Source organism: Scomber scombrus, chromosome 4 (genome assembly GCF_963691925.1).
Source record: "Scomber scombrus chromosome 4, fScoSco1.1, whole genome shotgun sequence".
Lineage (NCBI taxonomy): Eukaryota > Metazoa > Chordata > Actinopteri > Scombriformes > Scombridae > Scomber > Scomber scombrus.
Window position 1 is genome coordinate 1,282,869 of NC_084973.1, and position 251,956 is coordinate 1,534,824.

At 39.3% G+C, this 251,956-nt stretch overlaps 3 protein-coding genes across 4 annotated transcripts; 1 reads left to right on the forward strand and 2 right to left on the reverse strand.

The window, feature by feature from the left end:
- The first annotated feature begins 39,841 nt into the window (after positions 1-39,841).
- On the forward strand, positions 39,842-70,348 carry apba1a (amyloid beta (A4) precursor protein-binding, family A, member 1a). Its single transcript, XM_062417728.1, has 13 exons — positions 39,842-39,908; positions 41,840-43,506; positions 52,619-52,717; positions 52,843-52,882; positions 55,700-55,845; positions 57,805-57,837; positions 61,441-61,527; positions 62,196-62,381; positions 63,570-63,749; positions 64,057-64,269; positions 66,104-66,223; positions 66,328-66,468; positions 70,260-70,348. The coding sequence occupies exons 2-13, from the start codon at positions 41,941-41,943 to the stop codon at positions 70,329-70,331; spliced, it is 2,883 nt and encodes a 960-aa protein (XP_062273712.1). The 5' UTR covers positions 39,842-39,908; positions 41,840-41,940; the 3' UTR covers positions 70,332-70,348.
- Positions 70,349-85,574: 15,226 nt separating this feature from the next.
- On the reverse strand, positions 85,575-118,068 carry fam189a2 (family with sequence similarity 189 member A2). Of its 2 annotated transcripts, XM_062417392.1 has the most exons (11): positions 117,613-118,068; positions 113,319-113,375; positions 102,400-102,510; positions 97,578-97,697; positions 97,329-97,436; positions 94,842-94,975; positions 94,441-94,576; positions 92,909-92,981; positions 90,702-90,914; positions 86,377-86,714; positions 85,575-86,274 (listed from the first exon to the last, which is right to left on the reverse strand). In XM_062417392.1, exons 1-11 carry the CDS (start codon positions 117,889-117,891, stop codon positions 85,951-85,953), a joined length of 1,893 nt encoding a protein of 630 aa, XP_062273376.1. In that variant the 5' UTR covers positions 117,892-118,068; the 3' UTR covers positions 85,575-85,950. The 2 variants fall into 2 exon arrangements, with proteins under 2 accessions (XP_062273376.1, XP_062273377.1); XM_062417393.1 differs by lacking the exon at positions 102,400-102,510.
- A 3,008-nt stretch (positions 118,069-121,076) lies between these two features.
- On the reverse strand, positions 121,077-219,315 carry LOC133978998 (tight junction protein ZO-2-like). The gene is made up of 23 exons (XM_062417397.1): positions 219,087-219,315; positions 176,251-176,304; positions 173,599-173,723; positions 173,026-173,128; positions 167,535-168,057; positions 166,363-166,466; positions 164,971-165,124; positions 158,288-158,393; positions 157,920-158,038; positions 157,754-157,817; positions 156,170-156,320; positions 155,920-156,028; positions 146,700-146,919; positions 142,267-142,451; positions 140,375-140,470; positions 140,198-140,277; positions 139,006-139,216; positions 138,778-138,878; positions 135,476-135,694; positions 131,718-131,825; positions 127,592-128,092; positions 126,223-126,308; positions 121,077-124,934 (listed from the first exon to the last, which is right to left on the reverse strand). The coding sequence occupies exons 1-23, from the start codon at positions 219,144-219,146 to the stop codon at positions 124,793-124,795; spliced, it is 3,621 nt and encodes a 1,206-aa protein (XP_062273381.1). The 5' UTR covers positions 219,147-219,315; the 3' UTR covers positions 121,077-124,792.
- Positions 219,316-251,956: the final 32,641 nt, after the last annotated feature.

The window sequence follows — 251,956 nt, forward strand, 5'->3', positions numbered from 1 at the left end:
ATCTAGTGCGGAGGAAGTAAGTCCCCCCTACATTCACTGGTGCTACATGCTGCCGTTACCACAACTACTTCATCTCTTACTGGTGTGTAGTGTGCAACAGGTGAAAACTGAACTGCACTTTGGACTATTTGATCATAATAGTCAATGTTTTGTGGGGTATCACTGATAAACAACAATATTACAACTATTTTTGAAATGTCTGCTATTTGCACCTGGCTAGTTAACAATAAGCGTAGCTGCTTTATTTCACTAGCTTGTAAAAGAAAGAAAAAAATAGAGGTAATCAAAAAGGTCAAAATCTACATAACATTACATTATGTTTGTGTTAAGGAATAATTTGTAGCACTCGTTTTAAAAGTAACATGCTGTATCTGCACAGGTCATCCCATCAATAATGTTCCTCCTACTACATCGCCTCAGCTGTATTGATAAGGGACAAATGGTATTATTTAATCTGAAGTTATCTGTATAGCAGATGATTGGCTAGAAAACATGATAGGCTGCAGCTTTGTTACTCAAAGAAGTTATGGGTTGTTGTTACAGAACACAAGTGAACAAATGCACACATTCACACAGACGACATATGTATGTAACCATGGACACAATATAATATTCTCTACAGCAGTGGTCTCTCAATGGGAACCTCAAAGCAGTGCCAGTATATAGAGGTTTGATTGGATTGCCTACATTTACTAACATGGTGTGTTACATTTGCTTTAAGTGGCCAAAGTGTGCACAAGTCAGCTCATCAGAGGTGCCAAAATCTTACCATTACATCGTCACTTCTAAATGGACTGCTAATGTCATGTGATGTTCATAGACAAGGTGGATTCATTGTATTAACTGTCTTGTATGAAGATGGTTAGTTGACAACATTTGGCACTGAAATGTAGGAGCTGAATGAAAAAACTCTAGTATCAGCTGTATAAAACACAGCACAGACTGAGAGTGTTGCTTTTGCTCTCAGTGTGAAGGAAAGGTCAATCTGGAGAGTTAAGTCTAACTGGAAGGACACAGTGTGCACCTGTAACTATAAAAGCCACCTGAGACTGCACAGATGTCCATAAGTGTTTTCTAACTGCTTTTAAGATACATTCTTCATTTCACAAGCCACAGGTTCAAATCTTGACTAGAATTCACCACCTTCCAGTATGAGATCGGGAGGTAGACGAGTACACAAAGCCATTTAAGCATTCTGTCATTGTAACAGTAACATATGTGACATTCTTTTTCCAGGTTCTCCTTGTGCTTCCATGTAACCTTTACCATGCTGTATTTGGCTTTCTCATAGAAACTACAATGTAAGAGTTATGAAGTAAGATGCTTGTATCACCTCAAATCACTGTGTACGTGATCATAATCTTGAAACTAGTCATTGAGCCATGTATTATTTAGTTTTGGTCGTCATAAATGGGTGTAGACATTATCAGAACTGTACGGTGGGGTATTTTAACATCCTTGCAGACCTAGACCACAAACTTGGAATCCAAGACTATCTATGCAGAAATATTTTAAAAGGTTCAACAAGCTTTTAAAAAGAATAATGTAGCTTCTGTTTTTTCTAATTTATTCTTGGGGTTGACTAAAGTGGAGAGTGTGTCCTTAATGAATTATCCCTAGCATCTTATTAATTTTCTATTTATAGAATTAAGTATAAATTAAGAATACTTATAAATAAGTATTTTATCTTCACTTTCAGTGTTTTGTCATCTGCTTACTAAGAAAATAAAGTTCATCTGGGATCAAGTGTTTTTTTTTTACTGCTGTTTATTTTTGCACCACTGCACTGATGTATAAAACTCTGACAGAAGACTTGAGGGTGTTTATGTAGTATTAGCCGAGTTAAAGATTTTTATTGGTCATTGACATTTGTGAAACATTACACAGAAGTGAGCTGCATAATAATATAAATAACCTTTTATTTGCTGTACGTGCAGCTTTTGAAAATATTGACCTCCAAATTGTGGTTAGGTTTTTAATGCAGCTGTTTTTAACAGCTTTTGCTCTCATAATACTTGCATTAAATTCCTTCTTGGCTTCTGAGGTTGTCTCAGGAACTTGTGATTTATCCTTTGAGGTCCTTGAGGGCAGTTTCCTTCTCTATATAGATGCTGACACTGGATGATGTCATCAGGTATCATAAAATCAATTCTCACAGCAAGAGGTGGATGATCCTGAAGCTTTTCCCTCACGTACATATTTGCCATTAATGTTTGGATGAACCCAAGGACATTATTTTACTTCCGCACAGAGACTAAGCTTGACATTCTGTCGGAGAAGTTTGGCAATCTGTCAGCTCGGATCAAATCAAAAGACAGTTTGGGGTCAACATGATTCTGATTAAAGTTTCAAAACCTACAACAGCACAGTCACCGAAACAATGTTCTTCTATGTGAGAAACATTGCATGATGATCGACAGAATGGAATATAGAGGTGGTGTTTTGCAGAGATGAAATAAGAGGATGTTTACCTGTTGGAGGTTTGATATTTGCAGGAAAAGCAGTAGAAGCCTGTCAAGTCTATTTATTTATTTCAGATATGTTAAAATACCAAAATAAAATATAAAGGCAGCAAGATGAGTTCCATGCCATGACAAATTTGTCTCCACTGTCTGGGATCCAGCTGTAAGTAGGATTCAATTTATACAGCTTACTTGGTTCCCTGTCTGTGTCCCATTAGACCTGAGAGATAAAAGAATGTGTATTTAGTTGTGATTTGAAAGGGAGGATTACTGTCTGACAGTAAATACACTGATAGTAGAGGGGTCCATGTCAGTGATTGCATAGCTTACTATACACTAGACCCAAAAAGTGAAGAGTATGTGAATCTCTCTAAACAGTCCCCTCTGAGCCTATTATTAACTTAGTACAAGCCTAAAGCCAGACAGAAATGCACCACCTGCATGCCACTTTGATTCATCTCAAGTTTGAAAATGTATTTATTAACATCATTTTACAAGGTTGTATAATGAAAAACAGAAATGATATACATGGATTAATAAATAATAAGTAATAAAAATACAACTTTTTTATATTGGAGTGCAGAGGATGAATTGAGGAGTCTCACAGCCTAAGGAAAGTAGCTGCTCTGGTTTTGCTCTGGTGCTATGACAGCAGATACGTCTATATGTCTTTCCAGACAGCAGTAGGGTGAACAGGCTCTGACTGGGCTGGATATTATCTTTATTATCATTTGAGCTCTGTGCACCATTCTGCAATATTATTGATTCCCTCTGAGATGAACTCTCATCATTGTTTGAAATCCAGCCAATGATGGGGGTGTCATCCGCAAACTTCTCAACAGAGTTCTCTCCAAGTCAGGGGGTTGCAGTCGTGGGTGTACAGTGTGAATATGAGGGGGCTGAGCCAGTGTTGGTTTTAGATCCCTTTTTAGAGGGTGCTAAAGCCCTAATAAAAGTAAAACTAATTATTATTGGGGTTATTTTATACGACTTCTATGATTTTGCAAGCCTGTCTGTTAGAGATGGAACAAACAATTATGCTACAGGTTCAAATGGTTTTATTTTAACAGGTTTAATGTACTCTGGATAGTTCTGTCATTAATATTGTCTTTCCCTCAGGGTTTATATCTTAGGGTCCTCTCTGTAGAAATCTGTGATTGTTTATTCTGATTATTATACACTATAGATCGCTTAACTATGGATTTCTATTTCTTGTTGTATTTATGTTATCCGCAGTGAAATGAGTAATTTAGCAGGGGGTTTGAACACTTCCAGGGTATTGTGAGCTGATCCTCCCTAAAGGTCTGATCCTAGAATCTCCCCTAGGCTGAGCACACAACCCTGGGGGTCTGGTGTGACCACCAACATGAACTGTCTGGGGTCTGTTTGTGAGGAACTTCGATACCCAGTTGCGGAGTGTGGTACTCAAGCCCAGAGTGCTAAGTTTTCCAATTAGCTGTGAATGTAACAGTCTCATTTCTTTTTCCTGCAACCAGAAATTAGCCAGAGGTAGACTGGGTAGAGAAATAGCCCTAGGTCCAAGCTGGGTTAGCCTTGCGACGGTTGGTCTAATGCAGTGGTCTTCAACCCTGTTCCTGGAGAGCTACTGCCCTGCATGTTTTAGGTATCTCTTCCCTCTAACACACCTGATTCTAATAATGAACTTGTTATAAAGCCCTTTGACAAGCTTCATCTGCTTGATAACAAGTTCATTATTAGAATCAGGTGTGTTAGAGTGGGGAGATACCTGAAACATGCAGGGCAGGATTGGAGACCACTGGTGTAGTTGGTCTGGCTGGGTGTTAGGGAGACGCTGTTGGTAGTGTTCATTTCAAGGTCCGCTGCACTCATGAGTAAGACATACTTCAGTATTAAAGGTGAAAAAATAGCAAAGTAAAAACAAAAATGTAGCAAAGCAAAGGGAGCGGCTGGCTGCTGCATCTGCATGCGCCACCGCAGCCATGACAGATTTAATCCGAAATTGTTCTGATGGATGATGGTTGGTGGAGTAAACAGGGGGATCTGACCAAACACATGGTTGTTGCCCTGAGGGTCAGTAACATCAGGTTTATTTCTTGTTTTTTGTTGGATACCATTCATATCTCCAGTTGGAAACATGCGTACCTGGGTCTGGAAGTAGGCTGAATGAAGAGTTTTAAAAATCCTGCCTGATGTTCTACCCTTGCGTATGTTTTTTAATTTTATAAAAGACACCGTGACTTCATCATATCCTGGAGGAGAGTGACGTCTTTTATAGATTTCATCAATTCAGGGTTTTCAGTCTTCAGCTTTTAGGGTCTTTGCTAATATATTCATTTTCTCTTTGTGTAGATTCCATCATAAAGTTGTCAAGTGCCAATTGTTGGGTGGCTCCAGGTGGACATTGGATAAAGTGGCATGGCCATTTCTGATCTCCATATTAATGTCAAAGATGACATTCGGAGGGTTGTCAGTTCTAAACAGCAAGGTGGAGACCACAATGTGGGTGTCAAGTAACCCCCTATTGGACAGGCTCATCACTGCTTCAGCAGTTTCCTCATGGAGGGTCTGTTAGTCATTGGTTCCTGTGTAGATCATATGGCATTGATGGGTCCTGAGGCTCTCCTTTTTCACCAGACTCATGGCTTGGTCTGTGGTGCATTTAGACAGCACTTCTTACCAGGAAAAGCTTGTTTGTGTTCAGGAATCCAAGTATCCAGGAATTTCTTAGAGTCAGCTAGCAAGACCACTTATGGGACTTGCTCTTCAGGCTGAGTGGGGGGAAGCTGGGATGGGCAGATTTGGCTGCTGGCTGGGGTCTTGACAGCCTGGCCTACAAAAAGTGGACTATGCTACAGGAGACTGCTGTTTGATGACTGTGATACCCGTGCATTAGTGCAATATGTAAGAAAACAGAAGAGCAACTCTTCCTCAGGTGACTGAGAATGTGAATGCTGGAAGTGATTAGACTGTCAACAAGAACAGTCTGTCGGAAATGACATAGAGAGAGATATTATAATAGGGTTGCAGTGCATAACCCTCATTACAATGATGGATGCACGTTTGAGAGTTCAGTGGTACAAAACTCACAGACACTGTTCTACAGAGATGTGGAAAAAAGTTATATTTTCAGTCATTCTCACACAAGTGGACGAGAGCATGTGTGGTGTACATCAAGAGAACAGTACAGGTCTGAACATTTGACCCCTACAGTGAGGGGATCTGGTGGCTCTGTTATGCTGTGGGGGGGATTTTGCTGGCATGGTTTGGGTCCACATGTCCCCTTATATAGGGAAGAAGTCACTTCAAATCAATACAAGTTACAATTACCTTTTGGAAGAATGGTGTTCATCCCTCCAGCAGAGTTCTCAGACTGTTCTCAATAACAAGGAGCACTGAAGCTGTTCTGGCAGCACGTGGTGGCCCAACACCTTAATAATACACTTTATGTATATATGTGTATATCTGTACATACATGACTTAGATGATTCATGCTCAGACATGCTCTATTCTGTTGCTTGTCAAACTCCTATGTTATGTTAATGTTATGTTGCACAGTAGTAATTAAAACAAATAAAACTAAACAAACAAACAACAAGACCAACAAACAAAACGAGAGCTTTTCTCATTATTTTGGAAATGATGTAGATTAAATGACTCATCCAGATTGTAAACAAAGTGACTGTTAGCACGTTCATCTGACTGCAGCGCCAACAAAGAGTTCTTAACACTATCCCTTCTTTCATCTGTATTGCTTTGCAAGGATAATGCTATTTTGAAAAGTAAGAGACTTTTATTATTTATTGTGGTGCAGTTTTGTTGTCAGGTGGGTTTAAATATGCAAGCTTAAAAGGACAGTCTTTGGAAAACACTGACACTGGATGACAGTAAAGTGCAGTAATTTGCCGTTAATAAAAAACACAAAAATACTAGTGTCTTTAAAAATGATATCATGTCATTAGAGGACATTTTAACCCCAGACTGTCTTTCATTTAATAGGGACATTTTGCAATGACGTGAAAGAGTCCAATTTGAGTCCAATGTAATTTCAAATTTGACTGAAAAACTGTCCTGTTGTTTTTCATATAATTAAACAATGAAACTGTGAATGTGTAAATGTGTAATGGTGTTGGACAAAGTTTTAAATAGTATGATAATAAAATAAATAATTTGACTGTATTGTCAGGGTGTATTAAGTGTTATTGGAAGGTATTTTTTTACGGGTTATTCTCTGGTTATCGGAATGTTCTGTGTTTAGAAATAGAAGACATATTGACCAATAATTTAGCATACATTTAATTTTGGTAGCTTTTATCTGTATGGAAGAGACTTTCACCATTTTTAAACATGATTTCACTGTCAATGTAATGTCATATTTATGTCATTTGGACTTTTTATGTACTTCCAGACATCTGAACCCTTTTCCATCCCGACACTGATTCAAAGTGCTGCAAACTGCTCCAGTGCATGTCTTGAATATTCAAACAGTGGACAGACCGTTTGTTATGTCCCTGTGATGATGTGACGGTGGTGATGGGAGGAAGGAGGGGCTGGGAGGCAACACTCACACACACACACACACACACACACACACAGCAACCGCTACAGGGAAGATGGAGGACGGTGTGGCAGCTTCGGAGTGGACCTTCAGCCTGCAGCAGCAGCAGCAGCAGCAGCAGCAGTGGAAGCAGGTGAGATCAGCCTCTCTTTGCTTCTAACAGCGTCCGCCGCCATCGGCAGCAGAGCTCGGTGATACGGGGCAGGAAGCTGCTCTGTGGCGGCTGTGTTGTTGTTGAGCTGCGGGGACGCGCTGCTGTCGCCGCTCGCGGTTTGTTGACTGTTTGAGGAGCGGTTAGAGGAAAAAGAGAACGGCGCGTTTCAGAGAACAAGTCCCATACCGGGATTGAGATGGAAAGAAACGCAACAGTGCTGGTATGTACGAGGCTTTGTGTCGGGCTGAGGCGCGACCGCCCACTGGATGACATGAATGAAACGGCCCATAGAGGCCCTGTTGTTGGCAGGTGCAGAGTCCTGTCACGGTGAAACCAGCATCCAGTGAACACGCACGTCTGGTCAAGTCTTTTTCTAGGTTGCGTTTGTGTCAAAGCACGACTAAGGTTTGGCTTCCATCATGTCATGTGATGCACCAGCCAAAGTCAGACGTGTGTTGTGCAGAGGCCAGCCTGTCTGTGTCCTGCCTGCCTGTCTGTGTCCTGCCTGCCTGTCTGTGTCCTGCCTGCCTGCTGCTTGTTGTTGATAGAGATGCTGGTTAGTTTGCACCTCCATCAACCGGGGAGATGCAGGTTCAGGAGCTATACTGGAAAACATGACAGCGGGTGGTGATGGAGGTCTCCTGTGGTCTTGCTCAGGAAGTGGTTGGTTGTGTTGTGAAATACAAAGTCCTCTTTTACTGTTTTCAGATTTTTTGAGTCCTGGAGGTTTCTCAGAGATTTCTCTTGTAGCAGCTTGTTTATTGACAGTCAGGGTGTCTCAGGTTTGCTTCCATAGCGCAGCACTGATGGACTTTTTCACATATAACAGTTAAACATGTGATGGCAGGAGGAGCACAGGTGAATGATGGCTGAATTCTATAGCTGCTTCAGTTTTTAGGGTCCTGGTCTCAGCATACTGGGACTGAAATAAATGAACAGAGCCATCATCGATTCTATTAGTAACTAACACCTGACTTTTTCCTGCCATGACAAGTCAAAAAAGTGGTAATGTGAAGTAGCCTACTGTTGGAGAAGCTGAATTCATCAGTGTGGTAAAAGCAGCACTCAGTGAATTGAATCCATCTGCTGTTAAGTTGATGTATTAGGAAAGCAAGCAAAGGTAACGTATACCTCGCAGGCTTTTCCATTTTAACCCAACATCAGTTTCCTGTTAAATAACACAACAGTGGCAGCTGATTAGATCAGTGTCGCTAATTAAGGTTAATTCTGTCGTTGCTTCAATGAAAAGTGAAGCTGTTCTCTGGTTAATGTCGTCTCTGCACTCTCTGTCTGTATCCAAAGACTGTGAGTGTACAGTGTAACACCACTGTATGAACATGAGTGAACTGTGTGTAGATCAGTTAGGACCAACAGAGAAATGATCAGCTGATCACCTCGCTTTGATATAAAAATCTCCAAGTTAAAGTTTGATATCAATATTTTAACCTGATCAGCTTTGTAGTTCTGAATCATTTGGAGCAGGTCAGATACAAGAATACAGATATAGAATGTGTCAGATACTTTAGATGTTCATTTTCTATTAGAACTGCTATCACATTGTGTAATCCTCTCTATATTATGTAGTGAGTATTTCAGGCTTCATTCAACATAATACAGTATGTGACGATGGTAACAGCTTTATACAGCATCATGATTCTTAGCAGCTGAGAGAATATGCTCTAATACCAGCTCAGTAATGATGGTGTGATGTCCACACTCTTTAAATTCAACACACACAATGACACCCTCAACCAATACAATACAATACAATAAACTACCATACCATAAACTATCAGTCATAAGTCATAAAACTAATTCTGATTCATCAACTAGTTAAAAATCAGTCTGAACAACAAAAGAATCATAACTAGGGATGCTCGATATTGACTTTTCTGCCGATATCCGATATTCCAATATTCCCCAACTCTTAATTTCCGATACCGATATCACCCGATACCGATATTTGCAGGCTTTTTACACCAAAACTATTAGGTAACAACATAACATATCTCCTATTGTTGAATTAACACATTATGCCTAATTTTATTGTGAGGACCCACTGGATGCAGACATAAATGCAACATGGCTTTCCACATGTAAACACTGTCTGTGCAACATAACAGAACAACTTATATTTAAGTTATGGAAAAAAGTGCCAATATAACACTGCCATATTTATTATGCTGCTTTGCAGTAATTGCAAATTACAAATGTACTATCCGTAGGGAACACTTGGAAATAGTTCCAAACCACAGACATAAGCCCCGTTTCTGGAGGCGGGACCTTTTATAGGAACGTCCTCTCACTCGCTCCTCTCAGCTGTTGTGTCTCTAGAGTAGGACCCAGATAGGACCCACTGGACTCTGACGGTGACGTCACAGGAGCGACTCGCCGAAAGCATAACAGAGAAAATGACAACGAGGAGGTAAACCCTCTGTTTGTGTGTTCGTGTACATGGCGGTGGACGTTATGAACTTGTTAGCCACGGTTAGCCACGGTTAGCTACGGTTAGCCACAGTTAGAGACCCACGAGTCTTGCGTGTTGTTGTTAAACGTCATCAAGCACTCGCCGGTAAACGTCCCATGCTGCGTTCATGCAGGCTCGGAAATGCTGAAGCCTACAGAACAAATATCGGTTATAAAAACCCGATACCGATATTTCCCGATATTACATTTTTAAGTGAATATCGGCCGATAATATCGGAGGGCCGATAATATCGGACATCCCTAATCATAAACCATCATTTTTTTCTATTCATTATCTGTTATCGCCCATATTAACTTTTATTATGGATCAAATTAAAGTCGGGGAAAATATCTTTTGAACACTGGAAATGATCTATATTCTGGGTTATTAATAATGAATTCACAATCAGAATATCAATAAATACAGACACAGATAATGAATAAATAAGCACATTCTACAAATTGATGTATGTCTGAGCAGTGCAGAATATAAATACAGAATGCAGCTTTTTATCCATGTGCAGGTGTTTGTTGGACAGGTAACAGGCTGCAGAGGGAAAATATTGATAACTGTTCATCTTTTATTATTATTAGAACAGTGCACTTGTGTGCAGGCACAAACTCCCATCAAAAGTTGCTGCTGCTGTTAAATTTGAGTGATAGCTGATCCAGCTGTGATCAGCTGCTGCCGTCATCAGACACGGCTTCACGTGACACTTCAGAGGAAGGGACTTCTCATTTCTCTAAAAACTTGATTTCTTTGTTTCTTTTCTCCTCACATGGTTTCCCTGCATCTCTCCATGCAGCCTTGGTGGGAAGGCCTTAGACGCAAATGATATACAAGCATTTAATATTTCTGCTTTTAATGTTTGATTGATTTATTGATTGTGTTTTTATTTATTCTGTACAGTTTTATCATTTTGAATTGTCTTCCTCCTGTAAAGCATATTTGAGTATTGTTAAAAGGCAGTTCCCCACTTCCTGAACTAGTAGCAGTTTGAGGAGCAGGTCATCTGTCTGCTTTGAGTAAAAATCTGAGGAACATTGAATGTATATGTTTACGTCCCTTTTAATTAAGGTCCAGTTTAACAACATCTATAGTAACTATATTTGACCAAGAATCCCTCTCTGTCTGATCTGCACATGTCTCATGAATCTAGTCTATTTACTTTGAGTATCGTTGGTGAGGGACAGCAGTTGTTTTGGAGCTTTTGAATAGAGAAGTGAAAGCTGCACTGATGCACAGCATTGTGTGAGGAAGGGGTCAGGCTGTACATTAGTGGACTTGCCATTTGTTCCAGTATAATTTCCTCATGCAGCGGTAAACCTGTGACACATACTGAAATATGCACTGAGGATACACCACCATGGAGGCCCGGTGGTTTAGCTGGTACAAACTGTGACAAAGCCTCAGCCTGCTGCTCCTGATGAATGTGAGGTGATGGAAGGATAAAGAGCAGGGGATCCAGAAATGCCCAAAGCAATGAGGCCAGTGAAGACATTGAAGCACCCTTAACTCAAAATCTATTAACTGCATATTTGAGTAGTACCTGAAAAGTACATTACTTAAGATTGTCTGACCCTCATGTGGCCATCAGTGCTGAAAAGGGCTGTGGAACAAGCTGACTGTGACCTATTTCAGGGGATGACTCCTTTGAAGGATGCAGCCTGTGAAGCTGTGTCCTTAAGAGCAATGAAAGCCAGTATACTGAACCTGCTCTCCTTCTTTAGAAGACAGACCATAATATCCACATACCTTCTGTCTCAAGGAGTTCTGCAACAGAAATCATAAATGACAGCAAAGCACAGTAGGGACGATGTTTATTTATGTTATTTACCTCATTTACATGTACTCATTTCATTTCAGCTCAATGTAAGCTTCTACTGCATTTTGCTGTCATTTATGATGGCAGCTTTCTCTCCTCCTCATTGTTTCACTGTGGGCGGGGCTGAGTGCTCAGTGAGTGTGTGTGTGTGTGTGTGTGTGTGTGCGTGCGTGTGTGCTTTGTGGAGCAGAGGCTACACAGTGAACCAGGTGAAGTACTCCAGCTGATGACAATTACACTTGTTACGTTACTGTAAGTGCAATAAAAGCTTTGCGAGTAAAAGGCCAATAAGACTAATTAATTAATGTAATCTGCAGATGATACTACAAACCTCACCCTCCCACCACCCTTCCCATATCATCATCCATCCTGATGTTTCACTGTGGACCTCGTCATATGCCGACTCTGAAGTCGTTTTCTTCAAGGTGAGCCATATTCAGATGGCTGATGGATGACAAAAGCAGATTTAGATTTTTATATATATATATATATTTGGCAAAAGTAATATTTATAACAGGCTGCAAAACTGGCTGTATGATTGGCAACACCATGGTAAATGATTTGATGTATGCTGATGATCTGGCCATTCTATCTCCCAGTAGTGCTGGCTTTCAGCAGCTACTGGATATATGTTCTGAAATATGATATGCTGTATAATAGTAAAAAGAGTGCTGTCATGATATGTTAAACGAAAGGGGACAGAGATCTTTGTTCTTGAAATAAAACAAAATACCTGGATCACTACAATACGGATCACATCTCTGATGATGATGATGATGATGATGACAAATATAGGCAGTGTTGCATATTATATGCCCGAGCTAATATGTTGGCAAGGAAATTCCACATGTGCTCAGACAATGTTAAGATAAGGCTTTTCATGGCATATAGTACTCTTATATATAGCTCCCTTATGGACCAAGTTAAAAAAGGTGAGCCTGCAGAAGCTTCTCGCTGCTTATAATGACTTTATGAGGATTTTTCTCCAGAAACCCAGGTGCTGTAGTACAAGTGTTCTGTAGAGTATAAGCCAACACCTTCAAGGCCTTATTGAGGAGTTTGATGTATAAATGTATTTGTTGCCTGCACGTTTCTCAGAACAACATTGTTAGTCTGTTGTCAGATCCAAACTATAGTTCCATACATTACCAGTCACCTATATGGAAACACTGGTATGAATGTCTTTTATAACTAGTGCAATGCTTTTATTTTCTATGCATATTATGTGTCTTTTTTTATATATTGTGTCTGTATCGTCTGTGTGTTTTTAAACTAGACCCTGAGTCTGACAATAAAGGTGATGATGATGATGATGATGATGATGAATACTGATTCACAATTCATTCCAATGTGCTGGAAATAAACAGAAATGGCAAACAAATTATAAGAAAATATCCTAAATAATAAAATTGTAAAATCCCATCCTTTATCTTCAGATCATTATTATGGTTAACAAAGTTCACAAATACATTAACCATAATTGAAACGATTCCAAATAAGACTATAATTAAATTGATCTACTCAGTAGTATATGTATCTGTGTATTATCTACGTCAAATCTTAGACTGTTCAATGAACAAACTGAATCACATGACTAATTATGCACGATGACATCACTGAACTTTCCCGGGTGCAGCTGAGGCTGCCTGGACTAGGGGTCAGGTATCTAATTCAGTCCTTTTTACTGTTGAAATTCTGCAGCGTTCCATATGGTAGTGATATTGCAAAGTTAGTGAGGCTTTATCTTCTAGGAAGAACAAGCTACTCATGTTCTCTTCATGAATACATATAGATAAATGTTTGGATGCACAGGTGTGATGGTGAAGCTACGTGCTGTAGTCGGGTAATGTTACTGGACGTCTGTTCTGACAGCTATATATTAAGATGCACTCAATCAGTATTTTGAAACAGGGCCCACTGACTGCAGGTCATGAATCTTTCCAACAGCCGCCCCAAAGTTGAATGAGGGAAATTCCAGATTGAAGTAAAGAATCATGTGTCATCCTCCAGCTCCTTTAATTCCAGAGGAGGAATCAGTCATGCAACAGGTCTAAATTAGATAAGGGAGTTAACTTTCTTTGTGGCTGATTGGACCCAACCATCTGATCCAGGTGTGGTCTAGGTGATAAACCTAACTAGCTTGGAGGCTATTGAGAGTTGAGGGTCCATAACCAGTACCCATTCCAAACTTATCAGTCTTCTTATACGTAATTAACCCAGAGGGATCAGGCCACCTTTTTCGAGCAGAGCACTATGGCCTCAAATCCATCTGGCCGCTCATCGTGACAAGAGATGGCAATGATGACAAGGTGCTAAGAACACAGCTCTCACAGTGGTTGTATAAGGATTGAACCCACACTCCCTCAGCACACTGCCCACAAGATGCCCCGAGTGACACGGTCATAAGCCTTCTCCAAGTCCACAAAGCACATGTAGACTGGATGTGTGAACTCCCATGACCCCTTAAGTATCCCTGCAAGTGTGAAGAGCGGATCCACTGTTCCACGGCCAGGATGGAATCCATATTATTCCTTCTGAATCCAAGGTCCAGTACACTGGCCTGAGCTTTACTTGAGGGGCTGAGTAATATGATCCCCCGATAGTTGGAGCACACCCTCCAGTCCTCTTAAAAATGGGAACCACCATCCCAGTCTGCCAGTCAACAGGCACATGCACATGCACTCTCCATGGAACATTGAAGAGGTGTGTCAACCATGACAGCCCAACAATGTCCAGAGCCTTCAGCATCAGGATGAATTTCCAATATGAATATCCAGTTTATCCATTTACTCTTGTTTGTTTCTATGCATATGGTGCAAGCTATAAAAAAAAAAGAGTTTCCAAACACTAGGCTGGAACCGGTGGTTAAAATTTTAAATCAACATGCTATATGCATGTTTATTTGTAGTGTTTTTCTGCCAAATAATTTATTCATTATCACCTGTTTTAGCCAGCTGATTTGTTATGTGATAGTCAGACATTAGATGAGGAAATGAGTCATTCTGAAAAGGTGCATTTCTCTGGTGATTATCAGACATGTGTTTCCAGTGCACTGACTGTAACTGTACTCACTAACTAACTAACTAAAATGTGAGTCATGGATATATTTACCATTATATCAGTTAGGCAGAATGACTATAACACTGTATTCTCACAAACAGGTATATCTGTCATGACTGCTGTCAGGCTTATTTAGCTCATTTGCATGTTGAAACAATAAACACTTGTGAGCAAATTTCAGTGAGTGGACAGACTTGCACTTTTTAGTCCTGCACACGTACTCATTCAAGTCATGTATTTCACTCACAGAGGAGCACCTTACCACAAATTCACATAACAGATGCACAAACACTGTCTCTGTTCTGCTCTGCAGTGGGCAGCTGAGCTGTGAAGCTTTTAATGAACTCAGAGATTAGTGGGACAGTGAAGTCATAGTGCTCTCCATTGAACAAACAAAAATAACTCAAACACATACATTTGGCTTTCGATGACTTTAATTTATTGTTTCTTACCATAAACACAAATACAGATTTATCTGCAGTAAGATCAAATTGTCTACTGAAACCCAGGAATGATGAGAGCATATTCAGATAAATCACTTTCCTCAGACATTAACACTGCTGCAGTTTGTTGCTTTGTGGGATTATTTTTCTTTCTATCCGGTGGTCAGTAACAAGCACACAGCTTTACTGCTGCTCACTAGCTTTGGTTTCATCCTCAGGCCCTCAGTCTTTGTCAGTGGACAGTGACTGCAGCATTCTGCAGGCAGCTGCCCTTTCAGGCAGAAGGAAGATAAAAGAAGTGGACATTGTGGCCGTCATGGAAACGGAGCCCTTTGCCACTGGCAAATAGCATCTCTATTTGTTCAGGAAGGTTCCTTCTGGTGTGCGTATCAGTGAGCAGTTTGGATTTCCCTTGAGAGGCCAACCAATCCTCTGGCCTGCTCAGTGGAAGTGCTCTCAGGTTGGGCAGATACATTAGGAACTGGTGATATACTGAATCCATGTGGTGATGTAAACGTTTTCCTCATCAGTATTCAAGGTAGCGTGAGGCAGGTCCAGCTCTAAAAGCACAGTGGCTGTCAGTTATGAAGTCACACAGAGGCTGAAACATAAAACCACAAAATGTAGTATCAGTTAAAGGTGTTTAGATTTTGTGATGAGTTCAAGATGCAACTAGATCTGATGAGATGAATGTAGTCCTTATCACAGAGCAATGGAACATATGTATGGATCCATTATGTCTGATTTCAGAATATGTTTGTCAGCATTGTTTTTTTCAGCAGGCCTGCAGTGTACTGTATGTAAATTATAGTGGTCAAGCTCATGTAAACAGTACTATAACAGTACATTTATTTGATTAATTTGAATTTACATTTGTGCATGTGTGTAAGATATACTCAAAAAGGTTCTTTTCATTAAAAACTGTGTAAAGTGAATTCAGACATTTTCTTCTAAACACATTAAATAGGTCATAAATGTATTTTTAAAAAAGGTGTAAAAAGCATTTCAACCATTTAGATTTGAATTGTGGAGCTAGGCTTCACAAACTGTGTTTCAAGATTTCTGTGTTCAGGATTTAGTGGGCGGGTCTGAAAATTGGCATAAACCCGCCTCTGCTGCTGTAGTGGTATAAATACATTCAGCGCACATTACTACTACTACAGTCTACAGTTAGCCAGTTAGCCACCGAGCTAGCCGCCGAGCTAGCTGCAGAAAGCTCTCAGACATAGTGTCCATGTTTCTGGTAGAGGTGGTGACTTTGATTGACAGGTGACACTTGGTAGGGGGCGGGGTTTCAGCGAACTCGGCGGGCACTCCCACAGCGTTTGGGAGCAGAGACAGAGGCTGATTTTTACACAACTTTGAAGCCTAATTTCATATATTTGGCAATTTTTTTAATCATTCAAATTTGGCAGGGTGGTTAACAACACACTTTCCTGTGGTATGTCAAACTCAGAACACATATTTATTCTTATTTTACACGGACTTTAAACAGTAATATAGATGGTAGCTGCTACATTAGCAGTCTTGAGTCATGACAGTCCTGTTACAGTAACTGTGTTGTGATAAGTTTCACTACACGTTCATCTGCTGCAGTTTACAGGACTGTGGTGACTGCAGGTGCTGAGCTGCTCTGAAGATCTTGTAGTGAATTGAATGGGTTAGATCTAAAAGAAGGAAAGACTGAAAATGACTCTACACATTGATCTGTGCTCTCAGTCTGTGTTGGTTGACAAGGCTTCACCTCTGGTTACAGAGCTAAAGTTCTGGGAGACTCTACCTGCTGGGTAACTGTCAGGGCCCGGTAGTTTTGTAATATATTTTGGGAGGTTTAGTTTTTGTGTCTTGTCTACTTCCTGTTTTATTTTGGTGTGTGTTTTCCCTTGTCTTGTTTAGCTTCCTTCCCTCCTGTTGATTGCCTCCTGTGTCTTGTTATCATCCAGTGTATATATGTGGTGTGCTCTTTCCCTTCTGTGCCAGATCGTCTTGTCAGATTCCTGTCAACGTTCCAGTGTTATGAATATATATTCTTAGTGTTATTGACCAGAAACCAGTAATTTCCTAGTGATTTTGTACCTCTGCCCTGTGCTTTGGATTTCCTGTTTTTTGACTTTTTGGACTGATTAAACAGCTTGAGAACTCTTCTTCCCTGTGTCCCTGAAAGTAACTAATGATAGCTGGCAGCAGTCTGCGGATATCACGCTGATTTCAGATCAGTCAGTCAGTAGCTGTGCGGGAGAACTTATTATTTTGGTCAATGTAAAAACAACAGGATGACAATGTCAGAGTAGACATACAATAAACATAACAATAAGCCCTGTATGATCCCCATCCCACACTACCTTGCGTGACAATACTTAGTAATACATACAAATAAAAATACAAAAATAGACATGGAAGCATATTGCATTCACTTGGAAAAAAAGAAGCTTTGTTCTTCTGAATTAACGAGATCATTTTTCTGTTTTTCTGAATAATTTACCTATTTTTCTGAATTGGGAGCTTCTGAAGGATTTTTAAGTATCTCGTTTAATCCAGAAAAAAATATTCAGAAAAACCGGAAAAAATATCTTGTTAATTCAGAAAAACTGAGCTTTTTTTTTTTTCAAGTGAATGCAATATGCTTCCATAAATAGATTATATGAAGAAGTAATAATAAGTAGTAATAAGTAAATAAATAATAATGAAGAAATAAAGTACATATAAATTGCAAAAATAATATGAAGAGTAATGATATTAAAATAAATACATTAAAATTACAATTAGCACCAAGTCAATTGGCAGCAATTGTGGGAATAATAACCAGAATAATAAGTAAAATTAATGGTAACAGCCTGATAAGAAAAAAATAATAACAGCAGTGTATAGTTATCATAAGTTATAATGCAGAGACAGAGGTGATATTCCAGGTATGAGTGAGACAGTAACAGATAAGGCAGGAGATAAATGAGTAAATGAATAAAATATTAATACAGTAATAAAAATGATAAAAAGTATCATCATTAGTAGTATATCATTAGTAATAATGATACATGTTAGAAAAGGAGATACAAAAAGACATTTGAAAGAAGGAGAAAGGTAAAGAGGGAGAAGATTGGTCAGATATATCACTGTGTGTATCTCAAAACCAAGTCAAACTGATGCATGTGTGATGTTCTTTAAGCTCACACTTACTCACCTATAAACTGACATTTGTAGTCTATGATGATAGGATAGAAAGGGAGATCATGCTTTCTGAGACTTCTGCACAGAGCCTTTGAAAGTATATTTTATTTTGTCCAGTTTGATGTGAAGCATCACGTCTTTCACCCATCTGCTATGTAGGAGGACACATGTTTCCATATGAAGAATTAACTGTCTTGCCAGTAAGGTTGTAAATGTGATAACACTGTACATATTATTACTCAAGGCATGAGTGGATTTGTGAATACCAAGAATACTAAGACCTGAAATCTTATTAAAAAAATGTCTTCCAAAAGGTTTCCAGAACTGGACAGAACCAGAACTTATGAGCCAGAGTGCATGGTGAGTGCTTACATCTACTGCAAGCAATGTCCACATCTAGATCGATTCCAGCTAACTTAGTATGAGTCATGTGGAGTCGATATAAGACCTGAAATTGAATATGTACTGCATCATGTATTCCATCCCATTCAACCTCTGAGAAGTGCACGTCTAGGTCCCGCTCCCAAGTTTGTCTCAGGTGGTCTGGCATTTAGGGATTTATAGAGAGACAATGACAGCATAGATAGAAGAAACTAGACCCTTATTATTGGGATTGAGATCCATAAAGTGGTCGATCGGTGGTCAATTGGAAATGTTCTGGCTTGTTGCAGATATTTGAAAATATCCCATTGAATGAGAGCTCCTGGTTTAGGCTCTCCTAGTCTTGATCCTTAAATCATGACTGTAGAGTTTGAGTTTTTACATCCTTCCATCCATCCATCCATCCATCTTCTTTCTGCTTATCCGGGGTCGGGTCACGGGGGCAGCAGCCCCATGCAGGGAAACCCAGACTTCCCTCTCCCCAGCCACTTCGTCCAGCTCTTCCCGGGGGATCCCGAGGCGTTCCCAGGCCAGCCGAGAGACATAGTCTCTCTAGCGTGTCCTGGTTCTTCCCTGGGGTCTCCTACCGGTGGGACGTGCCCTGAACACCTCACCCGGGAGGCGTCCGGGAGGCATCCTAACTAGATGCCCGAGCCACCTCATCTGGCTCTTCTCAACGCGGAGGAGCAGCGGGTCTACTCCGAGCTCCTCCCGGATGACCGAGCTTCTCACCCTATCTCTAAGGGAGAGCCCAGCCACCCTACGGAGGAAGCTCATTTCGGCCACTTGAAGATCGACTGGTAAATCGAGGGTTCTTCACCACCACGGATCTGTGCAGAGTCTGCATTACTGTGGACGCCGCACCGATCCGCCTGTCGATCTCCCGCTCCATCCTTCCCTCACTCGTGAACAAGATCCCGAGGTACTTGAACTCCTCCACTTGGGGCAGGATCTCATCCCCGACCAGGAGGGTGCACTCCACCCTTTTCCGGCTGAGGACCATGGACTCGGATTTGGAGGTGCTGATTCTCATCCCGGCCGCAGGGCAGCCCTGGCGGAGTCCAACCCCCACCGGAAACGAGTCCAACTTACTACCAGCTATGCAGACCAAGCTCTGACACCGGTTGTACTGGGAACGGACGGCCTGTATCAGGGGGTCCGATACCCCGTATTCCCGGAGAACCCCCCACAGGACCCCCCAAGGGACACGGTCGAATGCCGAGGTCCAGAACCTCTTCGAAGCCGTCCGGAAGTCGTTCTCCATGGCCTCACCGAACTCCTCCCATGTCCGGGTTTTTGCCTCAGCGACCGCCGCAGCTGCCCCCCCGCTTGGCCTGCCGGTACCTGCCTGCTGCCTCCGGAGTCCCACAGGCCAAAAAGGCCCTATAGGACTCCTTCTTCAGCTTGACGGCATCCCTCACCGCCGGTGTCCACCAGCGGGTTCGGGTATTGCCGCCACGACAGCCACCGACCACCTTGCGGCCACAAGACTGGTCGGCCGCCTTGACAATGGAGGCACGGAACATGGCCCACTCGGACTCAATGTCCCTTGCCTCCCCCGGTACATGGTCAAAGTTCTCCCGGAGGTGGGAATTGAAGCTCTCTCTGACAGGAGACTCTGCCAGACGTTCCCAGCAGACCCTCACAATGCGTTTAGGTCTGCCAGGTCTGACCGGCATCCTCCCGCACCATCGGAGCCAACTCACCACCAGGTGGTGATCAGTTGACAGCTCCGCCCCTCTCTTTGCCCGAGTGTCCAAGACATGCGGCCGCAAGTCCGACGACACGACTACAAAGTCAATAATCGAACTGCGGCCTAGGGTGTCCTGGTGCCAAGTGCACATGGACACCCTTATGCTTGAACATGGTGTTCGTTATGGACAATCTGTGACGAGCACAGAAGTCCAATAACAGAACACCGCTCGGGTTCAGATTGGGGGGGGCGTTCCTCCCAATCACACCCTTCCAGGTCTCACTGTCGCTGCCGACGTGAGCGTTGAAGTCCCCCAGCAGAATGATGGAATCCCCAGAGGGAGCAGCACCCCCTCCAAGGAGTCCAGAAAGGATGGATACTCTGAACTGCTGTTTGGGCCATAGGCACAAACAACAGTCAGGATCCGTCCCCCCACCCAAAGGCGGAGGGAGGCTACCCTTTCATCCACTGGGCACTGACTCGGCTTGGCGCCTGTATGTTGGAGTTTACACTCCTATCTATCTATCTATCTATCTATCTATCTATCTATCTATCTATCTATCTATCTATCTATCTATCTATCTATCTATCTATCTATCTATCTATCTATCTATCTATCTATATATATCTATATATATATACTGTATATCTATATATAAATTATGTAGTCATATATTGTTTCTTCATTTTTAAACTTATTAAAAAAGTAGTACTTTTACTGCCACTATCTGCTCCTGCATCTCTATCATATATATTAGTGTAGTATATATGTATATATATATATATATATGTATATACTGTATATTCCATATTCCATGTATTCCATTGTCCTCTACTCTCATCTTGTCAATGCCAGTCTTGTTACCTAACTATTGTAATGCTTTTGCTTGCCTTGTCTGTCAAAGCACTTTGTGAACTTTGTTTTTGGAAGGTGCTATATAAATAAAGTTACTATTATTATTATTATTATTATTGTTATTATTATTATTATATATACACACATTGTGATTCATTAAATGCCATTATGATTGATTAAATGCGCTGACACTTCATTGCCAAACAGATTACACTGATTGGAGCGGGTGACTGTTCCAAGATGGCGGCCCCACAGCTCGTCAGCGCCAATAGGCAGTAGCGGTCGATGCAGCGTCTACTCTTTATTATGTCTATGGCTAATCTTCTCATGTGACACTAATCAGCCAATCAAATCTGTTTATTCAGACAAGCTGACTCGAATGTGAGATACACACAGAGAAAAGAGGAGAGACAGAGAGGTGGCAGATAAGAACTAAAACTAAACACTTTATTTAAGAAGCACAATCAGAAGCTTTCTGTAATGTATCTTTATTTGATATAAGAAAAGAACATTTATTTATCTTATTCTGTTTTTAATTCTTATTTTATTATTTATATGAATCCCAGACGTTGAGTGTAAATACTAATAAATGAATTCTACTGTATTTATTTGACAGTCTACAATCTAGTCACTAGACACAGATGCTGATGGAACTACAACGCTACTTCAAGCTACTGAATAATAACACAGACATTATGATGTTCTGGACCTTCACTTGAGCCTTGCAGATGGTGCAGGTCTTTATTATTCTTGCTCAACTTTCTAAAATATATACCTGCATTTTGTGGGCAAGCAAAAATAGATTAGAATTGTCAATTAACCCCAAACTTTAAAAAATAGCTTCTTTTTTTTGCCAGTATCACATAGCCCTAGAGTATGTGTTAATCTTATTACAAGCAGTTTGTGGATTGTTGGTCATGTGATCTTGTCTAAACAATACATTCTATATGTATAATTTTGTTTTACCCAGCTTGATCTATTCTGGATGTCTAAGAGGTTGCACTGTCGCCTGTGTATCAGAACGTTATGGGTTTGAGTCCTGGTCCTGGTCCTGGTCCTGGTCCTGGTCCTGGTCCTTGCTGTGTCTGACTGTCTTTGTTCTCCAGGCTCTGTGTGTTTAAGACTGTGGTTAGAACAGGAGTGTGTGTCTAACTGTGTTAGCACTGTGACAGAGTGGTGACCAGTCCACACTGTCTCACTGTTTGCCCCGCTGCATGCTAGGCTAGACTATAACTGCCAGACACCATTCAAGTGGAAGGAGGAAATGGACTGAATGAGAGAGCATGGTGGAGGGCTGAAGCTGATGACTGAGCAGGGAGGAGTAATGGTTGGTATGAGTGATTATTAGCAGTAGAACAAATAATCCATTTAGTGGTGTATTGGGATACAGTCCAATATTTTCCCTTTACTGTATGTATTATAACCACCACTGCAGAATTATGAGCACGGCTGCTAAAATGTCATGAAATCATTAATATCAATGGGCTACTGATGGTTTTCATTGACACACTGTGTGAGCACACACACCTTACATTACTGTGGAATTGTTTTGAGCCATTGATAAGTCCATCAAATCCCAGAATCTCTCCTTATTCTTTAGAGTACTGTTCTAACAGTGGTGCAGCTCCTTTAAGGAATACAGCAGTGTGTAATTTGTGTGCATAGAGAGTGTGGATGAGAGAGTGCTTCTCTAGTATGGATTGTAGCTAACTATTATCAAGTCCTACGCCCCATTGAGACTGGATGTGTGTCTGTAGGGGAGGAGAGGTCATTTTAACATTACCTGCTGCTCAGTGATATTAATCCAGTCTCTGCATGTGGCTCAATTTTTCAGCCCCTCCCCAACAATAATTACACCTGCAATGACTGGCTGTTTTTCACTGCTCCTTCTGTCATTTAAATCCCATCCAGAGTGACATCCTTGTATGTTACAGTGGATCTCTGATTGTTCTGCTTGTCTTGACTTTTGTGTGAAAAAGAATGTTTGTGTTTATTTGATAGGTCAACTTTCTAATAAATAAAACCACCAGGAGAGCAAGATGAGAACCTATATCTGTTTACATTTAGTCAAATAGTCTCTATTTAAAGCATAGAATTAGCAGTTCCTTTTTGCAGTGTTGTCATGGATGTACAGACAATAGCACTGGATTACTTTGCCCCTGAAGAAAGCTTAATTCTGAAGCTTTTTTTGGGGGGGGCGATGGACATCAGAGATAATGATATCCTCAGGAAGTGTAAGTCAGACTGAATGATCATATCTGACTCAGTTATGACTTCGAGAAGGAGGAGGATTTTTGACTCTTCTTCACCTCATGCGGTATTTTTGTCCCACCTTCAACTCTCAGGTTCTCCCCCCTGGGAAGGCTTCTCCCTCTGTCCTCTGGCTCTGTTTTGGTATCTGGTTGCTTAGATGCTAAATGCTCCACTATGTTCACCAGATACAGAGCTATCTAACTGTGTCTGTCTGCTGTTTGATGCTAGGCACTGCTGGGCTGATGGGCACAGCTGGGCACAGCTGGGCTGATGGGCACTGCAGTCAGTATTGGTGATAATTCTCTGTGGGTTCATCACTACAGGTGGCAAAGTCCCTTTTATTTGAAATTTGAACTTTTGGATCCAATGTGGGGAAAAATTAAATATTTAAACAGTCATGATCTGTTTGAATTCAAAATTCATACATTCTATAAACACAATAGACAGAGGGTGTTCTTAAATCAGCTCCACCTATCGCATGCCCCTTGATCTATTAGTAAACTAAGCTAATAAATAGAAATGACGATGCCATAGATGGCAAAATTGTTTCTATGGATTGATGAGCACTGTCCCTATCAAATGATAATAAATATAACAATATGAAACTGTTAATTTACACATCCAGCAAACACAGAGCAACATTATGATTCATTTGGAGTTGTGTTTATTTCCAATTTTGCCATAGATGGCAAAATGACCAACAAAGATCAGGCTGTTTGCCAATTTAGTAAAACAAAAACACACCTGGGGCCTCAGCAGCTGGTGTATCACAGAGGGGAGGCAGTGAAGGCTGATTTAGGCTTCTGCGTCAGAACAACCCCTACGCCATCGCCTGACGTGCACCTCCAAAAAATCCTAACTAGCGTCAAGGCGACGCAGACCGCAAGGGCTGTGATTGGTTTGCTTGGTAGCGACGTATTTCCGGTATCGTGAACTTCCGGTTGCCTGCCTATACCCCGCCATTGGATCAGGGAGGTAAACACAAAGAAAATGGACCAAGTAGAAAAGCGTCTTATTGAACAAGTGTAATAAAAGCACATTTTCTTCCAACATTCAACAACTGCAGCAAGATCCTCTCTCTTTCGGTTGCCATTGTTGTTTACTGTGACCGGAAAAGCCGGAAGCTAAACAAAGAATCAACTAGAGACACCGATAACCATTCAGGAAAGGAGCACATCCCCCTACCGCTCTGGCGGTGAATTACACCGCGACGAAACAAGACGCATTCCCTCGAGGCAGAACTTCGAAAGGTAAACGACGGCGTCATTGCGACGCAGAAGCATAAAAGCTGATTTAGGCTTCTGCGTCACAACAACGACGACGCCGTCGTTTACCTTCCGAAGTTCTGCGTCGAGGGAATGCGTCTTGTTTTGTCCCAGTGTCGCCAGAGCTGTAGGGGGATGTGCTTCTTTCCTCGATGGTTATCAGTGTCTCTAGTTGATTCTTATTCTTATTTTAAACTTACAACTAAGCCAAAGTAAACCACCAGACATATTCTGTCGATAACAGCTATACAAGCGACACGTTCACATTGTACAAAGCAGTATATTAATGTTTGTATTATACAAACAGTATATGAATTAGTGTAGCTTTAACAAATTGTAATTTAAATAAATATGAAAGTTGTTACTATCCTATGTTCAGAAAATGTAAATAAATAAATGTAGATTTAATGAATCCCTGTATCAAAGTTTAGCTGAAATAAGAGCGTAAATAAGAGGTTTCATATTGCATAAATCTGCACATGCTTGCATTTATATCGAGGCCAAATTGGAACTTATGAATAGCTGCTGCAACCAGCTCCTGGTCTCCATAGCATTTCTGTCAGCCTGCCTGTTGTACTGTGTGGATGATTGTTATTGCATTCACTGCTCAGCCACCCAGAGCTCCTGACTGCAGTGAGTGTGTAAATCACACTGTTCTACACTCACACATGACTGGTGTAAGAAGCAGAGGAGAGACTTGGAAAACGCTTCGGGGAGAATCAGACGCCTCACCCCTGTTTTGCATTTTGAATGTTTTATGGCATCATGTTTTATTAACTTAGAGAAATGAAACCATGGGTAATGGGTCAAATATAATGATATGTTCATTCAGATTTGATATAAAGCTGGTACAGTATGTGTTGGTTGATTAATGAACCGTTAAAGATTGTCGTGGATGACTCTAAAACACACACGTGGTGGTATGTGGGAGGTGGGAGTGGATGGTGCTGATGGTGTCCTCCAAAGTTCTTCTTGGTTAGAGTTAGAGTTTGTAGATTATGGGCCATGTATGTTCTAAAACAGCAAGTATGCACAGATTCATTAGCAGGACAAAGAAAAGGGGAAGATGGCTGTTAATCAGATGATTTGACAGTAGTAGACAGTCTTGAACCAGCAACATATAGAAAGGTCTCTGCACTCTAGTAACATTCCCATCATTTATTTATAGGAACACTAACATTCCAATCAGTGACCTTTCCCAGATCATATCTACTCTGCAGCACTTTCTCTTGAGTCTGTCATAATCAGCCCAGACATCACAAGACTTGTTTCCTCTCCAGTATTCTTTTCAACATCTACACCATTTCCTTTAAAGTGTTGGTCAGTTGGTCTCTCTCATCTCCATCCTCCTACGGCCACGCTGCTAATTCATGATAAGAGGAAGAACTAGTGGAACAGAGATGGCAGCGTCTGTGCATATCAGCAACCTCGACATGAAATGATCCAGATGAAATAAGGCTCCATAAGTCAGAACCTAATAGAATCTCCACCCTCCTTCTTGGGATTTGCACCCCACACCAGTTCAGAGGTGGTACACACTACTTTCTGACACTGTTTAAAGAAAGAATTCAGATTTTCTTTATTCTGGTGTGCCAATTATTTTATATTGTGATAAAACCAGTAAATAAGACACATCAGTGTATAAGATGCAGTCTATTTTTGGAGGGTGTCATGCTGGGCAAACTGTAGAGTTTGCAAACATTTTCATATCATGTACTTTTCCACACCAACCTACATTTAATTTCCTAAATTCTAGTTTATGGTCTACAGCAGTGGTCCCCACCCTGATCATGGAGAGCTACTGCCCTGCATGTTTTAGGTATCTCTTCACTTTAACACACCTGATTCTAATAATGAACTTGTTATAAAGCCTTTTGACAAGCTTCAGCTGCTTGATAACAAGTTCATTATTAGAATCAGATGTGTTAGGGCGCACTCACACTAGGGCCAGTTGTTCTGTATAGTGCTGAAGCACGGATGTCCCCCCTCCCCTGTCCCCCGCTACCTCAAACCCAAGTGTACTCAAGCACGGTTGCCTCCGACACGTTGCGCAAAAACATATAGACAGTTTACTCTCATAAAACATGCACAGGTGTGTGTTGGCGTGCTGTGTGCCGGTAAAACACAACACAGCCGATCAGTTAACACAACGCACTGATTAAAAAGTGCAAGCTTGTTCTTCTGAGTCATGCCTGTGTAGTATGCAGTACTAAATGGATACTAATACTAGTCACCAAATGACTTACTTTAACAAATTTCGTTAGTTTATATAATGCAGATTAGTAAAATATTACTTTTATGAAGGTCACAGTCACAGATAATAAACTTTCATAATTGTGGTAGCAGCGGTGCAGCAGATGTAATGAAGTCCACGCAGCACGCTGGATGCAAACTAATATTAAGCTTTTCATTATAATGTTGATGGACATAAATTGAGTTCTTTTGCCTTAATAATGTTACATTAATACACAAAAAATGGTCGGATTGGGAACCCATATATGCATAATGTCTCCACGTTGCATTTAGTGTTGTTGTTCCCAGCATTTAAAATGTCTTATTTTCGGGAAAAATATGAATCCCTAGTGCGCATGCGTGAGCAAGTGTACCGTGCTCAAGCACACCTCTTCCAAGCGTACTGTACCAGGGAAGTGTACCGTACTCAAGCACGGTACACTTGCACTCACACTAGCTAAATAATCTGGATTTTAGTGGGCAAACGCGCTTGGGCACGGTATGATTACCTAGTGTGAGTACGCCCTTAGAGTGGGGAGATACCACTGGTCTACAGACTGCAGTATTACTGGACTAATGGCCCTTATGGTTGTAATAATCTGCTTTGTTGACATGTGGTGCAATGATGGGCACAAGTGTGCCATCATCAATAGCTGCAACACACTGGGGGAAAAACCATCTATCCCTGAATCCATGCCTTTCCCTTAAATCAATCCCTGTTAGGACTTTGATGAAGTGGAACTCTTGGGCTATCATGCAGGCAGTTGAGAGGCCTATACTGAAGAGGTGTGAGATGGAACAGTAGTCTCCTCCATAATGTATCAGCAATGTGTCGCTCCACTGTCAAAGGTATCCTGTACCAAGTTCTGTGGTGCTCAAGGTAAAGAGGTAGAGGAATGTATCCTGCCCGTTCTGAAGTTCTGACACCTGCATTCATTTCTGAATTCACTTTTTTAATGTGTTGGTCATACCTACCTTTCAAGTGAGAGCTGAAGTGTCAGAAGTTTCGTTAGTAGTATCAGAAGTTTCCTGATCAGTTTGTCATGCCACTGCACATTTCTGCTACATGCCTGTCTCCTTTACGGCATCTTCAGTTGCTTTCAAATCAATTTCAAAAAAGTATAACAGCAGCCATCTTGTTTCAAGTGAAAACTACCCATAATCCAAAGCAGTAAAGGTCTGAGCTACAGTCGACTCAGTAGACCAGAGTTGAGTTGAGTCTGGTTTCTGTTGGTCCACTTAAAGGGGAGTTTGGTTTGTTAAAAAAGGACTACATGTAAAAAGTCCACCTCAGAGAGCGGTGTAAAATATCCTGCTCACTACATACCTCTGTCCCAATGCTTTGATTTATTAATGAATTTAAGAGGTTTTTAAAATGTTTGTGTTTATGTTAGATAAGATTAAGCAGTATATCTGTGTATGATTTTTCGGGCAGTTTGTTACGATAACGTCATATTGTGAACGACTCGTGATTCATAGACTTTGCCGTATAATTGATAAATGAACATTAGCTGAGGCAGCACTCAGGTAACAGCCGTCATTCAGAACATTAACAGGGAGATGGATGGAGTGCATCTTCAGTCATTTATAAAAGAAGTCCATTGCTTCCACAGGCTTAACAGGATTTTCTAGAAGGGCTTTAAAAATCACTTTAAAATGTAGGTTGAGTTTGGCACCTGGAACCACTCATACATATACAACCCAGATTAAGAAAGTGATGAATCAGAAATACAGGCTCACTGCTCCTCTTTCAATTCATCAGCATGTTACATGGAGGACTGTGTGGTCCAGTATAGTGAAGGATCATTCTACTGTGTCTTCTTAAAATTAGAAAATCTAATCAGGAAAAATCTGGTCAAAGGTTGCATTTGAAGTTTATGTTTGCTGTGTGACAAAATCAACCCAACTCAAAGGCTACTTACTAGGTTTTTGGTGCTTTCAGTCACATTATAGTCTTCATCAGCACTGGTATCATCATGAACAAATTGTAATTTGGTATGTACGGAGGGAGATGGTAAACTCTGTTTCTGTTGTCAGATGTGAATGTCCTACTTAATCTTTCTGCAGTGTAGATCTTTGAGCAGTTTTGGTTGAGTGTTCACAGACAGCTGATGTGTGAAGGCCAGGTTGTGTTTCTCTAAAATCAGAATGCATTCACAAAAAACTTTTACAGCCTTGTCAACCCATGACATTGAGCCATAATACAGAAAACCTTTGATTAGCAATGATTTATGATTCATTTCTTATTGTATGTCTATACAGTGTGTCTTTGACAGCTGGCTGTGAATCAAACTGCCCCATGTTGATATTACAGACATGCTGTGGCTCAGGAAGTAGAGCGGTCGTCCACTAATCGGAATATTGGCTGTTCGATTCCCGCCTCCTCCAGTCCACATGCCGATGTGTACTTGGGCAAGATACTTAACCCCATATTGGTCCTGATGGCTGCACCAAAGCATGTATGAATATGTGTGAGTGGTTAGTCTCCCTCCTGATGAGCAGGTTGGCACCCTGTGTGGTAGCTCCTGTCGTTTACCAACAACTCTAAAGTTCATGAATTCAATTATCATCTAATTTTATCAATCCATAAACAGGAATGTGACAAAAGCTGGTGCACAGCTGGTGTTTTTTAGTCCATGCTGAAACTATGTGTGCAGTGACTGTGTGCAGTTTCCTGAAGTCTTGTTGTTGAGGTTTCCAGGTTTAGTAGCATCAGACCCAAACCTAACCAAAACCTGTCCTCACTGACTGCATGTGACCTCACACTGAAGCAGGAAGTGCTGCACAGAAGAATCCATTGATCTAAATGTCTAACTATTCTTCAAAGGCAGACCTTCATATTTGCATATGAATTCATAGAGAGAAAAACAACTTTTAAAAAAATGGTGGCAGCACAAAATGATCAGTGGCATTATGGCTGGGCAATAAATCAATATTATATCGATATTGTGATATTTTATAGATAGAATAAAGAAAATGATAATATGGTGATATGGAATAAGTGTCTTTTCCTGCTTTTAAAGGCTGCATTACATTAAAATGTAATTTTGTGAGCTTAACACAGTTCTATTATCTGCCTTTATCCACTTAGAATAGAATAGAATAGCATAGAATAGAAAGTCTTTATTGTCATTGTACAAAGCACAACCAAATTGAAATGCTGTATTTAAAGTGCAGAAACAAGAATAAATAAATAATTACCATTATTTAATCCTGTTTAGTGCATTTATGGCTTTAGCGTAAAAGCTGTAGTGTAATCCATTTGTGCGTACTCTCAATGTCCTGTCATTATATTCACATTACTGATGATTATTTATCAAAAAGCACCAAGAGTCATCCCCACAATATTGTCAAAATATCGATATCGGGGTATTTGGTCAAAAATATCGTGATATTTGATTCTGCCCATATTGCCCAGCCCTAAGTGGCGTACAGAAAAATAAACATCTCCTACTATTAAGATAAAAATCATAAATGGCACCAAAACAGCCCCAAAGGTTGAGGCATGAATCACCTCATTGCAAAAGCAACTCACCAGCATATACAGAGACACAATAAAACATACCCCAATAGGAACTTAACCCCAAAGATGGATGGAATTTAGATATAAACTAAGTATTAACGATGCAAATAATTTGATATGGATGTTAAAATCTCTCTTTCACCCTGACTCTCACATCAGCACTTTTACAGTGGACGTTAAAGGGCAGGTGGTGACGGCCATGGTGGTGGAGGTGGGAGAACACAGCTGCCCCCCTGGAGACGTCACCTCCACATCTGCCCTCCCACAGAGAGCAATTACCCAACTGTTTCCATGACAACTAGCAGTCCTGCCACTGTTCTGACAGTAAGAGGGAGGGGAGAGGAAGTCTAACGATCTGCCAGCCTTCAAATAATACCAAACAACCACAAGCCTGACAAACAGTAACACCTTATTATGTGTGCTGCTGAGTTAAGTGCATGTCACCACATGATGGAGCTCTGTCAGAGGAGATCATCGTTAAGACACACCGAATCACAATGGGAGACACTGGCATGCCTAAACAAGTCAGTAGAGCTGCATTATAACCTGTTACAATTCTAATAATCAGAAATATGATCATTTCAACACAACAGGAGAATAATTCACTGACCTCTAATCAGAAAATGCAGGACATTGAACGGCCTCATATCGGCCATGTCTCCTCATATTTACAGTTATCAAATATGTGTTGAAAGAAACATAATGCTGCATAGATCATCAATGGGGGGAAACTTTGTTAATGAACATATCTGCTAATTGAATAAGTTTCCATATGATATCCACTTAAAGTAAGGCTGAGTGATTTTTTTTAAATGATTTTAAATCAATTCATAAATGTCAAAAATGTGCTTTTGAAATAACAAATGAAGAAATGTAAAGTACAGCAAGCAATTGACAGTTATCTTATAGTTCATCTTCAAAAAAGGCCCATTAGATTTATCAGTCTAATGATTAACTTCACTCAGAACATCACTCAGAGACTGATCTTTACCATTAGTTCAGTGGAGCAGCAAACACCACTAACAGATGAGAGTGGTTGACCAACACACACTGCAGCACTTTACTAAACTTCAACTTGTGAATACAATGAGTGGTTCCATAGTCTGTTTCATTTCCCTTCAACACTGCAGCCGTACAGTATTTTGGTTAACAATGGCTTTCTTCATTATAGTTTTTATAGTGAGGTGGCTGTGGTCAGTGGTTCGATTCCTGGCTCCTCCAGTCCACATGTCAGTGTGTTGTTGGGCAAGACACTGAACACCAAATTGCTCCTGATCGCTGCGCCAACTGTGTATGAATGTTAGCTTCTTCCTGATGAGCAGGTTGGCTCCCTGCATGGTAGCTCCTGTCATCGGTGTATGAATGTGTATGAATGGGTGAATGTGGTCAAAAAGACTAGAAAAGCTCTATGTAAGTACAGTCCATTTACATTTACAGTGCAGCAGAGATGCTTTCCACTGCTGGACACATAACGTTAGTAAAAACACAGTACTGCATTAATGCCTGTTTGTGGGTAAATGACTTTCAAGCTTTCATTCTTCTCATAAAGGCAGAAGACTGGAAGATGCTTCCCAGTGAATGCACCACTTCCCTATCCTTTCTTTCTAGAATGTAAAGGGCTATGCTGCTCTATTTTCCTCATCCCCTTTCTGCCACACACTGGATTGAGAGCCTAAAATATGACCCCCTCTCTGTTTATTCAGTGGAGAATCAATTCTGAATTGAATCCTGAGATTCCTGACCTCAGCTCAAAGGTAGTTTTGTTCTTAAGGTTATACTGGGGCAACAGTAAAGGGAAAGATCATGGTCATGGTTAAATATGAATATGTCAATATGGACTTGAAGTATAAGAAATGATCTGATGAAACTGATGACTCCTGCAATATTTAACCCAAACCCGTGTCTTTCCAAACATTAAAGTTCCCCTCCAGTCAAAAAATCTGTTTTTCTTCTGGTTTGATCTTCACTGAGCAGAGTGATGTCTGTGCACAGTTTAACACTGAATTTCACACTCACCTCCTAAAAGTGGGACATTTCTCTGTGCTCATTCAAAGTATGATTTTAAAGGAGGTTTAGCCTGTGAGAATCATTTATGACCTCATAACTAGTTTGGAGCAAATCCTGGTCCAATAATCTACTTACAAGTGTGATGTGGAAACTTGAAGCGTCGGTGCACACACACTGAGGATGGACTTCATAGTGAAATAGGAAACTTGTGACCTCGTGTGTTGTTTCCAGAAACATATTCATATATTTTTCATATTAACACGTTTTCACATTGTACAAATAGTGGCTATAAATAAGTGTACAGCAGAAGATTTACTGTATGTATGAAAATGAATACACACACATTATGATTATTGATTGAGTAGATCAGAAATATGATTTACCTTTAATGACTGCTTAGACCAAGTTGGACCCAGTGTGTTTGAGTCTGGGTAAGTTATCTTCTGATCCGGTCACTGTCCATTGTTCACATTAACATTATTATTAAGAGTATGTACAGCTGGAATTGCGACACTGTCATCACATAAATAAATCAAAACTGGCCAAAAACAATTCAAAAAGCAATGTGCAATGTGTTGTGAGTTTCTTAACCACTAGGTAGCATAGTAACACTATGATCACTCAATTATTAGTATTTGCAGCCGTTTCTAAACAAACTAATGCAGTGGTGTGCACACGGGGTGCCCCCCCACCCCCCCCCCCCCCCTCGTGGCACAATTGTTGAAAAACGCGTGCTAAAGTGCCCTCTTCATGTGCCCTTTTTTTTCTTTTCGCCCCTGCCCTTCAAAACTTCTGTGCACGCCACTGAACTAATGTGACCAACTCTCATAATGAAGGAACATGAGCTCTACAGCACAGAGGAATCAGATATATCAGACTGTGATACACACACTATACTTGTTAATAGATCAGTTTATATTTGGTTTAGATCTAAACAAGACATTTGTTGACAATAAATGTGTGGAAAAGATTGTACCAGGGATGTCTCAAAGGACAAAAACATCTCCTATCACACAATATCATGTCCTTTTTTTACCTAAGACATGAAAATATAACATAGCAATAATGATGTAAATGCATTTTTAATGAAAGTGAAAATGAACTTTATGGAATCTGGATCATAAAAAGAAATCCTCATAACTACTATCTTATTAAAACTATGAACTATTCATTTCACTAAAACATATGTCAATAGATACGGGTTAAATTTGACCCAGAACAGCCTCAATGGACAAAAATGTGTATTAACTATACAAAAGTAAAACATTTTAAAATATTTTATTTTTGTGTATTTTGGGCCACTTTAGGAAAAGTCATCACATTTCAGAGGAAAAGACATTTGGGAGGTTTTTACAGCTGTCAAATCTCAAAATGAATCAAATTTGACCCAAGTAGTATGTAAGGGATAAACGATATAATATATATAAAGATGAAGCCTTCTCACAACATTACATAAACCTGAAAATGATCCTGGTGTCTAAATGTCAGGATTGTGCTTCTAATTGTTGTTTGTGTAAATGAGGCTGTGAACCAACGTCACACTGACTCTTTCTTTTCATCACTATCCAAAGGTCACATCTGAATAATAACAGCTCCTACGTGAACTTTTCAAATCTCATGAGACTTGGAGCAGAGGAGCCCTCTATGACTTTAAAAGAAAACAGGATATATACTATATAACCTTTGTCTGTCAGTCTCATGCCTCTAATCAGCAAAGATGCATCTTCACTTTACATTGTGAATCTTGTGCAGGTGGATTATACAGTATATGTTCAGAAGCATCACTGGTGTATTCTCTACATTTCCTATCACTAACACATATCTACTTTTTATTATATGTATAACTATCATGTATCATTGCCCATATTTATATCATGGGTATGGGTGAGATGTGTTTGGGCTTGTGTGTGTGTGTGTGTGTGTGTACTAGTGTTATGTGTATTTTATATTTTATTTGTTTATGCTGCTATTGAACTGCTCAGAGTTTCATTATATACTTGCAATGACAATAACGATCGATCGATCTATCCATCTATCCATCCATCCATCCATCCATCCATCCATCCATCCATCCATCCATCCATCCATCCATCTATCTATCTATCTATCTATCTATCTATCTATCTATCTATCTATCTATCTATCTATCTATCTATCTATCTATCTATCTATCTATCTATCTATCTATCTATCTATCCATCCATCCATCCATCCATCCATCCATCCATCCATCCATCCATCCATCCATCCATCCATCCATCCATCCATCCATCCATCCATCCATCTATCTTTATGTATTTTACATGTGATGTGCTTTTGGATAAAAATATCAACCCCTCTGTCAGCTGTACCATGGGATGATACAAATACTGGAGCTGATGTCAGTTTTTCACACTAAGGATGTTCCTCCTTATTAAAGCGACAGCAACAACCCCTCCTCCCTCCTATGTCCCACCCCCGCACTCCCTTCCCCTCCTCCCCTTAGAGTGCCATTACCTTATTAACAGCATTATATCTCCCTTTTTTTCATGTTTTGTCAAAATGTCTGTCAGTTGGGTTATTGAGAGGGTATTCTGCAAAACTACTCATTTTGTATGTATATATATTTATATATATATATATATATTTATTTTTTTTTACCTTCTTCTTCCATCTACTGATACCTTCCATGTATGCCTTCCACTGCAATTTTTATTCATGACAGTACCAATTTTTCACTTCTTTTTTGTACAAAAGAGAATAAAAAGGAACAATAGGCAAAAGAGTACATATGCCAGGATTTCTTTAGATGGTTTTTTAGGGCTTGCATGCTGTGTTGTATGGTTTCTAGCATTTTGTACATTGTACAGAACTTTAGATATTCAGTTTTTAATATAATTTAGCAGAAAATATTCCTTTCTCTCTTCCCTCGCCCTCTTTCACCCTACATTTCACATCTAATCCACACTGCATAATTCTTCCAAAATTAAATTTCTCAGACTAAGTGATTCTCTTTCAACTTCTTATCGTGTCATTCTTAGAAGGTTTTAGAATAGGAAACATAAAAAAGGAGTCAGAGGAGAGAAAGTATAATGTTTTAATAGGAAGGGACAGTAATCCCCGTTATAATAACATATACATCATCTCTCACTTTTAACTTTCATATCCCTCAAGTTCTCCTGCTTCTTATGTAGATTATGTGTTTGCCTTCTTCATTTCCCGCCTCTCCCTCTCCTCTGCCACAGTTTTGATCATTTTCACAGTTCATTATGGACTGCTCTGCCTCTTTTGTATTAGGCTATGGATGTAGCTTAATCACACGATAATGTCTTTGGAATTTTTCCAGTGGGAGCGTGGTCATCATCTTCTTTCATCACAAACACTGTAGTGTCTTCTGTCTGCTCTGATGTCTGTTGAGGAGATTCTATATGCCTGTTTGTCCTTTTTTCCTCCATCACCCAAAGGTTTGGACCCCTAACCCAGGGTCTAATTTGACCCATTTTTATATTTGAGAGGGAAAAAACCCTTTAAAAACTTTTCTTTTAAAGAGAAATATGATGACTTATTCTCATATGAATAAAATGTATTCAGAAAGTCAAAAAGCACAATTCAAAAATACAGTTTATTCATCATTCATCATTATCATTCATTGAAAGCATTATGTTCTCCAGTGTTATATAACAATAGACCATTATATAGTGTGATTGAAAATATCTTTTCTCCATCAACAAAAAGGCGTAAAAACTAAAGATTACACTGTCTCTGCTCTTTGAAAACCTAATTAAGGATTAATCACCAATTTATGAATGACTGATGAAGTGTTCATCAATGATTTGTGGTTCCAAAATAATGTATAGAGACTAACTATGAGGGGATACTGTGAAATGCCCAAATATGAACAGAATTTGATTATTAATTCACATAATCAAATAAAAATGGCTGAATTCTTTTCATTCGGATTTAGGAATAGAAAATTGACCATGTGAGACCACATTGACCATACATTTGGTGCCATTAAAACACTGGAGGTGATGCATTTGTACATTTCTATAACACAGGGGTGAATAAAACAAAGAGAAGATTCAGAAGCCAATCTTATCTTGAGCAGAGGAAATCTGGGTTACTGCTCTCAGTTGAGTCACCAACATCCCTCTGACAAATGGAGTCATACTTTACGTGTGAGTGTGTGTTGTGTGAGTGTGTGGTCGGGCGTGTGTGTGTTGAGTCTGTCAGAGGTGAAACATCCTCTGAGTGAATCTTCACATTTAACAAGGACTGAAAAAACACATTTCCCTGCTTTGTTGTTATGCATCAGTGCAGAGATGACAACTAGAGAGTGATGAACAAGACTTTCCTTTCCCCACTCCTCTCTCTTTGTATCGGCCTTTCCTCTGAGCTACATGTGAGATTTAAATATTAAGCTCTGATTTTTTTAGTGAGGGTTTATATGGACTAAAATGTTTGATTTAATAGATAACTGTCTAACTGGACTATAGATGTAATTAGGACCCAACCACAAAAATACAAGTTCTTGTGCTGATTATTGTTATTATCCTACGCCATTGCATTTTTGAGGAGCTTGGCCCCAGCCAGCATGTCCACATGGGCCCCACATGGGTTAAATGGGGGCTATGTGGGTATTGAGTGGGCATGGACTTGAACTGGGCAAATGTTGTGGGTCCCACATGGTTTCAGTAACATGGGTCCCACATGTGAAACCCATGTGGGCTGGCTAAATGGGCCCCATTTAAGGCCCATTCTCATCCCACTTAGACCCCATATGGGTAAACATATGGGGTCTACAACCCAGTTGGGCCCCACCTGAAACCCAGTCAGAATCCACTTGAAACCAATATGGTCAAACACAGGTGGTTTCACTGTGGAAACTGCGGACAAACCCGAAAATAAACCGAAAAAGATTGACATTGACCAAAACTGGTGAAAATGGCAATTCTAGGCCAGCAGGCTCCATAATGCCCCCAAACACAGGGCCATGATGGGAAAAAAAGTTGTTTTGATGTTCATCAAATTCAGTGGGATCATTGCTCTCATTATCCTGACATAATACAACACAAGGACCATAAACAACTTTCTTCACTTAGAAAGTTTTTTCTTTTCATGAGCTGTTATTTCCATCCTATTATGGTTCAAATTAAAGTCAGAGAGAGACTGTTTGTCAGCAAGAACACATTTTAAACACATTTATATTTTACATAATTTGTTGTTATATCCATTCAGTCACATGTGAGGCTGAAAATTATTGAGCGTTGAGTTTGATAATAGTTACATAATTCAAATTTTCCCTGAAACATTTAGTTTAGTAAACAAATTCCAGTGTTCAAAAGACACCCCGACTGTATTCTGGGTTATTAAATAATGTATTCAATATCAGAATATTAATAAATACAGATGCACATAGTGAATAAATAACATAAACACATTCTGCCAGTAGAAATGGTTCATGTGTCTCTGAGCAGGACACAGTATACAGCAGGAATGCAGATTTTTCTCCATGTGCAGGTGTTTGTCAAAAACAGGTAATATATAATATAACAGGCTGTGTGGGGAAGCGTGGACGCAATTTAAAAGACATGGGATGCACCCATAGTATAGAGCTACCTGACAAAAGGAAGTCAGCTTTATGTGGTAAAAATCATCTGATTTAGATTAAATAAACAAAGTGTGATAAACATGATTGGGTCATGAGATACTCTTGAATACACATCTCTGGAAGAGGAGGAGAAGGACTGTGAGGTCTCTAAGGACTGAGATTTGGCTCATGAGAACTGCTGCTTCCAGATTCTTTTCCATATGTAAACATTCTGTACACTGAAATCTTTCCAAATAAATAAAATAATAATACATTTACATAGTGTGGTCTACACTTTGGGCCTGATTTACTAAAGGTCTGCGTGTGTAGAAATGTGTGCAAACTTCACATCACCCGCAAAAAAAGTGCAAGCTGATCTACTAACACAGCGCACTGAGGTTTGTGTCTTTCAACTGTGCAAGATAATACGCGCTGTCCATTTAGTAGTTTACCGTAATGAATGTAATATGAGACGTTTTAACCCCAGTGTGCAAAATACAGGGAGGAGAAAATGTTAATATGTTATTTATCACACGTATTGTGATTTAACAAACCTGAAGGTATTATTTCTGATGCTAACTGCGTCTATAAATAAAACCTTTGAAGGACAGGTATTAACTAGCTGATGACTTCTGTTACTGTAGAGAGGAGGAGACGGAGGCACAATGACAGAATACACACAGGAAGTAGTTTTTCCACGTGTTAATATTTTTGGAGTGGAATATTTGTGGTTTTACTAACAGCATTGACTTCATCACAAATACTCTCCCATATGTGGGTTTTTCTGGTAATATTAGTTTTTGTTATAACTCAATATATTAGTTAACCTCTTCCACTAGAACCTGATCACATTTCATTTTGTGCTTGCAGCTTTCTGCTCGTCCAAACTCTCGATAAAGACACAAAACCCTCATTTAAATACTGCTGTCTGCACCTGTTGCACCTGTTTTCATTTACACAGTTATTGTTAGTAGATCACCTGCAAAACACACGCAAACGGCACGCGCAATCTATTGCACCGTGCACGCAATTTAGTACCCACTATTTGGGATCTTAGTAAATCAGGCCCATAATGTTCTCTAAAATGTCATGAAAATGCATATGCAAGTCAGGCTAAATGTAAACTAAATGTATTGCTACATTAATGACCCACTTGAAACAGGAAGGGAAGCCTTGATAACAAAGAGCTTATTAGATGTAGATGCAATTTCAATGCACCATGTAGTTCACACAGGAGATGATATTTTCCTATTTCAGGCAGTGTCCAATGGTCACAAAAATGAAGGTTTTTTATTTTACATGGGTCTTGGCTTGGGTGTGTCAAGATGGCATGATAGCACCTCCTACAAAATTTCAACAAAGTAGCACTCAATGTCCGTTGCTATGTCCCAAATTCAACAGGAGGAAGTTGGTCATTTTGAATGTAGTGCACATTTGAAATGTATTTCTGCTCGTTAACATAGAGGATTGATAGGCCTCACCTCAAATGTGTTCACCAACGTCTATGGACCTTTAACAATGTTGAATTGTGAAGCTTTTTAGATTTGTAGAACAGCGTTGCCATGGCGAGGTGGACAACTGCATGTTCTGCCATGAAACAGGATGCTATTGTGACTTGAATCTACATTGTCCAATCTGCAGCAAGCATGACGTGTTTGATAATAGCTGAGGCTTGAGGATTTCTACATGTTATAGCGCCACCTGCTGGCAATTGAAAGTCAAGCTTATGCAAACTTCCTTTCAAGAATTGATATTTACCTCTTATATGTAATGTCCAGTATTTGTTAGAAATGTATTTCTTGTCAGTTGTCCTCTGGTAAATGTATTGCTGCGTGTCAACCGACATCTAGTAGAAAGGTTTAATTACACATTGTTTTTCTCGTCCCTCTGCTCCAGGGTGGACTGATCTGAACCTCCTGTCTGTGTGCACTGAGAGAAGACACCAAACATTTTTATACAGCTGGAAAATAAGGCCAATACAAGCTCAACGTGCCAACATACATCTGAAAAAAGACAGTAAGTGAGTGCCCAGAAATCCTACATTCATATTCATTCATTGCTGCTCAGTAATAACCAGGTAATCACAGGATATTACAGTGTAATATCTGGTTATGATGTCATGTCAATTCCAGAGGTAACAACATGTGATAAGTTAATGATCATGTCAAAAATGGTTGATTTAATTTCTGTAATAGGATAATAATGGTGCAAAACCATAAAGGCAATTAAGGATGAAAATGATTATGAGATCAGAAGGAAGTACATGATTATCAAATTATGGTTTCTGTGAGAAACAAAAAACTGACTTGTATGAAGAGATTTCTGCTGGTTATGTTCATAAGGCTGCATTCAGACTGAAATCAGCCCTGTGTTAAAACAATGTGGGGGTCTGCATTGCTGGGATCATGTTGTTTAAGGTCCCACTGAGACAATGAATTATGTTGCAGGAAGTGGAGCTGGAGCTACACATTAATGTATAGAGACCAGTTTGTAATACTTAATAATTAATACTTAATACTAATATACTTAATACTTAATACTCTCAACTTTTGCTCCGAGGCAATGCAACGTCATCCAGCAAGGTGTTGCAAGCCCCTGGGGAAAAATGGACCATTTACATAAATCTATCTGTTTAGGTATGAAATAACTAGAACTTAATACAGCATACATGTCTGACTACTACTGTCCTAGTGTCCGTAATAACATGGTGATACAATGGTAAAAGTTGGCTAATATTATGGTAATGTTATCTCAGTAATGATTGCAAAATATGAGTGTAAAATCTTTGTGTAAAAGTAGTATCTGTGGTAATAACAAAGTAATACCAATGCCAACAAGAATGAGATCATCTCAGTTATCTAGTAACTAGCTTTGTTACAATAGTGTTGGATATAAATATCAGGGTAATACATTCACTATCCAAAGGAAATACCAGAAGTCTGTAATTAATAATTATCAGAAAACAATACCAAAATTATTTTTTCTTTACATTTCCTCTTTTGTTCTAAGTGTTCAGATTTCTTAACCAAAAGCATACCTGCTAGTGTCTGTGTAATAACCACAATTTAGAACTGGAAAATTCATGTGTCAGTGATACAGTATGACCTCTTAATGGATATCCTTGAATAGGGATATGTTTCTGTAAAATAAATACACAGGACAAGAAGAATCATTTGGAAACCCAGATAGTGGTTTTGATATAACGATCACAAACCTGAGATGTGAAATGCAAAAACACAGCTAGATACTGTCTGTTCTAACATCCATCACAGTTAACAGACTCACTTCCTCCTTCAACTTAAACCTGCTGTAGTTATGGTAGTTATGTGCAAGTTTTCATGGTTTTCCTGTACAATGAGGGATTAATAGCAACAGGTGTTCAGTTGTCTCAGTATCTGATTATGTGACTGCTACTGTTTCCTGACCTGTTGGACTTCACTGTGTTTTCAGTATCATAAGGAATACACACAATGGTAATAGTCAAATCTATAAAAAAAATAAGATCCAGTGTGTTATAAAACAGAATTATCCTTTCATATGTGTGGTTGTGATGAATCTTCTTAGAAACTTAAAGGTGCACAATGTAAGATTCAGACACATGGACTGAACAAGTAGGGGGCAGCATATCACCATCTCTCACAGAGGTAAAGTCAATCTGCACACATTTTTCAATTTTGGTGAATTACAATTTACACAATAACAAATTGTCTTGACAGTGCTGATCTTTCAGTCAAAAACAGATGATCAAAACTCAGTGTCTGTGTTGCACCATGCACTGCTCACATCACCGAGCATCCAGCAACACCTGCTTTCATCTGTGCAAGAACACAGATTCATTTTTCTCTGCCTGTTTCTGGAGGGACTGGAAACGTAAAAGTGCATTTCTGTCATGTATTTCCATCTTTGTTTACTCAAATGTCTGTCTCCCACTTTCCGTCTCTTCCCAGCAGCTCTTGCCTTGGCCTCATAGAGGCTCCTGCTGATGATGGACTCCTAAAACACTAAAACTATTCTTTGACATCACTGGACCAACCAAAAGTAGACAGCCATGAACCCAGAGGAGACGGAGCTTGGCCAGGAAGTGATGGAGGAGACTGACGCCCCTCCTCGCCATCGCCACAACAACCACAGCAGCCGTACTCGTAACCACAGCAACCAGGAAAAGCGCTACAGACGCTGTGAGACCCCTGCTAGAGGAGGTGCTGGTGTCAGAGCCAGAGGGCCTCCACAGCCCAGGCCACAGGAGGAGCAAGACATGCAGATGCAGCAGCACGGAGCTCAGTCTCCACAGACCCCGCAGCCCGTGCAGGCCCCCCAGCCCCAGCCCATCCCCCGAGCCGCAGTGACACGTTACCGCAGACAGGGAGACAGTGAGGCCCGCATCAGAGCCCAGCAACAGAGGCACCAACAGAGGCAGCAGAGAGAGGCAGAGAGAGCACAACAGTTACCACAACAACAGGAGAAGCAGCACCATGCAGACACGACCCAGGAGGATGAACGAGAGAGGGACGATTCAGTGCTGGCCCGCTCTGCGAGCACAGAGAGCGGATTCCACACCCACACGGACCGGGCCGAGGGGGATGACGGCCTGGTGATGATGTCTCTGGAACCTGAGGGGCAGCCAGAGGCGGAGGACGAGGCGGGGAACTATGGAGTCCAGCTACGGCCCGAGGCAGAGGGGTACACTGAGAGCGCTGAGGCGGAACAGCAACATCTCCATCCACATCCTAACTATCCTCCTCAGCCCCCACCCCTACCACGTGAACCTCTGCCTGATATCCAGAACCCCCACAGACAGGACGAAACGGAGGAGATGCTGAACACTGGCTATTCCAACTATGTCTACACCCAGCCGCTTGGTAACTCCAGAGGAAGGGGCGACATCCCAACCGATCAGAGCTCAGACAGTTTAGATGTCGGACTTGCAGATGAAGCATATTCTGAGCCGTATGACATTTACTCTCTCTCGGAGCATGTTTATGAGGAGATCTGTGATGCTCCCACGTCAGTTTCTACTGCTACAGAGGGGGCTGAGGACACAGAGTCTCTCCAGCAGAGGAGGGCCGGCTTTCGTCTGTTAGAGGGTCAAGTGGGAGGTGGAGACTACCATCAGCAGGAGGCGGTGGGCTCCCGTCTGCGCCACTACGACGAACGCTCAGATGGTGAGTCGGACAGCCCGGAGAAGGAGGCAGAGTTCGCACCGTACCCACGTGCCGACAGCTGTGACCAGGAGGAGGACATCAACAACATCGCGACCAACGTGAAAGAAAGTCTCCAGTGTGCTGCAGGGGACACCATCGATGAAGAAAACGAACTACAACCTGAGTCCCAAACTGACTCTGACAAAAACCACAAAGCTGCCAATCGAGGGAAGTCAGCCAGAAAACAGGCTGTCAGCCCGTCAGAGGAGCCGGTGGCAGTGAGGAACAGTCAGGAGAAGCGCGACGCCATATCTCTGGCCATCAAGGACATTAAGGAGGCCATCGAGGAGGTGAAGACCCGAACAGTGAGATCTCCTTACACACCTGATGAGCCTAAGGAGCCCATCTGGGTAATGAGGCAGGACCTGAGCCCCACTGCCGAGTGTGACCTGCAACCATCACTGGGGGGAGATGTAAGTACAGAAATTCTGCTGATTATTGATAGTGTTTTTTGAGTGACATGACTGTTTAAATGTGTCAGATAGAAAAAAAACACAAACACACAAGCTGTTATGAGGTGAACTGAAATCTTCGGGACATGCCCACTATACAATTACACATTCATAATGTAGTTAAAGACATTGTGTACAGATCCAGACACACAACTACTGACATGTTGCTTTCATTACCTGTGTAGACATGCTGTTATATACTATATTATATTTCTCTATATACTGCTGCCCTGTCCTGTGTTCATTTGCACATGTACACACAGAACATCCGTACATTTTATAATGTGTGTGTACATGTGTTTAGGTTGTTCTTTTTTACCTTTACAGAGCATATGCACAGATTGGTTTACACAAATTAAAAAAAAGAAAAGAAAACCCCACACTTCCCTCAAGATCATTTCAGTTTTATTTGAGTTATTGAGTTAAAATATCTGTCTCTGACACAGTGTACTGTCTCTCTGGAAGTGAATGGAATTGTATTAAATGAAAATGACATTTGCAAAATTTGAAGTTTATTTTTTATTTTTTATCCAAAGAAATGTACCTTATATAACATATCTACACAGTGTTTTTTAACACTGTTAACACCATAAATTAAATTTCATTACTCCTCACTGTATTGAAGTGACACAACCACTTTCTGCTGTTATCAGGTATATTATCCCTGATGAGGGTTCAAGAAACTGAAACATTGGTAATCAATAAATATTCCAGCAGTAAGTGAGACTGTTTGCTGGAGTTTTACTTATTGTTATTCAAGTTTTGCTTCCCTCCAAAGTCACATGTTCAGGTGTACAGAGACTTTTCCAACTTATTGATGTGCTGACAGATTATTTCTTAAAACCAGGACAAAAGAAGCCTAAACCACAGTATATGTATAGTTAAATACCATTAGAGTTAAACCTGCAGTGTGGAACTTTTACATATAAAGGAACATCTGTTACATTCACGTCCTTACCAAACCAGTTTACACAATGCTGATAAAGCCTATCACCAAATCTGTTTATTTCACAGTATGGGCAGAGCTTGTGCACTAAAGACTTCCACCAGCCAAATTCACTAACTTCTGCTTAGGTCTCTGCTAACTTGAGTGGGGATAAAATAATTTAATTGTCTGACTTTTCCCAGCTTTCCAAATGTTATAAGACCAAATGGATCAATTCTGATCGTGAAACAAGTCATTTCACAGGAGATGTCACACTCAAAACTATTTATCCACCATTTTACAGCTGTGACAGTAGCAACAGAGTAGGCTACAGTGGAGGTTATGATGTAAGCATATGTCGGCAATGTTTTTGTACAGACAGAACACAGTTATATAGTGCTGTATACACACTCTTTTTTTGTGCTTTTATCTACTATATTAATTTCTCTGCATTTCGGAGTGCAGTCCACATGACTAATTATTTTGTTAGTTATTTAGTTCTTTCTATCTCTGTCTTTGTGTGTAGAGTAAATACTACTGCACAAATAGTCACTTCTCTGATGATGTCAACAATATTGTTGCTAGCTATTTAGCTGGCATGAAGCCCACTACACAGTGTGTAAAACCCACAGAGAGAAAGAACAAGGGATTAGTGTTAGCACAACAAAGAGCAACTGTTACAAATATTAACCAAATGAAGTCACTCAAGAAGAAAAGCATCCATTCACACACACACACACACACACACACACACACACACACACACACACACACACACACACACACACACACACACACACACACACAAACATACACACACACACACACACACACACACACACACACAAACATACACACACACAAACACACACAAACACACACACACATACACACACAAACACACACACACACACACACACACACACACACAGAAACACGCACACACACACACACATACATACACACACACACACACACATACACACACACACACACACACACACACACACACACACACACACACATACACACACACACACACACACACACACACACACACACACACTTTAGCGATTCCAAGAAAACTGTATTTAGAGATACATTATTTTGTATCACTATTAAGCTCTAATTACCTCATTTTACATTTAGTAATTGTTTTGCTGACACTTTTTGAATAACAAAGAAATACTGCTCACTGTCAACATTCAGTATATTAATGAACACACAAAATGGAACGCTGTCATCTTCATACAGGAGCCAAAGGCTACAAGAACCATTACAAAGTGGGAAGCTCATGACACAGATATGCCATCAGTAACTGATAAATAACTAATGATAATAAGTATTTGGGTTTTTTCTCTTCCAGTAGGGGAGACGGGATCATTGGACAGTCTCATAACTGGCAATAACCTTCATAACCGTAAATACAAATATTCATACAGAATATTTTTATATAATCTGCCAATGAAGACAAGGACAGAATCACTTACTATAGAGGAAATATGTATAAATATACATATCATGCTAATATATTTTTAAAACAATGGAGACAAATGGAAAAATAGTGGAACAACAGTTTGAACTGTACATTATATATTAATGATACCCTGTATGTATATTATATGAGCCTGTCACATGTTAGGCTCACATCAGACCTGTGTACCTGCTGAACATCACACTAGTGGTTCCCAAATGAAAGGCCAGACAAGGGGTCTAAAGTTGATGAACATTCCTCTCATCTTTTCTTTTTTTTTATTGTGAAATAGGGAATTGTTTTACAATGTAGGCTGGCAAGAGTAATAGTTATCTAACTACCCCTATTTAGGATTAATAAGCAGTATACAAACATTTAATGCATGGCTAATAACAAACTAGAAGTGCTTATTAATGTATTGGTCAACAACTAGAACTCTACTTATGAGCATCAATTAGTGGAGGCTACTGTATGAACAGATAATAATAAAATATATACTCATAGGAGTAGTTATAATTGTCGACAGTATTGTACATTGGCAAACACTTAAAAATGTTGTTATATTTTCTTATAACTACATTATAGTGTATTATAATGTCATTGTTAGTGCCTGCCTGAATAACTGAGAGTGGTTCAACTCTTTTCCTTCAGATTTGCTGATGCATTTCACTGGGTGTAACCTGACACTTTGAACCCTAACTGGCCTGGGTGATATGACCATGTATCTTAGACGAGAGAAAAACGACTTCACGTTTTGCTCTATCGTTTATATCGTCGTGAGGAAAAATCACATTCTTTACAGCAGTATTTTTTGTCATTAGGAGTCTGTCCATCTTTTGTGCGTATTACATGGACTGAGTGACTGTGGCTCAGGAGGTAGAATGGTTTGATTCCCGGCTCCTCCAGTCCACATGTCGATGTGTCCTTGGGCAAGATATTTAACCCCAAATTGCTCCTGATGCCGCTCCAACGGTGTATGAATGTGTATGAGTGGTTAGTTTCCTCCTGATGAGCAGGTTGCTGTGTGGTAGCTCCTGTCATCAGTGTATGAATGTGTGTGAATGTGTGAATGTGACATGTAGTGTAAAAGAGCTTTGAGTGGTCACAATGCTATAAAAGCCCTAAAAGCACAGTCATTTATCATTTTACAACGATAAATGATTCCTCTTGGCTCTCATGCTGGTTTTAGTTGGTTCAGTGTAAAAAGCACAGGCAGCTCAATGACGGTTCTTCTTTACAACTATAATGCAGGATCTCTGTATAAAAGAGCCTCATAGTTTACAGATGGCGGAGCTGAATGTATGTATGTGCTGCACACACAAGAGAGATTAAAATGTTCTATATATCAGGATAGGTATTGTTATCAGGATACTAAATGATTCATGTCAGGATAATATGCTCATATCACCCAGCCCTAGTAACTATTATCTTCTTGGTTGATTAAGTTTGTGTTTGAATGAACCTTTTTGCACAGACATCCATATCTCATTCATATCTCCTGGAATTTTTGAATTGACCAGCTCCAGATTACTATAACAAAGAGGTAGTGAGCAGCAGCGTTTTAACAGGTCACGAGTCAAAAAGGTTAGAAAGCAGCATTGCAGCAGCTGAGAGTTCCTTTAGAAAGCTCTGATTGACATGGGTCAGCCCTGTCGAGAACTTCTGTGTCTCAGTTGACTTTCCTCTGTTGTGTGCTGGATCCTGGTCATGGTCATTGATTCATTCAAAAGTTGATCTTGGCCTGAATAGAAATAGCAGTGATGTGGTATTTTTCCCCTCCCTCCTGTTTCCTGCCCTCCCTCCCTGCTCTCTATGATTTATTCAGTATGGGTAAGAGAGAAAGGTAAAGGGTGTGATGAGTTCAATAATTCAGAGAGGATCTGATAACAGGAGGATAGAGGCTGTTTTCCTGTTGACATCACCATGAACAGAACATACGTGCAACCTGACTGTTTGAATAACATTACTTCCTTTTTAATAGGACATTTAAATAAAGTGCTCACAGTGTACTGCAACTGAAATTTCATAAATGAAAATGACATCACACCGTCAACAGAGTAAGTGCAGCCTGTCAGACAGACGCAGCCTGTTGATTCCATGATGAATGTGATACCTGAGTGCCACCTGAGTAGCTGACTCACTGCAGACGCTGCTGTTGCTCTTATCTACAAGCTGACGTTCATCGGGGACACTTGCTAAAATTTTGTCTGGGTTTGTGCACTTTCTGACAGTCATGGAGAACTTTTGGATGTATCAGGTAGAGAAGCTTGAGGAGGAACAAGCCAAGCAGACGCAGCATTGTGACCAACATGATGAAGACGAGGTTTGGAAAGTTTAAAGAGTTGATGATGATGAACTTTGTCTCGAAAAAATTCAAATTCAAATAGTTTAATGAGTACAGTGAAATGCGTAGATGGCTCTTGTAATGTGTAGATTGTTAGGAATTCAGCCAATGTTATTTATATTTTTAGACTGTGCCTTGTCCTGCTGTGATGGCTAATCTTTAGTTTTAGTATTCCTCGATCATAATTAAGATATTTTCTTATTTTGAGACATCAAACCATTGTGTCATGATCATTATTTAACTATCCCAGTATCTTGAAATAGTAAATGGTCATTGTTCATGACAGAGAAATGGCTCCATGATGAACTCATTCCAATAGACCAAACATACGGCCATGGCCGTAGTTACCATTGAGGACACCGAGGTCATGTCCTCTGTATTTTTTCTTGAAGTTTTGTTTCATTGTGAAGTGAAAATAGCATCAACGGACCGTCACGTCAATACGTCACATGTAGTTGGCTAGTGAGGCCTTGAAATCCACCGGGAATTTATTCACCGGACCCGGTGTTATGTCCCAACTGGTTTCCAATTTAACTGGTTTCCTTACCGAATAGCTCCAGCTGTGTTGCGCTTCCGTCAGTAAATTCGTCACAAATTCACAAATATACACAGCATATTACTGGAGATTTTTAAGTCGCAGTTATATAGTGCTCACTTCCAGAAAAAATATTTGCTGCAGTAGATGTTGAACTGCGACTTCAAAATCACCAGAAATATGTTGTCTACTTTTGTGAATTGGACTTCACCCGATTTTGCAACCTGTTCATTCATTGGATGAACCCTTTTCTCCCTTTCCCAGCAGGCCGTGCTCCGTTCCACATTTTAAGAACAAACAAAGAAAATAATATAATGCAGTTATAAGTTTTAAATATACAACCATGGAAGTTGTAGAATACTGAAATAGGAGTTGATTTAAGTTGCAAAATTGTAAGTGATAACAAAGAACTGGACTACAAGAGTGACCATGACTGAGAAATGCACAGCAAGAAAGCGGTATAAATACATGATGGATTACAGCATCAGCATATTAATCGTGGTTATATTTTTGACCTCTGTATTTGAAAAATCCTGGCTACGGCCTTGCATGCGGCCCCCGGGCCAGAACCAGCCTGCCAAGAGGTCCAATCTGCCCCACTAGATAAAATTGCAATGTATGAAAATTTAAGAAAATTCCAATTTTTCTGCTGCTTCAGACGTTTTTTCCTCCCTGACCAGAATACACTTCTCTGAAACAATGAATAAATATTATGGTCGTATTTAAACCATTCATATATTGAACTATTGAACTAATTCTGTGAAAAATCATTAAAAAAAACCCCCAGACATAATATTATGGAAATTCATTCATTTTTCTGAAGACATCTTAGGCTGTCTATCTGTTTTGTTAATAGATCATTTCTTATAATAAAGATATAATGTGTATTATATTCATTAGATGTTATGATGCAGTGGTTTTACTGGTCCCGCCCGCTACAGATGGTATGTGGCCTTTGAACTAATATGAGTTTGACCCCCCTGCCATAAACCATGAAGAACAGAAGCCTGTTATTATCAGACAATGACAGGTTGTGTAAAAAGTGTTCAGATCCTTTCCTGACGCAAATGGAGAATAAATCTGTATTTAAAACATTACTCAGGTGAAAGTGCAGAAGTATCAGAAAAATGTACATAATATTTCAAAAGTAATTTGACCTATACGCTTGTTGTATTCTTATACATATTATTATAAGATAAGATCAAGTATCCCTTTATTAATCCCATAATGGGGAAATGTACAGTGTTACAGCAGAAAAGATAGCAAAGTAAGTAAGTACAAGTACACAAGCAAATGGAAATAAACAAACATTATGTACATTATGTAAGTAATATTGGTGTTACAAGATTAATATGTGATAATATACCTGAGACTGATGTGTCACTGATGCTTTAACATGCAGCATTTTAATGCATGTTGCACCTGGTCTACTTTATTGTCTGATTGTCTGTAACCACTCAACATATTTTATTCATTAATAATATGTTTTGGTATGTAAAATCCTGATCTGCAAATCACTAGTAAATAAAGCTCTTTAATCCATGTAGCGGAGTAAAAAGTATAATATTTCCCTCTATTATGTAAAGGAGGATAAAGTTAAAAAGTTGTATAAATTCTAAATGCTCAAGCACGGTACACAAGCACTCACACTAGCCAAATAATCCGGATTTTAGGGGGCAAACGTGCTTGGGCACGGTACGATTGCCTAGTGTTAGTACGCCCATATTCTCCCTCTAGTGATAGAAGAATATAGCTTCAGATTTTGAGATCTGCTGCAAGAAGACATTGTTTAACCCTTACATACTGTTCATATTCTGACCCATAATTAATCTCTACACCAATTCACATTTATAAATTCCCCATGATTTTTTGGTGAATTTTGGATTTAAAAAAAAATAAACACAGTTTGCTGCACAAAAAATTAAAAATTATGTATTTTATTTCTATTTTTGTATACTGTGGGTCACATTAGGAAGAGTCCAGCTAAAATAAATGTGTATACGGTTTTTACAGCTCTTAAATGTAAAAAAAAAAAAAAAAAAGGTAAAATTTAACCCTGAACAGTATGTAAGAATTAAACTGTAATTTTTCAATGCTGTGAGCACCATAAATGAAATGACCCTCTCATCAGTTGTAAAGGGGTCATGGAAGAAATCTCAGAGACAGATACATTTAAAATATGGACAAAGAAAACCTACACTAACTCACTGCAGCTCTCCAGAGACTTTCCCTGTGTTTCCTGTCTGTCTCCATTATTTCTATCCATAAAGCCAAAAAGGAACATTTTTCAATGTCTGTCACTACGTGTACACTCTCAAATTCATCCAGGACAGTTACAGTGGAACAATTTACACAAGACAGACAAAAAGCATGCGTGTCCCAGCCTACTCTAACAACTGTAAGCTACAAGATGTTTCCTGCTGCTCTGTGTCTGCATTGTGACATGTGCTGCCCTCTGTTCCACACTGAGGTAATACATTGCGACGTTTTGCCTGCGAGGAGCAATTTGTGCAGTCGGTGTGTGCCAGCGTATTCTTTCAGCTCACCTTATCACTGCCCATGTGTTTGCATTTTTTCTGTCTGACACATTCGGACCCAAAGAAAGATAGAACGAGTTCTGTTGTGCAACTAATGCTCCTAATGATGTGTGTGAGGATCTGCTCCTGTTTTTTGGTCTTCCTGTCCTCTTTTGACCATAAGCATAAATAGACTACAAGGTGTCTGTTACACCTCTATATATTAATGCCATCCATTAATGAAGTCTTATCTACCTGTGCCTTCATATCAGTCTGCAAGCCTGCAAGTAGTTTATCACCATGATCAATTTCTTCCACAGATTTTCCACAATGGGTTTAACATTACAGAAATACAGTGCAGTAACTCTCACTTCATTTGACATACTTATTGCTGCTTGGACATCTGTGGCACCTGCTGATGCAATGAGCTTATCCTCTAACCATGCCTGCATGGCTCATGTTGTGCTCTGTAGCTCTTCTCCACATTTTAATTCACAGATCTGAAACACTATACTGAAATTAGTATTTTTAAGTGGACATTAGTCTCTGTAGATTAATCCTAAATGACTCCAGGATCAAAATAATGCACCATTCATCTAGTAGTCTTCTATTTCAACTGCTGGGTACATCATCTTCATTTAAAAACAGTCTGACCAAAAGACATGTAGCTATATAACCAGCTTGTTGTTTTCACTATAAAAGCAAAACTATGACCTGAATCATGCTGAACGTTCCACAGAGCAGAGAGTAGCTGCACCACTGTTTGCAATTCTCTGTAGGTTCATCACTGTGAGTGACACACAGTCATTTTGATGATTTTTTTCATATAAAAATATACATTAGTGCACCTATACATTTTTTCATGTCCATAAATCTTGTCTTCTGTGCATGTCCACAATGGTCTGTGAAGACCTATGGTGTCTCTGCATAGCATAGTCTGCACATTTGAGGACACGCCTGCTTAAACAGACACTCAGTATAATATATGCTGAACATTTGGAGTATACAGGCTTTAATCATCCATGAATCAGGACACTCACATATAGCTGGCTGTCATCACAGTGGAGCTCAGGAAGGGCTCTGCATGAGGCGCAGTGAGTAAACAGCAGAGCTGAACTAATGAGCAGGCTGTGAGTGTGAATGCTGACCAGAAAGTCCAAAAAAGTCTGTGATGTCGCTCCAAAACATGCTCTGCTCAGCCTAAGTGATTCTGCAGCATTTTAGCGTCAAAGTGATTGTGGAATAACAATAGCACTCTCCTCCTGTTCTCTCCCTGCAGTCTCCCTGTTCAGGCTCACCCTCTCCTCCAGGAGCAGAATCATCCAGCAGACATCTGCTGCAGGATGACAGCTTTGAGTCCTCGCCCTCCAGTAAAGAGGTGTGTCCAACTTTTCACTATTCATCACATATTCATGCACTGTCCCCAGTTTTTTCTCTTTTAGTTATCAAGTAGAAAGAAATGTCTAGAGCAATTCTAACATTCTTCTCTCTTTTTATTAACAGTCCAGGAGAAGCCTTGCGTCGTTTCCCACATATGTAGAAGGTGAGTGCTTCATCTTCTGGTGCATTGTTTCTGGCTGCAGGAGAAAGAAAGATGTGCTCACTAACTAGAGGATGCTACCAGGAACAATCTTTCATTAAAGATATAATAAATAATACACATATGTTATAAATACAAGTAATATCTTGGGTGATACAACTAGACTAATGTGCTCACAATAATATGATGATATTAGTTTCACATTTCCAACACTAGCTGTCAGAGTGCTGTTCATATGCAGTGATTTCTTCTGTAATAAGAACCAGAGCTGGAAAATACAAAAACATATATTTTTTCCTTATTCATGGTAATAATGTTTTCATGTAAACACTGAAGGCCAGGGCTTTTTCCTGGACGCACAGACTGTAGTTTCTATATACTGTATGATAATTATACAGTTATATACAATACCACCATATAAACCTGAATCTGACCTGGATAGCATATTACGAGCTCAGACACAGGGCTAAGCAGCTCGCTGTTCACTTGTTTATTCAAAGTTTATTAATATTAAATGTGTTGTGTGTACAAGCACACCATATGAAATGAATTTTTCCTTACTAGCTGTACAGCTCTCATCTCCAGCTATGCTCATGACAGTCACAGAGCCCTGAAGTCCCATCCCACTGCTGCACAGAACACCGATCACTTGTTTATTCAAAGTTTATTAATATTGAACATGTCACATGTCCAAATAGCACCAAATTCAACACTGCACATCCTAGCAACCCCAGCAATACACCCACTAGGTGTGAGGTAGATTGCATGAATGTTTCTTGAGATATGCAAAGGACATACAGACAGACAGGTATAGTCTTTGCTTTATAGTAAGTTTGCTTAGACTTTAATGGTCACACTCATTAGCTGGACACACACACACACACACTGCAGTTAAGGTCTGACAGGCATGACAGTGACATGCTTGTCAGCTTCCTGAAGAAATGATGGAAAATAGCCTGCTGTCACCGTGTGGTATGTTGACAGTACCTGGTAATGCACAGCATATTGAACTGCACTGCTGATCTAAGCATGATGTAAATGCTGCGTCAGCATTTCCTAAATGTCAAAGCATTCAGTAGCCAATAGAGAGAGACCATATCAGCGGGAGAGAGGAGCAGGGGAGACGGATGAGGAAAGATTCCAGATCATCAGTCACATTGTGTCAGTGGTTTATCTCATGGATGTGCATCACGCACACACGCACACACACGCACGCACGCACGCACGCACGCACACACAATTTATTTCATTAGTTATGTTGAGTTACAAAGCAGTTTTGATTTCCAGAGAAATGTTCATGATAGAGCTGCTACATTCAACTTAATATGCATGATTCATATATTATAACCTCTTGGATTAAATCAGGAAAAAATCGCCTGCACTAGTCTAGATTATATGGATTTGTCTAGATTAGTTAGATTGAAGATGCTGTGAAAACCAAGAATGCATCCAGAACAGTATATAACTGTGTAGATCAGGACCAGGACAACTCAAAGTCCAACAATTGGAACAGAGCAAACAATCTCTATGAATGAAATGGTCTCACAACTAGCCTGAAAGCCTTGTAATTGGGAATGTGGATAGTAACTGTCTCCTGCCTGCGTCTGCATGGTGCCAGAGGAGAGGCAGAGACGCTGTGCTGCTGTCAGAAGAGCTGCTGACTCAGATTACTCTGAGCAGCATGCATGGGAATACTTTACAATATATTAGATGTGTTCATATTTCTCACTTTCAAGAAAAAGTCGAAGAAAGTTAGTGTATTTTAGGATGCTTTCTAAGAAAGATCAACACTGATTTTGCTTCTTGGTACGTATGATTTAGTTTGTTCTAGTTTCATTATGAAATGTGCAGTACATGTCTAGAATAGTTGTATGTAAATACAGAAAGATACACTTTCATACAAATATATTGATTCTTTGTTATTATGATATTTCTGATAAAAAGTAATAATGAATACAGTAATAACAGAACCACAAAGATAAAATGATTAATAAGACATTTTATTAATACACTGCACACTGTTACTATGTACTGTATGTATTAACACATACTGTTGTATCAAGGCACCTTTCTTGTCACAAAGATTTGTAGCTTAAACAGAACACATTACCACCATTGGACATGATTACAAGTTTGTGTGCGTGCGTGCGTGTGTGTGTGTGTGTGTGTGTGCGTGTGCGTGCGTGCGTGCGTGCGTGCGTGCGTGCGTGCGTGCGTGTGTGTGTGTGTGTGTGTGTTTGTGTGTGTTTCATCAGCCACTTAGATAAGATAAGATAAGATATTCCTTTATTAGTCCCACAGTGGGGAAATTAACATCATGCAGCAGCTAGTGGACAGTAAAACAATAGAAGAGCATCCATAAACAGAATAAAGAACAATAAATAATAAGTAAGTACACAAACAATAAAACAAACAATAGTAGTTAAAAATATAGCAACATTATGTACAAAGTAATATTGGTACCAAATAATAATATACCTGAGTTGATGCTGTTATTGCACATATTTTAAGTGATTAAAAAATAAAATAAATAAATAAATAAATATATATATATATATTCCTTTATATATACATGTATGTGTGTGTGTGTGTGTGTGTGTGTGTGTGTGTGTGTGTGTGTGTGTGTGTGTGTGTGTGTGTGTGTATATATATATATATATACATATACACACACGTGTGTATATATACAGATATATATGTATATATTTTCAGTGGAGTACATTTTCTGTTTACTTCAATAAACTCAAAGCAGGTAAACATTGAGACTGATCCACCCTCCACCTGTCCTCCTTTCTTGTGGTTGTCCTTCCCTCTCTCTAGTCCCAGGCCCATGTGACCCAGAGGACCTGATCGATGGGATCATCTTCGCAGCCAACTACCTGGGCTCCACCCAGCTGCTATCAGATAAGACGCCTTCCAAGAACATCCGCATGATGCAGGCACAGGAGGCCGTCAGCCGCATCAAGGTGAAGAACACTCAGACACACTCTTATGCTGCTGTACTCACACTGGTGTGAAGTTAGCTCATTGCACGTGTATTTTTGCAAGCCACTGTCTAGTCCCTCATGTTCCAAACTTATTCAGACTGCTGCATTTAGGCTTTTACCTAGTTCCAAATGAGCAGATGATATATTATAGTTTGACATTGTACTGAAGCTCTAGTCATTTTCTAGATCCTTTTTCCCATTCATTTCATATTTCCCTTAGAGTGTATACCATTGTATACATACACTTACAGTGTCTTATACACTAAATAAAAAACAGCACATTAATGAATGAGGATTTAAGGGCACAATCAACCTCTGGGTAAATGCTGGTGGTCCTAGTTCAGATACTTTTTAGTCTTTTAAAAGTGGATTTATTAGGAAACAGAGAGGAAATGAGTACATTTGTTTTTAGAGACATGAGACGTCCTTTTCTCTGAAGCATCATGTGAAGCGACATCTGTGTCTGATGACAGTAGCAACTTTATCTGCTGTAAGTTTGTTTTACCAGCTGTAGCAACTGCTGATGGTATTAGGTATTATCAGCACACATGTGCACTGTCCTGACACTAATAAAGACATACAGTTATCAGTGACAGAGCAGTTGATATCTCTCTGCAGCCTGTTACCTGTTTGACAAACATCTGCACATGGATAAAATCCTGAATTCTGTATTTATACAACCAGCCTATATATCTGTTTTTTGTGACCGATTTTTTAGATTTCATTTTCCAAGTGGAGGCTACTCATGCAACACAAGGCAACCAGACTTGAGTGAGCAGAGCTGAACAGTTTCAAGTTCAAATCATTCAAATTGAGTATTCATTTAGCCAGATGACATATTGAATTAGTCTAACCTGAAACCATCGTCCACCACACAGCTTTGTGCAACTGACGAATGTCCCCTGACATCTGATTGTTTGACAGATGTTAGTCAGTGTTATAGTCTGTCTCTGCAGTCTGCAGCTTCCCACACTGAGAGAATAGAAGATGTCAAGTGTGTGATGATGTAGAGCTGTACAGAGTGTCTACTTCTCAGAGAAAAACAACAGTGACACCTGCTGGTATAAGGAGGCTAATGCACTTTGTCATTTCCATTCCATGGGTGCTTGTATGACAAGGTTGCTACTGCACCAGTTGTTTATGGTGTGTTGGCTGAAGATGAGCTGTTCTGGCAGGAAGTGCTCTACAGCCAGATGGTGGTTGGGACAAATTAACTCTTTCAGTTTGATTTGTGTGACAGTCTTCGCCATGCTAGCCAATCAGCTTACCTCTGAGGGGGTGGGAGGCTAAAAAAGCCTGAAATCTGAAAACACCCAGATAATCCGAATTGATCAGCTCTCTATGGGAGGTGTTAATATAATCCCATGAACATTTAAATTTCATGTTGTAGATAAAAAATCAATCACAATTCTTGAAACTGCATCGCCTTCCAGTGAGTCAACCTAGTCAGGCTGAGTGTCGACGCACCAAGCACCATAACATAAATACCAAATCATGGTGAAAAGACAATAGATAACTAGCAGGTCTACGGACAGCTTTGGGCTAAATGTGCTGAATCATTCATCACAAGTACAGCATAAAGTGGGTGCTGCTGGGCTCACTCGTTCTGGCTGCCTGGGCCTGTATCTAACAAGTGTCTCTGAATTCCTTGTAGCATTTGCATTGATAGTTAAACCCAGAGTAAAAAAAAACCATCCTCAGAGTTACTGATGATGCTTCCTATAATGACTTTCAGCTTTAGAAAAATGACTGTTGGAAATGTGACATTGTGCTTCTTGTGCCATAAAACCCAACCACCACAAACAATCTCCTGCACATGAACTCCAGCAGAGACACACTCAACCCCAGTCCCTGCTTCCTACTTGTGATCCAGTAAGTCTTTCCTGTGCACTGCTCTAACCCATTACTCTTTTGTCTGCTTTATTCCATGCCTGGCAGACGGCCCAGAAATTAGCCCAGAACAAGAAGAAGGTGCAGTACCTACATATCCGTCTAATCCTCCACACTGCTGAGAAAAGCATCTCTTTTCCCTATGCTTGGCTCTCTGTCTGTTTCTGTGTTTGTCTGTAGAGATCACTGCTTTGTCCTTTTCAGTCTTCTGACACTGATGATTTGTTTTCCTGAATCCAGCAAGCAGCTTTGTATTGTTGGAGCCGATGTTCATTGTTTCAATCTCCTTGTTGGGTCTCCAGTCCCCTCGCCATTTGTCCGTTCCATATCAGACATGTTGTTACCTTCTCAATTTGGACATGTCTATAGTTTGTTCCAATAGTATTGTTTAGCATCACAAGCTTTTGGATGTAGTGTAAGCTGCTAGTCATGGGACACTAGTCTAGTTTGCTGGATACAGGAAACAGCTGTAATCTCTCTAATCACACTAGGGTCTTACCGGGTTTGTGGTTGTATTCAGTGTGTTTTCTCACTCTGGTGCTGCTCTCTATTTGCAGTCATACTGTATGACTGTACATACTGCACTGTAATATTAAATGAAGAGACAGTCCTACAGTATGCTCTGGTGTGCTGTCTTACCCAGAATCAGAGGTCAAGATGTAATATTAAATTATCTCTGTGTGTGTCCAGAGATCTGGTTTGTGAAAAAGAGTCTGCAGCCATACTAGCAGCTCTGTGAGCATGTTAACAACTTCTCAATGCTGATGATTTATATGTTTACGTTTGTATATGCTGAACATCTTAGTTTGACAATTAACACTAAGCACAAAGTACAGCTGAGGTTGATTGAAATGTCATTAGTTTTGCAGGTATTTGACCACATGACGCTAAATAAGGAGTCAGACACTTTATTAGGAACACCTGTGCAATCTAATGCATCCAACACAACAGTTCTGCCATAAACTCTACTTACTAACATTGGTGGCCATGAATGTCCACAAACCACCTGTAGGGATAAGTCTGCATTCCACTTAAATGAAAGAAGCGGTGTGCTCAATTCACAGTCTTTAGAGCGTTATGGTTGCTAATAATAATAATCACAAAAGTAACAAATGAAGTTGTCAGCAATCACAGTTTTAATGATGCACAAAAGCAAAAAACAGACACATATCAGCCATGGCTTTGCTTAACATTACTGAAATAACTGTGGATATGATCCCTATTAAACAGCAGCCAGGAACCTGCTGGTGAATACTACCAGCTGACTAACAAATAATCCAAAAGACCATCATCAGAAAACTTGTACAAATAAGAAAATTAACAATATGAAAATTTAAGACAATTTAAGCCACCCCAAGGAGATGTATCACAATATGTGATACAGTGTTGATATTTAGACCTTGACTGTCCCCTCAAGGATGCACAGCAGGGAGTGACAATACTAACTTTCCCTTTATGGTAACATAGACTCAGAGTCTACAGATGGGTGCTTGGGCGGAGGTGGGGCTTTGAAATGCTTCAAACTAAATAATATAAAAAATTCTGAAAAGTGCCATGCTTTTAGTCTATGTGCTAAACTGAGAACATGTTTTGAATCAGTTTCTGTGCTGACACAGAGATGAAATGGATCTTGTCATTTCACTCTGGGTAAGACAGCAAAAAGTGTGATTCTAAGAATCTTTGGATGTTCCTTTTGTTATATATTCCTTTGACAAAAACAACACAACAACAAAAGTTTTCTTGCATCACCTGCTTCCTCTAAAAACCTACAGTGCTCTAACTTTTGCAGTTTGGTCATGTTTCAAATGCTGTTTTAGATTTTGGTTCTGGGACTCATTATGTGTGCATGAATGTCGCCTTCCTTTTGTGATGCTCAAAAAGAAGCAGCAGCTGACTTATTAATCATATATATAAAGAATATAACATGTTGTTTCTAAGCTAGGATAGTTGTATAGAGTCCCCATTTTGTAATTTATAATTGTATTTTTAAAATATGCAACATACTGGTGTGGTCCATAACAGATATTTAAGCTCACACAATGTGTCCTGGGAACCACATTGAGAATCAGTGAACTAACTAATGTGACAGCGGACTAACCATTATCCTGAAAAAGTGATATTCCACTACTCCACAAACTATCTGTATGAAACGTATCATACATAGCATCGTAGATAGAATGTTCACATCATACAGACTTGAAATGTAGACTGGATTTGCAGTCATTATACATTGGTTTCCAATTCTGACAAATGTTCATGTCAAATCAAAAAGTGTTAGTTAGGATAACCTCTCTGTCCTGATTCGTTGGCATCACATCCTAAACTAACTTCTGACCAATGGGAAAGCACAATATGGACTCCCTGTTATGCTCATATTGCTGCACATGCTTATGAGCTTCACAGGGTCCTGCCTGAGAGCTGGAGTGTACTTAGCATAGAAATGGACAGTTTAAAGGTGGATAATGCTTCAGCAGCCCAGCCAGTCCATGTGGGCCCCATATGGGTTAAAAGTGGGCTACGTGGGTACTGAGTCGGCATGGGCATAAACAGGGCAAATTGTATGGGTCCCATTTAAGGTCTATTCTGATACCACTTGAAACCCATCTGGGCAAACACAGCTGGGGCCACCATGGAAACTGCAGACAAACCCACTTGGGACCCATATTTGCAGCACAAATATAACCCTTATGGGGCCCACGGTTCTCTGTATGTTTTAATACTTTATTTGAAGTCTCGTTGCTATTGGAAACCATTGTAACTGACGTATATTTAAGTTAACCACAGCCTGTATTCTCCTCAAAGGATGAAAATACAAAGTTTTTACACCCACCTTTTACATTATTGTATTATGGTCTAAAGACAGATCTTGAATGGAGTATCACTTTAATACTTCATACAGTATCTTCTAGCCACACAAGGGCCAATGTTAAAAAGATTTGCCCTTGATAAATTGATTTCACTATTGTAAATATAACTGGTAGTTATGATTCCTGTTGCCATGGTTTCCTGTGGTTTGGCACCTTTGACTGTTTGTGACACCAAGCAGGAATCCCACATGCTCTCCCTCAGACTACAGACTGTTGCTCCAACATGATGAGAACACATTCCTCTGTCATATCATTTGCATACCTATGGGTACCTGCTCATTGTATAAACCAAAGGCACAGAGAGAGAAACATCTTGATGGAGCCATTGATTGCTTGATACCAGGATAGTACACTCAGTAAGAAATTAGGTTCTTCATGCACACTGGTGCATGATTTAAAAAATCTACAAGTAACACAGTTGGACAGAAAATAAAAATAAAAAGCATATTAACCCATTTGATATTTGAGAAAATCTCCAGCTCTACTCTCAGTATAGGAACACACTGTACCTTTAGATTAAAAGCACCCTAATTCCCATGGCTACAAATACAGAGAGCTAAACTGCGCTTTAAGTAGTTTGTTGAATGTATAATAGTAAATAAGCAAAACTAGTAGTATGAGGAGTTGTTATAGTTAACTGTGCGCCTTTATAGATTAAAAGGTTGTAGCTGTTTCATCAGTGTTTTCTTTTGCTGTGTGCTCTGGTCACTATGAGATGTCCAAAGTACTGACCTCTAAGCTGTGTCTGGTCATTCTCAACATCTGCTCACCAAAGTTTTGGCTTTTTTATGTCTGTATCTTTTATGAATATGTTTAGGCCCCTGAGGGTGAGCCTCAGCCCATGACAGAGGTGGATCTCTTCATCTCCACCCAGAGAATTAAAGTGCTCAACGCTGACTCCCAGGTACTCAGTCTGACTGAAGGTACCATACACAAGTACAGTGTTAGCCTTTGCTGCTAACGAGCTTATCTACTAAAAAAGTGTACTCCCCAGTTTCAGGTCAAATCTTTCTGGTCATGTAATAAAGCAGATTACACCAACCAATTTATGAAATATCTGAAAAGACCATTTACAACATCAGTTTGAGTAAAATTCATGTTAATATTGTGAAATAGCTTCCATAGCCAAGATAAGATGCTCCTGATATAAATGTCATCCACAACTGAATCAGTAATCCAAGTGCTATGCATAGCCCTGAATCTGCTAACAGTAGCTAATACAGTTATGGCTGTTTCAACTGCATTTGCTTTTTACCAACACATATGCATCACAAGGGCAGATAGGAACTGAATAATTCCTGGCCAACAACAGAATATCCCTCTTAAGAACATCCACTTTTTCACAGCACAAGCACGACTAAACATGTCAACACTCAAGAAAATTGATCGAATGGCTCGCTGCCAAGGAAACAGATTGGTCAGTCATGCTGCAATCATGACAAGAGTGTCAATTAACACACAATAAGAACTCAACTTTGACCAACACATCTAATGTCACTTCCAACATAGACCTATGAAGTCATCAATATGAGCTGTGTCTAAGTGTGACAGTTATGGTTCTGTGACTTCCAGGAGACCATGATGGACCACCCTCTGCGGACAATCTCCTACATTGCAGACATCGGTAACATCGTGGTTCTGATGGCAAGGCGCCGGATGCCTCGACCCGACTCTCAAGAGAATGTGGAGGCCTCAGACCCGGGTCAAGACAACAAGCGCCAGTACAAGATGATATGCCACGTGTTTGAGTCTGAGGATGTGAGTCCAACAAGTTTCTATGATATTAAATGATTTGAACTTGTCAGGAAGAAGAGCCTGTCAGTTTCTTTGCATATTTAGGCATTATTATAGAAATCCATGTGTGATATTGTATTTTTCAGTCCCTCCAGAATAACGCGATTATGCGATCGCATAATTCGACGCTTAATCAGCCAAAGTCTGCATATTTATGCGGGGGCCGCATTTTTTCAAAGACGCCGCACTTTTCCCGCATAAATCACAGATTTCCGTGCAAAATGCGCAAAATATGCGGGGCTTGCATGATTTCATAATCCCTGCATTTTCGTCGTAAAAAAGTCACATATATCTTAGCAGAAAGTGATGAATCAGTCTCATTTGACAACAAAAATAAGAGCAAAGGCCGTGCAAAGCAGTTTCCTGGTGTATTACATGACAGTGGGGGAAAATTATTTTTGCTCTGTGTGTTGGACCACAGGTTTTCATTTTCACAGTGGACTGTTGCACTTTTTTGTTACCAGTGGGTTAAATCATACTAGTTTTAAAAACCTTACAGATGTAAGTATATTAGTAGAAAGTACATTAATGTTACAGTAAGAGATTGCACTTTGTGCATTGGAAGCACTTATTTTAACAGAAGATGTCTGTTTTGTATATCTACCTCTGTAAAACAGGAAGCACACATTTTATTTTTTATTTATTCATTTTTACAGAAGTTGTAGCATATTCCTTTTGTAAAGCTACAGAACTTGTTTGACTCATCAATGTTTTGTAAGTTTGAGTCATGTGTTTATTAAAGTCTGAAATAAAACAAGATGAGAACTTAAATATTCCCAGCACTTTCTGTGATGTAGTATGCTTAATTATCATAGGAAGTAATTAGAAATGACTCTTTACATTAAGGTAGTAGCCTAGTGAGAACAGGGGAATCACTTTTTTTCTCTTTTTCATCAAACCACAATTTTTGCAAGTTCCCTCAATTTCATCGCATAAAATTGCATAAATATCCCGCATATTACATCACATTTTTTAAGAAAACGTGCCACATAATCAAGGATTTTTGCCCACAAATAGTGCAAATAGTTCAGCTGTGTGGCCGAGGCTATTTGCACCAGGGGTGCAAATAGACACTCCGTATAGATAAATATGTTGATTCTTTTAACACTGTTACATCACCCATCTTTGCTTGTGATTCACTAAAACCTTTAGGCCCAGCTGATTGCCCAATCCATCGGGCAGGCCTTCAGTGTGGCTTACCAGGAATTTTTGCGGGCCAATGGCATTAACCCTGAGGACCTGAGCCAGAAGGAGTACAGTGACCTGCTCAACACCCAGGACATGTACAATGACGACCTCATCCACTTTTCCAAGTCTGAGAACTGCAAAGATGTAAGAACTGAGTATCATTCAGGCTTTTTTTTGATAGTTTTCATCTTGAATAAAAAATGTCATGTATTGATTAAATAAGAGCATCATTAATTATTTGCTTCACTGTGGCTTCACACAGTTTCTTAAGCTGCTCAAAACTTTCAGATTCTGAAGATTCTGCTCTCGTTGGCTATCTGCACTGTTAGTCACAGGACATAATCACTACTGCTACACTATTTATATTGCGTAATATGTTTTTGCATCACAGTGTCGAAACTTGCAATGAGGTGAAAATCAACTACAATGGTTTTGTGTTGTATCTCCTCAGGTGTTCATAGAGAAAGCTAAGGGGGAGATTCTGGGTGTGGTCATTGTGGAGAGTGGGTGGGGCTCCATCCTGCCTACTGTCATCATTGCCAACATGATGCATGCTGGGCCAGCTGAGAGGTCTGGCAGGCTGAACATAGGAGATCAGATCATGTCCATTAATGGGACCAGTCTGGTGGGACTGCCACTGTCCACCTGCCAGAGTATCATCAAGGTATGTGCATGGTATCATTTTTCTTGATAACAGATGATGAAGATATGGGTGATGGGGTGCACAGCTGGAAAATGGGAAAAGCCCCTGCCCACCACATTACTGTCGGCTGTATTTATGTTTTATATATTTTTTTACAATGCAGGGCACGTTTCTAGCAAAAGTTACAAAGAACATTACAAAAGACAAACCGAATTTAAGCAAAATAACTTAAATAAAATACATTTGGGGAAAAGTTGAAGACAATAGAAGATAATTGATTTAGAATTAAAATTGTCAATAAATTAATTTAGTACAAAAGTGCAGTGGTACAGGATAATCAGGCCATAATTAAATGATAACAAAAGAAGGGGAATGTGGAAAAGAAGATTTGAAAATGAAATCCTGATATGTAAAAAGAAAGGTTTTTATGTAAATGCTTAATTTATAAGCTGCAATTTTAATATACAATTGAAAATAAAATAAAAACAAAGAAAAAAATTCTTAAGTTATTTTGCTTATTTTTATTCACTCTCCCTCTCTCCATTTCCACTGTGGCTATTATGGCGTTATTTTTGTGCTACAATAGTGAGCCTGCAGTGTCACTTATCTAAGGTGCAGTGGGACTCTTGCAAGCACAGACTTTATATTTTGAACAGAAAATATTAATCTGAGCAATTTGTCCTGTGCGCACTCAACTCTTCCTGAACACTCGCTCGCGTTGGAACGGTGTATGAAATGAACCACAAACCAGCCAATCACAGGGAGGGGAGGAAGCAGCCTGATTGATTGTTTTGCATCCAATCAGGCTGTTTCCTAAAGAGGATTTTTAAAGAACATGAACAGTCTCTACTATATAGTTTAGTGTATTATAATGCTGTTTGTAGTATTATTATTATTTGTCATTTTCTTTGAAGTTCTCTTTGTTGGAGCTATTTATTTTTCTTGTTAGATTTAATAATTAATGTTAATTTATTTTGTTGTTTGTTTTTGAAGATGTTTTATTTTATTTTATTTTCTAATTAAGGCCACTACACTCTTGCTACATCGTTTTCAAAATCCCTTGCTTGCCCCTTGAGGAAGCAGCCTGATTGGATGAGAAACAGCCAATCAGAATTGCTTCCTTCCATTGGCTGGTTTTGTGGTTCATTTACATACACTGTGCCATGAGAGTGAACATTCAGGCAGAGCTGACAAGACGTTGAGCGAGCAGAGACACTGTGAACGAGCTGTGTGTGAGTGAGCAGATAAGTGTCATTATTGTAGCACAAAAATAACGCCATAGGCTTTTTGTTGTAAGTAAATGAAGGGTGTGGCCCAAAGAGTAGAGTATGGGGCTGGAGGGCAGGTTTACTGATAAAGAGCACAGTGAGTCAATGAAATGCAGACAGGTTACTCTTACTATTGGTCAGTTACCTACAGATAAGCTGTAGATGCTGGATAACTACACCATAGCTAATAGTTTTTTGGTGCTTGTTTCCATGGCGTCAGACTGTTGTCTGTATATAAAGATGGACGCTGTTTCAACTGACAAAGCCAGACATTCTGTCGATAAGAAATTAACGTTTAATTATGTCAAGTGCTGCTGTTAAATCAAGTAAAACCAAAACAATACTCAATGACAGGAATGAGATTCACATTTCTCATAAATACAGTTACTATACAGATCCCAGGAGTGGCTTTGGAAACTACTTATCCAGAATTTTAGAATTGTAAATGGAACAAAGGGGCATCAGATCCAGATTTCTTGAAAAGATGCTGTGATCGCAGGTAGGTAGCCAGTGTGGTATCAACACCACGGAAATATTTATACCAAAACCACACCATTTTACTGATGTCATATCTTTTCCTTATGTAGGGTCTTAAGAACCAGTCACGCATCAAGCTGAACATAGTCAGATGTCCCCCAGTGACCACCGTACTCATCAGACGTCCAGACCTACGCTACCAGCTGGGCTTCAGCGTTCAGAATGGCATTGTGGGTAACAATGTGACTTGGTTTTGTTAAATGATACCTGTAGTGCATATTAAGTAGTTTGATCAACAATCAGTTGCATATACAATTATCTGTCCTTTCTACAGATCTGTAGCCTTATGCGTGGTGGTATTGCTGAAAGGGGCGGGGTCAGAGTGGGTCACCGCATCATAGAGATCAACAGCCAGAGCGTGGTTGCTACACCCCATGAAAAAATTGTCCACATCCTGTCCAACGCTGTGGGAGAGGTGAGACTTCACATCTGACACAGAGATAACACAAAATGTCTAAGGACAGGGTTAGGGTAAGGGTAACCCTAATCCAGTTATAACAATAATAATAATCATAATAATAATGCATTTTATTTAAAGGCGCCTTTCAAAGCACTCAAGTACACCTTACAAGACACACATAAAACAACAATAACAGTACATCAAACAATATAAATCAGCTAACATTGATGTGGAAGTTAGTGCAGTTTTTGCAAAGATAAATAAATAAATATGAATGTGACTACAAAGTGCAATAGTACAATGGATAAACAAGAATGTGATTACATAGTTAGTGTGAGACAGAGTGTGCCACTCGGGATAAGTGCGTTTTCAGGCGGGATATAAAGGTGGAGACAGAGTCAGAAGTGCGAATGTCTGGTGGGAGAGAGTTCCAAAGGCGGGGGGCAGATCGGCTGAAGGCTCTTGACCCCATGGTGGTTAAGTTGGCAGATGGGGCAAAGAGCTGGATGGCAGAGGAGGATCGGAGAGTTCGGGAAGGTGTGTAGATGTGAATAAGTTCAGAAAGATTTGATGGTGCCAGGTTGTGAAGGATCTTGTAAGTGAGGAGTAGAATCTTAAAGTCAATGCGGGATTTGATAGGGAGCCAATGAAGTTGGTGCAGGGCAGGAGTGATGTGTTCAATAGAGGGGGTTCTGGTTATGATACGGGCGGCTGCGTTCTGTACCAGCTGGAGTTTATTAGGAGATTTCCGCGGAAGACCAAAGAGGAGAGAGTTACAGTAGTCCAGACGGGATGTGATCAGGGTGTTTACCAGGATAGCGGTGCAGGTTGGTCAAAGTGAGGGACGGAGACGATTGATGTTACGTAGATGGAAGTATGCAGTCCGAGTAACGTTATTGATGTGGGCTTCGAAAGATAATGTGCTGTCCAGGATAACACCCAGGGTCTTTACCTGAGGGGATGGAGGAACAGTGGAATTGTTGATAGTGATGGAGAAAGTTTTAGGTGTTGCTAGGGTTTATGAGGAGGACCTCAGTTTTGTCGCTGTAGAGTTTAAGAAAGTTGAGTGAGAACAATGATTTAATTTCCAGTAAGCAGTTGGATAGAGCTGTGGGTGGCAGAGTGGAAGTGGGCTTAGTGGAAAAATAGAGTTGGGTATCGTCTGCGTAACAGTGGAATTGAATATGAAATTTCCTGTGAATGTAAACAAGAGGCAGAAGATAAATAATGAACAGGAGGGGGCTAAGGACAGAGCCCTGGAGAATACCACTGGAGACTGGAGAGGAGCCGGATCTCAGGTTCTTGAGTTGAACAAACTCTGTGCGACCAGAGAGATATGATCGGAACCAGGCCAGAGGGATGTCAGTGATTCCAATGGAGGCTAGTCTGTTCTCGAGGATGTCATGAGAAACGGTGTCAAAGGCTGCACTCAGGTTGAGGAGAACCAGAATAGAGAATAGTCCAGAGTCAGATGCCATCAGGAGGTCATTGGTGATTTTCACTAGGGCTGTCTCTGTGCTGTGGAGAGACTGAAATTGTTCATAGATATTGTTGTCAGACAAAGTGAACCCTCTTGTCTTAGACCAGTCCAAAACGTCTGTCAGTTATGCCGAACTATAGAGCAGTTAAAGAGACTTGGAAGATGTTGAAGTCAACTTCAATCACAGATGCTTAGTGTGGAAGTAAATAAAATACCGGCAATTGAATGGTGGTGTGCGACTGTCCTCCTATGTTGTTTTGGCAGATTCAACAGATCTGCATCCAATGCAAGGAAATCCTTATCCAAAAGGATAAGGGTTTAAAACTACAATGTTGAAAAGATATATAGCCTTAAACTGGAAAAAACGAGGTAAAAGCTGGTTTCGGTTGGTTTTCAGGCAGAGTTCCTGGCTTGGAACACAAAGGCGGGTACACAATGCGCAATTCTGTTATATGAATTTTTGCACCATATGGTCATGTGATTACGAGCAGTATTAGCAGTGAATGACACAGTTCAGTTGCTGAGCAAACATCAGATGTCTCCCAACTGGCTGTGGAGCAAAGACTTCTAACCGTCCTCTGCTTGGTTATAAACAGCAACCACAGTTATATGACACCCAAAGGTGCATGCCAGTGTAAGCAGCTCAACTTTTAGTGCAAGCTTTCAAACAACGTCCTGACTTCCCAGTGGAGGTGCCTCAGCTCAGCAGAATTCAAATGTCACTTTTGTAATACGTGTTCATACATCTGAAATGACACAATAAAGCAAGGCTAGTTACCACAGCCAATAAATGGCCAAACCTTTCTCTGCCTAATGAGCAGTCCAACACTTTATGCAGGAAGAGTGCGTTACTATATCAAAAAGAGTGATTTTGATATAGTACATAAATATATTATAATGATATATGGTCTATAAATAATTCTAAACAACAGTAATTGAACTCTACAGCCTAATATCTGATTAGTCTGTGGTATAAATGATACTGTGAGAAGCCAGCTGGGTTGATAAACCTGAGCAGTAGATTTTCTGACCACTAGATTTAAATTTAGTAGAAGAGGCTGATGCATTACGCGTGCATCAAGCAGTCGTTGCATTCAACTCTCAAAATGCGTATCTGGACAACTACTGGCCAGATAGTAATGCAGTTTGATATAGATATGTCTTCCTTACATGTCTAATTGCACTGTATTAAAAGGGATCTACTATGTTCATTTCCAATTCTATATTTTTATTTTGGGACTCCAGTAGTATGGATTATGAAACAACAACCAGACATTAGATTGTGAAAATTAATATTTATTGTGAAAAAAGAGCAGCATTGTCTGCCTCATACTTTTTACACAATCACAGTTTCATGAACATTTTTAAGAATCATTTTAGATCTTTACATTAGTGTATATTGTGCAGAATGTTCAGGCCTACAGTGCATGATGTCACTCGTGACTAAGATGCTAAGATTTTCGTTGGGAGTGACAAGGACGGACAAGGTTAGGAATGAGTATATTAGAGAAACAGCTCCGGTTGGAAGGTTTGGAGACAAAGCAATAGGAGCAAGATTGACATGGTTTGGACATGTGTAGAGGAGAGATGCTGGTTATATTGGGAGAAGGCTGCTGAAGATAGAGCTGCCAGGCAAGAGCAAAAGAGAAAGGAAGAAGAGGAAATGTATGGATATGGTGAGGGAAGACATGCAGGCGGTTGATGTGACAGAGGAAGATGCAGAGGACAGGAATAGATAAGAAACAGATGATCCACTGCAGCGACCCCTAATCGGAGCAACCAAAAGAAAAAGAAGAAGAAGAAGAAGAAGAAAGCGAGTGGAGAGCAGCAGTGTGCAACTCCACTGCTACAGATACCGGCTACATGTGATCCTACTAACAATCTGTTCCATATGCTACCGCTGCTGCTATCCACTTTCTGTGACCTCATCACATAAACATATGGAGAAAGTTACATGGATAGGACGGAAATTGATAGCAATATGATACAATTGATATAAAGGGTTTTGCTATGTAATGACAATGGAAAAGATACACTTCTATTTTAATCAGTTAATCAGTCGTCTACACAGGCTGTGTAATGGCTTGTGTTTTATTCATGCTACACATATATGCCACTTGAAGCGTATTTTTTAGTTTTAGGCATAACTACAATGATTGTGTATTGGTCTCTGGTGCCTGAATGCATCGTGTGTAGAGATGGACTGAAGCTGCTGCTGCTCTGCTAATGTGCAGCTTTCACTACACATCCTGTTTACTCACAGTGTCAGATTTGCTATCAATAATTCCATCAACTGAATATTTTGTTCTGTTTCTGACTGTCTCAGATCCACATGAAGACGATGCCTGCAGCCATGTACCGCCTGCTGACCGCCCAGGAGCAGCCTGTTTACATTTAACAAGACGAGACCCTGACCTCACACACCCTTTAAACTGCTACTGTCACTCCCCAACCTGTCCCTCTCTGCTCTTCCCATAACCTTCTCACCACTTAGTCTTCACTAAAAAAAAATCTGTTTTCTGACTTTGGCTAAAGCTTCAGATAATGTTCCAGGATGTTTGTTCCAGGATGTTTACACGTGATGTGTTTGTAGCACTTATTGGGTTCCAGAATACCAAACCTTTCTTCCTGGCTCACAGGTGATGTTTAGAAATTCGGCACATTTAACACAGAGTTAAGTTAAAAGACATGGGAGCACTGCTGGGCACTATAACTAGATCCATGAGTGTATCTAATGTACTTTAGATAACTAAGACAGTTTGGTGAAGGTTAATGTCATTGTTAAATAAAAGATTTAACACAGTAGGACACTTGCGAATTGAACCCTGGTTGTGAAGCTGAAGGTAGTCAGCACATCCAACCCTGACCTTCACAGCCTGACTGTACTTACTGCCACGCTGCTATTTCACTGGCAGAACACTGTCTGAGTCTAGTTATAATTCCTCCACCAAATCCTTTCTGTGTGAAAAGCAGTTTTCTTTTTTGCTTTGTTGGTTATATGTACATTTTCTGACACTCATGATGTAGCTACATTCCATGGGACCAAGCTAGCTCTGGCTCCCAGCTAACCCTGCCTCTGTCCTGCTGCTGTAATCCACTCATAATAGGCCGCTGTTCTTTGCACAACACAGAGCTCTCCACAGAGACAGTATGTGGATCCTGCTGACAAATGAGTGTGTGAGCACACACACGCCCTCTCATCACATTCCACAAGTTTACTGCATTGTTGAGGAGTCAGCGCTGTAGCTCCATTTTTGCACTTCACATTTCGTAGAGGAAAGCTTTCCAACTCTACTGCAGCTGATTGTGTTTTCATTCCATGAGTTCAACTTTTCTATTCTGTAGACAGAAACAAGAGTCTGCCAGCAGTAGCCCCAGTCAGCATGTAACCTCCATCACACTGAAAACACACGTCCAAGACTCACATTTGACCCTGTTGCAGTAAACCTGATCACCATAAACACCATCTCCCCACGCCCAGGTGTTTGAACAAGACACAGGAATCGTAGATGAGTCACATGCTTATAAAATAAATCTATGATTTTAGTCCCTCTCCCCTTAAATTGAAAAAAAAGAGTAACTAACACAACAACCACTTCTTCCAGGGATTCACAGTTTTTTGGTGGAGGCGTCTTATAGTGGATGTCTCTGACATTGTCTGGTTTTGTATAAAGGCCTGCTGTTGCCCTGGTACCTAATTAAGAATGTATGGCAAACAAACACATCGAAGCACTAGGTGCAGCGGCTGGGGGTTTCACAAACCACTGCTGTCATCAGAATTTGTAGCTGATGGTGTCATCATTCTGTTAATACGTTTTCAATTTTTGAAGTAAAAAGTTCTGCCAGACAGACATTTACAGTCTCCCACACACACACCTTCCTTTTTACATGTGACATCATTTAATAACCACATTTGTGAATAGGTGACAGAATTTTAGTATCATTTTAATATGACATTTTTGGATATTTTTAATGTTCTTATAACTGTAATACATGGTAATAGTTCAGTTATTATTAATAGGAATAAGGTCTTATTAAGGGTGGGAAGTAGAAACATTTTACATGAATGACAAATGCATTATCAGGATTTTAGGTTGTGAATGAAGTGTAGTCAGTCAGAGAGAGCGCATAGCACAGATCAGGCTTCACATCATACAGCGTCATACTGAGGACATCCAGTGAGAGAAACAGACAAGAGCTCAGCAAATCTTCACTACACCAGACTTTGATGTCTACCAAAGCTCGACTGCAGGCTCTGTTTAGTTTTCCTTCAGAAGTCAGTTTTCTTTTTCCTGCATTGCAAAATTGTTCACGGGTTATTGAAAGTGCAATGTTTATTTTGGTTTGTTTTTCTGTGTGTGTGTGTGTGTGTGTGTGTGTGTGTGTGCGTGTGTTATTTTTTTAATTTCCAAACTTGAAATATGATTCTTCTAGTTGGATTTCATTTGAATGCTTTTGGGTAATATAATAATATTACATATGTATACACAAAACAACACTGTAGCTTGTTCTTCACATTTGAATGGTGCTTATGATGACTGTATAAAATGTACCCTTAAATTATTGTACCAGTGTTACTGTATGTTTTAACCTACTTACAACAAACCACATATTTTTTTGCATTACTGTACTTACTCCAAAATAAGTTATACTGTAGAATTTGGCACTTTGAGACTTGAAACTTGGAATGGATATCAATGGCTACCTAGAAGATCCAGGCTAAGTCAAACCTATTTACTGTTTTCAATTGAAGGTACATTGAGTAGACATGTAAATGATGTTAACATAAGTGAAAGTATTGAGATCATATAAGATGAACACAAGACTAAACAAGAGAAGCAGAATAAGGTTCTTCCTCCCTGTCTTCTTTTAGTGAAGATATGTGTTAAACATGTTAAGGCTTTCTTTGTTAAACAAATGTACACTCTGGAAAAAAGTATTTTATTACTAAAACACAAACAAGCACCTTTAATTGGTTTAGGTTTACAGGAAGAGGGTGTCTGAATTTGAGAGTGATTTGCAAGATGTAATGTAGCTGTAATCAAATACAAGATGCTGTTGCAGCAGACTGGACATCTGCTGTCAATAAAACAAGATGCTCCACAAAACTATAATATCAAAAAGATACAAATATTTCCATTGTGTTTCAGTCACAAGCTGAACGTCTTCATTAAGTTTATGCACAAATGTGAGACAGACATCAGGTTTTGGTTTGTAATGCAGCAAAAATATTTGGTTTTTAATATCAAATCTTTCTGCTCAGAGTTGTTATCACAGTTTTAATGAATGTAACATTGAGGCAAATTTACATATACAATTTGTCAGTGAAAATCTGTGCAGGGTGATGCAATGTGAAGCCAATTAGGTCAGTGGATCTGTGCTGATATTTCAGGTGGTTTAATCAGCTGGACAGTAAGCCGGGGCTGCATGCTCACCTGGACTTGGACAGATTTTATTTTCAGTAGAATTTACGTCCACCAGTTGTTTACTGTTCCTATCACATAGCAAACCTTTTTAAATCCAAAGGACTAAACTGAGAGTTAGAAGTTATATAACAAGTGACTATCACTGTGAACAAGAAGAGAATAGTAAATTATGAAAAAAAGAAACAAAATAAATTTAAACTGTTGTGTTTGATTTGGACTCAATACTGGAACTGCTTAGTTTCATTTGTGGTCTTGGCTACAGCTCTACATGTCCTCTCCAGTAAAACTAAACAAGTCTTAATAGAGTTTAGGGTCAGGGTTATGCTTTACGCATGATGTTCTCCAGCTATGTAACTCTTACTGTTTTTTTCCTTGCAATATGACAACATGGATTGTGATGTAATTAAACTGAAGATGACAGCTGATTGGAAGGTACTTGCATTTGATGTGAATTTGTGGAGCACCTTTCCGACAATTTACAAAAGCATTTTCATCACCTATGCCTCACCCCACCCTCCCCCAGCGCTCTCAGTATTTAGCTGCCCGTCTTTTTACAAACTTGTGTTCAAGGCTAAACAGCAACATGTTGCCTCCCCTATTCACCAACTTCAAAACCCACTGCTTACTCAAAAAATATCTGTCCTCATCATTGAAGCTCATCTTGGCCTTACCTCTACTACTGGACTTTTTATGATGTAAAAACTGATGATTAGGAATAGCTGCAGCAGCGGCCATTATGGACTTTTAACACAGGCTTCTTTGGAGCCATGTGATTACGCTGTACCGTTCTTGCTTTTAGTGTGTGTGTGTGTGTGTGTGTGTGTGTGTGTGTGTGTGCGTGCGCACGTGGTGTGTGATTTCAACCAATGTACTCCATGTTCAAACAAAAACCAGCTGGATATATAAAATACACATATAGACAACATATATATAGAAAAACTATGTAAAGGTATATACTTCTAATGGTTGTTGTTTGTGTTTAGGATGGCCTGTAGGCAAGATTCAGTCAATAGAAAGCAATGTTAAAGGTTTTTTAAGGTAAATGGAATGTAGGAAAACTGATTGTGTCACATGACATTCATGTATATATATACAGCTAGAGCACAAGATCATTTAAGGTGCGTGTGATATTTTCTCTTTCCTGGTCTGTAAGGGATTGTAGGCTAGTGTGACACAATGAAGCTAACCAAGGAAACAAGAACTTGAAGCCGGTTGGCAGGCAGCATGGTTGGCTAACAATTATTTACAAGTGCACTCATTTTGAATGTAACCGAAATGTTGACTTCCAATGTGTCTATAGACAAAAAAACATACAAGACAAATGCCATTTCTGTAAAGCAACAGCAGCAATGTTTATTTATTTGCTAGCTTTTTCTGTGATGTTCTAGCTATTGGAGCTACAATGCTGTACCAGAGCCAGAATGTTTGTAACAGCATTTACAACAATAAATGACTTACAGAAGGACTTTGGCTTAGACCGTTGTTTCTAAAAATCTATTTCCTGTAGAAGGTGCTGTCAACAGTACCATCATCTTGCATGAAAAAACAATTGCCTATGTTTTCCTGCCCAGGTCTTATACAGCTGAATGAGAATTCAGATGTTTAAAATCAACCAAACAAAATCTAGTCCAGCACTTTGATTCAAATATATTTAATATTATTGGATTGAAATCTGTAAAAATTGCAGTGAAAGCTTGTTAAGTCTGAGATAAAAAATAACATTGGGCTTCATTTATCATTCTGAAAGAAATTAACGTTATCTACGTTACAATCACTGGAAATACACAACAACTCAATTGCTGGCCAGTTATCCTCCAACTCTTATCAGTTCAGAGGCAGCATCATATTCAGGAAAGAGTGTGAATAGGCTTGGCGATGGGCATACCAACAGCTAAAGCATGTACCCCTTCTGGGTAACTATCACCGTGATCTTGTTTCAGTAGATGCAGCTAAAGCAGCTAAACCGCTTCCTCTTGGAAGTCTTCTATCTGCAGAGTTGGCTCAGTGCTGGGAAAGAAACCATGGCTCCTGACTCCAAGCTGACTCAGTTTTTGGGCAGTCTTGCCACAGGTAAAGTTGTCAGTTTGGTTGTCAGTGATGCTGACATATCTTCAGCTTTCTAAATCAGTAAGATCTTGTATTTCAGCAACCTGTGTGCTGACGAAGACACAGATCCAATTTGAGCCATGTCAAAACTGTTGAATTGGTCTCACTGGAGGGAACTGAATCCTCTGTACCCAGGACTTTGGCTACTTGCGCATAGGTCTAGGCATGGCATGGAGAACCTGTTTTACATGGGCTGACCCTTGACTTTGCCATCATGATTCCCACATGGATGTTGCTGTGGCAATCCTGCATTCATAGGTAGCCAACCAAACCGTAGGCCCCTTCAGAGGCATCAAAAAAGATATGAGCCTTTTGACGCCACCTATGTCTGTACTTGGTGGGACAATGCATCTTGGTAGGTGCACAAATTTATCTTCCCACTGCCAAGTAAAGACTTGGGTTGGATCAACTCATCCAAGCCAACTCCTGCTTTCCAAAGATCATGGACAAGGATTGTTGGAAGCTGAGGAGGACTCCAGAAGGACTTAACCAGGCAGTAGTCTGCTGTTGAGGGTCTGTCCATCGTATTCGTACAAGCAGTTGAAGACAATACTTGTCTTGCCATTGTGATGGACTACATGATTAGGTAGATACCGTGACTCAATGGAGGAATCCATAGACTCAGGGGACAATTGTTTGACATACCTTGCCAGAAAAGAGCACATTTTATAGGTCTTATCATGAACAGACAGCAGGGGGCGTTCCTGATGTTTGAGTCAAGGAAACTGTAGTGGCAGGTTATCTTTTTTGTGTAGTCCTGTTTTGCTTTCGTGATGCCACGGGACAGGTTGGCTCTTGCTGTTCTCAGGCCAGTTTCATCCCCGGCTCTGAAGGCGTTTTCTCTGGCCCTCAGCAGCTGATGGACATCCCCTGTCAGCCATGGCTTCTGGTTAGCCCGAGTGATGATGGTCTTTGTGTGGGTCACATCATCCATGCACATACTGATGTAAGAGGTAACAGGTCTGTGTGGTTGTTGTATGTGGCTGCTTGCTTGAACATTTGCCAGTCTTTTGTTGCAAAGCAGTCCTGAAGAGCAGAGGTGGGCCCCCTCTGGCCACACACATACCTGCTTCCGAACCGGTTTGGTGACTTTTACTCTTGGCCTGTATGCTGGCATTAGCATAACAGTGATGTGATCAGTAGGACTGTAATCTCCCAGTTGACTAGTCGTCATGGCGGCGCGTCTAGACGCAGCGGCTTGGTGCTCCCCTTTTCGGTGCTTTGTTTGGCTGTTTTTTGTGTGTATTACTCGTCTCGAATAACATCTATAGCCGATTACACAGCGAGCGAGCTGTTACAGTCGAGTTTCTCCGCTCCCACGACATCCCGGTGGATATAGCCAGGCGTCCCGGCTCTCCGTGGATAACCATCCCTGAGGGAAGGCGATGAAGAAGGCGCAGGGAGAGGAGGCAGAAGAGAGGCTGCAGAGCAGCTGTGCTGGTAAGACTACGGAGGCGGCCACACAAACCGCCGCTTCCCAGCATCTTCCTCACCAATGCAAGATCCCTCTCCAACAAGATGGATGAACTGAAGCTACAGGTTGCCACAAACAACATTGTGAAGAAAAGCTGCATTCTGCTTTTCACAGAGAACTGGCTTCATTCATCCATTCCAGATGCATTTATTGAATTAGCGGGCTTCACAGTACACCATTATGACAGGACTAGGGACTCTGATAAGAGCAGAGGAGGGGGGGTTATGCATGTATGTGAACTACAGTTGGTGTACCAACACTAAGACTGTCGCCAGTTATTGCTCCGCGGACCTGGAGTATGTAACTGTTAAATGCAGGCCCATATATCTACCTCGGGGGTTTACTGTTGTCATGGTAACAGCTGTTTACATTCCACCGGATGCAAATGCTAACTCTGCCCTGGGACATTTACATGACACCGTTAGCTGTCAGCAGAGTATGTATCCTGAGGCTGTTCACATCATTGCAGGGGACTTTAACCATGCTGATTTAAAGGCAGTGCTCCCTAAATTCCATCAGCACGTTAAATGTGCTACCAGGGGAGCAAACACACTGGACAGGGTCTACTCTAACATCAAGAAGGGCTTTAGGGATAAGCCATTACCACACCTGGGCCAGTCAGACCACATGTCCCTGCTCTTAATACCAGCATATACCCCCCTCAGAAAAAGTGTTCTTACCACATCTAGAACTGTTACAACCTGGCCTGAAGGTGCCTCTCAACAGCTGCAGGACTGCTTTGAGTCAGCAAACTGGGATGTTTTCGAACATCAGGAGATAGAGCAGTACACAACAGCTGTCCTGGGTTACATCAAGCACTGCATGGACACTGTCACTGTTGACAAATGCATCCGGGTTTATCCCAACAAGAACCCTGGATGACTAAAGAAGTGCAGTGCCTGCTAAGGAAGAGGAACACTGCCTTCAGGTCTGGTGATGGGGTGCTGTACAGTGCTGCTAGAGCCAATCTGAAGAGAGGCGTTAGAGAGGCCAAGGCTGCCTGCCTACAGGAGGAGGATTGAGGACTGTCTCCAGAGCAACGACTCCAGGCAGGTGTGGCAGGGGGTCCGGCACATCACCAACTACAGACCCAGTAACATCTCGTCTGTTGTTGGTGACGCCTCACTGGCAGAGGAGCTGAACCACTTCTTCGCCCGCTTTGAGGTGGAGTCACCGGAGGCAGCCACACTAAATCCACCAGCCCACAACAGTCACATCCTCAAGGTGGAGGAGCATGAGGTGAGGTGTACGCTGAGGGCTGTGAACCAGAGGAAAGCTGCAGGACCTGACGGCGTCTCTGGACGGGTGCTGAGGGACTGTGCGGATCAGCCGGCTGGAGTCTTTACCAAGATCTTTAACCAGTCACTGTCTCAGTCTGCCGTCCCTTCCTGCCTGAAGTCCTCCACAATTGTCCCACTCCCGAAGAAGAACAACACCAGCAGCCTGAGTGATTACCGACCAGTAGCTCTTACACCTATCATTATGAAGTGCTTTGAGAAACTGGTCCGGAAGCACATCACTTCAAATCTTCCACCCAGGTTTGACCCTCACCAGTTCGCATACAGAGCCAACAGGTCCACAGAAGACGCTATAGCCACAGCTCTCCACTTTGCTCTGTCCCACCTGGAGCAGCAGGGGAGCTACGCGCGGCTGCTCTTTGTGGACTTCAGTTCAGCGTTTAACACCATAATCCCCAACAGACTGGTGAACAAGCTGTCAGACCTGGGAACATCTCACTCCATCTGCCTCTGGATCAAGGACTTCCTGTCTGACCGCTCCCAGAGGGTGAGAGTAGGCCCCCACATCTCCTCAGCGCTCAGCCTAAATACTGGATCACCTCAGGGCTGTGTGCTGAGCCCCCTACTCTACACCCTCTACACCCACGACTGCACCCCCGTCCACTCCAGCAACAGCATCATCAAATTCGCTGATGATACCACTGTGGTGGGGCTCATCTCTGGGGGGGATGAGTCTGCATATCAGGACGAGGTGGAGCAGTTGTCAGTGTGGTGCACAGAAAACAACATGGCACTGAACACTACCAAGACAAAGGAGCTGGTCATAGACTACAGGAGAAATAAAACCGACACTCCGCCCCTGTTCATTGGCGGGGACTGTGTGGAGAGGGTCACAGACTTCCGGTTTCTGGGAGTTCACATAGAGGATGACCTGACCTGGAGCATCAACACCACTGCTATCATTAAGAAGGCACAGCAGAGATTGTACTTCCTGAGAGTACTCAGGAATAACCAACTCTCACAAAAACTGCTTGTGTCCTTTTATTGTTGCTCCATTGAGAGCATTTTGACCTACTGCATGTGTGTGTGGTTCTCCAGCTGCACAGCTGCAGAGAGGATAGCGCTCCAGAGGGTAATCACCACAGCCCAGAAGATTATCGGCTGCCCGCCCCCCTCCCTGAAAGATCTGTACAGTTCCCGCTGTTTTAGGAAAGCTCGCTATATTCTCAGGGACTCATCTCATCCAGGACACTCGCTGTTTCGCTGCTGCCCTCAGGCAAACGCTACAGGACATTGAGAGTACGCACTAATAGATTCCAAAACAGCTTTTACGCTAAAGCCATAAATGCACTAAACAGCATTAAATAATGGCAATTATTTATTTATTTTTGTTTCTGCACTTTAAAGACGGCATTTCAATTTCGTTGTGCTTTGTACAATGACAATAAAGACTTTCTATTCTATTCTATTCTATTATTGGTCAATACGTTCTGGCTCGACCAAAATTCTGATTGGTCGATTTTTTGCCGTGTTAATTTCATCAGGTGGAAAGCACTAATTGCTAATGGGGGTGTTTTCAGAGCACCCCTGTTTCACGGGTAACAGTCTGTCTTCAGAACACCCCCCTTGTTTTCACTTTTTTTGGATTAGCCCAACCCACTGGAGACAGATTGAAGAAAGTACTAGAATACCTTGGTCTGGTGGTTTGCTGAATATTTATTTAATTGTGATCGTTTAATTTACAGTCAGTCCTCCTCTACCATGTCAAAGACATCGGCAGTGTGGCAGCATTTTACACAAATAGATAACGGACGCCCGCAAATGAGATGTATTCTCCCGGAATCTGGAGTGAACGAGGAAGAGAGCGCACCAGAGAGTGACAGCGCGCGCGTGTGACTATAAATGCAGCGCGTGTGAGAGCAAAGCGTCCTCTGTGTTGCCGCTTATTACACCGATCGCATCCCCCGCCCCCGGACAGACACATAGTGTAACAACCCGCCCGGAATGGACCTCCCTGAAATGACTTTCTGCAGCCTGGGATGTCTGAACATGGCATATCACCTAAAAACGGTAAGCTAACTTGTCTGCGTAATGTCGCCCCATCTGTTTTGAGTAGGCTACATGAACATATCAGAATTGGCATATTTCAATGTTTTAGTCTAATAATCGCTTCATGCAGGCGCACCCGCCCGCAGCGACGGTAGCATCCCCAGACAGACGAAGCTGAGCTCCCATGTTCAGCCTTGCTCTGTGCGAGGACATGCACAGAGCGGCTGAAATGATAGTGTCTGTCCGTTATTATAACATATGACAAAAACAATTGTCTAAATGATGTTGCATATTCCTCAACAGTTCTTGTGCTGATATCACTAGTTGACATAGTACTATTTTCGGAAATCATAGGCTATGATACTGCGCAGGTGCACGTGATGCAACGCTGTCAGGGCCGACAGACTCGAGTAATGACACACTCGAGTCAGTGCAAAATAATTAGGTCAAAAACGCGGGGGACGCTTTGCTCTCACACGCGCTGCGGTACTTCTTCTGTACTTGTCGGTAGCGGAGTCAGGGATGTTGTCATTAAGCCATGTTTCAGTGAAAACAAGCACACAGCAGTTACTCACCGTCCGATTCGCTGACCTCAGCAGTCGTATGTGATCCATTTTGTTGTCCAAAGATCGTACATTTGCCAGTATGATGGATGGTATGGCTGGGCGAGTTAGACTAGCAGCTAGCCTGGCCCGGATGCCCCCGCGCTTGCCCCTCTTTTGTTTCCTCGCACACCGCTTCCCACGTCTCCTTTTTGGGGGAGGAGTGGCAGTCAAGTCCGGTGTGGTCGCAGGCCAGTGAAGTAATCCGAGCTCCTTAAGTGTCTCTGTTGCAATGTCCAAAACGTTGTAAGGCTTACTCTTGCAGATGTCTAGCAGAGCCTGTCGACTGTACTTATATTCCGACGTCGATATACGAGACGAACACAACAAACTTTCGGACAAACACTTATTAAACAAACAAAACACTGTATTTTCGGGAGAGCCAGTGGTCTACACGCGCCGCCATGGTAACAATACATATTATAGTCATATTCCAAAAGAATAACATAAAAACACAATGCAAGTAAGCTATGTTAGCAAGAAATATTCCACCATGTCCTCATGTTCTGAACTAGGAAATGATGCATTACAATCATAAAGCACACAAAAGAACAATTTTAGGACTAATAATAAATCAGGTAATAGTGGTGTTCCCCAGGGCTCTGTCCTTGGCCCCCTCCTGTTCATTATTTGTCTTCTGCCGCTTGGTCACATTCTCAGGAAACTTGACATACAATTCCACTGTTACGCTGATGATACCTAACTCTATCTTTCCACTAAGCCTACTTTCACTCTGCTATCCATCGCTCTATCCGACTGCTTACTGGAAATTAAATCATGGCTCTCACTCAACTTTCTTAAACTCAATGGCGAATAAACTGAGGTCCTCCTCATTGGTACCAGATCAACTTTAGCAACACTCAACACTTTCTCCATGTCCATCAACAATTCCATTGTTCCTACATCCCCTCAGGTAAAGAGCCTGGGTGTCATCCTGGACAGCACATTATCCTTTGAAGCACACATCAGTAATGTTACTTGGTCTGCATACTTCCATCTACGTAACATCAATCGTCTCCGTCCCTCACTTTGACCAACCTGCACCGCTATCCTGGTAAACACCCTGATCACATCCCGTCTGGACTACTGTAACTCGCTCCACATTTGCACTTCTGACCTTTAAATGCCGCCTGAAAACCAAAGACTATATAAGAAATGGACGTAACATCCGTGACGTCACCCATTGGTTTGTGGACTGCAGCTCGGAAGCCAATAGTTTCGGATCTGGGCAGCGCCATCGTGAAAATTTCCGGTGCATGCCGGGAAAAATAAAAACAGGGATTCTACTCATATGGGCATCAGGAGGAGCAAGAGGACGGAGCAGGGGAGGTTGCCACAGTCTACAACGGCAACCCGGTGATGCTAATCAAGTTAGCTGTTACGACTAACTATAACCACAAAACTCTGGAGAAAACTGTCGGTGTGAAACAAGTTCACCTGTCAATCACGACGTAGCCACGCCCTAATGCATACCCTGCTTTATTGTCAATTATAAAATCAGGGAGGCCAAAATTTCACAAATGAACATCATACTGCATTGAAGAAGGCTTTAAACTAGCGATTGAGACCATAAACACATTTTGAAAATGTTTACTGAGGTTAGAAATCAAGTGAGAATTTGGTGAATTCTCCATTGACTTGTATAGAGATGGAAGTCCTTTTGTCACCAAAACGGTCGCCCCCTGGTGGCCTTTTGATAGAATGCAGTTTTAAGTTACTTCCGCGTTGGCCTCATTTCAGAGGACTGGAACTCCCCGCTTGCTGAAAACGCACCTACTCAGAGTGGCATACTCTGTCTCACACTAACTATGCAATCACGTTCTTGTTTATTTATTTTACTAATGCACTTTGTAGTCACATTCATATTTATTATTTATCTTTGCACTAAATGTTACCTGATTTATATTGTTTGATGTACTGTTGTTGTGTTTTATGTGCCTTGTAAGGTGTCATTGAGTGCTTTGAAAGGCGCCTTTAAATAAAATGCATTATTATCATTATTATTATTAATATTTATACCAACAATGTTTGTAATGTTAGCCGAGACGGGTTTGACATTCACATTTGTGTATGAGTGTACAAAACAGGCATCCACTACCGCTCACCCACTGGAAAATGTGCAGAATAACAGCAGATCTTGCCTTAAAGCTGCAGTCTGTAATTATTTTTGTGTTATATTTGCTAAAATTGTCATTATGATCTGACAGTAGAAGTGCAGCGCGTGCTAGCACTCGGTCAAAAAGATTTTTCTCTCTTTCGACCCTTCACATGCGTGCAGCGTGCACGGCAGGTTCCTCTGTGGGGACGGGCTTAGAAGGCAGGACTGCAGCAGAGAGGAAGAAGGAGGGACCTTGAGGATGAACTCATTCAAATTTTCTGGCTAAATCCACTTTTTTCTCATAACTAGATACTGCAGCTTTAAGGAAATATGACATAATCAACTACATCAAGTGCGCTAGGACCAGACTAAGAAACTCACAACTTTAAAAGGGGATTGACAACAATTATAACAATGAAACAAAAAACAGTAGACTTTCCTACACTTACATCCAGTATTACTTTGTAGAAGTCTGGTGTCATTTGCATATGATTTAATGAAGGTAAACAAAACTGTATGTAATGGCACTTTGCTCTGGTGCAGTACTTGTCAAATACTTTTTTTTTTTTTATCATTTAAAAGTGAGGTGCGGGTGTCCTCTACATACCAGTAAAATACAGAGAGAGGTTTCGGCAGCTATTGAAAATAGATAGAAAAATGATGACCCGTCACTGCTGTTTGTTGTACATAAAAAGAAAAAAGAAAAAAACAGGCAGGTTCTACGGCGGGTGCTGATTCAGTGTGTTGATCAGAAGTATTTCGGTACTCTAGTTCGGAACTGCTGCAGATGTTGAAGCGCGATATGCGAAAGCGCACAGATGAGCAGCTTTTATGGGACTGACACAGAGTAGAAAGCAGCTGTGGACCACAGATAGTCTAATAATAGCTCACATTAATTTATATCAATGCAAACTAATTTACTGACTTTAACCATAGCAAATGTTGCTTTTTGGAGCTGATAAAAATACATCTAATGAATAGAGTTTTTAATTAAAATAGCTTATTTACATTTTAAACATTATTCTATTTGCTCCATGCATTATGTTTACACTGGTGGATAAAACTACAGGAGTGTCAGTGAAATGACTATGTTCCAGGAACATACGTCATTCAGAGACATCTGTTGTCAGCAGTTTTTGACCCATTTTGACCAAAACACCATCAACTTCAAACCTGATTTGAATTTCATTGTCAGGAAAATAATAGCCTGAGCGCTGTTTGCACTGGTTGTAGCAACGTGAAAGTAGGGCCCACTGTGTGCATATAGAAAGTCTACTTTTTGCATTGCAATTGATTGAGGCTAAAACAAAGCAAGAGTCAAAATATTTCATACTAGCTCAAGACTTTGCCCTTTCTCTTTCTCTGTCCTCAGTCAGTTCAGTCTGGAAACCCTCAAGCATATCTGACTGTAGCCACATGTCAGTCAGAGTGAAGCAGCTGCATTAATATGTCATGTCATGTGTGATTTATCTGAATTACCAGTTTCTAACTTGTGAGTACTATTTATGACAACCTTTCAATCATAATTGAGACTGGGAAACTGAATCTTTCAGAAGGCTGAAATAAACCCCACAAGCTCAGATGCAAAATACAACAGTGGAACCTGAAAAAGCTAACAAACATGGATGCTTTATTTATCATGCAGTCCCAACTCTGGCACCACTGTAAACAGGGAATCTTTCCTACCACTATGTTCACATGATGTGAATGCAGCATTATGTAAATGATATTTTGGTATTTTCTTTAAATGTTTTATTTAATTTGTGCCAGTTACAAATGGCGTTGACAGTTCTGACATTTAAGGGTGAGGGACAGAGCCCAAAATAGAGGGAGCTATCATATTAGTGGTGCCACATCAAACACTTTGATATACACCTGCTCGGAGTATAAATTGTTACACAAACAGAACACAGTAACACATTATTTTAGGTTAGATCATTTTCAAGTAATTTCCTAGATATTCCTGGAAATAACTATGTAATTTGGGGGAAAGAAACTGTCCAGTTGGTCCACTTGCATTCTAATAAACTGGTAGTGTGACCTTGAGTGTATTTAAGTGTACAGCAGGACAGCTGAGCACAAACAAGTTGAAATTTGTCAACAGGCAGGCATATAATTCAGCTAGTACTGGTAAATCAGGTCAACAAATTTGGGATGAGGTCCTCATTCACTGTCCATCACTGTCTAAATGAACAGTTGCTCCTAACGGCAGCATTGTGTGTCACTCTCGACCTCACTTTATTAGACAAGACACGCCTTCTCAAAACTTTGCGACCTGTGATGTGACAATATAACAAGAATAAAGTTTCCTGTAATAAATTACTAATTAATATTTGATTTTTTTTCTAGGAAACTTGCTGGAAATGATTTGGAAATGATGGACTTGCATCACAAAACATTATGTCTTTCTCTGTATTTGACAATGTGTCTCAGGAGGTAGAGCTGGAAGATCGGCGGTTTGATTCTCGATTCCAACAGTCCACATGTTCAGTTATATGTAGACTGGCACCAGCCTGCCATCAGTGTATGAATGTGTATGCAAATGGCTGAATGTGACTTGTAGTGTAAAAGCATTTTGAGTAGTCAAAAGATTGGAAAATGCAGTCAATTTTTACCATTTAAGCTAATAAATAACACTGAGATACATGTAAAAGGATCAGTAGCTGTATTCAATTGACTGGAGCACAAACTTATTACAATATTAACATTTCAATAAATGTTTAGAAAGCATACAAAACATTTGGATGCTGGATACTTTGTGACAATACAAGGTGCCCATTTTACAAATTAAGAGTGACAAACAGCATAAGCATATTTAAAAAAAAACTACACTCAAATACTCATTTTAACACATGACACACACACACACACACACACACACACACACACACACACAGACACACACACACGCACTCCTCAGTTGTTGAATTTGCAGTCCATGGGTTGTCTTTTTTTTTTTTTTTTAAACCATAGGGTGGAATCAGCCATTGTCGCCACCCTACATATTTTAATATCAGTTTTCCCTCAAAGTGCTGTCTCTCTGAAGACTCCAATCAGACTGTGAGGACGTTCAGGATAATCCTGGCGGGACCCTGTCCTTGATCCTGCCCTTGACCCAGCTCTAGAGCTTGCCCTTGACCCCAGTTTTGAGCTGTTTCCTCTGTGTTCCAGAGACTGGATTGCAGAGCAGGTGAAGGAGCTGAGGTCTCCACAGCTCCGCAGGTGCAACAGACCAGGCCTTCTCCTGGGGGGACGAGGGAAAGTCTGGGAGGACCCTTCCACTGGCTGCTGCTGCTGCCGCTGGGGAGGCTGTGGCTGACAGTGACCCATCTCTGATTCAGTGAAAACCTGAAAAGAATGACACCTCATGTTAATGTTTCTGAGACCATAGAACACACTAAATGTTAGTATATTGAGTTTTCAGTGATAAAGCTCCAGATGAACTCCTACCTGTTCTATGTAGCTAGCACAGCGTACAGCCTCTTCCATGTGCTCTTGATCAGACTGCAGGACATTTCGTATGCTGTCCACCAGCTCCTGAACCTCAGGGGTCAGGCCCTGGGCGGCAGGCTGCTCCAGGATTTTCCTGACCAGCTGCTGTGTGTGTTGGTAGCTCTGGTAGTCCACCATGGAGGAGGGTCGGGGCCGGTGGGGCCTCCTGCTACCATTGTTCCCCCGTCGAAGTGTGACCCGGCCCTGGGAGTGGGCAGCCAGTGTGGACTGGGAGGTCTGGGTGGAAGAATCTGTGGTCTGAAGAGAAGGAGTGATGGGAGCATCACTGCTACGTACTATAGGAGAATACAGAGGGAAAGGACAGAGTTAAGTGTTCAGGTTCTTTTCTTCTTACTGGTCAGGTGTATATCAGGTGTGTGACATAGGGCGCTTTCACACCACTAGTTTGAGTATTTGGTCCACACCAGGCAGTAAAATAGTTACTATGTAGCATACAGGCTGCGGTGTGGTCTGCGTTCACACCTGCAAACGAATCAAAATTCTGTTATGCTGTAGGTTAATACAGGGCAATCTGAATTTCCCACTGTCAGAAACTTAGTTGGTCCAGGTTTGCGTTCTCACCAGAGGGACCGCACCAGAGGTCGGCATTTGGTGCGGAGTCAAGAGACCACGTCTTTTTTGGAGGTCTCGGTCCGCTTGGTTTAGTGCGCACCCGAGTGCGATTGATGCTTTCACACCAACGAAAACGAACCGAACTAAGAGCTTTTGGTCCTAATGGACTGTTTAGTGCGCACCAACTGCTGTTGGTGTGAAAGCGCCCATAAACTCAAACCTCTTACTCTGCAAACAGTAACTAATAATGAACAACCTAATAAACCATAAAGAAATGTTTGGTTTTAGGTTAAGTCACAGAAGTAGAGCCTGTTGTCCCCATGCAGAGTTTAAACTGCTTGAATGGATTTCTGACATTCTACTAAGTCAATGTGTGTGTGTGTGTACCGATGAGTGTCTGGTCTCCAGTGGCCGTCCCACTTCTTATTAATAACTAATAATAACTTTGTTTATACAGCACCTTTCAAAACAAAGTTACAAAGTGCCTTACAGTGCAAGTCAGATATCCAAAGTAAAAACAATGACGATATACAATTATTATAATAACGCAACAAATATGTAGCCAGACAAACAAAGCCAGACGATAAAAGTGAGTTTTGAGAAGAGGTTTAAAAGATGACACTGAGTTTGCCTGCCTTAGATCTCCAGGCGGCCAGTTCCACAGCTGAGGGACCCCAACAGCAAAGGCCTGGTCCCCTCTAGTAACAAGTTGAGATTTAGGGAACTTCAGTAGGGCCCTGCTGGAGGATCTCAGGCAGCGGTTAGCCTCATAAGGTGTCAACAGCTCACAAATATAGGTAGGAGCCTGACCATTCAAAGCTTTAAAAACAAGCATTAACATTTTAAAATCAATTCTAAAACTCACAGGTAACCAGTGAAGGGCAGGACTGGTGTGATGTGGTCTCTTCTCCTAGTACCTGTTAAAAACCTGGCTGCAGCGTATTAGGATAACTTACTTTTTATTGAGCCATTTAGTCATGTAAATAAGTGTTTTGTTTGATTTCCTTGTATTAAGGTTACTGTGTAGGTCCTCCTTACTTGTTATGGTGCTTGATGGAGCAGTCCAGGTATCAACTGAACTATACTATCTATACTATCTACTATCTATAAAGTCAGTTGGGGTTCCGGTGCCTTTGTCTTATTTATTAAGCATTCATTTTCTTAGTCTGTTTGTTTGTTTGTTTGTTTGAGTTACATTTGCAATGGAGAGCACAGTAAATAAATCTTCACCTCTGAGAAATCCAGAAGTCTGCTGAGTCTGCCTATTTACCACCTTCCTGGACATTCAAGCTCAACTACTTTACACCCCTATTTATATATATAGAGTGATAGATTCGGCTACTAGTGGGGCTCATGACACCATAGAATCTAAAATGTCACAGTAAATATGTAAAGGAATTTTCATATATGTGTCATATATGAAATGCTTCTAAGACGAGCAGCTTCTTCCCAATTAAGCCAACCTGGTTTTATGAATGATGCCATAGAGACAGCACTGTTGTGTTGAGTTAAAAATGATCATCTCCCTTCACCTCCAGTCTATCTCTACACTGTCAACTTGAGCTAATATTAGCCAGTTGCAGATATATTAATATCAGTGTAAATGTGGGCCGATAAGAACTTGAGTGCAGAAATGCCAAACTAGATTTGAGATCACTTCGATACAGTGTCACCATTACATAACTGAGCCACCAGACAAGCTCTGAGAAGTTCATTTCTCAACTGCAAAATGTTCTGTTGAGTATATAAAAAGTCTAAAAGGATCCCTATCAATATGTGTTAAAAAACATTACTATTGGCTCATGTAGGCCTCTTCTTTTAGTTTGTTTTTGTTTTAAATCATAAATATCATTATAGGGCTCAAAATTCCAGCATCAGTCAGGCTATACACTAAACTATGAAATAAAGGTATTATCTAAAGCAGTCATATTTAACTCCAATAATTAAAAAAATATATCATTAAGTTACTTTTTTGGGCATTTTATGCCTTTATAATAAGTGACAGTCAAGAGAGATGGGAAATGACACACAGGAAAAGTCCACTGTTGGAATCAAAGTGCAGACATTGTAGTTATTTAGCATGTAGCTTAACCTGCTACAGTAGTTTGCCAAGTGTTTAACCCCAATAGATCTTCACTTGCACCCCAGTTTGGCCTACAAGGGCCTCACATGCCTGTGGAGCCAGTCATCACCACATATATTGTAAATGCACACAAAAGGAGTCTATGTGGGGTTGAGGATGATTGCTTAGATGAACTCCATTTGTAGTCCACCTGCAGTACAGACAAACATAACTGCTGATGGAATTTCGACCAAAGTCTGTGTTAACAACTTAAGCTGTGATCACGAGGACATGTTGGATGGGTCATTATGGGTTATTGTTGCTGATACCGTAATACTCACAGTAAAGGATAAACTTGGCTGGATTATTAATGATTCACACCAGTAAATCATCACTTGTTATATTGAAATGTGTTAAATAATAAAAAGACAAATGATGAGGTTCAGACATCAGGAATGATGAAGTGACACCTGTGCAGATGAAAATCATTGCTGGTGGTTTAAAAATGGTCAGGATCGTCACAGACTGTAATTACTGTAACAAGTTTAATCACTATAGATTTGGCACAAACAATCACACTTAATGTATTTTATATTGTGTGAGTTTTAACTGATTGACTGATCTGGGGGAAAGGAAACTCAATATTAAGATTAGGACTTTTAACCTTGCTGCAAACTCATTCTGTCTTAGAGAAACTAAACATCTACTGAACTGACTGGTTGATTGATTAAAATCTAGAATAGAATTTAAAATCCTTCTCCTCACTTTTAAAGCTCTTAATGGTCAGGCTCCATTCTATCTTAAAGACCTTATAGTACCATATGTACCTACCAGAACACTGTGCTCCCAGCATACAGGCCTACTTGTGGTTCCTAGTATCTCTAAAAGTAGAATGGGAGGCAGAGCCTTCAGTTATCAGGCTCCTCTCCTGTGGAACCATCTCACAGATTGGGTCCGGAGGGCAGACACCCTCTCTATGTTTAAGAGTAGGCTTAAAACTTTCCTTTTTGATAAAGCTTATAGTTAGAGCCAACCAGGCTTGCCCTGGACCAGCTCATAGTTTATGCTGCTATAGGCTTAGACTGCCAGGGGACTCCTACTCCCATGATGCACTGAGCTTCTCTCTCCTCCTCTCTCTCTCTCTATCCATCCATCTATATCCATTAACATTCATGTACTATTAATGCATTCAATAACCTACACTTCTTCCCCAGAGTTGTCTGTGCTTTCTTGTCTCACAGGTAATCTGGGCCTGTAGACGTCCGGATGACAGATTCCAGTCCCGGACCTTCTAGCTTCAATGTTGATTTTCTATGTGCTTCTCTCTCTCTCCTATCCTTCCTCTCTCTCCTCTCTACCCCAACCGGTCGAGGCAGATGTTCTCCCACTTTGAGCCTGGTTCTGAGGTTTCTTCCTGTTAAAAGGGAGTTTTTTTCTTGCCATTGTTGCTAAGTGCTGCTGATGTGGCAATGTTGGGTCTCTTTAAAATTAAAACCTGAAGAGTTCGGTTTAGAACCTGCTCTATGTGTAAAGTGCCTTGAGATGACTTTGTTGTGATTTGGTGCTATACAAATAAAGATTGATTGATTGATTGTTGTGCTGGATTGGTGTGTCACAGTTCTAGATTTACATGAGAAAAAAAGTGAACCTTTAGCAGTGAGTTCTATCAGCACAGGGTCACTGCTGGAGCGGTGGATCCTTGCTCTTCTCCAAGGTGTCACTGCAGAAGCGTGCTGCTGCTGCTGCTGAGGAGGCTGCTGAGGAGGCTGCTGAGGAGGCTGCTGAGGAGACTGCTGAGGAGACTGGGGCTTGGCCTGCAGCGTGATGTCTGCTGAAGCTGATGCCATTTGTGGACTTGTGTCTTAAGACACACACAGACAGAGAGACAGACACGTGTACAATTAGAACAAATTCCAGTGTCAGACGTTCATCTTAAAAGTAAAGCAGAAGTTCACACACATTTTTACCCATGAGTTTTCAAAACTTTTCCATAACATCTAACACATTTCCATGACTTTATTTAAGCAATTGAACATAGGTTGGTGTTTATAGTGATCATAGGACAATCATGAGGCTCTTATTCCAGTATACCCTAACCAAAACTAATATTTTGTCCCCCTCATGTATGTAATGGACAAAATATTAGGAAACATTTTTAATGCAATGCATCACCCACTATGTCCTCAATAACAAACATCAAGTAGAATTATCACCTTTCTTACAATGTCAATAAAAACTGAAAATATATAACCTTTGTAAAATGTATAGCAGAGCTGTTTTGTTGGATTGCAAGATTCTTCATTCCAGTTTCTGAGGATATATTTTGCATCTGCTCTACAATGTCCGGGGCAATTTGCACACTCTAGGATGTACAGGTCCAACTGGAGAGCATTGTTCAGGCTTTAGTCCAACATCATTATGTAACCAGCCGGTCTGGACACCTCTCTGACAACAGTGGATTTGAAGTTGGGCGCCGTTTCAAATGTGGCGAGGAATGCACACTTTGTTTCCCCATGACTAAGTTTGGGGACTATTCCACTGTCGAGAACCATGGCTCTGAAATGTTCACCTCTGTTAGCGCATGAGCTGTACGAATAATGTGAGTCCATCTTTTTCAGGGCCCAAATCTCTTCAGCTGATAGCAGATCACTGGATGCAGCAATGGACTGGGTGAGCATTGGTAGAAGTTGTCTCAGAGCTACACTGATGCTCATCATGCTGGCTTCAGCAGGCATGAAAGCAGTCTGTGAAGCAGCCTTTTGGTTGTCTTGATGCTTTGCCTCTTTAGCGTGGCTGACCAGTGCTGCTTCCTCTATGTCGCCAACATCAATCTATATGCAGAGTGGCCATGTTTATATCTGCTGTTAAGCCAGACAGTATTAAACACACACTTCCCAGGCATTTTTGCAGATAAAGAAACTGCTAGTGCATGAGAACTTCATTCATTTAGGCCAACAACTAGCTGCATATGCCACTGTGTATCACATGATACTAGGGGAGGTTTCAACGGTCACGCAGAAGCAGTTTGTGACAGCTGACAGAAAATAGTGTAACACCTGCTGCAGGTCACTGTCAAACAGCAACTCGCTCAACACGTCACAAAATGTGACAGTATTACAAATTCAGTGCATACTCATCCATTCTTTATCACTTATCCTCTAGAACAGGGGGGTCAAACTCATTTTAGCTCAAGGGCCACATGTAGCCAAATTTGATCTCAAGGGGGCCAGACCAGTAAAACCATTACATAATAACCTATAAATGATATAAAATAAATATTATAACTTTACTATAATAAACCATCTAGAGGTACCATGGTAAGAAATACAATAAAATGTGTCCAAACCCACCAAGGAAAAATTAGTTCTTCAACTCTGAATCACATTTCAAGTCAATTATTTCAAGTTGTCCAGAGGCAGACCAGAAGCCCCCACTGTGAAAATAAGTGAAAATAGCATTAAGGTGTATTTTATAGAAAAATTGGAATTAGGCCTACTTTTCTGCAATTTTCATACTTTGCAAAGTTATCCAATGGGCCGGATGGGACCCCTTGGTGGGCGGTTCTGACCCGTGGGCTGACATTGGGTGAGAGGCAGGATGCACCCTGGACAGGTCACCAGTCAATCACAGGGCTAACATATAGTATACAGACAGACAATTCTAACCCTACCTACAGTCACTATTTAACCCAACGTGCATGTTTTTGGACTGTGGGAGAAAGCCAGAGTAACCAGAGAGAACCCACGCAGGCAGAGACAACATGCAAACTCCACCTTTCCAGGCCTTGAAAACTGTTTTTCTGGTCTCATAACTTTTCCAGGAATTCAATGACTGTAGGAACCCTGTATCTCATACCTTCAGGAGAGGCTCCTGCCTCAGGAGTGGTAGTTGTGTTCACAGTAAGCTCTGTCATATCAATCTCTGTTTCCTGAAAGAAGACAAAACAGAGACCACCATGTAGTTATATAAACAGGTCAAAACGCTCAGTAGTAATCCATCACAGAGACAATCAGTCACTTTATTTCATTTTTTTTTTTTTTTGTCAAAGTTGATTTCTTCTTGACCCTTGTCCACTATGTATTCAAAGAGATCAGTGACATGGTTTGACTGCAGTTTTTACACTATGTGATGTAATTTAAATTTAAATTTAAAGAGTATGATCTAGATCTGCTCTATGTGTAAAGTGCCTTGAGATGGTTTATGTTGTGATTTGGCGCTATATAAATAAAGATTGATTGATTGATTGATTGATTGATTGATTGATTGATTGATTGATTGATGCTGTTGTGAGGCCAAAGTTGCTGTCGCTTACACCAAATTACATGGATTACTGTTCTGTGGTGAGCTGTCCATTATCTTTAGAATTCTAATAGTGTATGTGTTTTCAGGCAAATCTAAATTCTATATAAATCATCAAGAGCTACCAAGTTTTGACTAGTTGGAAAGCTACATAATTGGCGGGGGAGTCTGAGGGTCCTTCCCCCCAAAAAATAAGCAATTTAAAGCAAATTTCCTCCATCAATCTATCTATCTATCTATCTATCTATCTATCTATCTATCTATCTATCTATCTATCTATCTATCTATCTATCTATCTATCTATCTATCTATCTATCTATCTATCTATCTATCTATCCATCTATCTACCTGCACTAGCACTAGCCACCTTCACTGTAGATTAGTTAGATTGAGGTTGAAAGTTTCAGAGTGGCAAAGATGCTGTAACCATAGTAACACACTCCTGTCTGGGTGTGCAAGGCGCCAGAGGAGAAAGAGAAACTCTGTACTGGTACCAGAAGAGCTGCTGACTGAGATTACTGTGAGCAGCATGCATGGGTGTAAATTACAATATAATAGATTTCTTGCTTTCCCCCTGATGGCCTGAATAACTTACTGCTGCACAGTCCTGCTGTTATCCTCTGCTGCTTGTCTGTCCCTGTGCTGTCATCGTCCTTTGGACATGTGCCATCAGAGTGTATGAAAAGCGTCAACTGAATGAGTCTCACAGTCAATGTGTGAGACCTGGCAGCCCTGCTAATCCTTCATAACTTTTAACTGCACCAATGTGAAATCAACAGTTTCTTCATATTTTCAAACAGTGCTATTATCATGTGAAAGAAAGGCTGCTTTAAATCCATATTTGAGGCTAATAAAAAACGTTTGAGAGGCAGATAAATGGAGGTAATATAAAACACAGTATCCTGCCTGGGCCTATAAGGGTTAAGATACAGTTCTGTCTGTTTAGCTTCTCTTTAAGTAACCATTTATTACTGCTTGCCATTTCATTTCCATATGACCGTAATGTAGCTTTGACATTGATGCTGACTATTCCAAATCTTCTCCACCATGTGTAAAGGTGACTGTATGCAGGCTAATCCAGTGTGTACCTGAGTGACTGCATTGCTTGAGTTTCCAGCAACAGCCTCATATGGAGGTGGGGGGTCTAATGGACAGAAGACTTCCACCCCTTTGATCCGAGCCCCGTAGATATGAGGGAGAGGGATCACACTGTCCCCAAGCATCCTGAAACACACAAGACAAGGAAAAGGCAGCTCATGAATGTGAGGTGTCATGTTCTTCTCCCACCAGCCAGTGTCAAGTTACCATGACACACAAAACACTCCACTGGATGCAGGCGGGAAAAGGTTACAGTCACAGTGGAGAAAGCTGTCTGTAAGAGTGAGCAGAGCAGAGCTACGCTGCTACACAGAGGAAGATCGATGAAAATGTGTGTTTATGTGTGTGTGTGTGTGTGTGTGTGTGTGTGTTCGTGTGTGTGAGCTGTTACCGGCGGGCCAGGCGTGGTGTGTATGAGTAGAAAGTGGAGAAATAGGAGGGGGGAGGGGCTGGGGGCACAAACTCATCTGGGTCCGGGACCTGAGCAGGCTCCTCTCCTTCTTCCACTGTGGCTCTTGGTTCGTCCTATCACAGAGCAGACACATGTGACATCACTCACACATCATTTCAAATACTGTTAGATCAGATACACTTGTTAAATACATATAAACGGACCGGTCACATGACGGGTGGATAACTTTGGGGCAAGACTAATTTAATGCATAAAATGCACACAAAGAAATGCTCATTGAAAATCTGATTTTTAGTGAAGAGCCTATGAGCAGGATATGTGACATTACATCTAGGTCCAATCATGGTTCAGTATGCAACTTACAAAGGTGTGATGTGGAAAAATGAGGCCTCCAGTGCACAACCACTGAAAACCACTGACTTTACAGTGAAGGAGGAGACATCTTGTGTCCAACAGTTCAACTGCTTAAAAAAAGTATATTTTCATATTCATCGATTCTGGAGTTTATAATGAAAGAGGAGCGGTAGATGTCATTTTAAGTGCTCTTCATACTTTTTTGTGGAAAAAACATATTACAGACACATTATTGTTCCTGGAAGAGTATTTTAAATATCTTAATATGTGTCTGGACAGGATCTTTAAGTATCACCAGTTAGAAGTGGACATGGACCTGCAATGTGAAGATTTAAAGGTAGAGTCAGCCATTCTAATCCAATACACTTTTAGTCAAATTCAGAGAGTGTCTCCTCACGGTCCTCTAGCTGTCTCTTCTGTGTTTGTGCAGGAGAAAAATCTGGATTTCATACACAGCACTAACTCTGTAAATGAGGATGTTATCACAGTGGCTCGGAGTGAGCCACACAACACTATTCCAGCCAATCAGCAGGGGACATTTGTACTTAGGCACAATACAGAGGGAGTTCATCAGAGCAGCTGTCTGTGTGAGGACATGTCTCCTGTCTCCAGCACCTGTTGAATGGTGGGGGAGGGCTGGCAAACTGGAGAGAGAGAGAGGCTGTGACCAATTCACATAGAACGTGTTATCCCACCGAACAGATATGCTTCCATTTTATTAAATATATCAACACACTGAATCACAGACAGTCTGTTTCTGTAGCATTCAGTGAAGCTTAATCTGAGCAGGCAGCTGTTTGAATTACACATCCCACTGTATGTGTGTTTTCAAATTATTATTATTCAATTACCGTATCAATTCATCAGTAAATACTAGGGCTGTAATCTCCCAGTCGACTAGTCGATACGTTCCGGCTCGACCAAAATTCTGATTGGTCGATTTTTTGCCGTGTTAATTTCATCAAGTGGAAAGCAGTAATTGCTAATGGGGGTGTTTTCAGAGCACCCCTGTTTCACAGTTAACAGTCTGTCTTCAGAACACCCCCCTTGTTTTCACTTTTTCTGGATTAGCCCAACCCACTGGAGAAAGATTGAAGAAAGTACTAGAAGAACTTGGTCTGGTGGTTTGCTGAATATTTATTTAATTGTGATCTTTTAATTTACAGTCAGTCCTCCTCTACCATGTCAAAGATATCAGCAGTGTGGCAGCATTTTACAAAAATAGATAACGGACGCCCGCAAATGAGACGTATTCTCCCGGAATCTGGAGTGAACGCGCAAGAGCGCGTACCAGAGAGTGACAGCACGCGTGTGTGTGTGACTATAAACGCAGCGTGTGTGAAAGCAAAGCGTCCTCTGTGTTGCCGCTTATTACACCGATTGCACCCCCCTGCCAGCGCCCCCGGACAGACACATAGTGTAGTAATGAAGTAATGAGCTTTACTGCAGCTGATCTGACTGGTACACAGCACAGTACAACACAGTACAGCACAGTACAGCACAGTACAGTACAGCACAGCACAGCACAGTACAGCATAGTACAGTACAGTACAGTACAGTACAGCACAGCACAGTGCAGTACAGTACAGCACACCACAGTACAGTACAACTCAGTACAGCACAGCACAGTGCAGTACAGTACAGCACAACTCAGTACAGTACAGCACAGTACAGTACACCACAGTACACCACAGTACAGTACAGCACAGTACAGCATAGTACAGTACAGTACAGTACAGAACAGCACACTACCGTACTGTAGTGTGTACAGGGGCGGCTGTGGCTCAGGGGGTAGATTTGGTGGTCGTCCACCAATTGGAAGATTGGCGGTTCCACATGTCGATGTGCGCAAGACACTTAATCCCAAAATTGTTCCTGTTGCTGTGCCAACGGTTTGTGAATGTGTATGAATGGTTAGTCTCCTCCTGATGAGCAGGTTGGCACCCATGCATGGTAGTCCCTGTCATCAGTGTATGAATGTGTGTGAATGGGTGAATGAGACATGTAGTGTAAAAAGCGCTTTGAGTGATCATAATGCTATAAAAGTGCTATATAAGTACAGTCCATTTACAGTGCAGTACAGTACAATACAGTAGAGTGATGTGATCGTACCATGCAGGGGGTTCTTGTGGTGAAGATCTGCAGGTATCTCAGAGCAGCTGCCATGAGGCATACAGCGGTGGTCAGAGCATTCAGAGCACACAGTGCAAACAAGACTTTCTGGGAGAGAAAAAAAGACCCAATCAGATGAGTTAGAATAGAGGAGGCACTCATAGGATTAACCTATTTGAATGTTATCCATACTCACACTGTTCATCTGACCACTTTTATTGTATACAGAAAAAGAGATGTGGTAACTACCTTGAGCAGGATCCTCATGGTACTGCAGGAGTGAGCAGGGTGAAGCTCCAGGAGCTTCTCCTCTGGACACTTGGAGCTGGGCGAGAGAGAGCAGCAATAACACACATCTCCCACTTCACTCTGAAAGAACAATCAGGAAACACAAAGACAGGGCTGCTTTAAATACTATTAAAGCATTAATTCAACATTAAATCATGATGTACCAGAGGAATAATAAGATACTGTTTTTATACATACGTATTTATTTTCTCTATTTTTTTACATAAAGCACTTGTCACTGTGTGTTAAGCATTGTTGAGATAATTGGCTTCTTTATTTTATAAAATATCTACAACAAATATTTACCGTAGAATCAAATCGTATCGTTCTTACACTGTATCGTATCGAATCGGCCTGTAATAAAAGGATATGGTTTTTGAATGGAATCGTAACCTGTGTATCTAGATGCATATCGAATCGTTTATCACAGAGAGATGTGCAACCCTAGTGCGTATTCATGGTCTCTAGGTGACTGCTGGCTCCCTGCATCAGTCAGGCTTAACAACAGCACTAAAAAGAAGTCAGATGAGTCAATAAACACAAGCAGTAATACAGACGGTTTAAAATAACATAATTATTTATAATAGCAACAACAGCTTAAACTAAAAAAAAATAAGATCCAACTGTTAATAAACCAGAATGATCCTTTAAAGGAGGAACTGTGTTGATTTGACACATTATGTGTTGGGGTATAATACTGCATATGTGAAAAAAGTAGTCTCTTGTGATCCAGAGGGAGCTAGTTGAAATCTGATAAATTGCCTCAAGCGATGTCACTTGATTCAGTCTCAGTTAGGACTGAAGACTACAAGTTTGAAAATAAAAAACATCTGGCATCTAGCATATCACACCCCAAACTCACACCCGAGCTGCCAAGGAAGAAGAATGTAATATAAAGAGAAGAAAGTCAAGTAATTACAATATCTTAGGTTCCGCAGCATCAATTGAAGCTTTTTCACTGTCCATCATATGGAAATATTAGATTAGATAAGTGCATTTCTATTTGTGGAGTACTCTTGTAAGATCACAAAAGATAGAAATATGTACTAGTAATAACCAGCCATACAAGAACGGTATTCAGACCTGCCAACCTTGGACTCATTTTTGAGTACCACCACTTCAGTGAGCTAGATGCACCAAAATTCAGTCTGTTTTGCACCCTACACTATATACTAGTACAGTTAAAATAATGCAAACATCTCTGTCAGCAGTTCAGCAGCTGAAAAGACAGCAACATGTTATGTAGCCCCGGAAATAGTAACAGCTTGTTAACTATGCCATTAATAAACATTAAACTACTGAATCACAAGCATTCATGGATAAAGTCCCTTTTTGGTAGTCAAATGTATATGACACCTGTGAGTGCTATAGCTCTTTTCATTCAAAAAAAATTGGCATTTTCCAGTCAATAAATTCTCACAAGCTGGTGGACATGTCTGAGAGTATGACTGGTGAAATAGAAATAAATGGGCTTTACCAATTTGGAAGACTTCTTGCAGTAACTACTAGGTCCACAGTGTGACATTAAAAGCTGTATGAGGTAAACCATCATTGGTAAATAGTTTTGAGTGTCACACAAAGCCTGAAAAATGACTGGTTTCACTATCAGAATGTGATCAATGTGGCCAGATAACATTTTGAAAGCAGCATGATTACATTACTTTATCCCTATTCAAGTTCAAGAGAGAGCGTGCACAGTACGCATTTATCAGGCCAGCACAGGAATGTCAAACCTGATACCAGATTATAAACTCTGTATACTGTGAAAGACAGATTTATCTGGCAGCGATGGGTTTAATCAGTATTGTGTGTGTGTGTGAGGGCCTGAATGTGACAGATGTTCATTTATATGTAAAAGTTCTGCACTGCAGGTTTAAAGTAACAACTCGCACCAGTGTACTTTCATGCCAAAATGTGTGGCAGCTACAGGTTGGCAGGTCTGAGTATTACTTCTACTGATTTTCTGACCTCACTGCCTCACTCAGTTGTCTTCGCTAGAATAAGCATTTTTCATTTTGAATTTTGCAGCTTGGCTGGATGAGAACATAGGATACAATAGAATACAATAGAAAGCTTTGTCATTATATATTTTACATAAATGAGATTACAGGTGCCACTCCATTTGTGCTTTAAAGACAATAAAAACTTGACAACCAGATAAAAAACAAAACACACACAGCTGGTCTAAAGCTCATTCCAAACATGGCACATGTAACATTGGCTTCATGTATCTGTGTAAGTGATGACTTTTGGGCCTCTGTGCAGTGAGAGTTCCATAATGACATCATAACAGACTGATTCACAATCCAGTAAGCTAAAAAAAAAGAAAAAGGAAAGCATTCTTGGAAATAATTAAGTAATTGCAGATCCTGTAAAGCATTACTGATATAAATGTCTTCTTGGGAAGAGGTAGAAAAGAATAGCTGCTTTCACATGACGTCTAGTGAGAATACAAAAAGAGTGCTGCACTAAAAGTCCATTAGCTCTCTATTTATAGAGCAGAGTGCAAACACTGTGTAACACCATCTATGTTTACACCTCTGACCCCTCCACACACAGGACAAAAATTCCTGTGAAAAACAGTCAGGGAAGAGACAGAGGAGAGGAAACCTGGCAGAGAGAGAGGAAGGAAAGACATACAACAGCAGGAAAGGTCAAAAGTTCACATGGTGCAGCTCTGGACTCAACAAGACATATCACATTTCCTGCAGCTAAACACACACACATGAAAACACAAACACACACACACACACACACACACACACACACACACACACACACACACACACACACACACACACACACACACAACCCCACTGTGTGGGGCGAGGCTTTAAAGAATGATTGGGTTGTCATTTTAATACACACACACACACACACACAATGTTTACCTAGTGTTTTTGTTTTTTTTGACCTAATGACAATGCTGACCTGAGAGGACCCAGATATGGCATCATTGGATTCAGCAGAAAGATAATGTCCTTTTTAAGTCTGGGAGTATATGATCTTAGATTTCTTTTTAAAAAATGTTAATTTATGTTTTAATGTATTTCACTGACATGAAATGTCATTGTATATCATTATTTGACAGCCAATATCCATGAGCTGGTGTTTTGGGTCAGGAGGTGGAATATGAAGATCATACTTGGAACTGTACTCTTGTCATATGTTATCTATAGCCAGGTTTACATTCAAATATTCCTTCGATTTGAACCAAATTTCAAGAAAATCAGCAAAAGAAAATTTGAATGAATATGTGTCAATTTAAAGTCCACTCTCAGTGTTTGTGCACTGCAGGATTCAAGTTTACATATCATACTGATATGTCATGTAACAAAATCCTGCTGGTGCATGTATGTCTTAGACATCTTTATGGTGAGCACTGAGAAGCTTTGACCCCTCAGCAGAGAAATGTATGCACAATTATGAGTGGTGGCAGTCACTAAATTAAAAAAAAAAAAAGATATATATTTTTAGTTGAACCTCTGACATCTCACATCTCCAGTCAAAATGATGCTTTGCATGTGGTTGTGGGTTGTAAGAAGGCTGTTCCATGTATGATATTCATACACCACCTCCTGGGACCCAAAACAGCAGCTTATGGATATTGGCTGCCCAATAATAATAATACATAATGACATGTCTAAACACTGTAGCTGTGGGGCAGCTGTGGCAACTCTGGCTCAAGAGGTAGAGTCCAATCATCAGAAGATTGGTAGTTTGATCCCCAGCTCCTCCAGTCCAGCTCCTCCAGTCTAGCTCCTCCAGTCTAGCTCCTCCAGTCTAGCTCCTCCAGTCCAGCTCCTCCAGTCCAGCCCATCAAAGTGTCCTTGGGCAAGATACCGAACCCCACATTGCTTCCAAAGCCTTCACCATCAGTGTGTGAGTGTGTGTGTGAATGGGTTTTACATTAGATCTTCTGATGAGCAGGTTGACATCTTGCATGGTAACCTCTGTCATATGAATGTGTGTGTGTGAATGTTGACATGCAGTTTAAAGTGCTTTTAATGATCCAAAAACTAGAGAGACTATATAAATATAGTCCATTTGTTACTTCACTGTGATGTATGTGCCAAGTTTCACATTCATCTGCTGAAGGAGGAACGTTTCTCTGTGCTCTCCTCAAATCTCAGTTGAAGGAAAGTACCTACAGTATGAGCACCAATCGTGATCCAGTATGCAACTTCCACAAGTGTGATGTGGAAACTTGAAGTGCATCTTTTGAAATGAACTATATTTTCATATTCATAGACTCAATTTTTCAATGAGGAAGAAGGAAATGTAATTTTAAGGATTTTTGACACAATCTATCCCACAGAGAACTTTATATGTCCTAAAACACATCTGGAGGGGGATCTTTAAATGATAAGTCTTCATCATTTTTTTGCTGAGATTTGAAACTTAACATTATAGATGCACCTACATACAAGAATAACATAATTCTAGGTCAGTTTTTTCTCTTTCTTTAGTTTTACAACAAAAAGAACTCAATGCAGCCATAAAAAAGCTCAGTTCTTTCATCCTGCATGATTGAATGATTCAAATCTTCCTAATTGAGGATGGTGTACTTGCCATGTCATGTCCTGCCCGTTAAACTGTTAAAACAAAGAATGCACTACTGTAGATTATTAAGCATGGTGCTCTCAAAGCACCATGTAGATGTGACCCTCCACAGAATGAACAGAGTGAAGCAGAGAGACGAGAAAGGCAAGAGAAAGAAGTCAGAGGATCTACAAATGGAGATACTAAAAACAAACAGACACAAACACGTAGCAAACCTCACCAGTTGGCAGCTGGTCATACTGGAAACCAGCTGGGCTCCCTGGCAGCACAGGATGAATCCAGCCAGATTAAGGAGCACACACACCACAGACAGCAGGACAAACACATTGACCTGGAGATGGAGGGATGGGGGGGGGGAGGTGGGTGATGAAAGACGAAGGGAAGATGGATTAATTGTGTCTTCTCTTATGGACATATTATAACAATACATCAAGATTCAATCGACTGGATGGTGAGAAACAGTGATATAAACAGTTACAGTGAGTTGAAATGTAGCACGGGTCATATGCTAACACACAAATGTGAGATGTCCAGCTGAAACCACAAAAATCACCACTTATTGCAGTCAAAGTGAGTTCAAGTGACAAGTTAAAAAGAGAAATATATAATTCTATAGGAGTTCATTTAACTAAACTTAGAATTATTTTAGCTGCATTTTACTCTGCAAAATGTATTTTATCTGTGAGCTGACAGTGTGGATGCGGAACTAAATTAAACGTGCTTCATAGAACAAGCCCTCAGGATCAAGATCAGGATTCAGAACCTCTTCTAGGAAATCTCTGTTCACACAGCAGATAAACAGACTGAATCTTATTCCATGTCTTATTAGCACAGAGGCAGGAGCTAATTCAGCTGGAGATCGACTCTGAGATGTCAAACATGCAACAAGAACAAACACTCTGGACAAAGTTTTAGCATCTAAAAACACAGACTGTAAAAATACTACTCTAACTACAAGAATGTATCCCTCCGCCACAGCTCAGCAAGGAACTTCATTCCATGGAAGTAAAAGGGGGTATGTCATACCTAACAGGCTGTAACTTTGGAAGATATTGACTCTTTGTTTATATAACTTTGTAAGCAGTTTTGTACAAAACAACAGCAGCTATAGATTCTGTCCCCCGTTTCTTACAGTGTAGAGATGTTCTGAGAGAATAGCTTCAGGTTTAGAATGCAGAGTAGTCTGGGTGACTGATTCTGTTGGTCACGATAACATGAAAAAGCCATTTCTCGGTCGAGAAAGGAAATGATCCAATGAGCGCCAAGGGGAACTAACGCCGTTGTCAAGGTGTTGTCAAGCTGTGCACCGGAACAAAAGAGAAATACTAGGCAGTACTGAACAAATATGAATCAAGACTCTATTACTTCATTGCCTATCAATCAATGAAGTAAGCTTAAATACATTTAATAAATAAATAAGTAAAATAAGAGAGAAAAGAGAAAGGGGTTATTTAAAAGTTAAAAGTAAAAACTAGGTTAAAATAAATCAAAAAGACAAAAGAAAAGTAAAATAAAAGATGATGTTTAATAAAAGCTGAAGAGTGAAAAAAGAGATGAAGAGACAAAGACACAGAAAGATAAGATAAGATAAAACTATAGAATGATAATAAAAAGTAGAAAAAATAAAAAGATTTAAAAAATGTAAAACAAAGACTATAAAACAATTCAGTTTTGAATCAAATCAAATGTTTTCTGAAGTATATTCTATTGTACTGTGTAGCTGTAATATGAGTACGTTTGTGACTCAGCTGTCATGTTGAACTGATGAACCAAAACCAAACTCCACCCAACTCACACTACATCACCCACTACGTCACCATTGACCGGATCATTCAGTGGTAATTTAATTGAATCTCCGTCCCCCACAGATATTAGTCAGAGTGGAGGCCGAGTGGACGTCAGACTGAAGACAGAAATGGAGTGTAACGAGTTGACACTTCTGTCTGACGTCAGACGAAGGAATTGGCTCAGGCTGCTATCTGGCTTTTAGTCGCAAGTAAAGTTTAATTTAATAAGTCCAAGTTCACACAAACATGAGAACACACTGCACGTCTGCTGTGTGACAAAATTATTTCAACTCAAAAGTCCACTTACGAGCTTTTTCAAAGCTTTCAACAATGCGATGTCATCAACAGATACAGTCGTCCTACTGTAATATTATACTGTAACTAATACTGTTTTCATTTTATATACAATAATTGATATTTACCTAAGTATAGTAAACTCTGTACATATAAAAGGAGCCACGGCTATTATCTTATAACAATTATACATGGGTCAATGACGTGATACAGCCCAGTGTCAATTGGTGTAACCAGTATTTTTTCATAAAGATCTGATTATATACAGGAAAATAAATGTGGACTAAAATGTGGAATAAATATAATCCACTTTTGCAGTGCAACACTTTGTTTTTTCAAAAAACAATTTTTACATAATGTATCAAAACTTATTTAGAAAAAATGGTTGTTTTTAGGATATGTCCTGCTCTATATTGATAAAATGCTTTAAAATGTAAATGTAGAAATACTCCAAAAATGTTTCTTTTCATTTGATGTTTTTAAATGAAGTCATTATTAGTATAAGTCCACTTAAATACACTGTAGGTGGATAAAATATTTAATATTTATCATTCTTTTGTGGTTACACCATTTGACATTTTCAGGAGCATTCAGTCTTACTTTTGGTAAAAAATGGTGCAAATGTCATTTCAAATGACATAAAACCAACAAAAATACTAAATGTACATTTTAACAAACCTGATGCTGCTTTTAAAACTATTTTTGAAGATATTTTTGAATTGCTCATCTTGCCAACACTTATTTGTCACTGACCCGTATGTTATCTGTTCATTAATGTGTAATAACTAATGACTAAATGTGTCCACAGTGGAACAGAAAAGCCTCCATGAAAAGGATAAACATCAGTACAGCATGTGAAAAAGAAATATATTTGGACTACACAGAGGATAAACAACCCAGATTGAAATAAACCAAACATAAGACGCAACTTTAATACATTAGTTCCACTTTCCACAGTTCTTAGCTGCACATACCATACAGGCTGCTGATGCCTACACTATGTTGCACAGCTTATCTGCCATCTGCCCTTAATGACAGAAATTCCTGTTATAATCTGCCACACTGTTGTGTATTCATGATGCAGGCTAGTGATACTATTCAGAACTTCTGTGTTGAGATTGTGTGACAAATCAAGTTTCTGCTGTTTTGTTGTTTAGGGGTTGGGGAGGAGGGGGGTATATTTGCAGAACATTAACATTAGCATTTTCAAATAAAGTTTAATATCCGAAGTGGAGGTGTTTTTATTCACACACAGTGTCACTCAGCAAAACACACTGTGGCAAGAAAAAAACTCCTGGGTGTTTTGTTTATTAATGTATTAAAATAAAATGAAAATAATAATGCGAGTTGTTCTGCTGTACCTGATCAACATTCTTGCAGCATTGCTCTGGACTATTTGTAGATGACCTAAAGTGTCTTTCTTACACAAACTGTGTACCCCACACCACACTGTTGAGGGAATTCCGGGAGGTCCTTGTTGAGAAGCTAGCAGACATGGCTCTGAGTCAACATCTCAAGCTTTTAGAAAGAGATACAATGTACCCCTTAACCCAGCAGCTTCACACAAGCTACAGTACTTGCTGAGAGACTTGATGTGCCTAAACAGAATGCAGGCACTTCAGGCAGAAGGTACTGTACACTCTGCCACAAGAAAACACCAGTAGGATGTGTGTCAGGTGCAGTGCCGTTGTGTTTTGTGGCACAGAGGGATTGTTTCAACACCTGGCATACACAGAAATGTCTGTAGGCAGTAGTGTTGTGTCACATTACAAAAGATGAGTCAACATGTCCACTTGGAAATGTTTGGGGACCCGTCTAGCCACCCATCAAATGAATGTGTTGTGTGAACAACATGATGGACAATGTCTTAAATGATGGTTAAGGGTTTTATAGTCATAAAAAGGATTCAGTATGTTTTCCAGTGTCACAGAAGTGAGTAAAAGCAACTGGGAACAATTTGGCCACTTGGACACATTTTGGTTTGGGGGTTTGGGGGACACAAGTGACCCCGCAAACCATGAGGTTAAGCCTATGGGTCTGAAATTTTATACAGGATTAGTTGACAAGATGTAGAAATGATGTGGTGATTTGCGTAGATCTAGCATAAAGCATGTCCTAGTTCTTGTTATATATGACTTATTGTAAGCAAGAACCACAAAAAAACAACTTTTTTGGGCCATGTTTGAACTGATGCCGTTTAGGTTATGTCTCAGCCACAAGCTATGCAAGGCATAATTTCAGAAGCTAGAAGATCTAACCTTTCACATGAAGCATCTTACAGGCATTTTGGCCTTTTTGTTACAAGCTTTTCCATTTCAGTATGCCAATAAGCCGAAAATGTCAACATAAAAAGGGGTGGATGTCAAGGGGTTAAAAGATACATAGATGAATGTCATCAGCGTAGCAAAGATACAAAATACCTTTATATTTGCTACCATATGACATAAGGAAGGCATATATTAAGCAAATAATAAAGGACCCAAGATAGAACCCTGGGGCACACCAAAAGAAAGAGCAACAACAAGCAACACAGAAAAACTCCTATCCGAGACATAGGAGAACCAGTCCAGGGCACCCCCAGAGACACCTACCCCCTGTCTAACCCTTCCAGTCAGGATGAAGTGATCTAAAGTATCGAAAGCTGCACTAAGATCCAGCAGCACCAAAACATTCACACATACATACACCTGCACCACAACCCTTCCCCCCTGCAAATGGTTGAAAAGGGAGTGGCACAAACGTCCATGAGAATGGGGGCTGGAAGACACCAACCCACGAAACGGTGCCATAAATATCCTCCATAGATGACCGAATACCAAAAAGGGTCTGGCAGTCATACACCCAAACAGCGGAAGCAACATGAACAAGTAAGTGAACTGGCAACACAATGGGCCAGATGCAAGAATATGTTCGTATTTTTCTTCTTAAATCTGTCGTACTTTTTTCGCGAAGTGGAATTTACGAGTGAGCCACGTCGGATTCACCAAACACTCGTATCACCAGGAAACAGTCGTAAATGACCTTCGTAAACATGATGAATCCCACCTGTTCTAAATGAACGCGCGTTCCAGAGAATAGTAAATTAACATGAATGACGCCCCCAAAATACCATATAAGGTCAGACGACCGTATATGGTATTTTGAAGTTCCATTCATGAAAATGGCACTAAAGACTAAGAATAAGAACTTTACGAGCTCTCAGACTGAGGTCCCGCTCTCAGAAATAGATCAACAGAAACACAGATTATTATTTAGTGTTAGTGGAATTAAAGGTCCTGAGAAAGACAAAGAATGAGGAAAAATGACCCGTGCTGTGAACGCTGTCTCAGCTGTTGCACCGTCACAGAAATTAAAACAAAAATGACTGAACATGAATTATGCCAGAGGATGTCATCAGCGGGAGTTAAACTATTACTTCAATAAGCAATATTTCAATTAAATGAATAACAGTTATTAATAAATAGTCAGTTTATATTGTGGAAAAGTAGCTGTGGACAAGTTGCTTTGTAGTTTCGGCTGCTAATATTTTTTATTGTAGACTTGCATTATATCATAGTTTCAATTGTCAATTTAAATGACTGATATATCTACCTAAATTCTTAAATAACCTACTTCTTAATACGAAATAGCCTAATTATTTTACAAACAGAGTAATGTCATCATGATTATGGATTCAGAAGTGCAATTTAATGAACGGGTCATAGTATACACTTTCCCCCCCTTCTCTACATCCCCTGTAGTTCACACCCATTACTCAGGGGTCTCTAAAATACTGACAATATAATATACACTCAGCCTGCGGATCAACATTATTCATTTCTCTGTTAAGTGGTAGTCAGCATACAGTGATGTTAAAAAGAAAATCCAAGTCAGTTGACTCTGAAGCTCAACTGCTGATGTTACACCTGCTGCCGGACTGCTGTCAGCACAGACCTGCTAACACCCGGGATGACAACGCAGGGCAAGCCGGCAGAACAAGTTGGAGATGAGGGTACCCGTGTGGAGGTGTTATGTGTTCATTAAGTGATTATCATATCTTGCCCCCCCCCCCCGGAAACATTTTAGTTCCCCCAAAAGACATGATATGGTTGGCACACTGCCATTAGACAGTAACAGTCGTGTTTTATTGCTTTGGAGGACTGCAGGTTGGTTGTGAGTGACAGGTACGACAGGTCTGCACCACTTGTACATTGTGTTCGTACCTAAGAGAAAATCCAAAATACGAGAAAATTGGTGAATGCGGCAAATCCTCGTAAATCACTTGTATGCATGGTTTATGAACGAATCTGTGCGTACGAGTGGTTCTTGCATCTGGCCCAATGACACACAGGACAGGAAAGACATAATGTGATGGGAGCGCAAGCCGAATGCAGGTATCACAACTCCAACCATGATTTGCTTCTATATGGTGCTGGGTGATATGGACAGAATCAAATATCACGATTCTTTACCAAATACCTCGATATTGACATTTTGACAATATTGCAGGGATAGCTATTGATGCTTTCACAAAATATTTACACAATGAGATGTTTGATAAATAATCATCAGTAATGTGAATATAATGACTAAGTGGATGAAGGCAGATAATAGAACAGTCTGTTAAGCTCAGAAAATTTTTACACAAAACAAAAACATTTTTACTGTATTTTTACTGCCTTTAAAAGCAGGAAAAGACACTTATTCTATATCACAATTTTATGATATTCAAAATCTAAGATAAAATATCACAATATCAATATAATATCAATTTATTGCCCAGTCCTGCTCCTATAAGGAATGGATAAGGCTCACAGATTTATAATCTGCAATGTCATTGTTATTTCAGCTATCAAGCTGTCCTTATATTTTGTTATTATTTTTTGTATTTTAATTGTGGTGATGTGGTTTTGGATTTCAGAATCATATTATATTGTATTGTATTTCATTTTTTATGCTGATGTTTTGTGCCTCTTTATATGTGATAGTCTTCTAACATCTTGGGACCATATTGGAAATAAGTGGTTTCACTTTAACATGTTAGATCTTGGGTCTTTGTTTTTTTGCTTTTAATCCTTAAAGTCTGTGTAAAGTGAGAATAAATATGTGTTCTGAGTTTGACATACCACAGAAAAGTGTGTTGTTAACCACCCTGCCAAATTTGAATGATTAAAAAAATTGCCAAATATATGAAATTAGGCTTCAAAGTTGTGTAAAAATCAGCCTCTGTCTCTGCTCCCAAACGCTGTGGGAGTGCCCGCGGAGTCCGCTGAAGCCCCGCCCCCTATCAAGTGTCACCTGTCAATCAAAGTCACCACTTCTACCCGAAACATAGACGCTACGTCTAAAAACTTTCTGCTGCTAGCACAGCTGCTAGCTCGGTGACTAACTAGGTGGCTAGCTCAGCTAACTGGCTAACTGTAAACTGTAGTAGTAGTAGTGTTAGATGTAGTAACAATAACTGGCCACTAGGCAGGTTAACCACCGAGGAGAGCGGACTCTCGGTCTTATATAGTAGGGGAGGGGCCAAGGGTATGCAGGGTAGCCCTTTTTTGCAGGCTCAGAAAATCAGGAAAAATGAGAGGGTGAGAAACAGTTTAAGGCTCTATCTCCATAATTCAGTACTGCATAGTTATCAGCCTTTTCACATGTTTTCTGTAACCATTTTCCAACATGTAAAATATGTTTAGAAGTAAATCAATGAATTGACTTTACACAGACTTTAAACAAATCATATCGTACTATATACAGTAAATCCAACTCACAGCTGATTTTCAGGTGGGAGAAATAAAAACTGCTTCCATTCCAACAATCCAACACAGTGCTGAGAGAGTGAAGGACTCCATGTAATAAATGACCTTATCATGTAATCTTGTCTTTCACACATCCAGGTTTGTCACAGGCATCATGCTAAACCATGTGCAAACACACAGTGCCTGGTAGCAATGAGCTCTTTCAGTGCACTGAATCTCACATTACATCCCAGCTTAAATAGAAATACCAGAGAACCTGAGGATCTGATAGACAGAGACGGTAGCTACTTACTGAGAGTCCTGCTCCTGACAGCAAGGGAAATGATCACAATCTCTTGGTTGAAGCCATGATCCCCAACATCATTTATTAGACAGAGTCAAAAAGGCTTTTATTATGGAAAAAACTACAGCAAGACTACAATTGAAACTAGACAAATGTGAGAGAAGATGGAAACCAATTACACAAGTGATACCAGAGCTCTTAAATGCTCTTTTTTTGTTTAAAAAAAATTGTAGTTATTTTATTTTCACATGTTATTTTTAGTTGTTTATTATTCTCTTTTATATTTATTTTCTCAGTAGCACCTGTTTCAGATTTGTAAGTACACCTATCTGTACTATTGGACTACACAGGGAGAAGTCAAGTGAATGTTTGTATCTATGTAAAATGTGTTGAGAGGAAAGGTGGTATTGTATATATCTAGGTGTGTAATATGGTGTAGATGTGAGTGGACTGTAAACTGAGGCGGGTGTGATTTTATGTACATCTTCATGTATGTTCACATAGTTCAGCTTGATTTCTTCACCTCTGTAAACACTATTTACTCATCCTCAAACCACTTTTCCCAAAAGATTAATCACTTGTTCAAATAATTCATAATTAAATTTGGAAAGTACAGAACCTCATTATCCACCATAAACAATATTTTCAGATACTCTCACAAAAATAGCAACAACAATTTACAACAATGACACATTCCTTCAGAACCCAAAGGGAGACATCACATGTTTTACATCGATGCTTGGGACAAATGGACTGACTCCACTCAGATAACCTGGTTCTCTAGTTTCACAGCAATGAATGATAACAGACACACTTCCTGACTGGGTGGGTTGATCCTAATAAGGTGGTGTTATGGATGTTAAGCCTGCATTGACTAGTGCATCGCCACCTATGACCACATCTCTTCTCTCTGTTATCTGGAAAAGCCTCTGGAAAGCATGATTATAAAACACATGTCCACTGTGTCATTTTAGCTGTACTTCATGTCAAAGAGGCCCTCTGAGATGATGAAGTCATCCAAAAAATGTGATCCAAATATCATAGGCTCCACTGTAGCATACCCTGTCACTACTGTTACAGTGTAAGATATTGGATACATTTTTCAGAGCGTCACACAACCCCCATGCAATGACTCATTTCACTATCAAAATTCAATCCATTCGGTCCGATAACATTTGGAAAGTCTCAAAGATTCACACAGTGGAAGTTAACCAGAAGTCTCTACTGTGCATGTTCTGCCCATAGAGCATGTTCAGTATGCATTCATACCTGGGAGTGATAGGCTTTATCAGCATTGTGTGAACACATTTGGCAAGGCCCCAATGTAACAGATGTTCATTTATATGTAAAAGTTCCACACTGCAGGTTTAACCAAGTCACTCAGATAAACCAGGTTACGTGGGTAAACAGGTGAAGTAACCCTTTAACTGTAAATCTGTGTATACATGCAGCAGATCACTCATCACACTTCTCTGACCTTATTTTGAAAGCATCTTCTGAGTGTGTGAATTTAACAGTCAAATGTTCAACAATGGAAACCAACTTATTTAGACTTCTACAGGCTGCTTTGTGTTAGTTTCAGTTTTATCTGGATTATCGGTGGAATTATTTTAAAAGGGGACTAAATGCTTTTTGTGATTTTCTGTCATTTCTATACTACTATCATTTTGGATGTCTATATTAAACATAGTTACAGTTCTAAAACATGAGGTGAACATACACTCACTGGGCATTTTATTAGGTACACCTGTGCAATCTAATGCAATCCAATCCAACAGCTATGCCATTAATTCTACTTTTACAACTCTTTCCAGTTTTTGTTAACATTGTCAGAAAGGTGATGATTCTACTTTGTTACTGAGGCTGAATATATATATATATATATATATATATATATATATATATATATATATATATATATATATATATATATATATATATATATATATATATATACATAATACACCCAGTACACCACCACTGACGGCGATGCACTGGGGTGTATTATATTCGAAAGTGTTCCATTTACTTGAGAGGGTCAACATATTAGGAAAAGAACAAGAACAAGCAATGAAATGATACTATTGTTTGACTGTGTAGCCTCTGGAGCTGGAGGAAGTGTGACCAGCAGTTTCCAGCCTGTTTCAGACTGAGGCTGAAGTAAAGGGCTGCATAAAGAGCTAGTATCAGAAAAAAGGTTATTTGAGCAGTAAATCACTTAAAGATATGCCAGTACGGGCCATAAATAAACATATAGACCTGCAAATGTGCATGGAATGTCCCCTAAATATGAGGACGATCTGTCCTCCGTGAAACAATCTCGCCTTTCATCCAGCAACTCTGCTCTGCTGTACTCACCCTGTCTGCAGTCTTGTCATGCACACGTGTATTTGTAAAGGCAGATTACAAACCTGGTTACGTGTCTACTTGTCAGAAAAATCTGTGTTCTCCAGGAGAAATCAGGTTCTAAATCTAATCCCCTACCCTGATTACAGAAACCAAGTTTCTCATTTACAAGATTATTTAGAAATCAGCTTACTGGACGAAGCCAACTGTAACCTGCTTAAACACACTGAGTCAAACAAACCCTAACCCCTCCAGCTGCTGAGAGGAAAAAGAGCATTTCTAATATTCAACCCAAGACCCCTCTATCAGTTAATGAAGTTAATTATTAAATGATAGACATTAACAATACAGTTAAACCACATTGAGACTATTTTGACTGCAAAAAGGATGATTATTTCAGTTGGACTTTGAAATGAGACAGTGTCTACTTGTGAACCTGTCATTGATGGGTTATGATCAGGTCAATCAAAGAGTTCAATTTTACAACATCTGGAAAAAATAGACCTTACATGATTTTTCTGTAATTCTACTAATAGTCTGTCTGATGACTGCAGATTTATCTTGACCCCTTGACATCCAGGTTGTCCTATAAACTATAGCCTTAATAAAATAGTAATGATGTCATATTAACAATAGCACAACATTGTAATAAATGCAATCATAACTTAATAGAAGAAACTAAAATCATGTCTCTTACCAGTAGCAGCATAGGTCTTCTCCATGTAGTGAGCCCTACAATACCCGACAGAATGACCTGCAAACACATGGAGGAACATTAAAGTCATTTGGTGCAACATTATGTAGAAAAACAGCACACAACTATTAACATCTGTCAGTCTAACAAAACCATTCATATAAAAATCCAAGTTCCTGAAGAAAATGTGTTTGATGTATGCATTGATGTTGATTGCCATGATTTCTGTATGACGTTATATTCATATGTGCAGCTGATTTAATATGCAATAGTGAGCATTCTGAAGTGTGTTTTATGTTTTATGTGACTTATAATAACTGTACAACCTATAAAAACCTGTGCAGTATCTCATGACAGAGATATGAATACAGTGGGATTGTTTTTAAATCTTAATTATTCAATCATAGTTTAATTTAATAAGTGTATTATAAAAAACAAAGTCAGCATCCCTCTACAATGAATTACACATAATACACCAATCATCTAGGTAGCATTAAAACTGAAGGGGGACATATATAAATCAAAATTCTCTTCACAGAAATCATGTCTTTATTATTAATATGTATGTATGATGATAGAAGTAGCAGCATTATTATTGCTAGTGGAAAACTAGCAATGATCCTGGCTTATGCATGCTTATTTATTTATTTATTTTTCTGTGCTTTTCACCACCTCCCTTTCTTTCCCTCCTCTTACATTACTAACAAACACTCATACTTCTTTCTGTCTGACAGTGTGGAATAAATTCTAACCAGTGTTGGGGAGTAACTAGTTCCATGTAACGGCTGTTACGTTATTACAGTTACTGATGAAAATGTTGATGATTACAAAGGAGGTTACATCTAAAGTCAGACCTTTAAGATTTTACTCAGGAGGGTTTTTTCCTCATTATTTAATATTTAACATTTATCATGTTACTGAATACATATATTGCTGTTTTTAATCCTTTCAAATCAGTATTTTTTTTTTTTTTTGTAAATAAATTATTACGTGGGCTTATTTGGAGCACACATGGGCTTAAATGGTGTCACAATACACAGACTTTTGTCATAATATCTTTATTTTATATTCCAAAATCTACACGAACTAATGAATACATTTTAAAATGAGAGATAAATGTTGCTTTATAAGAAATGATCTCTATTATAAATCATGTCAGTATGCATTTATTGTCAGTTGCATTATTTCTTTCTGCGAGGACCTGCCGCATCACTGCCTCTGATTGGCTCTGAACCTGATATTATTAATCTAACCCTAACCATCTCACTCCTCATGCCCAAACCTAACCAACAAAGAAAAAAAAGTACCATAAGAGACAACGCAGGATGGGTCATTCCATCGCCATGCTGGGTTAAAAACATATCATATTCAAGTCTGGATCAGTCGGTGTTAAAGGTCAGCAGATGAGTCTGTTTAGTGTGTGATAGCCTGTGTACAGTAAAGTCATGTAAATGTCCCCACTGTGGGACTAATAAAGGAATATCTTATCTTATCTTAAAGATTGTGAACTCTTCAGATGCAGTCAATTCCCGTCACTCTCATAAAGAACATGTTTGATATTAGCAGCTGAGGGAGACGTACTGTGTATCGATACGAGAGAGGAGGAAACGTTGAGCTAAAAGGTTTGAGGTGTGAAAGTGGAGAAGTGAAATGGAAACAAAGCAGGTTGAAACAAATCATACACAGCCGACCACAACCTGAAGTCAGCTTCATTTTACAAAGTTCACTCACCTCCAGTTCCCTTTGTATACTCTCACACTACTACATACTCTACACTCACATTACCCCCCCCCCCCCCCCCCTACATCAGGCGTGCCAAGGTTTCAGTTTAGCTTGGAGAGAGATTTGTTCCCAGGGGAAGGGTGTGTGTGTGTGTGTGTGTGTGTGTGTGTGTGTGTGTGTGTGTGTGTGTGTGTGTGTGTGTGTGTGTGGGGGGGGGGGTATTTTCGTGGTACTTATTTTTGTTGTGCATTATTCTAGGTAAATTAACCCACTTGACCTCTCTGTGGCCTTATGCCTTATGTCACCTTTTTCATAAGCCTTATGCTTTTTCCTACTTTGTGTTTATTGGATAATATTTTTTAACACAGACTCCAGTAATTAGATTCCACATATTTTTCTTCACAACAGGATAAAAAACCTTCTCAACAAGTGGCTCCCATCATATGACACCCTTCACTTTAGTCTGGTCTATCCAAACAGAGGTAAACAGGTCTATGGGCGCCTGGGTGTAAAATAGGGGAACAAACTTAGACCAAAAAAATACATACTTGGGGGGGGGGGGGGGGGGGGGGGGGGGGGGGGGGTCTCACGGTGAATATGTGAAAGTTGGCAGCTCATCCAGTATCTCACACAAACACGTGCTTTTTTCTTCTTCTTTTTTCTTTTTTTCTTTTCAGCTTTTCATCTGCCCTCCACATTAAGCATGGATTCATTGGGACAAGTGGCTGGTAGACCCCTGTGTTTGTTTTGTAGCTTCATAGTTAATAACTGTGATAGGCCGACAGCTTGGAGCCACACTCCATCATACAGTCCATCAACGTGTTTGCCTTCTGCAGGAACACTAAATCACACTCATGATATATACTGCAGCACACACACACACACACACACACACACACACACACACACACACACACACACACACACACACACACACACACACACACACACACACACACACACACACACACACACGCGCGCTATGAAACAGTGGAATGCTGTAGCAGAGACTGGAGAGCTGCAGTGGAAAGTGAGAGGCTTTATCCTTTAATAGCTTTAAACTGATGGAGAAATATAATAAGCAGATAGAGGAGTCTCTACAGGAGGAAAAGCAACATGAGATGTAAGAGCTACCGTACAGCAGGGACTCTGCCACAAACACTCACTTCAAACAAGAATTCCCCATTTATCATGGACTCGTGATTTCTATTAAATGCCATATTATTCTTATCATAGTTGACATAAAATGTTACAAGAGGTCCAGCAAGTTAAATGAACAGGGTCATATTATGAGGAATGTGCTTTGTTTGCCACCTTATCTTTGTACAGGATGTGTACAAAGATAGAGCTTAGCATTACTAAAAGCAGAAGAAGATAGTGGCAGCCAGGCTTCATCAAAAGTGGAAGAAAAAAAAAACATGATGTGAAGCTGTAATTGGTTAGTTGTGGAGCATTGAATATGTCAGAATATGACTCTAGTACAGCTTCTGATCATGTACAGCCTTATAGTATCAAGATCAGTTTTGCACTAACTCTCATTGCACACACAGAATACACAGCAAGTGAGGTTAGGGTTAGTACACAATCAGTCTGAGTAGAGTTTCAACTCATTCAAGACATGTCAAGTCACAAGTGTTCAGAAGCAATGAGTCTCTCATGTTTCTGACCGATGACCGCTAAATACACATCAGCATTTGAAAAGTGAAGAAAAAGTTAAAAAAAAAAAAAAAAAAAAAGAGTCTCAAGTCAATTAAGACACATCAAAGTCAAGTCTGAATGATGACTGCTAAAATAACACATCTTTGTTATCAACTTGCAGGACAAGCTGCAACTTTTGAGGTCTAATATGAAACATTTAAACATTGTACTTGTGTTATTAGTTTTTCTCAAGAGTGACAAAAAGTTCCTCTAATTTAATAGTCTGACAATCAAATAGTACAACAAGCTGACAGTTTATCTAGATTATCACTTTATTTAAAGATGAAATAATAGCTCCAGTACTTCATAGCTGAAGTTGCTTTGTAACATTTCTCTTGACTTTTCTCTTTAAATGAGTAACCTGCTGGTCAGTGCACTCTGCTGATAGCCAGTGTTCATGTCATTGTTAAGAAAAGAAAAAAAACAACAATCTGTATTTTTTCCCATAACTGCAAATCTCAGATCCGTGCAGCTCTGCCTCTGGATGTAGATGATCTTGTTTTATTGGGGGTTTCAACATGTGTGCACCTATAGTTCATGTCATATTCCTGACAGTGATACTGGTATTAATGGTATTAATGGAAACCGGTCACACTGGCTACAGCTGATATGCTATTGTGATTTCCGTTTAAACAGTAAACAGAGCCATACACGCCTTTAAATTCACAGTGTGTGTGTGTGTGTGTGTGTGTGTGTGTGTGTGTGTGTGTGTGTGTGTGTGTGTGTGTGTGTGTGTGTGTGTGTGTGTGTAACCTCATTGAATTTTTAACTCTTGTCAAAACATTTTTTTTTATACTAATGATAATAAACCAATTAGAGGTTTTATTTTTCAAACAACATATTTATTGCACATGTAAAAAGCCCGTGTGTGACTTACCGAGGAGCCTGCCCAGAAGGGACAGGAGTTTCGGACAGGGGGAGAGTTGCTGAGGGACAGAGCTCCAAATGACAGCGCCACCATGGAGCCGCCGAGCAGCAGCTGCAACAAACCCAGCGAGAGCAGCGGCCGCCCGGGTAGCAGCAACCGAGAGCCACCGCCGGCGATCCGGGAAGAAGCGGACAAGCCGCGGGGTCGGTTTCGGTAAGACGTCTCTGCGAGCTGCGAAGCCCCGGTAACCGGACAGCAAGAGCCCGGTAGCACCACTGGGAGCGACATGTGAGGCTCCACAGGCTGGACCAGCAACAAAAACAAACAGCCGGAGCTAGAGTTGAGACAGAACGGTGCACGCTCAGGGAACAGAGGGTGGATCCTCACAGAGCACAGTGGAGCTGCTCGGTGCCTCTGCCATATTGGTGTCCTGTTTTAAATAACATGCTCGCCGAACGCCACTGCTTGGATTGACTTTCACATATTTTGGCAGAGGGCTGAGAAAAAGCCATGCCGGGGGAGGGGCACAGCTGACCATGTGTAACCAGGACAGACCTCAGTCAAGTCTAACGTAGTCCTGAGGCCTGACATAGAAGCACATACACACAGTAGATGGATCACTCTGAAACAACAGAACGGAGAAAGTATCCCATTATATTTCTATAGGTCCATATAAGCTGTATCACTGCCACCACATCAAGGTGTTTTATTATTTTAAGTTCAATGAACAAGGTTTGTGATTATGTTGAGGTGGCTACAACACACCATATTTCACCCTACCTTTCAGGCACAATACAAAGAAATTTTTTATTGTGCTATTGTATCTATTGTGCTGATGTACTTGGTTTGCTTCCTTTTAAACTTTGTATTCTCTTTTTTTTAATATATATATTATTTAATCTCTTACTTTCACAAAAACCCTTCTAGGGGCAGGTGTTGGAAATGAGCATGAGCTATACATAACACTGTGATACCTGCACTGCATCAGACAGTTGTTCTAGCCTGTCTATGTATATTGTATCTGTCCATAATAAATAAATAGATGGACAATCATCATTTTATTGGGTTTCCTATCTATGACATAGGCTATATTAATGCCTAATGAGACATATCATTTATATCCTCTGATGCTACGGTCATATTGGTTGTGAATATGTCCACATCCTTTATTGTTGGAGGGTTATATACTGTATGTAAATAATAATGAAGATATTGTTTACAAAAAGAATGTGAGTATACATCAAATTTATGTGATGAATGTTTCTGTGAATATACTGTACACTTAAACCAAACTGTAACCTCAGGAGAACACTGTGACTGAACGTATGATGGAAATGTCACTGGTATAAGATCATAGTCTGGCAAGTTGAGGAAGTAGTTCACTATCTGAATTTAACTGAGCAAAAATAGAAGAAAGAACATATTTTTTTAAATGAATAAACTGATAAGTCACTAAAATTAAAATAGTGATTGTGAATGTCTTCTTTTCCATAAGATGAATCAAACAGAAGGATTAATCAAACATGTATTAATGACTGATGGGGAATTGATGAGACTAATTATGAGTCCGAATATGAACAGTATGTGAGGGTTAGGGTTGATTCAACATTTAGAGAGGATGGAATCAACTTGAATCCATAACAAGTACACCTTTCAGTACACCCACACTGTATGTATGTAAGTACCAATTGATTCTTGTGTATAAATGGTGCATACTATAATGGATATTGAGCAGTCCTTCCATAATTAACATGTTACTCAAGCATTTTCTGATGTGTAAATGTATACATAAAGTACTTTGAAAAATTCTGATATCTTCTATGTACCTGTGGATGAACACACACTGCTTGTTACAAGACACCATACACAATAAATACATATGGTAATACAAAGGCATAATACAATGCATAAAGTTGCACATGTTTATATATATGCAAATGTAAAAGTTTGACCTGTGTTTATAAAAAAAATTAATTAAATTAAAAATCAGCTTCAAACATGATGTACGTTGTATTCTTCATATTCCATAAAATGTTCATTTAGACCATAAAATAGTGATTGTGAATAAATATTTATTAATGACTGATGGGGAATTTATGAATGTGAATTAGTGTAGAGACTAATTATGAGTCAGAATATGAACAGTATGTAAGGGTTACAATATGATCACATCTCTTATATTTGTTGAAATATGTTTAGCAGAGGTAGGCAAATAGCAATCCGTGGGCCAAATTTAGTTGAAAAATATTTGGCAAAATACTTCTGACATTCATAGTATACATCAAAAAACCCAATAAACCTTTTCAGAAATTAAAGTTTAATACATGTATTCAACAACTTTTGGCAGTGGAAGAGAAATGCTGTGTTGATGCCATTTTCTCTATTAGATAAATAAAGGTAAATCTGATTTATTCTTAAATGAGTTAAAAGAAATAAACATATAAACCTTTGTTTTAACTGCATCGATTAACACCTCTCCCCCAATGACAAATCCTTAAAAAAACTGGCCAGTCATTGAACCTAACTGCTGACCCCTGATGTGTAGGTTCTCCATACTGACAGTGAAGCAATGCTTTGGTAGAGTGACAACAGCAAGAGCAGGGGGGGGGGGGCAAAATCCACAGTTCTGGTTCTGTGCCATCATTTATATTACAGTTCATCTTAAGCTAATATGAAGCCTCAACAGTTTGAGTTCATCCTGCTAAATAATCAGTAATCTCTGTCAGTATCTCTGTTTGTCAGAATAAACACAGTACATAGAGTATGAATGTGGTTAAGACTTCTTTTATTTGGTGTTTTATGGTGAAAACATGGAAAAAAACTCAGCAGACACAGTCCAGTCATTCTTCTCATTCTCTCCGTCTCATTTGTAATGTAACCCTCTGCCATGACACGGTACAGTAGACTCCATGAGTTCAGTGCCAGTCTGTATGAAGGATGTCACTCATTAGCACTTAGATTGTGACAGTAAGCACTTTGTAACTCATGTGTGGAGTTAAATAGTGGAACCGAGATATACAATCACATGTATTTGAAACATGGGGAATACCATTCATTCACACTGATGGTGGAGCCCAGACCAGAAGACAGCTGACTGCCTCCACCACAGGTCAGAGCACCTCCACCCTCCATCTCTGTGGCAAACGTGGCATCATCTATCACAGGCTTCCCTCTGGGTAGAACTAGCACAACACCATTTTATTGCATACTATTACCACAGTTGATGGTGATGATTGTTGATGCGCACTAATTTGCAGTTATAGGTTCTTTACCTCTGACCTTTACAACACTTACTCTCTTTCCAGTATGCTTACATTCCAGCATAGAATTTCTAAATAATAATCTGTCATATTTTTTTATTTAAATACATCTGTTTTGCTCTACTGTGTTCCCCGACTGACACAACACAAAAATAATTCAGCCATTTGATACAAGATTTTACATTTGCTATTCTACAAATTCCATGTCTGGTACAGGAAAAGTCCACTGTTATACAGCAAGTGATCTGTTTTATGTCTCTGGTTGGTTTGGAATAATAAAAGAAGCTGTGTCTCAATTCACGGGTTACTTCTACTTTGAGATCATGGACCACAAAGATGAGTCTTTTAGATGAAGTCAGGTTACTAACCTGGCAGAGTGGATTACTGTGTAAGGGGACCCTGAAAAACATACTGTTTGTAACTAATTTTAAAGAATATCTTGGAATATGCAATATCAACTGACATGGTAGAGCCTCACATGTTTCAAATCTGCATTAAAACTACTCACTTGCCTCTATGTACTGTACATTGAAAGTTATTGGCTGCTGTAAGGATTATGACTCATCAATTTGTAGCTTTCTAAGCCTACAGTGAGATTACTCACTAATGGAATGGGCTATTTCCAACTGGTGACGTCGCTTGAATCATTTTCTAAAACATTACGATACTGACATTTGGCACTGACATGGAACATTGATGGAATGCCCATTGCATTTCTTTCTGTCACAGTGTGTAAGTGACTCGTGACACACTGTTAATGTGTAATGATGAACATGTGTACAATACTAACAGGAGCAAACACTGCAGTTTCTGCCTGACTTCCATCATTTACATCCTATACAAACATGTAGGATATGCAATATCATCATGTAACGTTTTCTCAATGTGACCAGTTGACATGGGCTGAATAAATGCAGTGATCAGACTACAGTAGATTTTGAAATACAGATGAGCACAAAGTTGAAGCAACCCACAGCTGTAGTTCTCAGGTGCATTGTTAACATATTCACTTTTCAAAGGAAGTTCTCCTGAAGTGGGACACAGCTTTAACAAGATAAGGCTAGCATTCTAGATGTTTCTTATTGTTAAGCAAATACCATGAAAAGACCAAAGCCAACATGTTAGTCCGTCTCTTAATATTTTTTGGACTCTGTGGCTCTCAGCATGAAGCCCTTTGGTTGTTACTAAAGATGTCAATCTTTGCAAACAGCTCACAAATATATATTGTTTCTGTTCTTTAAAAAGGCTCAGTAAATTTGACTGAAACAAGATCAAATAGTGTATTTGTTGAGGACTATATTTTCAGTGTTGGATTGTGTTTATGGTAATGAAAGAACATGTCACCTGGTCCAACGGTGTGGCTCATTAATGCATCTTTAATAGAAAATGGACCTCTAGGGCACAGAGGAATACGATAGATCAGACTCTGATACACACATGATACTTGTTGTATTTGGTCTGTACATGAGACTTGCTGACAAGAAAAAGTCATCCTTTAAGTGTGTTGTTAGCGTAGGCAGTGATCGCCACCATGGCTGAACAGACTGAAGAGAACGACACCTGCAGATCTTTCTTCAACAAAACATTCCAAGGCAAAATACATCTCTACATACTCTACTGGCCACACAATTAAGACTGATAAATCCTTTTCTGGCTGGGAAGTACAGTGCAAAAAAACAGCACAGAATGCTGAGCACCAAAGATAGCAAAAATAAGAAAAACAAGGAATCAGAAGGCCTGGTCACAAACAAAGCTGTACAACAACATGTAGCTGTGCATCTTTAAAAAAATATGGAGTTCTACAAGTTTGGTATAAGATTTTTCAATCTGCTACAGCTCATAGCAACATCAGCCATTCTCACAGGTACCGTAAGTACAATTCAAACTGGTAACCATTACATAAACCTACAGGATCTTTACATTATCCAAGAGATTCAGTTGTTGTGGGATATTATAAAAAGAAAAAAAATACTTACTATACTACTCTGCTAGCTGGCTAACTATCAGCATGTCAGGAGAAGTTTACACAATTTATGAAGTGACTCCTATCTCATAACTGTAAACCATTCTCCTTTTGTTTTTTAAGTGAATTGTAATAAAACTCATTGATAACATGCTGCTACTGTATGAGTGGGTGGTATATCTTTGCTGAATTTATGATTTAACCCACAAGACACTGATACTCCTGTCTGTGTGTAATAATCAGTTATCAGTGCAATGAAACAACAGTAAAACCTGCTTGCATTATTACTATCTGTTGCCATATTTTTAGTCATTTACTAATTTACTATGGATTAGAGAGGGTGTATTCAGTACATGAATATTCTAGAATGTGCACAATAAGGTCACTGCAAATATTATGAGACAAAGCATTTAAGCAAGAAAACTGAAAACTCTCTGTAATACTGTCATAATAAGATTTGACAAGACATAAACACATACCTGAAATCACTAGAATGTCCTCACAGCTCTGATGGATTTTATTCCAAATAATTTAATTGGCTAAACTTGGAATCTGTGTGTAATATCTTCCGTCTGATGTGCAGAAATACACCGAACATTAACTACCGTTATATCCTGACTGATACTATCACTCTGTGGATGCCAAAAGCATAAGAGTTAGCAACCTAGGTCAGCACTGTTCAGACAGTTTGCTATTGGTCAGTGGTGTGAGAGTACAGGTCAAAGTTCACCAATATTAAACTCATATAATTAGAAAGAAATTAAAAGATTTGCAAAGATTGCCTTCACCTCTGTAAATGAATCCCTTGATTGTGGCCATTGAAATAAATACATCTCACCATCAAATGTTGCCATTTCAAATGCAGATGTGACCAGGCCTTTACAGATTACATTTAACCAACTCTAATCATCTCAAGCTAAAAGTTCACACTGGTGTGAGACAGAAATAGTTTTTAATTGAATTCTAGAGATCAGACAGTGTTTGCCCTCGCTTACACATGGCAGATAGGACTGGTTGCAGGGTGTGTACTGTAGTTTTAAGGGTGTGTATTGTCACTGTAGGTGACAGCAGACAGTACAGTGTGTGTAGGGACAGCATTAAGGGTTTTGGTGTCTCTGGTTCCCTGGTTTCCCTTTAAGCTTGACAGCAGCAGAGGTTTTAGTCCGGCTGGGCGGCTGAGGGGCGGAGGAAAGACAACCCAAACCTCATGGGACTAAGAAAGTAAAAGGCACTTCAAAAAACTGTAACAAATTCCAGTGTTACTAGATAGATTATCTCTTTATATATATATGTATATGTATATACATACATATATAAATATACATATATATTTAGATATAGATATAGATAGATATATACTGTATGTATACACAGGCATTGTCATATAGGAAGGAATGCAAAGACACAGTATAAACACTTGACTTTAGATATATAATATATATATATATATATATAGTATGTAATAATATATACGTAACCTTTGTTGATCATAGCTGGCAATTACAGGAGCTTAAAAAAGAAGGGGGGAGATGATCAAGCGCATTGTGGTTTTTTGGGGTTTGTTGAGGTTTTGTGAGGGCAACACTCGTGGCAATAGGTTTCAGTTGCTGTGCACAAACTGAAGAGTTGCATAGGCAAGAAAACAAGTGGTTCCTGATCACTCAGTTTTGACCATTAAAAGAGGTACGTAAGAAAGAAACAGTTAAATATAACATAAAGAGTAAAGCAAAGACAGTGTTCCTATCCAAATGGATAGTACAGATTGCTTTGACTTCCTTGAAGCAAAAAAAGAAGCAGTTTTTTTTTTTCTTCTCGATATCAAAGAAGCAAGAGTCAGTTCAAAGTCAGCAGCTGATTTGTGCAGGGCATGATGGAATGGTAAGTGTGTAAATAGACTGCATATGCAGCGTGTGTGTACATGTATGTCCAGGAAGCTGAGAGCTGGCGTAGCTGCTGTGTGTTAACCCTACAGTTCAGTGTCCTGGTACTGGTGGGAGTTGGCGGTGTAGTATCCTGGCATTGCCTCCTCCTTTGCCACCATCTCGCTGGGGTAGAAGGGATGTCCCTCCATGGAGGACAGACCCCGGGGTTCAGGACGGGAGCTGGAGCTGGAGAGACAGAAAACACCAGCTGTACTGAGTCCTGTCTCACTTCCAGTTTAGCCTGTGCTTCACTAGCCTTCACCACACTATGTACTACGGTATGTACTCAGTGACAATTTGGCTATTTTGGTTATTCAATTAATCGGTGCAGACTGGTAGAAACTGCTTATAATGATCATAGTAACAGTGATCATCCGCTTATATGGATCAGAGAGTTGGGACAGAATCATTTGTATACAACTGCTGTTTAAATCATTCATTTATAGTAATCCAGTAGTCTGCTAGTCTCTACAGGGTTCATTTTAGCTCTTTTCATAAATGACAACATAAGTCAAAAACAGTAATTCTATTTTTTACTTTACTCCCGTATTACATATGATATGCACTTAGTGGCTGCAGCAGGCTTTTTGCCTCATGGTAACCTGTCTGTTTCTGGCTGGTTACAGAGGCGGGTGCTGCCTGCACACTGAAATCATGGTGGACAAACATCATCATTTTCTCTCTCTCAAAAAAAAAAAGAAGAAGTCTCTTCAAAGCTGACGACAAACTGCCAAAAACGAGCCAATGAGATGCAGCAGTGAAAAAAAAAAAAAAAGTGTTTGAAACAGCTGTACTGTAGTTTCAAATAGTCAATACAATTCAGTTTCATTACTTTCTATTCATGTAATAAATATGCAAATGTCAGTTAGATGGTAATCTGCATGAGAAATATGCTCAGATCTCAGGGAATAACTCGGTGAGACTGGCATGTTTTACTGGCAAGAAATACGCTGATAAGTACAAAAAGAGACCCAGAGTGTATGAAACTGGAACTATGACCTAATACAACCATAACCAGTTACCAATGAAAGACCAATACTTACACACTCCATATTATGTGCAATACATGCTACTATATTAACATTTTATTCAAAGTATAATTCCTGTGCATGATCTATTATCATTAATGTTAAATATATAACAATGTAATATAATGTATGACATGTGGTAGTAGTTTACAATTGCAATTCTGAATAGATATTTAGACTTTTATATCCTTCAGCTCCATAAACATCCCTATATTTCCAACACATTGAATGATGTCATACCTTAGATCTGCTATGGTCTTTAATACATTTAATTGATTACTGTTCACGTTGAAATACTCCCTCTGAAATGCACTTGCTGCTATAATTCTCTCTTCAGAAATGTATTGTAAACAGGGAGGATAGCAAGCACTGCACAAACACAAACACACTGACAAACACACTCACAGCGGAGCTGGGAAACAGTCGTATGGCAGTGGTTAGCCTACCCGATAGGCTGTGGGCGACTGTGATCCAGCTTGGCTGTCTTCAGAGGAACAGCGTAGATGTCTGGATGCTTCTGGGCTATTTCCAACTGGAAAAAGAGATTGTTTGAGTGTGTGTATGTGGTATCGAGAAAGACATTTCAGAAATGAAGTAAGAGACTAGAAAGAGCTGTGTGGAAGACTGAGGGTGTATTAAACCACTAGAAACCATTACTTTCCTATAGTAGACTAGTGCTACCAGATTAACATCATTCTATGTCTCAGTGTGTGGATGTGTATTCAATGATACTGAAGCAAACTGCATTCACAGAAAGGAAAGTGCAGATGTTAACTTGTAATTGTAACTTAACTAATTATGACTCATAATAACTGATCTGTATCTTCTAATTAAGAAAACAAATTCCGTACTTGTCAGATTTGTGTGTCATAATTATGAGACAAAGATCTACATGAGATGCTTTTTCATGTGATACAGATCTCTTCATTATGAGATGCTGGGTCATCATGACAAGATGTACGAGATAAGGCCTCATGTACTATGTACCCATTACTAAATCTACATCATGAAATTTAAACAGGAAGTTAACCTCGTCTTATGGTTGCTCCTAACAATACTTGCTTCATTTGGAAAGTATGTAACATTATACGTAGAAAACATTCCGCAACCAGACTTTTTACATTATGGCAAGGTGTTGCTGCCACCATAGGGACATTTCCACTGCAGGAACTTCAGGGTGGAGACACAACAGCTGAGAGGACCGAGTGAGAGGTTGTCCTGTAAAGTTCCCACATCCTAAATTTGACCCAATTTGACTAATGATGAAAGAAGTACATAAAGATAAGCTGCTTAAAATGTTCTTTTTTTAGATGATATTTTCATAGTGTTTCAACCCAATTATGAAGTAAAATGAGTTCATTATTTCTACCAAAAAATTCTCTTTGCACATGTTCTACCATTGGCTGCAGATATGTGATGCCATATGTCTCAGTAAAACATGGTAGTGTCCCCATCAGCTGACTATGTTCAGATCAGTGTAAGACAGTAAAATCAGACAAGATGGGGTCTGGAGCATATGGTTTTAATTAAAGCCTTCACAGAGGTGCTGCACCTTATTAAAGGTTGTTTTTTTCTACGTAACTGCTCTGCTATTACTTTATTTAGGTTTATTATCATTTTTATTGTTTATAAGTGTTAAAAAATAATATTCCTCTGATTTATATGTCACTTTAATTTGTGTTCTGGGCTGGTTATTGTGCTGCACCATTAAAATAGAGGCCTACATCTACAGAACTGATCAAAGTCCATTACTACACCTAATTATAATGCAGGTGATGACTAAGAACACTAAATTACGCTCTTTCCCAAACCCACCCTGGCATTCTGTGCCTCATGTAGTTCCACAATCCGTTGGGCCCGGGCAAAGTGATCCATCTTCTCAAAGGCCTTGATCTTCCCCATGAAGGACCTCATGGACGGGTCCTCTGCAGGGCTGTCCTCTCCTGCCTCCTCCTGCTTCCTACAGGCCGCCATGCTCGCACTGGGCAGAGCGAGAGGCGAGTGAACCGCGACCTCTGCTGTGCTCCCGCAGCTGCTGGGCTTTGGTGCGGCGGGGGGTTGGGGCGCTGCCTGGACCCGGGCTTTGCCGAAGGAGTTGAAGTGGAGAAGCGGGGGCGGAGGCGGTGGGCCGGATGAGGCGGCTAAACGGGAGATGGGTGGAGGAGGGTCGTTGTTGCTGCTGGCGGGGCTGCTGCTGGATGGAGAGTCGTAACTTCGGCTGGAGCTCGGGGGTGGAGGGTGGTGTTGACGGTGGTAATGGTGGGGGTTGGTGGAACCTGATATAAGGGCCTGCTCCTCCCTCAGAGACAGTTTGACCTGAGCAGGGAGAGGAAGAGTTAGAGCTAGAACAGATACTCAACAAACTGTACTACTGTCCAGTCCAACACTACGCAGTGACTCCATACTGCTGCCAACATGCTCCACACTGAGTCTATTGTAATAACATTTCATAAATACTGAGGGAATTATTTGGCAGTAAAACGTCTAATACTGATCTGCTACCACCTCCATCCAGACCTGGAGAAGTGGATTTTGACCCTGGGGAGCAACGTGTCTTCTATCTGTGCAGATTTGACATTACAGTTTTATGTTTTGGGCTTTCTAGTGGCTGCAGAACATGATTTGTTGCTAAGAAGCTGGTAGCACAATGCAGATCTGGTCTTATGTCAAGTCTTAAGTCTTCATTAGTATCTGAATGACCACTAAAATTACATGTCAAAAAACAGCATTCTTTACATAACATTTGAGTCCTGTCACTATGTTGTAAAATTCAATATTCAGGGTGTGTCTGCATCTCTTACTGTACTGTACTATACTATACTGTACTGTACTGTACTGTTGTGTACTGTACTATACTATACTGTACTGTACTATACTATACTGTACTTCTGTGTACTGTACTATACTGTACTGTACTGTTGTGTACTGTACTATACTATACTGTACTGTACTGTACTATACTGTACTGTACTTCTGTGTACTGTACTATACTATACTGTACTGTACTATACTATACTGTACTGTACTTCTGTGTACTGTACTATACTATACTGTACTATACTATACTGTACTGTACTTCTGTGTACTGTACTATACTGTACTGTTGTGTACTATACTATACTATACTGTACTGTACTGTACTGTAGTATACTGTACTGTACTGTACTATACTATACTATACCACACTACACTACACTATACTGCACACTGCACTGCACTGCACTACACTACACTCTACTATACTACACTACACTACACTATACTGCACACTGCACTACACTACACTAAACTATACTGCACTGCACTGCTCTACACTACAGTACACAATACTCTACTATACTACATTATACTACACTATACTAAACTACACTATATTTTTTTATACTATACATTACTATACTATACTGTACTATACTATACTATACTATACTATGCTGTACTGTACTGTACTGTACTGTATTGTACTGTACTGTATTGTACTATACTATACTATACTATGCTGTACTGTACTGTACTGTACTGTATTGTACTGTACTGTATTGTACTATACTGTACTATACTATGCTTCTTCTTTTTTTTTAACCAGATCAAAACTTCAGATATGAATATTCATACTTTTCAGTCTCCAGTAAAGTCAGGTCTACCCAGTCTTACAAGTCAAGTCTAAAGTTCTCATTTTTGTGTAAACAATGTTTGGCTGAAGTCTGATAATCTCTTTTTGGATAAGCTGTCTTAGCTAAGAATAAACACTTTTTTAGGATAATATTTAAGCTTTTATTTTCAAATTCATGGTATTTTGAAGCATGAACTGGAACTTAAATATCTTCCTTTTAAACTGTTAAAAGTTGCTAAACAAATCATGTTTAACTGCTTACTGACAGGGTCTCCTTCAATAAAAGCATCATGTCTTTTTAAACATCACTTTTCTTCAGGACAGATGAAAATGTTTTACTAAAATTCAACATTTTCAGCATGTAGAGGAGTAGTAGGTCATCACAACTAGTGGGTCTGTTTTAGTGGAATAAGAGAGGAAAGCACTAGAGATGGTTTTCATACCAACCAAACAGCATCCTGTGAAGCAACTCATTTACATGACTGATCATCTGCTGTGCTGAGTTGTTGGAATGAAAACCTGAACACTCTAAGATCACAACAGCCGAAGGTTAGACGAGTGCTATACACAAGCCCACCAACATGTACCAATAACTGAGGGGAATTCTGGGTACCCATCAGGTCCAATGAGCTGTTGTTGGAAGAATCTGAACTGCAGTGAGAGTATTTTCTCCATGTCAGGCCATTCCTCAGAGAGAAGGGCAGTTTGTTCCTTTGGGTGGATGTATACAGCTGCCAGAGTGGAGGTTACATGGTTAGGTTATCACATGTTTCTATCTGTTACTGAGGAATAATCTCATCACATAGCAACCCTTAGCAAAAAGTAGTATACTTGAAGTTCATTTTATTAAGTATGATTGAGTGTACAGTAAGTATAGCAAGTATACTATGGACCATGTACTTGTAGTGTACTAGAAAGTATAATAATTTAATACCTCTTCGGACTAAACTGGAACATTTTTAAGATGATAAAAGTATACTTTAAGTATACTTTATAAGATCATTTTAAGTTTACAAAAGTACACTTTCAAGTATACAATAAGTACACTCATCTATATACTACTAGTGCAACAGGTATATACTTCTAGTGAGTGAAAAACATTTTTATTCTGCTAGTTTAAATGTAAGCATGAGTCAATGACTTGACCTTATTCTGTACTTGGATCCAGATATACTAAGTATTAGTACTTTGTGGCAGAAAGAAGTAAAAAGTATACTAAAGTACAAGTATAAGCTAAGTATTAAAGTATAAGTGTAAGTCTTAGTATTAATATACTTAGTCTTAGACTTTAGCTTATTGAATGCCTTAATAGTACATGAATGTTAATGGATATAGATGGATGGATAGAGAGAGAGAGGAGGAGAGAGAAGCTCAGTGCATCATGGGAGTCCCCCGGCAGTCTAAGCCTAAAGCAGCATAAACTAGGAGCTTTTCTTTATACTTTTCAGTATAAGCCAAGTATACTTCACTATACTATTCTTAAGTATATAAAATATAGTATCTTAAAAGTAAACTTCAAGTATACTGCCTCAGTTTTAGTATAAAATAAGTATACTCGTAGTACACTTGAATAAACTACTTTTTGCTAAGGGAAATAATGATTTTTTTGATATGTGGTAAACATGTTGTGTGCTACAGTATTTACGGTATGTCACCTTACCAACCAGATTCTATTCACAACTATTCTTCTGTATATGAGGGCACATTTGACTTTGATGTCATTTCAGGAAAATATTTTATTTATGAAACTGAAGCTTTTCTTTATACCTACTTGGGTTAAATATATCTATCAACATATAAACTGATATACAATAGTATCATAAAGTTGATGAGAGATGTGTTAGCAAATACACAAAAACTCCATTATCATTCATTTGGAGTCATGTGTATGTCCACCTGATGGATGTAAGTCCAATATTCACTCCGTCTTAATCTCTGGTTTTGTGTTAATTAATTCCTGAGAAATATATTTTTAGCTCTAAATGCTCCACTGTGCTCACCAGTTGATCTCTAACTGTGTGTCTGCTGTGTGGTGCTGGGCAGGTAGTGAACAATGGGTCAATCAGCTCTCTGCTGCACAATACTAATAATTCTGCTTACACAGTCATGTAATCCATCATAACATTATAGTTAAAGTGTTACAGGTTCATTTGGTGAAATACGGGTTCAGAGTCCATAAGACCAGCATTGAAATGACCAAAGAGCTTTCATTCATAATGATATGAAAGTGAAAACAGTAAATCTGGCTGGCTCCTCATTCATTCCTCTATGATTGCAACTAAACACTGTGTACTAATGCAGGACAGAGTACAGACATGTGTCCCTCACCTTGCTGTCTGTAAGGAAGACAGGTGGAGGGCTGGACCTGTTGAGGACCTCACGACTGCTGAATTTCCTCATGCGACTCCGGATGTCTGGACTGTATCTGCGTAAGATCTACACACACACACACACACACACACGCACACACACGCACACACACACACACACACACGCACACACACACACACACACACACACACACACACACGACATTACATTGACTTACATTCATTTCCTATGGGGACTTGCTTTTTGTCCTCAAAAGGAAGGCGAGTCCCCACATGTGACTGTGCTTATGCCCCCACAACAACATGAGATGCGCACACACACACACACACACGCACACACACACACACGCACACACACACCTGCCCTGTTAAAATCTGAGGTTGAAAGCTGATAGATAGTGATCAGCTGTTTTAGGAGCCTTAGCCTCTAAAAAACAGAAAATAGGAATTTGTGATGTTTAAAGATTTCTGTCAGTATGAACTGATGGGTTTGGGGCCATGTCAGAAAGGATTAAGAAACGGACGGACACATTTTTGATTTAGGCCTTTTCATTGTATTTGATTATAAGGAAAATCGCTAAAACACCATCTCTATCTTTTAAGATAGTTTCAAGCTTTTCTGCCAGACAACATAAAACCAGAGAGCAACTTATTTGTACTAATAGCTACATTGAATTAAGGTTTTCCTCCCCCCTAAAATAAATTCAAGTAATCTTTATTTAATGTGTTGCCAAGACTATATAAGTAATATAAGTAATATAACTGTATTTCTCTTCTTCATGTTTGAACGTGAGCAAAATATTGGATTAAACAGGTGGTACCTCAGATGGCATCATGTTCGGTATGCTTATGTTTGTGTATTGATGTATAATGTGAGCACGCTGTGTTGCTGATCATTGTATGTTCCTGTTACAGTCCACATGGAACTGTAATATGCAGTCCAGACTACAGATGGCAGCAACACCCTTACAGTGAAGAGAGAGAGAAACCTGGAAAACTAGAGACTCTGCATCAGGCTCTTGGATAATGACCTCAACAAAATGATCACAATGTGAAACACATTTTTCTAGTTTTTTTTGTTCCTGGGTAGTGAGTTTTATTTCTTAAATAATAAAGAAAATGACTGTTACTCCCTTCAAACTTTACTTTTGTGACCAGGACAGTGATATTTTGAAACTGACACATTTCTTATAGAAAAATGGGAAAATTTCAGAAAAAACAACTTATGAATCACTGGATATGATAATGGGAGACTATATTTGGCTGCTGATTTATTATAATCTTAAATCGCGAAAAACTCTTTACTTCTACATCTTTGTGGTCACTTTTGTATAACTTTGGGATGTTCATTTTGATTCATATATTGTTTTTGAGATTTCAGAAAGAGCTGTCTGATAGCAAGGTACAGCAGGTGAGGGGGGGGGGGGGGGCATTATCTGCTGCAGGTAATACACTAACTATGGATAAGAACCTCATACAACCCCATAAAAAAAAGAAAGAAGCAAATTATCCCTTTAAGTCAGTTAACCGTTTCTAGGACACTCCATATTTCAACCCTAGAGAGTTATTGGGGGATGTTACATGACTTTTTTGCTTTTGTGACTTTTTTCTAAATGTTTCATATTTATGTTGCAAATCAAGGTAAATGAAGTTACCATATATGGTTCCTCACCGGTCTATAGGGTAAAACCTAAAACGTATCCATATATAAAAAAATTCACATGGTTCTACAACCTCACAGGGAGGCATGGGGAGGCTAGTATGGATGTTTACGGAAGTTACCAAATAGAGTTATTCACCCGATAAAGGGTCAAAGGTGCTTTCCATGAAAAGTATCAAAAAACATTAAAATGATGATCAAGACATGAAAAAGATATAAATCCCTGGAGGAAATAGACATACAAGAGACAGTATGATACAATAAACCCCACACTTCCAGAAAGTTCTGCTCATTTTCACTTTACATAAAATACATTTCCATCATTATTGCTATGTTATATTTTCATGTCTTAGGTAAAATAGGACATGATATTGTGTGATAGGAGATGTTTTTGGTGTAAAAGCTAAAAAAATACACTCTCTCTGCTCTCTGAAACATGAATCAAGGTTTAATCACATTTATTGATCAGTCAGATCAACTATTGATGCTTTATAAACACATCTGTGGTTCAACATTTGGTAAAGACACTTTTGAGGGGAACAAACTGCGAGGGCGTAGAATATGAACAGTATGTGAGGGTTAACCATGCTGAAAGCTATACTTCACATACTGTATGCCTTTAAATTATCCAATGATATAACTACTCTGGATGGCATTACTTTGGCCTCCAGCACCACTGTAAGGAACCTAGGAGTTATATTTGACCAGGATTTGTCCTTTAATTCACACATACAACAAATTTAAAGGACTGCCTTTTTTCATCTGCGTAACATTTCAAAAATCAGACATATTCTGTCTCAAAATGATGCTGAAAAACTAGTCCATGCATTTGTTACTTCAAGGCTGGATTATTGTAATTCATTATTATCAGGCTGTCCGAATAAATCTCTAAAGACTCTCCAACTGGTCCAGAATGCAGCTGCACGTGTTCTGACAAAAACTAAAAAGAGAGATCACATTACTCCTATTTTAGCTTCACTGCATTGGCTTCCTGTTAAATCTAGAATAGAATTTAAAATCCTTCTCCTCACTTTTAAAGCTCTTAATGGTCAGGCTCCATCATATCTTAAAGAGCTTATAGTACCTTATGTACCTACCAGAACACTGTGCTCCCAGAACGCAGGCCTACTTGTGGTTCCTAGTATCTCTAAAAGTAGAATGGGAGGCAGAGCCTTCAGTTATCAGGCTCCTCTCCTGTGGAACTATCTTCCAGATTGGGTCCGGAGGGCAGACACCCTCTCTACTTTTAAGAGTAGGCTTAAAACTTTCCTTTTTGATAAAGCTTATAGTTAGGGCCGGCCAGGCTTGCCCTGGACCAGCTCCTAGTTTATGCTGCTATAGGCTTAGACTGCCGGGGGACTCCCATGATGCACTGAGCTTCTCTCTCCTCTCTCTCTCTCTTTATCCATCCATCTATATCCATTAACATTCATGTACTATTAATAATAGTTATTAACAATAACCTAAACTTCTTCCCCGGAGTTGTCTGTGCTTTCTCGTCTCACAGGTAATCTGGGCCTGTAGACTTCGGGATGACAGATTCCAGTCCCGGACCTTCTAGCTTCAATGTTTATGAACTATGTGCTTCTCTCTCTCTCTCCTATTCTTCCTCTCTCTCCTCTCTACCCCAACCGGTCGAGGCAGATGTTCTCCCACTTTGAGCCTGGTTCTGAGGTTTCTTCCTGTTAAAAGGGAGTTTTTTCTTGCCATTGTTGCTAAGTGCTGCTCATGTAGGAATGTTGGGTCTCTTTAAAATTAAACCTGAAGAGTACGATTTAGAACCTGCTCTATGTGTAAAGTGCCTTGAGATAACTTTGTTGTGATTTGGCGCTATACAAATAAAGATTGATTGATTGATTGATTGATTGATTGATTGAAATTGCACAAGTACTTATACTATAGTAAATATAATCTCAGATTCTCTGAAATCACCAACTTGTAAGTATTAGTTTAGTTTTAAGGAAAGATTGTTAATTCATGATCAAAGTGTGATAAGAAAAAACATGTCATTCCCTGGATAAAGAACATTTAAAAAGGATGAACTATAACACACACTTCAGTGTATAGAAGCTTGTGTTAGTGTATGAGCCTCTGACCTCTTCTGCTGTGACAGGTTCAGACGAGCGGCTGATGGCAGAGATGTGCATGGTCTCCACATCAGGCTCGTTGTCAGTGTAAGCCCCGGCCTCATCAGCAGTGTCGTCCAGGTCGGAGGTCAGCCGGCTGTCCATACTGAGGTAGTCGGCGGACATGGCAGACAGGAAGGACATACGCTCCACATCCTGGCAGTCCAGATCACTCTCTACTCCCTCCAGCTAAAAGAGACACATGATGGATCTTGGGTGTACAGGAAGGAAGGATGGACAGACGGATAGCACGAGAACAAGAGAGAAGAAAGAAAGACAAACAGAGCCGAGCTGTAGAGCACCACTGGCAGGAAGTAGGAAGACACAGTGAGCATGCTCAGAGCGCACACACAGGTGGCTGCTATGAAGGTGACAGATAGATAGAAGAGCAGTCAGTCTACTAAAGTCTACTGACACTGAATAAACTATACTCTATATGTGCACTATAATCATACACATGTGCACACACACTACTACTGTATACATACACATTGTACACTTCTACCAATGCATACACTAGTTAGTGTGTGTGTGTGTGTGTGTGTGTGTGTGCGTGTCCATCACATCACATCATTTTATTGACCAAATATTTGAAGCCATCTTGGGTTCAGTATAATGTTTCCTGTATATAAAATAAACTGATTGGTAACATCTTTTTTTTTTTTTTTTTTTACAGGTTGCTGAAAATGCTTTAAAATGTGCAGGTATTTAAAGTTACTCAAACTATTATCCTGGAGTGAAGACTCCATTTCCCATGAACACCATCACCTCATATCGTAAAGATCTTAACTAGCGTGTACATTTATTTTGGTAAGTAGCTGTGACGTAATACTTAATCATTATGACATTTCCTTGAAAGGGTTATATGATATGTTCACAAAACTACACACTGAAAATAATGTCGTTTTTGTTGCTGTATAAGCACTTACCAACTACGCTAACTTAACCACTTTTCTCTATTAGCAAAGTATTCCCATAGGCCATACAAATTATAATCACAAATGAATCACTCTGACCCCCTGCAACACCTCCATATAACATGGTATTTTAATATTTTTTAATTATTTCCATATCACTTTGCAACATTTTTAGCTCCTGCACTGATCTGCACTTTTAACTTTGCTTAGGTCGATTTTAACTGCTGCTTTAATGTCTGTCTGACTGTCAATCAAAATCCTTATTTATTTATTATAATGCAGCTTTGCTCCTCTCTCAGCAGGGACTAACGTGCTGTAAATTGGAGTAGACAGACTGCAGACAGCTAATTACTGATGAGCTGTTACTGCTGTAGTAATGCTGTACAGAGAGAGAAAAAAAAGAAAAGCAGCAGAGATCAGAGGTTGGTGCTGATTCAGTGTGTTGATCAGAAGTATTTCAGACACTAGATGCTGTTGATGTTTCAGTATTTACAGACCAAACTGACCCGCAGCACATGTTGAAGCGCTGTGTGTAAAAGTCTTACAAAGATCTGCTAACTTTGTTGTTTTTACATTATAATAGAGAACAAAGTTCCAGCATCTTTGTAATAATAAAGACGTCTCTAAAGAAATCACCTCTGTCATCATTAGTCATTATATCCACATTACTGATGATTATTTATCAAATATCTTGTGTAAATATTTTATGAAAGCACCAGTCGTCCCTGCAATATTATCAAAATATCAATATTGAGATATTTGGTTGAAAAAAATCATTTTTGAATCTGCCCATATCACCCCGCCCTACACAGAATATAATCTAACCCTTCTTCAAAATGACTTCATATAAAATAGCATTATTCTTAATAAATACAAAAGAAAATATTTTACTTTATCTCAAACCATCAGTGATTAAAAAGGTGAATATCTAGCTACTTCATTTCCATTATTTGACAATCATTTTCAGTTGACCCCCTAAAAAAAACCTCAAATATGATCTAATAAATTCTATGAAAATGACATCAAATCTAATTTCTCATTTAATCTGAAAGAGCCCAGCCTGGAAAATACACAATACAGTTTCTCCATATCTGCACCTCTCTTTGACAAATACGTGACGCTGCTGTTCACGTCTTTATAACAGGCTATATTAATACTATTTATGATTGGCTTGAGTGTGTGTGTGTGTGTGTGTGTGTGTGTGTGTGTGTGTGTCATATTCAGATAAAGCTCACAGCTCTGACGTAGCGCCTTCATCATGTTCTAAATTTAAAACAGCTCCCTGAAGGCTGCTGGCTTCAGCTGTTTGTGGTGTAGTAGAGGAACAGCTGACAAAGACACTGCCAGCAAGTTCATATTTAGACCATGTGTTCAAAAAATATGAATTAATCATCACAGCTCATTAGCCTCTGCATAGAGTATTATATTTTGATAACATCGTTGGCTTGTCTTGGATCAATCTTCCATAAATAAAGTAAAATAAGAAATTATATAATGTAACATGAAAGTAAAACATCAATGAAGTAATAAAGTAATGATAAATAGAAAAAGAATATACTGACTAAGAGATGGATTAGTATCACTAATTGTACAGGACTGAGTGTTTATCATTATATAAATATTTTAAGAACCTCTTCATTCAGAAATGTGTGTGTATGCTTCTTGTTCTCTTTTCTGTGCAGAATGATGAGCACAGTTTGTTTTTTACATTCATCTATTGAAGGAGGAACGTTTCTCTGTGCTCACCTTAAATCTCACTTTAAGATGTTTACATGTGAGCATCATTTGTGACATCACAACTTTTAGGCCCAATCATGGTCCAGTATGCAACTTACACAAATGTGAATGGACTTTAACGTGTAGAACTGTAGACAATGTGCAACACAGTCTGTATTTTTATATTGTGATGTCATTTAACTTTTTAAAAAATGTATTTTTGATTTAATGAGGTTTTGTTGTGATTGTGTCATGAGTTGCATCCTGGGTAATTCTGGACATCATTCTTTTCAGTTATGATATATTGTACTTATTGTATTATATGAAAGATAAAATGACCTATACACATTTAAACAGCAACATCATTGCTCAGATATAGAATCATATTGACTCTGCTAGCATAGTTATACATATTGAGTTTACATGTAATAAAATGTATAAGGGATTATATCAATAACACTGACTTGCCCTACAACAAAGTGAATAGAAGGTGTAATACAAATCACGTTTTTTTTTTACACATTACACAAGGGTTATGATTCATTCTCATTGTGAAGCGGTATCTATAGGAAGGAATGTGTGTGTGTGTGTGTGTGTGTGTGTGTGTGTGTGTGTGTGTGTGTGTGTGTGTGTGTTTACCTTGCCGTCAGAGACCCAGACAGCCTGCATCTGCTGCTCTCTGATGGAGTCCTTGACGCTGCCATACCAGGCGTCATTGGCTGAGTTCACATCTATGGTGGCTGGACAGGAGAGAAAACTATCCAACCTCAGCATTCTCACTCACATAACAGCAAACACAGCTAAACCTGAAGTTTAACATTACATCTGACTGAATCTCTGTATGTGTGTTGACTGTTCAGAACCAACCAGTGAATAAATGAGAGCAGGTCTTCCTCAGTTTGACGGCCTGTTCGTAGAGTTTTCGGGCACTGCGGTTGGAGTTGGGGATGATCCTCTGTCTCATGGCCTTGATGCCGTGTTTGCTGTCTGGGTTGAAGAAGATGACGATAGGGTACCACTGGGTGTAGTTTAGGGTGTCCACTGCCTTGGGTGTCACATCCAGCAGGGCGTGCTTGTCCTGTGGTGTGATGAACAGGGGACACGAGAGTATGGAGGTCAGTCTTTTTGTTACCAGAGGTCAGTGTTTGAACAGAAAAACTGTGGATCAGCTGACAGTACAGGTTTGTGGTTTGCATGTACAGATTTTGTTACATTTGTTACCACCATACATATCACTCTTGACCATTCCTCTTTCAGGTGTATTGCTGTTGGGGACCACTCAAGAATACTTGTTAACACATGTCATGGTCTTCCTAATGGTAAAATGGATTAGGTTTTTCATATCACACCAAAATATCAGGGGGCCATTTTTGAAATGTGAGGCGTGCAACATACAATCAATTCTAAGACTGTCCCTGTACATGGATTTATAATTAGAGATTTATCCCAGTACAGACTGATGTGTATCTTTAAATCTATCCCAAATATTATCTTTATCTCATTTTTGATTGATAGCCAAAAAATTGCATTCTAAGGGCACAGCCACATAAGATGACCACACAGCTGTTTTCATCTTGTAAAATTTACATCAAAAGAGAGTATGTTCATCATGCACGTTTTTGTAGATTAACAATATAAAAATTCTGGATATTGTTAAAATCATGAAATGTTCCTATTCTAATACTAAGGGCTGTCAAAGATACTCATTCATCATTTATCTAGACAGTACAATCCAGACACATGATTCATTTTTTACAGAAAGAAAGATGAAATAAATGCTGAATGACAGATTGTATTAAGTTAGCTAGTGGAACAGAGGGAAGATAGGAAAGAAGTGACTTCTGTTCTCTACATAGACACAGTGTTTCCATAGGTTGGTTCTGTTATGTCAGTGGTACTTTTGGAAGGGAAGTGTGATCATATGTTGGGGAACAAAATCCATTTCAGAGACACACATATACTATGTTCCTTCCCTGAATTAGATTTACTGGACATGACATAGAGTGATTGGTTGTGTGTGTGTGTGTGTGTGTGTGTGTGTGTGTGTGTGTGTGTGTACCTGCTCGATGATTTGTCGGATGGTGTTGAGGCGAACCACTCCTGAGGACTTCTCAGAGCCGGCGTCTTTTGGCTCAGTTTCTAACATAAGGGCACACAGACAATGGAAGTGTCATTTTAAAATAGTGTTAATATCAGCTGTTCATATGTGGACAGGTGGAGGCTGGTCGACACTCACTGGCAATAATAAAGAGGTCAGGCATGTCGGAGGCCAGTTTCTCATTAGCAGCGTCAGCGATGGGGCCAAACAGCACCACAGGACGCCGGAAACCAGCTGCAAAGACAATTTTTTTTTACATGATTTACATATTTTTTTAGACAGTTCAGACCTATGGATACTAATTAAGACATGCTCATTGATGAGGTTTAAAGTCTTTCTGTTTAAAAGTCAAATGTTCTTTAAAGCTAAAAAAAAATTTCAGATTAAGAGCTTAATTTGAAAAAACCCACATCTGAAATAGTTCACAAAATAATAACACACTGGATTTCATGTAATATATTGTCATCATCAAGTACAGGCAACATGAAGTAAATCACAGATGCTTTAGAAAATGTGAAACAGACAGTTACTGGGAATAAAGGTGATGTCTGATAATCGAATGCTCCGGAACATATACAGTATTTGATATACAGATAATAGATGAAATATAGACAATAAAAATATATGAAAAGAGATAAACATAACAACCAAAAAAATGGTGTCCTAATATAACAGCATACCATTTCTTAACCCTTACATACAGATCAGGGTCAAATTTGACCAATTGTGACATTTGAAAGCAGTAAATACATTCTAAATACTTCTTACTTTTAGCCTGATATTTGATGACTTCTCCCTAAATCATTTGAGTGCAGCTGATACCTATTATTCTTAGAGTTTTGACCCATATTTATCCAAAAATTCAAAAAAATACAGTTGCATTCTTCACATTTAATATAGTTCATGTGTAAAAAGTGAATAATAAACTTTCTCTACTCTCTGAAAGCTTCATTAAGGATTCATGTGCTTATTATCTGTGACTGATGACGTACTCATGAATGATTTGTTGTGCAGGAATTTGGTAGAGACTAATTATGAAGTGACACTGAGAAGAGTCTGAATATGAACAGTATGTGAGGGTTTGTAGGCCTCTGTCTTAACATCCTAACTGACAGTGTTGAGAGAAGCTTACAAGAAAGCAGCTGCTACAACTGGTGAGCTACAACAACCATTTTCTGACTGATATATATTGATTCAGATAAGGTATTGTTAATCATGATGTATGGTATTATGGCACATTTATGCCACAACATGTCTCAAAAGTTGTGTGCTTGGCTCTGCTTCTGTGCTGAAACATCTAAGATTCAACCGGAGACCTCTGGAGATAAACATGTTTGTATTTATGATTAGTGAGTAGTTGATTATTAAACTGACAGTAACTGTTGGGGTCACTGAACACACCGTGCTGGACTTACTTTACTAAACAGACCAGGAGTGTCAAAGGGCCACATAGGGCCTCAGAAACATAAATCCACTGCATAATGACCTTTGAATAGTTTCTTCTTTTTTTTCAATCTGGGTTATCAGTGTGTTTACACCTGCCTTTATCTGGACAATGTTCTCCTTTTCCTTCTCAATCATTTTTCAGATTGCAGATCAGATTTGACAGTGTTCTGGCAATAAAAGCACACAACCCTACAGCTGTCATGTTTTATACAAATATAGCTAAATCCTGATTGGTGCACAGCACAGCAGTATGTGACATTCATTTTTCCAGTTGTCTCATATATTTTTATACCAAGGAGAAGAGCACAGTAAAACACAAATGCAGAAATAAGTCATCAGGAAGAGAGTTAGTGTATTTGTGTCGGACCCATTACTCACATTAAGAAGCTGACTGAGAATACTGTTGTCTCACACTTTCTTACTGTATGTCTTATCATGATACAGAACCTGACTGTATGACCTGAGAATAGTCCAAGAGAAACTAAATACTCAACAACCTCTGTGGATTTCTAAATGCAGCACTTTTTACAGAACTTAATGAACAGAGATACAGATTTTAGACGCAGACCAGCTGTTCTACCCACCTTCTCGGAGCACCACCCGCTCATAGGCTGGGAAGCGGGTAGCCAGAGTCTGACTGCTCAGGTTTTCTCTGCTCTTCCTCAGGTCCTTCCTCTTCAGAGAGCGCTGGCCTCTCAACCGCCAGAAGTCAGCTCGATCACCAGCAACAACTTTATGAGAGCTCTGGACACTGGCCATCTGCTCCGCTCTGACAGGAAGGAATAAATAATATAGTCAGTACTGTATAAACACATACTGTAACTAACAAGTTCACATGATGCAGTGCAAAGTGGATAATTGACCTGATGATGGCGCTAGATGAAAAGTTTGCAGATCTCTCCTTTAACTCTTAAACACTGTTCAGGGTCAAAATTGAGCCCTTTTTACATTTGAGAGTTGCAAAAAACATCCTATACACATTTCTATTAGCCAGACTGTTCCTAATGTGACCCACAGTATACAAAAATTGAAAATAAAATGCATCTTTTTAAAAACGTTGTGCAGCTGATGCACATTGTTGGATATATAAATGTACAAAATACAAAAATCACCATTCATACATGTTGTTTTATTCTTTATATTCTATCAAATGTTCTCCTGGACCATAAAATAGTGACTTTTGAATGTCTTTTTGCTCGTTTGCTCTGTGACGGCTACATTAAGGATTAATTAAACATTAATTAATGACTGACGGGGAATTTATGGTGTACACTAATTATGAGTCAGAATATAAACAGTAAGGGTAAAAAAAAGTTTTATATTAATACATTGATTCTACATAATTAGTTACCCTCAAAAAAAGCAGACATTCTGCATGCAGGCATTTTAAAGTACTCATTTTTCCACCAGTAATCTGCTCTAACACTGAACTCTGGACCTGTAATTACGTACATCACATCTCCGGGGCCAATTAGTGTAATGTTGCTGGAGCTTTGGTTCACATGTTTCCTCCTAACGTTGTGTCACTGAAAGAACAATTTTTAATGAGAGTGATTCAGAGGACAAGTAGAATACTGTTTACACTTTCATTTTTACACTCTTTGACCGTCTCATACAAACATACACTCTACAGCAGTGGTCTCCAACCCTGCCCCTGGAGAGCTACTGCCCTGCATGTTTAAGGTATCTCTTCACTCTAACACACCTGATTCTAATAATGAACTTGTTATGAAGCCCTTTGACAAGCTTCATCTGTTAGAGTGGGGAGAGACATAAAACATGCAGGGCATCCAGGGGCAGGGTTGGAGACCACTGCTGTAGAGTGACCTTCTATTTGATTTGGTTTATTTTGTTGTGAAACACACTTGACATACAGCTGACATGAGGGTGATAGTTGACTTTTCATGTTTGAGTCACAGTCACACAGCAGTGACACAGTGTGGGATGTCACTGTGACCATGCATTGCTCAAGGCTGTTATTCTGTGGTGGAAGAGTGACTGACTGGAGACTGGCTGATAAACAGCTCAACTGACAGCAATGCTAAATCAGTGTAGGATTCTTTTAAATTTGTCAAAGCACATACTTCACATATGTTCATTTATATCCTTATTACATTGTTAGTAGAATATGAACACAGTTTCCAGGGTAGGGTGAAGAAAGTGTAGCCAAAACAACCAGAGAGGTTCATACTATTCATCACCTGTACTTTTCAATACATAAATGTACTCCCTTGTGCTTTTACCTTTAAGTATGCAATGTGACCTTTTATTGCACATTTCTCTGAGGATCTCTTCTAAAGTTCTGAAATTGCTCCGAATAGACACAAAGATAATTGGACCAAATTCATATAGCCATTTGGTTGACTCCATACGGGGAGTTCCGGTCCTCTGAAATGAGGCCAATGCGGAAGTAACTTAAAACTGCATAATATCAAAAAGCCACCAGGGGGCGACCGTTTTGGTGTCAAAAGGACTTCCGTCTCTATACAAGTCAATGGATAATTCACCAACTTCTCACTTGATTTCTAACCTCAGTAAACGTTTTCAAAATGTGTTGATGGTCTCAATCGCTAGTTTAAAGCCTTCTTCAATGCAGTATGATGTTCATTTGGGACATTTTGGCCTCCCTGATTTTATATGTGACGATAAAGCAGGGTATGCATTAGGGCGTGGCTACGTCGTGATTGACAGGTTGATTGGTTCACAGGTTCAGGAGGGCGCCTCATGCCCCTCCTGATGCCCATATAAGTAGAATCCGTGTTTTGATTTTTCCCAGCATGCACCGGAAATTTTCAAGATGGCGCTGCTCAGATCCGAAACTATTCGCTTCCAAGCAGCAGTCCATAAACCAATGGGTGACGTCACGGATGTTACGTCCATTTTATATACAGTCTATGGTTGACTCCAACAGTCCCAAATAGATGCCTCGTCAATGAACAAGCAGGAAAGAGTATTGTACATGTCATTTTTCCTGCATCTCACAGTTCTCATGCTCTGTCTGCCTGAAAAACATATTTTTGTCTTGTAAAAAATATCTTGGACCCATATCTTGTAATTGTCATGGTGACACACCATGTGATCAGAGCTGGTATGAAGCATATTGGTACACAGACCCCAGACCTGCAAAAATACAACAAGACCCTATCAAACCAGATCACACTGATCTTGGAGCCAACCCACCTTGGGTCTCAGGAGGACACAATAATTACAGAGAAGGTAGGAGGAAAGATAGCACTTCTGAATTCAATGACAGAGACAGAGATCGAAATGGATTAATAGTTTTTATCTGAATTTAGATTCATCATATTATTGCTTTCATTTCTGTATCATGACAATAGCTGTGACTAATGTTATGTTTGAGACCACCTGAGTCAAGATCAATTGAAGACCAAGACCTAGAAGAGCAAGATCATGAGAAGACGGAGCTGTGAAGGTTTGAGACTTTAACTTTTGTCACAAAGATTATTTTTGTTGTGTGATCATAGTCACACCTTACTCATATTTTACAATTGCAATAAGTTTAGTTTAATACAAATACATAATTCATATCAGTGATAAAACTAAAGAGCAATGCTTGATGTAAACCTGTTTGAATAGATTGGCCTGAAGCTACACACAGTAAAATGATGATGGAATTATTATTATCAAGTGTAAATATGAACAGTACAGCTGTTTCTGTTTAAAACACCACTGTTTAATCTGTAATAAAACTGCCTGTTAATGCAGGTTGTCCTCTTTCTTACATGAGTTATGTAATCATGTCATCATTTTAACCTAGACTGTATAAAACTGCAGCTGAGAAATGTATACATTAGACTGTTCATGGAACACTAATTATACATCTTTAAAGTCTCTGTGTAGGATTTGAATAATGTGTGTTCTTAAGACTACTAAAGACAGAATGACAAACATCAATACATCCACTAGAACCACTGATAAAACCCAAACATTACAACAGTTAAAGACCAGAAACTCATGTATGATATGGAGGAGCAGTCAAGATTAAAGTGAGGAAGAAAATAAAAGATTAAAGGAATGGAAGGGTGGATGAAACTAGAGTATGTTTTGATGGAGAAAGAGATAGAAGCACAGATGAAAGGATGAGCGTAGGAATGGTTCGCTGGACAGATGTTAAACTTGACATCTGGTCTTTTCAGATAGCTGCAGCTCCCCTGTGATCCACCAGGGAGTAGAAAAGATTCCCAGAGTCACTCAAGGCTTTCCTAAATCTGGAGATCTCTTTTATGAAAGTAATTTAGGCACTGAGCAACAATCTCTGAAAGAAATCAGGTCAATTTATTTACTGTGCGTCTGAGAACTTCTCCGAGACTGAAGAGAGAAAAACATTAAAACTGTCATCTGCTAATCTGTTCAGATAATCTGCTAATACATGACAATCAGTGAAATACAAGAATCACGGGCCCAGATCTGAAACTATTCGCTTCAGAGCAGCAGTCCACAAACCAATGGGTGACGTCACGGATGTTACGTCCATTTTATATACAGTCTATGGTATAACATCATTTTCTCAGGAACTCTGAATACTGTTCCCACCTATCCACCTAATACTGAGACACAAACTATCTACGCAGGTGAGATTGTTGTACTATTACAACCACATTAAGCAAGTTCTGCTTTTATTCCCTAAGGCCTCAGTATGTCAACCCAGCACATCTAAAAGTGTATCTTCCTGTTCTGTATGGCCACATCCAAAGGCAGAGCACAAAGCTTGCAGCTCCTCCTGACTGTATCACATTGGCTCCCTCATAATGGCTCAAACATCTTTGAGAGTATTCATGGTGTTGCACTCGATGGTGTACGTTCTTGTTTGAAGAATGAAAAACAGAGATCAGCTTAAACTGTCAGATCATGTTTCGGATAATTACAGAGTGCTGTTAAATGATCTAACAAGAATTTAGTTTAAAGCACACTGAAGCTTTCATGTTTCTGAAGGAGACCCTTAGTCGTAGTCTTAATAGACCACTAAAAATGGACCAGACATGCTGATGCCACCTACCTGCTCTTGTTGGGGATGATTCCTTTCTCAAGCAGCTGCTTGTCCTTGCCGACACGGATGGCGAGCCAGTTGCCTAGTTTGCCATCATACAGAGTGTCCACCACCTTGAAGATGTCTCCTCGGCTGAAAGCCAGGCTCTGAGGAGTCTCTTTGTCATACTCAAAGTGGGTCCGGATGAAGAAGGAGTCTCCACGCCCCGACACCAAGATGTCATTATAGACTAGAAGGACAAAACAGTGACAGGTGAATAAGGAGGCAGCAATGCAGAAAGTAGAGAGATGGAGATAGAAAGAGTGAGAGAAAGACTCGAACAATAAGATTATCATTTGTTTTCTCCAAGATCAAGTTCAGTGTTAACACTGCAGGTGGGAGCAGTCAGAGAGGTGGCAGACTGGAGCAGCTGTGTCGCTCATTTCAAAACTACAATAGCCAATTTCTCTGCCTAACTCAAATGCAACCAGATAGAAGCAACAATACAGTTGTGTAATGTTGCAAGATAATCCTGGACTACAGATGCCGTGTAAATGTGTTAAAATGTTCCTGTGATAAGAAACATGTAGGGAGAATAGTTTAAAACAGAGGATCAGATATGTTATTCCTGATTATCCTGTTGCTAATCACTGCAAGGCGTGTTCTCTCACTGTTTCTATCAGAGCATGCAACTACAAAGGCTCCTTACACTCTGTGGGATAAAATGTGGATTTTCGATGTGTGTAATTATGTGTATAAATTGAGCGTGTGGATGTGTTTGTAGGTGCTGAACCTTGGACTTGGGAACTAGATTTCTAACTGCAATCTGTCAGTGGTGAAATGTAATTTTCAAAGTGTTATCTAATTGTCTGTGATAGGCCATTTGTGCCGTGATCTTCCAAAAACATCATTTCACATAAAATACTCAGGGGGAATGGTTTCAGTTTATGGGACATTATACAATTTCTTTCAAAGGGAAAAAAATCATCTCAATGTAAAATGAAATGCTTATAAACCGGGATTCTTTTTGCAATTTATTTTTTAGTGTTCTTTACTTGATGTTATTCCATATAAACCAATAATTAACTGCTCCCAAACCAGTAGGTCCATGTGGGCCCTACATAGGTTTAATTCGGCTGAATGGGTATTGAGTGAGCATGGGCTTAAACTGGGCAAATTACATGGGCCCCATATTGTTTCTGAAACATGGGCCCCCACATTTAAGGTCCATTCTGATCCCACTTAGACCCCACATGGGCAAACATACATGGGTCTCACCCAGTTGGACCCCATCTGAAACCCAGTCAGAAACCACTTGAAACCCATATGGGCAAACACAGGTGGGGCGACACCATGGAAACTGGGGACAAACCCACTTGGGACCAATATTTGCAGCCCAAATTTAACCCTTATGGGGCCCACATGGACATGGTGGCTGGGTCCTTATGTGTAAGCACAGCTGAAAAAGTGGACAGAGATGATCATGAGTTTATTCTCATTGTGGTGTGAGAATAAACTGATGATCATCTCTGTGATGAGTAAAAGGTTCTATATAAACTCAGTTTTAAGTCTTGTTCTCTTCCAGTCCTGTGCTCTATATTCCATGGCTGAGCATCAGAGTGGCAGCAGTCAGCCCCCCCCCCCCCCCTGAGGCTAGGAACAAAACCATGATGGTAGAGGTCACTCCTGATCACCTTCATGTCCTCGTTTGATTGCCCTCTGTGAACATGTAAACATGCATTTATGTATATTCTTGACATTGCTCCCGTGAGAGCTGGACTTTAAAGATGGAAATGTGATTAGCTATGAATATTCATGATATCCTCATGATGAATACTGATGACACTGGTCACCTACTGACCTTCACTCTAGTGCCATGTATCATTTTCTCTTGCACAAGAGACATCTCATAGGCTCATTTACTGGGCACTTTCCTTTAATACCACCATCAGGACTAAGCACAAAGTTTAGCCTCACTACTGGTAAGAGTTCATACATTGTGAGTCTTTCAAGATTTTAAGATCATGCTAACTAAAACTACATTTATACTTGATGCCAGAGGTTAATGGAGGTCTTGTTGAGATTTATAGTTGAATGTCAGATTTCACTTTCTGATATTACCACTGTAACAGCTGCTTTAATTATATTCCCCCACTGTAAATGTATTTATGTACATTTGTACATTGACTTTATAAGATGATGATGAAGGTCTGCCTTGTCTCATCCCTGAATACTACTGCCATGCCTTTGCTGTCTTCATGTTTTTTTCAGTGTAGGAGAGAAGAATCAGTGGAGGAAGCTATGTTAAACTTTCTTGGTGTTGTCTTTATTATTAACACAAGCAGCTCACCTTTACACATCATTAAAATTCTGTCCCTTCACAGTTGAATCAGTTCTTATAGAGTGAGCTAAGCAGTAGAGTTGCTGTGTGCTGTGTTGTTTCTTGCAGCTTTCTCGATTGAAGAGATTGTCATAGTTTCAGCTGCATTTCCTCAGGACCTCATTCCCCTATGGGTAGCTCACTTTTTAATATAGCTACACTCCTGGGCAACTGCTGCCTTAATCAGAGGGGATCTGCCGTATTGAACCAGGGTGTAAATATTGCAGTAAGGACGAGTAATTCTCTGTGAAGCAGGAAGGTGGCAGCTAATCAAAAAGAGTAATAACCAGTGCGGTCACCCTTGAATGAATCCCTCTGGATATGACATGACCTGGATGATGGAGAATCTTCACATACACACAGACATAGTTAGGTTTTTATGAATGGTCTAACATGTAGTTACAGTTTGAGGAGGTGCATGTTAGCTAATTGTGTACGCTCTGTAGCGCTTGCTGTAACTCCTTAATGCAGTACTGTAAATCATTCTGTGTGTCAGGAGATTTCATATGTGTCTTACTGTCAAATTATTCATGTTCAGACAGAGCCAAAGCAACAATGACCTGATCTACTGTCACAGTCTGATATATCTTGTTCCTCTGTGTCATACAGCTCTGTTGCTGTCCAAAGACTATTAAAAACACATTAATGAGACACACTGCTGCACTGTGTGACATGTTCCTTCATTACCATGAACTGACACACTGACTGACACACACACACACACACACACACACACACACACACACACACACACACACACACACACACACACACACACACAGTGGTTTATTAGGACTCAATCATACACACACTGTCCTACTGTCACAAATATTGACTGAACCACCAAAAGTGAATTAATCCTCCACTGAAAATAGTCCCAAACAAATGCATTATTTCCTCCTGTCTGAGTAATGTTTGTTTAAAAACTACAGTGGTCAGCTGTTTTAGGAAATGACTGATGTTTTAAAAAAATTAAATTTTATATTTGTTTTAAAGTAAGAACCAATGAACCAGATCTCTACCCTCACGTTCTGCTTTCTCTCTCTCCACTGAGTCCTAGCCACTGACTTTTAGCTCTTCCCAGTCTGTGCTGTCACCAGTTTTGGTCTGATTTATTTAACCAAAAACAGCGATTACAAACTCCTTCACTATACGTACATGATTACTTGTCATCATGTCTTTGGAGACTCCCAGGAAAAATGACAGTAGGTCATCTCACCTAACCAAATGGTTTTTGTGCCTAAACCTGACCGGACCTCAATCACAGCATTGTCACATCATACAACATCATCATTTTTAACAGTGATTTGTAACATATTTGGAAAGCACAGACAAATAATGCTGTTCTGCTGATTACTGCCTAAAGTGGTGCTAGATTAGAAAAGAATCCTTTGTGTCATTCTGACATATTTGGTGGTTTAATTTGGAGCCTTTTTGTATGCTTGACTAACACTTCACGTCACGTGAACTGAGCTATTTCCATTGGCTGAATAAAGACCACAAGTATGAGCTAGTATGTGGACCTTTGAGCTCACTTTATTTAGTTACATGTTCTGTTTCTAAAGGTCAAGAATGAGCCTCCATGCTCAAATTTCTAGTTTCTATTTACACAATCAAAATAAAGACACATATTTGCCTGACTGCATGGAAATGCACTTCTCAGCCTGCTCCAGGCTCCTGCAAGGACTCTTGATTTGATATGTGTGGTCTGACAGAGCGCTGACCCAAAAGGACCAACAGCAGCAACAGTCATACTGACTACAATCCACCGCTGCCTAGGCTGGCTGGCTGTACAAACCAGGCTTCATACATACTGAGGCCACGACAGAATAAGACAAAAAGCATATATTCAGTCTATTTTAATCACACACTCACATGGATACAATAAATAAAACAGTTGAAGGCTCCATTAAAAATCCCCAAAGACTACAAAAAACATGGGAATAGTTGTACTCAACTGGACTTATTATGAAATAGAACATTTTAAAAATGATGTTTTGTTGTGCTATTATGAATGTTCACCATAATATGGACTGATTATTGGCATTATTTTAAAAAAGTATTGTGCATTGGCTCTGTCTTATGTATTTTAGTTAAATTATGACGTGACCTAGTATCAGATTCAGCTGGTATATATATATATATATATATATATATATATATATATATATATATATATATATATATATATATATGAGGAGCTGGAAGTGGCCAGTCGCTCTTTTGGTTTTGTAGCCACATGTTTTTTTGACCACTGAAGCTTGGTAGCTTTAAGTTCTTTAATTTCTTTGTCCTTCTAATTTAATGTGTCTGCTCCTCTTCAACCAGTAAGAAAATGTATTTTGTTTATGGAAACGAAGAAAAAAAATAACAGAGGTGTCCGAATGAAAATGGACAATAAATATGACAACCAGAGATGCTCGATATTGACTTTTCTGCCGATATCCGATATTCCCCAACTCTTAATTTGCGATACCGATATCACCCGATACCGATATTTGCAGGCTTTTTGAACCAAAACTATTAGGTAACAACATAACATATCTCCAATTGTTGAATTAACACATTATGCCTAATTTTATTGTGAGGACCCACTGGATGCATACATAAATGCAACATGGCTTTCCACATGTAAACACTGTCTGTGCAAAATAACAGAACAACTTCAATTTACGTTATGGAAAAAAGTGCCAATATAACACTGCCATATTTATTATGCTGCGTTGCAGTAATTGCAAATTACAAATGTACTATCCGTAGGGAACACTTGGAAATAGTTCCAAACCACAGACATAAGCCCCGTTTCTGGAGGTGGGACCTTTTATAGGAATGCCTCTCACTCGCTCCTCTCAGCTGTTGTGTTTCCATAGCAGAGTAGGACCCAGCAAAGAGAAGTTACACTGAACAGCTAAAAAAAAAAAAAAAGGGGATCCTGTGTCAGTGTGGAGACGCTTGTAGGACATCACCAATTACAGGGAGGACACAGACATTACTAGGGTTGGGTATCGTTTAAAAAATGACGATACCATTACCAATCCAAGTACCGTTAGAGTGATACTGATACCAACTGAGTACTTCATTGATACCCATTCCACATTTAGTGCACTTGTTTGTATCCGGTGTAACAGGTGTGTAGTGTAGACACACTTTAGAGTGTTTAGGTGGCATCTTGGCTGCTGGACTCAAATTCACCACGACTTCACCACCACAGACGGGTTGTAGCTGCTGTGGCAGTGAACCAATCACATGTCGCATTAAATGAAGAACGCTTGTGTTGATTGGCTGTGAGCAAGTCCATACAAATAATCATATTTTCTAAATCTCTGGGTATTTTGGTTGATACCTTAAAGGTATCGAGTACTGACACCCAGCCCTAGACATTACCCTATAGTCTCTAGTCTAAATACTGTATGTAATAGGCTAGATTGAATACAGGGTTAGACTGCTGAAGCAGTGCAGTGTATGAGGTTAACACAAGCTCTATTGTTTTTCTGTTAAACTGTCCTCTTCCCTGCAGACAGAGACGTTTCACCTAAACAGCTTTGGACCAACAGTCTGTCGCTGTGTTTCCAGATGTGCTCACTGGGTCACCGTACAAGCTGGAAGTTAGATACACAACGGATTCTGTAACCACTGGATCAATGGCTACCACTAGACAAACATGCTTCTGATGCTTTGTTGTTAGCCACACTATCATCAGGATTGGCACAGGTCAGTAAATGTGTCACAGCACATACTGTACAGTATAAGACATCAACACCTGGACAGTTTTCCACACTCTTGTTAAGTTGATTCCTAAGTTGAACTGTGGTCATTTAAGCAATGGAGGAACATCAGCCCAAATGCATCCTCCCACAGTTTCCCAGTGATGCCTTCCATTGGAACAACTGAACACACACCAACCTCCACTTGGCCCTCAAACAGATCTGAGTGTAGCAGTACTTGTAAAACATTCAACCCCATCCCCAGAACAATAGTAAACCTAGCAAACATCAAAGCATGTGCATACTCTAGACATCTTCCATCAGCTACACAGTCAAATAGAGACAAAAGGTTTTTGGATCCTTTTCATACAATTTTGGCACAAGCTGAAAATTACCCAAAATATCAAAATTCCTGCCAGTGAACTCAGATGGAAAGAAAGAACTATCAAACTCTACAACACCTTCAGCTGCTATCTTACCACTACAAATTAAATCAAGTGTACATTACTGCAATGTTTTGCCGGCTCTGTTCAATACCGCCAATGTTCCACGGCAATGTGTTCATCAGTTTCCGTCTGATGTTTTGACCTTTCATGAACCAATTGTATCATGAGTAATTATTTTCGTTGCTCAAACGACAAACTGTCAAATATGGCGTCGACAACACAGCAGTCGGCACAATCCTAAATTGCATCCTATCCTAAACTAACCTTACAGTCTGCACCCTGAACACCTTGATCCCAACCCCTATCCTTCATGTGAGAACACATTCACCTTCTCTGTTAGCCTTACATGTACTCACTGAGCTTGTTAATGAAGACTCACACAGTTTTCATATCAGGTCAGTGCTCTGCCTTATTGCATGATTTGTTTTTGCTTCAGAAATAGTTTTCTTTCTTTCTTTCTTTCTTTCTTTCTTTCTTTCTTTCTTTCTTTCTTTCTTTCTTTCTTTCTTTCTTTTTTTCTCCTCAATAAAAAGGCTAAAGCCCTTTTTTTTCAAAGCCATAAGCTCAGGGGGCCCAATGTGCACATTACATAACACAGTCTGAGTTGCTCTCTCTCACCCAAATGTTCTTGAGTGGATCTGTGTGGGTGCATGTGTCCATGTGTGCCACGCTTGGCTGAACCAAAACTAGCCTAATCTGGTCTAAAGCCTCAGGGGGACCAAGCTGGTATCTCCATCATTACATGGAAACATCAGAGAGAGAGAGAGAGAGGGACTATGGTCCTGAGGTGTGAGTGTGACAGCTGGCAGAACATTGAGGGATAGTACACTGTGTTCTGGATTATTCCACAAGTCTCTGACAAGCTTAAAACACACTCAATTAAAACTTCTCTAAATAACAACCTCTATCATTTTAACAGTTCTAGTCACAAAATATTCAGTTACAGATGGAACACTAGCACGAGTTGTCTCAGCTTATTACATTGTAGTTAAAAGGATAACATTGGTGTTATTATATATTTATATGAATATATATATATATAAGGCACAGACACCTTTATTGATAGTAGACAGAAAGGAAATCATGGGAGAGAGAGGGGGGGTGTGATATACAGTAAAGGTCCTCCGGCCGGGATTTGAACCGGGGTCCGCTGCGTCAGTGGCATGCACTCTAACCACTCGACCACCTGCGCAACCCAGTGGTCACACTTTTTACTTTCTTTTGAATTCCTCATAAACCGTATACTGAACAGATTCCCGTTTAATGTGTAATGAAAGCCTAAAGTGTCAGTTAGGAATAGAGTGATCTTACTCTCCTTCAGCTGATTCTGGGCCGTCAAATATGTCTTGTGCACTTGTGAAAATCGTCCCCATCATGGGGTTGGTAGTCTCATACTATTGGGTTGGTTGTCCCTGTGTTATTTTAATGGAAAACCTCAAAAATGTAGACAATCTTTAAAAATGATTTAAAATGTTAAGTTTCATTGAAATACAACAACCTAACACATCTCCTGCACCAAGAGAACAGAAACAGGAAAAAAATTATTCAATACAATGATGCATGATGGTGCATTTTCACCTCCCTGACTGCTCTGAGCATCACATCTGGAGGAGTCTGGCTCTTTTTTTGTCTTCCTGTCAAAGTTCTTGGTCACTGAAGAGTTGGATATTTACATTTCCACATGAAAAACACTAAACGTCCTCTCATCAATGTCAGGTGGTTTACTCCAGAAATCATCTCTGAAGTAACATCTCACCTAAATTCCTCTAGGGACTGAGATCTGATGAATGTGACAACCAACCCCGTTCTCCCCTACTTTCTGACCACACTAGCCTGTAACTCTCATTGAACCTGCAACTTCTGTGAAACCTGAGTGTTACAATTTTTGAATGGTTGTTTAGCTAACAGGAACATCAATAAGTAGAGAAGCACTTAATCAAAAAAATATTCGTGTGTGTTAAAAATGTCCCATCATGCACGCAGAAATACAACAATGAGCCACCAGTGCAACTGTGTGACTCACTGATACATTTTTAATCATTTTAGGACAACACTAGAGCTCCGTGGCACAGCAAAATAAGATCCTGTATATTAAGATATGGATCAACTTTTCTTTGGGCCACACCTCCTTGCAGGGTCAGGTCAAGGTCCAATAAAAATAAAAATTACAATTATGTCTGGAGGGCATGTGAAAGATGTCTCGTAATGATAAACTCAAAGAGAATTATTGCCAGCTCTGCAGTTCCCACACAGTCTCAGTCACAGTCGGCTGATGTTTGCAGTGAAAATTCTCCATTAGAACCTATTGTACACTAGCAGCCCAGCATCAGAGGGCCCACACACACAGTTAGTGACTAGTTGGTGAACATATGGAGCATTGAGCAGATATTTTTCTCACTCCCAAAATTAAAAGATTATTATCATGCAGTACAGCTTGGACCAGTGATCAAGCAGCGAGACAAAGACTATAGTGCAAAGTGGAAAGATACTAAAATGACTGTGGCATATATTCCAGTCCAGCTCCTGACTGGCAATATTAAACTAATAAAGATTCAATAGACCTAATCATTTCCCACACACGGAATATTTGTTTTGATCTAATTAAACAGTACAAAATAGAAAGGGAAGTGAAACTGATGATAGATTTATTTAGCATTACTTTACAAAAACCTTGAATGGAGTACAAATCTTGTTTGGTGTTTGTGGAGGGAATGTTTTACCGTCAGGTTTGCTCTGGGCCAGGATGGTGACCAGTTCTCCTTTAGGAATCTCCAACAGGAAAAGAACCGCCTCCTCTCTCACTACACCTTGAAAATCCACGTTGTTCACCTGCAAGACACAAACAAGAGCAACACAGATCAGTGAATCAAAGATATGATGTTTATTTAATACACAGTACAGAACAAATATTTCATAGTCCGTTAAATTAAGTAAAAAACCTGGAGAAAAATTCTGTGTCCAGATGGCTACCTTTAAGATCTGATCTCCGATGCGGAGGCCTTCTTCTTCAGCAGGACTGCCCTCTTGAACACCAGCAATAAAGATGCCGACATCATTTCCTCCTGCCAGCCTCAGCCCGACACTGTCTCCCTTCTGGAAATTCACCATCACTGTGTTTGGCCTGCAGGGAGGTCAAACATGCAAGTGTTAATGTGAATAGTCCAATCACTCACATTTATTATATCTCCTCCAGTTTTTTCTGTGGTCCTCTCTACTACTACTATTACTACTACTGATAATACTAATAATAACAATAAACCTTATTTGTATAGCACCTTTCATACAGGAAATGCATCTCAAAGTGTTTCATATTTAAAAAATGGAAAATCAACATAAACAGATGTTTAAAAAACATGAATGTAACATAAGATGGAGAGATTGTTTATTGTATAGTATTTATAGACTGCTTAGGGGTCCAGTCTGGCCCACTGGATCACTTTGCAAAGTATGAAAATTGCTATTTTTCTGCTACTTCAGAGATTTTTCCACCCTGACCAGATTACAATCCACTGGAAAAATAAATGAATACATATTAAATACAGATGGAAATCATTCATATATTGAACATTGTGCAACATGTTGTTAATCAGTAGCAAAATCATGTGAAAAAAACTGACATAATATTGTTGAAATCATTTTTCTCCAGATATCTCAGGCTGTTTATCCTTTTTGTAAACACTGTAGATGGCTTATTACAGTAAAGTTATAATACATATATAGAATTTATAGGTTATCATCCACTTCAGATTGAATTGGGCTTTATGTGGCCCTTGAACTAAAATGAGTTTGACAACACTGCTCTAGGGGGATCAATAAAGTTTACCCTTAAAACCCACTGAATAATTATAATAATAGTAACACAGAATACATCAAATCAAATCAAATACAACATTTTAAAAAGAGCAGTAGCACAAAAAATGATTTCTGGCTGTATCAGGAAAGTTGTAACTAGTTATAGGCTAAAGTGAGGATTTTATAAAAATGACACACAAATAACAATGTTATCCTGGTGGACCTAAAAAAAACAGCTGTATTCATCTTCAAGTCCAGTATTCATGTTAAATCACTGGCTGTTTTCTATCAGATATGTGAAAATCTGTAAATCTGCTGATTCAGGTTCTATCAGAAGTGTTTCTTTCAGCACTGGAAGACGTACTGAAATACTTTACTGCAATAAAAGCCCCCAATACAGCAAATTTAAAAGTACTCCATTACACGTAAAAGTCAGATACAGTAAAAGTACTGCAGTCATGAATGATTGTTGGGTATTGTGACTGATTCCTGAAGAGTTTCATGGTTTTTTCTTTTTCACGTTCCCTTCCTTCTATCCCAGATAATATGAACACAGCATCCCTGATAAATAACATCTCTACATTCTGCATACTGCCAACACAACCTTAAATACACTGTCACAGCAGGGTGAACACAGCTGCTATATAATAATGATTTGGTATTGATTTCACTGTGCTAGTTAGCATTAAAAATCACTACCAGCTGAACTATGGACCAATCTGGGGTGAATGGAACACTGAGATGAAAGACAACAAAACTCACCCATATATTTTTTCATCTTCTGGACTTGGTCGGAGGAGAATCTTGGGCGTGGTTGTTACAGTAACTGTTGGGAAGAAAATCCACAAGAGTTACAGTGTATGCTTTTAAAAGGACATGATAAGCATGTTGTGTACGATGTAGGATGAAGTCGAGAGTGAGCGATAACCTGGAGGCTCCTCTATGCGTGGCATGTCTTTGTCCAGCTCAGCTGAGGTCTGAGGGTCTTCAGGTACTCGGAATGGTGAAGCCATGGCTGACATCTCGGCCGTCCTCATCGGTTCTTCCCTGTTACACACACAGGATGAGAGGCTTTAAATGAACTGCAAGGAAGGACAACACCTGATCCCAAGTGTATAAAGGTGAGTTCATGTAGGAAGCAGACAAGATGACAATGGGAGTCAAAATGTCGGTCTCAAGTCCATCAAGACAAGTCTAAGCATTATTGAAGCAAGTCTCAAATCCTCCAGAGCAAGTCCAAACAACTCTCAACATTTCAGACTTCAATTGTCTTGCATTCAATTCATCCATCCATACCTGAGGTTGTCCCTTTCATTCGAGGAGTGGGAGGACAGGTCAGACTGGCGGGACCTCCTCTCCTCTGGGGGGGAATAGGAATGGTATGACTCCATCTCTGATATGTCTGACGGACAGGCAAACAGACATACATCTCAGTTAGATACAGCTAAAGACCCCCTGCCCACTCTGCGTGCCACCTCCACCAGTATGAACCTCCACCAGTTCTCTCAGGAAGCCCCAACACCAGCTAATCAACCCCTGGGACAGAGTGAGGACATTATTAGAGATGTTTTAGAGTTATGAGGACAAAATGTGGTGCCACAGCTCAGTAATCAGGATAAAAGCAGCCATTACTCAAAAACACTATAGTCCAGAAGCATGATCTTTCAGATTTGTGTAAAAACACCCAAAGTGTACACGTGTTTAGATTCATGTCCTACCTTCCACACAGTCACTGGCTTCCAATCATTTCAGTGCACTTTGAAAGTCAGTTTCTATATTGGACAGTAAGTTGTTCAGCAATGGTCCCAATACATTGGAGTTAAACACTTGATGATTTAAGTCCTGGCTGATTTGACAGCATCTGTGTTTACAGCATGACTACAAATGACAGTTGTTCTGACCACTAGGGGCAGCAAACCACATAGCACCTGGTTTATCTGATGTGAATGTGGCTAAGCAGAAGGACGTTTGGGCTACCTTGCTGCCAATTGAAACCCCCAGATCCAGATAAGCAGATCAAACATTAAATAATAAATACACTAAAAACATTATTGCTTAAAAATTGGTCAGCCATGGGGTTTGATATCACAGAAATCTTAAAGCTCATAACTTTAAATAGAGAGAATTCAAGTTTGGAGACTTTCAAGAAATGCTTTGTAATGACGCCTCTAGAATGTCATTGTGAGGGTAGTGCTGGTCTCCTGGGATTATCCATACTGCTTTATAACCCAGAAACAAGCTGGTTGCTGTGGCTCATAAAGTGCTTAGACATACCCCAGACTGATCTCCACAGAGACCGCCTAGCACTCATCTGTGATTTTTTTTTTTTTTCCATTTGAAGTGGACATGGTGGCAAAGTCTTTCATTTGGCTGCTTTTATCTGACAAACTGTGGCACTCAGTACACTGCTCTGAAGAGAGGGAGGGAGGCTGAAGATAGAAGCTTTGACAGAAGCCCGAACACCAACACACCAGCAACAAAAGAAAGCTTTTGAGGACTCAGGTTCAAGACGGACAAGCGAGCGAACCACATAAAAGAGAATGAATAAAAAGAAGCGATCGGTCTGTCCCTCTGATAACCACACACCATGACAAACCCCTTTAACATTCACTTTTGACAATGTTGCAGGATTATTCACAGTTTTATAGCCAGATCATTCGCAACTTCAAACTGAACAGCAGTGAGAGGTCAGAGAAGAGGAGGGAGCAGGTTAGCTGGGGGTCTGGCACAGCTGTGTTTTATCAGAGACAATCCAGTATGTGATGATTAGTCTGATTAGAGTTAGAGAGACATTCTGCATGCAGGCTAGAACCAGAAGTGAAAGAGGAGTTAAATTGGATAAAGACAACAGAGGAGGAGAGAGACAGATAGAGATCATCATAAATAAAGTGAGGATGATGTGTCAAACCTGATATGGGTGAAGACATCAGAAATAGCATCAATCATTCAGATTTATGTAACACTGACTTTGCGTGTTACATGGATGGTATGTATACCTCTATCTTACCAGTGTAATGATGGCTCCAATGCTTAAAGTATTGTTTTTCACATTTCATATGTGGGTCAATGACGTATAAGGATTTTCAACAACTTAATTTTAGAATAAAAAAACAAGCATATCTAATGCAGTAGTTCAAACATTCAGAATGTTGTGTACCTGACAATTCATATTACAATTTGAAAGTGATTTTAGTGGTTTTTTCAAGATTAATTGGCACTGGCCTGAAAAAAAAGTCATTTGGTGCGACCATGATTCATCTTGAAATATCTTATATAAATAAAAGATCATCATTTACAAAGATTTAAAAAAAATTAAAATACTTGGTTTTCAAACACTTTATATTACTGAAAACTTGTAAAAAAAGATGTGAAGCGTGTTAAGTATATTAATTTATTTCAAGATGAATCATGGTCGCACCACATGACTCTTTTTAAGGCCAGTGCCAATTCATCTTGAAACACCCACTAAAATCACTTAATTTCAAATGTATAATATGAATCTTCAGGTACACAACATTCTGAATGTTTGAACTACTGCATTAGATATGCTTGTTTTTATTATTCTACAATTGAGTTGTTCTAAATCCTTATACGTCATTGACCCATATGCCAGTGTTGGTGCATTAACGGAGTCTGTTTGCGTCTATTTCATCAAATTACTGTAACAAAGCTTTAGTTGTTAGTCAGTGCTGCAGTGAGTGGCAGAGTTACATGTGTGTATTTCCAACAAGCGCTCTTTAAAAAAAATGGTAAATGGACTGTACTTATATAGCGCCTTTCTAGTCTTTTCGACCACTCAAAGCGCTTTACACTACAACTCATTCACACACATTCACACACATTCATACACTGATGGCAGGCAGCTACCACGCAGGGTGTCAACCTGCTCATCAGGAGGAATCTAACCATTCAGTCACATTCATACACCGTTGGCACAGCAACGGGAGCAACTAGGGGTTAAGTGTCTTGCCCAAGGACACATCGACATGTAGACTTTATCTCTCATTCATCTACCAGAGCATGCACACACACACACACACACACACACATGATCAGCTGCTCCACTACTCTCAACAGGGTGTTTGTTTGGATCACAGTAAAGTTATTTAACACAGTTGGTTTTGAATAGAGACATGTATCACAACTCTGTGGTGTTACTGTATTTGATGGAGAAAAAAAACAAAAACATGTTAGAATATAATGTAACATAATATCTAACCACCACAAAAAACATGTTCCATGATCCACAGACCTGGTTGTTTAATTGTCTAAGTCTTGAATGTATTGTGGTGGAAAGCAGAAATCTCAAAGTCAAATATCTTAACACTCGGACACATAAAACCAAAAGTCCCTGCATGGCTCAACGTCACAATAAGAAGACAAAACATTTTTTTTTTAAATTGTTTTTCTAATAATCTAGTGTGCAAAGAGACATTTTAGGGCCTTTATCAGACACCATAGCAAAGTCAGTATGTAAGGGTCAGCTAACTGTTTGATGTTATCATTCTAGCCTTTTAAGGATATGTGGTTGTGAATATTAATATAAAAATACAGGATACACACACACTCACACACACTTATCCACACAGCTTGAGGTGCAGAGGTGATGCAGCAGCACTGGGAACAAACAGACAGACAGCTGTATTCTGACTGAGTCAACTCTGGGGATTAATCCATGACAATATAATCTACGGAGCAGTGGGAATGGCTGCAGGGTGGGGCTGGGAGACTCTGTGAAGGAGATTTAGAGATTTATTTTTGACAGTAAATTCTTATCTTAATAAAAAAAAAAAAAAACCCCAGAGATTTTGGCATGGGAAGGAGTCAAGAGCTAAGTGGGTCAGCCTCTCTCTGGAGAAGTGCACATCCTGACTCAAGAAAACCTTTGTTGATCAAATTAAAAACATAACAGGCTAATTCCCTTTGCGTGAGGGACACATTGTGGTTTGACAAAGTATGATTTTGACATTGAGGGGTACAGTTTTTAACCCTCCATGTTCTGTACACTCCAGGCAGCACATGTTTAAAGTCTTAACTGCAGTTGTGAATTCTAAAATCTTACTACACAGGGCTTTAAAGTCAGTCTATGTAACTTCTCTGTGATGAATAAGTAGAACAATGATTCTTTAATAAATGAAAAAATGTACTCATGAGCAGTGACATGCACCATGTTGCTACTTTAGTCTTTTATAAACTGGTATGACTAGTAGCTTATGTTGGCTAATGTGTGTTAATGTTAGGTACTTTATATAATATATATATATATAATATATGTTGTGTATCTTTATACATAGTTTTATTTTATTTCACCAGTTTTGTTAGTATTCATATTCAGCATTATCTTTGAGCCATTGCAATGGAATGTGGTTCTGATGTGCACTGCATGGTGTTTAATCTGAATGACAAATAAAATCTATCTATTTAATATTGTTAACTTCATCACTCAGTCAGTTGACTGATATGATTGATGACTTTTCTCTGTTTGTGCTAGTTAGTCCACTTGAGAATTTCCTGTAATGACTGAATATTTACTTGGGTTTTAAATTCATCTGGTTGGTTGCTATGGCTTACTATGTTGTCTGAGACTTCCTTATTTTTCCCAAATTATCTTCTGAGAAACTTCCTGAGAAAATATGGGATGAATTTTGGTGAGTACAACACTGCATGGAAAAATTAGATCAGGTAGCCTTTGAGAGTTTTACATATGTTAGATGAGAATAATTCAACCATAGCATTGGGTGCAGTTGTTCAGCAGCAGTGAGGTACAGTGAACCTGATAGTGCACCGAGGCGTGTGAGCGTGATGCGACAATGTTTGTGTGAAATGAAAAGACAGCGAGAGACAACAGGGAGATGTTAAGAGGTTCACATACAGTATACCACCTGGACAGAAAAACGGCGAGTTTCTACACTGTTAGAACAAATCATTAATATGTTATGACACTGATAATTCAACAAGCATCTTACCCACAGTATGAGCCACGCTTTCTCATGCAATACTCTGTATTCACAAAAAATAAACCATCACCCTTTGTCTGCAACATCATGGCATGATTTAATGATGACACATCTGACAACATTAGAAAAGAAATCACCTCCATCACATACAAGAAGAAGACAACTTACAAGCTTCTTCCGCTGGCATTATTCAACTTCTATAATTTATGAATCACACAATTCAAAGTGCATAGTGATTAAAATATGTTTATTTATTCAGGAAAAATGAACCATGTATTAAAAGTTTAAAGATATAGAGCATTATAAAGAGAATAGCAAAAAGGTGTGAAAGCTTTACAACTTAGTCTGGTTGTGTCACAGCCGTTTTACAGCTTAGAAAAAAGGCAACAGATTACACATGCTGTGTCTCGGGTGGTCCTTCATCTAAAAGTATGACATATTATCTGGAAGAGAAAACACAGACAAAGATTTCACTTTGGAGCGATTACAGGGAATCGCTTTTGTTTGTCAAGATGATCAATTTCAAATCAATATGGTCGATTCAGTTTCTAGTCGGATTTCAGGAGGGCTGAAACTTGTTCTAAAATCATCATGTGGTGGTATAGTTCCAGTGAGCCCACACTGCAGTCCTGACCTGCTGACTGCTCTCTTTTCTCAGAGCTGTACACAAGCTAAACAGCTGCGAGCAGAAACTCAAGACAGCTTGGTGGTATTTTTAACCCCTGAATGCCAGATATTTTTAAGCTTTGTACATGTGTGTATGTAAACAGTGTAACTGAAATAATGCCAATAGACACATTTCTACTCTCTGCTTCCATTACAGATCCAACAGTCAGTCTACTGTGTTAAGTATGGAGGATGAAATGTGCCAAGACCAATAATTGTTGTCTTATCAGTTAATTATAATGAATTCATTATAAATGCCATTGACATTTTTATTATCTACAATTAAATTGTAAATGGAAGTAGAAATGAAATTGGATGATTTAAAAAAGCCATTAACTTCTAACAAAAGAATCATAAATGTTCTAAGTATTGATACTGTGTATTTTGTTCATGGATAAATGAAGGAGCAAATTACAACACTTATAATTTATAAAGGGCTTGGCCTGGTTGCTGCTTTTCTTAACTACTTCATTATTTGTAGATTTTTGTAGATTCTCAACCAGCAGCTTTATGGATACATATAACTGTTGTAAATTGGACCGATTCAAAACAAGAACAATTCCCAGAGGCTTCCACTCTTCAATGGAAACATTAGGACAGTGTGCTGTTTTTAGCTAAATGTCTTCTTTATAATGATGTTTATTCATATGGTTGTTTTATTCATTAGCATGCATGCTGTTCTGTCTGTATGTTGCACCATGAGCTCATCAAGGCAAGTTCTTAGCATCTTATGTTATAATGGTAATCAAGGTAACTCCACTTTATATAATACATATAAATCATTTATTCATTTTAAAATGAATATTCAAAATGTTTTTAAAAGGTCAGGAATGTATTTGATATGTAAAGAGGGAATAATGAACTGAACTATTTACACTATGTCAATTAATAAATGAATAACATTTACATATTAACCTTTAAAAACAATGTATAATTATTGTAGTGGCACACTTCAACCCACACAGCTTGGTGCAGGTGTGAAATGTCCTTTGATACAGTTAAACACAGCATGTCATCTTAAATGTACTCTCAGCTTTCAATCAGTGTCTTTTATTCTGAAACATCACACTGACCTGGACCTACATCATAGTTTGGTGGAGTACAAAAACTCAACCACAACATAAAGTGTTTCCCACACACAGGTTTCTGTCAGGTCATATTGTTAGGTTCTAAGTATGAGGTCAACATTACTTTAGTTATTGGATTCAATTTGAGGATTTATTGACACTCTGAGGTGTCCATAGCTCTCTGATTATGGATATATAGATACATATATTACATATACATATGTTATAATAAAGTTCACAAACAAATGATTGGTTGTTTGGTGGGTGTGGTCAGCATTCAGTGACTCACCATCATTATCAGAGTCGGAGTCTGCAAGAGGGGGGATGCGGACCAGGATCTGGCGGCTGTCTCTCTGGACCACCAGCTGCAACTTCCCTCTCGACTTCTCTATCAGCTTCCCAGCATCGTGCAGAGAGAGGTTCTCTGTCACCGTCCCATTGATCTGCACACGCACACACGCGCACACACACACACACACACACACACACACACACACACACACACACACACACACACACACACACACACACACACACAGTATTACGATTTAGTATTTTTTAGATTGTTTCTTGTATGTGATATTTAATCATTTATAATTTATATACCTATTTTCAATATTCAAATCCCAATGAGGCTTTTTTTGTTTTTAAACATAAATGAAAATATTAATATTACTCAAATAAAATAAGATCATGGTGTTTTGTGTAAAATGAAAAAAGATTTTGATGTTAAACATCATCTGACATCATCATCATCTGATTAATATATCCAATCCATCTGTTGTAAGACACAAAGCACATCTGTAAAATCACTTCATCTGAGAAAGGTTGCATGTTCCTAGTTGAGTAAGTTTTATATATTATATGAATTTTAACACAGTAATCAACAATAAGATCAGCCTGACATAAAAAGGTTTTCAACACAAACTAAAATATTATTTTTTAATATAAATATGAATACTAATTCACTGAATGAATGAATGAATCTTTATTGTCATTATACAAAATGCATAATGAAACTGTTCGACTTTCTATGTGTAAGAAAAATCAAAAATTTAAAAGGCACACGTCAAATACAAATACAAGACATCTCTAAAAAGTGAAGAGCAGCAGCAGAAGTGCATGTAGTGCATGTTAGTGCATGTAGTGCATGTTAGTGCATGTAGTGCATGTTAGTGCATGTTTAACACAGTCTGTTATGGTGGAAGTGGGACAATCAAGGCCACAGCTCTGCAATAATAAATGTTTGATCATTAATTATACAGAAATCAATACTCAACTATTACTTAAATGATAAAGGCTCCACTAAACATTTTGTCTTGTCATTAAAATGATGACCTCATCACAGGTTAGGGCCTTCAGGATAACAAATTGTTCAGAGTGACTTTCCTCATTAGAAGGAAGCCAGGTACGCTCAAAGATACAACACTATCTAATATTTCACAAGCTAATAAGAATACATTCTAGTTTGTGTTTTTTTTATTCCTTTAATCATCTAGTGACCCTTTCATATACGAGGAGGGTCCTGGGTGACTTGGCTGTGATAGATGTGTGTGTGTGTGTGTGTGTGTGTGTGTGTGTGTGTTTGTGTGTGTGTGTGTGTGTGTGTGTGTGTGTGTGTGTGTGTGTGTGTGTGTGTGTGTGTGTGTGTGTGTGTGTGTGTGTGTGTGTGCACACACACCTTGAGAATGATGTCTCCCTCCTGCAGGTTCCCATCCTTGGCAGCCAGGCCTGTGCTGGTCATCTGTTTGATGAAGATCTGACTCCCTAGACGTAGACCGTACTCTAGAGAAGCACACAACACACCACAGTCAATGTAAACACAGCTGGGACTGACAGAGGATCATTCATGTTATGGTTTCCCTATGAAAACTACATCTTTATTTCAATTCAAAGTGATAATATTATGATTTTCATGGTGTCCACAGTCATGCAGCTCTTTTTAATACATTACATTGTACATACAATACATACTTTTTTAATAGGTTTTTTAAATGTATGTGTAAACGGACCATGTACAATATTAATTCATTCATTAGTTTGCATTTGATGTTCTGTACCAGAGTTAGAATACAGCTAATTCACATCTGCAGTCCCTTGGCAGGTCACAAGTAAAACATAACAAAATTAAACAGCAGTACACACACACACACACACACACACACACACACACACACACACACACACACACACACACACACACACACTACTGAGTTGTGGCCTTCAGTCAAAATGTATGATGAATGATGAAAGGGTATAACACAATCTTTCATTGAGGATATTCATGTGGACTTTATGGACTCTTCAGAGCGAAAGTCAACAAAGTCTCTTAAATGGAGGAGGGGCCAGACCATTTAAGCTTTTGTACATAAGACAAAAGTTCAAAAATAATCTAAAATTCTCAAAACTAAGAGGATGATGCTTTTCCAGTATTCCACAGTGATGAAATTGCATTGATTTGTTGTTTGTACAGAGACTGCAGAGGTTGAATGACTGTTTCCCCAGCTTGCCCCCAGCATGTGATGCAATATAACATGTGGGAAAGGATCATAGAGTGCATGAAGGTCTTGGCTGCATCCGTTATGAGACAGTTTTTAATATTTCTAAAATTAGTTCAATTGTATTTGAGTTTTTTGAGATTCTTTTTACGTGCATCTTAAAATTAAAGTTAGGACCCAAAGTTACTCTGAGATACTTCAACTCAGTTACTATTTGGACTTTCTCAGACTTGATGAAAATGTCAGTATTTATGGTTTGTATATTGGTTTGGAAGGAAAACATGCCTTTTGTATTACTTATGTTAAGGCTAATTTGCTTGGCTGCTAATTCACTATGATGACTGGTGTGTTGTACCTTCGTTGGGTCTGTTCTTCACCAGCAGGACATTGACAGGTTTCTCCAGTGGCTCCAGCTCTCTGGATGGTTCTGGAGATGGAGGATCATCATGAAGCTGGTCCCTGCTCCTGTACCTCCCTCCTCTTCCTCCTCCTCCTTCACCTCGCTCATACTTGTCCTCCAGACGGTAGCTGTCCCTGGGGCTGCCTCCTCTGCTGTGTAACTTCTGACGGTCTGCGCTGGTGTCCAGGGCTCGCCCCCGGCTCCCCTCCCTCCTGGATCGGTCGGGGCTGGGCGAGGATCTCTCCTGGCTCCTCCCGCGGCTCCTACCCGTCTGGTTATAGTCCCGTCCTCCTCTGTAGTCAGGCTCCAGGTACGCTTTGCTTTCAGAGGTGTGGTCCCGGCCTTCATCGCGGTACCAGCCGTTGTCATTGTCAGCATCGTAGTAGTGAGTGGAGGGGGAGTAGTCCCGACTGTCTGAGCCTGGGGAGGGGGGCGGCTTCAGGGAGTGGAGCGCTACCTTACGAGGTCTCTTCACCGTCTGACAGAGAAGAAAAAGAAACAAATAAAAACCTGTTTGGTTCAAGCATCTAGACCAGTGGATCAGTGATGAGCTCTCTCCATCAACACCACCTATCATGTTCCAAACCTTTTCATTTTAATGGGTTTTAAACAATGTTATTTAATATTGTAAATGATATTAGAGTGGATATTGTTACGATAATTGTATCATTCCAGACTGTCATCCTGGTAAATTCAACGTCTAGACTGGATCTCTTTTAATTCTTATCACAACAAACCAACTATCAAATCTGCATTGATACTACGACTGCTCAGAGAGGCAGAAGCTGTACTTGTTAACCATTTATCACCATTAGCTCATATCATCTTTATTTTTGATATGTTTTTCAACATAATAATAATAATATATTTGAAAATGTGTGTGCATTCGGCCTGGTGTAGCTGATAGTTTGGTTTAATTTATTAGGATCAACATTAGCCATTGCACTGGGCAACAGCTGCTCTTCCTGGGCTCCACATTTAACAGAGGAAAAACAATACAGTTACTGTACTAGGAAATAGGTTACTGCCAGACTGTGACAGCTCAGACACAGACCACTAACACTGACCATTGCTCATTTATTTGAATCTGTTAATGCCTTGAAGAATTATAAAAAATATTAAAGTAATTTAGGTAAAGAGGGGTTGCACCTACCCCTCCAACCTAGCTGCTCAGTGTTAGATGTTGCCCTTTATTTTAAAGCACTTTACATTTTAATCTTTTATTAGCACTGTATGTTATTTTAAAGCTAATCATTATTTTATGCTACACTCTCATATTTTATATTGACTGTATTTTAGTCTAACTTTTTGTTTTCTTTCTCTCTTTCTGTACTTTGTTTTCTTTACATTACTGTATAATTCTATTTTCTTTTTTTAATTGTATGTTTTAATGTTTCCAATGTTTACTGTTTTTTTTATTTTCAAGAATATGATGAATAAAACAAGTATGAATGCAGATATTTTATTTTAATTTTTTTTGACACAGACCAAATTTGTACAGCTGCACAAAAATAAAAAAAATATGCCTTTCACTTCCATTTTTGTATGCTATACGGTCACATTAGGAGAAGTCCAACTAATAGAAAAGTATATAGGTTGTTTTTACAGCTCTTAAATGTAAAAAAAATGGTCAAATTCGACCCTGAAAAGTATGCATTCAACTGAAAACTGAAGGTGTAAGTATACTATCTTTCTATTAATACATTTTTTAGAGGGGTCAGAACAGGGTCAGATCTATCAAGTGGTACAATCTGCTGTTTTCTTTTATTAGACACTTCCTTAAACATTTACACAGCAGTTAATGATTGTATCAGTGATCTGTGTACTTTCCTTTCCTTTTATTGTTTTTAAAAAATAGAAATAAAGAAACAGGAAATGTTTTAAGGAATGATTGAGCAGATACAACTATTTTAAAACATTTACATCTGATGCCTGTTATCACATCAGCCAACTAGATAGAAACTAAGAAACATGCTCATGAAGTCTGGACAAAAGTTTAGTTTAGTTTGTTAAAGATATGTATCTGCTTGTGTTGTCCAACATTTCTCTACTTCTGGCTTTGAGTGAAGACAACAGAACAGATTTAACTGACCTGTTTGTTCAGTCATATGAAAAAGCAACTATTAAAAGAAAGATTAAAAAAAGAAACCCGGCTTTAACTGAAAGGTTTCTATTTCTAACTCTCTTAGACAGGAGGGAGAGAGAGAGAGAGAAAGAGAGAGAGAGAGAGAGAGATAGAGAGAGAGAGAGAGAGAGAGAGAGAGATAGACAGAGAGAAAGAGGGAGAGAGAGAGCGAGAGAGAGAAAGAGAGAGAGAGAGAGAGAGAGAGAGAGAGAGAGAGAGAGAGAGAGAGAGAGAGAGAGAGAGAGAGAGAGAGAGAGAGAGAGAGAGAGGGAGCTTCAGTAAAGATGCAGCAGGATGTCGTGAAAGCTGTGATTCAAAGCAGCACGTTAGATTCCCTCCACATGTCAGCCTTTTATATTTAACTGTGTGGACCAGTGAGATTAGTCCAGTATACACACAGGAGAGAACTGCTGCTACTTTTAGAGCTGCAGCAGCGTGAGAGGCAGCCAAGCTGAAACCACACACACACACACACACACACACACACACACACACACACACACACACACACACACACATTCAGCCTACCCCAAACCCTAACACTAACTTTGACCCTAAACAATTCATACCTAACACTAACCTAACTTAACCTCAATTCACATCTCACCCCTAACCTTCACCAGGACTTAACAAATGATTAGGACCAGGTTTTGGTCCCTATGAGGACCCAGACAAGGTCTGTGCTTATACCAGAAACGGTCCCCAAGAGTTAACAAAAAATGCTGACACACACACACACACATACACACATACACACATGCATACACTATGGGCCTGATTTACTAAGATCCCAAATAAAGGGTACTAAATAGTGTGTGCTGTGCTATAGATTGCGTGTTTAGTTAGCGTACGTTTTGCAGGTGATCTACTGAGAATAACTTCAAAATCAGGTGTAACAGGTTCAGACAGACATGTTTATTTATTAATGTATTCAAAAAATGTTTGATTCCACATCTAATCTGTCACAAAGACTATGTGCTGCATGATGAATAGACTATAGTTATATCAACATTTAAAACATACAGCCTACAGTTTACTTAGTTTATTGTTTTAAGGCATCATATCATATCCATACAGCAAGGTTCAGTCAGTTAATGTTCATATTTATTAAAAAATCCTCAAGATTCTGATATTTTATGTACTTTCATATGAACATATTTTCTTATAATGACTTGATGATATTTTTATTAGTATAATATTAGCTTGTCTAGTGACTGTCCAGAGTCTCTCACATCCACCTATAGGATGCATACAGCCAGCCCTGAGGTGGACCAGCACAGCAACGATTCCCTGAAAGTCTAATGACATCACACCCCCAAACTTCCCTTCTACACATGCACATACATACACACACAGAGATAGATGTACAAGACCTCAATCCACATATATGAGTCATTAACACCCTGCATGTTGCCACTGTGGTTGTGTGTGTGTGTGTGTGTGTGTGTGTGTGTGTGTGTGTGTGTGTGCAGTGGGTCACAACATCACAGCGCTGACCCCAGTCACAGTTACACACACACACACACACACACACACACACACACACACACACACACACACACACACACTATGAGAGCTTGCATCTCTCTGCAGTGTGTTTGTGTTAGCAGCTCTGCAGTGATGACTCAGTGACCTGCCTCTCAGCTGCTCCATCAGTACGGTGCTTTAATGACACAGCAGCATCACTCACAGTCACAACCATCTTATCAAAGACATACAATTAATGTTCTGAAAGTGTGCTCCCTGCAACAGTACAGAAAAAAAAAGATAATTCTGTTAAAGCTGAAACTCTTCACCAGCTGCAATACTCATTCTCAGATGTAACAGTTTGACAGAAGCCAAGAGGTGGTGTACATCTGGCAGTGTTTCCCCTATAACTGTACAGGCCTGACAGGCTGATAGATGTTAATGCCATATATAACTCCAAATATCCATTCATTCAGAAATCAATAGTGTTTGGGAGCTTCTGTGCTGTGCTGTTCTGAATGGTGAGTCACACTGTGTTGTTGCCTGGGAAACTATTGGCAGTGTAGCTCTTTTAGGAATAGGGCGGTGTGTAATATATGTGTGTGTGTGGTTGGGTGACAGTGAAAGTGAGCAGAGGAAAAGGTTAGCAGTAAATACACAGAACAGACTACAGTGTTTCAGTTCAGAAATGCTGCAGCTTCTCATCTGTTGTTTAACCAACAGCTGGAAAAGTGAAGAGAGTTAGTCACATCTCAAGTATTTATTCTAATTAGTATTTTTAAAAGACACCTTTTAACAGGTTTGAACTTATTACAATGGTTGCTGCTGTGTTCCTGCTGCTTTGCACAATTGTCAGTCGTGTATATTTTTTATGTTGTGTAGTGTTGGTGTATGTTTTTAATGTCTTCATGATACGATGTGTATTGCTTGTATTTTAATGTATTGGAGGAAGCCAAAGACAATGTCCACTAAGGTGGATAATGAAGTCAATTCAATTCAATTCAATCTTTTAATTCTAACTCATGCCCTGCCCAAAAGCTAACACTGTACTTTGAGTCTCCAGATTTAGCACTCAGTATACAAACAGTTAATAAATGCTTCTTAACACGCTAAAAGGTAGCTGTACATGAGTAAACACAATGATAAAATGTCCTTACGGCTTATAATTACATTAGTCATTATTAGTGGTGATAGAAGTAAAACCACTGTGTAATAAATCATTTATTAAATGTTAATATACTGCTTATAAATGTTAAATAGGGGGACTTGAAGTAAAGTTATTGAAAAAAACAAATGATAAGAAAACAGAAAATGGAGAGTTTGGGTAAAGGAGGGAAACTGAAGGTGAGTGGGAGGATGAAATGTTCAACTGATTACACACACACACACACACACACACACACACACATACACACACACACACACACACACACACACACACACACACACACACACACACACACACAGCACAGAAGGAAGGTGCTGAGGATGATGATTCTGATCATATTCATCCACACTCAGGAGCTTGGGGAGGAGCATGTGAAGTGGAACAGAATACGAATGAGAGTTTAGCTCTGCGGTAATATATCAGATGAGCTGGACCAGCTGTACAGATCCATCAGGCTGATTAAATTCTGCACATGTAGAACCCCACCCTGACAACATGGATTTGTGAATGTGAGAATGTCTGTCCTGAACAAAAAAATCATGTTCAAACTGTTTTTTCTGTTGTTTTTTTTTTTTTAACACTGTGATCATTATAAGTGAGTCCCTGAGCAGTGTGAGCATCTGAATGCATTGGTATACCTCTGCACAGCACACTGTCATGTCCTTTGTGTGGGGGTTCATACTCACTATCTTGGCCACTTTGCCACATTTACGGAGGGACTGCACGGCGAAGGAATGAGGCACATTGTCCATGGAGATGGAGTTGACAAGAATGACACGATCATTCTCACTGGACACAAAAGAAACACACAAATAATAGAAGATAATGGTGAGAACAGAACTAAAATCATAAAGTCATACAGTCATAGTACATGATTCACAAAGAACACAATTTTGGCTTGAGTCAATTCATCAAACTAATATTAAGTAAAGTTATTGACTCATGGTTTTATTGTTTATTGTATATAGTATTTTATTTTATTTTATCACTTATTACAAGAATACTGTTGTGTCAATTTTGAATTTCCCCCTAGTGGGATCAACAGAGTTTTACCTTTACCCAGTTCCTTACCCTTACATATTATACATATGAACTTTGGATCATATAAAACAGTTAGAGAGCAGCATGTTTGGAATTGACTCACAGTATGTTAAGCACATATACATTTCATCAGAGCTTTGATTGAAAGGAGAGTTAAGTAGAGGATGGCTTCACACTCCCCACTGAGGAGGCTTTTGGTCACTGTTGGACAGACTTACAAGAGTAATCCGTCTGCTGGTCCTCCCTGCAGCACGTCAGAGACGATGATTGACGTCTCACCGTTATCCACGTTGGGGTTGTCATGGCCACCTGACACGGCGATTCCAAAACCCATCTTAGAGTCCTGCAGAAGAACAAAGATCATCAGTTAGTGTATAAAGCACACTTAAGACAGAGTGTGAGTCACAGTAACACTGAGCCGCACTGAGGTTAGAACGTCGTCTGCTGTCATTCACTTTCCAGCAGACAGGTACAGCACATGCTAATGCTGCACTTTTCAGACTATGATATGTGTTGGGTTAGTTCTGTGTTGCTTGCAAAATATACTGAATCTGAAGACTGCTTCCTGAAAACTACATTTATATACGCCTACATGTTTTTGTTTGATGTGTTTTTATAGGAAACCACATCTTGTATATGTAGGTGGATGTAACAAGGTGTGATGTAACCCATTGGTTTCACTGGAGCCAGTTTGAAGTTCAGAGTTGCTACTTATGGTTGGTGCCATCTTTTTTTATTTGGAGCCAACATGCTCTGCTACCTAAGACTGAAGCTAATGCTGCACACTTGGGCCAAGATTAGCTACTTTAGCTAAACTGTGCTAACAAGGCGGGGAATCATAATCAAGTAACATTAAACTTAGTGAAATATTGTGACAATAGTCACAGTGTGTGACTCAGTGTGAGTCCCAGAGCCGGGGGAGAACAGCTGGTTAGCCAATTGTCAATCACAGCTGTCAGTCAACACCCACACAGCAGACATCAAAGCTACTAGAAGTCTTCAAATCTTATTAACAGAGCAATCATTTCCAAAATGATGACCAGCACACTTATTAAAGGGCTGAGTTTAGAGATTGAGACTAGAATGACTGATTGAAAAACAAATGAGTAGTATTACTCAGTAGTAGACTTCTTAAGGTACTTCTGCACTGGCTTCAGCCTCACACAATGGTACTTGCTATTCAATCAATCAATCAACCTTTATTTAAATAGCACCAAACCACAACAAAAGTTACCTCTAGGCACTTTTCACATAGCAGGTCTAAACTGTACTTTTTCATTTAATTAAAGAGACTCAACATTCCCACATGAGCTGCACTTGGTGACACAGACCATAAAAAACTCCCTTTTAACAGGAAGAAATCTCAAGCAGAACTGGACTGTAGTTGAGCTGCCCTCTGACTACTATTGGAAGGGTGGAGGTGGTTGGCTGTATGGACTGGACTTAGCATTCTGTGTCCCACATGTGCTCAGGTTTAGGCTACTTTAAAAAAAACCCACAAATGACGTGAGGTAAAGATTTTTTGGTTTAACAATGAAAGATCAGGATGTTTCTAATGTGACAACAAACTCTGTCTAAACCTAACCCTGTGTTTTGAGTTGAGGATGTGACTGATGTGACAGTAAACTATTGACTGCAAAGTTCAGAGAGGAGAGGCAGCCTGAGGGGGATGGGGGGGTTGAGGCGGGGGGGTTGCCGGGGTTAGGGCAGGTCTATTTTTAGAACAATGTTCATTTTCACTGCTGAAGTCTATTCTAGCAGACATAATGTTCATCTCCGTCTTCGGAGGATGTTTTGATGGTCTGTAATTGAGAAGCAGAAAGTCATTCTAATTGTTTCATTTGAATTTAGCCTAATATGGATTAAACTTTTTCTATGAGGCATGTACATTTAACAAGGTCAAACCACAACCTCAGTATCCCAGCAGCCACACTTCTTACTTTTGCTATTAATTAGATTGTGAACTGACAGAAGAAAGTGTTGTATAAGATCTGTATAAGAATGTATTTTTCATGATGTAATCTGGATTTAATAACTAAAGACACATTTTTTTTTATATAATTCCAATTATCATTCACCTCCCCATAGACAACCTGAGCACAGGGACAATCACAGGAGCAGTGGTAGTGCAAGTAGAAAAACTAATTGCATTAATTATGGAGTTAATTAAACCTAACTGTTAAACAGGGTTTATTTGATAAGTGTAGTATAAACTTACAGAGAGACTGGGCTTTACTCTTTAGGTAAATGTATAATATATGTTTATGTTATTATTCATATTTTTTCTGCACTTATTTCGATGTGTTTATATTGATGCCACTGAATAGACAATACTGTACATCTGATTGCTCTGGGAGTTATGGGATGTTGTTGACTGTTACTCATTTTAAGCAATGAAGAAGGCAGATGGTCCACATACAGCCTGGTTCTGGCTGAGGTTTCTTTAATATGGGAATTTGGGTCTCTTTAAAATTAAAACCTGAAGAGTACGATTTAGAACCTGATCTATGTGAAAAGTACCTTGAGATGACTTTAGTTGTGATTTGGTGCTATATAAATAAAACTGAATTAAAAAGAAGGTGCAGTGTTGCTGAAACATTGGCAAGTGAAAAAAAGTATGTTATCATAACATAACATGTCCTCCTGCTTTTTAGTTCACATGCAGCAGAAACAGTTTATGACAGTTTGTGACTTCAATGTAAAATGTTGACATCAATCTGAAAAATAACCTAACTAGATAAAGGGTCTTTTATCAAAAACTGTGATGAATGTTGCAAATGTGTGATTAATATTTGGGCTGCAGACTCTTCAAGTTTCTTTCTCTTTAGTTTTCACACATTAGTTTTTTTTTTGTTAATGAATGAACTCACCCGCTGAAGAGTGACTGAGTACTGCTCCCACACCATTTCTTCCATCCCTGAGCTCTGTAGAGAACACACACACAACATAACATGGTTAGCATACACTGTCTGACACATTTCAATACAAGCAGCACAATTCAGTCAGCAGTATTCTATAGATATAAAGACACAGACTGTGATCCTGATGTTACAATATGTTTACCATGAGATGATACCTACTACTGGTATTGGTGTAGGTTATTGAGGTCATAATGAGTGCTGATGGTGTACTGCAGTGCATTATACTGAAAACTGTTCTGAACATTTACCCTAACTCATGTAAGTTTATGGATTTATTTAGACAAAATATTATACACTCCAGTAAATGGTTTACTGGAGTGTATAATATTGTGGAAAAGAGCACTTACTATGACCTCAGTAATAAACATAAAGTGGAATTAGGACTTCTCTGGCATTGTCAACAAAAACTGTAAATGTATGAACTTTGTATTGGAATTTATAACAGAGCTGTTGTATTTAACTGCATTACATTGTACGGCAGTTTCTAATAAAGTGCTCAGTGAGCATTTGTAAGGTGCTTCACTGGGTCTGGAAACTGATATTGAAGTTAAAAAATGAGGTGATCTTCACATGAGGATAAAAAAAGACTGTTCATCTTATTAATAATGTGAGTCCATGGTGTAGAAGTCTAAAACACATCTGAGGCAGTCTGATAGTGTTGGTTCATCCATGTTATAATAAAGCATTTTTAACTCACTATCAGAGTGCTTTGGAGGTTTTTTTAGACTGCTCCACCACACCATGGACTCACATTATTATTAAGCTGGGCAGTCTTTTTAATCCTCAGAAAATGTCATGATAGAGGATTCTATCAACCCCCCCCCCGCCCCCCCTCAGTACACAATCTTATAACTTGACTTTGAAAGACAACTGTCGATATTTATATTCATTAGAATCAGTGCAGATTAATATCTATGGGAATTTCTGATATAATCTTTGACTTCTGGAATCCCCAGAATACAGAAATTGTCACGTACAACTGTTAACAGCACCAAAGAAGCAGCGACACAACTACACACTCATTTGTAAGCAGTGAAATATACATCACACAAATTCTGTGTACAGTGCAAATATATAACAACAGGCCACTGTGGCTAAGGACACAGTAGTAGAAAGGGGACTAACCCAGATTATCTCTCTCTCTCGCACGCACACACATACCACACACACATACACACACACACACAACAAGGGGCCTGTGTGTGGGAAGTGACCTGAGTGAAAGAACAGTCAGTATCATGTCAATAACAGCAGCACAGCAGCCCTGCATGTCGTCTCACTGCCTGACTGGTGTGTAATTTTAATTGGACAACTATTCCAGCAGACATCTGTCCTCATCCCTTTCCGTCTCTCTCTTCTCTCTCTTCGTCTGTCTGTCTCTCTCTGTCTCTCTCTCAGTTTCTCTCTCTCTCTCTCTCTCAGTTTCTCTCTCATACACACACACACACACATCTGCTCTGATGACACTGATTGGGTCGGGCAGGTCTGCTCAGCTTCAGCTGCTTCTAACAAGAGAGTGCTGAACGAGAGACAAAAGAGGAGGAGAGAGGAAAGCAGAAGGAGGAAACACAGATTATAATAAAGTGTGGCGCCTTCTTTCTTTTTGCTCTCCTATAGTTCAATTTACAGATTTGTTTTTTCTTTCTTTACAGAAAGCTTCTCATAACCCTCAGCAGAAGGAGCAGGAACAACTTTCTATCACACATCTGTGGAAGAATCGAAAAAAAGAAGGATCCACGTTTGTGGGTGTGAAGCTAGAGAGGGACAGTGTCCTTGTCCCTGCACTGTACTGTGTGTTAAGTTAACAAAGAACCTATTAGTATGGATGTATAGTGTAGTAACTATACTACTTTATGTAGAGTTACACATTACAGATCACTCTGCTGATTCACAGTCTGATGCACATTATTAGTCTCTACACTAATTCACATTCATAAATTCCCCATCAGTCATTAATACATTTTGAATAATCCTTAATGAAGCTGTCAGGGAGCAAACAGTGTTCTCTATTTCTAAATGAAAAAAAAGACATTCACAATCACTATTTGATCCAGAATATAAAGAATAAAATAATGAATGGTGTTTTTTTCCTTATTTTGTACTTTTGCATAAAACTAAAATGTGTATCAATGTGTATAAAAAAATTAAATTAAATTAAATATTTCCATTTTTTATATACTGTGGATAACATAAAGAAAAGTCCAGCTAAAATGAATGCAACAATGATTTCACTATCACTAGTTAAGCAGATGATTTACCCTCCAAAACATCACAACAAAAAACATGAGCGATGTTTGATAACCAGGGCCTGGTCAAAAGAGAGAGAGGAGCAACCTGTGCACATACAGCTGTACTGTAAGTGAACGCAACATAGAGGTTCTTCAGTTCTTCAGTTGAGTAGCCGACTATTACTACTGACACACATTTAGTAGCCAAGTGTCCAATTAAGTTTGAGTTTTTGTGATTTGGGCAGTATGTGTTCCACAGGTTAGAATACCCACACAGTTCTTTGTACATTGATGTAAAGCTGAGACCTGGACCTTTAATGTTGTATCCATCACTTTATTTCTAATGTAATGTGATGAAGAACAAAACATGTGGAACTGTCTGCACTGTATTTGCTGAAGGCTCTTCTAGATGACAAAACAACTGATGCACAGTAAGTCTGTTGTTTGTTACATCTAAAGAGTTTCATCTAACTCACACAGCAGACATATTTATTACATCTTAGTCCTACAACAAGTAAAGCTGGCTGGAACTCTGGAAGTCTGTACATACATGCAGTTTTAGTGACTTAATATTAATATGTATTGTACATAAGGGTTAAGGCTTGGTGTAGAGTATGCAGTGTGTTGGGATGGTTAGGGTAGGGGTAGGGGTCTTGGGAATACAAATGTGTGTTTGTTTGTACTTTGTTTGTTAACTTCTGCTGCTGCACTTACTCACTTACTGTAGGACATCACAGTTAGAGAAAGCCAGTGTCCCATGAGCCCTGACCCAAAAAGCCTTTCCCTCTGAGTGATGCCACTACTGGGATTTAAGGCAAGATAACTGGGCAGCATTCACACTGTTTACAGCCTAGCTCACTATTAGTTCCTCCAGTATTCATTCTTCAGTGAGTTTCCCCGCTGAGGCAACCAGAAGTACAGCTACTCACTTCATATGGTACAATAAGCATCATTCAAGTGTCATTATAATTATGACTTCTCAGTGTAATAAGCTGCAGTGTCATTAATGACAATGATGAATTCATAGAGACGTGTTCAGACAGTCTACACTCACTCATTCAGAGGTTCATAAGTCATATCCTGTTTAATAAAGCTCATGTTGTGCTTCATCATAGTAACACTAACACTAACTACTCATCACTCCAGTGTGATTGTGTTTGTTTTCTGAGCACATATAAAAGATAAATAACTGCATTTTAAAACTTTTCCATTTTCATCCATTGTTGTTGTTTTGAATCTTTCTAAGTTTGTACTTTGCACAGACTTGTGTTGTTTTCTGGCTCAGAGTGAACATCAGTGGTTCAAACAGCTGCCGTCTGACCAAAAGCTCCACATGTCAAACTCCAGCCAACATGTACGCCTTTATATTCCTTCCATTAACTATTACCAACAACTGGCCCTTCATTTAGATCCAGCTCATTTCAGTCTCTCTAACGTGCACTGAATATTTCTCTTTATAGTTTCCTTTATTTCTAACTGAGTTGGTGCATCTTATCCACACATCCTCCAGTTTAAGGGGAGGAGATTTGTTTGCTACTTGTTGCCACGTGTCACAGCAGAATATCACACACACACACACACACACACACACACACACACACACACACACACACACACACACACACACACACACACACACACACACACACACAATAGTTCAGGATTACATTTTCTTTTTTAAGTAATTCGATTCATTTTAGAGGTAAATTTACAGACTTAATACTAGAGTGATGACGTCATCAGGAATATGAATATATTTTAGAGGAAATTGGCCACTTAAATCCATCAGTAAGGAAAACGTGAAACATTGTTCATTAAGTATCGTGCTAATGACTTCTCAACAGCGGGATGAGCTCGTCTAATCTGACACAGCACATCGTTTGTTACACAGAATCATCCGAAAAGTCGTCTTTGGAAACTGTTCTTTGCAGGCGATTGGATGAACCATTGGTCTATCACCATTTTATTTTGCAAGTCAGTTGGATTAACAACACTGATTGGTCTGAACCACCGTCACACGCACATCTCTTGAAGCCTGATAACATGGATTCTTGTGTGATCTTGTGAATCCAGCTGTCCCACAACGTAAGACAGTGATGGACAGATGGTTCATCCAATCACCTGCCTGTAAAAATCATTTCAATATGTGTCTTTGCTTATTCTATCTACTTGTAATTTTTTCATGTTGAATTTATAATATTTTATTCTATTTATTATTATATTATTCTATATGTATGTATGACTGTGTGTAAGTGTAGGTATGGGTGTACATACTGTATGTATATATATTAGTACTTATATGGTTAATTAGGAGTCATTTGGGAATACTTATTTCTAAATTATGTGGATGTATTTTTTTTCCTTATTGCTGAGACTGTTATGGGGAGATGTCATATAGTATGTTGGGTTAAAAAAAATCAATAACCAAAGCATGAAAAAATGTCATGTAGCTCCCATTTCGCTGGTCAGACACAAAAAACCAACTAAAATATATGAGAATATAATCAGTCATCATATAGCTGATGACTCTATTTAGTTTGTTACAGTCTTCTAGCTGTACAGTGGTGCACAGTGTGTGATGCTGCACATGCTCTATTTACATTCTTAGAATTGATTGATCACACACATATACATTATATATTTAAACAAAGCATATCCTCTTTATGTATATTACAACCTGACAAACCTTCACCTGCCATGAATGTGATCATAGTATCACAGGAATCACAGCGACAGGACTTATACAACTCCAAAATGAAGCCAAAGAGAATTCTTTTTAAAGATCTTATTGATATCAGTTTAAGATCATTTCCATCTTTAAAAATCTACATTAGAATTTATCAGTAATCTCTTTGAAATCTCTTCATAAAACATGCTTTTATCAGAGAGCCTTTCCTGATTGTATTTGAACTTGATTTGATCTATCTCCTGTTTTTATGGTACATTTTATCCTGTACTATCCAACTCTGTGCTGCCTTGTAAAGCACTTTGTAAAGCTGTTTTGAAATATATAAATATAAATAAATATCACTATCATTATTATTATTACATCTGAATCATATTCAAGCCACATTCACTGAGTCTAACATGTTAAATATGACGACTGGATTGAATCAATGTAAATCCTACATAACCACACCACATCAACACACTCCACTATCTATCCACTCATCCTTCCGTCCATGCGTGTCCCACCAATCTGAGTAGACAGGAGTTCCCAGCAGGTGCGAAGAGGACCACCAGGCTGCCTCTCAGCTCTTCAGTGTCCAGCCCCATCAGCTGGATCCTGGCCCCCACACCGTCGCCGCTGCATCCCCCTTCCCTGCAGCCATCTGAGGCCCCAATCTTGCCTGTGTCAGCCTGCCTGCACCGATGCCAGCTGGAGTAGCCGGTGCAGCAGCCGGTCGGCAGCCACTCCAGACTCATGGCTAGCAGAGGAGTTTCCTCAGTAGTCCCCCCTCCCTGTCAAACCTGCAGCCCTGGCTAGCACAATCCCGCTCCAGCATGGTCTGACTCAGTTTGAGTAGTTCAGACAGCATCACAAAGCAAAGTAGGCTTCCCACAGGAACGAACGCTTAACCTTCCTGCCTCAGTGTCCTACCTCCAATCTGGATAAGCCTGTGCAGCGGAGGATTAGCCTAGCCCCGGGAGGGAGGAGAGACTAAAAATAACAGCAGACTCACAGCGCCTCCTCCACCTCCTCCTGCTGCTTCCATCCCGCGGAGAGTCCTGAGCGCTTGCACCGCGCTCCTCCACTTCCTGCGCAGGCCGGATGACATGGCCAGGTAGGAGCAGGATCCACAGGTTCAAAGGGAGAGTCAGGCTGGAGAGCTGCCCAACCGAGCACTCTGCCTGTCCTCCCTCCTCCCTCTGTCTGTCACTGTGCTCACTCTCTGCTGCTTTTACTCTCTATCTCTCTCTCTCTCTCTCTGTCTGACTCTCTCTCACTTACTCTAACACACACACACCCACACACACACACATACATTAATGGTACTTGTGAGGATCTTCTGCCAACTGCATTCCTTCACCAACCACCAGTTAAAGTTGCATTAAAATGTGTCCTCAATCAGTAGTGTTTTGTTCTCCCACATTCATTCATAACCTGAGAGAAAAACATATGAAAACACTACATCTGATTTGTGGACACCACATGTGTTCATGTAAAAATCTTTCTGAATGACATTCTTAAATTGGAGGCATGTTCCTGACAGTTGATCATCAGTATAAAGCTTTCCCTTTTTCATTGGCATTTTGCCTTTATGTGACAGTTACTATAGTTAGATAGGATATTATATGGTATGCAACTTAACTATTAGACCACCAGGATGCCAAGCAAGACACTTTTCAGCTAGAACAAAAAACATCTGGAAACGTATTTTCTAATAAACTATGGTAAATGGTAAATGGACTGTACTTATATATATATAAGTTATTTTACATCATACAGTATGTCACATTCACACACATTCATACACTAATGGAGCAGCCATCGCAAGCAATTTGGGGTTAAGTGCCTGCCCAAGAACACACGGACATGGTGATCTTCCGATTAATGGACGACCCGCTCTACCTCCTCAACCACCTCAAACTATATATTGTGTATGTGCTGAGATCTGAATCATCCTGACTACTCACAGTGTTTTACCTTTACCTAGAACATGTAGGAAATAAGATTTGTGACAAAGTCTGTGATTAAAACTCACTGTCTGTGTACTCAAGCATGTTCTACACACAGTTTCTATCCACAGACCATCAGGCTCCTGAACAATACAACACATTATTACTACACTCCTCATTCTCCAGCATCCACACTGACAAAAGCAAAGAGTCACTTTATAAGTTAACTCAGGTTATTCAGCACTTCTGTTTCCTATTTAACGTTATTATTTGTTATGTAGCTTCATTTTATTCTTCTTTGTCATTTAAAAAAATAAATCTTTTTTAAATTCTATATATCGTGTGCAACTTTTTGTCATGTGTTTGTTGAGTGTATGTGTTATTGTTGTCTGAACCATGATTTACTATGCATATAACAATAAACTCCTTGGTTATTCACTCACTGAAAGGTTTCTGTCTCACTATGGAACAGTTTTTTTTATGAATGGGTCATACAGGTGACACAATACAGTGTCTGTTAAGGTTGTGCAATGAATCACATTTTGTTTTCGATTATGATTTTGGCTTCAGCCGTTTATGAAAACAAGATAAACAAGATCAAACTTTTATTGTGCCACATTCTCTATCACGATGATGCTTTTCTTTTGTCTTGTGTTTAAATCCAGCACATGATGTGTTGGAGCAGCAGGACAGCACAGTGATGTGTCTGTATTTAATAGTCACACATTCAGCAGTAGAAAACATCTGGAGGTTATTTTGCTTTAGTTTCAGTCAGACTTTGGATTCTGTTATTTTAGATAAGAGGACGCGTCGCCCTCTGTAATGATCTCTCCTTTCATCCAGCTGATCAGTACTGTACTTTCTCTATCTGCAGTCAGTTATTGTGCACATGCTTACTTGTAAATGGCTCGTTAGAAAAGAATTAGATTGGTTACGCATATGCACGGCAGAGAAATCTGTGTTCTCCAGAGAGTAAAACCTGTAAGTGTAGAAACTAGGGTTCTCTAATCTCATACTCACATTACAGAAAGCATGATCTGCTTTCTGGAGTAAACCCACAACCTGGTTGTACATGTGAACACACTGATTTCTGTCAAACCTCAAAGTACCATGATCACTCCACTAGGACCTGACTGATACTGGATTTTTGGGGCCAATACCAATAAAGATATTAGGGAATAAATACATTCTGATATCAATATATCGCCCAATAAATACAGAATATGTATATAAACACACTTTTGTCCAAATGTTGTTACCAAACACTTTTGACACAAGATATGTAAAGGAGGCTGTGATATTTTACAGTTTAAGAATGAAAAATAAAATTAAAATAAGAGTTGCTTGCTCATGTAGGAATGTTGGGTCTCTTTATTTAAAGAGTACAGTTTAGACCTGCTCTATGTGTAAAGTGCCTTGAGATGACTTTTGTTGTGATTTGGCGCTATATAAATAAATATTGATTGATTGAACTTCATGTTTATCATAATTTCACATCAGTGGTCTGAAACAGTAAACTTCACTAGTTCAATATATATATATATATAAACTTGGATTAGAAAAAATGATTAAATATACATAAAATGCTGCCTTTATATCTTTAAAAAAAATATCGGCACATATCGGATAGTTTAATTACAGTAACCAATATATCTGTGACAAGCCAATATCAGCCAATAATATCGGTTCATGGTGATTACACTATTAATCACACATGTTTTACAATAGGTGTGTTTAGGACTTGTTCATGTTAACATGGTCCATGAAGCAAAATGAGACAACAACCAGTAAGTTGTTTCTAAATGTAGAGGAGAGGAGTGTGTGGCTGTGTGTCTTCAGTCCTCTGATCCTCTATCAGTCTTTAAAAGGGATGACACATCATGGTCTGCTCTCAGGTAGGCCTCTCAATAATTCATACATGAAAAGTGCACACTAAGACATACAGCAGTCTCTGCTGTGGACACAACGTTGTGCTCTTTAAAGCAGTGACATCAGAAAGAATCACATGGAATCTTTCTCATGTTTAATGTAGATTTCAACTTTTTTCCTGAATAGAGAATTCTAAGGCAGCCGCCTCTGTCAATTTCCAGGCTGCCTCTCCGTCAAAATCATGGTCTGTAAGGATCCTGTTCAAATATATTTTTATCATATTTATTTTGTTTTAATTCATGTTTTTAAGAGGGGAGGCATTTCATTTTAGTCCCGTTTCCATTAAGGAAGTTTTGGGTAAAATTTAGGAAGCGGGAACTTTACAGGAACGTCCTCTCACTCGGTCCTCTCAGCTGTTGTGTCTCCATTGCAGAGTAGGACCTTGATAGGACCCACCGCAACAGTTTTGACCGTAACGTCACTGAGGCGACACACCGAAAGCATAATAACTCACGTAGGCAAACAACAAAGAAGAGGTCAACATGGGAGGAGCTGAGATGGTTCCCTCGTTTCTCTTTGATGTGTTCGCGTACATGGCGGTGGAAGATATGAACGAGAGGAGGAGAAGACTTTCTGTTCACTTCACATCCCGCCTTGAGTATACCCAATCAGCACAGAGTCAACCTCAAGCCCCACCCAGGAATTTTTCGGGGGCCGCATGGAGTACATACCCCAAGACAGGGACTCGTTTTACCCCCGTAAAAGTTCCAGAAGATTGTCCTTCAGGGATGGTTCCTGCTATGGAGACACGCCAACGGTCACAACTCTGTAAAATTACCCCAAAGTTCCTGCAGTGGAAAACCCTTATATTATGAGGATGAAAACTTTTCTAATAATGGGGACAGGACCACAACAAATAAAAACATGTAGTCCAGCTCTCTGCAGAACAACCACAGCTTACATTAACAGTAAGTACAGTTCACAAGGTGTAACTGGTATCACACAGCGTCCCGGCAGATACCCATGAATTATGCATTCATCACATTTTTAAAAATGTCATTTGTAAAGTATTAAGCTTGTTATCAATAACTATTTGAACCACGGACGCTATAAGTATAAGCACTGTGACTGTGTGTATCAGCAGCAGCAGCAGAGTGAGATGTCTGTCCTCCCTTCTGCTCTCTGCTGTAAACACACGTAGCTGTTAGTGAGCAGCTGCTCTCATGTCGCCGCAGGTCTTGGTGTTTGTATTCATCACAATCTCTCCTGATGTCTGTCTGGAGAGTAGACGGGTTGCTCAGGTAGCTGCAGCCTTCTCTCTCTCTCTCTCTCTCTTCTCTCTCTCTCTCTCTCTCTCTCTCTCTCTCTCTCTCTCTCTCTCTCTCTCTCTCTCTCTCTCTCTCTCTCTCTCTCTCTCTCTCTCTCTCTCTCTCTCTCTCTCTCTCTCTCTCTCTCTCTCTCTCTCTCTCTCTCTCTCTCTCTCTCTCTCTCTTACTCTGCTTAAACCACTTTGACATGCTGCATAAAGTTCTAGTAAATAAATGCAGCACATTTAAAATTCAAGTGAGTTCTGCAGTGTTGAGTTTGATATGTCTACCACAGGAAATGAGTGCAGTCCACTGTATTAGTGGTAGGCAGACTGTTAAAATAAGGACATTTGACAATAGAAAAAGCTTTAACAGAAGTGCAGTACTGAAGCTACAACTGTGCATATCTTCAGAAGCTGGAGAACACTCACTGTAGGTCTGTTCATCTATTGGCCTCCACATGAAACTAGCTTCAAGGAGCTCCTTGTTGTGGATTCCACTGCAGGCTCCTCTCTACCAAAGCTGATCTCAGCACTCAGCATGACAAGCGGGATGCTGCCTTCATCAGCACCCTCTCAACTGCTCTCTCTTTCTCTTTGCTCCATCTCTTCTCTCCTCTCTTGACTCATGGGTCACGTGTGTGTGTGTGTGTGTGTGTGTGTGTGTGTGTGTGTGTGTGTGTGTGTGTGTGTGTGTGTGTGTGTGTGTGTCTGCGGGTGGCCCTCAGAGCTTCAGACAGGCCTACTCAGTGCTGTCACAGCACATCGTCATCACAACACCCTCACACAACACTCTCTCTCTCTCTCTCTCTCCCCCCCCCCTCTCTCTATAATCACAATATAATGCAGAAACTTTAAATAGAAACTGAATTTATATATATTTGAAGGTATGGGTGTACCTATGTGTATTTATTGTATATATATATTAGTACTTATATGGTTAATTAGGAGTAATAATTAATAATTTTTTTTATTTGTCCTTATTGCTGGGACTGTTATGTGGGGATGTTATTTACTATTTTTGTTGGTTTTATATCATTTGAAATGACATTTGCACCATTTTTTACCAAAAGTAAGACTGAATGCTCCTGAAAATGTCAAATGGTGTAACCACAAAAGAATGATAAATATTACATATTTTATCACCTACAGTGTATTTAAGTGGATTTATACTAATAATGACTTCATTTAAAAACATGTAAATGTTAAATATAATAAACAAGGTGGTCACTGTACAGACAGCTGGCTTTAATGTAGTTAGCTACTAATTAATGACATGGAGTGCTACTGTGGTGTTAACTACATATTCACACCCAGATTGAACATAAGGACACATGATGTAGAAATCACCTGCAAAGGGGAAAAAAGGATTTGTACTAAAAAAGAGAAAGTGAATTTATAAAGACAATAAGTCACCATGAAGGAATGTAACAGCTAATCAAACTAGAAAACAGCTTCTTACTTAAATATTTAATTTCATTAATCATCAATACATATTAAAAATGAGGAATATAAAGAGGAGAATAACATCTTAAAAGGGTTCACTGATTAGTCATAATTCAGTCAGTTATTTATTACATGACATTGTCTAATGAAAAGTGGTTATGGAAGATTTGCTGCTTTCCTCTCTCACTCTACACTCTGTAACTATCATGTATCATTGTACATTTAATCCCTTTGATTCCTTTGATTTTCTGACTTTCATCTTTTTAAACACATATTTTTGGATTGTGGGAATGACTTTTTGACATTTATAGAATAAAGGAGGAAGTAGCAGTCTTTGAATGTCATGTTCTATTCTTTCATTACTTGTGACCCCTCATTCTCCTAACATTGAGACTCTGGATTAAGCTGCTTAATCCTCCATTGTTGGCTGTTAAACTGAATCCACTTTTCCATCAGACGTTTCTCCACTTCAATCTTTTGTGCTTAAAAGCAGAGAGCGACTTATGTCTTATTAAAACGCTTTCCTCCCCTTGTTGTTGTAAATATTTCAGACATTAGCTTGCCATTATAAATAAGAAACAAGGCTCCTCCATAGAGGCGCAGAGAGGAGGTTAATGGGATGAGTATAAGTATGGTTGGTTGGACAAGAGAGGACTGAGTCTTTACTTGTCCACTAACAACGCTGGGCATGTAGAGAGAGAAGAAGCATGACCTGCTGACCTCCACAGCTGAAAACCACAACCCACAACACACTAAGTCAAGTCAAAAATACTCCAAGCACAGAGCATATTGTAGCTTTAGTTCAGTATGCAGCAAAAGTCAGCAGAGTTGAGTTTTAGTGCTACACAGCTGAGCTCTGTAAGACTCACATCTGTGTTTTAAACTGGTGTTATAGGTTGTAAACACTCTGGATTACAGTGAAATGTGCATTTTGCAGAGTGAACAGTCAACAAATCTTCTTTATAATAGTCCAAAATAACAGTCTAAAGGGTACTATGTTATAAAATACATTTATACATCTACATTCTTACTATTGCCTCCTGTATATCAGCAGCAAACTGGTTAATGAATGAATTATAGGGTAGCTTGTTGTTATTCAGGGGACGCTTCATGATTGGAATCTTTTTTTTCTTGCAATATGCAGGAAGACTGAAGTCACATTTTATGCCTTGATGTGAGACAGTTAACCTTTACATACTGTTCATATTCTGACCCTTCAATGTATGGAGCGGCTCGTTTTTTCCTCCCTTTATTATTAGTCCCTATACCTAATATTCAACAAATGTATTTTCCATCCATAGATATCTTACCAGTCGTTCATTCACAATCACATGACATTATGATCTAATGTTGAAAGCCAGAATTATTTCTATTAATTCATTGAAAGTGAAGGATGCAACATGCAAATTTGATTGGTAGGTTTTTGTTATAACCATTAAAACCAGCAATGACCCAGCTGCAATAAAAATACATCATTTTGAAGTATTTCTATTTTAGTGTTTTCTGGGACACTTTGGGAAAAGTCATGAAATGTCAGGATTAAAGAATCAGAGTCAGAGTCATTTAGGGGCTTTTCATTGCTTTCAAATGTCAAAATGGGTCAAATTTGACCAGAACAGTATTTAAGGGTTAAGCAAGAAGCTACATCATAGTTATGCATAATACAGTTTATCTGTACTTCAACTAGATATAAGTAATAATCAGTTTGTACTGACCCAGCTCCTGAGCAGGTAGGACTGCAGAATACACACAGTAGTTCAGTGACCTCAGCTACAATAACCAGAGCAGAGATGAGCATGCACGTCATTTACAGTCCATGTAAACCTCAGCAGCTCAGATATAATGGAACTATTCATGTCACAGTTAACAGCACTAGGGCTCAACTGATGCTGATACCAATATTAGGCAATAAAAAAAATTCAGATATCGATATCAGCCAATAATCTTATATATAGAGAATATGTATATGAAATGCACATTTTTGCAACATGATTATCAAACACTTGTGATAAAAATATGTAATGTAAACTTCACTGGGAATATATATAAATACATTTGAATTAAGAAAAAGGTTCAAATAAAACACCTTTATAATGTAAACAACATATCGGTGCATATGGAACAACATATATGCCGATACTGATATATCTGTGATAAGGTTCAAGTTCCTTAAATAGAAAGGAGTGATATGACTGATGATACATAAATCAAGTCTGACAGTTGAGATGAGATGAGATGAGATGAGATGAGATGAGATGAGATGAGATGAGATGAGATGAGATGAGATGAGATGAGATGAGATGAGATGAGATGAGATGAGATGAGATGAGATGAGATGAGATGAGATGAGATGAGATGAGATGAGATTCATTTTAATGAGATGTCTTTATGGCACCACGGGATAAAAACATTTTGACTGAGGTAAGAGCACAGTCTTTACTCTGGTGCCACCCTCAGGCACTTTTTGATTTTCTACCACACTAATAGCACAGCTACTGGTCTATTTGTCACTTTTTTGTTTCTCTAGTGAGTAATCGGCATGAGCCTCAGGGTGTGTAACCACTAACATGGCTACACACTTTTAGTCTTATTTAACAGCAGCGGAGCACCTCAGTGATTTATCATTTATCATGCAAAACAAAGTCAAAACACCACTATCCAGAGGAAGAGGAGGGAGGGAGTGTGGTTGTGAAGGGAGAGAGAAGGCTTTCATTAAATGGGAAGTTTAATCTTCAAAGAGGAGCTGAGAGGCACCTGGGGATTCCCTATCACTGCTGTGACCTTTCCAGCCCACATCAGTTCAGAAAAGGACGAGTGAGCGGAGGCTGAGGTGGAATCAGACAAAGACTCACTGCTGTTAATGTTCACATGATGAGCAGTCCTCATTATCTACTGCACTGTGCTCTCTGCATACAGCTGATCATTATTTACGCTAATGAGCTATTTCAAAGTCAATGAAAAGTCTTTTTTGTACATTTCCCATATTTAAAGTATTATTCAAAGTAGACTATTTTATATAGAGGGGTCAACAAATAAAACTTAACATTGTATTATTGCCAAAAAATCAAGTCCTTACTTCACTTATAGACTAGATGCTATGAAATATAAAACCTTTGCAGTAGACAGCAGGTTATTATAAACAGATGCACATTCTACAACACACGCACACACACACACACACAAACACACACACACACACACACACACACACACACACACACACACACACACACACACACACACACACACACACACACACACACACACACACACACACACACACACACACACACACACACACACACACACACACAGTCCTAACCCAGCAGGCAGACACACACAGACAGGTGGTGTAAATGAGGATAACTGTAGCTTTAGGAACACAGATCCTCACTGCAGACCATCAATCAATGTCGACTGAGTGGTTTCAACATCGACATCCTCTGTGTGTGTGTGTGTGTGTGTGTGTGTGTAATAAGCTACTTTAAGGGACACATTTCCGACTTGTCCAAGTAGGATACAAAAGGCTAGGAGGGCGCCCTTGATTGGTAGAAGGCTGGTTTTTGGGTCAATGGTTAATGTCAGGTTAGGTTAAGGGTAGGGTGTAGGCTTAGGCAATAGTGTGTATGGTTATGGGTTAGTGTAAGTCTATGTAGATACCCCAAAAGTGACAGAGGTAAGACTGTGTGTGTTTGTGTGTGTGTGTGTGTGTGTGTGTGTGTGTGTGTGTGTGTGTGTGTGTGTGTGTGTGTGTGTGTGTGTGTGTGTGGTATGCTAATGTATGGTTCCATAAACAGGGAGTAGGTCAGGATATACACACACATCTAATGAGGCGTGAGTGCTTTGAAGTGGAAATGCAGCTGCAGGCCCAGAGCAGCTCTGAGAACAATAAAAACCTTCTGACATGAAAGCAGTGGCACTGTGCTGCAAAAACGTCCAGACCTTCATAAAGATGGAAGATGCACTGTCCACAGTTTAAATTCTGTCCAAATGTGTACAGACTGAGCAGAGCTAAACTGCTGCTGAGGCTGAAGCAGGCTGACAGCTGATGGAGAGTGTGCTGTACACTAACACAAACACTAAAGGTCATCCTGCAGGCCTCTAACTCTGAAATAATGAAAGAGTTCAACATTCAAAGTTCATATTAAGATTGTCATTCTGTGTCACACTTTGCTGTCAAACTCCTGTGAAAGTACTATAATAATCAAGTTAAATGCTGAGAATTTAAATCCAGTTATATTAGTGGATCAACAGTTACTAACTAGATACTAGCTGACTGAATGCTAGATACTTTTAGTTTCAGTTGCCATGGCAACTGCTACCAGCTTTTACAGATTGCACCATCATGTAATTTTGCTGTAGCTAAGATGACTTGTTGTATATGTGTATATAAGGGGTGGGACCAGGGTACACATTTTTAAGTACAAAATAAAACCATTATTGCCACAAATGAATACAACTAATTAGACTACTGTATACACAGTTATGAGTTTAACATAAGAACATCTTCTTGTATTAAAATTGTTAGACAAACAGCGATGGAGACTAATTTTTCAAGAAAGTACTCATTGCAGAAAAGTGTCACATGTGATTGTCATAATATATTATGAGACATATAATAATATAAAAGCAGGTTTTACTGTTGTAGTGGGTTGTAATGGAGCTCATATTAAAGTCATTGAGATAGGACTGTAACTAATGATTAGTTTTGGTGATTGGTTGGTTTATGTAAAATAATCCGAAAATAATGATCATAATGATAAATAACATAAACTGAACAAATATAATTACACTCAAATCAAATGTAATACCTTAACTCCTACAGTTCCAGACATTTAACACATTTTAGATCTTAAATATCAAAAACTAAATTTAAGACATTTTCAGACTTTTAGAGGAACCGCAGGGACAGCGGTACGACTCTCCCAGGACCAGCATACTGGGAAAATCCCCACATTTCCTGATGTCCAGTCCACTAAGAGTCCCCGGGGTGTTTAGTGTTAGGACAGAAGACTTTACAGATGCTTTTGACAAGTGTTTGATATGTGACATACTGTGTGTCCACCAGAGGGCACAAGTTCATTTTTTACACTGTAAAATGTCCAAATCTATTTTTTTAGGTTAAAAAAAGATACTAGATGCTACAAAGATGAATGCCAGGCAGCAGAAACTGATGATCTGCCATCTCACGATTGTCTTTTGCATTTGTGTGTGCGTGTGTGTGTGTGTGTGTGTGTGTGTGTGTGTGTGTGTGTGTGTGTGTGTGTGTGTGTGTGTGTGTGTGTGTGTGTGTGTGTGTGTGTCATATAAGCTACTGGATGCCTTAACTTCCTTCAGGATGAATAAAGTATCTTATTAGTATTATTATTATTAACTCAGACCACAACAGCAGTCTCAGCAGCTCTCCACCTCTCAGCTGTGACCTCCTACTCTACGACGGTTTCATATTCACTGAATGACAACAATAGAAATATTGTGACACCACACACAACACAGAGCTGAAACTACACACAGAACATCCACACAGGCATACACATCACAGTCATGTGCACAAGGTCATGGGAACCAGTTCCATCCAGTCAGCAGTGAGCTGTAGCTGTGTTAACATAACACACTAAACACACAACACATGTAGAGGGTCAGTGAGACGCTGCTAAACATGAGCGCTGTCACACTACTGTGGAGTTAGTTTTTCTAGAGCTGCCCACTATCTTCACATATCTGTCAGCTGCACCTCTGCACTGTGTGTTGAGACACAGACATGAACACAGCCAGATCATCACTGATAGAATCACATCATTATCAGTGATTTTTTTTTTTAAATGATATTCATTTACAACAAAGCCCAGGTTCTCTACACTAAAATTATTTCAATCATGTTGTATTTGGTTTATTAGACTCTGGAGATTACTATACAGACATGGATTTAATCCTCCAAAACTGTGCTGGTGCCATGACAACAATAAAAGTTGTAAAAAAAAAAATAAAAAAAAATTTAAAAAATTAAAAGTTGTAAGTGCATTATGAAGGGATCTTCTAATGGTCAGTATGAACAGGAGGAGTCATTACAGCAGTTTTAATGTTCTTTTGGGCTCCTGACTGTTGATTTGAAGGTTTCCCATTTTGGTGAGCAGTCCAAACTTGATTTGTAAAATATAAATATGATTTATATTTTATAAGTAGTCTTTTATCCAAAGTGCAATTCATATTTTAAACACTTCCAAGTAATCAATGCGCAATACGCACACAGGAACTGATATGCACTTATATTTTATACTTTACATTTTCTTATGTGTTTTATGTATTTTAAGAACGATTTTTATGGAGTTTATGGATTCTATGGACCTCATGTCATTTCTGTCTACTGTATGTTTGTTATTGGTGAGCAAAAGACAATGTTCCACCATGGTGAACAATAAAGTCCTATTCTAAAAATAAAGACTATGTTATTCCAAAATACATATCAGTAAAAAACTAAAGTCTGTGATTATAAACCAATTGGCCTGCTGTATTTTATTTACTGTACTTTTACACTAAGCTGAAGCTGTGAGTGTAAATACTCCAATGTTAAACAGCATGGAGATGAAATGAAGCAGCACAGACAGCAGTGTCTACTCTCCCTACCAGCATATTCTAATGACCTCAACCTGCTGTATGTGTTGTGTCACAGAGAGAACTGTTAATGCTTCACTGACTATATTTACATTATAGACAAGCTGTGCTCATGACTGTACTACAGTGACACCATGCACACACCATGTCTTACACATACACTGATAGAACAACTAAACTACTTTTGGCATTTCATCATTTCTTTCATACGTACTTTTTTTCATTTTTGAACACTATGATCAGAGCTGAAAAAGCTGATTACAATTCAAATGTTTTTTGTTTTTGTTTTTTTCCGGGGTTTTTTTCTTTCTGGAGAGCTGACAGTGGAGACGCAGACAGGAAACAAAGGGAGAGAGAGAGACAAGCAACATGTCCAATCAGAGACACTGTGATTGTGTCCTTTAGGCTTGCTGAGTGCTCCAATAGTTCAAACGTTTGATGCTGATTGAGACGCAGCCTCACTGCTGTGATGATGAGATACATCTTGTGATTAATCAACTGCAGACAATACGTGTGCTATAAATAGCAGAGCTCTGTGTGTTGGATATTGTTGTTTAGAGTGTAATTTAGTGACATTTTGTTTCTTCTTTGCTGCTTTTATTGAGACGCTGTTGCTGACAGCAGACAGGTTATATACATATACAGCCACATATCAAAAGATATGAATTCAAGCACGTACGTGTATGCACAATTTAACCCTTACATACTATTCATGGTCAAATTTGACCCATTTTTCAATTTCAGAGCTATAAAAACACCCAATGCGTATTTATTTTCATGTGGAATTTTCCTAATGTGACCCTTAATATAGAAAACAAGGAAATACAATGCATCATTTTTTGTATTTTTGTGCACCAAATTTGAACTGCATTTATTAAAAACGCCAAAAATCACCATTCTTTATATTCATAAAATATTCTCCTGGACCATATACAGTTATTTTGAATGTATTTTTTCCATAGACAAACACTGATGAGAAGAGTGTATATAAGAATATTTCTGTGTGTTTCATGAACATACACAGAGGCAGTTCAATAGTCCAGGAATGTATCTGATCTTTCTGCTTGTTGATGGCTGAAAAGAAACACTGTAGATGAACCAGCGGTGCAAACTCATCAGGTGTGAAAAAGGCATTAAAGATGTGAAGCCTGTAGAGGGCAGGTCCCCCGTCAAGTGATGTTTTTAGATTTCAGCTTTAAAATGAGGATTTACAGTTGATTTTAGCATGAGGATATAATCCTACTGTGAGTAATGTAAGGGGGACATCAGATCAAAGAGAGGTGATCCAGCCCCAAAGATTGTTTTCAAGCCTCAGTCATCGTAGTTATCTACATCACTTTTCAGTACATAATTGCCATAAATGACACAAATCACATAAATGCCCTATGTCACGTTTGAGGATTCAGAAACATTTAAAAACACAGGAAGTAATGTATTGAACAACTTTAACTTTGCTCATCCAAAAAATGATCCGATCTATAACTAAAAACCATTATACCATCCAAACCGTGAGTTGCACCCCTACTCACATATCCAACAGTTCTGGCAGTGCATCAAACTCTAAAAACACTGCAGAAACTGGATCAGTGTATCCAAAGCACCATCAGGCAGAACAAAAATGACCACACCATCAACACATCAAGCTTAGTTCCCTGAGAGATGGAATTTCATCACAGATACAGAATTTGCTAAATAAAGAACACAAGACTCCAATCAGCAGCAGTCCAGTCAGAAGAAGCAGCAGCAGTTTTTAAACCACTTCTCAGGAGGGGAAACAAGGCCAAACACTCGGGGTGGGCTTAGAAATACCAACATTTCACAGTGGATGACTGGGGGGGAAACCCAGTCTGAGATTTATAGCAGCAGAAGGATGAATGTGGGGAGACAGACAGGAGAGAGAATGATACTGCAGTGTATCAAACACACTGTGAAACATGGTGGGTGGAATATTCAAGTCTGGGGGTGTTTTGCCTGCTCTGGAGTTGGACACTTGCACTGGAGTGACTACTACACCCTGATGAAGGAGAAGTAGCACTCCATTCTTCAGAGACACGCTGCAGGATAATGACCCCAAACACACCTCAAAGCTTTGCAAGAACTACTTGAAGACGAGAGAAGACCGAAGGGTCCTGTCTGTCATGGACTACCCTCTACGGTCACCTGACCTCAACCCCACTGAACATGTGTGGGGGCACTTGAAGTCTGACCCCAGGTTTCCACGGGGCACAGACGTTTCTGCTCCGTCCTCTGTACACTGTACTACCCCACCAGGAGTGTTTCAGCGTAGCATACTCTAGACAAGCAATCTGCCTTTTAAATGAAGTTGTACTGTTAATACAGTAATTACAGCAGAGTGTCTTTAGGCTACCAAAATGACTGCAGAAACAGCTCAAATAAATGGCCCGATTTTGTTAACTTGCTCAAATTTATTTTGTCTGTTTAGCTTAGAACATCGTCTGGTCAGAGTCACCTTTGACCCAATTTGAACCCATTAACATTCCACGAAGAAACTCACAGTTACAGAACTACATAAAAACTATATAAATACCTTGGTCAATATCAATGACTTATATCAGTATCAATTACCTAAAGAAAACTCCATTATTGCAACTATCACAGCCATCACAGATAAATGGGTATTTGAAGAACTGTCATTATACTTTCTCTTTTCATTAAACAAATGTTAGTATGAGAATGTTACTTAATGTGAGAAAGTGTTACAATGATGTTATGTTTAGACTATGGTGATAATCAATTATCTATCATGGAATAAGTAGAATAACATGTGTCATGCTTGATCATATTAATCATTTTCAGGTTTTAATGAATCAAGCTGATGTCATATTAATGCCAGAATGATACATCCTGTGTTCTGTGTTACTATGGTATAGTATGCATTTTATAATCAGGATTAAATACTGAATGAATGAATGATGATGATGGAAAGTTTCACGGTAAAAAGCTGGAAATTAGATCCTCAAAGTAGCTGTGATGAATCTGATTGGCTGACACACACAAGCCCTCCCCAGGGGGAAAAACCAGCTGCACCCTTCGAAACCAGCTTTTTGTTTTTCATCTTCTTAGCTTCACCTCAGCTTTCTGCTCTCTGCTCATCTTCTCTCATCTTCACCTCACACACTCTTACTTTTGTCACATGATTTTATTCTTTCAACCTTCTAGTTTTCTTTACCTTAGTTTGCGCATCTATTTGTATTCTTAAATACGTTTTTGTAATCTTGTAATTTTCGTCAGCAAACGTACAGAGGAAAGGCCCTTTAAGTAAACACATCAGTAAGTTTTGCATTCAGTCTGTTTTTGACATTTTTGAGGATTTTGACGTGTGGCCAACGCTGAGATCTCTCCAGATAGTTATTAAACAGTGAACTAGTTAAATTGAACTTTTCCTCCATCTTTCATCAACCTGTGAGAGCTTTTTGGGCAGACAAACGTTTGTCAATCCTACGACTCATCATAATCTAGAGGGACAAAGTCTGCAGGCAGACAACCACCGGACCAGCAGTCTGACAGAAGACCAGCCGAACAGGACCATCCTCACACCACCGGACCTGCGACGCTCTCTGAGATCTTCCACTTGGTGTGCCAAAGCGTGGTTCTGAAGGACGGACAGCTGATTCCCTCCATGGATGAAAGTAGGATCCAAATATTGCTTTAATCAAGGGTTGATGTCAGATCGAGTAATTCAAATTTTCTTTAAAGGTAAAACTCAGTAAAACTTACAAGTTTTCTTAGTTTCCTCATAATTACATATCCTTCATTTAAATTCATCATTTACCATCATCTTTCATTCATGCCACTATATCGAGTAACAATCTGTTGAATTCATATTGTATTGCAAATTCATCATTACCTTTATTTATACATCATTTATTAGTAGTGTGTAGTTAATAAAATCCATCATTTTCACTCAATTGTGTATGTCTATTGTTTGAAGTGATACAGGGGATCTATTGAACTGTAGAGCCATGAATTCAGAAATTTGACCGATTTATCAAAATTCTTTGAATTATTAAACTTAATTAATTAATTAATCAATTAATTAATTCGATTTTTCTTATCAAATCTGGTAGGTGGTTCCTTTTTTTTAACGAGAGCTTATTGATTAAAAACCTTTAAAATTGCTCCAGTGCCGTGGCGCCCGGTGAGATCACCATCATTGAGTAGATTGGCAGAGATCGGTTCAGAGGTTGGTGTCGGAGCCAGAACGCGGCGCATCCGTGCCCGGTGGAATCAAGGGGTGAGAAAGCATGTGATATTATAAGATGCTCTTTGGAAGATTGTCACATCATGCTGGGATAACATGACTCATCAGGTTTTGCACAAACATGTGGAGGGACAAACCAAATATAAAGAAATTCTCAAATTCATGCACATTGTTCATAGATGTAACTTCTCACTCACATTGTTAAGCTGTGTTATCATTTCTAATGGGAACAAAAGTATAACATTCAAAACAAATGTAAAAAAAAAAAAAGGTCTTGAGTAGTGCTCTCAGACATTTAGAGCTCATTGAATGTTTGTGAATACTATTTGACATTTTTCCACTGCAAATGTCACCGCCTGAATCTAAATTTAGTGTGTATTTGGAAGTGGAACACAGATACTGCTGAGCCTCTAAGTGACGAGGGTGGGGCATCATTCAGTCAGCTTACAGCACTCCAGCTGACCAATGGATTGATCAGCCAATGGGAGCAGAAGCTGTATACGGAGATACGGTAGGGTAGGAGAGCACGGCTTCTGATAAAGACTTTTATTCAATGTACAGTAACTCACATTTCTGATAAACTTTACAAGCCAAAACAATAAGAATGTGAGCTGAATTACTGGTTAATTCCACCGGATGCGTCTGCGTTCCGGCTCCGCTCCGGCACGGCAGCGGATCTGATCCGTTTCCATTCTAGTCAATGTGTGTACTTCCACCGGCTGCGGAACGGCTCCGGCAGTCCGGAGGCCTCCGGAGGACATACGCAGAGCTTCTATTTTTGCCGGATCACGGCCCAGCAATTCAGCACAGAGCAGATCGTGCGGGACAGGAAGTCGAGCGCAAATACAAAATAAAAAACGTCCGGTATTCAAAAATACCCCGTGTTCATGGCGGATCATATTTCCCACCACTATACCTTGAAAACGTCATAATGGGCGGAGCCAGACCCCTACTACTCCTCCTAATGGATGTGTTGGTTTTGTGGTTATCTATATAGAAAGTACATCCAGCTATATCGTGCAATTATCCATGAATTTGCGAGATCTCGTGGGTCCTCACGGCTCCCGCTACCCGCCGGGGCTGCAACACAGACGGAGGCGGTGGGTGTTAACGGACGGCCGAGGACGGAGCCAGACCGCAGCGCAGCCGTTCCGGCGCGGATCCGGAACCGGTGGAATTTAGGGGTTATGTGTGTTCTGTGCACTTGTATTAAGCACACAACAAGCTCATTATTTATTAAAGTGTGTATTTTACTGGGGGAAGTTATCACATTATCTGTGATCGCCACTATGATCTTGACCTTTTCACAGCTTTAGTTGCTCTCTGTGATAAGACTGTCCTCAGCTGCCTGATGTTTATCACTGCAGTGGATTAAATCTGCTCTGACTGAAGAGGAGAAGGGGAGAAGGAGGAGGAAGAGGAGGATAGAACATGTACAGTAGGTGGTGAAGTGAGCAGCAGGAACAGTACCTCAGTATCTCCAGTGTATTAGCTCAGAGCACTCCAGCAGTCAGGCCTGAGTGCTCTCATCACACTGCTCTGTTGTTGTGTTTTTACAATGAGCACTGCTGTCCAACACACACACACACACACACACACACACCCCTTCATTTGCATCAGCATTCTTCCATTCTGCGGTCTGTCTGTCTGGTGTGCCCATTGTTTCATAATGTCACTGGCTCTGTCTTGCTTATGATGTCATCTGACCTGCTTCACATTTAGGAAGGAGTGAATTCAAAGTACAAATATTCTTTCTATTGTTATAAAAATGTCAGTACAGAAATGTCAAAGATATGTTTCAATGTCTGAGTTCATTTAGAAAAGTATCCGTCCTTTAAAGACAGACTGAGTACACTCATCTTCATTACACAGCAAATGACAATGAGTGTCTGGTGATGTTCTTCATTTGGTTCCATTCTCAGGCTGCTGTAAAGTGTCAAGGTGCTAGGTGCTAGGTAATGACAGTGTGGAGGCTTGTAAATGACTGCAGCAGTCAGACACACAGTGACAGGTCTGTGTGGAGAGCTGGAGGCTGCAGCCACCTGATTCACTGAGTAAGCTGCAGCTACTTCACCATGATAAATGATGCTGCTATTTATACATTGTGTGTGTGTGTGTGTGTGTGCGTGTGTGTGTGTGTGTGTGTGGTGTTTTGATGCTGTACAGGTGAGTTTCATTCAACTGAAGAAGCACATAACAAATAGCCAGTTCTGAAAACAAATGTGTCAGATCTAAGTCTGTTGCTGGATCTTGTGATTTTATAAACATAGTTGCAACTGCACAACAATAACATATAAACAATGTTATCTCCAACCAGCAGATGCATTCCAGTCAGCATCAGAATTGACATTATTAAATGTGAATAAAGCAGGAACATCAGTAAATGAGTCTGCGTTGACCTATAAATGAATGATTAGATGAATGATTCATGATTCTTACAGTATGTTGTCCACAGCTGTTTAAATCTGTATGAAAAGCTTCTTCAGTTAGTTAGGTTAGGTCAGGTTAGGTTTCTTTATTTGTCTCCTGAGAGAAATTAGTCTCAGACCGGGCAGTGCTACATATTATTGATCAGAAGGCAGCAGCTGATACAGTATGTTGATACATCTGCACACTGTGATCTGAGAAGTGCTGTGTCAGAGCACAGATACATGATGCAGCTCAGTCACTGTGTTTACCTTCATTCATTTGCATGCAGATGACAACTGTTCCAACTGTGTCTGTAGCAGAAGTATTACCTCGTGTTTCATTCTTGAAATAAGACGTGAATGCTGTTGTGTCACAGCAGTAACTAAATGTTGTGAGAATTACGGCTGCGTCAGCACATTGATGCAGTCATAGAAATGGGTTCATTGTATTCGTCAACAGTTAAAATGCCACTCTACTGCAGATGTGTGCAGATGTGTTTTGAATGCGCTCTGCACTTTCCGCACAACATGATTTTCTTGAGAAGTGTCTTTCTATCTGTCATGTTTCACACACAGCTGTTTTGGATCACAAGAAAGGTTATCTCAAAGCTCTTTTCACATGGAGCAGATCTATACTGTACTCTTTAATTGGATTTAACTCTTACATACTGTCAATTTTGACCCATTTTGACATATGAAAACAACTAAAAAACACACACATTCCATTATTTAAGCCTGAAATTTTATGACAGAAACAATTATGGCTGTTATGTTCTCATTTAAGATAACATAAGATCATAATATTGTCTGACTGAATGTATTTTGACCATCATAGTATCAAATAAAATAAAAACATGAACACAAAATACACTGGTGGTTCAAAATTGTGTATAAGAACTAATTATAACCAGAGTATGAACAGTATTTAAGGGTTCATTAAAACCCTCTCATATATATGGACTTTCACTCAGCTCTGTTGCAGATACATGAACCAAAACTGTGTGCTTTGTCATTGTGCTTATATAAGCATTATATACCCTGGCGTGCATCTCTGCCTCTCAGATAATATGAGCAGAGTAAGAGAAGGTTACTTGGAAAGTGGACAGTGATACAGTATTAGTGGAACTGTCTCTGATGTTTGTATCAGATTTTTGTCAAAGTATCAGTTGTTTTAAAGAAAGTCTGTCAGTATATGATGCAAACAGCTGCTGAGGATGACAGATGCTGTAACAATCATTTTAAAACAGGAAAAAACACGATCTCTTCTTTGTGATCACATGTCAGCTGGTTAAAGAATGCAACATGAGTAAAGGGCTTTGTGTGATTTCAGAGAGGCTACACTGAATAAAACTAACTAAATATGATGGAACACGAGTGCACTGAGCTGTTAACCTGCTCTGTGCAGGCGGGGGAGGAACCATGTGACATGCAGGCATCCCATTGGCTCCAAGATTGCAGGATGCTGCACCGCTGGAGCACACATCCACTCACCAAGACACCACACAGACACAAATAACCTCTAACAACAAAACATGCCTTTTACTCCTCTCTACCTTCACTGATTCCTTCTTTTTCTCCTCCCTGGTTTCCAGCAGCAGAAGTGAGTCCAGCCATTGTTCTGTATGAGTTGAGAGCAGCTTCCTATGCCTTCCTCTGTTTACACAGTAATATGATCACACAGTGGCCTGCTGAGGGGAAATAAACTCACTGCTTCCTTAAACATGTGCTTTAAAATGAGATCATATTACACTGTTCTAATGTGTTTATGGAAGGACTGTTGAAGAGAGCAGGGCACATTTCTTATCCTGATGACTGATCAATATCTCCACTGATGATCTCACACACACACACACACACAGACACACACACACACACACACACACACACACACACACACACACACACACACACACACACACACACACACACACACACACACACACACACACACACACACACACACACACACACACACACACACACACACACACACACAGTGTATTCAAAGCTTACCAAAGCGCTCTTCCTGTTATTTCTTGTAATTACTTTCAAGTTTCATTTCTCAGATTAACATTCCTGTCACGACAGGACCGTACTTTGATTTCTGGGTCACTACAAACTGTGTGAAGTGAAGATGTTTGAAAGATGGCAGTATTACTGTTGTGAGAGTAACTGCTACAACCATGACTCTCCTTAATGAGACAACACCAACATTCATCAGCTACATCTGACCTCCAGCAGAAGACATTCTAACACATTTTACATAAACATGACTTCACTGTTCTTCAACTTATATCAACAATACTTTTAGTCAGTGAAACCATTAGATTAAGAAACACTTTCATATGTACACAAATGACAGTAATATGTGGTCTATCATGATTTGCCATATTGGCCACATTCATGTTCTGGCTGGTGGTGGAATAATCAGTCTGCCCTGGTAAACTATTATACAATGACATAATTATCAGCATCATCATGTCTATATATGGACTTATCATATGATACATGGACATGACTTTCATCATTTTTTTGACCTCAGTTTGCCACACTTCACATTAGCAGCTAAGAGGCTATTCATGTCACATTGACTAAACAAGTAGTGTCCTCCATTCCTCACTGTGTACGTCCTGAGTGGAGACTGTAGAAGAATTAAAGGTAAATAACTCAAGTACCTCCCATCCCCCTTACATTATGACACTATTATATTATCATTATATCAGTGGTATAAAATGATCTTCAAATGACAATAATATCGTTTATCGTGATTATTTCTGAGACGATATATCGTCCAATAAAAGTAGTTATTGTAACAGGTCTACAGTGATTTAAAAAACTCTGATATAATAAATGAAGATCTTATAAAACTAGGCCCCGACTGATACTGGATTTTTGGAGCTGATGCCGATACAGATATTACAGAGTTAAAGAAATACAATGTTGATATATTGGCTGATATTCTGATCTCATATATATATATATACAGAATATGTGCATGATAATTCACCCATTCACACACTGTTCACACACTGTTCACACACCACACACCACACAGGCTGCCATCAGGAGAAACTAACCATTCACACACATTCACACACCGTTGGCACAGCAACGGGAGCAATTTGGGGTTCAGTATCTTGCCCAAGCACACATGGACATGTGGACTGGAGGAGCCGGGAATCGTACCGCTAATCTTCCGATTGGTGGACGACCGCTCTACCTCCTGAGCCACAGCCACACCAACATACATAATCCTACATAAGTACACAGTTTTTGTTATGATCCCTCAAATGTGGTAACTAAGATATATAATGATACCACCCTCAAAGGTATTTCTGTGTTGTTACCTTCGTTCTGCACCAGCTGTTACTGAGATGAGAGTTTAAAAACCCCTCCCACCACACCTATCTGATGTTGGAATTCGGGGTGGGAGTCAAATTTGTGTGTTTGCTAACATATTCTGACATCGTATGTCAGTATGTGTTAGTACAGTCACAGTCAGTGCACTGGAAACACATCAATGAACACACTGTAGAATTCCTCAGTGATTAATGTCTGATCATCACATTCCAAGAAGTCAAACCCCTGAAATAAACATGTACAAATGAAAAACATGGCTGAAAGGCTCTGTGTAGATATGAGGTAACAGGCTCCATTGCCAAACATGAGTAGAAACTGCACAGCTGTGTCTGTGACAGTGACACTAATGATGATCAGCAGGTATGGATGTGGTGATTTGACTGCAGATTACTAAAGTAGAGGAGCTGTGGGAACACGATGACTCACTGTCCCTTATTTACATATGGCACGCATGTGGTAATGTATGCAGGTGTGGTGACTCATATTCTACGGGCACAGCAACAGATCTGCTGTGTCTACAGGATGAAGCACAGGTTTATCTTAAAGGGTTATTCATACTATACTATCAGTGTTGGGGAGTAACTAGTTCCATCTATTGACGTTACGTAATTTAATTACAAAATAAATGTAAGTGTAATCTGTTACAGTTACTGATGAAAATGTTGATGATTACAAAGGAGGTTACATCTGAAGTCAGACCTGTAAGATTTTACTCAGGAGGGTTTTTTCCTCATTATCTAATATTTAACATTTAACATGTTACTGAATACATATATTGCTGTTTTGAATTCTTTGAAATCAATATTGTTTTATATTTTATAAATAAATCATGACATGGGCTTAAATGGTGTCACAGTACCAATTAAGCTCATGTCAGAATTTTGACTTATTTCATCAAATATATTTATTTTATATTCCAAAATCTACATGAACTAATGAATACATTTTCAAATGAGAGATAAATGTTGCTTTATAAGAAATGATCTCTCTTATAAATCATGTCAGTATCCATGAAAAACAGCTGGACTTATATTTTGATGCTTAATGGGAACATTTACCCTAACAGCTCAATACATTGGTTAGAACATTAGAAAAGTCATCAAAAAGTCATCAAATGTAATAAGTTACATTACTTTGATGAAGTCATTGAAAAAGTTACATTATTTATTACATTTTAAATAGAATAACTAGTAATCTGTAACCTATTACATTTCCAAAGTCACTCTCCCAAGCCTGAATACTATAGACCTGGAGTCTAATTAAAATAAAGTATATCTATCTATATATATATTCATGAATCTAAATAATTCCTCTTTCACAGAGCATGATAACAGTCTTCTATAATTACAAAAGGTTTACAGGAAGTGCAGGATTTGGGTTAAAGTTCATTTGTCTGTGTCTGGATTCCACTGTTGATAATGACGATGAGTATGATATTAAACGAGTGTGACGAACGAGGAGCCGGAGGCTGCACCAGCGGCTAATGCGGTGAGATAAGGTTGTTTTGGTGCAAACAGAGGTTGTGGTCTGGTCTTGAGTTGGGTGTGGTGAGGTACAAACACAGAGAAAAGAGGCTTCTGCTGCAGGAAGCCGTCTGTAAACCATCACTCCCTCTTCCTGTCATTCCACAGATAACATCATGTACGCTTACAGGAAGTAGCCATCTGTGGAACACACACACACACACACACACACACACACACACACACACACACACACACACACACACACACACACACACACACACACACACTGACCTATACTCTCAGACACATGAGCAAATGCAACAACATATAAATAACCAGTACAATACATCCATACACACGCTGTATGACAGGATTGAACTCAAAAAGCATTTACTGATGGTGCTCATGAAAAGTCTCAAGTGTTTTATTAATAGTGATGTGACGTACAGTGTAAGATCTTCCAGGTTCCCAAGGGAACATGACTGTATCTCATATCTCTTCTGCTTGAGTCAGTCTTAAGTTAACAACATAATTGAAGTATAAATATAGTAAGATGAAGAGTCTGCAGCTGTCTGTCAGTGCTGTGAGGCTGTACTCTGACATGTACAACAAGGTACAGTCATGCTTATGATCACCAGTGTAGTCTGATATGTTAATATTCTAACATTTGCTATTACTAAAATATAAAGTGAAATAAACACTAAGGTAGTTTTTCAGATATTTCAACCAAAGTAGGCCTGACCTGATAATTACGTTATCAGCTTATCGTACAATTACTTAATTAACATCATCATGTCTATATATGGACTTATTGTATGATACATGGACTTTTTTTTTTTTACCTCGATATTGCCACACTTCACATTAGCAGCGAAGAGGCTATTCAAGAGTGGTGCCGCTTATATGGATTTAAAGGTAAATAACTCTGTCCTGGTCCATAATGGCAGTCTGTGTTTTTACAGAAGAGTACCACCCACTCTCCAATCCCACCCCCCACCCACCTGGAATTATTATGCTATTATATTATCATTATATCAGTGGTATAAAATGATCTTCAAATGACAATAATATCGTTTATCGTGATTATTTCTGAGACAATATATCGTCCAACTAAAGTAATTATAGTGAGTCTAAACCAGGTCTAAATTACTGGACAAATCAAAACGGTGACCTGATGACATCAGAGTATCACTAACAGTATCATAACTGGAAATCCATACAATAGTTGAGTTGAGATATTTCACTCTGGACCAGATTGGAGAATCAAACAACAGTGGTATCTATAGAGACATAAAGTGTATATTACTACCTGAGAAGATGCCCTGTTCTATACTTTGAGTATGGAGGGTGCCCTGGTGCTAACAGTGTGTTTACACATGCTGATACAAAGCAGTCAGCAGTGTGTGATCTCTCATTAATATGATCTACTGTACATTCTCTACTCTGACTGCACTGTTGTTTTCTACCGTAGCTACCGTACTAATGACCAACACTGTCTCGGTAACATGTTAAAAACCTGGAAAACAACCTTTAAAAAAAGAAAAAAAAAGCTATATGAAAAGTTGAGCAGAGAAGTGAATAACTCTGCTGTGCTTCTGTTTCCACATGAACCAAAATGAGTATGATTGGCTCCAGCTGGTTTCCACTCATACTGTATCAGAGGACATCTGCATAAAGTTGAGGTTTTTTTCTCCACTTAAACCTGTCACTATAACAATATATTGTCTCAGAAATGATCGTATGGTTGGGAACAGAGTTATTTACCTTTAATTCTTCTACAGTCTCCACTCAGGACGTACACAGTGAGGAATGGAGGACACTACTTGTTTAGTCAATGTGACATGAATAGCCTCTTAGCTGCTAATGTGAAGTGTGACAATACTGAGGTCAAAATTGTAATGTCCACATATCATATGATTAGTCCATATATAGACATGATAGACATGAGACATTGTACAATAAATCGATAATGTCATTATTGTGTCAGGCCTATTTCCACTTTCCCCTGTAGTGAATCTTTCACTGTGAATAGTCTGTCAGTCTGATAAAGTGAAAACAGTGTAGCTTTACGTTGGTCTACGCATCAGTAAACTGAAACAATCAGCTACCTGAGAGGCTGCTTTTCCTTCAGCTGGTTTGACTAGTTTGGGACCGGTCCTAGTTTAGAGGAAGTGTAGTGGTCACAAACAAATTCTGATCTCGAGCTACAAGTTTGAGCTCAACGGCTCCTGTGGCCAGGTGCGCTTTGCATGCTGGGATTTAGATTGAAGTGAAGGCAAATGCAGCTAGCAGCTAACTGGAGGTCTGGCCTGGACTAACAACCATGTATGTTGTCTTGTTGATATTTGGCAGATAGGAGCTTCTTCTATATCGTTGAGGAAAGACTTGAGGCTGACTATCTGCAGGAACATTTAGCATCACCACTGCTTACTGTTCTATTGTGTATAAGCAGCTGAAGCCTTGCCACACCCACTCAACAGGGCCACAGCTGTGACCCACAGTAAAAACTGTAAATAACTTTTTTTTTTTTTTTTTGTGCAGCTGATACATCATTTATACATGCAAATGTACAATTTTGACCTGTGTCAAATTCATCAGTAAATGCATTCAAACATGTTGTTGTATTCTTCATATTCTATAAAATGTTCTCTGGACCATAACATAGTGATTGTGAATGTGTTTAATCAAACATTTATTAATGACTGTTTGGGTATTAAAGAATGTGAATTTGTGTAGACACTAAGTATGAGTCACAATATGAACAGTATGTAAGGGTTAAACTCAACTCACTAACAGGGGAGCATTTTGAACTAACCAGAAAAGTTGGCAATATTAAAATAGTTTAACAGCATCTGGAGGAAAAAGTTGGTGTCAAAATAATATAATAATGCTCTCAGTGGAGCAGTGGAACCCACATTCTTTACTTTCCATGAGTCAGTGACCTGTTTCTGTTTTGTTGTTTTAAGGAGGTGAGAAGTGTTTGTCCACTACAGTTGAACTCAAACTGTCTAACTTATTTCTAAATACATTCAAATGGCAATACTCACATTCTCTCTATCAGTGATGCTCCTGTCTACAAGCTGAACGTTTATGAAATCACAATTGATCAACTCCTATTTATTTACATCAGTGAGAAATGCATTCAGTCTCTATCTACACTGCTAATATCACACATTATAAAAGTTTGTGTCTATACAATATATACATTTATTATAGTATAGGCTGTACTTACTCATGTTTCTTCCCTTTCAAAAACATGTTCTCTTAAGTTATTCAATGTTCTTGGGAGTATTACTAAGACCATAGCTATACTGATAATGTATACTGATACTATATGAACTATATTTACACATTCTTCCTGTCATATGATGCTGATAGCAGCTATAAACCAGTACAGAGACAATCCTGAGGCTGGGATGTGTGTGTGTGTGTGTGTGTGTGTGTGTGTGTGTGTGTGTGTGTGTGTGTGTGTGTGTGTGTGTGTGTGTGTGTGTGTGTGTGTGTGTGTGTGTGTGTGTGTGTGTGTGTGTGTGTGTGTGTGTGTGTGTGTGTGGGTGGTGGTTGGGACTTCTTCCACCGTACGAGTAGCCTCACAGAGGAATATTTTAAGTATGTGGACTGATTTGAAGTGAGTCAGGGTGTGTGTGTGTGTGTGTGGGGGGGGGGGGGGGGGGGGGGTTGGAATGCTAAAGAAAGGAAGCGTTGTTGTTATCCGCAGCAATAATGGGTCAGAGCCAAGCTGCCTGCACAGGAATGTAAATCTAACACTTCAACCTCTGACACACTAGGATACGTGTGTGTGTGTGTGTGTGTGTGTGTGTGTGTGTGTGTGTGTGTGTGTGTGTGTGTGTGTGTGTGTGTGTGTTGGTATTCCAGACTGGCAGTGAGGTAGGCTCTGCTAAGTGGCATGTGGTTAAGTTGCCTGCTCATCAGCTGAGGACAAGTATGCCAACGTCGTCCCACAAAGACTCACCAAACCAGCTGCAGCGCTCACATATGAGCTGTGTGTTACTATGAACAGTGACACTCATTTGAATCCACAGCATTGTTACAATCACAGCTATGGAAGAAGTCAAATGAAATCAAAAGAAAAGGAAAATGAAATCATTTAAAGTGGGAATTTAAGTATGGAAAACATGGGTGGTACAATTTAACAGAGTTGATGTCATTTCCTGTATTCTGGTGCCTTTTAACAGGTATCTTCATAGTTTTATTGGCTATATTAACATGAGAAAATGATGGGTACTTTTTGTAATTACATCCAGACAAAAGGTTTGGCCCTAGATCATCTATTTGAAGATATGAAAAAGCTGAAAGTAGTAAATGTGTAATGTCTAGGGCTGGGCAATAAACCAATATTATATCGATATTGTGATATTTTATAAATATCATCTTATATTTTGGATATGGTATTATGGTGATATGGAATAAGTGTCTTTTCCTGCTTTTAAAGGCTGCATTAAATTAAAATGTAATTTTCTGAGCTTAACAGACTGTTCTATTATCTGCCTTCATCCATTTAGACATTATATTCACATTACTGATGATTATTATTCAAAAATCTTATTTATATAATATATATAATATTTTGTGAAAGCACCGATAGTCATCCCTACTATATTGTCAAAATATTGGTATTTGGTATTTGGTTCGAAAATATTGTGATATTTGATTCTGACCATATCACCCAGCAATATTAATGACTAATAAACACTCACTGCTTATATAAACTTGAGGATCTCTTTATTCAATTGTAATTTTTTGTTAAATTATTTGTATTAATGTTTTCTAATCACTCTGCTAGAGTAAAGTAGAGAGGACGACTGTAGTCAAAGTTAACTACATTCATATGAAGAATCACACGACTTCAGACTTGTGTCCAAAACTACATTATGTTGTTAGTCAGTTATGTTGGTGGCTTTGTTCACACACACACACACGCGCACACACATTTTTACACACATTAACACCGCTACAGACGAGCACTCATAACACTTTAAATATTCAGGGCAACATTTCAGGACAAGAAGCCTCAACAGCCATCTGTCACCTTTGTATTTTTTGTGTTAGCTGGATAACATCACAACAGCTTCCAGACTAAAAATACATTTTTCTTAACGTGACATTTTGAAATGAATGTGACACAATTAGTCACATTTCAGAATGTCACACCATTATTTCTTCACCAGTCTCCATAGTCTTTTTGTTTCCTTGCTTACTTCATTTTTTCTGTCTTTACATCTTCATTTCATCCCTTTCTTCATCTCTTTTAATTTCTTACTTTCCTCTTCTTTAAAAAAAAAAAAAAAAAAAAACCTCCTCATGTGCATGTTGCCTGGAGCAAATATATCAAACCAAGAGCCACAGAAACAACCCAGTCTACTCTACAGTAACAATCAAATGAAATGCTTAACAGTTAACTATTCTTCATATTCTATAAAATGTTCTTCTGGACCATAACATCTTTTTTCATAGTAGGATTCATCAAATGTTTATTAATGACTGATGGGGAATTTATGAATGTGAATTGGTGTAGAGACTAATTATGAGTCACACTATGAACAGTATGTAAGGGGTTCAATCAAAACCTTATAGAAAAATGATACAATTTGAAAATGGAATCAATAAAATCACTTAAAAGCTCTCAGCAGTTATTGTAGTGAACAGACAGAGCAGTCATCTCTCAGTCTAGGTGATGGAGTCATGATATTTAAATGAGTTATTATTGAACTCATATTTTCTGGGGGGTTTTAAAGTAGACAGACTGCAGCTTCTTATGCATATGTGATTGAGGATAGTAACAGACATCAACTAAACTGTCATAGTACCCTAACTAAATGAACTGGAGCCTGTTAGCTAACATTATGTAACATACTTTTCTGTTTTTGATGTGATGACCAGGAGGACTAAACAGAGAAGTACTTTCATATCACTTTAGGACATTTCTCATTTGTTAACATTAAAAGTGATGGAGTGAGGAGAGTGAGCAGTGAATGAGAAACATAAAATGTTATTTTCTGATTCTTCCACGGTGGTTATGTCCTAAAGCACAAATAAATAAGCATCAAACACTCAACAGATGATTTACTGTGGAGACAGACGCTCTTTTCCTCCGCTGCATTTCTCCTTTTCATTCAGTCATTACATCATGCCGCAGTAAATACAAAGAACTGTGTGTTCTTTCCTTGTGTGTTAATATTGCTGCCATCATTTTTAAATTCCTCATTGATCTACTTGGTTCCTCATATAGTGGAAACACAAACAGGACTGCACTACAGGTTCAGAGTTTAGTCCATGAGATTAATTCCTCTGGGTCCAAATCAAGTGGGTAGTTTCAGGTCTAAAAAGTGATGCCAATGCAGAAGTGAATTAAACCTGTATTCTGCACCGGTTGTAAAATGACCAACTGAATAATAGTCTATGAGAAAATGACTGTAATTCTGTTTTAAGACTGTTATTAGCATTAATATTAGCATTAGCACAGTTAACTATTGACTATAAGCTATAACTGCACCATGCTAGTTAGCAGCTAGCACTAGGGTCAGCTCCACCCTCTCCATCCAAATATGGTTACTTCTGGCTCCAAAAATTAAAGATGGCAACGATCAAATCACTAAACTGGAGGCTTTAAAAGAGCAGTCCTCAACCATCTGTGATGTCACAGTGACTACATCCAGATTTTTTAATAGTCTATGGTCCAAAGTATCTGGAGGACTTGACAGAAATGAGGCTGTAAAGGTCAAAGATGCCAAATTGTACACAATTTGTATAAGTGTGGATACAACAGAAACACATAGCCTGATGACTAAACTAAAACTGCCAAAAAATAACAGCACACTTATCAGCCAGGCGTGCCACAACATAATGAATCTGTGTGTGTGTCACAAAACTAAGAAAAGTGAAGAATAAATATTCAGCTTTGCTTCCAGCACATCTAATAAAGACACAATGTTTAATCTGCAGTATCATGGCAACAGTCATTTTATCTTCTGTCTTGATGAGTGTAACACAGTGCCTTGCTGGAGGATGAATCAGTGTGAAGGGATATCCTGCCTCATGTTTAGACCTGTCACCATAACTACTTTAGTTGGACGATATATCGTCTGAGAAATAATCGCGATAAACAATATTATTGTCTTTTAAAGAACATTTTATACCACTGATATAATGATAATATAATAATATAATCTAAAACAACTGATAAACTAAAGTAATTCAGTTTATTGTCCATGTTCAATCTTGTATGTACTTCATGTGTGTATAGTGTACTCACTTTCTACACTTTATTTACTTTCAGACCAGTTAGAGACCAACATGATACCAAATGCGGTCTTCCCTGATGTTAGCTTGGGTTTCAGCAAAGCACCACGCCCTTGGCCTCTGAACCTATTCCCCAGCCAGAGGGCAGTGCCAGTAAACACTAAACACAGACACTTGAGGAGGGAGATAGAAAGACACAGGCAGGAATTTTATCAGTCAGCCACTCCCAGCAGCTGCCCGGGCTCATGTGGCTGGGTTACCATTGGTCAGGGAATTTATGGAATATCTTGCAGTTTTATGGAGCGCGTTCAGACGGGGGGGAAAGTTCTAAATCAGGTCCGTTAGCAAAGTTTATCCTCTGGGCCATGTTGATACTGCTTGGCGTGGGTGCATGATGTAGGGCAGGGCTGAGCTTCCTGCTTCTATATGAAGTGAGAGAAGAGAGCAGAGGCTGGGCTGGAGATAGAAACATGCAGTTTGTGATTGTGAAACAAAAAGAGCTGATTATACTGACACGATGTAATCAGAGAACAACACTGGCTCAGGGGACAGCCAAACATCACTGACTTCAATCAGCGTATAACTATTCTGTTAGACCCGCAGGCTGAAATTAGCAAACAGTTAATGACGAATGTGTTTTTCCCACTGATCACAGAGTATTACATCAATCTTTACTCGTCAAACAAAACAGCTGACCAGGATGTCAAAGACTACCACAGAATGGAAACAATCACAATAGTGCTACGTTCCTCCACACAGCGCAAGCTCAGCGTTTATAATAATGGTAGAGTGAGTGAGCGCTAAACGGGTCGTCAGATACTTTTCCAAGTTGTGCGTAAATGAAACTGTAAGTGTTAATTCATGCAACAATACGAGTTGTTCATAAGTACATTAATAAATGCTGGTAAGAAATAGCCTACATATACGGATCATTATTATATTATTCCCAGTAGTTGTAAAGCTCTGTGGTTTCCTTAACCCTGCAAAATATGCGGGGCTTGCATGATTTCATAATCCCCGCATTTCCGTCGCAAAAAAGTCACATATGTCTTAGCAGAAAGTTGAAAAATGTTATGTTTACTTCGCACGTTAGCAGCCATTTCCCCTGTCGCCATGGGAACGTTATGAAGTGACGTATTACACGACGTGAACGTCATCGAAAAGCTGCAAACCCCGTGATGAATCAGTCTCATTGGACAACAAAAATAAGTGCAAAAGACCGTAGAAAAGCAGTTACCTGGTGTATTACATGACAGTGGGGGCAAATTATTTTTGCTCTGTGTTGGACCACAGGTTTTCATTTTCACAGTGGACTGTTGCACTATTTTGTTACCAGTGGGTTAAATCATACTAGTTTTAAAAACCTTACAGTTGTAAGTATATTAGTAGTATGTACATTTACGTTACAGTAAGAAATTGCACTTTGTGCATTGGAAGCACTTATTTTAACAGAAGATGTCTGTTTTGTATAGCTACCTCTGTAAAACAGGACGCACACTTTTTATTTTTTATTTATTCATTTTTACAGAAGTTGTAGCATATTCCTTTTGTAAAGCTACAGAACTTGTTTGACTCATCAATGTTTTGTAAGTTTGAGTCATGTGTTTATTAAAGTCTGAAATAAAACAAGATGAGAACTTAAAGCTGCAGTTGGTAACTTTGAGGAGAGAGAGGACTTGAAGAAGTACAACTTTCAGATCCCTCCCCCTCCCTCTCCGCTGCACTCCTGCCCTGCCTCCAAAGTCCCTCCCCCAGAGGAGGCTGACGTGCGTGCGACGGCATATGCTGTTGTTGGTAACGGAGGTATCGGTAGTTTTGTCCTCGCTGATGGTTGTTGCTGCACCATTACTTTCTCTACGCTCCTGAAGCCGCTCTCCCGAGCTGAGGATGAAGGGGGAGGGGTCTGTGTGCGTGAGCAGTGATTGACAGCTGTCAGACACTCCATCAGAAACCATCCTGGCTCTGATTGGTTCTTTTTGTCCGGTCGCAGTGGATTCTAGCAATTTGCCAATTTGCAGTAGGAGCAGTAGGTGGGGCTAAATGAGCCTGGTTTTTTTTACAGATTACTAGTTTCATGTAATGCTGTCTTTACATAGTGACAGTCTTAGCAAATATGACAAAAAGTTACTTTTATAAGACTTACCAGCTGCAGCTTTAAATATTCCCATAAAACTGAATAAATATCCCGCATATTACATCGCATTTTTTAAGAAAACGTGCCGCATAATCAAGGAGTTTTGCCCACAACAATCACAAAAAACTACATTTTTCTGGAAGGACTGATTATTGGTATTTTTAATTTTCCTTTATTTTTGTGACAGCTCCCCTAAAGTGAAGTCAAAACATCGCAATCGCCCCCTGGTGGCTGGCTCCAGTATAGGTCAAAAGCCCCGCCCCTCCGTGTCATTGGAAGGGACATCAGCCAAACTAAAAAAAGGTCACAGCTTCATCAGACAGGTTGACAGCTGAGGGGGGGGTTCCTGCGGACTGTCATCCTCCCGCCCGACTCTCACTACAAATGACGTCACACAAGCGAGTTAAAGGCTCCCAGAAACAAGACATTTTGTTTTCATTTTTGCTTAGCGGCAGGAAGTGATGACGTGTCGTCTATATTTATACAATTACTGTGCACAACAACAGTTTCTTGCATTAAACCCTTCTTTTTTGCTGTCCTTGGATAGTGGGGAGTGAAGAGGACAGGAAACAAGGGGAGAGACAGATAGCGATGACATACAACAAAGGTCAGCAGCAGGAACTGAACCAGGAAAGTTGTGGATATGTGGCATGAAGAGTAACTATTCAGCACCACTGGTTTCAATAGTCAGTATTATTGTATTTTATATAAGATGTTTTCTTGTTAGGGTTCCTCCATGGCCCCTGAAGACACGCTACAACTGTTTCCACAGGTTGACCATGACATAAACTGATACTGCAATGGAAAAAATATCAAGACTTATAGACAAAGAAAATCATGTTTAGAAGCAGCCTTAGCTACACAGCTACTCTTGTTTCCATGTTTGACTGTGCCAGCTGTTTATATTTGATATGTGCCAGTGTGTGAATGCTCTCCCTGTGTACTGTCAGCAGCTGTGTTGGTGTGAATACGTCACACAGCCTCAACTGGGCTCTCTGCTATTGTAAGAAAACAGAATGGAGCTGATGAACGGACCCCCCCCCCCTGAATCATGGCTGTATTGATAAAAGCACAGTGACGCTTCGGTTACTTCACTGCCTCTGTGACCATGCCTTCTTACAACTAGTCCACATTCTCACTGTTACAAAGGAGAGGTCTCAGCTGGAACGTAACTTCCCACTCCATAATACATCAAGGTGCTGTGCCACATTCAGTTGTGTGTGTGAATGAACAATATGCACTGACTAGATTAGACATGGCTCAGGAATGAGAATGGATTTAGCTTATTAAGAAGAACAGTGGATTTGTGCTCAGTACATTTCAGTCTGCTCTGCTGTTGAGTTCCTTTTTTAAACTGCATGTGAAGCACCTTATTGATCCAAACAGGAACTCACTTACCATCCGCTCATTAAATAAAAAAGAAAACACTTCCTCCTTACTTGTTAAGAACAGCAGTGGGGACATTCTGTATACCTGTCAGTTTTGTAGAAGCTGATCCATGACACTGATGTTGACTCTGAACTGCTTTCATCTCTTAGACTTCATGTGACAGCACAGCTATATTTGGAGCTGAAATTTCAAGAGCTTCATCATCACACTTTCATCAACACTTCAACTGCTTTCACCTGTTACATGAAACCTGATATTGCAACCGCAACACTTCAGTCCTTACAAAACAACTGACACTTCACTGCTTAAAGTGAACACGCTTCAACTATCTATTGGGCTTACACTTCAATAGATAATTCATCAGCTTTCAGTGCATGATTACTCTTCTCACTTCAAATCCTTTTAGTCCTTTAACTACAGACATTAAACACTAAAGTCCATAAATAAAGTTATGTGTAATAAAGTGGAATGAAACAGGAAAGGCAAGGAACCAGCTGAAATCCATGAGTAGTTAGAAAGTCATTCTGCCTCCTATCAGCTGGGTTAGTACATATTGATGAGCTATAAAAAAGGTTTTTGTTACCAAGGTGTCACACAAGAGACATCTCATGATGGGTAAAAGCAAAGAGAAGATTGTTGCAAAACATATCAATGGATGTGGTTACAGATGTATTTACATTTCTGAATCTTCCAGTAAGGACTGTTGAGTCCATTATCTGGAAGTGGGAGGAACATCACTCAACCCCTCAACCGGCCACACATAGGAGCTCCTCACAAGATTTCTGATCAGGCAATCAAAAGGTAAGTCAGAAGAGTAGCTCAAGAGCCAATGAGCATTCAGAAAGAGTTCAGAAAGACTTGGAGGCAGCAGGTACAACTGAGGAAAAGTCCTGTTGAAGCTCTTTTAAAGCAACATTTGGACATCTATGATATACTGGGAGAATGTAGTCTGGTCAGACAAGAACAAAATTGAACTTTTTGGCTGTCATTCTACACACCATGTTTGGAGGAGAAATGGCACTGCACCTCACATCACAGCATCTTGAAGCTGTCATTACACACTAAGCATTAAATACATTTCAGCATGTTCAATACTTTTTTCCTGTTTCATTCTCCTTTAATACACATAACTTTATTTATGGGCTTTAATGTTTGGATTCCTTTATATGTGTGGATTACTTGAGTTAAAACCAAAGTCTGGTGAAAACGATACATTTACTGAAAAAAATGTTGATGCATTGAATACTTATTTCCCCCATTGTAAGTAGCGAGCTGAATTCAAGACAAGAAGACAGACTACCATAGTTTAGAGGACTGAAGAAGAGAAGGCTGTCATTGAGTCATTAGTGTGATCACCAAGAGACTACAGAATCACACACACACACACACACACACACACACACACACCTCAGGTTTTTCCCATTAAAGATCACCATTAACCTTAACTAAGCCTCCTACTGGATCCAACCAGCCAGACCAGAAGAAGATTTTAAGGGGGCGGCGCGCACGCACACACACAGACACACACACACACCCACACACACACACACAGAGAGGAAGAGTCAACCTTGACCTACCAGTGAGTTGTATTGTCTAATCAACCCCCTTCCCAATGTCATCCCTCTAACATGAGATGAAATGATGTTCTTACCAGTGTATTAAAGGCCTTGCTAAAAAAAAAAAAAAAAAAATCATGTTCATGATAAATAGTTCATGAATAGGTGTATGCTCTTGTACAACGTGTAACAGGACAGCACTTATTGTTTGTAAATCATCTATAGAGTTAAGACTGACAGTTGTCTTCTAAAATGATTCTTCACATAGCTGTAAAGTTGTACAGGTGGTCACAAAGCAGGCAGGGCTCCTTTAATCTGAAGCAGTATTACAGCATACTGTAGCAATCCTGAATCACTCTCCTCACACACACCCACACACCCACAAACACACACACATTTCTTACTGGTGAACTGATTACATCCAGTGACCTTCTAGCCGCAAACCCAGCTGCTGTAATCTCGATCAAATCAAGATGACAATCTGGACAGGATTACAATCACTGCATGGTGTCAGATAACTCTCAGCACGGGATGTCTGTCTACTTTCAGGCCGAAGTTTGACCAGTTGTACAGAGTTGTAGAATGATAAGCAACTGGAAACACCTGCAGAGTCGCAGTTCCTCTATGTGACCGGCTCTCCTATTGGCTCCCCTGTAACACAACAGGTGTACTGCCAAGCTAACTATTGGTTGGTCAACCTGCACCTAGCCTGAACAACGCTTCACTGTCACTTCAGGCACATCTGAACTGACACACACACACACACACACACACACACACACGCACACACATTCCACGCGTAACTTCGACACTCACACAATTCTGGCGAAGCGCGTTCACGTCACGGCGAAGTTGTGCTACTGAATGTTCTCCAGTGTAACGTCACACATGTTAAATAGTGCCACTTACTCCGACATTTTCGCTCCTGCTCGGGTAAGAGGCCAGTCTTCCTCCGCCTTTCACCGGCATCCTGCTTGCTCCTCGGGTCGGGCTAACAGGCGCTTTGTCTTCGCGGTTAAACCCAGAGCCGTGTGGACTGACACAGTTGTTAGCTTGGTGGCTAGTTTTTTCAAATGAAACATATCTTCGTGACAGACCAGGACAGCTCCGCCCCTCGTCGCTGCCAGGCTTGTGTTTCTCCAGGCGGACACACACAAACACACACAAACACACACACACATACACACACAGACAGACAGCCTACTGGAGCCAGCAGGCAGAAAGAGGGAGGTAACAACTGTCAGCTACCACCACTGCTGCTGCTACGACAGCATAACAATCATGGAAACTCACATTTCCTGTTTCCCCTAACTTGGAATCATTGTTTTAGTATTTGTTAAAAAGTGACAACATTTAGAATGCGATGTTTGGGAAATGTGGTCAGGACCGCCGCGGTGTGTTTGTGTGAATATCTGGACTAAAGTGATCTTACAGAAGCAGACGGAGGGCCTACTGTTATTAATGTGATCCAAATAAAAGATTAGAAACCTTAATGGATGTTTCTCTTGGTAAATTTCCCGACATGAAATCTTGGGCGCTGCACTTTTTTTTCTTTTCTTTTCTTTTCTTTCTTTTTTGCTTCTGATTGAATCGTATTTTGATGAAAGCATTTCTGTATTGATGATGAGTGCTTCATTTTCTGGTGATGCAGTTTTTTGTGTCTATTAACAAATCATGAAATGTGTTTTTTTCATAAATGCATGTCAAATAAAACAGTAAGACAACAAAACACTTTCAAAGACAGATTCACACTTTTTTAAGTGTGTCTTCAACCAGCAGTCATGTGTTCATATGAACAGTACACTGAAAGAGGTTTTCCTCTCTGTGATCATTCCTCATTTAAAAGTAGACGTGAAGCTAATTTGAGGCTTCAGCAGTCTGAGCTTCACTGCTGAATCCTGCAGGGGATTAACTTCATGTTAGTGAAAGATGTCACTTAAAGGAAATGTTCACAATTCTTCAAATCAAGTGATATCTGACACATTTACAGTCTTTTTAGCATCACGTTCCCTCTTAGTGTTTCCCTGTTGAGCTGTGGTGGAAGTATAGGAACAAAAAGACTTTGGTACTAAAAACACTGTAATGTTGAAACATAGAAGATGAAGATGAAGACTCATTTGGACGACTGAAGCTTCATATTAGCTTCAGATCAACTTTTAAATCCTGGTTTACACAGAAGGAGGACTGTGGATGTGTATTATGAAGGGATCTTCTAATGGTCAGTATGAAGCAAGAAAAACATCATTGTTCATTGTTTTAAGACAGAGTTTAAAAATTGTGAACCTGTCCTTTAAGGGTTTTTTGTTTTTGTACTTTTTGCAACATGTTAAGAACTGCACAGCACACAGTATGTTATTTTTATATTACATTTCTGTAAACACCTTGAATAACACTTCTGCACATGGTGTTGTTTCAATTTTATTAATTAGGCTATACATCTGCCAGACAGACCTGCAAAAACGTTACCTTGAAGTCATTAGGTGTAATTTAACAGCCCACTGTATTAGAAACATGTAATATATAACATGTTTTATGTTAAATCTCTAGCCAGTTATTCATTATCTACGTCAAGCTAGAAGAAGTTTGCTTGGAACACATCAGCTCTACCCTGTGAAACAAATCATCATAGTGGTAGCATATGTTTTACAGTATGCTAAAGACCCCATTACAACTTTTTAGGCCATATGTAATATAAAAGATTACTGGAGACTGTGTTCCATAACTCATACCTTATGGTTGTGCATTGCTTTAATATGCTAACATGTTGTTTGAAGCACATGTTAATGCGGTCCAGTACAGCAGTCCAACAGATGGTCTCTCTCTCTCTCTCTCTCTCTCTCTCTCTCTCTCTCTCTCTCTCTCTGTTCAACACTCTCTAAAGCTGCTCACTACTGAATGTCATGAGCTTGGCTGTGGATATTCAGCGTTTGCTCCTGATCATTTTGGTGACCGCCTGAGCTTTTGTATTGTGCCACCTCGGGCTAAAATTTGCCCATGAACAACGCTTTGATTTGTAACAAAATGATCATGTGGAAAATGAAAACTAACATCTGCATCACTATTAAATTTACAATGGATGTTAACAATCGCCAGAGGAGGAATCTTAATGATATTTAGTGTTCCAAAATTTCAAGCTGTACACAAAGAAAGTCAAAATTGAATTGTAGGATTTCCATTCCTTTCACAGAGCACATACATACTGACCACATGATGACTCCTTTCTATTTGGGAAATTTCATCCACCCATATGATAAATTTTACTTTTATAAGTCAAAGAATGGCTGTGTCAGTGGATAGAAATGTCACAGAACTGCATCATTTAACAAGAAATCCCTACTTGATGAGAATCTGAAATAAATTCAAAGAAAGTTTAGATGTCTTTATAAGTCTTTATTATCTTTGTGCAAAGTGGTCAAACAGTCATACAGAGTGTCATGCAGTCTGCAGGGTGCAAGACAAAGAAAAAGAGGAAACGTTCTTTTATAGCACAGGATACATCATTCCATCATTTAGGTTGCTATATTAAAACACAGAACAAGTTTGGTTTTGGCCAAACTTGCAGATAGAATGTTGGGTCATCAGGTTGAAACGGGAAGCCTACCATCTGGACAGTGTTCTTGAGAGGCCAAAGGGTTACAGACAGGGCAGAGAGGCTAGAGAGAGGTCAACAATTTGAAATCATCGAGAAATAGAATTATTAGGTTGTCTTTAAATATATCTCTTACACTGATCATTTGAAATATTCCATTACAAGCCGATTGTCTCTATATGGGACTATAAATATAATTCCCTCTAGTAACTTTCCTTTTTTTCCTGGAGGTTCTGTCCATTAGTTTAACAAAGTGGCTTAAAGGAGGAGGTGCTGGTCCATGCAGAATCTTAAAAAGAAGACATAAAGAAGTCCACTAAAACCTTACATACTAAATAAATGATATCTGTCAATGATATGACAGTTGTGGTAATAATTTGGTTTGTTGTAAGGAAACCTTGAATGTTGTTTATAAAGCAAGGGCATCAGCTTTAATATGGAAATTCCAGTTTTGGCTCAACTTGTAACACAATGGCATTTCTACACTGGTGGTCTCACTCTATCTCTATATGTTGCTGGTCAAGTTTCATGAGTAGATTTTTCAGATCTTTTCCCCAGAGCTAAACAACTTCTCTTGGCCACATTAGGGAATTCCATCAAATTCCATCGACTCTCTCGATTCTCTTAATACAGTCTAACAGTGCAGTTTTAATTCATCCTCCTCCCACTGAGTGCACTGTAGACATGTTTACATACTTCCTTAAGAACATCATCCAGCCTTGTATTGAGCATTTGAGAAAAGCCTTTGTAATAATGTTCATGCTGTAGGAGCAGATCATTGTGAAATAACTTCTGTGCAGATGTGATGAAATCCTCCTCCATTTGATCTACTATGGGTAGTATTGTTTTCAGTTCAGAGATATAGCAGAGTTTGAATTAGTGGTATACAGTAGGATTTCATCCCTCTTTCTTTTTTCATCAAATAAATACAAATCCAAAGTAGAGGCCCCTTTAACTCACCACACTGATGAGATTGGACAAAACTATCCACAGCTAACAAACTAAGTAGTGCATTGATATTAGTTAGATTGTTTTTAGGCCAAATGTCACAGTTAGTAGACTAACATATTGGCAGACATCATATTAGAGGTGGAGCCTAAACTGGGCTTGTCACATTCAGTTCTGTTGATAAGGGTAAGGGTTAGATTTAGAAATAGAAAATGCTGATGACACTGTATCTTTATTCTGTTTGTTATATTTTCTTAATGTCATGTTAAAATTGAATTATCTGCATTCTGAGGTTTGATGTTGAGGGGAACCCTTGTTGATTCACACAGAGATATACATGAAAGATTACCGGTGTACACATCAGTAGACACAGACTTTATAAGAAATAATCAAAACATACCTCTTATCTAGCATATTAAGTGGAAAGGTAGAGTGTAAAAAATCCCTCTTTCTTTATGTTTTATACAAACCTAAACTACTGTCTTCCAACTGAAAAGAGATGTAGATGTTCTCAACCAAACCCTGGAATTAACATAAACACAGTTGAAAACAGAACCATTTTGGCAGGATACAAAATATAACCACAAAATATGTAATCCTATTCTCCAATAGGACTGTATAGAGATCCCTGTACAGTAAATGTCCATTTCCATTTTGTTCTTTCTGTTCTTCCAAACCAAAACTGCCTGTTTCAGGTTTAGTCTGTCGGTATGGTGAGAAGAGTTTGTTCACCTACTGCCCGATTCTCACAAAGGGTGAGCTGTTTGTACTCCCAGACTTGTTTGTTTGAATTTGCAGACAAAGTACAGGGCAGGAGGCCAACACAATCCACTCCTGTGTACTGCCAGGGTTTCTGTGGCATGATAGAGACTTAACACAATGTGACATATTACTCAATGTCCACTGCCATGTTGTGTGTGCCAGGCTTGGGTACTATGGTAAAGTCAAGATCTTCTACTTTAGGCTGAATTCAGAAAGAAATCAGCTCTGTGTTAAACAACTGATTTTATATTGTGTTGTAGTGATCGCAAGCCAAACTGTCAAATACAGTGTTCACCAAACAAAGTATTCCATCAGGAATGTGCCCTGATTGGTCCACACAGGGCCTTGCCAGATGACGATGTGGCTAAAGTTGAGGCTGGTTAACTTTTTTCCACCAGATGACCCTTTGTTTTGCCAAGCCCTCCTCTGGTGGTCTGCCAAGGAGTGTTCAAGAGCAGAAACGTTCAAGAAAAGTGATGAACACTCCTTCCCCAGGCTTTTTTTTAAAGCTTTGTTCAGGGGCCATATTTCATATGCCACAACTTCTCAATCCTCCTCATCTTTCTGCATCAAGGCAGCTCCCAGGCCAAAGTCACAAGCATCAGCATGAATGAAAAAAAAAGGTGGGTGTGATCAGGAATCCTCAAGACAGGTGTTGATGTGACACTTTTTCAGAAGGTCCACAGGGGTTAGACATTTGTCATCACTGTCAAAAATGGCATCCTTCCTGGTGAGGGTGTGGACACGTACATTGTCCTGAAGGAAACAGCAATAATATCCAGTCAGACCAAGGAATTATCTGACTTTTGTTTCATGGTGGATTGGGTTTTGAGCTCCATCACAGCATTGATCTGGTTTGAATCAGATGTTATGCTTGAAGTTATGATGCAGCAGCTGAGGAGGGTAAGCTCACTCAGACAGAACTGACATTTATTGAGCTTCAGAGACCGATATGCAGCCTTGAGTCTCTTGAGTACTTTTCTCCAGGTCAGGTTTTTCTCAAAGGTGTGGGAGGCAACAACAATGTTGTCCACATATTGTAGCAATAGATGAGACCAGCAAGGACTATGTTCATGAGCCTCTAAAATGTTCCTTTTGCATGGCAGAGTCCAGAGGGGACTACAGGGACCTGAAACAGATCACAGTGTGATATGAAGGCTGTTTTTGGTCTGAACTGCTTTACATCTGCTACCTGTCAGTATCCATAAGTGAAGTCCAACGTTGTTGACTCAACAACACTTGACCAGGGGTATGAGTCTCTTTGACTTCATTCAAACCACGTTTACCATCATGACCAGGGCAGCCCACGGACAAGTAGATGGATCATTGATGCTGTCCTTCAACATGAAACATTTTTTGTTGGAGATGTGTGATAAGGTAGAAGATTGATATGCTTTGCAACTCTTGTATCAATGACATGACAGGTCAAGGAGGTGCAAATGAGACAACTGTCAATCATTTCGTCAAAACTGGTGAGAAATCTTATCATGGCTGCTCTCTGTTCCATCTAGCTTCAGCAACTTTTCCATTACAGGGAACCTATTATGCTAATCTCCAGCTCTATATTTTTATTGTGGGACTCCACTACAGTATCTTTGCATGATTCACAGATTGAAAAACTCTTTATTTTTCTTATACTGGCCCTTTATGCAGCCCCTCTGTGTCTTAGCTTGTGTCTCTTTAAGGCCTCCTCCCTGTGAGCACACTCTATTTTAACTGGTCAGCTTTCTGGACGCCTGCCAAGCAGCAGCTGTATCAAAGTCATGTAAAGTTGCCAGCAATGCAAACCCAACATTTCCTGGTTTACTGCTTCAAATTAAAAGTTTGTATATGACTAAATAAAGGAATGCTTTTTTTGTGAAGAATTTACAGGAAATTAAACATATTCCTCACTGAATTAGCAGAGCTTTGTTAGTGTTGCTAAAAACAGTCCAAATAACAAGACATGGAGCTATTTGGAGCTCTTTGTTGAGCAGATCAGTACAAGCAGAAACAGGCACAGTGATGATGATGTTTGATGAAAAGCTGCAGACCAGCACACTTCCAACAGGATACAAGTCCATTTATTTATAGAGAACATTTCAAAACAGCAGACGTTGACCAAAGTGATGTATAGGGGTCAATGACGTATGAGGATTTTCAACAACTCAATTTTAAATAATAAAAACAAGCATATCTAATGCATTAGTTCAAACATTCAGAATGTTGTGTACTTGACAATTCATATTACAATTTGAAAGTGATTTTAGTGGGTTTTTCAAGATTAATTGGCACTGGCCTGAAAATAAAGTCATTTGGTGCGACCATGATTCATCTTGAAATATCTTATATAAATAAAAGACCATCATTTACAAAGATTTTTAAAAAATGCAAATACTTTGTTTCCAAACACTTTATATTACTGAAAACTTGTAAAAAAAAAAAAAAAGATGTGAAGCGTGTTAAGTAAATTAATTTATTTCAAGATGAATCATGGTCGCACCACATGACTCTTTTTAAAGGCCAGTGCCAATTAATCTTGAAAAACCCACTAAAATCACTTCATTTCAAATGTATAATATGGAGCTTCAGGTACACAACATTCTGAATGTTTGAACTACTGCATTAGATATGCTTGTTTTTATTATTCTACAATTGAGTTGTTCTAAATCCTTATACGTCATTGACCCATAGAGAGATTCAAATTTGATTGGTTACAATCATTATAAACAAAAATAAACAACTTATTCTACTTTGCCCTGCTGTGCAATGGATTCATTTCATCAGCCAACATCAGCTTGGGCTCAAAGTAGGAAAAACAGTTGGAAACCAAGCATTCAGAGCAGTCTTAAACTGGAGCTTTTTGCTTCAAAGCATAACTTCTAATTAAACTTAGCTCATTATTTGAAACGTATTAACATGCGTCTCGTGTGATCCGATGACTCAAACCACTTGCCGAGGCGGTCTGGGACACATTTGACCACATATCTTTTAAAGTGTTGATGCTAATGTGTCCTGATGAGTCCCTGTCAAGGACGTAACAGGAAAATACGTCATCAATGCAGGCCGTGGAGGTTGTCGAAAGAATGGAGATGAGCCCAGATGTATGTGGTTGGAGTAATCTGAACAGATGGAATAGCCTACATGTATATTAGTTCTTGAAACATTTTTATTAGCTCTTAGCTCTTTAGCCCGCACTAAAAACTAATCTGGTGCTTCTCTGACCGACGTCTGATCTCCTCGTAGAAGTGATGTGGGCAGTAATGTGTCTCAGCTGTCCAGTTGTGATCGAATCACCCAAGAGGCATGTTAATACCAGATGTAAACAGGGTCAGAGAGGCTGCTCTACACTGCTGAAGACATGATAACACAGCGGAGCACTCCACCTCATTTTGTTATTCGCATACAGGCAGGAGACTGTAAGATGTATTCAAATGAATTAATCAATGAATTAATGCAGTTAACTTTGTTTTAAATAAAAAGGGCTGTTGACCATCTATTTATCTGCTAGTTATGTTTCATATTGTATTTTATTGGACTAAAGTCATAGTGAATTGTTTGGTACACACTGTACTGAAGCAAGAGACTGAAAATTGTGCCCCTCTGGCCAAAGTATCATGATAGTATCAAATTAGGAGATAAGCATATAGCTCCAGCGGTAAATAAATAAACACTGTCATTTGTCATAACCTTTATTTTTCATCTTTTTGCTCCATGTTGGTGTAAAATTTAAATCCTTGGACACTTTTGTCTGTCAAATCGGGTGCATGCATTTAGTGTAATTAATTATTTGGACAACATTTATGTTGTATGTTTAAGAATAAACAAGCAACTATGTTCTCAATTGTCAGCTGTTATTTTTACTTTTGAATTAAATGAATTTAAAAAGGAAAATTAATTTTAAAAAAACAATTAGTATGTATTGAAAATTAATTAAAGTAAAATTGATAGGGTATTTAAGCTGGAATGACTCCAACTAAAAGTCACCACACACACAGCTTCTCATTGACTCATCATACATGAGCAGCAGAAAATAATATTCATCACCTGCATCAATTCATCGGTTGGTCCATCACATTAAAACAAAAGTAGGCATCACCTTGTGGCGCTTTTTAATATTGCAGTACGACATTACTAAACCCTGACTGTTAGAAGCCTCCAACAACACAAGGTCCTGTGCCCTTTACATAGTAGGCAATATGAATCTAGTTTTTAAAGCTACCAGTTTTTTTTAGAAAAAAAGAAAGTAAACACTACGGCAAAGAGAAAGATAGTTTTGGAAGCTGAAGTTAATTAGAGCAAAGGATGTTCAATCTACAGCACAGTGTAAACATGAAGAACTGTCTAAAATCCTAGAGGCTGCAGTTCTGGAAATGTCGAGAGGTTACAACAATCAATATGATTTATACTTGAGGGACCTTGTTGGTCAAGGGCAAACCTCATTGTACAGGAAAGGTCCTCATTCTCTGGTACAAGTATCTAATAGCAGCTAGGATTTTTTAGTGAGGATGTGAAGGGATCATATACCATACCTGGGAAGTTATTTCATGCAAAAATTGCAAGATGAAAAAACTGATGACATAGTGGCCTGTCAGAAACCATATAAACCATGATGATTCATCACATTTGAGTGATAGAGCTTTCAGACCTAGACTGGCCCAATAACACTGGAAGTGCTGTCCCTCAGTCAAACACATTGTAACACAACTCCCAGCTGGAGCAGGGAAGTGAGCATGGTCAACAAAACAGTAAAATGCAAAGAAAAGAGATAGATACTGGGATTCTATTGTTGTCTGAGGTATGAAAATCTCAGTTGTATCCACTGTCATCTGATGTTGCCTTCCTTCCATTACAGCTGGATAATAGCACAAAGTGTGGTTCTGATCCCATTTCAAATAATACTAGAGCTACAATCAGTGATAGTTGTATCATTAAAGCACTAAATGCACTTTGGAACTTGATTATGTTTAACATCGTACGCTGACACTACAACACTTTGTAAAGGAGAGGATAACCATGAAAACCATAATATGTTCCTTTAACTGTATGTTCCATGGGTGGACAGTCAAAGTAACAGTTGGTTGCTTATTGTTGTCATTATGATAGTGGCTGTTTCTTTCTTTGTTAACAATAAGCCACATAGACTGACTCATTCTCTTAATACATCCCTTGAATCATAGTTCATATAGTTTGTATCTTTTCACTGACGTTACAGTATGCCCTGTTTTGCCTCAATTGGAAAAACTTTCCAGCTTTTTCTTCACATACATAAGTATTGAAAAATTATGGGGGAAAAAATCTATGAATCTTTCCTTTCTAGTATTGGTTTACAAGGTATTGAGGATTTAGTATTTTTTTGTTGCTGTTTGCATTGTTGTATTGTTATATTGTGTATATGTATTCTGTATCAGATACAGTAATTGCACGGTCACGTTTTGCACTACCGCCATGGTACACATTCTGTCCTACCATGGAATTTTTCCCCCTCATTTGTACGTGTGTATGTGTGTGTCATATGAGCTACTGGATGCCTTTATTTCCTTCGGGATGAATGAAGTATCTATCTATCTCTTTAAAAAAAACATTTTCACAGTTTTTGCTTTTTATTATGCTTTTGTTTCATTGTTACATTCTTACGGGAATACTTACAAAAATTCACTCTGATAAATATTTCATTTGTGTGGCCTTTGCTACATAATTCCTCATTCCTTTCAGAATGTCTCAAAGCTTTTGTTAGTAAAGTGGACAAATATAATATATAGACTGATGTAAAACAAGTGACCGTTCATGTTCAATTACACTGTGTTTAGTTACACCACTAGATTAATTCTATGTGGCAAATTACTCACTCTGTCAGCACATCCATTATCTACTGACCTTCAATCTCCAGGCTGAATTTCATAGCAAACTCATCAAGCATGAGCTGTGATTCAGCCCCTGCCTGCAAGTGTGTGTGTGTGTGTGTGTGTGTGTGTGTGTGTGTGTGTGTCCTAACACGCTGGCCAACCAGTCTTCCGAAGCCCTCCCTTTTTAAACACAGTCCCAGCAGCTGAGAGAGCCACCAGTCACATTCCAGCATCAGTGCCAGTCAAAGAGACACAGTGACATCTAGAGGTCACTGAAGGAAACACACACACACACAAACACAGCAGGATGAGAGAAAGCAGAGTTAATGGATATTGGATAGGATACAAATATTGTTAATTAAAAACTAAAAATAGCAATAATGATTTGGGTTGCTGGTTGTACATCTCCTAAGACACATACCAACGCTGAGAAGAATCCCGTTGCTGTGCATTTTAATTTGTTGACAGATAATCCATCTACACCAGAACACCCCACAATGGAGTCAACATCCTCCTATTGAAAGAGACATTAAACATATTTACCCTTAACACCCGATCACCCACGAGTATCTTACATTTTGATCTCAACCTTTTTTTTTGTAAATGCTTAAGACTGAAAAAAAATACTTTTTCTACAGTATCATTAATAAGTCTCACACTATTGTTACTGATTTCAAGATTCATGTTTTGACTGTCTCTCTCAGGACTAAATATCTTGTTGACGGTGTTAATATTAGTTTTTTATATATTTTTTTTTTTCTATTTTCCCTATTTGCTTGTTTCCCCCTATGTAATCATTTCCATGTTAATCTTTTGTTAATTTACATTCATACTTTCTCACTATTCAGTGACAATAGCTCTGTTGCAGTCTGTCAACACATATTTCCCTCTCTCACACAGTGGTGTGCAGATCACTGGCAGAGCTTCAGGGGGTGCAGCTGTGGCTCTCCCAGGAGCTCGGAAAGTTTTTTAAAAATGTACAGCAATGCAGTAAAGTAAGTTAACACTACAGTAATTATGTGTTATCATTCAGGTTTCTGTTATTATACCTCAGCATAACAATGGTTGTATACAGTAACTTGATTAATCCACCGCCTGTCGAGCACGCTTACTGACTCAAATGAAACACACCTACCAACCAGTAGCTCACAGGTACATTCACAAATAGAAAACTTGATATAACAATGCAGTGCATTCATCCAAAATGCTGCAACTTTACAAACAGAAGAAATGTGTTCTGTATCATTGTCAACCTACAGCAAGGTCTCTACTAGCTGTGGCTCAGGAGGTACAGCGGTCGTCCAATCAAAAGATCGGTGGTTCGATTCCCGGCTCCTCCACACCACATGTCGATGTGTCCTTGGGCAAAATACTTAACCCAAAATTGCTTCTGATGGCTGTGCAACAGTGTATGAATGTGTGTGAATGTAAGTCTTCCTACTGATGAGCAGGTTGGCACCCTGTGTGGTAGCTCCTGTCATCAGTGTATGAATGTGTGTGAATGTGACAGTGCTATATAAGTAGAGTCCATTTACTGTCTGTCTAGTATTACTTCCTGTCACTGTTATGATTGCTGATTGCTGAAGTCAAAGCTTATTGAAAACTAAGGAGTGCAAAGGGAGGGGACAGGCTGTGTGAACCGCCAATACTATTCACTGAAAAAGAAAGAGCAAATCATTTAGGCCCAAATGTGGAGAACTTTGCAGAGAGCAAGCACTAGTACAACACAGTTATATCATTGTAATAATATAACATATCTTCAAAGTCAAATGTATAACTGTTGACAAATGCTGTACATGAAAAAACACTACATTATAGTATACCATTTATTAACTGTTACAAATGCTTGATAGGTGCTTTAACCTTTGTGTCATCCTCCCGGGTCAAATTGACCCTGTCTGTTTTGACTGTTCCTTCTTTCCTCCCTTCCTTCCTTTCGTCTATCCTTCCTCCTTCCCTCCTTCTCTCTTTCTTTACTTCCTTCCTTCCTTTCCTTATTCCCTTCCTTCTTTCCTCCCTCCCTCCTTCTCTCCTTTCTTCCCTCCTTCCTTCCTTCCTTCCTACCTTTCCTTCCTCCCTTCCTTCTTTCCACTGTCCTTCTGTCCTTCCTTCCTCCCTTCCTCTTTTCCTTTCTCCGTCCCTCCCTTCTTCCTTCTTTCCTCCCTCCCCCTACCTTCCTTCCTTCCTTATTTCCTCTGTCCTTCCTTCCTCCCTTCCTTCCTTCCTTTCCTTTCCTCCCTTCCTTCCTTCCTCCCTTCCCTCCTTTCCTTCCTTCTTCCTTCCTTCCATCCTTCCTCCCTCCCTCCTTTCCTTCCTTCTTCCTCCTTTCCTTCCTTCATCCTCCCTTCCTTCCTTGACTCGAGTACAACAGGAGGGTTAAATAATAATAAGTGTTACTGATAAATAGCCAGCAGTCTAAAATATGGACTCATTACACACACACACACACACACACACACACACACACACACACACACACACACACACACACACACACACACACACACACACACACACACACACACACACACACACACACACTGCCAATGTGTCTTAAACCTGAAGTGTTGAGATGTTTGTTTTCACAAGTCTTCCCTCCCTGCAGCAGTCTTGCAGAGATGTCACACTAAGGGCAAAGGAATCTTTCCTGTGCCAAAAATGACGGACTGATGCTGAGACTGATGCTATGTGCTGTGACAGGCAGAAAGAGAGGAGAGAGAGAGAAAGGAGGAAAAGAGAGCAATTCCATATTGCACAGTGCTACACAAATTAGTCATGGGGCTCAAAAAGCAACACAACCCCTCCTACTACTGATCATGATTCCCTTTCTTCTGACATTCTTAGAGACTGGACTGGTAGGATGACCCTGGGTGGTTTCCAACCTTTCTGGCTCGTGATCCCTTAAAACTATACAGTGTCTACCTTTGACCTCTGTTCATACATGACCATGAACTGTCAGCTGTGCTCTACCTCCTTTATCCCCTCTGCTGTCTGCCTTCACTGTTCCTCACAGGGGCTTCTTTGCTCTTTTATGCTTTATATATATATCTATATATCTATAGATATATATATATATATATATATATAGATATATATAAATATCACTTTAAATCTGTGCAATAACAACATCAACTCAGGTATTATCATTCAACGCCAATTATTACTCCTGTACATAATGTCACATTTTTAAAATTATATTTCTTTGATTATTTTATTATATTTTTTACTAGTATTGTTTTTTGTTTTATTGCTTTTGTATTTATTTATTGTGTCTTTATTCTTTTTTTATTGATGCTCTTCTATTTTTACAGTCCACTTTGCTGCTGTAATAATTAATGTGAATTTCCTGATTGTGTGACTAATAAAGGAATATCATATCTGATCTGATCTGATCTGGTCTGGTCTGGTCTGATCTGATCTTATCTTATCTTGTGTGTCTTACCTGGACTTGTAGTCAAGACCGCCTAAACCGAGACCAAGACACTACCAAGACCAGAGGGTATCAAGACCGAGACCAAGGCGAGACCAAAGCCAAGACAGACTGAGTCAAGACCAAGACAAAGTCGAGACGAGACCAAAAAAAACAACAAAAAAACAGCTAGTGAGCTAGTGTTACACCATAACTTGCATCAATTGAATAAGAGCAGCATACTGGGGTAAGAGGTTCAGTCCCAGTTTAAATTCAATTTAAGAAGGTATTATTTCAACTACAGACAGAACAATGCAGAATGCTTCTTTCTTGCCCCTGGACTGCAAATTTCTTTATGTTCCATGAATGCAAATTTAATGATGGCGGAATTTGCTGACATTATTATTACTAGGTCTGACTGAGACTGACAGCTACGACGTAAAACTAACATTTCGCGCTGGCTACACTTACGTCTTTTGATTGGATGAGCGCCAGTTTCTTAATCACAACAAAATACAAGGTTGCATTTGAAGGGCGTGAAAGGCGAAATAATTTAATGTTGCATTATCGAATGTTATGTTTTGTATCATGGACATTATTTGTTGCAAATCTCCCGACCACTATGTCGACCTGAGACCGCAAGACTAAAACAATGAGACCAAGACAAGACCGAGGGATCCGAGACCAAGACAAGACCAAGACCAAAGACGGTCGAGACTGTGACAAGACCGAGACCACGTAAAAGTGGTCTCGAGACCGGTCTCGAGACATCCAACTCTAGTCTTACCTAATGGACTAAATAATGATGACTGTAGTGTGATATTATGTGTCATGCTATAGGATGCTATATGCTGCAGGGAACAGGAGATGTGACACAATGTGACCCGGAGCATCTCTGTATCTGCTGAGTCGCCTGTTTGATCTGTATTTGGAAATCGTCTTCCATACAAATCAGAGTTAGAGTCTGCCCCCATCACACCCTGCTGTCTGTCACACCCGTCAGAGCAGCACTGCAGTGTCTGTCAAACACAACTGACAAACATTTCCTCTTGCTATCAGGGTAGGTCTTAAAACTCTGCAGTGTGTTGAGTGATGGTTGTGAAGCAGTAACTGTCATATTTGCAAATGAAGTGCATTGTAAATAATGGTGTGTTATACCTACAGAGTCACTGCAGGGAAGAATATGAATCAATCAAGGGACCAATCTCTTAAATGGAATAATAATGCAGCTGGAGGTACAACTGAGCAACACATCGATCGACAAACTGCTTTGATATTCTGGTTAGGATTTGATTTCACTTGTTTTCTCTCTGTTGTGTCTGTGCATAAAACTCTAGAATCATAAACTGCTGAATGACACAAACATGTTCCTTAAATTATGACTTCAGCAACTGTGTTACATCTTAACTCTTACATACTGTTCTTATTCTACACCCTCACAGTAAGTTCTGGGTCAATTTTGTCTAAGAATCCCCTCATAAAAAGTGTCTCTACCAAATGTTGAACCACAGATGTGTTTATAAAGCATCAATAGTTGATCTGACTGATCAATACATGTGATTAAACCCTGATTCATGTTTCAGAGAGCAGAGAGAGTGTTTTTTTTTAGCTTTTACACCAAAAACATCTCCTATCACACAATATCATGTCCTATTTTACCTAAGACATGAAAATATAACATAGTAATAATGATGGAAATGTATTTTATGTAAAGGTAAAATGAAGTGTGGGGTTTATTGTATAACCATTAGAGCCATCAGTCTTCACTGCTACATCATAAAAAGAAATCCTCATAACTACTATCTATCTAACTATCTATAAATCATGAACACATGACGGCTCACATTTTAAAATAATTCCATTTTTGTGCATTTTGGGTCACTTTAGGAAAAGTCATTAAATTCCAGGGTAAAAGAACATTCAGGGTGTTTAATGTCAAAGCAGGTCAGGTTTGACCAGAACTGTATGTAAGGGTTAATGGTAGAAGGAGAAGAGGGTTATGATCATTAGAGAAAAAGAGAAGCGTGGACATGATGACATTTAAGACAGATGTAGTGCAGTGTGGATGTTCATTAAACTTGCTGACCTACACAAGCTTTTCATAACTAAACTGCACTTTTTTAATTGCCTGCTAATTTGATGTCATTTAATTTAACAGCTGATCTTCCTGGCAAGCACACTTGGGGAAATTGCAAGTTTTCAAAACTCAGAAAGGTTAGTTTTCAAAACTAACCCTCATTTCTACATTTCATTTTAAAACCACAAGTATAAGTGTTAAAAAAATGATTAGATAACAATTTATCCACAGTGTAATTAACTATGAAGTATTTTCATTTCTATCCTGTTCTAGCTTTACAAAATGAAACTCAAAAAATGCTCTGATGACAATTCTAGTACATAATCCAGATTGTTGTAATGTTTTGTGAATGTCTTTCTTTTGTTTTGTTTTGTATTTAATTTATAATTTCATTTATTATATTTCACAATGTTTGTACGTAATATTATTTAGGTAAATTATATTTATGTTTAATTTTGATATTGTACTTTGGATTGTTATTGTGTTTTATATCTTATATGTGAGGTTTACAGTGGGTTTCTACCTCACCTGCACATGTGTTTTATTTTGAATGTACTATTTTTCTCTGACTTTTATTTCACAAATGTGCAAATAAACCAATAAAACAATTGTTTGGGTTTTAAGGCCCATGAACTCAGCTGACTTTTGTCAATAAAAAAAGCTTTATAAACCCACTATACATCACACTTCCAGCAACAAACAGCTGGCAGACACAGTTAGAAAGTAGCTGCTGAACATAGTGGAGCATCTAGCAGCTAGCTAGCTGCTGGTGGAAACCAAACCAGAGCTAAAAGGAGAGTGAAGTGACTTACATTCATCAGGTGGATAGAAACATGAATCCAAATGAATGATAATGCTGCTCTGTGTAAATGTGCATGAGTCAATATGCAACGGTTCATTAACATATAACACTTTTATAAGGTGATAATAATGTGTCAGGTGGTGTTACATCACCTCGGCTACGTCTGACTCGCTGTTGTGGATGACTCAATAAGAAAAACCTTCTGGTTAGCTATCACTGTGTTAATAAGCAGCCAGCATTTTCACACTTCCTCCAACTATTTAAATGACATTGGTTTGTATGTGTAACCCTAGAGGTAATGGACATAAAAAAAAGAGGGATCCATTGTTACGATGAAACTACAAAAATGACCCTTTCCTCCCTTCACATGCATCAGCAGGTAGATACTTAATAAACTTAATGTCCTGCAAGTGGGAAATAGTGGAAACTTTCACTTTTGAATTTTACAGAAATGTGCATTAAGTTAAAAATGTTCAATCTCCCTTTGGTTGCATCCCCTGTCAGTCCCTCATCAAACCCACACTGTTTTACTAAGTGACTCACTTGTGTCCCATAGAAAGTGATTAGGGGAGAACCTCACATTGCCCATTGGTCCTTACTGTTACACTGCTGCCTAAAGGCCACAGGTTTAAACTGCAGACATGAACTGAACAATCATAATTACAGATGTGGTCATTGTCAGATTTGATTGTTTTCTTCAGCTACTCGTCATGAAAATGTAACTGAACTAAAACTACCTGTCTGAGATCAGGGGAAAATGATACTCATCATTTAACCCTTAGATGCATAAGTGGGGTCATCTTCCATGTATTCCTCAAATAGGTTGTCTTTGACACGAGGCCATTTGGATTTGTATCTAATTGTTATATTTTTTAAGTAATTGCATTTTTTGTATCAGTACCACACTCTTCCATACGTGGGGTCAAAAAGGACCCCAATCATTTTCTATGGAATTTCAAGGGTTAACCCTAGGAACCTTTGATTTTTATCAACTGTGACTGTCAGGTATATATATATATATTTTTTTAACAATTTATTTATTAACATTTTTTCCATACAGTTTACAGCATCAGTAACAGCAGTATAACGTCAAATGCCACCCAAACCCACCCCCCTCCCAAATCAGGCCCATGTGCCAACTCTTGCCTTAAAGAAACCACAATTGACCAATAGAAACAATTCCATCCACCCTGAACTCACTATTATATCACTAGTATGTCACACTATGTTCACCTTTGTTCTGAGAGAATGGTTATTACACTTTATCACCACCAAGAAACTTAAAAAAACAGTCCTGAGATCACCTGTATTTTGAACTTGTGACTTGTTAATTGTGTACTTTCATTGTAAATCTATGTACACACAAACAGCAATATGAATATACACACTTTTTGTCCACATATTACATGGTTTTGGTTTATAAATCTCACAAGAATAATTTCCACTCACACAGTTAACCATAGATGGATGCTGACCTGCCCTTAATCAGCTGATTGCATATTTGAATCTGTTCTGTAGTCTCACAGTGCCAGAGCAGCTGCCATTATGTGTTACATATGTATCTGACTATTTATAATGCCTGAGTTCATTTTATACATGTTATTCAATCATCATCAATAAATATTATGAGATTTTGTTTACAGCGCTAATTTTCAATCAGACTATACAATACAGGAGAAAAGGATAAGAACAGAAAAGGTGAAAAAAAAAGCTCTGATGTAAATAAAAAATATGAATACATGAATCACACTAAATAATTAATCCAAATTCAATTCAACACACAAATCATTGAGATCAGTTAATAATCTAAACCTTCACTCTATATAATGTAACATCGTTTTTTATGTGTGGAAATTAGTGTGTTCATGTTTTTTGTTATAATTTATAACTGGCTCTAGTTTTAGAGACATTAACATAGAAGTTAATGCAAAATAACTGCAAATTAGTATTGAACATAACTGTTTTTTGCCTAATGCTGCACATGACTGCACGCGACAATGCTGCACATCAAATTGTTTCCCAGCTGTACAACGTTATTATTTACTGTCAAACTGTTCAGAATGAGTTCAAACACATAAAAGTGAGGAGCTACAGTATAAATCAAGTGGTTTTGTTGTTATTTCTAGAAAAAATCTCAGATATTCTCTGACATTATAAAGTCACAAATCTGCTAGAAAAAAAATCCATAAAACAGAATGGCTGAAACCATCAATACATCCATGAGTCCCTCTACCATATGGCTTCAGTTTATCATACCAGTCCGGTCCTTTGGTGCTGTACTACTGCACTCTCTGAAGGTCTACACCTTGAGGAGCGATTCATTTGATCATTTGGTGTATGGTGTCTTGCTGGACCACAGAACCCCTGTGAACTGCCATATGTAACCAGTGATAGCCTTGCATCTGCCTGGTCCTGGTGAACAAAACCAACCACCTCATCCAGATTTGTAAGTGTTGTTTCTCTGAAACAGGCCCAGTTTCTTGCAATGTCTTTTCAAAGTCTGGATGCTTAGATGATCTGGTGATTCTGAGCTAAGATAACAAGTATCTCCTTATTGCTAAAAAGTACAATTTGATCAGTTCTTCCACGGCAGGCAAAATTCACGATAAGCCAAGTCTCTCCCAGTTGCAAAGTGAGGCGATGTTTTTTTTCTCAGCTGCATTATATAAGTATAGGAACCAGAGTCTTTGGAGCTGCAACAATACTATAGTCTAAAAGTTGGCATCTGCTGCTTGTGATCTTTTTACTTTTTTTTAATCAATCTTTTGAGTTGAACCCAACTTAATGGAAGTGCAATACTCAATCATTATAAGACTCTTTAATGAGAATTGATTCAACAAACTGACAATCAGGCTCATGTTTCACTGTTCTCTCTGGTTGAAAGTGTGTTTGGTCTGTTTGGAGGCAGAACAACAAGCTGTAAACACAACACTGACATATTATTACCTAAAGATAGATACCTAAAGTAGATATGGTGTTACTGATCAGTTGCCTATTTCCACATCCAGTGGTTACAGAGCAACATGAGAACTCATTTGAGTCTGCCATCTGGTGAATTTAAATCCATCATTCATCTCTCTTTTTATTGTCTGTTTGCTCTCCATCAACTCCTGACAGAAATCCAGTATCTGGCTTTTTAGCTGCTAAAAGCTGCACAATGTTCACCAGCTAGTCTCTACCTGTGTGTGTCAGCTGGTTGCTGCTAAGCAAGGCAAGGCAGCTTTATTTACATAGTGCATTTCATACACAGGGCCAACTCAATGTGCTTTACATAAAAACTAAATATTAAACAGTAAAAATTGGAAAGTGCGTTAAAAGAGCTCAATCATAAGCACATGAAAAGAGAAATGTTTGAACCTGGATTGAAACATATTCCCATTTGGAGCTGATTTCAGTTGTGTTGGTTTGCAGTTCCAGTTGTGTGCAGCATAACAGCTAAATGCTGCTTCACCAGGTTTCATTTGAAAGTAGTGTGTAAGTGTGAGCAGGTAGTGTACGGTGGGTTTATCACAGCTTGCTGCAGGCTGATGAGAGCTGCTACAAAACAGTACAGTTGTGTGCCGTAAAACCAAAACAACGAGCTGAAAGAGACTAAAAGAAATAAGGGGAAGTGCACAGTTGGTGAAAGTTGTCTGAGGTTCATCACTACTAGCAAATCACACATATCACAACTTCATAAAAAATAAAAGAAATGCTAGAAATAATTATTAAAATACTGTCAGAGCCAGAGCCATTTAAAAAGTAAAGTGTCAGGTACATGGGATTCAAAACAGTACTGGCATGTTCATTAACCACTGGTTGAACTGATGTGGGATGAATGATTTTTCTTTGAACAGGACTCTGCAGTAGGTGAACATTGTCCCAATTGAGTAATACACGAAGTGAACCTCAACACAGCCCTGCTGCATAATGATTCACTTCAGTCATTAAGGAACATACTTACAGAGGTTTTAGGGCTGAAACTAGTTGCTCCTCTGTTCTGGTCATCAAAGGTGCGTTGTTGAACACAATGTACGACCCTATTTCCTAAAGTCTTTCCCATAGACCTAAATGCATTATCACTTTAGTCACTGTTCCTATTCAAACTGTCAATGTGACTGGAGCTCCTGCCATCCCTGACCCAAACATCAACCCTCTTCCAAAGTCACTTAGATCTTTTCCTCTCGCCATCTTGATACAAAATCAGAACCAACTGGGCCTGTCAGCATTGTTATGCCACAGAGCATGACTGGATGTTAATTCCTTAACTGTACCATGCAGTGCACTGGTGTGGAAGCATCTGCAGCTGCTATGTTTCTCCATTCATTTATTGAGGTTTTTTTTCCTTTTGTCCCCCATCTGTATGTTGACTGTAGCTAAAGAGAGAGGCTAATGCCAATTAATATGCTTTTTAAATCAGACTGAGTGCTTTGTTCAATCAATTGGAATGATATCTGCCCTGACTGACTAAACTGAATGAAGCTATATTTATGCTTTAAGTGAGTGTGCAGGGTGATATGATGGAGGGCTGTTGGACTTGGCCACCCTTCTTTTAATTTACTGGATGAAACAACCGAACATAAAACGCTCCATAGAACATTATGTCCATTATCTAGCAAAGCTGTTTGGTTCTGGGTCTGTAACGCTGTTCATTCACCAGCTTTAACCCGCCCCTGACTTTTGGTTTATGAAGTTGACACATGTATTTATTTTGCTGCAGCAAGTTACACCATGGAAGGAATATATAAATAAACACAATTATAAATAGACATGTGTGAATACATGAATAGGTAAATAAATATGTAAAATAATGAAATAATGACTAAATAAATAAATATTTTAACATTTTATGGTATAATAATATATGTATAAAGCATTACATTTTTTTAAAAATTATTATTTATTTAATTGCTTATTTCAACATTTAATTATAAATGATGTATTTATTCATCTATTTAAGCATTTAATTACACAGTCATTTATGTATTTATACATTTGGTTTTGGCACTTACAACCCACCATACTACTGGTGAGTTGCAGTGAGTTCATTTACACAGTATCCTGACTGTACATGGCTTTGGCATTAAAGCAAGCTTTCCTAATACTTCCTCTTTTACTCTTACTTTTAGCTTTAATTACACAGAGAGCACAGGAAATAACAGCATGGAGAGGCAGCAGCTATTTTGTGTTTGCCTGAAGTCAAACAGCCCACAATTAATCAAAGAGACATTACAGGAGAGGAAAGAAAAGGTTTCTATCAATAGCTGAACTTCTTATGTTTGACAGCTTCAGTTTGAAACTGAATTCAACATACAGAGGTGACAATATGGAAACACATCAAATTCACAAATGAATCCATAAATTATTATGAAATGCAAAACAAAACATGGATAGCAATGTCCTCTTATTGAAGTGATGCTTACACTGGATGAAATATTCAAACCCAAGGCACGTTTTGTATTGCTGCACCATTCTATCAAATGCATTGTTCAAATTTCTGCCTGACAGTTTTGGTATTTTTTGGAAACTTTGGAATTTTCACCACAAACCTATAGAGCTAGAACATAAACAGTGTGACAGGGAATCATCAGCCAGGTCAAAATATGGAAGCCTATAGATGACTATATTATAATCATAATCTACATTTAAGAATGAAAATGTAATTCCACAATAACAGCAGGTTAAGTCTTTGACACTGAAAATGAAAATGTCATCTTTTTGTAAATGTTCTTGGCCTACACTAGAGTTTGATGAATTCATTAAAAGGAGAATGAACAGGATCAGACACACACCTGCATATATATCCCAGTTGTTGCTTCTTTCTGTCAAGTTTGGAATTCTAGACAGCCTATTTTTGTCCTCAGCCCCCAGGTGCCCAAACATATACACATATTAAAAGTTCAAACACTTTCAACAAGACTTCTCTGAACAGTCTCTAAAATGTTCTTGCTATATAGTGTGAACCTAATTTCCTGATTAGATACAAGCTCTGTATTGCTTTTTTAAAATCTTTACTCTGTGCTGGCTGTAAAAGTTAAAGTTTGATCAAAAGTTCCTAAATCTTATCTAATGTTACATTAATGTTTTTTTTTACATGTTCTTAAGTGGGTTTTATTTTCCATCTCTTACATGAGTGCTGAGTCAGTGGTTGGTAGGTCTGTGTTTGGAAGGGTGGTTTTTTTTTCCAGGGCAGCTCCAGGCTGCACCCGACACAGATAAGACCCACATTGAGGTTAAACCCGTGGGAAGACGTTCTAGGGTAAGTTGAAAGAAGCTTATTTCGGTTAATTAAGACCAGTGGTGAGTCTGTGTCTGCTGGGAGAAGGGAGGTTATGGTGTGGATTTATGGACTGTGTACACAGGGAGAAAAAACTTTCTGAGTTTTCACTTCCTCAAGTCTTAAATTACCACCAATGAAGAACACATTCTGTGTATTGCACTCACTTTATTTTTTCTCTTAATATTATTCAATCAATCAATCAATCTTTATTTATATAGCGCCAAATCACAACAAAAGTCAAGGCACTTTACACATAGAGCAGGTCTAAACTGTACTCTTCAAGTGGATTTTATTGCTGATCTTATATTACATTAATGTTGTTGTTTGTTTATTGTTATTAGTATTGATCATTATGGTCAATAATGAAAACAGGTGTAAAATAATGACTTTGTGGTGAGTCAGCTCCTTAGTCTTACTTTAGTTGATAAAATGATCACTGTCTTTACACCACTTATATAATAAGGTGGAAATATGAAGACTCATTAACATTAAGTTTGAATTCATAATGTGCATTTCATCAGTGTATAGGGAAAAACAAAACAGGTGAAAGCACTAGGGCTGGGTATCGTTACTCGATACCTTTAAGGGATCGACCGAAATAAATGGATACCAAGTAGTATTGAAACATCTCCCGTCAAATGATTCCTGCAATCGATACTTTTTTGCACCCAGAGCTAGTGTGGTATCCTGAACAGGAGTTTGAAAAGATGGATTAGGCAGAGTTACTGACACAGCACATTGATTACGGGTCCAGTATAACCAGTTTAGTCTGAGTGTGTGTCTGTCCTGATCTGTCTGATACCATGCTTCCTCAAACTCACTGTCTGCTCCCTGCGAGATGTGAGAAGTGCAGTGGAGGCCTTGTGATGTCATGATGTCAGTGTGTGTGTGTGTGTCTATAGTGAGTGTCTTGGCCTCCTGTTTCAGTGTGAGTTGAGTGCAGTCTGAAATCCTCCACTGATAAGCATGCATTAGGTCTTCCCTACCATAGGAATTTGTCACAAGAATACATTGGGAAGTGGAAACTAAAACAAATAAAACAAAAACAAACCAAAACAAATACACATTTCAGAAATGAAGAACTCAGTTGGTATCAGTATCACTTTAAGGGTACTAGGATCGGTACTGGTATCGTCATTTTTTTAAACCCAACCCTAGAAAGCACACAGCCTAGGATAATAGTATCAGAGGTAATACCACTGCACCTCACTCTCTGTGCTCCATCTGTGAGGAACTCTTTCATTCCCTGGATAATGTAGCTGGTGGTTTTATATCACAAAGCCTTTTAATCAGAGTATGTTTCTGCATTCAATTAAAAGCTAAACTAAAATCAATAAATAATAGTCTGCCATAACTCTTACACAGCTGTTAATGTTTACTGACAGTATTCATCAGTGTCACTGTTGTGTCTCCAGTTCCTCTGAGAGATGCTGAGAGATGATTGACTATGACCCCCTCCATACATTTATTCAGCACAACTGGTCAACAATCATTGAGCTGGGTTGCTCTGGAATTGGAGAGTTTTCATTTTTTAGGAACAGAATGTTTATTCAATTAAATTTGGTGTCAATTTGGTAAAAACTGCTGTGATCTGAGACCCTCCTTACCCCTTGACCCACCAGGTCCAGCTGCTTTATTAGGTTTGATTCTAGCTAAACTGGCTGCTACTTCTACCTCTGTCAGTATAACTGTGAAGTGATCAGTAGTGTGAATATGTCAAAATTACCATTACCATTAAAATGAAAGAGGGGGCGGGGGTGTAACATTTAGAATAAAAATGATTCAGCTCATGAGCAAAAAAATACACCTCTAATTATTACTGATATTACTATTCATATTGTTTGCCCTCCCTACACATCATAATGTCCATGCGTCCCTGAACACATTACTGAACAGAGTTAACTCTACCTTTTCTTTATATGACATTCTATTATGTTTTAAATTGATTGTAGTTGTAATTGAAGTTCTTCTTCTTTATTTGAACTAAGTCCAGATCTCTCACACTGTTGCATTTCTGCAGAAGCCTCTGTTCCGTTATTGGGATTTACTCTAATGGTTTTTCTTGGTAGTGACATTGGCCTCACAATATTTCATGTATTCAGTTCTAGTCTCTGTGAGTTCATCAGTATCACTGCAGAAATAGAAAAATATGTGTCCTGCTGCATCTTCTCACCCCTTTATCCCACAACTGAATGTCTTTAATATTAGGTTGCTCTCACTTTACTTTAGCTCCTAACTTTTCTATACCACGGTGACTCACAACTCAGAGCTTTATAAAATCTGTTATGTCACCAAAACACAGATCAAGAATTCTCGTGTGTCTTTCGTTAGTCAAATATACTGTGATGAAGAGTGGGAATGTGACATACTAGATCACAGTTGTTGGAGTCCCTGAGAATGAACGGTGGCTGGTCTGGTGGTCTGGTCAGCTGTTCTACCTGCAGCCTCTCAGTGTTTTGGTCCAGGCACATATGATCTGCAAAAACTCCCTGAGCTCCATTGATCAATTTCTTTGACAGGTGCTCATCTCTGTCTGCCCTTATCGCTGTATATCCATCATCAGACTGATGCTGTTGGTTTTAGCTATGTGAGATTAAACAGTTTGAAGTATGTTTCATGGGCCAGTCTCACTGTTAACGCCTCAATTTGGTTGTTTTTTTTGATACCGTGATGCTAGAGAGCGAAAATCTGAGGTTGGATTATTGCATTTTCATTTTTACTAAAATAACACAAACAAATGTGGACAATTATGGTGGAATTACAGTTTCATTTTCAAGTTTAGGTTATCATTTTAATATAGTCCCATATAGGCTTCCCTATAAATGGTCTGTTCACCCTAATTTAAAAAATATGAGTATTATATAGAGCAGTGATTTTCAAACTTTTTTGTCCAAGGTGCACCAAAGGGCAAGCCAAAATGTCAAGGTACACCTGTATTCATATCTGTGCAAAATAGCCTCTATAACATTTTATCACTCTTATCACTCTTTAAACGCTTAGTTCTATTTAATGCCAAATAAAATGTAGTTTCAATTTATCACGTAATAAGTTATCATGTATTTTACTGCTCACTGATTTCTCTGTTAATGTTATTGTCCTCTTTCACGCAGGCTGTCAATCTGAGCCTGTGATGTGTCACATCCTACTGTAATACTTTGGGCCATCTGGCAGCTGCACGAATGGAAAAACGGATTTTTAAAAGACTTTTTTTGCGGGTATAGATTTTGCCTCTGTATTTGAAACTGTGTGCATACATAGTACTGATATGGTCAATTAAAAATGAATTCATGATTTTTGTATGGTTGGTTATATTGTTATAATAATGTATGATTATCACCAAATCCCCCCCCCCCCCCCCCCCCCCCCGCGACACCTGGACTTGCCTCATGGCGCACCAGTGTGCCAACACCATTTGTGGAACCACTGATATAGAGTAACTCACTGTTTTCAAAGCGCACTACAAGCAACATTCCATGTACCTCCAAAGTCTCAGGGACAGATATCTCAAATCCTGGATGAAGAGATTCCACTAGTGGGAAGTGATATGATTTTTATCATTTTTAATTTTAACTATTTTTTTTATTTGGGTCAACTCAGGATATTGAAAAGCAAATGAGATAAATAAATAAAGGGTAATGCAGATGCTGAATGAATGATATAAATAAGATAAAGTCAAACATGCATAAATAAACACAAAGAAGTTTCATACCAACAGAACAGGAAATCAAACATGGAAAATCAGTTCAACTCAAAGCTGTAGTTTTACATGTATGTACACGGTCGCCCATAAAGTTGGAATAAAATATTTTTTACTTCTTCTCATGAAATGATTGTGACAATGTGATTTATTATTGATAGATAAAGTGTAAATATTCTCAAAATTGTATTGATCAATCTCATTATACCTGGTCAAAGTTGATGTATGAATAGAAAATAGAAAGAGGAATGTGTCTGAACACAAAATGATTCCAACTTTACGGGCGACCGTGTATAAGTTGTTTCAGATATAACTTGAATGTATTAAGTTAACACAAGAGTAATGCAGGAAAATATGAGTTACAAATGAAATAGGTTAGCTCTAATCATAAATCAGCTGTGTTGGTGTGGAGTCCGAGTGAACCTGCTATACATATGTGACATTCGAGGCAGTTGAGTGTGTTGGTGGAATACCTGGTGACGACAGGAAGCCCCACACACACATAGTGTCTGAGGCTGCAGGAAGTGCAGGTAGTGTTTGTTAAAGCCATCCGAGTGCCTGAGCACATACACCTCTGAGCTGGAGTTGTACCACTCCCTACAAGGAAACACCAGGGTCAGCACTGCCTCTGTCTTAGTGCTGCGTACGTGCACGCACGCACACGCACGCGCACGCACACACACACACACACACACACACACACACAAAAACATATTGTAGCTTTGATGACGAGGTCCGCTTACATATGCTTCTTGAATCACAGGTGGTCACAAATGCACAGATGGACACATTTACACATATACAGTGTCTAGATGTACACATTGAATGTTACATTAGTGCTGTGTGGAATATGGAAATCAATCAATAATTACACAACATTAAATCACATTTTATCATACAGTCCAAATGTACAAATCTAAATGTGGTTTAAACACTTGTGACAAAGATATATAATGGTGGCTGTGATATTTTACAGTTTAACAATACAATATGTTGTGTAAAATGACATCAGTGAAACTTAATGATCTAATTCTTTTTTTTTAAATGATGAAATATACATAAAATTATGCTTATACAACTTTTATAAAAATATAAATACACTGGCACATATCGGACAACATATTTGCTGATACTGATATATCTGTGATAGGTCAATACCAGCTGATAATATCGGTTGACCAATATAACAGTCGGGCTCTATTTATAACATGTACATGCACATGTCTCAGCTTTGAATAATAATTTGTATCTGATAAGGTCTCAGATAAGATCTATTTTAAATATGTCACATGTTTATCTTGTGTGTTACTTAGACATGGTCCTTTATTAATTGATATTGCTCAATAGTATTGCTCAGACAGCTTTTGTAGACAGCTGATTTAAAATACACATAGTTCTATTTAATTCATTGCCACTGTGTAGAATTTTCAATAGGTTTGAGTTTTGCATACAGACATACGTACATATTAGTAATATCCACATCCAAAATTCTACACATAGTGGTTTAAGTTTAATCAGCTAAACCCTCATAGCATGGTTCAATCCAATACTAATATGATTCAAACCTATAATAGCTGTAATCCTTGGGATTAAAGCTCATCTTCTCAATAAATACATCAGCCTTGAATGAGCTCCTCTCATTCTTTTTCTTCTAGCTCTGTAAAAATCCCTCCTTTATCCTTTATTTCTCTGTTTCATCTACACTGCTTTTATAAGAGCATTTAGTGCTCACAGGGATTATAAAGAACATGTAAACATTTGACATTTGACCTTCTGTCTTTTGATTGTTACGCTTGCTGATCCCTGAATTGATGTACATTTCAGTGTTGCTATGTTTAGGTTATATTTTGAGGAAGAGTCCCATGACTGTAGGAACATTTAGCAAATGTTCTTCACATTTGATCCTTTTGCAGAAATAGTGATGGAGGAATGGAGTGGTGAGGAAATGGCCATTCAGTCTGAATAGCCGACTATCTGAAGCAGAGATGTGACATGATAAGCCTCTTAGTAACCAGGTATAGTTTATATCACTGCACATCTTAGACTTTTAAAGTGATTCAAATAGGCTGTCTCACTCTACAATGTAGAGCTTTACAGGCGTGATTCAAAATGTTCATGGCATCTTCCTTTTCCACTGCCACAAAAATATCGATACACGTGGGTGAGATTGACACAATATTAAACACTGCTTTAAAGAAATATCAACATTCTATGTTTTAGATTTGATCATACTTGTACATTTCTCGATTGGAGATATTCAATACAATTTCACAAATGATCTCAGTAACTGTCAAACCAACCACAGCTCCTGCTTTATTTAGAGTCACCTCACTCCTGTCAGCTGATGCCGTCATTCTCAGATTGGAAGAAGTTTCTATTTTATTTAGATTTAAAAGAAATGATGTTCACCAAGAGGATCCTCTTCAAGTTTTAAGAAGACATGAGGACCATTATTCACATATACTGATAAATGATCTTTCCATGCCATCCCAGAAAGATATATGTTTTACATGTAACTATGCAATGTTTTTTTTCTTCTTCTGTGTATCAGTTGTGGTTTATTTTGATCTAAAATCTGAATTTAAGATCAATATGCCACTTGTTATATGAGAGGAAAAGAAAGATATCAACTAATAAATCACGAGACTCAAAGTTCATTTTTGAGCTTGGAAACATCAGTTGCCAGAGGTGTAACTTTAGTAACTGTTTAGGAGCTTTCAATTGTATCACATGATCTTCATCAACAGATGGAGTTTCCAAGGTCTCATTAAATTGTAGATATTCAAATATTTACTTTTAGAATTTTAAGAACTTCACGTATATAAATAATATGTGAATGAATGTAATATAAGTCAATCTCAATTTTTAGTGGCAACTGCTACTACGTCAACTGAAAATGGCATTGGTGGGACATAATAACCTCCCTCTAAACAGAAAGCTATAATTATGAACACAGCGTCAGACTGAATAAGGATGTGAAAATAATAATTCAGTTTGATTATCAGGCTAACTCTACTGTGCACCCATGTTTGATAGAAAGCATCAATGTTACACTCCTTAAATAGTTTGAAAAAACTGCTTTAATAAAAGTAACTGGATACACTGTAAAACCTGTAGTTGTAGTCAGACCACTGCCTCTCACCCACAGATGTATAAACATCAACTAACAGCCCCCAAGCACTGATGAATGCACAATCACACTTCATCTGGATCTCGATATTACACACACACACACACACACACACACACACACACACACACACACACACACACACACACACACACACACACACACACACACACACACACACAGGCAGAAGAAAGACTACCCTGGATCTCAGTTTATTCTATCAGTTTGTGTCAGACCATGCAAGGCCTACTACATCCCACATCCTCTGTGTCTGTGTGTGTGTGTGTGTGTGTGTGTGTGTGTGTGTGTGTGTGTGTGTGTGTGTGTGTGTGTGTGTGTGTGTGTGTGTGTGTGTGTGCGCGTGCGTGTGTGTTTGTGTGTCTGTGTGTGTGTGTGTGTGTGTGTGTGTGTCTGTGTGTGTCTGTGTGTGTGAGTACATGAACATACTACAGTAGCTGTGATGTGTGTGACAGACACTGAAAACTGACAGCTCTGTTCTAGAAGCTTTATCTCTGTTTACACAGAGAAAAGGGAGGAAGAGGTAAGAATACAGACGATGAAATTAGAGAATTTCCAAACAGAGAAGGGAGGACAATGTGACGTTAAGAAAAAACAAAAAGAGTAAGAACGCCCTGAGAAATATAGTCACACAACTTGTTAGTGTATGTGGTCAGACAGGCAGCTCAACCAGAAATAAAGCTAGACTGCAGCTAACCAGGACTATCAAAAGGAACAGTATCTACACAACAGGGCAAAATAATGGAAACACCAGGTGAACCTGGACTTTAAGGTCTCATTTACAGCTGGTGATAAGATAAGATCTGTATCTGAATACATTATCTGGATAATGACATCCCACTCTTGAGTCTTTGCATTCATACCTGGTATTATAATGCAGGAGTTCAGCAATGCAATGCACATGGAAATCTAGGAGGTGCTTACTGACAGAAAAAAAAACGGATTGCTGTCAGGAGTTAAGCAGCTCCAAGACACAGATAATAAAGAAGTGAACTGGGAGAAACAGACTGCAGCTCCTTTCTGAAGCAGGCACAGATGGAGTGATAGGCCACACCCACACTCCTGTTGTCTTAACGCAAGGGCGATGAACGATGACCTGATCTGAACCAAAGTTTGGTTAATAGACTTCTGTGTTCATGCACAGTCCATATCATACACAGAGACTGCCCCACCAATAAGAAAATCAGGTGGTGTTACTATAGGGCCACAAAGTGACAAAGAGAGGTGGGTGGATTGAGAAAGATCACATGTGGTAAAAAAATGTTTATTATATAATAAAAATGATTGGAGCTTATCATGTGGTCATCTTCAATATGTCATTACCAAAAGCAGCACCAAGTCTTTGGTGTGCATTTACTTGAGTAAACAAAACATTCAAACTGTGGGTCAGCAGTTTTTTAAAAAAAATGACCACAATCATCCTTTAATTTTAACTATATGATTAAGTTTTTTTTATGTCCCAACCTGACCAAACATTAACCATACAGGGCAGGAGTTATACCACAGTCAAACAGCCAGTGCCCGGATGTCCTAGGGTGTGGCTGTAATGCCCACTTCTAAAATTAACTTCCCACATTGCCAGTTTGGTGTGCCCTGTTTTGAACTGGTCTTGGTGCTCTTATAAAAAAGTTACAGTTTTGCTCATCATGCTAGACATCAACAGTAGCACAAGATATCTCCCACTCCCACAAATATATGTGTAATGTTAACATAACGTAAAAGCTAATATTTGCTAACATTATGGTTAAAGTCCGTGTAAAGTAAGAATAAATATGTGTTCTGAGATTGACTTACCACAGAAAAGTGTGTTGTTAACCACCCTGCCAAATTTGAATGATTAAAAAAAATCGCCAAATATATGAAATTAGGCTTCAAAGTTGTGTAAAAGTCTGCCTATTTCTCTTCTCCCAAACGCTGTGGGAGTGCCCGCCGAGTTTGCTGAAGCCCCGCCCCCTACCAAGTGTCACCTGTCAATCAAAGTCACCACCTCTACCAGAAACATGGACGCTAGGTCTGAGAGCTTTCTGCTGCTAACTCAGCTGCTAGCTCTGCGGCTAACTCAGCTGCTAGCTCGGCGCATAACTCGGCGGCTAACTCAGCTAACTGGTTACCTGTAGACTGTAGTAGTAGCAGTGTACCCTGAATGTATTTATACCTCTACAGCAGCAGGGGCGGGTTTATGCTAAACATGATTTTCAGACCCGCCCATTAAATCCAGACACAGAAATCTTGAAACACAGTTTGTGAAGCCTAGCTCCACAATTCAAATCTAAATGGTTGAAATGATAATCAAGTAAATAAACATGATTATCCAGGACTTTGTAATAGCTTCTCCCCATATCAAATACTAGATAAGCATAAGGCATAGTGTCACATGAATATATTTCATGTCAAGAGTAGAAACGGGAATTTCATCAGCTATTCAGGACACGTTTACCACATTTAGACACAATGAACCTTTTCTTTCTCTTTTAGATCTCCTATATTACAAAGGTGTTGTGATGATACTGAACTCCATACTGGCCTAATCCCCATTCATATTTGAACACCACTAGTACCAAGATAAAACAGTCCCCTGAAAGACAAGGAACCTCTAATGTGGTTGATTGTAGGTCACACACCAAATGCCTTTTGCAGGATTACATTCTGAAATGAGTAATCTCAAGGACATGGAATCTCAATGTCACACTTTTAGACAGGGTTTGGCCTTACAGTGTACACACTTACACACACACACACACACACACACACACACACACACACACACACACACACACACACACACACACACACACACACACACACACACACACACACACACACACACACACACACACACACACACACACTTGTGGACACCCCAGACCTAAAGCGGCATTTTATCTGCAACAAATCCACTGCTGACAGAGAGCTAATCCACTGATGTGTTGATAGATGGATAAACAGCACTGGCTGATAACACTGGATTTAAACTTACTGTTACTTATTTGAATGTCTTCAACATGAAATGAACATTTATCATCTAACATCAGATACTGTTGAGTCATGAAAATAGAGCACATGTATGTGCAGTATTACATTGCAGTAGACACACCCTACGCTGTGCTGTGTCCTCTAGAAGCAGCAGTCAGCACATCTCAGTTTGAACCTGCTCTCTACATTCTCCAAACCTCATATCCATTCATGAGGCTTTTGACATTTAGGCTGTGCCGGAAACTGCAGAGAAAGTCATTCAAACTTACTTATGTAGAATACTGAGTACT

Coding starts and splice junctions, on each gene's coding strand:
- apba1a (XM_062417728.1), top strand. CDS start 41,941: ATGAACCCAGAGGAGACGGAGCTTGGCCAGGAAGTGATGGAGGAGACT. Junction 61,528..62,195: donor TGCTCAACGCTGACTCCCAG/GTACTCAGTCTG, acceptor TGTGACTTCCAG/GAGACCATGATGGACCACCC. Junction 66,469..70,259: donor TGTCCAACGCTGTGGGAGAG/GTGAGACTTCAC, acceptor TGACTGTCTCAG/ATCCACATGAAGACGATGCC.
- fam189a2 (XM_062417392.1), bottom strand. CDS start 117,891: ATGTCGCTCCCAGTGGTGCTACCGGGCTCTTGCTGTCCGGTTACCGGG. Junction 113,376..117,612: donor CCTTCTGGGCAGGCTCCTCG/GTAAGTCACACA, acceptor ATGTGTTTGCAG/GTCATTCTGTCGGGTATTGT. Junction 86,715..90,701: donor GATAGAACTCACTGCTAAAG/GTTCACTTTTTT, acceptor ATTCTCCTATAG/TACGTAGCAGTGATGCTCCC.
- LOC133978998 (XM_062417397.1), bottom strand. CDS start 219,146: ATGCCGGTGAAAGGCGGAGGAAGACTGGCCTCTTACCCGAGCAGGAGC. Junction 165,125..166,362: donor AGGGAGACATCATTCTCAAG/GTGTGTGTGCAC, acceptor GTGCGTGTGCAG/ATCAATGGGACGGTGACAGA. Junction 140,471..142,266: donor GCGGGTGGTGCTCCGAGAAG/GTGGGTAGAACA, acceptor TTGTCTTTGCAG/CTGGTTTCCGGCGTCCTGTG.